Raw genomic sequence first — 226,177 nt, forward strand, 5'->3', positions numbered from 1 at the left:
GAAATACATGCTTAATTCTCTCCTTATTTGTAAGCACAAATAACTAACACTTGCTTTAGATAGATCTTGGACACAGGCTTCCCTTGCATATCGTGAGAATATTATTTCTTCTTCACCGATATTTTTGTTTAAATCATATAATTAGAAGAAGACAGATAAGCAGGACTCATATGTTATTCAATATTTGGAAAAAAATTAAACGAGATTAAAAAAAGCCTCAAACTGGGCTTTTAAAGTTTGGGTTATTGTTCCAACAGGAGAAAAATTACTGAGGGGTTGTCAGAGGTGTTTGAAAGTTTCCTGCTTGCTTTCTTTTCTAGCTTAGAGTTCTGAAAGTGAAGTAGTTGCTGACCTCTAATTGTGATATTAAAAAGTGAAAATGAGGATGTTCTGGTAGGAAAATGGAGCTGTGTATGTCACATCATTAATACTGGTGCACCCAGATAATTGAATTTCTGAACTCAGAGACCCAAAATTTAGAGGAAGGTTCATTATCTTCTAAAAAAAACCCAAACAAACCAGCCCAACATAAAAATTAAGGTAACAGAAAATATGGAATGGGGAAAGAGGAGCCAGTCATGAAATTTTCAGCAATTTAAAACAAAGAGAAAAACAAGAGTTTAATTTCACTGCTTCTCCGTGAAGTATATGCTATTACATTTTTTTTTAAAATGAAAGTTCAATTAACCGAGGAATCTCAAACTATTAATTCAGTTGTGCCCTCAGCAGTAACTGCAGCAGGCTGACTGCAGCCCCAGGGCCTCCATTACATGGCACACAGTGGGAGATGAGGAGGATATTACCAACAACAGGGTTACAACAGCCCCCTTCTCTGTGTACACATCTCCCTATCCACACCATCTATTAGCAGACCTCACATGAGACCTAGAGGCTAAACTGAAGCTCCTTGGGTGATTTCAGGGCTGTTTGCAAATAGCAAACAGAAGACAGCACACAAATGTAGTGTAGACCAGTTAAAGTAAAGCAAGGTGCCGAAAATATTTAGAGTGAAATTGCTGTGTGAGGTAGGGTAGAGATTTGGAGCATCTTGCAGGTCTGTAACAGTGGTGGCGGTCTTTGCTTAAGGAACTCAACTGCGAGGTACAGGAACAGTATGCCTGAAGAATGAAACAAAATGAAAAACATGAAACTCTTTCTTCAGTGAAAGTTCTTTCTCAGGGCTCATATCTGAGAATAGAGATGCTGGTGTTTCACTTTAATGGCCTCAGAGATCCAGTTTGGCAATAAAATAAATAAATAGGTAACATCCTCACGCAGCCTACCCACAGCCTGCAGAAGGTACCTGTGGAGGGGGGTGCTGCTGTAGCAGGTCCCAACGGTGCCGGGGTGGGGAGCGCTGCCCTGGGCAGGCTCCTTCCTCTGCCCCTGCCCTCATCTGCTGCAAAGTGTTTAAAGAAAACTCCCAAAAATTCTGCAATTCTGCTTTGAAGAGAGATTTTTCCACATCAAGTTCACATGGTGGAAGTTCATCTGGAACACTATATTTATTACCATGAAGCTTGTATTCCCAGTTATTTCACATGAGCAATGGTGGAAGTAATTTGAATGGTATCCAAGGAGACGACTTTACTGAACTAAACTAATCAATCTTATCTTATTGCTGTTTACAAGTGTTTTTAAATAGACAGTAACTGATCCCGTAGAGCCCATTATAGCTCCTCTGTATGGAACACTTTTAAAGGAAATGTAATATATTAATCAGAGCTGGTTTTGCTTCTTAAAATAATGTAGTTAAGCTTCTCCATTTCATTCATAACATAATATTTTCCGCTCTTGTTGTCAGTCTCTAGTTCACATTATACTCCCCCTGGAGTTTCCTCCAGTTTCAGTAACACTGATTTCACCCACATGTGCCTTCTATTTCTGGCGCATTATTCCAATTTTGCCACTAGGTGTCATCAAAACGCACACCAGCACCCAGCTCTCTGCTTACTGAAAGCTCTAGGAATTGTTGAGGTCAGAAAATTCTCATTAGCTGCCAGTAAGTTGACACATGAGGAAGAGGGACACAGTTCTGATTTCCCGGTGTCTTTCTCTGTTTAGCTAGACTTTTGCATTATAGCTACAAGATGGAAACAGCAGACTCCAAACATTTGCACTGCCAGTGGTTGATGTCAGCTTACCTTTGATTTCGCTGAGAGTTATTCCAAAGTCTGCCTGGATTTACAGTGCTCATCAGCACACCTGGAAAAACGTCCTTCTCCCTGAGGCAGGTCTTCCTGGCTTTTCAACAAGGCACTGGAGCTCCTGATTACACAACATCTACAAGATAAAAAAAAAAAAAGCATGAATTGAAGAAAGAGGCATTAGATAGGACATACTTATTTATTGTAAGGTCTTGGTTAAAAAACATTTTAAAAATCCCCCAAACCCCACAGCAGATTGTGAAGCAATTTCTTTTTCAAATCACACATTAACTTTTCATCTTTGTTCTCCATCTCTCCCTCCCCAAATGTCTACTTTTCCAACAAAAATGTCTAACACTGTTTCTACGGATCACATTCTAACTGCCCTTTTCTGTATGCTGTCACTTGTCCAGCTCACCATTTCTGAATTCATTTACTGCATAAGGGATTTCTTTTTTTTAAACCATCCGGACCAGAAGCTTGAATAAATCACAGACATTCACCAGGGCAGATAATCGGATCCCTGATACAAAAACATTATCTGCCAAATGCAGAAATAAACTTGTCCTGAATCTGCATAGGTGGCCAGGCACCAAAGGACTTGCTGTGTGCATGGGCGCAAAGTGAACCCAGCCACGGGTGTGCCAAAGTGGTGCAACCACTGGGCATGGGCCAAGCGGTGCCTGCGGGTCCCCGAGGGCTGCGGGGTGCTGGCAGTGTCCTGTGGGCAGGGGCTGCCCATGCTGCCGAGCTGCTTTCAGCTTGTCTGTCACCAGCCAGCTGATTCACAAGAGCCAAACGCAGGGAGAGATTCACCCCTTTGTTTTCTTAACATCATCTATTAGCAAATTATAGAGTAGGTTGCAGTAAAAAAGAACAGCGTCACCGAAACTTCTAGTACCCTTCAGAAAAATGAATAAATTACATATTTCCAAGTCTGTTATTTTGTTTCAGTTCACAGAAGCCAAAACATTTTCATTGATTTATCCTTCCTGCAAGGCCTAGTTTTTTGATTTTTCACCTTTTGAGGTGGTTTAGCTGGACTGGATGGTACTCAACACCTTTCAGCTCAGCTGCCTTCTGGCTGGGTCAGCACAGGATCCTGCATCCTTCCTGGATCCAAGGGAAACAACCCCGTGTCTTCGTTTGCAGTTATCCCTATGTGAGACAGATAGCAGAGCCTCCTACTTAAATTCTTTGGGGGTAGAAAGAAAACAGTAAATAGGATAAGGAGAATTGCAATCTAGAAACGCTCTACTTCTTTCTGCACCCATGATGCCCAAAATCGCTACAGGGGAGGGAAGCATGCAAGGGAGGAAGGGTCCTGGGTCAGTTTTGAGTATGTACAGAAGTCTGTGGAACTCTGGCCTATACTTTTGCCTTGTGTGACATGGCTACTTACATGAAACTTAGGGTTCACAGGATTCCACAAACTGAATTTACTGTTAAATATAACCCCTAGATTTCACACAGGATTGGTTGCTATTAATATCCAATCTATTTGACCTAGATTCAGTAGACTGCAAACTGCCACATTTAAATTTAATGTCTAAGGAAAAAATAATTAAATTGAAAAATCACTGGGCAATTTCATATTTGGTTCATTTAAGGTCAGATTGCTGCTGTCTCAGAGAACAGAAGTTATGCTAGTTTAAGTTTTCTTAATGGACCAAGTTCAGAAGTGATGTGAAATTACATGTAATTACATAGTGGCTAATGAGTCTAAATTGTCATATGACATACATATTGAGAGGTATGTACCATTTACATTCTCTTAGGCTCGCTTATTAGTTGGACCCAAGAAGACCAGAGGCAGGAATTGCCACTACGGGTTCTGGGGGGTTCAAAAGTTTGCAGCTGAAGAGGACAAGTACCTGTGTCCTTCCTGGACCAGCAAGCACTCAAGGCGAGGACTTGGCAGAGGGCTCATAGGTTGGTTCCCAAGGTCATTTCTGCTTCTGCACAGGAGATGCTGTGTTAGATGTCATCTGCTGTGGGTGACTGACCTTTGCGATCACTGTGGTACCATTTCAAACATTCTGGACCTTTCTAGTATGCTGGCTCTAGGGAAAAATCCTAGACCAGGGTGAAACTGATCATGTTCAGCTTGCTTCAAATTTTCATCCTCTTCAATCATCAATTCTAGAATTTATGTTTTTAATTTCTCTAGAAAATCTATAATAAGCCAGGTAGAGAGGTTCTTTGGCCTTACATCTAATTGGTTCTCCAGATGGGGGTGCTTTTGCCTTGCATTCATTTTTTCAAACTCAAAAATTTTATTCAGTTCTGAACATGTTCAGTGAAATTTCTTAGTATTATGAAGTACAGGGATTTTTCTAATTGCATCATGGTATATGCAGCTCCACTGTTTGGAGATCTTAGCTCGATGTAGTCTGGATCCAGATTAAGATTTATAAATCTAGATTTAAGGGTTTGTGTCTTTTGTTCTTGGGCTTCCCCCCCGCCCCTTTTTATTTCATGGGCTCTGACTGATTAAGTATAAAAGTATTTGCCTATAGAAAAAGGATCACTAGTATTTTTAATAAAGCATGATAAAAGTTGGTTAGTGTTAAGTTTTTTGATGTGTCTTTACAAGAAGTAGCATCTCATTGTATACTATATTTTTAAAACATCTTGTTAGGTGGGAAACAATTTTATTGACTTGCAACAGTAAACTCTGTAGTAATCTAATTACTTTAGGAAAGTACTTTGAAAAGTACTTTAGAAAAGTATCCTTTTCTTTTAATAATAGATTTCTGATTAATCTGTGTTTTTAAGGAAGCAATGTTGGTACAGCTTGCTCCCCTAATAAAATAATTCTTTGAAAGGGAAGCATATGCAAGATAATTTAAACAGGACCTTGGTCGACTGTTTTACAGACATGCAGAACTTCTGCAACTTAAAGCTATAGTTCTAAAGAGAAGAAAGGAAAACGAAAGCTATTATATTTGCAAGTTTAACTGCACTCATCTTAAAATAACAACAGCTAGCCTTAAGAAACTCTGTGTTACTTTCTTTACTCTGAGATGCAGTGTAAATCCAATATAATGTACTATTCATCCCTAGTGCCAACTCTACGGACAGCTAAGAGAGTTACACTTTTATTCCTAAAGTTTTGCATTTTGAGGTAGCATGAAGCATCCAAAAGAATCACAGATTATTAATCTTTATCTGCATATCGCGTCAGAGTTTCTAATACAAAGATCAATGTTTTTCCTCTCAGTGGGAATGCCTGTGGGAGGAGCACAGCTGGTGAGACAGCTGCAGTGGGGTTAACTTCATGGAGGTTCCTGCAAGGATTCTGCTCAACAGAGACTTACAGATTTCAGGGCTGCAGTTTGTTCTTGTTTCCTTCTTTCCTGGGTTAGTGAAGAAAAGGAAATTCCTTAGATGAAACTCCTTTGTGCAGAAGTTCTGAGACACTGTTGTCCTTTGTATTTTTCCTTCAACAGTAAGTCAAGCAAAGGAGGACAGAGGCCATGTCGTAACATGGAACTGACCTGTGTCCCTCAGAAGCTAGACTTCTTGTAACAGCCAAGGCTGTATCTCCAAGTGCACATATTGTGCAGATCAGTGAAAGTCTGGGAGAAATCTTTGAAAATACAATTAATTACAAATTCACGTTCTATGATAACTAATTAAGAAGCTTGAAGATTTCTTCTTAGTTGTATTATGAGAATATTAAAGATTATTTTCAATGCATTAAAAAAAAAGAGAAAAAAGGAAAACCAACAAGCATAATTAATGTGAAGTTCTCAGGTAGCAGTATTTTTTTTTAATCAACCTGAAAGCTTTTTAGCAGATGAAATTATTTATATTTTAAATCCACATTCCAGGTGTGACAAGCTCTATTGAACTTTCTCTGGGGTCTATTTTTGTCCTCCTGGTATGAAGAATCTGCAGGAACTTCAGAAATACTTGTCATTATCTCTCAATTTCTTTACAATGACTATAGAGATATTTCTTTGGAGGTACTTATTTCACCTCTGTACTTTCAATTGGTGCCAAGAGGAAATGCATTTCTGTTGGGGAGCAGTGGTGTTAATTTTAGGGCTTCTTTATCTTCTAAAGAGACCCTGGTCAGAGTCTGCTTATTCCAAGATTTAGCTCTGAGAATACTGAGTTCCAATGCAACAGACATGTTTCATTTGTTTACTTGTTTTAAGATCACTAGAAATAAGAAGATCCTTCCCAGAAAATAGGGAGTAAAGAAAAAATCCTGCCACTCATAGTATATGCAGATCAAATACCTTGCCTTCTTAACAGTACACAGAAAAAATAGAACTAGTCAGATTGGTCTACAGATGTGTCAGATACAAATAACTTTGAGAACTGGATTTTTCTCTGTGCAATACCTGCACATACTTCCTGGAGATCAGCTTATAAATGGCTCCAGGTTCTCCACCATGCCAAGGCAGCCCTGTCTGTGGGCTGGCTGCACAGCCACAAGCTGCAGGACAAGTGCCAGAGATCAGAGAAGCCAAGCGTTCAAGGTTTCTGAAAGTTGTGGCCAGGGCACTCCACCAGCTGAAGAAATGGTGTCACCCCTTCCTCTTTGCCATGGTAAGGCAAAGAAAAGGACTGGGGTGTGATTTCCATTTTGCTGTCTTAGCTCTCCTTTTTAATAACAGATAGTGGATGAGAAGCAAATTTCCCATCAGCACAGAGGCCTGGCAGCTTGTTTCCCAGACTGCTTTGATTCAGTCGTGGTAGAACTGCCCATGTTCTCCCCTTTTCAAAGGAGCACTAGCTGTTTTTAAGGTTCTGGTGTTTCTTTCTATCAGGAGACAGTATAAAAAAACCCTCCTTTTGTCTCAACTGCATCTGAAGGAGACAGTCACAGAATTGAAAATTTTCTTATTTTAAATGAAACTAGAAAGCAAGGGGGTGATCTGTTGAAATGCTTCATTGTGTGAACTATGTGTTGAAAGTATGCAGCCAAGCTTTGAGGAAAGGTGGGAACAGACATTGCTATCAGTCTTCCAAATACCAAGTGAAAAAAGTTTGAAGATTTTCATCTTCTCTATCTGTCATGATGAGAAGAGACAATTCCTTTGACAATGTGGTGAAATATATTTCTAAAATGAAAGAGAATGCCTGTAAATTTTTGATTCATATCTGAAAAGAAACCTCCTTTGCTATCTATAGTCCATTTCGATTGACCCTAGTCTCTGAAAACCTCTACATGTATTTTGGAAAAATCAGATACTTTAGGATGCATTGAAGCAGGAATAAATTTTCCACATGGGATGTTTTAAAGGATGTCTGGTCATGTCAATAATGTCTTGAGAGGATTGATGTTTGTAAAGCAGATATACTGTATTAAAATTCTGTATTGTAACCACTTCAGTGTTATTGCTCTTCGATAAACTGAAGAAAGAATGCGAACAGTTATCCCATTCAAACATCATCCTCAGTGCACTTGGTTTTTGTACTAGCAGTAGAAGATAACATCCAAACAGTGTCAGGCAATTTAAGTCTCATGAACAGGTTTCAAATCAGACTAAGAACATGAGGCAAAAAAGAAAAGGTATATCATACTTATATCCATACTAATAGGTTGAGAAGCCAATATTTTGTCAGTGATCTCAAGTTCTCTGTCTTTGCCTCTTGAGGAACAACATACAATATCATTTTGTGTTTCTTCCTTATGCCAAGGTCAAACAATGCCAATGAATCAGGATAAGAGAATTCCTTTCTCATGCCAAGAAGAAAATTTCTTTTGGTGCTAACCAACATTTTTACTGAAACATTGGAAATATCTGACAAGTTCTACCTTCATTATCAATGTTCTATGATATTACAGAAGTATGGAGTTGAACGTCTACTTTAGAGTAAACACAGGCAATGAGCATATGAATAGAAAGAAAAAACCATCACCATTCAAGTTTCTTCATTGCTTTCTATTACCTTTTTGGAACATTTGCCAACTCTGGAGGTGTTAACAATAAATGTGAATGTGTCTTGTGGAAAATGACTAGAACTTCTGAACTTATGGCACATAAGAGCTTTTTCAAGTCACAGAATCAAATTTGGCAGTTAAAATCGTAGCCATGCTGCAAACAGTGCTGTTTTGCAGGGGGGTGGACTGTATTCAGAACAGGAGTACCTCTCCATGTGATCTCATCAGGACACAAGAAAAAGCAAAAATGGAACCAGTGTATTTGCTCTTATACAAACCAAACTCCCAGTATTTCCTTTACCCTGTTTGGCAACAGGTAGGTTTGCACTGTCTGACTCTGAGAGCCTCAGAGCAGCTCTGGTGAAGTCAGGCAGCAAAGATCCATTTTTCATTTGGTCTTTGCAGAATATGTTAAAGAACATTTAAAATCTGAAATCCTGATTTGGCAAGTTGAACGTGAAAATTAGCTTTGAATAAAGCTACCACCTGCCTTCCTGAGGACATAATATATCCCGAAAAGGAAGTGTTTGCAGGCATCACTGACCCTCTAAGTCAGCCATCAGATCTGCCAGAAAATGTACTTAGCACAGTCAAGGCTGACAGAGTTTAGACAGATAAAATGAGAAGGGTCATGGTTATGTTGTTCCCTATTCTTAGGCATTCTTATGTGCTGAAATCTGACATTGCAAAATCTTCTGCCAGTTTTACTCTCCCTCCTGGTGTTGTGGTGGTGTTTCTTTTTTTTTTTCTTTTTTTTTTTTGCGGGGAGGGTCAGGTGGGAGGTGGGTTTTTGCTGCTATAAGTGAGCTGTAAGGAAGATATTGAAGGTGGACTGTTTAATGATCTGCTTTTAAGTTGAAGGGCCGAATGGAAAAATCTCACCATCACTTGCTGGAAAATGAAGACAGACTTCACTCAGGAGGTAAAGGAGAGAGCTGACATCTTGACAGGCTATGAAAACTGATACTTAAGAGGCTGATAGAAGGACAGAGAAACAAGTGGCATGTTTTGATGTGGTCAAGGAAGGAACTAGAAAGAGGGTTAAAGAGTCAGCTGATCTAAGCAGAAGGCAAGGCAGGATAATGCTGCAATAGGGTTAGATATGGAATAGTGGGAACTTGATTGGCAGAAATTGGTCCTTGAACAGTGGGAAAGACCTCCCTCTTACAGCTGTAGGTGAGGAAGTGTCTAAATGGAAAAGTAACTTGGGTGGATGGCTCTGGGGAGAAGGCTAGACCAAAAATGACTTATTTTTATGAGCAAGAGACCTGCTGAAGGGAAAACAGAATCCTGGAGAAACAACAGGGAAATTTCTCTTGCTGAACAAGAGCCATGTTTGGGTCTGGACCACAGGAGAGGGTGCTCATTGCCTGGAGTAACTTGAAAGCCATGGCTCAGATTTAGTGCTCTGACAGCACCAACTGGCTGCTGTGCATGTTGCACATTTAAATCTGCTAAAATTACATTGTATATCTAAAGTGCAAACCACAGTCTCTGAGAAAGAAGCCAGTGTGCCATGGCTGTTCCTAGCCTGGCAAAATAGCTCATAGCAGCTAACACCTCCTAACCAAGTTGTTTTCCAGCACCACTACAGTCAAATGCTTTCATGTGAGACTGATGTAAACATGCTGGTTCCTTTCCTCATGCAACCTGCTCTACGGGGCCAGATGTGGTCATCCTGGCATTGGTGCTGCCTGCATTTTGTGGTTGAGACTGGCTATGCCTGCTCCTCTCCTCAGCCCATCGGATGGGGAAGGCATTCTTTTCCTCCAGGGCACCTGAGGTCTTCTGTGCAAGAGGAAGATGTCTGCTGCTTCTAAATAGTTCCTGAGCTATCAAACCCACTGCAGATGCCTACACCTACCCATCTCATGTAAGGGGATTGACTTGATTCTGTCCCTTCACACAACAGATTAAAATGTTTTATGCTGATGGAATATGTTTTACTTTTTCTTCAGTTCCGCCTAAGTCCTTAATATCCTTTTCCCTTTACTTCTTGTGCAATTTAGACAAATAGTGGAGGTACTCAAACACTTTTTAGCACTCAGTGAAAAATTTTTTTGAAGGTATAAACTCCACTTTTTCATTTTGTTCCATTTTCATCTGGCCTGTGCAATAAAATCACAATGTTTTCCTTACCTTTATTTCAGGGGGGAGAAAGGAGCCATTTTGGTTTGTAAGTTTGTATAGATCTGAGTTTATTTCCAGGGAGAAAAAAATTCTGTAGTGGATTTATGTCTGACAGCACATTTTTGTTGTGTGGATTTTGCTGGCCAGTTCTCCAGACACAGAAATCTGTTTCCACCTTACCTAACCCTGCTTCTGAGGTACCAGGTGCCCTTTTTTCAGTCAGCATCTTATCTGCATAAACCAGTGGATGTTCATCTGATTGAGCCAGCAGTAACCTTATTGTCTGTTGCACAGAGTATTTTTTTTCCTATTATAATCCATCCTTTTGCTGCTACTTTACTATATTACCAACGTTACCCTTAAAAAGTTCATAATACTTTTCTAAAAAATATGGTCATTTTGCATTAATCTTTCCTTTTTAAGTCTGATAGGGTGCAGAATAAATAGGCTGTCTGGGGTTTGAACTGCATATTGCTCTGAAACATATGTACCCAGAGACAAATGCAGAACAGGTGTCAGTTGCGGTGCTTGATGCACTAATACAAGTTGCTTGGCTGTGAACGCAGGATATGAGCAAGATTGACTAGAAGTTTTTAGCGACTGAATTAGTTAAACAGTTTCAGATTATCTAAACAAATAACTTTGTGAAAAAGTATTTGTTCTAGCAAAACTCACCCAGACTTGAAATACATCACATTGCAATTACTGCGAAGTCCTTTTTTTGGCATGAAAAGTACAAATTCAGCCCCTCCAAAATCTAGTAACAATACTGAAGCACAAATAATTTTCCCTCCCTGCCACTGAAATCCTCTTACCTTTCCACATACATCCTCATTCTTCAGTCTGTTACAGGTAAGATTCTTGTCTTCATTTTTTTCAGGTTTTCATAGCAGGTACCCACTACGTTATGAATGATCAATCAGTATTTAGAGCTGTAAGGTTTCCTTCAGCTTCTAATTGCCCTGTAACACAATGATTACTTTCGATTTTTCAGCAGAAAACTTTTTTATCTTTTAGAACTATTGATTCATTTAAGATGGCAGGGTCTTCTGAAGGTCACCTACTCCAACCTCCTGCTCAAAACATGAAATCTGTGTAAGTCTGTTGATCCCCCTGGTCTGCACAGGCAGGTCTCTCATCACACAAAGCACCCAGGCTGCTCAGGCACCATTTTGCATTTGGAAAACCTCTGTTGGCCAATCCAAATGACCTACTTATTTCCATGTCCCCAGATACTCTTTCTTGCCATTTTAGAAGTCACTGGGGACCTCCCCCAGCTGCAGCCTTTCCAAGGCGACAGGCTCAGTTCAGCCTCCTCTGCTTCTGGTGCTTGGCAGGAGTTGGTTCTTGGCATTCAACATCTGGCACAGTCCTCTATCAATACAAATAACTATGAATAGGAAACTAAACCAAATAGAAGCATTTCTAAATCAATGTCACTTTAATCCAAAACCATCATAACATCTAGGAATTCTAGATACTCTAGATACTCTGGTATAGTTTTACTTGAAATACAGGTCATTAGAATAAATACTTGAGGATACTCAGAATGTCACCTGAAACAAGAATGTTAATAAAAATGGTTAAAAACTATTGAAGGTATAGTAAGAAAATTGTCATGACCACTGTGACCAGAAGGTGACAGCTGCGGAGATTTACTGTCCAACCAAGCATGAATAAATAGTACAGTATCTCACTTATTCAAGGTGACATGTTCAAAAGATATACAGCGAAGCTCACTGGGTTATTGCCAGATGCATAAAGATATTGAAATACGTCCTGCAGAGCTTAAAAAAATGTACCCTCTTTTCAGACAAATGTGACAAATTCTTTTGCAAGACTTCTCTGAGCATAAAATTTATAGTCTACGATCACAGAGTAAGGGAGTAAAATAAGAGACATAATTTTTAATGAAATAATATCTTTCTTACAGGAGACATTTATTAGATTATCAGTAGATGGACCCACTGTAACATTATCATGTGAGTTCAAGTGCTGATACGGACAGGGCAATGTGTGTGCTAGCTTCTATCTTCTTCCTTCTGCTATCTTACTAAAATCAGAGGGAAAGATTTTATTATTGTCTTGACTAGCAGAAATGAGAGGCACACATACGATTATCCTGCAGTGGTCTTAGAAGATCCTATTTCTATTATTATATTTCTTAAAAAACCATATCCACATAGACTACTGGACCACGTCATCTCTTTGATACCCTTTGTGGAAATCTCTTGCAGTACAGAGACCATGATCCAGCCAAATCCACCAGATGTGGATCCTTTTGTTTCTGCTACAGAAAGATGGCAGTGCCAGGTGACAGCCTCTGATCAACACAGTGCTCCTTTTGACTTCTCATACAAGAACAACTTCCAGCTCAGAGTGCAGCAAACAGACCTAAATAATAGACGTATGAGAGGACATGATCCTATTACTTTACCCGTATTACCGTAGTGACTTGCACATTCAACATATTTATTCAAAATGTTAACTGCCTTACAAATACTATATTTCAGTACTAGTTCTTTGTTATAGCCATGAATTTAATAGTCAGCTGTCTGTAAGGATATTACACCTCAGGAGAAAACATCCTAACATACCTAAAAAGCAGCTGATAGCCTCTGCGCAAGTATGATACAGATTTTTGCTCTCATGTAGAGCTCATTTCTAAAATATGAGATCCCAGTAGACATAATGAGAGGGTTTGCCATTTATCATGCAAGTATAATCTCAAATGCTCAGTCCTGTATGTTATGGACAAAATGTTGCTGGCAAGTGGAGTTGCAGTATACAAAATACAACTTAACACAGCAAAGAGTACAAAAGATGTTGAATATGAATCTGAACGAGTGTTCCTTGGCTTACAATCATAGTCTTTTAGCTCCATGTGTTTCACAGGTTAGCAGTTCCTCTTGTTGCTGAATGACACAACACATTCTTTGACTCTCAGTGACCTATATACTTCTCCAGTGTAAGATGTTCTTTGAAATACCCAGCTGTCCAACAAATCTACATACCCCTGGCTGGTCCCCTCCTTAATATAGGCTTTCTGTCTCTTATATGGGAACATTTTCAGTTGCAGAAACTCATAATTGCTTTAAATTTCTCATCACTAACAATAAGTTATTAAAAGCAGACAAAGTAGTGTTTTAATACACAGACAACTCTAGTTGTCTGAAGAACCAGTTAAAATCCACAGTTCTGTAAACCTGTCTCAAGTTGGACAGAAACAGGCTCCTCATGGAAGCGACTCCTCTGAAAGCAGCTGAGCAGTTAAACCTGACTCCCTATGAGCATGTTACAGACACAGATGCACATGGAACAGTGCCTACCTGTACCACCTCGTACTTCTCACAGTCCATAGGATTAATACAGCTGTACCTGCTTCCCCAGAGGATGCTAAAAGCCTGTACTCCCTTACCTTTCATAGGTGATTTTCCAGTGAATTATCCTCTCACAACACAGCTCACTGCTCCACTAAATAGAGGAAACCGAGTAGAATTATATTTGCAGAAAATGGTCTCCTATACATTGCAACTATGAGTTACATGTTAGTCTGTAAATTCTCTATTATAAAGTTCTTGAAATTTTTATTCTTCAGCCTTTGTGGATTCGTAATGGCCCTGTTGGCTTTGCATTAATGCTAACAGACTTACAGTTTTTTGCTTTTGTGCTCTGTACTTTTCACTTTGTATTAACAAAGAAAATATTTTTACAGAACAGATCAAGCTTTTCAGCAGGGAAAAAGATAGTTTCAAAGCTTCCCCAAACACCTGCCTTCAAAAGCCTGTACACCCAGGCCGGTTTTAAAGTTAATCCTTTATCTCCATCAGAGATGGCATAACCCTGTTGTAGCATTTTGGTGATGCAATAATAAAAACATAATCACCCACCTGGCTCTACTGCTTCTTCCTCTGAATCTCTGATGTAGTGCATGTTTACAGCCTTACTGCAAAAACACACCAGTAATGGCTGTAACAGGATGTAGCAAGGAAAAATGTTAAAATACAAGGGAAGTAAACACAGGTTCTGTAATTATACATCATTACAAGTCTGTTGCTTTGCTTGCTCCTGAAGACTCCTTTAGCAAAATTTGTTTGTTCTAGGCTTCTTTTTTCTGCACCAATTAATAAACACAAGAAGCACATATATTTTTTTCTTATTATTTTATTGAAAAGGTACATTTAAAAAAATACACAGACATTTGCTATTATGGATTGCAGATAAAGATGCTCTAAAAGTTAGTTCTATTTTTTTCCCTTTCTTCTGTTGTCCCCATTATCACATAATTACTTCAGTCTGAGTACTGTATATTGATATCACCTTTATAAAAGGGCTGGGGAGGTAAGAAGACAGGTGGAGCATTACTGCAATATATTTAGTAAACAGAGAATATGGTCATTTATAAATATTTTATATTCTGTACATTATTGCATTAGGGAGCCACAACGTTATGCAGCATCATTACAAAGGAAACTAGTTAGAAATGAAGAAAAAAGGATATTTACGTACAAATACATGGATCCATTGTCCTCTTGAACAATGCATGAGAGCTGTGGTAATGTGCAATTGAAAAGCTTTTTTTCTCTTTAAGCATTGTTTAGCAACACCAGTGAAGAAACAACAAAAATAAGTTAAATGAAAGTAGCAAACAAGTAGTAATCTTAACTATATGTTATATGGCTTTCTATTTTTAATTTCTCTAAATAAAGTGTGACACAAAAGAAATAATTAAAAGCTTCAGCACTGCATTGCTTTCAAACATTTGCACATAAACTAAAAATATTAAAATCAGACGTGATACATCTTTAGTACTACACAAAATACACCAGTACTGGGGCCTAGGACAGCACACAATCCCTGTCAACAAGAGCACACTGAAAAAAGAGAGGACACAATTCATTTTTGAGATGTTATCCATAATCAAACATTTGGTTCATCTACCTTTTTTCTCACACTAGATTATACTCCATTGGTTTCCAGAGAAGTATTTACATAAGCGTGAGTGAGGAAGACCCTAGTTTTCAAGTCTGTCAGGAAAATATTTTATGTTTCTTGATTCCAAGGTGCATCATACACATTGAAGAAAGAAAAAAAAATAATAGATGCATGAATATTTAATGGTATAAATTTTATGAGCAATTAAGTTTTTAATAAATCACTCTGCATTTGGATTAAAAAAGAAATACAGAGAGAGACTGAGAAAGAGAGCTGTCTAAACTCCAAAATGCAGTACCAACAATGATGAATTTTACGGCGTGGTTGGTTGAGGTGTCATGCTGGATGGCGTTTCAAAAGAGAAAGACATTTACAAATCTCAACCCCTTTCCTGCTTTTCTTTTGCTCTTTCTACTGGCCATAGTTATCTCTTTTTTACATCAATAAATTAGTATGGTGCAAAAAGTATGGAGGCGGGTGTTGCCCGGATGGGACCGTGGCCTGGCCTGAGGAGAGCTGGGGGGATGGCGGGCGCCTGGAACAGGGAGGCTGCAGGGCGGGGAGGCAGGGACAGGGCCGACGACACCGCTGCAGCTGCAGCCAGAGGAGATGAAAGGAAAGCAGGTGCCAGCGGCTTAATCATGTCCTTCTGGAATGCGAGTTTTGCCTGGAATAAAACACACAAAAAAGCAATGTAAATTTGGTTCTCCCCACGCCCACTTTTACTGAGGGAGAAAATGAACGCTGACAAAGGGCACACTGTGGTTTCGCACAGAAGCCTCACGTCAGCTGCTTAGAAATTTTACCACATTGTCTTCTTACTCCCAAGGCAATTAAAGCAACCAAATCCTATGTTTAAAAATACATAAATCTCTTGAGAGTACGTGCAGTCACGCTGACATTTAGAAGAAAGCATAACATGCAAGTGAACAATATTAAATTATGTAAATCATAACTCTGCAAAAATATTAATAAAACCCCATGTGATTAAGACTTCAATGTCAAAAGTCAAATTTTCCACTTGCAAAAATGAATTGAAGTAGAGTGGTCAAGATGGGAAACTAGTATTAGTCCAGTGAGTTTTTTCATCTGCCAATGCAGAGCGGCTCTTTTAAAAATATAAATATTTTTTAAGATCAATACCATAAAGAATTATTTCTGAAAGAATGGTTACTCAGTTTATGATCTACAATCGTTGCTGGTGGTTGTGGTGAAAAAGCTAACCAGAAATACGTACACTACAGTCTTATGGAAAATGGTTTGCACCACAATGAAACATTTGTGTGGGCAAAGATACATCCTTCTTTTATTAGTGGAGGTCTCTCCTTATGCAATAGATTATAAAATGATGTATTACATGAGTGAAGAAGAATAGTGTGTACAGAACCTATCAAATGGGGAGACTTAGAGAAAGTCTGCAGCATTTTAATTTGACTCTATACAATTACAACCACATATTAATATCTCAGCTTTTAAAGGCTTTTCACGTGCTTACTCTTGCATACACACATTTCCATCTCTCTCTTTCCAACCTCTAAATTGTTTTTGTGCCATAGGTGGCATGCACTTTTCCCTAATGAATAAAATACAGGCTGAGTCATGAGCAAATAAACATACAATCTGTGCTGTGCTAGAGTCAGGCTGAACTCAGGCTCAGCTGACTGGCAGAACCAGCTTGGGGAATTCCTGGAAATGTAAGTGGGTGTGAAAGGGGAACGTGTTGGGGCACTGAGGTGGGAGAGGTGTTTTGGGAGCCAGTGACAGACAGAGCCCAAGAACACAGGCAACCAATTCTCCTAAACACCTGGTAACTCTTTTGCATCAACGTAATACATCCACACAGCACTCTGTTTTTCTGTATGCAGAGAATGATCATCAGTATTTTTATATCATAACACCTTCCGTACTTTTCCCTGGCTGCATTTGTAATAACTGAGAGTTATCTCAGGTGCCCAGAAAGCCAGCGTATGTACATTGCAGCCTCCTGGGAAAAGTGCACCAGCCCAGCTGAGCCAATACCTTTCCACAGGGCACATGGCTCATTCGCCATTCCACTGATTATTCCCTTCTTCCTAGCAATAAATAACACTCACAGTGCTGTCTGCGTGCCTTTGACTGGGCAGACAGAATACAAAACTATCTTCGAATCTGATCCCCGTGCAGACCCAGCCTGGAGGAGAAGAAATGCTGTGGAAGCGTCAGGTCTGTCATGTTCCTGTCTCTGTGTGGTGGGAGTCCCCAGGGTCACAAATTCACATAGACAGTGATGAGAAATAAAAATACTTACTGCTAAAATACTTGGGCTGCGCTGCAATTTGTTGTAAGGACTATATTTAGGCTTCATAGGCTTTCCTGCAACTCTGTCCTTATGCCTTCGGCTGGAAATGTGCTGAAATAAATATCCTCACATTTAATTAGCTGTATACACGTTTCTCAGTTTTGAGTTTGAAATTGATTTATCAGCAGGATATGCCTAAGCCCCTGTTTGTAAGACAAAGTAGGTTCTTTAGACAGAACAAAATGAGTTTTGCTAAATTAAACATAACAATTTGGAGCACATCAAATAGAGAATCATAAACTAATCAAATACAGCGGGTTCTGCCATCCGAGACAGGCTTTACAAATTATTGATATTTTGGTTAGTATTTCCTTTTTCCACTTGAGGAGCTTTGAACCAGGCAGAGCTGTAATCACTAGGTCATAGGGATATTCAGAAGTAGGAGGTAAATTTCAGTCTTGCTGATACTGTTCAGTTGTATAAATAATTCAATATTAGCTGAAGGAAGAACGAGTACGCAGGCATATGTGTACACCATGCAATTCAATACTATCTTAGAGATAACTGAAATAACAGGGAATGGAAGGACACATCCACACAGCACCATCCTGTTAGAGATTCCCATCTGGGTATCAGAAACAACATATTTGTGTTGGCACAGCTCTGAACCCAGGGCTAATTGGCTTGGACAGAGCAGAGCTGCATGTTCATACAGCTACGCTGCTAATGATAACATTGTTCTACACAATTTGGACGTATCTACAGTATTATCCTCCTGCTGGTTGTCCTAAACCAACAAATTCAAGTCACATTCTCCTTCTCACATAGTATTAAAAACTATCCCATCAGATTGGAACAGCACCAAAAGAGGCATTCAAGGAACCTTAATCCAGAATTTCTTCCATTTGGAGGACCAGAGTTCAAATATCTCTCTTGAGCTATAGCAAAGTTCTAGACTAGATCTGCTATGTTATTCATTGATACTAACGCCTTGTCCCACTCTGCTTTATGCATCTCAAGTCCATTTTTTCCCAGATGAAACAATCAGGTGAGCTTGACCTATAGTGAACTATTTGGAAGTAGTTATGGGATGACAGAAAACAAATACTAAGTTCACTTTTTGCAAAAACATCTTTACACAGATCTGCATCACACCTACAATACTGCAATGCAACTAAAACCCACAAAAGGAACCCCAAATACATGTAAGCTACCTGTTTAAGTTGAATTTCTGAATTAACATGGACATCACAGATTTCACAATGAAATGTCTTGTTTTGCAGTCCTGAGCCTTTACTGCCGTTCTGCACCTTCAGCCGGGATCCAGGTCTAGGGTAGGACTTGATGGGACCAGCACCATTCCGAGCCTCGACCATGGTCTTGTGCTTGGAGCCTAATGGGCAAAAAGACACAGGTGAGTTAATGATCAGCAACATACAACTGTGTCTATCAGCCTTGGGACTTTTTGTAACACATTTATCTTCAAGACAGAATGGTTAAAGTTCACCACAGATCAGGATTAATAATGACTGGTTTTGGCCAGTGCAGTTCTCACTTCCTCGATGTAAAGGGGAGCTGGACATGGAAGAAGGGTTTGTACAAAAAGGGAACACTGGGCACTGGAACATTGCTTCTCTGTTTGGGACAAGTGTGTGGCTGTATGGCCAATGTGTTTGTTGTTTGTTCTTCTGCCAAAATCCATACAGCTGGTGAATCATGAGAAAGGACTTCAGCCAAGAGTGGGAGAGTAACCACAGCAATCACTCAAAACCTGTCTACGAACAGTAACACTTCAGTAAGTACCCTCTGATTTGGAAGAAATGGCTCCTTTGGCCATTTCAAGAATGGATTACAGCTGTAAAACCAGCTTCACTGGTTTGTTAACAAGCTTTACATCACCAGCCCATCACTGAACAGCAAGAGCACATTAGGGATTGCTACTTGTGGCCTTTTAAAGGAAGCATATCTAAGTCACAATAATCAAAAGATTCTGGGACATCTAGGACATCTAAGGAGACCACCTTAAAATTATCAAAAATGTCAAATAACAAAAATTACTATAAGTTGTACCAGCAAAAAACCAGACACCAGAAATGGTGAGATGGAATGTGAAAGAGAGAGTGAACTAACATTTTAGAAACCTTAGTGTTACAGAAACCACTATGATCATACTATGATTGTCACTATGGAGGTGTGACAGAACCAAGTAACATGAACTATAGGGATTTAGTCAACTAAAAGCTTACAGAGTACACGAAGGACAGTTCAAACAATGTAAAGCGAGCTTTAATAAAACAGCAAACATTACACATGAAATTGTCATTAGCAGAGATGTTCTTGTAAATTGCCATTGCAAGTTTTATCTAAAAGACTCTTCAGTGAAATGTGGTTACCACAGTGTCAGAAAAAACAGACTGTTACACTGAATTTTCGAAGTAATAATACACAACTGACTTGCACCATGTGCACACTTACCTGTATTGTGGGCTTCTAGCTGTGACAGGGAATTCACAGCCACTTTGCATAATGAACAGTAAAGCAGTTTTTTGGCTTTTTCCTCTTCTGACTCAGAAACTGTGTTTGGAGCTCCATTCGTGCTCTTGGAGGATGAGGCAGGTGTTACAGGTGCCACTGCTGCCACCCCAGGTTTGGGAAGAGAAAGACCTGCTTCTGTACTGGGCTGCTGACTTGCACTATTGGGTTTTGCTTTCCCTTTATCTTCTAAAAGAAGTAAAATACATATGTCATAATATGCTGCACACACACACAAAAAAAATCATACAGCAATAGTCCTGTGGTTTTAGTGAATCTAACACAACAGAGGCCTAATTAATCTCATTTTACATAGGACAGTAGCATCCTTGAAATCTTGTTAAAATCCTACTATGAAATGTGTGTAATTTGCCAAAAGGGGTGATGTTCCTGTTTTTACAGTTACCAGTGAATACCAATGACTTCAATAAATTCATGCCAGCTGTTGTTGCTGTCATGCTGAAGGTTTGGTCAGTTGAAAGGAGCCCAAGAAGTCCCAAGGCAGCCAGGATTAAGGACTGAAGAGCACTCAGAAACATGTAAAACTTTGCACTGGGGATTACAAAAATATTTCTGAAAAGCAATATATTTCCCTTTAGAATGGCTCAAAGTCACTGGGAGGATGCCCAAAGGCTCCGCCACCATCTTGACACTGATATGCCTCATTTGAGTTACAGAAGTTGATTATGGTACTGCACTACACACATGAACACAGCTGCTAATATTTTCCAAGAAAAATTCCCCATATATCCAGAGATCAGATGGCTCTGATGTGCACTCAGTGCATTCCTGTATCACTTCACAAGCATGACTCAATCATCTGTGCTCCTATGAGACATGCAGGCAGGTATTGCTTCATTTTACAGATGGTGATCGTGAAGCAAGAGATTAAATGTCCCAGCTGTGCCTAAAGCGGAACTTTGTGCCAGAGCCAATATTCAAATGCTCCTTGTCTACGTGTTGTCTACAAGAGCTCATTGCATTTTCACCTGTTCAGCTGCAGTCCTTGTGACCACAGGCTGTACCAGTTGCCAGCAATAAGACAAGCTCACCTTATAAAGAACACAGCATGGGAGGGGGACAGCACAGAGGTGCTGGAGTGGGAAACCTTGATCAAATGGACATAAAGAATGGTTGCAGAAGACTGTGACATGTTGTCACTGCAAACCACATGAATCAAATGTTGTCATCTAAGCAAGTACAGCACCTGCATACAGCAGCCTCTTAAAAACTACCTATATCCAAATTGAAACCTACGGCATAGTTTTAGTGTTGAACTGATTTGAAAAAATAGATTTTATTTTGAGCACTTGGTTATTTTTAAATATGAGCCCTTGTACTTTATGTTTACAGTTACCAGACTTTGTCTTAATATCACTCTGTGTATCAGACCAACACTGTGCTACCAAGAATTCTGAAAACAGGATTGTACCCCCTGCAACAAATACTTGAGAGTGCGTATGAACTACGAACAGGCATCTTGAAGCTAAAGCCCAGAGTTGTTGGCATATTTCCCAGAAGCACATTGCAGTACATCAATTTTAGATTCTAAAGACCAAGAGAAAGAAAATTCTAATAAAAGAATTATTATTTTTTAAAGTAGTAATAAAAATCCTTTAAAATTACACAATATGAACTGTATTAAACATTGAAAATGAACAAGTTCGAAGACTACTATTAGGACCAAATTAATGATAAAACCAGATTCTGAAGGTATTTTGATTGATAAAATATGACAAAAGAAAGTGATGTTAAATCATAGTTCATAGACTATTTTAATGTCACTATAGTAATAAGTCACATCTAAAAAAATCTACAACATATTATATGGCTTGTGAGTCTTCATAAAATAAACAGTTTTAACAAATAGCATTCGCTAACATTTTCAATTAAAGAGTTTTCAATATGGAAAATTCTCAGAGGTGTTAACATCTACAAAGGAAACACTCTGAATTGCTGCCATTTATGAATTCATATTACAAGAAAGCAGACTTGTTTTTCTTGTTCTATGCAATATTATGCCATTCTGCAAAAGGTATAACAACAGGATATATTTGAATCTGAGTGCAATAAAAGTAAGTTCCTCAGTATTTTGAGTTTCACACTTTAAAAGAATAATATGCCTGCAGAACTGCAAACTGTATGTTAATATGCAGAGACTACACTTCTAGTTTGGGGTTTTTTAATGCTGTTTCCCTTTTTTTTTTTTTTTTTCCTTTTAATGTAAGCATAAAGATTTCACGCTTTTGAAACACTTCCTGGAGATATAAATAATCTCCTCATGGGGCAGCAGGAACATAAGCAGATGTGCGCTGGGGGGGAACCCCTGCCCTGAGCAGCACAGACTCTGCTCACACTCCTGCCTCCAGCCCCCACCCTCACTGTTCAAATCCTCTGCAACAAATGGGAACAGATTCTTATTTCTTTGGTTTGCCATCAAATGTCTGCGAAGTGAGATCCATTTTACACAGGCCACCAATTACCATCACAGAGTGATGGTTTTCCATTGCTGAATTTAGCAGATGATTGAAAAATGACAGATTTCATTTCCCACTTCTCCTCACCTAGTCAGCCACTAGCTGATGTAGTATGTCAATTTTAAAATATTCCCTAGATTTACAGTGTTTTCACTATTCATAATACAAAGCAATTCCAGAGTACACCATGCGTAACAAGCTAACAAGAAAACTTCTAGAAAACTAGAGGGAAGTTACCAGCATCCAGCTGGGCTCGATTTTGCCAGTATCGCAGCTTTTGGAAAGAACCTCAGTTCACATAATAATTCCATCATTTGGAAAGCTTTCTGACACAAATAAGCTCTTCGTCCATGGGGATGTATAAGGAGATACATACGCCCCTCTATGAATTAATGTTTTCTTCCACCATCCTAAATGCTTAATGCAGAACATCTTCAAAGATCGTAATTGTAAGGTTATTATACAGTTCAACTCCCACAGAAAGTACATGGAGCTAAGTGTATATTTGTCACTGCAGTGGGGCCAGAATTGGGTTTTCCTGGCTTCTAAAATCAGAAAATTGCACTTCTCCAAATGGGCTTTTGATAACAGCTTATTGTTTTAAATCCACAGAATTCAAAACACCATTACTTACAGTTTTGTGTTTGAGACAGAAATGCCGAGTATTCAACTGTGCAAAGCACAGGAAATGAAAATTGCATGTATATACAAAGCTTGAAGATTACTCTTTCATTTGTACTTATAGCACAGATCTAACAAATAATATCTCCATGTAGAAATCAGAAATGTAACTGTTAATGCCTGCATGCATATACATACTTCCAAACTGTAATCACTATATAAAATACACATGGATGGTCAGATGCAGCTGTAGGATTATAGTCCTCTTGCTATTTCTGAAGGCAAGTATTATTGAGAACAGTCTTGAATTTGCTCTGATTTCTACCTGGGCCAAGCCCAGGGAGCCCAAGAGAGCTGAGCAGAGGCCAAACAAGTGCATGAGTGAGTCCCTGCTGCCCAGGACCAGGGACGCGCCAGCTCCTGCTGCAGAGCTCAGCAGAGCATGGCTGGAAGCAAGAGGTCACGGCGGCACCAACCTCTGCTCAGAAAACTGCAGCTGGGATTCAGCCTGAGTCAGGGTCAGGTTGAAATGCTCACATCGTAACTCACATGCATGAGGTTCATTCAAAATCTAACTCGTATTGTTGCACTTTGCCCTACTACGTTCTTTTTGCACATGGAAAGACTATATTTCATCTGTGCTAAATTCTTGTCTTTAAATTAAGTTTCTCTTTTCCTCAAGACTTCAGAGAAGTAAATCAATGGTTCATTTCAAGTTCTTACTGAAGCTTGAATTTATTTTGAAATAGAGCCTGAGGAAAAAAATAAAGCAAGCTAATTAAGTATTGCTTTGGGCTCAGTAATACCAATGCTCTTGTCGCCTACTTACATTGTTTCAACTTTGCTTTGAAGTTGTTTTCATATATTTCTGGTTGTTTGCCTTACGTTTGTGTCAGCACCATGTTAAAATTCAAGACTCATTTATCTAGTTAGTACTGGCTCATTTCAACTGTACGTACCAAAGTGAGGACATAGCGCAAGATGACACCTGACAGGTTCAAATGTAAGAGGTTCGAGCTGTCAATGCAGGAGCAGCTGAAGTGATTTACCAACCTTTGCAGGTCATGGGATTCTCCCTACAGTTGCTATAGGATAATTTATAGGACCAGCATGTTAATGCTGAAATCCTAGTCAAGCTCAGTGAATGGGACTTGCCCTATCTTAAAAAGGGGTAAAAATGTTACCATAAATCTTCTTCCCTCCAAGACTCAAACTGAATCTCTCTAGTTATTTTCTTTCCTGGTGAACAACTGAATGTGAATGATGTGTCCCAGTTCATAGTCCAGTCATCAACGCAGTCCATGCAGAAAGCAAAAAGCACATAGTTTTTTTATCCCCCTAACCATTCCATTAAGCAATTTGGTTTATAAGGTACCTTTATGAGAGTTCACTTGGTTTACTTTGTGATTTATGTGAAGTGTTTACAATTTTATAACATATATATATTTGTACATTGTAAATTTATATTTTAAAATTATCTCTTAGCATACTAAGACGTGCCTATAGGTGTTGCTTTCTGCAGCTAGGAAATATCTTTTCTTGGTTTGGGGTCAGAGTGGTGATTTCGGTGCATGTTAGACAGAAGTTCTAATTTGGACTTCATGATGAAAATAAACATGCTATTTTCAATAGAACAGTAACCTAACATTCAGATCCTGAGTTCAGAATTGAGATTATTAATAAAAATAAAACCAAGGACAATTCTAAAACTCATGTATAAATCTAGACATTAAAATGATAAAGTTTTTCTGTAATAATAATCCTCATTGCTACTTATATCCCACAACATACCTATCTGCACAGTTTTTATCATTGAAGATACACAAAACATAACTTTCCAATCAACTTCTGTTCTGTAACAGCTTGTTCAAATAGCAACTGAAATTAAAAGATTTTCCAAGGTAAAGATGATACATGTGATACAGTTGCAGGAGCCCTTTCTAACACACATTAAAAGCTTTTAGATACAGAGTTCTGCTATGACCCTAATAACCCTGACAAAACTGTCACAATCATTTTCTGCCCGTATGTAATAAATAAATAAATAAACCTGCTCTTATTGTGACAGGAACAGAAGAAATAATATTTTGAGTACTGATAATATCTATTTTGTGTGTGTGCATGTGATAAGAAGTATGGCTTCACACCTGCCTGCCTGCACAGACATTGCTGAGTGGCAACAGCTGCTCTAGACAACCCTACACCAAAGTTATTTTGAATTATTTGCTAATCTCGCAGCCTAGAAAGGGAAATTTGTTTATATAATTCACCCACCTGCTTGCACAACAGAACATATTGCCAGCTTAGAAAAAAAGCATAATCAGAAAACTGTTTTCAGCAGTCTAGATAATTATGGTTATCCTTCATACAGGTAAGAAAATAGCAAATACTTGTGCTCCTTTTCTTCTTGAAAAACCTGAAGAAAAAGACATGCAATTTCTAATGCAATTTCAAGCCTAAGCCAGCTACATTAGGTGAAACACAGCAACAAAATAATGTAAAGTATTAATATAACCGAATCACTGCATGTTTATCAACACTATGAAACCAATGAGCAGAAGTGATGCATGGTTAGGTGCAAATCCTTTGGCACAGTCTTGTTTACAGTGGTATATTACAATACCACATCACTGCTGAAAGAAGGACTTTTAAAAACATGGACAGCTTGGTACTCCTGAACACCTTCAATAATTTCTGACAATGCCACTCCACACAATAACTAAACCAAAAGTAACTTCTGAAAGGAAGGGTTAATGTTTTATTTATGGATTACTAGAAATGTGGTGCAAAGACTGTCCTATGGTATAGCTGTGAGTTCACAAAATTGTGTTACAAGGACCTGATATTAGTCTGAAGTGTTGATTTTTGAAAGTAATTGAGACTGAGGTAAAGCAAGCGTATCTCCCAAAACAGCAGATCTGTACTCAGTGAAACCCATTTTCAGGTTCTTCCTATAATTTCAGCAGCTCCAAATATGACTATGAATATTGGGCTGCATTAAACAACCTTTGAAGCATACAGTGATTACAGAATAGGAAGAAATCAATCAGGTTGTCAGACTATTGTACAAATGCTCTTTCCCTGATCAACTGTGTAGCAAAGGTAAAATCAGTTACAGCCATACACAGTCAAAAAAAATTTGCTGAAAAGCTTATCATTGTAGCTAAACTGCCATCAGTAAAGACAAAGTAAACCCCCTATTTATTGAAAAATAAAATTCTCAGTTAAAATTTGACATTTTAGATGCTTGGCACATCTGACATAAAACTAAGAAGTGACATGTATTTCTCACTACACTTTTTCTTCCTAGACTTCTTTATAAAATATGCCCATTGACAAAGTAAGTTAGTTGATATTACTGAAGTCTATCATTTGACCTTGCTCTTCTAAGCTTTCTGCAGACAGAACAATAAAGTGGCCCTCAGACCAAGTGACTTTCAGTTTAAGAGCAGAGATCACAGCTGTAAACAGACAGGTATGGAAACACAAAAGAGACAGAACAACCGATCACCAACACAGGCACTGGTGTGGCAGCCAAACTTCTCACAAGCCTTTTTCTGGTTTTCAGTCCATCAGAGAAAAAGAGAAATTTTCAGAGGTGAGGGTAACAGAAGTAAGTTTGGCAGCTGTTGGAAGGGAGCTCTTCACAAATGGGACCAGAAAAAGCCAGAATCTGGAAAGCCAGTATCGATGGCTGATGGGTAGTAGGTGCAAGTCAGCATCTTTTACGTTGCAAAAGACATATGGAGGTATGGAGAGCTTTGAAAGTGAAGGGCATGAAGAAACTGGAGAGAGAAAAATCAGTAGCTTTATCTGTACCACATAAAAATTGTTACAGAATTTAAAGCATTTAAAACAACAAAAAAAATCCCATAAGAGTACAGAGACCACAGTCAAAGAAGTTATAAGCCTGGCAAAAATAATTAAGGGAGATGTTAAGACCCATGACAAAATAAAATTAAGGTGGGGAAAACTTATTCAGCCACACTGTACTTGAAGGACTGCCTAAACGAACTCTGGGATCTACCCTGGGACACAGGTCTGAGGCAGGGAGAGAGGATCCACAAGTGATCATATTGGAAACAACAGTTGCTGTACATCGCTTTGCCCTGAAATAAGATATGAAGGGAGAATAGCATCAATGACTGCATTAAAAGAAGGATGAGAAAGGTCTCCACTATATTAGCAGAAAAATTACTGAATAGAAGGGCAGACAATAGCTCCAACAAGAAAAGCAAGTTTCAAACCATGTTCTTCACAGAAAGCCTTATCTTCTGCTGGCTGACACTGCTATAAAGGAATAAAGCATGCACTTGCATGATTAATTATCCTTTTTATGAAGAAAAAGATGAAGACTATGAGCAATATATGCCATAAAGGAAAAGGCAGGAAAGCAATTAAGTCACTAGTGGTCACAACCTTTATAGAATTTGTAAGCACTTTGTCCTGCATCTCAGCATCACTCAAAAAAAACCCCAACAAAGAGCATTAGATTATTTCCTGACATTTGTTAAGTCAGAGTTAGCTAAGTTTGATAAGGGATTTCAAAATCTGTTTTGTTTTATCTCCACATTTGCTGAATAATGAGACTCTAATGGCTGTCAGACAAAATACCTACTTTCTCACCAGTTGTGCAGTCTACTGAGAAATGAGGCTGAAAAACCCGTAGGGCTCTGTTCTAGAAAAATTCCACTGCAAACCTACATGCAAATCAGACAGCGCAGTGTATCTATTAACCCTTTGATTGCCTTAAGTTTTTTAAAAATGTTTTTCCTTTTACTTCAGTCCTATTTGAAAAATGGCTAGATTTTATATAATGAAAGCTGCTACATGAAATAAATCTATTTGATGTGTTCTAAAGAAAACCAATGTTGTTTCTATACAAAGATGAGAAACAAATGGAAGTTATAAATATAAAGGTTTTCATCTCAAACACAAATATGCACTGGAATAAGCTACAACATATTTTCTCAAGATACTGAAGCTACCTCAGGAAATGTCTGGCTGGCTCTGCAATACTGAGTGAACTTGGTAGCCAGACTCATTATTTGATTAACTGCATCACTACTTTCCAATGGGCTGAGCTGAAGCAGCTTTTTCATTCCAGAAGTATTGCCTGTTTGGCTATAGCACAACAGTGATCTTGATACTTAATATCTTAGATCTTTTATTTCTGATTTGGTATACCAAAGACACCAGTGAATTTTTTTACAAAGGAGCCTCTCATTTTTTTTTTTAGAGTACAAAAATACTTGGCAACTGATCAGATTAAAGATGTAATGTTACAAAGGTTTGGTTTGGAATTTTGGATGGGTTTAATTTTTATGAAAGCAGACTGATGAGAATTAAAAAAAATATGCAGAAGTACATACAGTTCTGCAGTTGTAAAATCTTGCCTTGTAAAATCTAGTTCTGTGCCCATTTGTACACCTTACGGAACCGAGAGCAATAGATGCTCCATGTTACTGGGGTGTCTGAGTTTATTCCACTATATCACCTATCATTTTTAGTCAATTTCTTGCATAGTTGGGGATTCCTGACAAATTGTTTTTGATTGGTTACCCGGTGTTTTAGATCTGTTTTACTGATCAAGAAGAAAAGAGGTGCAATCACTGCGTGGGGGCAGGGTAAGATATGCTGGTGGATACATAAAAAGCATATATCAAAGTAACTGCGCAAAAGTTGTTACATATTGAAAAAGGTCATTCATGTTTAAAAATATCTCACATTTAATATTTCAACACAATGCAATTTCTCTGTGCAAAAGCAAGAGGAACAAGAAGGGTTGATTCTGGACTGTTAGTCAAAACTCAGGAGTATCTGTACTATGTTTGGAGCAAACAAACTTCTAATATTCACTTGAAACAATGTGCTGTGTCTCCATTTCACCTGCTTGTCTTCAATTCTGTTTTTTTTACAGAATGTAGGTTATATAAGACATCTCTTTTCCTCATTTGAAGATAGATTAATACAATTTTTGCCTCTGTTAACAATTTTTAGACTGAACAGAGTGAACAGGTAACTGTGGTGAATGCAGTGCCCATCTACAAACACAAAAAGAAAGCAATTTCCTAGCGCACATTTCCAATATCTAATTTCTCAGTGACACATGATACCTTTATTATAGAAGGCTAGGAAAACTTTCACTAGGTGTTTGTCCATACAATGCAGCAAGATCAGCAGTGCCATGCTGCCAGCAGTTAAAAATAAGGGATATAACCAGGGGACACATAACAACACACAACTAGCAGGGATGGATGCTTTATGAGTATCCATAAAGTGAGATTATCCAACAGCTTAGTCTTCCTGGGTCCTCCTGCTGCATGTCTAGGCAAATCGACTTTAAATTTACCTTAACCTTTCATCTTTTCTGACCTATGCCAGTCCGTATTGGCTGGAAAGGAAAAATTTAAGAGTTGGAAAATTATAATACAGCTTGGGCAAACTTTGAAATAGAGTATAAATTCTGTTACTAAAAAATGTGACTTTTTTGGTTAAGCTTATCTTTTTCTGACACAGACATTATTAATTCTGCAAATATTTTATACTCCCATTGCAGACTCTAGCACATTTATTCTAGAGGTCCTGGAATGCAAACTTCCTTTAGTACTGCACTGTCTCTTTAACATTTCAACAATATAGGAATGCTTAGAAAAATAACATTCAAAGATTACAACAAACATACTGTATTCTGCCCAGATATCTTTCACTTTTGCTTAAAAATGTTTTGGTTCATCTCCTCAACTATAAAAATAACACTGCCTCTTCCGTCTATGAATCTGAAATATATTACTAGAAACACACATTTCAGTTGCTGTTTGTGAAAAAAAAATCTTAAAATTCTACCCACAGCTGCTAAAGTGCTTTAGAACTCAATACAAAATGTATGGGTTTCTAAATAAATGAATCAAGAAGAACTGACAATCTGCATGCCAGTACATTCTCATGGGCCTGTGTCTGAACTACTGACTCAGTACTTGCCCAGGCAGAACTGCCATTGAAGTCAACTGTGAAACACTCGTCTTCATTTCAGTTAAATGACATCTATAATTGTGCATTCTCACTGATTTCTGTGGCAGGTTTGCCTTAGGATTCTGTGTATTTAGTCATGCCCTCAAGATTTGACCAATAAATTACATTTCAAATATAACCTGTCTAACAGACACCAAAATATCTTCACTATCCTTGAAAGTAAGTAAGAAGGAAATAATATGTAACCTATTGTTTGTATGTATAGATTTTATAGGAAATGTAGCATATCTCTCACACCAAGTCAGTAACACGGCAGCTATAGAATAAGGGCAGAAGGATGATAAAGGAAGATTTTTCAAAAGATCTATGTAAATGTCTGATGTGCCAGCCATTAATATTTTTGCTTCTATTTTTGATTCAGGATGTCTGAACAATTCCATATTAAAATCAACTCATCAAATTCTTGGTCTCACAATTGCCTGCCAGCCCCTAGCAACATGCACTTTTCCTTCTGTTCTAAACACTGCTTGCATTTGTGTTACAAAAACGAAGATAAGTATGAGTAAAAATAACATTTACTATAAAAATCCCAAATCAAGCCACATTATTGATTGCATGAAAGTTGCTGCTGGATCAGCTTGTACTCTCAGAGGCCTTTTCTTTTACTTAAATAGTTGCTGAGACATGCAGAAAAAAAAGCCATCAGTTTTCCACATTTTTCCAGAAAAAAAAAAAATTTAAAATTAGAATATTTATCTCAGTGGCAAAACCAAAGCATCCTGAAGCAACAGCATTGTGCCTGACCCATTCTTTCACATTTGGAGACTAAATTGACTCAGAAGCTCAGAAAAAAAATGAGACTTTACAGACTGGACACAGACAAAACTCCATTCAACTACCAACTGCATGATTAATTGCCAGCATTCTGTTATTTATTCTCTGATTATGTGAGAAAACTACATGTCTGGCATCAAAAGAATGGCCTTACTTCTTTAGCAATATATGTATTTCTTTAATGAGATCTGTGTATTACATAAGATAAAGCTACTCCTCCCAGGCTTTTTAAAAAAACAAGAAAACCAGCTGTCTTTTTTGGGAGTTTTCCAGTCTTACAGATTTAAAGGGCTAATTTCAGTCCTACATAAATAAGGAGAACTTCCACTGATTTGAATTTCATAGTCATCTAAAACCAAACCTAGGGCTTGGATCACAAATTATTTTTTTCTGTCATTCATCATCAAAATAATAACCATCTGAAGGTGACAGAGGGGGATATTTTATTTCTCTCATTTTTACAAAATCTTATTACACAACATCACTTTTTAGGGTATTTCTGGATCACCTTTCTTCCTAACAGAAAATTGCAAAGCAGATGATTGACATTGGTATCTCAGTCTCAACCCTTTTTTGCGAGGTTTTTTTTTTTTGTCACATTTTCTCTCCTCCTCCATTTTCCTTACCTAAAGACTCAAGAACTCTTGTAATAGTTTGTTGTAAAAACAATGATGAGTAAAGAATGATGTGATACATAATAGTTCTGGAAATGCAGCCTCTCTAGTTATGTCTTCTAGGGAAATACACATACATATATTTGCTAGCAATTTTTACTTCATATTCATGTTATTATCATGAGATAATAAGATAAGGGTGGAAGAGGCTCTGAGCAAGCTCATCAAGTTGAAGATGTCCCTGCTCACTGCAGAGGGCTTAGACTAGATGACCTTTGAAGATCCATTCCAACCCAAACTATTCTATGATTTTGTGATCATTCCATTATCATCATCATCATCCTATGAAAAAAAAGCTTCAGACATTCAATATTCACATCATTAGCAGAACAAACAAGAAAAATAGATGCCAAATTTCTCAATACAAAAGGGTTGCTGAAAGATTCAATGTATATAAATAGATTCTTTAAATGACCACATAGATCTAGGTTAAAAAAAAACCCAGTAGCTGAGCGCATCTCTGGCACTGCTCCCACTGTCTGGCAACATTAGTAGAGTCAATCTTGCCTGGCCCAATGCCTCTCTTTAATGCTCCCCAAAGTAAGAAAAACTTTGAATAATTTTAAGGATGCTAATGAAAAAATATGCAATGAAATCCCAGTTTTTAGAATTGGAATAAGTAAAAGTAATAGTGGTACACAGCTTTAATGATACAGGACAGAGGAATGTTCAGGCACAGAGCAGAGCACCCCAAAAGAGTCTTATTTCATCTTAACAGTATATTTTTGCTGCAGAGCTTCTGCTTAAATCACTGCAGGAGAAAAAGCTCACCATTTCTTCAAAACAAAATCCTGCTTGCATGTGTTTCTGATTGATATAATAACTGGAGAAATAAAAGATTGACCTTTTTCAATTGAATAGAAATTGCAACAGCTCATCAATGTAATTGTGTCAGCCACAGAGCTTATTTTTCAGTTAATGACACCTATAAACAGTTTTCAGAAGAGGTGCAGGATTTAATACGTGCTAGTTAGCATTATTATAGACAGACTGAAGAAGCACGTGAAGACTTCCAGGAGCACCCAGGAGTTTATCAACATCAAAATGTGCAGAATAACAGCTCTTCCATTCAGGTTGTAAGACACACATGGAAAGATGAGGCTTGAATGCCTATTTTGGAAAGCCATGAACAGTAAGAGTGACAGGGAATAAAGTGTTTAAAGATCCAACCTATTATAATGATTTCCTGTTAGTAGACTTTGGTTTGCTAATTATTCTTTTGGCCAGCTTTCCATCCTAAGAGTGTAAACAGCAACTTCCTGAAACAGCTGCTGAAATAAACCACCAGAAAATGCCCAGAAGCTATTTATTACTAAATCCAATACAGGCGTTACATGTGCTACTGACAGTATATTTTACATATCAACACTGGTAATAAAATGTTCATGTAAGTACAGGCATGGTACTTGCAACAGTGTATCTGTGATGAATTCATGAGCATTTATTAATGCTCTTTTATATGCCAACCATAAAAGCACTGTGGTCAAGCAGCAAATTCTATAGTGTCTTTACTGCTGTTGTGGGGAAAGAGTTTCAACAGGCAGCAATATAGAGCAACCTTCAGATGGCTGTGAAACATGGAATGAAAAGAGAAAAAAACTTGCCAACCTCAGGGGGTTTAAAGAAAAAACACCCTTGAAATGACTCTCCTTGTCAGATGAATCTGATTGAATTTACTACTTAGTTGTCCATAAACTGATGCCTTTACCTAACAGAAATGTGTCTGTGCTTAGCAGGCACTATCTGAATACACATAAACACAGATGCACGATTATTTTATGGTGTATAACTTCAGCAGAATTCTCTATGTGAGCATATATGTGAAAACTGATGGGCCTCATCAGTAGCTTTAGATGGAGACTAGACATAATGACAAGCATCTTTGAGGGCATAAGGCAGAACCTCTAAATATGGCTCATTGCCATTGGGGGACAGTGAATCAAACACATTCTTGTCCTGTTCCTCTCCTACAGCTTCTATCTCTCCCTGCCCCGCCCTCAAAATTCGACTTTGTTACAACATATTTTAAGGTCTAGGTGATTTGGATACATTACAAATAATTAAAATATTAAAGAATAAATGCCCTAGAAACACCATAAACTTTGATGTTCTTATAATTGTAACTGTATGACAAAAAACCTAGAATTCCCCAGAACAGATATACCACAGTTCAGTTGTGGATGCAATGTGTCTTTCTCCTAGCTATATCTGAAGGATTATCTAAAAAGCTTTTATTGGAGCTATGTAAATGAGCCATTCCTTGAAAACAAGTGGTAAACAAGGTGATGAATGGAAATAAATGTTAAGGTGAAAAGGAATTTTGTTAAGAGAACTGGTATGATTTTTAGTATTACTCCAAGTACGGAGATGCATATGGAAAAGTTTAGAATTTAAGCACTGGCAAAAAGATTTCATAATGAGCAATGAAAGCAACGTGACTAAGGGAGTGTCCTGATGGCAGACTTGTGAAATGCGAACTGAGCCCTCCCTTGGGACATTACACCTCATTCGTACTTGATGAATAAACAGCACTGGTAATTGGGACACTGGAGAAATATGACCCATCATAATGTTCCTGAGTAAATGTGATTCAACGTGTTGCACTCTACTTTAGGAATAAAAGGAATAAGCAGTTTTGTTGTAAAAGCACCCACAGAAAGTCTTTAATGAACTAAAACCCACAAACAAGACCTCAACAACAAACAAGACCTTTTCTAAGTCTGATCCAGCTTGGAGTTGCCAGTCCTGTCTAATTGGCCAACTAATTACCATATATCTACATGAAATCAAGTGGCATTTATTAGGTTCATCAACATGTCTAGGCTGTTTTCAAAATGTGAGCTAGCCCATTCAGTGTCAGGCAGTGCACTCCTATCATGACAATGTTCCTCAGAACAACCTCCAGCTGGTTTTAGTTACATAGATGTAATGATTGGAACAACTCTTACAGGGCCCCGTTAGGATCGAGAAGCTGGCAAACAACTTTCCACTCGCATCCCTTTCCTGCCCTCCTTGCCATATACAGCAGATCACCACAGAACTGCTTATATGCTGGAATATCATCACCATGACCCTATGAACTCCTTGTTGACCTGCCCTGAGACACAATCACAGAACACAGCAGTAGTAAGAGGGGTCGGGACTTGAAGCAGGGTCTAGGATTTCGCCTAGTTAGATGTCTGACGTTGCCTATCCCTGTACCAGATGTACAAAAAGGAGTTTTCTTGGAGCATGCAAGGGGTTTATCTGTACCTACTATGTCCCAAGTAGCAGAGCCTTCTGATCTTATTTGAATGAGGACTGAACTTGAAATGCGCATACTTATAATTTCACAAACAGCTCTTACTGGCACAAGGGAAACACAGCATATACTGAATGGACAGGAAAACAAATTACCTTTATCATCTGAAACCTGTTTTTGACTCTATTGAGTAGTTTAAAACAGTTGCATTTACTTCCTGATTTTTGTATCAAAGTAAAATGCAAAGAAGGTGATATCACATCATGTCTGCTTCATTTTCAACTATTTATTTTAATTTGGAAGTACGACCAAAGAATTCCTCTTTGCTTGACAAGTAAACAGTGACATTTCAATCCAGTTATCATATGCATTCCTAAAGGACTCATCAGTGTAAGCATCTAGACTATGCTAACCTGGCATCACAGACATCATCTAATATTGCATTCTCAGAGCTATATTTAAAACACACTCTGAACATTCTAAACTGTGTTATGTACTGGTTGCTACCCCTGCCCTTTTCTAAAGAAATGCCATACATATATGTATACATCTGTGTGAACCCATCCTGAAAATCCTGGGCTTTCACTGGGAGGGAAGGGAATCCTTTCCTCACATGAATGTACAGCTCCCAGTGCTGTTAACACTGCTGTTCTGTAACCATGTCTCAAAGCAGCTACAAAAAAAAAAAAAAAAGCTTGCAGTGTCACAATAGTGCTTTTCGAGACAGGTTATGAAAAGGTCCCCTATGGACACCTCCAGACTGCAAATACCCAACAGGATGAGCAGACATGATCTTGTAAGACATCCAGGTACAACAACCTTGACAGGCCTCATCTGTGGCATTTTCAATATCCACTTACTAGAAGTTGCAGCCAACTCAGCATTATGGTACAAGGGCTTTACATGTTCGCTGATGATCAATGTACAAAAGTAATTTCTGGTTTGTAATATATTATTAAAGTCAGCAGGGAAGACCACTGTCTTACAACTTGGGCATTGCCATGCTCAAACCATGTTCCAGAGCCACCCATTTTCATTCAGCTCGGATCACTTTTGTCTGCAGGAAACTTCCCAAAAGAACTTAGAGATTAATTTAACTTTTGTAGCTCTACCAGGAGTCACAATTCTCAAGTTGAAAGGAACAGCTGTAGAGAGACCACTGTATCATAAATTTTGAAAAACAAGGACTGGATGAATTTGGGTTTTGCCTTTGGGAGATTCATCACACAAGCTAAGCTAACAGTGAAATAATTTTTCTGTTACTACTACAATAGTGACTTCTGACAAATAAGTGTTTTGGATCCCATGCTATGTCTGGCCCACAGAAGACATGGCTCTGTAACAAACTGAATGTGACATTGTAGTTCAATATATAGCAACTGTTGAGTCTGGAGAGCTCCAGATCATTCATCATTATCTCACTCAAAATGACAGCACATCCAAAAGGCTGCTAGTCGTGCCTGTTGTGTCCTTTTATCAGCAGACCTATACAAGGCAATAGTAAATTCAGTTCATTAGTTTACTGTAACATGCCATACCCATTCTGCTCTAACACCAGTGGAAGTACAGTGGATAACAATGGAACACAAGAAGTTAAAACTGTCATCTTTGTTTAGTTTCTCATTCTGCTCTTCCATACTCAAGGATGCCAGGAATGACTTACTTCTTGATGAACGCTTTTTGGAAACTTAGCAAACCTCCAAAGTACAAGGGTTAAACAATAGCTCCCAAAGCAGTGGAATCTAATCCTCTTCCTTGATTTCATTTAGCTCCTACCTTATGTTCTTCTCATGCTTTTTTTTTTGGACCTACACTACACATACACACTCTCAGATCCCCCATCCTGAAGGCAAACAATGCCTGGCCAGTGAGCAGGCCAAGCAAAACAGAGCTCACAGAGCAGCACCTGTCAAGGTGGACCATAAGTTAAGACTTCAACCCAGGTGCCAATTTCATCAAATGTATAGAAGCTTCATTAAAACATTTTCAACTCATAATTTTTTTTCACACTAGGCAATACAGCCAAAGTTGGGAAGATAGGGCCAGAGAATAACAAGATAAAGACAGGTGATGTGACCATCTCATTTCCTCAAGAAATCAGGATAAAATACATACAATGAACTGAAACTCTTAGTATTAGAAATCTTTTAAGGAAAACTAAAATATATCTTTTCAATTAAAATATGGTAATAAACAATTCTCCAGAGAAAGCTGTGTTAGAATATTCAGAAAAAATGGTATCAGTTAATTTCCTTCAAGGCAACACCCCTCACCTCCCCTGATTCCCAGAAAGAACATAGTGATTGCTTTAGCTGCAATAATCATTATGTTAAAGAGATAAACATATGTTAAAGAACAGATGAACAATAGTATCTGTAAGGGAAGTGTAGCTGAACAAATTATGGTTTGGTTTCAAGTCTAGAGCATGGTAAAAACTCCAATCTCCAAGCTGTTCCCCACCTCTGTGACTGGTATTCCCTGCATATACAGAGAATTTGCAGCTCTGGGTTCAGGTGTTTGTCCTCCCAAATATCCCACTCACAATCTCCTGTAGAGCACTAACAGGCTCTGAGGAGCCTCCTCTTCACGGAGAATCCCACTGTTCTCCTAAGAGGAAGAAAATGTTTAACTAAATTGCCACTGCGATTTATTTTTAATGTACAAATACTTGCAGTGGCATAATCCAACAGACACAGATGGTAATCTGTCTAATTTGCAGACTAATTAATAGCATATAACAACACACTGTCAAAACAGGGCAATATGAAAATATCAAGTGCAGGTTTCCCTTGTCATTGGTTTTATTATTTTACCAAAAACTACGTGTAGAATTATGAATGATTTTAGTTACATTGCACAGAGAAGAAAATTAAGTCAGGACAGATCTCATAGTCTGGCAAAGGAAATACAAGACAGATCCTGACTTATGGAAGAGATGACTGAATTTGTAAAAAAATGCTGAAACCTTTATTGTTTGGCCCTCAGCCTTTGGCACACATGGAGGCGGGCATTATACAACTATATTATCACAGAATGTATTCTTAACATGTTAAATCCTCTGAATTTTTAACTGATATCTTACTTAAACTGTTGTCTGAGTTCTTACAGTATATATACCTGGACCAGTAAGCTATTTTCACCAAAGTTATTTTTGATATTTCAGAAAGTAAAATATTAATCAAATATTTTTAATCTATTTCCATTCAATAGTCAGCATGTTATTTAGATCAATGAGAATTTGCTACTGTTTTGTAGTAACACGACTTGTTTACCTGAAGATGCAACTTGGGTTTGTGTTATCTCTCTCAAACCTAAAATTTGATTTGCTAGGTGAATCAACCCCAAATTTGGGATCCAATGTCATTAGTTAGAACCCAAAGACAGTTTTGGTGTTGCTGTGAAGAGAGTAGGATGACAAATAGCCACCAACATGGACTTTTTTTTCCTTTCTTTTTTTTTTGGCCACCTTATGACATACAAGTCAAGCTCAGCTCCAGTAAAGAGGATAACAAATGGCTACCAAGGAAGAAGCAAACTTATTAGAAACAGTCTATTAAACCAACAGTTGGGTAACCCACAGTAGATGTTTTCTCTTGGATAACAAGTACAGTATTTCAGACTGTCAGCGAGTTCAGGAAATTCTCTTGTTTCATTCAGTAACTCAACACTGACAGAGCAGAAGGAGACTCAAGCAACTCCACTGCAATTGGTGTTACTGACCTTCCTCAGATTACTAACATGGAAAAAAAAACCCCACAAAAGTTGTGATGAAGCATGAATGAGCTGAGGAAATCAGGAAATATCCACACCATGAGGCTTCTCTACATTTCTGTGGGTGTGTTTTCGTCTTTGAGCAAAATTAACTTATTCAGAAAGGAAACATTTCTCACACAGGCTTCTCGTGCTTTGGTTAAATACAGGCATTTCAGACTTGCCCCTCCACCCACATCCATCCATCATTATTGCTGTATGAACAACATCCATACTTTATAAGAGTAAATTTCACAAGTTCAAAAAAATAATAGCCTTTAGCATTCAGGAACACCAGATGTTTCACAGATTTGAAAAAGCACTTTGATAATATCAAAACCAATCAATTCTGTACAAGAAAGCACAGTACACAGTTTTGAAGACACAAGTCATGGATCAGTATCATGCAAACAGATTCTCTCATTACAAACAGTAAAAAGGAGAAAATAAAGAATGTATAGAACAAAAAGTTTTCATTGACCTGATTTGTCAGAGTTGTTGGCTGTGACGGGCATGGTGGAGCAGCTTGTGTTAGCCTTTGCGCTGTCCTTGGAAGAACCAACTTTGGGTTTGTTTTTCGTTGCCTCTAGTGCTTTGACCTTCTTGGCATGTTTACTTCCTTTGTAGTGGGCCTCAGCCTGGCTCTACAAAGGAGAACAAATCAGGCACACTTTTTTTCTGTACTTCTGTATAACACAATGGGTGACAAGGCAGAAAAGTGGCACTTTCAATAGTAGGCACCATATTATCCCACCTAGAAAATCTTAGTAGCTTTACAGCAAGATTTTTCTCAGATATAAGCTCTTATCTATTCAAACAACAGGATGTTAATGAATGGTATGTGTTTTCAGTAACTCAGAAAAAGAAGCTTTAGGATTACATAAAGCTCTGTCACTCCTAATGTAATTCTTTGCTTCCATGGTGCTTAAAGATTTAGAGCGCTATACAAATATAAACACATCCAATTGAGAAAGATGATACTCAGTTTACATGTACTATTCCCTAGTCTTTATTGCTTGTGGTTAGAAAGATGTACCATGCGGTAACATAATTAAATAATCCATTTTTCTTTCTGTTTGATCTAGTACAAAAATCCAAATATCTTCATTGTTACACTAACAGCAATTGAAACAGGCATTAATGATGATATGACTTCACTATTAGATGAAGTGAGAAGGGTTAAAATGAAGAAACACCATACCTATAAAGTTCAATTAACCCAAGTGAAACACAGAAAACTAAATACTTATCAGTCTTGATTGTTTTATATATGTATATATATTTTTTTTTTTCTAAAGTGCTTTATATGTATTCTTCTTGGACTGCCCAAACAGAACAGTAGAAATAGGTAATGAGTTGTAATGTTTGTTGCATCTTTGTCTTAAAACTATCTTCAGAAACTAGTTCAGCGTTTTTGAAGTAGCACAGTTAAAACTAGACACAGAAAGAAATGCCCATTTTTTCAGTAATTTTGAGTCCCCACTATTGTTCCTGATTCTACATAACCATCTGCCTTGACAAATCAGGCCACTTTGTTAGGTGCAGAACTAAGGAACTACATGCTTAATACAAACTCCAAAGCTTGGAAATCTCAGCTGATGAATTTGAATGTTTTCCTTGACTTCTTAATAAACTAATTTACCAAAAATGGATAAGGAACATAATTTTATACAAAACACAGTCTATTTCATAATGTTATACTATTTAGCTTTGCATTATTAGTGTTTCCAAACATAATTTTAAAAAATTATTTCAGACATACAACTAGGTGCCTCTATTGAAGGTTACATATTAACTAAAAAAGTTAATATTGTAGTTTATTTCAAAGTAAAACACTCAGAGAAAGCATGCTTCATGTAACCAGATGACCACACCTTGGCACCTGGCATATAAAAACATCAGTGCAAATAGACTTTCACTATGTCCATGCAAAACCACATTCTCTCTCTTGAGTTGATTAGGGTTATTTTATTTAGTTCACTCTGTTAAATGAAGCAAGACAGGAAATAAGTCACATGCTTTTTATAAAAAGCAGCTATAACATCTAAGATGTTTGGATTCTATAATAAGTGCTGCCATAACAAGAAATATCATTTTAAGATCAGCAGAAATAGGAATTACAATATAGCCAGCTTGGGGCAGCATGTAATAACAGTTTTATCATATGGTAGAGTGTAAGTGAAGAGTAGAAACAGCTGGACCAGAGAACAGACGGTGTGTTGGAGACCTCATAAAAATTGTATACACAGTTTAAACCGATGGAGAACTGCCGCTAAAATAGAGGAGTGAAGTTCGTATACACTGAAGCCTCTTAAGTGATTATATATCCTGTGAAACACATCACTTTCCACCTTGAAAGATCGGTATATATGACATGTTGTAGCTGCATCTTTTCTAGATTTCAGTAAGCAAGCATTCAGTAAGAAAGGTTGCTAGATAAGTTTTACTTTGAATTCCTTTGAAATTTAGATTTTTTTAAAAGAACACCATTATAAAAAGAGTAGTCTACTCATCAATGGCTATTAAACTATTTCTTGATTTTAAAACCTTTGAAATATTAACATGTATACAAACACAAATTAAGGATTATAAAGAAACAACTAGACAGCTATACCACTACTACTACGTGCACTACTTAAAGGGACACTTGTCAACTTCTGTGTTGGACCTCTTCAGTTCTGAATGCGGGCAGAGGCCACACACAGACCTGTTTGCACCCTGTTATGTCGATGGGCTTACGCAGGCACAGGAGCCTCACTCTGTCTCTCTCCACCCATGCTGGGTTTTGTCCATTTCTCTTAAGCTTTGCTGTTGCTACATGATGCACTAGAAGGAGTGTTTGCCATCAACAAAATTAAATAAACTATTCACATGTTACAGTGTACAAAAAGTTAAAAATTGAGGTGTATATATATACCCTTTCTCTTCCCATACTTTTAAGTAACAGCCAGTACAAGATTTTCTATTCAAGCATTTTCAAGTTGATTATGTCCCTTTAAATATTTAAACTCTATGCGCATATGTGTGCTGTTGATAGGATCATATGCTGCCTGAGGCCAAAGCTATAACATAAGAGACGTAAGTGCACTCAAGAGAAAGACTTAGTAGGTCAATTCCTTGATAATAAGCCTTTCTGCTGATATTTGCAATAGTAATGCCTGCAATATCAGTAACAACCTACTACAGTCTTTGATTCCTTTCATTCAATCCTCATATAGTGTACATGAGACCTGTTGAGAACAAACAAGCCCAGGTAGAATTAAAATTAAGATTTCCATAAACACAAGCAAAGTCTCACGGAAACGTGGTGAAATGACTCACTTTTAATTTAAGTTTTGTAATTATTATAATATTTTTATTATCAAATTCACAGTTGCACATTACAAGGCCAAAAGGTATTGCTATGGCCATAAGTAGGGCTTCTGAAAACACCAGCCTTTTCCACAACTGTTTGAACTAGTCCATATTCCTTTGGGGAAAAAACTTGGCCAGCCTTGATTTTAAAACAGCTGGGGATGAAAAAAATTACCTTTGGTAAATAGTTTCAGTGCTTCAGTTCATAAGTACATTTCCACTTGGTTCTAAAACAGACTGCAGTCTACTAGCTTGTTATATACATACTGTGACATTTTAAAACAGAATCCCCCTACTTATTAGAAAATATAGAAAGTCATAAAGTACTGGCCAGTATGATTTAATGAACAGGAAAAGCTTTAAGCTGCAATAAATGTGATATTATATGCCAGAATGCAAAAAATACCTTTGTACTGACAGGCCACACCAAAACAGACAACACAAAAGTGTTACTTTTTGATCAACAGGATACATATTTTAAGACAGAAAACATATGTCTAAATCTTTAGAAGATCATGGCTTAGCAAAAATCTGTATTTTGAATTTGGTTGCAAATAATTAAGAATGTAATTGACAGACAAATAAATATGCAATTTTCTCCCATCACTTTTCAAATTTCATACCTTAAGATGGTGGGAGGATGCTCATCTTCTCTTTAAGCAATCTAGATTTTTAGTTCCATTCACAGTCTTTAAGCAGTAATAAAAAAAAAAAACAACCCAATCCTTCTACACTATAAGAATTAATGCCTTGATTAAAAGAAAGGACAAGTTTTTCCTCTCTTAAAAATATATTTCACTAGACACAAATGATTCAAATGTTACATTTTATTTGAAATCTACAGTTAATTGCTACTTGTAACACCAAATTATAACGTTTGGAATCTAAGCAACAGGATGTTAAACTGTGAGACCACATACAATATGTTAGCCTTATATACTAGATTGCATCTACTAAAACATCAACAATGCAAATCTTCACCCTCTACATGTAAACACGCTTGCTAAAATAAATGAGTATAACATTAGCATATTACAGTGCTTAAAATAACCTCAGTAGCTTAACTTTGCATAAACTTAACTATGTGTATATGTAAGGATATCTATATATAGAAAGATATAGATAACCAGGAAACATACCGATTCATTGATAGGGGTATTACCTTTAAGGAAATCTTGAAATTCAGGTTAAGACTGCAGTATAAAAGATGACAGAAAATTTTCCCTGTCAGTAGCAATGACTGACAGTATATTTGAAATCAGCACTATTCATTTTGACAGCTCACAAGTGACTGAGTTTTACAATCTATTTGGTGTGTGAATGACTAATTAACTGAATTTATTACTACACAAAGAGACGAAATATGAACCTACCAGATCCCTTCAATGACAGCCTGATGCAAGATTTGACTAAGTCTAATGATTCAGTGTGTATGTGTGTAAGACCACGATTTTTTCCAGCCTTCTTGAGGATCAGCTGAAGTAGCCCTTAAGCTGAATGCTTAAATCTGCTACCACATTATCCATATTGTCTGAAATATATTTAGAGCAGCATGACATTAGGAACGAGAAATACAGGAATAAAGGAGGACTCTGAAGTGTCCCCGTGGCAAGTCCAGGTTCATGCCTTCAGCTCTGCAAGACCAGTGAGCACCACAGCTCAATGGAACTGAACATGGTGGATTATAGCTCCCACTTCTCCCTGTTGCTGCTGATTTTAAAGCAGGAATTGTAGCCTGGATCAAAAGCCTTCTCAACAGCAATTTTACCTCAAATGCTGTGCTCATTTGCTGTCAATGTAATGGTAAACTCCAATGAAAAACGTTTTGTTGAAAATACCACAAAAGCTTCTGCCAATAACAGTTCAACAACGTAGACAATTTACAACTGGAAGACTTAACAGATCCGTAATAATGCTGAAAACTTCTATTCTGCTCTGCAGTATCTACAAAGTCTTCTAGCATATGACAAAAAATTTTACATATTTTTAAGCTAAAAAAAAATTTAAAAAAATCTAACATGTCCTAAATACAGTCATAACATAGAGTGAAGAAAGACCATCTTTCAACACCTGTGTACCTGCCTACTTCTACACATCAAGCTGAAACCAGTTCCAGGGGGCCCATAATTAATACAGATTTTCCTTATTTTGATAATTAGTTCAGAATACTTACAACATCCTTATAATATTCAGGTCTTTATCCTGAATTATCAATAGCTTGAATTACCCACAGTCATTTTGAAATCTATAGAATTTGTCTGAAAGAAATAAATAAGGTCTAAGTAGTGCTGGAAGAGAAGTGATAGTATTCTTGTCAAAGGAAGGATCTAAACAAAGCCGTGACATCCAGAATTCCTGTTAATTACAGAATTCCATCATAGATACATATTCTCAAGTGAAAAACAAAATCATTGTTTTTGCAGGTAAAGCTCTTGGTGTGGAAGCGGCTAGGTTAAGCATAATTGCATTAGATTAGGCAATTAGGAGAAGTGGTTTAATGAAGTGTGAGCAGCATCCCTATGAGACCTCTCCTGACGTGGCTGCAATGGCAGCAGTCCTGTTAGAAAAGGCATCTACTGTGCAAGATTGGAGGAGTACAAAGGTATTGATATCCATAACATATGGTTATCTTAATTCACATCAGGTCCTAAACTATAAAGCTCCCTTTCTTAAAATAGTAAGAGGTATACCAAATGTTTGATCATATAAGTTACCTGCTAGAACCATATTGTAAGAACATGCACATTTATGTGAGGAGTATTTAAATTAAGAAGAATTTAGATTAGAATAATAACTTTAATAAAAATTACATTAAGCAATAAATTAGGAAGTGGTGTTGAAAAATTTAGTATTATCTCATTTAATATTAATAATAGATGTAACTGAAAAAGTCTGCAAAACTGAAGCATTCATACATCTGTTATACCAAAGCTATACATTATTTTTTTCAATTCTGTTCTCAATGGATTTCTAAAACCTAATTGCTCCAATTAGTAAGGTAGATTAGTGTTGAAAAGGACATAGTAAAATCCAAAAGCTGTAAAGATCAGCCATGCTATGAGTAGTAAACTCATATTTTAAATATCTAACCAAATTTAGTTAAAAGTTCTGTTAAATAGCTGTTATTTGAAGAGAATTTTCAGCATGTTATAACCCTGTACTCTATAATCATGCAGTATTTCTGTCATGCCGGAGCTAACAACTTCCATCATTTTGTCAGTTCTGTCTACAAAACAGAAAATTACCTTCATGAGTCCCTGAGATTTATGGTTTTAATTACCTCCTATCCGCTTCACTATCCTCCATATCCAAAGAATCGATATAAATAGTCTTATTTATAGGGAAAATGTAAAACATTTGACAAAAGACTGACAATTCTGTAGATTTTTATTAGATGCTATTGATTATTGCGTGTGGGTTTTTTTTGACAGCATGAGGGATCCATGCAAATCTGCAAAGTGAACATTAGGTAATACTTGCCTAAACTTCAAAAATTTGCCTTCTGGCTTTTTAGAAAGATGATCACTATCATCACATAATTTTTTTTAGCTATAAATGGACTTAACAATAAGATGACCTTCAGCATCTCTTAGTGCTCAACTGTTATGGCTGCTTTTTCTGATCTGCCTACAAGGTGTTTTTTCTTGATTTCCGAGTCTTTGCGAGTGACACCACAAAGCAGTACTGACTTCCAGTCATCACTCACAGAGCAAAACAACACAAATTTATTTCCTTCAAGTGACAACCTATTAACAAAATAGTGCCCACCAGGCTATATCACAGCCAAAGACAAAAAAGTGCAGACAGGGAGTAGATACTTCTTTTAGATGTGATTAAGAGATGACAAACTCTGTTTTCAAAACAACAACACAAACAAACAAATTAAAACCAAACGAAAAACCAAACACCAAAACAACAACAACAAAACCAAACAAACACTGCCAAACAACAGAACAAATAACAAAAACCCACGTAGGCTGCTGCCATAATGTATCAGTGACTCTGGACTACAGAGAGGTCTGGCTGCTGAGGAAAGGGACTGGATTAGCATTGACACTATTGTGTCCAAAAACTCTGTGAACTGTCAGTACAAATAAGGAGAGAGAAGAGCAGACAGAAGTTACTTGAACGTAAGGCGATGATCCATAGATATGGAGAAAAAAAGCAATTCTGGGGAAGCCAAATAGGTCTCCTTCCAACTGCAACTCACTTCTCTCTTACGGCTGCAAGCTACAGTATCAGACACCGTAACAGAGTATAATAGACATCTCAGGGACAGTCTGGCCAAAGCTCCACAGCTGCTGGAGGGACTTATTGCCTCACAGCAGCTGCAGGAGATGCTGCAGATTCATCTGGTGGGCAGAAGGAAGGAGAAAGAACGAGCCAAGACTAGGCAGAAAAGGAATCTATGTGGGATAAAAAACAAATGCTTTTTCTCTTGTTCTGTTGCTATCAGACCCTCTTACAGGTATCATAAAGATTCAGCAAGCTCAATCTGTTTTTTGTTTCTGCTAGAATGTCTGTAATATAAATAATATCAACAAGCGAGACCTACATAATTAATACGAAAACTTATTTAGCAACGCTTATCTATAGTCCGCATAGACATACCATGGGTTTGGAAGGAATCCCAGAATTCTTAAGAGGAAAAAAACCCTCAGCATGTCTTGCTTCCTCTTGGTGGAATACAGTTAAGTCCCTTGCCCGGGTGGCCTTTAAGCAGGCATAAAATCTGACTCACTATCACAATCTGTTCCATTAAGAGTATTCTTCTTCTTCTACTGTCTCATCTGCGGTGGTAGTAAAGATAACTAATATATTTCTCATTTTTTCTGAGCTAGATTAGGACACAAGATTGTAGCTTGAACTTCACCAACACACTTAGTCATTGCTGCACTGGAGCACATACTGTTTCATCATAATGTAGAAATTAAAAGATAAAATGGTGTTAATAGATATTTCAATGCAAAGATGGAAACAGCTGTGTTTATTTTAATATACTGGAGCAAATCCAACTGTAAATATTAAAGGATGGTTTTGCCTTTTATTCTTTTTTAAAACAATTTTTCAAAATAGTGTGTTCCTCTGCATACTAAAATAAAGTTTATACAGGCAGGAATAAGAATCTCATTGAATATTTTGACTAATCAGTTTCATCAGCTACCAATCTTCATGACGCTATCTTTCCTAAACTGAGATTTCCAACTTATTTCAACAGCAGTTGACTCCTGGTATCTACCATCCCTAAAAATCAGTTTAGGAAAAAGCCATTTTCTCTATTACCTCCTCACTTTTTTTGCCAGTTCACTTTCTTTGAGTTGTTGAGAGCTCTGCTAACTTTCAATTTTTCTGGTATCATAAACGTGAGGTCAAATAACTTTGCCCTTTTTGTTTTAATGCTTTTTGTCTTTACTAAATTCTGCTTTCCCTGCCCCCAATTTAAAAACAAAAAAAAAAAAAAAGGAAAAAGAAACTAGAAGGCAAACCTAATGAGTGGATCTGGTTCTAGAAACACGCATCCAATATAATTTAGGATGGCCCCAGGTGTCCTGCCTGACCTCCCACTGCAGGTCCTCTCTCAGGTCTACCAGCCTGGTGTAGATGTCTCAGATACTCAAACGAGAAGACACTGAGGCTTGGGCACACAATACCTCTCTAAGTACCAGGAAGGGCATTTTAACTAGATCCTGTGAAAAATGTTGTTGAAGCAACCTCACTTTTCACTGTTCTCAGGTCAACACTACTATTACAGATAAAATTTGCCTTCAAGGACATCATTGTTCAGGCTATTAGAACAACTTCAGTTTGGTGTTACTTCACAGAAGTGATATTTTATTCTTCTGCTTTTCAAGACTTCAGATCATCTCTTCTGTACTACAGTTTCTCCTGGAGTTGACAGAGCTTGGAATCGGTGCTCAAATTGTTTGTGCCAGAACTTGTTAGCAGAAACACACAACTTCCAAACTGACCAAACTGCAGCTAATGAATTCTAGAAAAGGACACGTAGAGTATGATGATGAATGTCTGAGAGTCAAAACCCATAATTTCTTTTTTGCTAGAGGATAAACAGATCGGGCTAAAACTGGACTGAATATAGAGTTTGTACAAAGATGTTTTCTTTATGCTGTACTTGGAAAAATTGGTTTAAAAGTACAGGAGAGTAGGAGATCCTGAAGAATTCAGTTAGGAAACACTGTTGAAAATATAACATGGTAAAAGAAAAATAGCATCATCCCAGCAAATTTATTTTTCAAAATACAGAAAGCATCACTTTAACATTAGATATGCTTACTCCCACACTGGAGACAACATATTTTAAAATTTCCTTCTATCCCTGGTATCAGACTTTCTCTTCCTGCAGAGAGATACAGATCCCTGTCTCTGAAGCTGCTGCCAGAACACTCTCACCAAAGCTAAACCTGCAGATGTAGTAGCAGAAGAAAACTGAAACCTTTGTCATTTACTGTATGAATTCAGTGTGTGGGTTGACAACTATAAATTCACTAGTCTGAATTCTTTTGGTCTATTGATCCATACCAGCAAGCGTCCACACGGGGAGGAAAAGACTGGAGGCAAGGCAACCAATTTTCTTTTTCTCACAGATGAATGTCAACTGGTCTGTATGTTACTTATGCAACAGGTAAAGCACTACTAGAAACAGGTCAGAATCTTCAAATGTCATGCAACTGAAATTCATTTAGGAGACCAAAAGTAAGAAAACTACTTAATAGCTTACTTCTGACATTTTTATTTCATTTGCTTGCATAATTGAAATCGAAGGAAGTTCAAAGAAGCAAAATGCCCATCAACAAGAAGGAGCATGCCAGCCTTATAAAGCTAGAACTGGAAGTGTGAATTGGGCGTACTAAAGACCTCATTCTGCAATGTGCTATGCTTAAGGTTTTAATGCAGATTATCACAGTTTGATGCCACCCAAAAGGCTCTCAAGACCTTCTTAGGTTGTTACATAGTGGAAAAGATTCACTGAAAGATTCAACAGTTATAAGGTTCACAAATATCTGACTCCCTTGTCCCCAGTCCGCAAACCAGGATGGATTATAACCACCATTCAATCCCTTAAGCATAATTCACATTATAAAGGGACCAAAAAGAAAAACACAAGCAAAGAATCCAGATTTTATTTGTTTGAAGGAGCTTTTAACAAGCTAAGAAAGTTTTACAAGAGTCTGCAGAGCTTAGTTGAAAGGCCATTAGCATTACCTCAGTGAAATTATAACAATGCAGACCGGGGGGAAGGGAGGGGGTGAGAATAATACCTGAATAAAATAAGATCTCACTCCCTCAGGGAAAAAAAAAAAAAAAAAAGAAGGCAACACACACTAAATAACTCCTAAGGTCAAAATATTGAACCTGAAGGAAAGATTTAAAATCTTATGTAAGCTTCCCAGGAGAAGTTGAATAATCTGATGAAAGGCTAGATAGCTTTTAAAACAGAAATGCTGTACTATGAAAACTTGTTCTCCAAATATTCCTATATGCTGTGGTTATAAAATTTTTGTGAAACTTAAATTTAATTATTTTTCTGGTGTTAATAACACTACTAGAATCTCAACACATTCTAAAATCAAATTTCCAGGTTGTTTGTGAATGTCCTAGTAAAGCAAACTGCTGTAGAAAGTAGGGAACTCCATCTTATCACTAACAGCAGCACAGTCCCAATACTTCATCCGTTCTTAAAACCACCCATTACAGAAGGATGATGACATTTTCTAGTAACTGGAACTGAGCACATCGATCACATTTAGAAAGAAAGGAGCATGACACTGTATGAATAGACCCGCCGCAGAAGAGGAACGAAGGCTATAATCTCTCATGCTTTTTTGATGCCACTATGGAAAGCAGAATCTGATATGCACTCTTTGTTCTACTTTGCAAGTGTAGACAGGAAAAATTGCTTGGTTGGCAGATGTACAAAATGATATAATATTTCAGCTTGTTTGTTTGTTTTGAGCTATCAAGTTGTGATTCATTCCGCGTGAATTGTTGTTTGTCCACCTGAATGTCAGTGCAGACAAAGTGAGTGACTCCATGGAGCTCAGGAACATTTTTAAAAACTTTATTGGTTCCTTGTTTTAATCAGTAAAAGTAGGTGTCTGAACTGAGTATCAGAGGAGAAAGATTTTTTTGACCTTAAATCTTAACCTTAAAGAGGAAAGACACGTGAACTATGTTTTAAATAATGACTTTTGAAATTGGTTAACTAAGTAGATATTGCCACTTCAAAGAAAGTTTAATTAGCTCGTCAAAAGAGGACAGATTTATAAATCAATTTGAAGGCAAGATAGCACTGCTTCAAAATCCTTACCAGCCTAGACAAGAAAGCCAAACTGCGGAAACCACTTCACAGGACACTTTTCAAAGTGGAATGTTAGGGGCAGAGAAAAATCAGAGTAATAGTTATGGTTGCTTTATAGCAAATCTCTATGAGTACCAAGTACACGAAGGCTTTGAGGATGTGCCTGCAAACTATTTCTTCGACTGAAATTATAACAGCAAAATATGTCATATAAACAAGTCACTTAAGGATTTGTTCTTATGCTTGATATCAACAAAAAACCAGACTTTTTAAAATTAGCTTACTGACATTAATAAGTTGTCTCTAAGAACAAATACATATTTTTAAAGTGTCAAATGTCATAATTTTCTTAGACATAGTTTTCTTGATTTTTTTTTTAATTTTCAAGGTACTCAGGAAAACATTAATTGAATATATATTTTAAACATATCAGTCAATGTACTCCTTTGTAATGCATTCTTTTGGAATTGTACCTCAGAACACAGTTTTCTTGAACTTTATTAACCTCAAAAAGACAACTAGACGTAAATGTTCATATTTAATAAAAATGAAAGTTACTGGAAGAGTGACTTTATTAAAAAATTGGAAGACAATATCAGCAAGCCTGTAGGAAAAACAGGAAAAAGATATTTCTTCTGAAACAGGAGTGGGTGTGACATGGAGAACTCACAGGGAAGCTCTTCTGCCTGCTTCCCCTCCTTTTAAAAACCAAACCAAACCAAACCAACAAAACCCAAATCAAACCAAAACAAACCCCCAAACACTTATTTTTGAAGTACGTCTTGAAGGTTACTGGCCTGTCAAATGGGCTGCCATCAGTGGATGTGGCACTGGATATTGTACCAGATCCATTCAAGAAAAATCAAACAGCAATGTACCTCTATGAACTTCCACCTCTGAGTGGACAAAGTATCAGCCCAGCAGGCTGAGCAGGAGGTAGGCAGAACTGGAATGATTTTTTGGGGAGAAAGAGGCTTAGATTAATTAAACCTAACGTGCCAATAAAAAAGAAAAACAAAAAAAGGAAATGAAAATAGCCAATACTCACATCAGAGTTAAAGCGAAGCTGGCAGACATTACAGGAAATGACTTGTTTCTTCTTTGGGGGAAGGGACACTCCAAATGTATGGTTTATGACTGCTTTTTGCACAGGATCCATCTGGAGAACAAACAATAATCAATTTACAACTTTTCAAGGCAATATACAGTACAGAATAAAAAAATAACACTTTCTGCTGGAAGCTTTTTCTTTTATGTTCTTTACTTTTTGAGATAAACAGGAGGAAATCAAATTTCAGCCCTCATAATAATTGAATTTAACACAGGTTAGGGAATTGGAAGCATCCCAGAACTCACGAAGAAAAGGCAGCTCCATTGTTGCTGCCATCCCCAGGCTACTACATCGTTTCGCCCACAACTCTGCGCATTGTCCATGCTGCAGGGCTCCACAATCACATCTGAATTACAAAGAGCCCCCCAAAAGCCTTCCCTGATCACCTGCTGACCCAACAGACACATTGCGAGAAATCATTTTTGTGCCCTAACAAATCACTGTCATTTATCTCTACTTGTTTTTCTGTTCAGTGATAGATATCAATATTAGCACTTAGTTGGAAAATATTCATTCCTGGAGATCTCTTTGTGAGAGGAGGTCCTTTGCAGGCTCCATTGGAAACATCACTTGCTGGGAAAAAAGGTCACAATCCCCAAACATTTCCATGCAAAAGTGATGAGTGACAAAGCCCATGGGAAACCTGAGGTTCAGAGGAACACACAGGGAGTGTTTGTACCAGGAAATGGTATGGAAGTTACCAGGCTTCAGAAAACACTGTGACACTGTGAAAAAATTGAGATAAGTGAAGCACTGAATATACTAATCCTAAATTTGACATTTTCCGGGACTAGCAATTGATTCCATCTTTGCTAAATACCAGGAGTCCTGTTGCTCACCAGTTTAGGATATCCTCAAGATCACAAAGAGCTCTGTTGTTAACACTGCAGGAACTGGGGAATGGCACAGGATGTTAAGGAAAGAGAGTTTATAAACGCTACTGCTTCAAGGCCTCAATTAAGCACAACATATAATTTTTTCTGATGTGGCATGGACACAGTTGAAAATTAATTTCTTGACTCAAAAAGATTCAATCATGTTTTTCTAATTCATATAAAACAGAATATCTGCTCTGATCTCACAGCTGACCCTGATCTGAGCAAAGGGTTGGACCAGCTGACCTCTGAGGTCCCTTTCAAACCACATTATCCTATGAGCATCTATGCACACGTGGTCCTCCATCCCTACTTAAGATGAGAAATGGATTCTGAAGAAGAGAGGTCAAAAGATGGCAGTCTACAAGAAAAGTGCTCATTTCCCAACCTTGTTTTTAAACTAGCACAAAAGAAAATAGTTAAATTTGTTACAAAATTATATTTTTCTGAAGCTTACTTTGCAGTCACAATTATTTTTTTTTCCTTTACAGTACTATTTGAAGAAACCAAACCTGGCTGTTTAATCTTGGATGGTACACATCACATATTTGATATTAAGCTGCCTTAGAAAAGGAGGAAAGAAAAGTTGGAGTGGCTGATTTGTTAAAGAATTCTATCAGTAAACCAGATGCTTCCAGACTTTCTGAACATGAAGATAAATACTGTAATTTTCCCTTAGTACACCTTTCAGCCTCTAGAGAAGCCTGTACTGATGAGTATTTTCTCCACATATATGCACATGCACAAATACACAAACTCAAAAAAACCATGTTGCATCATATCTGCCTAAGAAGACGTTGTCTGATAATCTATTAGCTAACATTAAACACTCAACTTTTTCTTGACTACGGTTACATAAGTTTCTTGCTACATTCCTTTTAAACCAAACGCAGAGTTTTGTAAATGTCATTGCTAAAAATTTTCTGGGGATAATATATTTTTAATCAACTTTTGCCATTAACTGCTGTATTTCATTGCCATAAGGGTGCCATATTAAGACACTTACGAAAGTAAAAAAACCTTGTCTAGAATTAACTGTTGAATTATTGAATAACACTACAGTGTTGTTACCGTGAATGTGATAAAGTCTAAAAGAACCTTAAAATAAATACCCTTATTTTCTGATGTCTAGAATCTGGCACCAGTCCAAAGATTAAAAACTTAAAATATAACAAAAATAAAATCTGTTTCTGACTTGTACCATTTATTGTATTACCCTGCATAATATATCACAATTATACATGCAGATTCAAAGTTTTCTGAACATCCATTTTATAATACAATATATATTAAAAGATTGCTGTATCATTAGGGAATAGTTGGGGTTTTTTTTAAGGACAGATACATTTTGCTTTTCAACGTAACTACTAATTGCTAGATCAGGTAATATAGAACAAAAGACTAATGATAAAAAGTACCTCAACCATTTGAAGTGTCTGAGATCGGTGAAAAGAAATAGCAAAAACACCCACTAGCGTCTGCAGTCCCGTTTAACAAAATAACTGCAAGAAGCAGCAGTGATCAATGACTCCTCTGTGCATTCCAGATAACAATCCACAGCGCTCACGTTAGGCAACGCAGTTCAAAACTGTGCAATGCGGGCTATGCACAAAGTCCCAGTTTCAAACAAATGTAGCAGCATGAGGACAAACTCTCACAAATAAAGGAGCTCATGCTGCCTCCAGAAGGTACCACTTGGGATCCCCAGGGGAACGGGTAATGATCCTTCCCATGCCGGAGTCCCGCATGTAGTCTGGTCATGATTAGAACTCAAGAAGTGCAACATTAATTATTAATAGCTTTTAAATATATCAGAAACTGGAGTGGATTACAGCATGCTGGAAAAATAAAATAGTATCTCTCTGTTAGAAGATTAATGCTACAGGGTAAACCGATCTCAGATCACCATACAGAATTATTCTCTTCAGTGTACAGAGGGAGCAAGTAAGAAAGAGGTAGAGAGTAATTCGTTGAGGCATATATTAGGAAATGATGCAGCACAATTTCCTCAGTGGGAACCAACAGTATTTAAAAAACAGTTCTATAAACCAACATAATAACAGAAGCTAACAGTTACCACAAATGCAAATAAAAATCTGTACTACAGTGTTTATGCTGCAGGAGGAACTAATAAAGCAATTCACATTGCTCTGGTAGCCATAACTAAGTTTAACAACTTTTTAGCCTTGTTCTCCTATTACAGTTGGTTTAATAAAGATTAAACTTAAAAAAGTATTTCCCACAAACTTGAAGATACTATCTTTTCGCAATGAATCTCCTTAAAACTACCCAAACTATCAAAGTGAGTAAGGATTAACAGAATCCAGACAGGCTTCAGCAGTAATCTACTACTACTTCTTCCATTTCTGTCTCTGCTGTCTCACAAGTTTAACTGTACATGAGTCACTTCACCTGAGTCTTACATTATTCATATGTAAAATTGCAACAAAAATACTTGCAATCTCACAAAAAGGCTGAAAGGTCTAAGTAACATGTTTACAACGCTTCAAAATCATCTGCTGGGAGTTGTTACATAACTGCTATTTATTATTAAGGCTGCTGTTATTCAGAACACTCTTCTGTGTTCAGCTAAACAAAAAAACACTACCCAAACCATCTTACCTCCAGATCTGGCAAAAAATAAAAACAGACTACAGTTTGAGACTCCCTGAAAAACAAACCAATAACACACTGGGAGAGCAAAGCTATTCTTGTTACACTACCTATTTCCATCTGACAGTAAAATAATGTGAATAGGCAAAATAATATGAAAATTGTCTTTCAGTGGAATCCTGACAAAAGATTCAAACCTAGGAGTCCAGAGTCAGAAAAGCAGTTTAGATAATATGTGAGGTAAACAAGACTATTGATTTTTGCTTTCATCTTTGAGATGATCCTTAGGTAGGACCCTTTTCTTCTAAAGGGTCTGCTCTAAGTTTTGCTGCCAGTTTTCTTGCTCCCAGCCTCCTGAACAACACCAACAGCACAAACCAGAATGGTGTGTCTTTAGGTACATTTGCATTTCCCCCTCAGTTCTGAACTGTGCAAAGAGAGGCTAGGACCAAATTCACATTCTTAATTCTATGAACAGGAGAGAATAAAGATATGGGAAGCCTGGTCTTCTGAAATGAATTAATATTACCTTTTGTTTACTGAAAAAAAATATCTAAATATAGGATAGATTATATGTGTATATATACACTTGAACATAAATTTATAAAATGGCTGAATATAAATGAGAAGCAAATCAGAACTGAGAATTGCGTAAGTATGCTAGCTGACAGCTGTCATCTTTTCTTCACAGTAAGAAAATAATAGACTTTCTTCATTTAAAAATCAATAATTATGTTTCTGGTTTGTTTTTTTGTTTTGGTTTGGTTTGGTTTGAATCAGTAGAACACAATACACTTTTGATTAAAAAGGGCTGTATTTAAATACGAATCTTTAAAGGAACATTCAACTTCTAATTAAACCTGTCCTGAAAATCAATGTAGAATCAAAGTCTGTTGTGTGTTGGGGTTTGTTTTATTTTATTTTCCTGTGCGTATGTTTGTGTTGTGTTTTTTGTTTTGTTTTTTTCCTTTAAATCTAAGTAAATTACACAAAGCAAGGTAGAAACCTGTCTCTTATAAAAAATACATGAGCAAGAAATGTGATCCTCTTTCCCTACTGTCAACTTCTGGGGGCATCTGAAGTTCGTGGTATCTCTGCCATGAAGCCAGACAGATTGAATACAGAGAAGACCAGTTCAAAAGGCGCATATCTGGAAATCACCCTTGCTTTGATAGTTGAAATGAACTGGTCAGTGCTTCAGACCTCTGTATCACTGGTTTTCAGGCATGTTGCAGACAGGTTTCACACTAAGATTTTTAAATTGCCATACCCTCCTCTTAAATTGTCATAAAATTTACAGTACCTGGATTAAAAGACCACTTGCTACATCCACATTCAAAAAGAAAGAATACAACAAGAACTAATACTTAGCTATATTCTCATAATTTGTTATTTAATAATTATTGCAGTAATTATTAGTTTCTTAGGGAAAAATGTGATGAAGGTCTAAGAGAAGGCAGGAAAGCCAGCCACGTACAACCAGGATGTTGCAAAAGCAGCCGCTTCATCAGACACATGGAGAATTTAGATTTCTCTAGAATTTTGCTTAAGACAAGACTTACAATTAGATACTACCAAAACCTTTATAAGCACAGTGATGCGACACATGTGCCCTGTGTCTTAAACTACAATTTTGCTTTGAGAGGACACCTTTTCCTCAGTCTATTTGCAAAGCATCCTTCAATGGTCTAATGCCTAAAATATTTACGGCTAACAACTCTCTCTTTTTAACCAGCCTCCTTGTGTCACGAACATATTAAAATTTGACATGAAAGAAATTCAATGAAGATAAAGGCATCTTAGCTTTTTCCTGTGCTGACCAGCAAAAGAAATAAATGCTGTTGAAGTGTCAGAGACACTAACTCCAAGCTTTCTTTAAAGGCAGAGATGAAACACATCTCTGCCAAGGAACAGATTTTCTGGAGGACTCAGCAAATGGTAGGATTTGTATGCAGAAACAGTATTTCTTTAGAGAATTAGGCTGATGACCTAATTACTTGTAGGCACAACAATGGAATTTAGGAACCATTTCTCAAAAACCACCCCATGGATGCTGAGTTCCTGTAAAATGGCAGTGAAAGGCTATTGGAGATGGTGATTACTGTTCTGTTTCTCAGCAGTGCTTGTCATCGCACTTTCTCCTTGGAGAAATGGTTTCCAATCTGGCTGCTGATCTGGGAACTGAGAGGAGGAAGCTTATCCATTCCAGTTAAAGAAAACTTTAAACAATAATTAAGGTTTGAAGAGATTCTTCCTTATATCCAGTCTGTATTATTTTACTTAAGATTTTTTTTCCGTGATAATAATATGTATTAAAGACTAGAAACAAGGCAGAAAAGTACTTATTTCAGCTCATCTATTTAACAAAGAGTTGCTCTTTGAAGAGATTCCTGACAGAAACTACAGAACCTGCATCTTTATGTTAAAATACCACAAACTGTAAAAGCTGTCAGAGACTGACTGACAACTCCCTGCTTTTGGCAGCATTTTTTTTTTCTATATCTAACTCTGTGTCTCTTACCAAGTGTTTGCTTCAAGCTCAATCTTTTTTGAAAGTTTCAGTTAAAATGGCTGAAGTATCTTGTGGGAAAAATATACCACCTTAAGTATTTTTCAGGGTCTCTCCAAAAGCTGCTACCACAGTTGAAAAAGGTTTCTGCTGGTTTGAATCAAAGCCATAGAAATAGCAGGAGGAATTCTTTGCTTGGTACACAAAGGAAAGGGACTACAGGTAACTGAAGAGTGGAAGACATTGAGGGCAGAGAGGCTCTGCAGGCAGGTACTGTGAGAGGAGAGAGTCAGAGAGAAAGCAAGGACCAGCCACAGAGCAGAGGGCTGTGCTGCCAGAATTTGGGCTTTATTATGTGGTTCCTGAACCTCTGCTTCGCTGACCCACAAATATCTGGGAAAACATCTATTATTCTCTTTTATTCCCTTTGTAAAAGGTAACAGGCTGATTCCTCATGTTGTAGTTCGGGTGATTCTGGCTATGACTTGGACAACATGAACTATTATACCCACAATAACTAAAATGAAATAGGAATGTTTTTAAGTGCTCAGCACAGGAATAGAAGGCACACCTGAGGTGCCTTTTGTGCCTGCATGACTATAAAAAAGGATATAAAATGTCTGTAAGGAAAAATCGTACCATCTCTTGATTACAAAACAAAACAAAACAAAAAAAAACAAACCAAAAACCAAACAAAATATCCAGCTACCCCACAAAACTCCTCTCCTTCTAAGTTGATTGCTTAAATTTCCTTTCTGTGCTGTTAGTTAACGAGTGTGAAGTACAGCGCTCACAAAACTTCACCTGCTCTCTGGAGCTCAGTGTTTCCGAGGGAGAGGAGCGGAGCAGGTCACTCCCCTCCCGCTCTTCATGAAAGTGAAACAGGGAAATCAGAGTCCATGAACAGACCATAAATAACGGGTTGGCAACAGCCAGTTGGCTGCATCTATAATTCGCTCCTCCTGTATATAATCCTGAGTCCCAGAGCATACTTTGGCACTGCAGCTGGGTGTTAAGTGGCTGAATCCAGACCCTGCTGAGGAACAGCGAGCTCCCGAGCCACCATGCCAGAGACAGAAGAGGCTCTTGGCACAGAGGGGTGAAGGAAGCCAGGGATGCCATTGCCCTGTGCGCCTGTCTGCAAACCTCTGCTTCTGCCTCAGCTGGTTACTGGGCCCTTCATATGAGAAGCAGATAGGTCACAAATAAACATGAGGGACATAATTGAAAATGCAGAAAAACAGCAATATAGCCCCTCCCAGAAGCTGTCGTTGGGTTAAGCCAAGGATACTTAGTCTAGGCAGGGCTAGTGCTGGAGAAGAGACAGAGATTTCTGACTAAGTTACTAGTCAGGTCCTCTTTCCCTTCCTGTAGCCCATTCCAGCTGGCTCACCTTCACTGGCAGATGTAAAATACTTCTGGTCCACTTCACAAGGAGACTGAGAGAACTCAAATATAAAGAATTGGCATAAACCTAGCTGAAGAGAAATAGACACTGAAGCAGTAACTAGTCCACATTAACCCATGTGTCCTATAAAATATGAAGGTTAGAAACCAATCATGGGCTAGTTAGATAGAAAATATTTCACTAACGTGAAAGCTGTAAGAGATGCCATAATCTTTGATTACCCATGAGACCATTACCAATTCAGAAGGAAGCATATGAATTGCTGATTATTTTCTGTGATGATAGAATCTGAGAAGTTGCTGATACTGCTTTTGTGCAGACTGACAGCTACCTGGCTGTACTACTGTGACTAAGTTTGAATTGTGTAGTGCTGCTCTCATTTCAGGACAAGGTAGAACACATTGGAGTTTTGAGACTCTTTTGAAGGAGAGTGTACATCCTTTGTAGGGAGTTGCAGACAGTGATCATTTGGTTTGCCTTGAAAGATAAACCCTGGCTTTAAGCCACTTTAGTGCATGCATCATGATAACCTTCCATAATGTGATCATAAAGTGTTGTTTCTTCATTCAGTCCACAAGATGAATGACATGAGAAAATGCATCAGGGAGGTGCAGAGAAACAATGGTACAGAAGGTGAAAGCCAGTGAGTGTAAAATTCAAGTTTACATTATATTAAACACACAATGGAGACCAAATTAAGATTACTGTGCCATCTTTGATTTACATTGATTTTATGCACTTGACTTTGAAGGCTTACAGGTCATTAAATGTGATCAATATGCAAGATGTTACATGTTAAGGAATCATTAAGTTCTTCTAGCATTCTAAAGAATGGTTCTACTTAAACAACACCTTTTTGTACAGCATCCATTCTAAATTGCAGTTACCAATTTGGGAAGTTCCTAAAATGCTATCTCTCATTCTGCTATAAACAAGAATATTTATGTAATACTAGCCGAGAATTTGATTCAAGCTATGTTCTTCAGACAAAAGGGTATGAGTAACTCAGCAAGAGCTTTTAGAACTTTATGCCAGGACAAACATGCTGTCACCTTTGGATCCACTGCTGCAACACTTCTGAGAGAGAGTTTGTCCTTCTGTGCAGTAACTTGGTTTCAGGCAGTGACAGTCTGATCATGCCTGTCTTGGTCTGACAAAGCTATTTGCTGTGAAAAGACCAGGAAAGAAGAGAGCACCTATTCCGCTACACCTCTTTGCTTAAAATCCTCATTCTGCACTTAGAAGATCCCTTTCTGGGTGATTTGGTGGGAAAAAAAAAAAAAGCAGCAGAAAGGGATCCCTTACTGAGGAATAAAGGCATGTATCCAAAGAGTTAGTGCAATCATTCCTCAGTTTTTCTGATATAATAAGCAAGTCCTAAGGAACAAGGGCAAATTTAATTGGGACATGAATTGATAAGTACTATACATGCATCCACAGCATTTTTAGAAGTATTAATGTTTTTAGAAGAAATAGAAGGGAGGCATTTTAAACTAAATCAAACAATTATGTCAGGAAAAGAAGATATATTTGGGGTAGGCATTTCTTTAAAAAAAAATCAGGGTCTGCTCAGTGCTTCATTTGAAAATACCTGTGTGGAAAGAAGCACGTGATCAGAATGCTTCCAAAAATGAAATGGGAACACTAATGCTTCATCTGGAGCATCACAGATGTTTTCAGAATTGAAAACTGTCAAAGAAAGGGCTTACCCCAGATTTTAAATATATTTCCATAAATAAGAGAAAGTCTTTTGGAAATGGTGTAGGAGGTGTTCCTTTAAACATGTTTATAGTTAAAATATTTTACCTTGTTTTTCCTGCCCTGATAGTTACTGTATCAAGCTCCTAAGCTTGACACTTCATAGTTGATAACTTCTATTATTTTCAGGCAACTGAAGTTAATTTAGAAACTACCTCCTGGCAAGGTTTAGAAAAATGTTTCTATATCTGACTGCCATTAAAAAGGAACAGGCGAATCAAAGACGTTTTCTCTTGAGACCACGCTTCTTTTTGCACCCTTCAGTGAACACATGCAAGCGAGAGCAGTGGCCCTGGCACATGCTGCAGGGTCCCCTCAGTGCTACTGAAGGCAAAGAGAGCAGGTGCTGCGCGCTGGAGGTTTCACTGCCTTGACAAGTCCTCTTGGGAGCAAAGTGCATAGAGTTCCTGATGGATCCGTAAGGCAAATGATAGGTTTTTTGGGGGAGAAGGGACAAAGAGCTCTTCTAATATTCTGTTCCTGCACTAGATGAAAAATTATGGCACTTTAGATGAGGGATACATTGTGGTTCAACTGGAATTAGCTTCTACTCACCCAAACTTTTCCTCTGGAAAAATGTTTTTTACAAACTTTAACATACTCCACCCATCACTTTACAGTGAAAAGGAAAAAAAAAAGGTCTTACATATGCAAAAACAAAAATCTGCATTTGCAAAGGTTTTGTTACTTTACAAAGAAACAAAGTGCATGACAGCTGGCGCTCACTTTGCCTGTCAGTAGATAACCATGAATGATTTAGTTTTTCAATGAACTTTAAAGTCCATTGTAAAAGACTGTTAGGGAAAATCAATACCTGCAAGATGAATGGCAAAGTATGTGAATTTGAAATACAGCAGTACTGAACCACCGCTCCTCAAATAAGAGCGTTTAAACATGTGGTGCCTGGGATGCATAGCAGCGTGATTTTATATCGTGGTCAAGAATTCCAAGGGAGGAAGTAGATATTGAACCAACAATATTTGCTGATTACCCCAGGCCTCTCTTTTTTTAACAAAATCCATAAAAGTATGGAGAGGAATGACAGGTGTGAAGGATAAACACTCCAGGAATTAGGCAAACGGAATGTAACCCAGATAAAAGTAAGCTAGTATAGACAGGCAAAACCAGTCTAAATATCCAAATTAATCTGTCTCTCACGGCTACTGCAACTCAGAAATTTAATAATACCACCAGTAAGCAAATAATGTTGGTTGACTCTACAACTACAGCATCCCTAAAGATAAAGTTCTTTGAGCCTTTATGTACAGTTCTGTGAAAAAGCTCACCTATAAAAACTGTGCACCTGGAAAGCAGACAAATCAATAACAAATAAAATACTTGAATGTATTAGAAAGATATGGAAAATTAATATGAAAATATGAGAATGACACACTGCTTTCTTAAAATTGCATTGAGTTTTTGTCCTGCACTTTAAACATACTTGGATTTTTCTTAAATTTTTCTCTTTGTATACATACACAGGTAAACAAGCCCCTAATCTATACACATGCACATTCCCATATCTGCCTCATAAATACACAATTGTCACATACATGTTTTGCAATCAATCAGTCAAATTTGCTACTGTGTATAATGTGCATTGGGCTGCTGTTGTTTGAAAGAAGTTGGCTGATACGCTACCTTATAACCACCCCCAGAACTGTGTGCTGTAGCACAAGTCCTGTCAGCAAGGTATTTGCAAGCCATGAAAAACAACAACAACACCCCAACAACAACAACCAAAAACAACCAAACAAAAAACCCCAAAAAACAAACCAACCAACCAACCAACCCAACCCATAAAAACAACCTCTTGCTATTTTAACTTCAGACATGAGGTGAGTTTGCAAAACTCACACTTGGCAGTGGTTCAGGTGATCACTGTATGTCAGTGGTGACACTGCTCCCCTTTCCATTTCCCTGAAATTATGGTGACAAGTGCGATGCTGCACAGTTCAGGCCACGGTCACGTATGAACAGATCGTACTCGTTGACTTGGCAGAAATAACCCAGGGCAGTTTCCTTTCTGTTGCTATTAACTTACTGTTTGCTGATTCGTTACATGCTAGATTACCTCCAAACATGGAAACCTCAGTGGCAACATGCAAAATATTGATTTTGGCGTACTCATTGCATTTAAGATAATAATTAATTAAACAAATGATAAAGTGTGATAACAAAAAAACATTTTGATAACAATCACAGACATTTTCTGAGACATTAAATAAGTGCGAATCACAGAAGAGAGTATTTTTGTTAATGCTGTTCTGATAAACATGGAGAACTACAGAAGCGTCAAGCATTATTATGGCAGTAATACTTTGTTGCAAAAACTCAGATGCATTGCCATAAGCTAAAAGTAGCAGGTTATCATTTTTCACATTGGCTAGCAGCACAACTTTAGACTTTTGTTATTATACAGAATTAATAAGATCCTGCAGTTATTTCACTGGTTGTGATAGATTCAGCTTGATCCAAGTCAAGATCTAGGCCTTACCTGTCATGCCTGTATATACAATAGCTTTTGCTTTTTCTTTTTTACAGCACATACCCAGGCAAATGCTCAAAATGACTCTATTGCTCATCAAATCTCTGTCACAGGGATTTTTCTCAGTGTGCAAATGCCATCCCAAGTTACCAAGTTAGAAAAGCATCAGCCCCATTCACAGTGAGGCGGCTGGGTACCACTCAGTCTTTTGGACAAGGGAACAGTAACCACCGCAGCACAGACAAAAAGGGTTTTCTATAATTGTGTCAGTGATGCACTGATTTAAGGTAGTTTCAATACTGGATATTAGAACCAGCTTGGAAAGCATACACTGAAACTAAATGTGGAAACACCTTTACTTACTGTGTTAAAATTTGGGAAGAATCCAACAGCAGAGCTGCTGTCCACAGGGAAGGACATAAAGGGTTTGATATCCAGGGAAGGCTGCATCATCAAGGTAGGTGTGCGCACAAGGGTAGGAAGTGCAGTAGTGCCTGCCAAGAGCAAACAAAACCAGGAATTCATAGTATTCTCCTTTCCACATCACACGCAGTATAGCTGACACAACTGCCAAGCGAAAAAATAATATAGGGAAGTAATGAAGTGGCTCTGTAGGAGTTAATAACATTAAAAGAAACATATTTCCACACACTATAGATGAGGCAGAGCACTTCCCTATGGCCATGGATACTCAGATGCTGAAGAGGAGACATATGGTTTATAAATCACACTGGCAGGTAGAATAAATCCTTTCTAAAGCTGAAAAATCCTTCTGTGCCAAAAAGGCCAGGATGGATGCCCATGAAAGTCAGATGCTTTTGCAATTCATGGTTGCCTATGAGATCAGGTAGGACAGACAATACATGTTTCCAAACAGTGAGCTGCACGTTTATTTTTTCCTATTCTGAAAGTAACTATCAGGTGCTGCACAAACACCTTTTCACCTACCATTTAAAAAAATACCTTCTGTTTAACAGTGCAAGGGAAATATTAGAAAACAACCATCAATTAAATAATAAGGTATCATGTAAACAAACACAACTTTTTACATGCAAGTCAAGCTAGCATTTTCTTAATTGGAGCCCAGATCTTCCTCTCCAAACAAGAGCTTTCCAGAAAACTACATGCTGAAATTCTTTCTATATACACTTGAGAATCATTCCCCAGAAAGACCTCAAAGGAATGGGAAGGCACATATGTCTCAATATTCATTTTTAACTAGCTATCTGCCCTATTCACACAACAGAGTGCCTAGGTGCACAGCTTCCAGCTATGCCCGTAGGAGTATTTTTTTCCTGAAATCATACAAAATAGATTTCAAATAACATTTCCCCTCACTGAAATAAAAAAATGCAATAACAACAACAAAAAAATCTCAGTTTCTCCTTCCTGGGCTGAATAAATAATTCAACACCGACTGCAGCAAGCACCGGAACACAAATGTCTCACACCTGTAAAGGAGCATGAGTCAGTCTCTGCCTCTCTCCCCTCTGCCAGAATTTCTCCGTAATTACCTCCTTCTCCCACTCACCAGAGGTCAGCACATCAGCTGGGGGCATAACAGTTCTCCTAGGAGTTTCTCTGGTCTCAAGCAGAGCTGACACAATAGCTAAGCTTTTTGTCATAGAAGAAGTCACCTGAGCTTTTTAAACTCAGTCAGGAAGGGGAAAGAGAAAAAAAAAAAAAAAAAAAAAGGGAGAAAAATAAACAAGCAATTTTCCCTCTCTTCTCCCATAAAATCAAATCATTTGCATCCACTTGCCAGATGTTGGGGAATCCATATGGGCTGCCAGAGTACCAGTCTTCCATTAAGGGATCTCCCTTTCTCCCTGTTAAAGATATGCAAAACTGAAGGCAGAGTTTCCTCCTTTTGATCTTTTCATCCTGACTCCATGCACACAATTTCAAACCCATTTTAAGGTTTCCAAGAGGAAAGCTGAGTTCAGAAGCCAGATGGGGCTGCATGGATTTTTTGGATGACCAAACACTTATAACCAGCCCTGAGCTCAAATTTTGTGATGCTGGAGAGACAGTCATTTGATGACAGCTGCAGCCCAGTAAACATGATATTCTGGTCCAGCAGATGAATAACAGGCTACAATCTATTCTCAGTTTCTTCTGTATGAAAAGTGTGCTAATTGCAGAAAGATGGGTCATTGACAACGATGGAGAGCAAACTGTTGAACACCATCCCAACTGAGCTGTACAACTTGAAAGAAAAAAATAGGTTCGAGACATTTTCCACAATATTTTCTCCCTTCTAGCCAATACTTTCATAAATGTAAGGTTTCTTTCTGCAACTCATTGACAGTTGTGCTTAATTAACTGTAAGTCAAAGCTTATTCAAGTGGAGTCGCTAAAGGCTAGCATGCCTATAGTTTCTTCTTCATATCCATAATGAAAAATATGCATCAATAGAAAAGCAGTGTGTCAGAGGATTTATCCAATGGAAATATCTTCAACTGCAAAAAATAATGATTATTTCTACTAGCTGGTTCCAAAACAGTAGGTTTACATAATTTGGATTTCAGAGTTGTATTCAAACAGCAGCTATGCTGTATTTAATTACCTAAAGCCCACAAAATGCCATCGTCAGTCTAACTTCTACAAGTTTCTCTTTGAAGTTAATAAGCAATTCAAGATCCACGAAGTTAAAAAAGACCTGTCCTTTCTTTACATATGCATACTTCAATGAAGCTATGGTTATATATTTTAACTACATTTTACAGAAAAATTGTATCATAGAGTTAAATTGTGACTGACAGAGTTAAAATCAGAGTTAAAGCCGGGTTTTTGATTCTGTCTTCACCCAAGGCATAGAAAACATCCGGCATAAAAGTTTTAAAATTAAAAAACAATTAGCATCCTCCTGCAAACAACGTAATATTCTTCATACTCCTTGGCTGAGTACAGAAAATTTCATGCAACAAAGACGTTTGAAGTCTGCCTGCAGTTTTGCAGTCTATGGTGTTTCTGATGCCAGAGTAATACATGACCAGTAGACTAGGATGCATTTGGAGTCCATACAGAACAGAAAACATACACACTTACCAGACTGATTAGTGGAGGCATTAATAATTAGAACTTAGTTCCCTTTTGTTTACCAGTTTACTACTTCAACTTATTGCCATTCAAATACCAGTGATACTGCCTGCTTGACTGATTTTTCAGACCCACCTTTGAAAGCCTCTGCAAGAATGATCAGATGAAGATGACCTAAACTATAGGTATAAGCATTCTGGGACAAAATAATGAAATCAAACAGAATAGGACACAGTTTTACACTGGCATTACTCCCAAAGGTTAAATAGATTCTCACTGTTCCATCAAACCTGTATGCAGACCTGAGCTAAGCAGGAGCACTGGCACAAGAAAGATGTAGCTGACAAGCTGCATTATCTTCAAAAATGTAACAGATGTTTACCATTTCACTAGCATTTTAATGATAAAGGCAACTTATGTCAAACACAGATTGTTTTAAACTACTTGTAATATTTAGCATAAATATAACTGATCTTCCTTGTAAATTCATTTGCTCATTTCAGCTTAGTAATTTTTAAACAGTATTTTACCTTTGTAACTTCAATTTTACTCCCATAGCATGGGAGCTGGAGATGCAAGCAGATGACAAACTTTGCCAAAAGGCACTGGTCCCTTTTTACCCCTATCTAAGAGGAGGAAAACAGGTTTCATCTGAGCAGATGATCCAAAATGTCTAATTTCATTAAGTTCTTCTTCACCCTAGACATATTTATCTGAAAAGAAGTCCCTGTGTAACAGGCACTTCTCTTTAGCCACATACATATGGCTTCATGCACACTGCAATGCAGTGGGAAACTGACGCTTTTGCAAAATTTATGAGATGTTGTTGTCTCTACCCAAATGTGATCTGTCTCTAACAAAAAAGGTATGTGATGAATAGATTAAGCAGTGAAAGTATATTTTGGGGAAGCAATTGGAATGTCTTGTATCAGTCACTCTCGTAGCAAGACGAGTCCCAAGAGCCACACAAAATGTGGACATGAGGAGTTTCTACCAACAACCCCCCACAACAACTTTACAGTTTCACAGAAAAACTGCAGAAGCCAAGACTGGCACGATCACAATTTTGGTAGAGGCAATCAGAGTTAACTTTGGCCGTGGTTAACAGTCACTGTTCATCTTTTTCAAGTAAGAGCAGTGTCGAGTTCAGTCAAATCTAAGCACACAATTTCTCCTTTTGTACCTCCTGAAAACTATTTGTGAAAGTATTACTTCAGTGATTTTCTCTGTAAGTGCTTTTCTTTATCACTAGCAGACACAAAAAAAGGTGTAAAGTCTGCACATTAATTTTAGTTTGGGTCAATATCAGACCATTACAAGAAAAAACAAAACAAAACTATTTTATCATAAAACTTACTTATCTAAAACATATTTTGTGAACAATTTCAGCATACTTAAGTAAATTATTTTCCAGACTTGAAAGCATGCTCTTCTGAAGTCTTCATTAAAGGCAACTACAGAGAAATCTAAAGCCATACTCAAGTTGCTCCTCTTTTTCCATTGCCTACAGACATTACTACAGTGTTCTAATCCTCTGTTCCAAGGAGAAGCCCAAACCAAGAACATGAGCACTGAAGTGCTATCAGGACTGAATAAAAGTACCCAGTTGACAAATTTCTGTGAACTGGACAATCTACATCCATCTCAGATTGCACATGGTTGCCTCTGACCTGTGGACAGTATCTGGGAATACTCCAAAGGAACATTTTTTGTGTTATTCACACCCACCACTACTTATGTGCATTACCCTGAGAGTTTTCAGTTTATGGACAGGCTATGCTGGTTTTTTCATCCCTGAATTGTCTGACCATCTTAAGCTATGAGGAAACTTTACTTTCTACACCAAGGTTGAGTAGCCTTATCTGGCCAGTGAACAATGTAACTGATGGGACGAGTCAGTTCTGGGCTTTCTCTTCCTTTGGGTTGGACTAGATGATCTCCAGAGGTCACTTACAACCCAAACCATTCTGCAGTTTGGTGCAGCATTTTTTTAAACACTCAAGGCAACAGTTTCCACTCAAGGGTGGATGACAAGTTGTCCCTTTTGATCCATGCCATGATGGCTGAATTAACTACAGACTGCAACCACCCTATCCACAGCCAGCCTGCCTTTAGACCTCACACCATCATCACCATTTACAGTGTTTTCCTTCAGAGCACCAGAAGACAGAAGCCCAGGCAGAAAATATTTGAAATGGCTCCCTGGAATGATTCTGAGATAATTCTGCATGTGTTCCCCTATGTGCTTTTTCTGGGACCCCATGGTTTCAGTACAATTCCTTAATTTGTCAGTGGAAGCTTTAAACATTGTCAGAAATATTTACTTCAGCATGTGGCTCAAAAAGCAGTTTCATAAACAGGTTAGAGCCAGAGGTAGTACATAGGCTTTCATATTGAACAAAAATCTCTTCAGCTCTTCTACTGCCTATGCCTTGCAAAAAACTAAAAAAAATAATCCAAAACCAAAAATCCCAGCACAATCTAAAAAACCCCAACTTGCACAAGGCTTTCTTACACTTGCTTATTTGCAGCTTTATGGGAAGACTGGCACAATGAAATGATGTTTATAAAAAAAACCCACCTAACTACAGAAATGCACACCATTAAAAAATTGCTCTCTTCCCTTATATCTGACGCCCCTATTGCATCATGCCTCGGATCTATATGCTTTTGCTACAATTGTTTTCCCCCCCCATAAATGACAGGTAAAAATCAATCACTTGCAAGTCACTACATTTTGTAGTTTAGGTATTTATATGACATTAGCCCTTGAAATCCTTCCAAATATTTGATATAAATATTAGCCTTTTTTCCTTCTCAGTATGACCAGTTTACAGGATTCAGAAATTTTATAATTTTGTTTGTTTAGTTACAGCTATAAATGAGTATTACAGAATGTAATGTGTTTTTGTTTATTGCTAAGATAAACTGCTAAAAACAAGTTAAGTGCAAGTAAAATAATTCTGAGTTTCTGAACAGCAGGTGTTGATATCAAAATGCATAAGGAAAAAGCTATTCTGGAAGTATTCCATCAATAACACTCATGGAGGTGAACCTTAAGACGGTCTCCCCACATAAATAAAAAGCAATATGAATAAATACAGCATTTTAGTAGATTTTTTTTTTTCATGATTCACTCAGCAGAATAAACATTCATTCCTTATAATATGGTATGATGATAAATGAGACTTACGATACCCGTAGGGATTGCAGTCTGTTAAAAGTAAAGTAGTCAAGGAGAGATAAGACCATTACTTCAACAGATTTTCCCAAACGGCAAATTAACACAATCCTAAGAGATAACTCCCTATCCAGGCAACTTATTTTTAAAAATAGCTTGAAGCAGAAGCCCAGCATATATGAGACACGGTACAGCCCCCAGCTGACAATAGGAAAAAATGTTAAGAACTTCTCTGCCCACAGGGCACCCTACAAATTAACTCACTAATGAATGAGGATGCAGTTCCTTTGGGAACTGATGTGATTACCATCAACTCATACACATCTTTTAAAACCTGCAGAGTGCACTGAATTCAGACCTCTTAAACATTATTCAGATATCAACATAGCAGTCAGACCTCCCATTGACTTATTAATAGATTTAAAATCACAAACCATACATTAACATCCAAGTTTGACAAATAAAAATGGGTAAACCCTCAAAAGCTGTGTTTTATTTTTCAGAAGCCACAAGGAAAGGCGGCAAGAACTGGTGTAGACATTATGGCTACTCAACAGCACTAAGGAAGAACCACTCTGTAAAACACAAGACAAGTGGTAAGAAAGCATTGGTCCAGGTCTAGCCTTCCATAGCAACATATGGATGCAAGACGAAATGCCAAGTATTTTGCACTCCATTCTGAGTTTACTTTTTCAGTAGATGCTCCAGCAAACCCACAGGCATTTGATGCAAATTCACTGCAACATAAAAATTACCTATACGCTGTACAGTTTAAGCTCTTTGTGCTCAAGAATGATTGATCTAAGAAACATGTCAGATTATAAAAATAATTATCTCCCTACAAATTAAAACACAATTTCCAGTATGCTTGAGCATGATGTTAGTATTTCCATTATTATCCATCTAGAAATAAATGTTCTATGAAGGTGTGCCAACAGAATTCTTTATTCTTCTTTTGTACAAAATCAAATACCATGAAATGAGTTATTCCTACATTTCAAATACATGTAGAATTCCACCAACTAGGTCAATACCAAAAATAAATTGAAATCTGGTTCTGCTGAAATGAATAGAAGCTTTGCCATATAATCATTCCAAAAAGTCAACCAACACTTAACTAACATTCATAATTATATATAGTTCATTTACAACCAGAAAAGAAGTACAGCTATATATTGCATCTATTTCACACAAGAATTCTAAAAATAAAAACATAAACCTACCAGCACTTACAAGTAAACAAACCTTAATTAGATCAGACCCTTTCACATTGAAGTATTAGAGGCTGACTTGGAATTACATTAAATTCCATTAATTGTTAATATTCCTCTGCCTAATTGTTTTCCATCTTCAGTGCCTTATGACTGAAAGATGTTAATTTCAAGAAATAAAAATTTAGACAATAGATCACAAATATTATGCATATACTTTATTTGAAGACGATCATGGAAAAGCTGATATTGAAAACCTCTATTAGAACGGTATTAATATTCAAAAGAACTGTGTCAATATTTCCTTAATCTCTACGTTTAGTACATCAAAATCATGGAGAACAAATAATTATATTTACCTAGTGGAGGAAGGGGACAGAAGAGGCATAAAAATAGGAAACTGGAATTCCAGTATTTTAGAGACAAGTACATCAAAACATGAATCAAGAAAAATCTCATTCTCCTTGCAGTTGTAGCGCAAGTCTAATAGTTTGCAATAACAACAGGAATCCCTGTAGGTTTTTGTACAGAAGATACCAGAACTGCCGGAGTGGGAAGAGAAGTCCAGTAATTAGAAGTGGAACGGATTATCTTGCATTTTCCTTAAATAACTGTGTTACAATTGCCTGATAACATTTGGAAAAGCCCTGTCCCTCCTTGCATTTGCAGAACCTGTGACTCATGATCCTGTCCCCTTCTTCCTTCAGCTGCCACTCTCATGTTCCTGTGGCTGAGAAGGGACCTGAACCATGTATGGCCCCTGTTTCACAGCAATTGTGTGACACTGTCCCACTGCATTTTTTGAAGTATTTATATTCCCAAGTCAAGCTAACTCCTAAAGTACTACACTAGTATTAAAGCCTGTTTGTCAGCACTGGCTCCTTTTCAAGTCTAAGCAATTGCATAAATTATGGAACAACCCTCACTATATTTAGAAGAAATGTGCTGGCTGAAGTACAACTGTAATTTGTCATTATCTATAGGTAGTATGGAAATATTTCTCCTTGGTTTCTCAAAAGAGCTAATTCTCTAGACTTCTAAATCAACCAAGACAATTTGTCTGACTGAAAAGCAGGCTGGCACATTATAACTTAACACCACTGATCTCGGTAACTTGGATTTTATTCTAACCAAACAGTGACAACTATTAATAAATGCAATGCTCCTGCCTGCATTAAAGCCAGTTGGAACTTTGCAGTCTGTCCTAGTTTCTTTTCCTCCAAATCTCCTGGTTTGCTCAAGCCTCTCCTTTCTGGTACCCACAGCCTGAGTGAGCAGCTCTGCCTCCTCCTCTGTTCTTATCTGCTTCTAGGGAAGGCTCCTTTGGAGTTGTTTTTGCTTTGAAGTTTCCCAAGTATGACAGAAAAAACAGCTGTGTATTTTTCAGCTCCCTATTCTCTTGCCATCTGGACTAATGGAGATCTTTTCAAAATCCTTAGGATCCTTTTTCTTGATATGTTCAAACCAGGAACCCCTTGTCTTTTCCACTCTCCCAAAACAAAGGCAGAGTGAGAGAGGGTATTTGTTCGCTTTTCTGCTGTCACCCTTAACTAAAACCAGTCTTGTTCAGAGCATGGTGCAACTTCCAGGTCAGTCCCCATTTTTTTCACTCACTGCATATTCTTAGGTGCTGTGCATCAAGCCTGCGAGTGTTCCAAGAAAAAGCACACAATCCCCTCTCCATTCAGCATTCTGATTAAACACAATGTTTTATTAGAAACTGAAGCTTCCCTTCTAAGGAACAGGAACAAAAAAAACCCCAATTTACATTACCTTAAAAATTTGATAATTTGGGGGATGTGACTTGATTGCAGTTAACTTTTTAGAGAATCTGTTATCACTTCATTTCTCACATAATGTGGTGTTTCTCAAAATCCAACCCTTATCCTGAATTCTGCCACCACATCATTGAGCTAACCACCACTAATCCTCAGTGAGCCTCAACACAGACATCCTTTCATGAGGTACTGAGTTCCTATCCACTAAAACCAAACAAGCTTAACAACAGGAACGCTGCTGGGTGACCATTTTGTTATTAGTCAGTCAAAACCATTATGCCTGAATTTTACATTTGGGGGGTTTATGTCTGCAGTTGGCTTCTTGCTCCTTATTCCACTTCAACAGTTCAACACACCAGCTCAGCAGTGCTGTGCACAAAGGTAATCGGGGTCTAGACCCATATGCATCCCCACGGGATATGTCTGTTCACTTAACCACATTAGACAATTTCCAAGTCTCTTAAAAGCCATCATAGCTCAGAGAATTTCATGCCTCATTTTCTTCTTCTACATAACACACAATCACCTCTAGAAAAGACAGTTACCTAAGTTGCTTCTTGTTTTCTGTTCATAAGCTCTATTGGTACTGCTCCCTAAATATCCTTCAGATAAAAGATTGCAACAACAGGTAATTTAGGTGTTTAAAGTGGTCTATTGAAACTATCTGCAATAGAAATCAGGATCCCTACTGAATGAAATCTGGTTTTCCTTCTAACTAAAAGTTTCAGTTTTTCAGAAATTTCAAAATAAGTTTGAACATCCAATCCACCCTCTTTCTATCCAAAGATCACAATTTCAATCACAATCTTCCCCTTAGTTGCTATCATTTCCATACTTAGGTACATGCTTTTAGAAGGACTACTATCTTTCTGTTTAGAAGTAATAAACAATGATACAGGGAAGAAAGGCAGATTATAAAACCTTCATAACATTATCAAGGAAGTGTACATTCCACACTGAATCTAACTGCTCTGCCATTGCACAGAGCAGGCAGCATACAAGCACCCATCCAAAAGAGGTCAAACATGTAAAGGCAGTGGGCAGGTTTATCACACATGCAGTTTAAGTTCAAGTGATATAATCATTTTTCTAAGACTGGTGTACTGAAGAAATTCCTAGATGTCTTAGAAGTAGCTTAAAGAAAAAAACAACTATTTCATAATTTCCTAGTTAATACTACAGAAGGGAAAATCTCCTTCTTCCCAAACTTCTCTAACTTCTTGGTGCTCTATTTGCTGCCCCTAACTAAAGCAATGAGAACATCTTCATGGGATTTCCTGGAGGATTTCAGCTTTCTCCTAATCAAGATGGCATCCTGCATATCCTTTTCAGAGCCCACACTCATACAAGCAAAGGAGAAGACAAAGCTCTGTTTCTGGAGCTTTACATGTTCCCAGTGCACCCTGTGATGCTGCACCTGGAAACACAAGAAGCACAGAGACCTCACCCTACTCCACAAAGCAGGAGCCTGACTCAGCCCTTCTCTCACCTAAAAATACAAATATAAGTACCTTAACCTGGCTGTGAAAAGAGCACAAGAGCTGCATTGCTGACCAAAGTTTTTTAGGTCATTTACAAATGGAAGACAGATACTACAAGTTTACCAGTGCCTTGCAATATTCAGAAGCTGTTGTGACCACACAACCATGAATCATTTCAGCAAAGCAAAAGCATAATAAAACAGAGATCATGTACTTCCATAAAGGCTTCCCACGATTAATCAGTGCCATGATGCTTACCTTGGTCCCTAAGGTTACAGTCTACCTCCTCTGCAGCATTTGACCATACATACAGCATAAGACTCAGAGATAAATAATAATTTCATTTCAACATGGTGCTTTTGTGATGTTAGGTGCTATGAGACAGTGGGCAAGCAGCAAGCCTGAACAAATCCAGGCTGTTGTAATTCTGTGCTCAGCTTTAATTACCCTTGAGGAGAGTGTTTGCAACTTGACTCCAGAGGGAGGGCAGCCTACTATTGACATCAGCAGATCAAATATAACCAGAAAGACTGATAAACTGTATTTTAGTGACATTTTCCCTGCTATTATTCTTAGAATTAAACTTAGAGAGGTTACTAGCTAGCTGCCTGCTAGAGAGCTGCATTTTAAATAACTTCTGGGGAAAAAAAAAAAAAAGAAAAATGGGGGAAAAAAATTGTGTCTGCTTGAATATTTTTAAAACTTTGTAAAAGGGAACCTTGGAGCACAGGGTTACAGACAGTGCAGCATCATGATATTCAGAAGATCAAAATCCACAAATTCTGGCTCTCCTGAATTGAGGTGCATTGCTTCACTTTATTCTTGAAGTCAGGACTGATGAATAATTAAGAACTTAACAATTTATAGAACTATAATACATGCTATGTAATCTCTCTTACAGAGGGAAGAATGAAGGCAACACATTTCAAATTAACAACTCTGTTAGCACAGATCAGCACAGTCATGAACATTAATTAAACACTAGTATCTGACTATAAACCTTATTCTGCTTCTGGGTGTCGCAGGGCACCAGCCCTGCCAGGGCTGTACCATCAAGACTTCTGATGCTGTTACATTTTCAAAGACTGCATGGCATGAACTTGGGCAACCCTACACTCAGTTACATTCAGAAAGAGAGACCAAAAAAAGAGCAATATATAACAGACTGTTTCTGTTAAATTTAATTGTAATTGAACCAAAGAGGAAAATTTGATAACAGAACATTAAAACTGGCTTTTAACAGGACTTCAGCTAGCATAAGCCTTTCAAATAAAGTCACCTCTAATTTCTCATCACAGTACTGAGATGGAGGAGGCTGAAAACGAAAACTTTTGTGAGCTCTGATGCTTCTCAATCTCATCCAGACTCACCTGAACTGCCCCTCATCTTTCTTGCAGTGTAGCAAACAAATTTCATGTCTGCCACACTATGTTTCAGGTTATATCTCTCAGGATGGTATCAGTCTTAGTTGATAACCTAGCAGTGTTAACTGGCATTGAGCTTGTGATATACAGCAACTCTTTCCTGCATTCACAGAGTAGTGATTCCTGCTTATGTGCTGCGTCAGTTATTACTCGGTTCCTGTTTTCCTTCGTATATTTTGTCATAATTAATTTGTCCCTTTTTTCAAAGGGAAGATAATCTATTAGTTCTCAAACTCGGTTTGTTCTTTTTTCTCTTTTAAAAATATTGTGACCCCCATCGGCTCTCTTCTAGTGCTCTGGGACTTCAACTTCTCTTCACAAGTGGCAACAGCCCTGATATTTTCATTCATGTAAGTATCCTTGTGTCACATTTGTCAGAACCAGCTTTTTAAAAATTTCAGTTCATTGAGACACATTAAACTGTTCTTACAGGTTTTTGTTATTTATATTGATAACTGTCAGGTTAACAAAATTGATCTTTCTAAAAAAAAAAAAAAATGAAAAAATGGCACCATGCAACCCAAACTTCTTGGCTTCCTCTGACAATCAAAGAATAACAATCCACCTTTTTTTTTGGTATTCTGTAAGTATTGTAAGTGCACGTACAGTAAGTTTTCTTCAAGTGTGATGCTTATTTCAACCTAATTTCTAAGTTTGTCCTATACATTTGCATTACTCTTTCTTCATCATCCTTAGTAATTTAGACTGCTTTTCATTTCCTACCTATAGTTCTCTTTTACTTGACTACATAAAGCTCTAGTAGTTTAGTCAAATTATCCTTGCCACACTTCCTGTCTTTCCTCTGCCATTGGAGAATTTACATTTGTGCCCTTAATAGAGTCTCTTTAAAAGAATTTCCAAACACTTACAGTACACTTGATAAAAGAAATATCCCGATATGTGTATCTTGAAGAAAAAAATCCAGTCAATCCTCTCTTCAAAATTACTTTCACTACTGCTCACTTGGTGTATTACATTGTTTCTATTGATAAGTAGATGTAGTAGCATTTTGCTGCATAACTTAAAAATCAGGTAAGACGACTGTTGTGTTATTATTTCCACAAAGAAACAACTCCCTCTCACTTCTAATAAATGTTGGGCTAGGTATAGATTATAGTTTGATAAATCAATCCATCAGGCAGCAGTGCAGACTTAAAGTCAGACTTAGGCAAAAACTACAGAAAATAAAAGTATCTGGGCAATCTGTCTGAAAAGCTTTTTTTAAAGATTACCTCGGTCATGCAGTGAGAAATATGGAAAAAGGTACAAATAGCAAAAACGTTTTATGTTTTTCCAAAGAATACTTGAGTTGGAAGAGCAAGGGATTGACCTGCCAGAATAGCAATTAAGGTGAAGGAAGAAAAAGCCCAGTTCCCTCTTCTGCATAAAACCATCATGCATGAAGCCTATTAACCTGGTCACAGCATGAGGGACAATGCTCAGAGTATCAGTGTATCCCTTAGATCAAGCAAGGACTTCTCAGTCCCTGTCTGATAATGCTTATTGTGTTGAGCAGCAGGTACCTTTTAACTTGAAAAGGATTTACGAATTGAAAAGAGACTGAGGCAAAGCAATATAAGAAGCAAGCTCTGGGAAGTCCAGAAAATACAAAAAGTTAAATATGGACCCCCTAGGTACAATACATGACAGACACAGAGGCAAGAGGAGGGACAGGGTATTTGAAAGACTTCTGAAGTAAAGAATTCTGAAAGGTTTGGAGAATACAGAGAGCTGGAATAAAAGGATATAACTGAGAAAAACAGGTCTGAACATCAGTGAAAGCTTCTTGACAGCAAGATTATTCTGAGTGATATTTAATGTTCATGGTGGCAGCCTTTTTGAGTTGAACTAGACTGTGGAAATAATCTCCCAGGAGAATGTGGGAATCTCAACCACACATGCATTTGTATCCAGACCAAATAAAACGGTGTTATATTTACAAGAGAAGCAATTCCACATTGTCAAGAAGAGCATTAGATGACCAGCAATGGGTACTATGATTGCAGTTGTGAAAGACAAATTGCAATAAGGTATTTATAGCCAGTGTCGGGCTTTCTTTTATGTAGTACAAACATGACCTTGCTTCATCAAGACGGTTATGTCTTTCATAAATAGTTTTATCACAAGTTTTGGTCAAGATCAATAAAACAAAATTTAACAGAAGCAAACAAAAGCACAAACATACACTACAAGCTAACATCAATGATGTCCCCACTGTGGTGTATTTTATTGTGTCTCTTCTACAGCACAAAAGTGGGTCCTTCCTGCACAAACCAGGCTGTCAAAGTCTCAACATCATAATGTGGAAATAAATCTCTCTATATTTCTTTGTATAGAGAACTAAAAATCTGTAGCTTAATAAGAAACAAGAGCACCTATTTCTGTTTGAAATTTGCATTTTAATTTTTCCTATGGTACTTGCTTTTTTTTTTTTTGCATTTGAAATGCAAATGCACTTGAACATTAACAGAATCAGTCTGATAGGAATTATGAACTTGTTAATGCAGAAAAGTAAAGCAGAAAAACTTCTCTTCTATCAAATCTGGTTGTTGACAATTGAACATTTTAGTAGTTCTCAATGCAGTACCAGCTGCACATTCTGGGAAAAGAAGATTGCTAAGATTCCCTCCCTGCAAATGGAATTTTCCACTTTTTCTAAATACTATTTTTGTCAGAGAAACTTGTACAGAGTTGTGCTACCACCGCACATGAAATGGAAAGTTCCATAGCTGTAATGAAACTGGGAACTTTTGTTCATGGATACCTTTATTTTCATATTAAGGACAAATGTGTCATAGTCAACAGCAGGGCTACTTATCTTTGCAGTAAACAAAAGTTTTACAATTTTATTCCTAAATACAAGTTGCATCTGATTTTAAATGTTAATTTTACATAATGCAAGGTCATGATAAAACACCCTGAGCACAGCTGCTAGTTGCCACATCCCTTACACCTACCATAACAACTTACTTGCATGCAAAGCACTGTGAGCTGAATCAGCGAAAAGCAGAGACAACTTTCATTTAGGGACATTAGGACCTGTGCAAGTTGCAACAAAGCAAGATATCAAATAATTTATGCTTCCTTTTGCTAGTGATGGCAACTTTCAACCATTATCACTAGGTACATCCAAGCATTTTGATTGAAAGCTGATCACTGAGTCATGGAAATTAATCAAGAAGCTTCTGACAAAACTCAAATGGCAGAAGTTTACAGAATGGGGAAAAAGGGACAAGCCACTTAGGAGGAATATAAGAATGTTAGAGTATGCAGGGATGTGGTGAGGAAGGCTAAGATCCACTTGGAATTAAATCTGGCAAGGGATGTCAGAGACAACAAGAAGGACTTCTTCAAGTACATGAGTAGAAAAAGGAAGGTTAGGGAAAATGTAAGCCCATTGCTGGATTATGTGGGTGCCCTAGTGACAGAAGATACAGAGAAGGCAGAGTCACTGAATGCCTTCTTTGCTTCTGTCTTTACTGCTAAGGCTGGCCCTCAGGAATCCCAGACCCTGGAGGTAAGAGTGGAAGCTCAGAGAAAGGAAGATTTTCCCTTGGTTGAGGAGGGTCGAGTAAGAGATCATTAGGCAAACTGGACACCCACAAATCCAAGAAGGGTGATCCAGGAAACTATACGCCAGTCAGCCTCACCTCCATCCCTGGGAAGGTGATGGAACTACTCACTGAATGCCATCTCTAAGCATGTGGAGAAGAGGATAGTTATCAGGAGTCAACATGGATTCACCAAGTGGAAATCATGCTTGACCAACCTGATAGCCTTCTATGACGGTATGACTAGCTGAGTAGATGAGGGAAGAGCAGTAGATGTTGTCTACCTTGACTTCAGCAAGGCTTTTGACACTGTCTCCCATAACATCCTCAGTTGGCAAGCTCAAGAAGTATGGGTTAGATGAATGGACAGTGACATAGATTGACAACTGGCTGGATGGCAGAGTTCAGAGGGTTGTGTTCAGCAGTGCAGAGTCTGGTTGGAGGAAAGGCTGAGAAAGCTGGCTATGTTCAGCCTGGAGAAGAGAAGGCTGAGAGGGGACCTTATTTATCCTTATAAATATCTTATGGGCAGGTGGTAAGAGGATGGGGCCAGACTCTTTTCAGTGATACCCAATGACAGGATGAGGGTCAACAGGCACAGACTGAAGCACAGGAGGTTCCATCAGAATATGAGGAGAAACTTCTTTACTTCAAGGGTGCCAGAGCACTGGAACAGGCTGCCCAGAGAGGCTGTGGAGTCTCCTTCTCTGGAGACATTCAAACCTGCCTGGATACATCCTTGTGCAGTCTACTATAGGTGAATCTGCTTTAGCAGGTGGGTTGAACTAGATGATCTCCAGAGGTCCCTTCCAACTCCAACTATTCTGTGAATCTATGAAAGTAAGGCTAGATAATATCAAGTCAAAGAGATGACTGCTACTGGCTCCATGGAATTTTGTGCATTTTCTGCACTCATATGTAGATTAAAAAAAAATAAATAATCAGATATTTGAAACAGATCTTAGTGAATTGCAAAGACATATTCACTATAAACTACAAAAATCCCTGACAGGTCTCACATTTGAATAAATGGTCTGCAAGTTTACATGACAGTCACAGAGTAAATAGCAAATAATGATAAGTGTCAAGATCTTGCTCATAGCCTGGAACTTTAATTATTTGAGAGAAAATTTAGAGGAAAATAATTAGATAGATTACAGTTGATAATTATGCAAAATAATTGCTGGAGTTACAAAAACTGCTTAGGCATTTCCAAATTCATGCTGCAACAGCAACTAGATGTTGAGAGATCTGTTCTGTCTACTACCAGTAAGAACAATGCAGGCCAATGGTTCATCTTTCCCTGAATGTCTGGAATTCCACTGCTGAAAGTTTTGCTTGCACTTGAAAAGTTAGTTACAAAGGGACAAATACATATTTGGCTTGCAAAAAAAAAAGAGTAATTGGCAATAAATTACAGCAAAAAATAATCATATACAACTTTCAGTTTTCAGTCATCTACCCAGCCAGTCTTAGATCTTTGTAAGTATCTTAGATCTAAATAAATATCTGGATGCTAGGATCTCCAGGAACAGGAGATACTAACAGCCCTGAAAATCTTGGTTTATGAGCATTGCACCCCCCAAAAAAAGAAGCAGGAAACATTTTTCCCCCTATGAGGCAAAGAAACAGTTGGATGTGTTTCATAGTGCAAAGAGGCTAAAATATTTGAATAAAACAAATTAAAGGAAATATACTAATGTTGTCTTCATTTAGGAGGGATAAAAACAGGTGTAACTTGAGTCATGAGTAACCAAGGACCATATGAGTATTTGTCCAGTTCTCTGAAGTCTAAAACAAACATCAGATGGTTTCTTGTGCTGTTGTCACTGAATGAAGCTATTCTGTTTGTCTGCATTAAAAGAGGGTTTGTGTGATGCTGTCAAGGCAGACTCTGAATAATAGCTGATTACAATCTCTATCCTCCATCTTCCTTAAAGAGGAAAAAAGCCTTCTTTAATAACAGACGGTTCAAACAATCAGGAACCCTGGATTCAAGAAATGAGGTGACACCTTTACAAAATACAGAGCACTAGAGTGGTACATTAACTGGAGAAAGTAGTGCTCAAATTCAGCTAATTTAAGACTCCAAGAGGTGTCTTGGTACATGCTGCATTGACAGCATACATACATACTAAGTGGCAGAATTCCTGCAGTACCTCCACCATCAAGATTCCGAAGAGATTTGTCAAATATTGGACACAAATTACTTAACGTAGTTTTATTTTCAGTAACTCATCTGTCATTACTTTTGTTTTAGAATAGATTTCCTAATTTATTATGTCTCAACTACCTAAAAAATACTTTAATTCCTATTCTCCCAGCTTTAATATCAAGCGTGGGTTTGGGGGGTTTTGTTTTGTTCTCATTTTTGATTTGTTCTCCTCTCATAGGTGGTTTCCAGCACTAGTCTCTGCAGTGTTCAGTTTGATTTTCTCAAGGGTTTTTCCTCATGAACAATTTTCAGTTTCACATGTCAGCAAAAAAATCCAAGCCCCTGGCACCACAGGTTTATGATCAAAAACTGATGATAATTTCTTCCAAATCCCTTTTATTTTATTTATTTGTAAGAAAAGCACTGCCTTTTATTTTTTAATATGCTTCCTTTTCCAGATCAACGGTGAAGCTAGATGAGAACTTAAACCTTTAATTTTTATCACCTTTGGGAACTGACTCCACTTTTCTCAAGTGGGTTTTGCTCTTTGTTCCATCAACAAACTGAGAAGAAAGCTTGAGCTCCTCTCTTGAGGTGTCATATATTGCATATACAAGGAGCTCTTTGCTTTTCATGCAACTCATTCCATCAGAGAAGGTAAACTACAGCTTCCTATTGAATTTTAAAACAGTACCTCATGTATAATTTATAAAAACTGCCAGTTGCATCAATCTTACTTTATTCTGGTATATTTTCTGCTTTAAAATGTCATGTGCAATACTTTAGCCATAGATGCAATATCTATTACTGGCTGTAAGTGACCCTGCACTGGCATCCATTTTGTTGCTATCAACAATCACTTGAGCATTACAGATTTTTTGGCTGACAACATCACCTACTGCTTTGTTGTTACGCTTAAAGTTGCCATGGAGACAAAAGAACAGCTGAATAGCAATTTTAATGCTTGAGAAATGCTTATTCTTTAGTAATAGGATGCTACTTGCCAGTATGGAGTCTCAGAGTTTAATGGAAGTTATTATAAATACTAACTTTGAATCAAAGCCTCTCTCAAAAAAATGACAAAAGGCAAATAAGAGACTTGTGTTTCTTCTTGCCCACCCTAGTTCTACTGGTAATGAACAGAGGCAGAGAAGACTACCTCCCTGCTGTGGAATAAGAGATCAGCATGGCAGATGTTGCTTCCAGCCCCATATCTTGAAGGATATAACAGTCACTGCACAAAGATGCTTACCTTATTTTCTCTCCAAGTACCTCTAGGCTGCAAATAACCTCAAAATGGGAAGGAATAAGGATGTTCCATGCTTCATCTTCCTCAGCAATTCAGGTAAAGTCTGCTCCATCCACAGAAACACAACACAAACTAAGAAAAAAAAAATAATCAAGGATGCTCTCCTTGAATTTCCTCCTCTAGCTGTACAGATCTGCTTTTTCTCAAGCACAACCCTTCCTACACAAAGTGTGTGTAGAAGTTCCGACTAACAGCTGAATCCCACCGCTCTCTGCTCATAATCCATTAACTCACATTACTGTACAGATTGCAACTGATGGGAATCGAGGACACTCAGTCCCAGGATACTTGATGCCTTTCAGATTCCAGTCCTACATGTTTAATTCCTTCCATCTCACCACAGCTCCTGCTTCTGAGTGGACAGAATGCACGGGACCAAAATGAGTATCACCTAAAGACTCTTCTACCTTAAATCCTGCTGTTGTTGAGTCACAGAATTTCTAAAGATCATTATAAACAGCAGATTATCCCTGGTTTGCTACAGTGGATCAGATACAAAGTGTAATAAAGCAGACCCTTGTCCCACAAAGCCAACCAGCAGGCAAAGCAAGCAGCTGTCAAGGACAGCTGAAGGAATATTTTCCTATATAAGAGCCTCCCCCTCCCCCTGCACTTGACACTGCTGCCCCTTCTCCCAACACCGCAGTGGCAGCAAGAACACAAAAACTATTCCTGGAGTTGCTACCTGATCCTTCACTAGCAGTAGGAGCAGCTTTAGCCCCTCAGTTTCCTGCCCCACCAGCAGACCCTGACTTGCCTGTTCCCGTCATGTGCAAGACAATACAGTCAGAAAGAAATATTCTATAGCAAGACAGCAAGTGGTAGGGGAATAATGCGTAAGAGGAGGAGGAAGACTGGGATAAAGATGAGTCCTTCTCCTCCTCACCAGACCTCCCTGCTGAAAGACTCCTGCATGACACTTCTCAGTCCCTGAATTGTCTCTGCCCTCCCTGCCTTTGCTCCCCACAGCCCTACTATTCCACGTGCAGCTTCTTTAACCTCTGCAGAAACCTCTTGCGAACACACAGCTTTCAACAATCCAGCCGCTGTGCCAAAATACATTTTGTTGACACTTCAGAAAGAGCACTTCACACTGAGGAATATGATCTTTTACTTGCGTTGGACAAAATCTGTTTTTGCTAAGAAGCCTTGAATTGACTTTGGAGCTCACAGAAGCAAAAATATTAAATGTTACTATAGGAAAGAACAGGCAGGCTGTAGCAGCAGAGGTCTGTTCCTTTCGCTTGAAAGTTTCTAGCTGAGTGAGAGCATTCTGTTGATAAGCTGAAATTAAACAGATTGATCCTCATTTCAGAAATTCTTTGATCTGTAGCAAAGGTGCTTAAAGTGGAAATAAAGTTCCAGAAGAACACTTTTTTTGTTCTTTTAAGCAAATACTTTTCTATTACTTGAGAGAGGACAGACAGTGACTAAATAAGTTTTATTACAGTTCCTTGATTTCAGCATCTCAGCACTCATGTGCAATCCTAAGGTCTAAGGGTCATGATGCAAATGATCACAACAACAAAGCGGAGAAGTGAAAACATAAGAGCAACTTCATCGAAAAGAGGGAAAGACAGTATTTTAAATAAGCTCCTTGCCCATTCTCAAAAGTTTCATTATTCCAACCTCAGTTTTGCCTCAGCAGGTCCTCCTCTAGACTTGTCCAAACATAGAGAGATGGTGCAGTTTAAGCAAGTCACCTGGGCAGATGCCCAGGAAGACAGGAATTTGTTCCAAAACTAGCAAGTGCTCTCCTCTTGTGACATCTTACTCAGAGGCATTAAGAGTTCAGACAGGGCTGCACGACAACAGTGTGCAGCCACTCCTTTGGGAGACTGGCCAGAGGAGGGACAAGACTTGAGCAGCACCCCACAAACACTGCAGCAGCTGCTGATTTCTGGCCAGTCTAAGCCAACACGCTGGTCTCTGGCTACGGACAGAAAAATGCAGTCTGGCACATCACTTCTGACACATTGCCAGGCCAAATTCCCCATCTCTCTAAAAGAAAGGGATGAAGGGAAAAGATCACTCTGCCAACAAAATGCTGACGTTTCAGATCCTTGCACACAGTCAAGCCTGAATGGAAAGGAAAGAAGTCCACACACCACGAAACTAGGTAAAACTCAAAGGGAAAAGGAAAACAGCTGAGTCGCAGCTTCCGATCAGTCCCACTGGCATTTCTATCAAATGTGTTTGGAATTGCTCCCGCTTTTGAAAAGAAAAATCCTCCCTGAAATGCAGTTTAAAGAAATGTGTGACAGGGCAGGAAATAAAAGGTTTCAATTTAAAAGGCTATATGTGGAGCTCATTTATATAAAGGGAGTATTTTTGGAAAAGATTGTTCAATGACAAAAAATTCCAGATGGAAATCAAAAAGAAATAAAGCAAGAAACTGATAACTTCAAGGTCAAGTTGTATTTGAACGTTAACTTATATTCAGAAATTATTAGGAATATGAAAGGGTGTACATTTAAAACTCAATAGCTATTCACACATATTCCTTGTGAGAGACATTGTGTTAGCATCTCTGTGAAGCCTAGTTTAATTAATTTAAAAACACCCGAGAAAAACACAGATATGTAACTTCCCTGGACAAAGTATAAGTCTGTCTTTCACATGACAAATACATTAAAAAAAAAAAAACAATGCCCTGAGATGATCATCAACAGTTGACTTGGAGTGGTGGAGGTTTGCCTAGGATTTCAGCTCCTATACTTCTATTTTAAGCATCTTAAATAAAGAAGGACAATATTTGTGGGGTGAAGAAGTATGGTACTCAGACTACCAAGTGCAAAGCAAGAAATGCATTTAAGACGAAGAGTAAACAGAAGTCAAACATACACGTTTTTAGAAGTGACCCAATTGAATTGTGAAAATGAAGAATGATGCAGCAACAGGCCAATACACCCCAGATCACCTAGCAACTTCTAGGAATAAACACGAAAGGAACAGACTTAATTGTTTTCTCACTATATTGGCTTAGTACTTCCTTGCTTCACCTTAACCAGTGAGATAAGAGATTTCTTGGTGTGAAGGCACAGATGTGGGAAGCCTTTCCCTGGAGAAGCTGGGCAGAGAAACCGCATTGCTGCTCAGAGCAAGGGGTTGCGGGCAGAACATGACCAAGCAGTTACAGCCACCATGCAACGTCTTTGCAACAGCTCGAATTAAGAAACTTTGCTGCCCTTTACTCCATCTTTCATCTTCCGTTTCTTGTGGCGTGAACAATTGTTCCAGATGCAACTTAATAGGTGTTTGTGTATTTTCTCAGAGGTCAGTATCAGGTACTTCATTATTTATGTTCCTGTTTTCTTAGGGAATTAATCCTTAGGGTATCAGAGTTTTGAAATTTTGATGAAAGGTCTTAAAATTCCCCCTGGATTTGTATTCATAATTGACAGCATTATATAATTTTCAAGTACTGAATGACTCACAGCTGGATATAAAATAGTAACACCATAGAAACTTTCTTATGCTTTTTAATATTTCTTACACTTTCCTTGCTCTAAGAGTCTAGGATTTCAATCCCTGATGTTTGGATTTGCAAAAAGCAATTCCTCTCTTTCAAGTAGAAGTCTTTTCTTTGTTTAATTTTAAAAAGCAAAGACAGTGCTGATATCCTCATTTTTGTTGGACTTGCATTACTACATCTCAAAGTATAATACTTCTCAAACAGCTGTAACAGAAGGATTTCCCAATCTTACAACTGGTCCTCCAACTATAAGCAAAATAAATCCCTAGGTTTACAGACTCAGCATGTTAAATGTATCTGGATGAATCCTTCCTTTTAGACCAAGTATTAGAAAATTTTATTGTTTTGTGGTTAGTTTTTCTGTAATTTGCTCACCCTCTCAGCTCACAAAAGCTGCTAATTTCTTTTAACTCAAAGAGTTACTCACATCCTGATAATGTATCTTCGAAACATTAAGACTATTTCTAGCTTCTTAAGTACCACCACAATATAGTAAGTCTTTACTTTTAATTGAATTGGATTCCTGAAGAGGAAGAAACAGGGTAATTTAGCTGTTTCTGTTTGCTTGTTTGTTTTAGTAGTATTAAGCTGTAATAGGATCCCATGCCCTTCATTCTCTGATACAAATAGTAAAATGACACTGTTCCTAATGTCCCAAGAGCAGACAACTAAAACAGTAAACTGACACCATTTACAGCTGCTAGAAGTAAGCATTTGGCTTGAAAACCTTTCATGTAACCTAACAAATGTTTCAAAGCACCACACATGTGCAGAGTGTGCCTCTAGAAGTAACTCCAAGATTACTGCACACAAAGGAGTAGAAAAAAACAAATGGCACTGAATGTCACCTTTATGAACACAGTGACCAGGACAGGCACCACAGAGTAACCTCACTGAAGGGAAAGTATTATTCAAAAGGTATCTGTGAGTTGACTAGATACAGACAATTTTGAAATAAATATTTTATTGAAGTTAAAGCCCTTAAATGCAACCACAGAAAGCCATTCCTACTGCTATTACTAGGGCCAAATTAAAAGGAAATTAGTATCTGTACCTCTCACTACAAATGTTTGAGGAATACATACTGTAAGCAAATAATGTGCCTTAGTTTGATATACTGGGACATAATTAGTAATGATGGGATGGAAGAAATTAATGGTCTGCTAAGGTTTAATACTGGAAAAACCAATATCCAAAACAACTTATCCAATAAAGTCAAAGGAGAAAGTCCCACGGGAAAGGTAGGAAAACCAAATATCCTAGGACTTCTAAAGAAAGATCAGAAAACAATGAAGTTAGTTGGTGCAGCCTATTTTAATGTGTTTCAATATCAGTTTTGCTTGTATTTCAGTTGTATTTTTAATATTAAAACTTATAAGTTGTATTTTAAATGTGATAATTATAATACTTTTAAAATTTAAAGAGCACAAAACCACAGAGTAATCATGTAGTCTCTAACATTGCTGATCTTAAAGCGTATCCTTTACTATTGAGTACGCTCAGTGAAAAGCTGATGGATTTTGTTCTATAGCTGTAGTTCTACCACACATCACTCCCCATGGATCCCTTTGCAGTCCAGATGCAGAACCAAAACAAAAATGCCCCATCTTCCAAGGTTTTACTTAACTTTCATTTGAACTGGACAAAGAGCAGATTTTGTGGATTGCTGAGCTTTCTTCTATTCTTACATATGCTCTTGTCCCCTAGATTAATTCCACTAGCCTCAGAGGATTCACATGGGTCAAAAACAAAGACTGAGCAAGCCAGCGACAAGACACTTTGACCTGAAGCTTAAGCCCCATAACAGATTGACCTGCAGTACATTAGGCAACTTATCAGTTGGCTGTGGAGATGTCAATAAGCCTTTTGTTTTAAAGCATGTCAGAAGTACAATATACTACTTTAGAGGTCAACTGCCCATTCCACTGCAGAGCGACAAAACTTCCAACAAAACCAAAATTACATGCTATAATAACAATTTAAGGATAAAAAACAACATTCACAGGGAATCTTGTAAAACCTGGTCACCCAGCTTTATAATTCAGCACATATCATAAACTATAAGAACACTGTGAAAGAGAGATGGACACCCTACTCCTTTACCTTTAAGTATTCTCTATCTTTTACTGGCTGAATAGCTACCCTTTCAGTGCCATTGAAATCACCTAAGCACATAAATTACTTTTGAATTAAAGCACAGGATTGAATCTATCCTTATTCCTCAGTCTTTTCAAAAGCGTTAGACATTTTGAATTACTCTTTTCCTGTCTATAGAGCCCTTAGTTTCCAATAGTTCTAAGGAAGTCTGTAGTAAAGTCTGTCTTCTCACTGTTATATTCCTACTCTGATCTTGACTATATCCTCTGTGTGGTGTTGCTTTTGTGTTTGGTTTTGTTTGCTTGTTTTTCAGAAACACTGCTGCTGCCATAATTCTCTATTACAATGCTTTCCCTACCTGTTCTGATGTCCCTTCTTCCCTTCAGTTTCAGACATCACATTAAAAATAAAAAATTGCAAATACCTCACTCATACAGTTTTCCTTCTCAGCCTCAGCCACTGACTCATATCCATAATCTGAAGTTTTAAAATGTACGTCTCTGAAATGGCCTCTTTTCCCAGGCACCTCTGTTTACCAAGAAGCACTTTAGCAAGTTAGCTGTAGTTTTGGATATTTGGGACTACTTGAGAGAAAATAGGCTTTTGGATTAAGCTAAATGCATATACAGTTGTAGAATGACAGGGGAACAGTTCAAAAAGAAATTTTCCTTCCTCCATTCCAAAAGCTCTATCTTTCTTCAGCTTCCCCATAAAATCTAGAAAGAACAATCTGATTCTGTAGTAATCAACTTCAGTTTCATACAAAGCACAGCATCAACATGGACACACATTTTCGTTACTGTCTAAATATCTGCTAAGAAGAGAGGAAAAAATACTTCAGAATATAATTTAGCTACCTACTGAAGTCTCCTTTTATTCTCGTACCACACAAGCACACCCATACAAATAGGATGCTAACTAAGAAATGAATACCAAATGGAACTCTGCATAGACATAAAGGTCTGAGTTGGCCATAGGGTGGGTTTTGAAAATAACGTATAAGTAGTATCTTGTAGATGGTGGAGAGATGCCTCATCACTTGTGCATAATTGCATTTATAACTGTTATATCAATCACAACCTCTTCAAATAAAGGTTTATCCAGGAACATTGGACATTGCTTTGGATCTATGCCCAAAGGGTATGTAAAAGTTCTTTGGGGAAGCATTGACCTTCGAAATGTGCAAGTCTGAGACACATTTCTCTTTGGTAATAACTGTTAATGAAATTGCCTAATAAAACACATTTCAATCATGAAGACTACAAAATTAAATTTGGTTTCATAGTATAAGCTGAACTTCACTGTTCGGCTTGTATTACTACCATAGGTAACAAATTTAGAATAACTAGGAGGTTTGCATGACACTTTTTATTGTAAGACCATGTTTTTCAGTAGCTTATAATACGTCAGTTTATTAGCTAGAGTTTTCCTTGCCTGGTTTAAGTTTTTATTATTGTCTCAAATTTCAAGTTATTTCCGAGAACAGCTATCACAAATGACTGGGGAGCATATATACTTGAACAAAGCAAAACTAGGAGACCTCACCCAATTAGGATTACCTGATGCTATCCATTGTAGAAGAATTCTTAAAATTTTCGTGGAACTTCTCATATTTCTGTGATCCCCTAAGCCTGTCCACCTTATCTATGATTTATTGATGTACCTTCTGAAGTATTAAAAATCACCAGTTCCTACCCTCACCTTTGCCCCAGAGAGGTTTCAACAACGCACCAAAAACTCTCACCAATCTGAGAAAGGACCATACTAATCGTAAAGCTCATTCCATACCTGCAATATTCACACAGTTGGAACCCCACAAGCACTGGAGCAGTGAAAAAGACCACCAGGGTAAGAAAGCAAAATGTCCACTCTAAAAACTGAAATTCAGGACAGTGTCTCAATACTCCAGCTACCTCCTCTCTTTCCAATGGACAGGTCTTCTCCAAGGATATGAGAAAAGGCAAGTCTTTCAACCATTCTTTGCAGGTAGCACATGTGATTAGTGACCATTCCTACCCACAGAACTTGGGGAACAACAATATTTTCTCAGAGTCCTTGCAAGAAAAATGTTGAAACAAGAGGAACCAAATCAGGTTTAGCTTCCTCTTACAAGTTCTTGAATTTAGCAACTTTTTGTTTGAATTGAGAACTGCCAACTTTAATTGTCAGATGATATTATTAGATCAGACAGTAACAAGAAATAATAAGTATACTGCCCCCTGTCCCTACTTGTTTGTATCTCATTGCACTGAGATCAGTTGTCGTCTTGCTTCCATTTGCCTATCTGCCCACAGTGAGGCAGAACTTCTCCCTAAAGACACACAAGACAAGCAGAAATAAACATCATAGAAAAAATTTACAGGAAGATGTAAGTAAATCATACATAAAGAAACTCTTTGTCTATGCCAAAGCAAGCTGTATCAGGATCAGATTTTTTCTTGATTAATCTTCTTCAGAATTTCATGAAAACACTAATGAAAGACCTGATCAAAATCACAGAAATTAAAGCAGGAGAAAACTGTTCCATAAATAACATATGTCTAAACAATCCCTTGTTTTAATTGCACAGCTCCGAATCTTGGCCAACAAGGTCCTGCAGAATTCAAGCCAAACCTGTCCCCAAGTGTACACACATAACTAAAAAGAAAGTTTTTGTTCAGATAGATCCTACCTTCTTTTACCAGTTAAACCAAGTTTTGTAGGAGAGAGTACTGCTTGTCTCTGTGTCCATTACTCTATTGATTGTTGTGTAAATATTAGGCTTCCTGCTTGTGGAGAAACTACTGCAAAGTTTCTTTCAGGTCTGTTTGCACATTTCAAACTTGTGCGTGGTTTAGAACAAGGAAGTTTATGTAATGTTCCCGAGAAAGTGCAGTACCTCATGGCTCATTTTAATTCAGGTATGAATACATGACACAGATGAATTCACAAAACACTCCTTTCATCTGAAATTTAAGTAGTAACCCTTTTTCCCCTGAAGGTTTAAGCAGCTTTAAGTGATGAAATGATTGTATTTTCCTGTTTATTTCAAGCAATACTGGATAGAAACATCTTAGGATGAAATTTTCTTGAATTTATTCAAATACACCATCAACTATAAGAATATTTAAATAAGTCATTCCAAAGGATCTCAGTGTTCTCTACAACTATATAATATGATGATTTTAAACTTTGCTTAAAGAATTTTAGTATTACAGCACATAAAAGCATCTTTTCCCCAACGGCCATATTTTCAAGTACTGAACAAACCCAAATATCTGTTTGTAAAAATCAAGAAATTTGTACATGCATCTGGGGTATTCACCTAAACATAAACCTATGATGCAAATTTTATCCGTGCACTGCCCATTACTGAAATTCTTGCTTACCTGTAAAGTTGGTTTCATCTTTCCTACAGATAAAGCTTTTAAAACTACCATTAGGAAATATCACTGGGAAAGTGGCAGTGAAGTACTTCTGGATTACCCTTCTTTATCCAGACAACTTCCATAAGTGCAAAGTCCTGTTCAAACGCCCCCTTTCCAGAACCCTCTCTGACTCCCATTGCTGCCTCTTGCCCCTACAACTCAGAGCCCTGTGTCTGCTTCCTCACAAGTAGGGTCTGTGGCGGTCACTGTCACCAGCAAGGGTCAGACATTCTTCCTCACCTGACAGCACCTGTATTGCCCAGCTCTAGTCAAAATTCATATCATTGTTGGTGCATAAGCTTCCAAGTTTTATTTGGTTTGCTCTCTTAACAGAGTATCTCAGCTCAACAGAGCTGCATGTTCTGCATAAAGTAGTTTTGAGGCGTTAAAACTGGGTTTTGTTGGTTGGTTGCATTTGCTTTGGGTGGTTTTTGTTGTTGTTGGGGTTGTGTGTGTGTGTGTGTATGGCTTTTTTTGGTTGGTTGGTTTGTTCTTTGGTTTTGTGTGTGTGGTGTTTTTTCTTTGGGGTTTCTTTGGTTCTTTTTTTTTTTTTTTTTGGTTTTGTTTTGTTGTGTTTTGGTGTTTTTTTTGGTTTTGTATTTGTTTTACACTTCCTGTACAGACAGAATTTTCTCTACAATTTTCATCACCTTGCAATTGTCCCCAGAGGATTGACACCAATTTTGGAACTCTCACTCAGCTTGCAAGCCATTTTGCCAGGACACTGTCAGCTTGGCCTTGCTATCTGCTGGCCAGGAGCAGCAGACAGACGATGCCTGGCCAGCACAGACTGCCCATCACCTCTGCCTTGTCCACCAGGAGTCAGGAGCAGCCCAAGATTTTTGGGTTGTCTGCACTGCTCAGTAGCTCAATGTGGACAATACACAGCAGCCTGGTCCGTTCTGTGGGCTGTCAGATAAGCCATGCTGGAAAGTCAAAGACAAATGTGAATCTAGACATTTTATCACTACCATGATAATAATATCCCAGAGAAATGATGACTAATGATGTTTAGTTAAACATGCTGAATGCAGCATGGAAGATGTGGACGGCTCCAGGTTCAGAGAGAATTAATACATTTCTAGATAGAGAATGCTGAAATCATGTAAGTGAGTAACAGGAACAACCAAATCTCAGACTTCTCTGTTATAAACTTCTACAACATTTGTAACACATCAAATTATCATGATGGTCTCTGAATATAAAAAATGACCCAGAGAAGCAAAGATCTAGAAAAATCAGAGCGCATTTCCCTATCACGAAGAATTCAGCAGCCAAGCTGTAAAACTATGATCATCAAACAAAATGTAGGCACAATGTTACAAACACATACATGGAGAGAAAGAGAACAAGGGATAAATGCTTATGAAATAGCTGTAATTGCAGACCTGAGGCACCTATAAATATGCAACCTAATTTGCTGAAATCCAAACAATTTAACCAGACTAAGCTAAACACTGCACCAATCCCAAATTCTGCCTAACAAAAACATCTCTTGAGAAAGAGAGAGATAAAAGAAGTAGTTTTAAAAGCAACAGCATCCCACAAAACTGAATTTGCCACAGCCCAAGGATGATCCTACTTACACAGAGCAGAAGGTGTTTTATAACATCCAATTCAACTCAATTCACATCAAATGAGCATTCTGTTAGGACTTATTTCAACATCTGAAAAAACTGTCAAGGACATTCCTCCAGACAAGGTTGCCTTGTATGAAAAAAAAAAAAAAAAAAAAAAAAAAAGCAAGCTTTCTACAAGCTAATTGAGCTAATTGTCCAACTATAGACAGGATAGAAGGAGAGCATTTATGTTTTTGACCCAATAAGGCATCCTAAGAGGAACTTTCTCAATGCATCATGCATATTTTCAACACTGCAGCCAAGCATTACAGTGTAATCTGCAACATATTAACACGTCATAAGTTCAATAGTTTGAAGTTTTACTTCAAAATACACATGAAGGCATTCCCTATTTCCAATGCTATTACTATTTATGATTACTATTACATAACATAATATCAGCCAACAGGATTTAGTGGCATAATTCTAGAAGGAAATTGAAGACATAAAATAATCAAGCATTAAATTTTTACAGTGAACCACTAGCATGCTCACAAAAAGAAACAAATTTATTTCAATATTTAAGAAATACATTGTACCAATGGGTTTACTAACAAGAATTTTCATTTATAGCCTTCCTTCAGAAAATGTCACGATTACCATCTGAACATGGAAAAAAAAAATATAAAGTTCAAATGCTGATTTTGGCATTTTTATTTCTTTGACGTAGTTTACCTAAAGATAAAAAGTAACTAAAAAAATAGATCACAGGCACCCACAGTGCTAATAGTTCCTAATTCAGAATGTGTACAGCTTTCACTAATGGATTGCTATTAAAATAAAACAGCAAAAATGCTGCATGTATTTCTCCTTCCATACAGCCAGAGCAAGCATACAGCGCTCTATTATGCAGCTAACTGAAAGACAGATTTCAACCTCCACATGGAATTACTTACCCAGAAGCATGTTTCTCATCTACAGTTAGCTCAGCAGAACAGAAAGTTCTGCACAATAGATCTAGCAAAGGGAACGTTCTCACAAGCTCCTTTTGACTTGATGCAAGCTCTGAGTAGGGTTTGAACTTGAGCTGCTGAGAAATACGCCTTGCCCCGTAAATCTGCTGGGACACTTCACTCTCATTGGTGAACGACACCTCTTCAGACTATGGAGAACTGGTGCAGATACAGGCAGTAGCTGGTGCCATCTTGATTTGAGGTAATAAAACCATTAAAAAAAAAAAAAGTTGTCACTTCGCTAAAGTATTAATATTTCTATTTTAATATATCTGTCCTGCAATTAGTTTTAAACTAGTTGCTTATCTTTGACCAAGGGAAAAACTCCCTACAGAACTACTGCATTAGAGTAATACAGTGTATCAAGGAAAATCTAAATGGTAGACTAAATTCAAGTTTTGCAAAGGCAAATCCCCTGTCTTTCCATAGTGCTTGATTACATCACAGCTGAATTTGCCTCCCCCGATACAAAACACTTCCCTTAAAGAAATACCAGCAGGGACCTGGTTTGGGATTTTTAAAATCTGGAATTGTTTAGCTTGAAAGTCACCTACAAGACTCATCTGGACATGAAATAAAAACATTTAGAATGCTGCTGTTACCGTGGCAAGTACTTACTGTCCACTAAAATCCACCACAGACTGCTTGTGCACACTTAAAATTAACCTCTGCTGTTAAAAAAAACCCATACCTATTCCTATCATAAAAGCAAAAGGCACATCGTCTGAAAGCTGGGAGTCAAATCACAACATTCTGATCAAAGAAGTGCCCATGCTCTGCATCCCCTCACTTTGGGATGTGCGGTGTCAGTACAGCACAATTAGGGTCTGCACAGAATTTCTGACTTGGCAAAAGAATTTTTCTAAGAGCATCCCAGGATAATTTATAGAAAAAAATCCAGGGGCACTAGGGACAGATTTTCATCTGATGCAATTTGCAGTTGCAGTAATGTCAGATAATTGCTCATGGAGACACTGAAGATTATGGAAGAAACCTTGTACACAGCTCTTCCACTTCAGTGCTTTGGCTTAAATATAAAGAGTAAGATTTACCTGTTTTATACAAAAAAGAAGTGATGGGAGGAGGGGTAAAGAGGACTTTGAAAAGCAAAGTTTGGAGTTTAGAACAAACTTGCACATATTTAGAAATACCAGGCATAATTTTTGTGAACAGATTAATTTTTGTACCCACTCCTTAATAAAACATACTGTTCCAGTGACGATATTCTTCTCTAGGGTGTGACTACCAGGTACTCCAAACAGCACATATGAAACTTTAGTTTAGTCTTATTTTATTCTACAACCTCCTGCTTCTCATTCTTTCTACTAAAAACGGGATTACTTCAATAATTACCTGCCAATATGACTTGGCAGCAATTACATGATTTTGTTAACATCCTGAAATATTTGGTATTCTTGCTAAAAGTCCCTTCCTTTTTTTTTTTTTCCCCCTTAAAAAACAAAACAAACAAACAAAACCACAAAAACAAAACAAAAACAAAAACAGAGAGGGGAGTGGGCATTGCTAGCAGTAAAAATCACAGCTAAACAGTGGAAAAAATGAATCAGCTTTGACATAGAAAAGCAAATAAAAATGAAACCTAATTAAAAATAAGCCACTCTGATTTTTAAGCAAATCTTGTGATCTTGGAAGATGTGACTCATTCTCCTTGTGCACTTGGGATTGGCAACACCAAGCCTCTATGAAACTTTATGTGAGTTTTATATGGACTCAGATGACTTAGCAAGATGACCAGTATTCCCAAGTAAATATTATGTTCTCTCATGCTGACAACACTACTACTTGTATTTTCTGTGAGGTCTGAAGGATTTTTGTTTTTAATTTCACTGTTAACTGCAGAAGTGTCTCACATGTTCCTTTAGCACGTAACATTAATATGTTTATGCATTAAAGCAAGACTAAATGGCAAGGATTCTTCGAACTGACAGGCATGCTTCTTCCACTCCCTCCACTTGTTAAATGACTGCGATGCGTCCTTTGATGTTTGCTAGTTCATTGCTAAAGCCATTACCACGCAGTAGCATGCTAATGTTTAACCATCGTCGTGGTTTAACCCGAGTTGGCAACACAACCACAATACGCACTTGCTCACTTCCTCCTCCCCACCCCACCCCAAAATCAGGAAGAGAATCAAAAGGGAAGGTTGAAACTTGGATTGAGATAAACACAGTTTAATAAAATAACAAAATAGTAATATACTACTACTAAATATCTATATAAAATAGAAGTGGCGTTTTGAGCATTTGCAATAGGTTACTTATATCTGGCTAACAAGTTTTAATAGCAAAAGTCACCTAGAATCCATCATCAACTAAACAAAACATGGCGTTTAGACTTCCACTCTGTCTTCCTTCTCTGTGCCCAGATTGCTTTGATACATGTAAGTCTCCCAAGTAGATTGCAGTTTAATGTGCTTATATTTTGGTTGATGTTCAGAAACTTGGGGAATTGTACTATCAGGATATGATTGAAGAAAAATGGACAGTGTATGTAGATGTGCTGCATTTTCAGCTTGAGCACAGGGCAAATCATTCTTCCAGAAGTTCACAATTTAGGACTTTGGACTTCCGTAGAGATTAGTGTCAAACAGCAATAATAGCATCCTGCTGTCAAACTCGTAAGAGGCTTCTCTGCACGGCCATACTTGGATCCTTTAGGTTTGGTCCTTTGCTTTTCATGCATGAACAACTCTACAGACATGCTATAGCTGTTCTCAAGGTTATATCTTCAGTGCACCATATACTGGTCACATACAGAAGTGGTGCAGAAGTTTTTCACAAAATGGCAGTCTAGGAAAAATGGGCTATAGCTACTACCTCTGGTAATAACATAAAAGTTAATAAAAAGACAAAAATTAGTAGCTAAGGTTTGACCTTATTAGTATTGTACTACTAATCATGATTCTTAATCCTCAGCTTTGTTTACCAAATATTTTCACATATGTATTTTGAGCAGAAGAATGTTAAGATCTCAGCTATAGTGAATATCATTAATATCTCAATGAAATTATAGTGATGAAACATATGTGGAATATCACACTAATGATCTACAAGTGTTTTCCAGAGACATTGACTTAAAACAACGACCAGTATGTGAAAGAAAGGATCTTTGTTCAATTAAAACCACAACTACCATACCTCTTGTAATAAAGGATTCGCACCAGTAATTCAAATTTTGCTAAGCACAGGGTCTGTCAAATCACCCATACTTTGCTTTTAAAATTCAAGGCAAGAATCAAAGGCAAGGTAACTTTGTCAGGAGAATACTGAAGCGTTGTCAAGCATGCTGGGGAATCTGCCAGCCACACTCAAGTGGTATTTTAATTTAACGCATTTAATACAAACTTTAAGAATCATCTCAGCTTGAAGGAGGAAAACAGAAGTCAGAAGCAAAGTCAAATAACTTGACCATAGTGTACAGACACACGGGTATAGGCAGAAGATGTTGTCAAGCACACATTCAGGGAGTAACAGTTAAATCCCTTTCTCACTAGATAAATTTATGGGACATGATGAACTCCCAAGGCTTCTCAGAAGTTTCTCAGAAGAGAAAAGTACTGAATTAGTGGAGTTCAGTTGTTCTCCTCCAAGTCTTCTTTCTACATGAGGTTAATTACAGTGAGTTGTGGTACATGCAGGCACAGATTGAAAGGAGGCAAGCAACTGTATTCTCCCAAACCGCAACCCCCATCAAGACATACGTATATCCAGTCACACATGAATTACAGCTCTTCCTGTACCACAGGGCACCAAGCCCTCACTAGAAGTTTTGCTCTAAGAAGATTTAGAAAAGCAACCATTCAATCTGCCCCAGTTTATGGATAAAACATAATTCTCACAGTAAACGTATACTTGAAATGCATATGAAAGAATTATTAAAAACCATCAGCTCATGCTGTGTGTCTTGTTACGTATGCTTACATGAAGTAAATTCTGCTTATTGCTACTTGTCTGTATATCTGCTTCACACAGATGCATCAAAATTACACACATATATTCACATGTGCCTATACATCCCATTAAACTTAGCACTCTGTACTCTGGTGCTGACTAAATGGAGTAATAAACCAGTATTCCCATTCCAGTTTATGGTTTTCAGGAAAAAAAATAAAATTATATCATTACATTCCAGATCCTTAGATCTTAAATTTGCCCTTTGGTATGACAGTATATCATGAGAGGTGACCTACAGTGCACCCCGGGAGATGACACTTTACTTTCAACAACTCCTCCTAGGACACGGGCAAGATGACAAATATATTCCCCAATATATTTCTCTTTTATGGGACACAGAACCCTTTCCATACTCAGCAATAAGGTGTCACGCTGTTTAAGATATGCACATCTATGATGGCAAGGGATGAGGTAGCCATAGGAACTTAGTGTCAACTTAATTCTCGCCTCGAAACAGGGAGGCTCATAGGCAAATTCTTAGATCTTTCTCCAGCCTGAAGGACTGCAATGAGTCCAACAGGTATTCAGCCCTCAAGGCCCCCAAAAATACTGATACTCCAGTTACAAATGCACAGTGAAAACTATTTTTGTTCAAGTCATTAATGACCATTTTCCCAACTCACTTGCTACTTTGATCCAAGAATTTGTCATTATAAGGTCTAGATGACAGGAAATGTTTTAGAAGCCATCCCACTAAGTAATTACTTCACTATGGTTGGAAAAAAAAGAGAACAAACTTATTTTCTGCTTTGGAATTTGTGTTCCAAATCACTGGAGAAGGGTATGTTTCCCATGCAGTACATCAAATTCCCTTAACCCTTCCTTTTTATCATGAGCACACAGATTCTGAAAGACTTATCACCTTCTAGTTCTCAAAATCTGTTTGCATCAGATTTCTGTATAACCTTTAAAAAAATGAGAATTGAAAAAATTGTATATTTGAAAACGGCAAAACTTTAACAGTCATATATGTACCTCTTTCCCAGATTTTGCTTCCAAAATTCAAATACATATAGATTCCTCACAATGTTAATGATAATGAGTTCCTAAATAATGTGAATAGGGAATCGCAGAGCTTAAGCAGCTGCAAGTTAGTCCAAAACAGGTGTCAAATGACATGAGGCTCCACAGTACTAAGAGCTCTACAGAGACAAGTTCAGAAAGAATTCCTGACCTAAGAGATTACAGTTCAAGTAAGCAATACCGAAAAAAGGTACATGACAAATACATCAAGTTTTATGTATAATGAATTAAAGCACCTGTGACTTTCCCTAAGTCAAAACCAAAGTATGCAATATGCCTTGCTTTATAATAGCAAATCTACTAAGCATGTTCTGACGATTTTCTTTAATTTAGACACCTCTACTGCAGCTGGAAAAGAGTGATCCCATCACAACAGATAAATCACAGTGACATTAGTCTTGAAATATAAATTTTTTTAGGAAGTGATGACACACCACTAAAAAGCAACCAAACAACACCAAAAACCACCCCAGAAAGGCTTAACAGTCCAATGCCATTTGCAAAGCACTTTGTCACTGAGGAAGAAGCAACAGTCATGCTCCAGAGATTCCCTAATTGTGGTGCAAGGAATTGCACAGTCAGGCTGGGGAAGCCTTTGTTCTTGAACAAAAGCATAAGCACCTTCAGGGAGAATGCAAAGGGGAAAAGGGAGCAGGGGACAGGGTTTTGGGGTGCTGAAATAACTTCCTACAGCTTGGACAGAGGGACTATGTTGTGGCATATGCTGATACAAGTAATAGCTATTGTCTGATTTCGAAGGAAAGTATTTGACTTCACTATCATGTATAACTTGCAAGAAACCCCATCTTGAAAGCCACCCCTTTCACACCAGAAATACGAAAAATGAGAGTAGGCCACAGTCACAGAAATATTAGATTAATGATAAGAAAATGTAAAAGACATTGCACTTAAATGAAAAAGTAAGTTTAAGACAGTCTTCTGAGTTATTTAGTTTAAAAATACATTCAAATCCTTCCAATGACTGTAAGAGGCTTAGAAAATTAAAATATTAAAAAAAAAGAAAAAAATAAATAAAACCATGCATACTGTTTGCCAGGACTAACACACCAAAAAGTTTGAACATAGGTAGGGTGTCTCAAGGCAACAGCACTAAGAGAATGAAGGCATAAGAAACAAACGATGTGTCCAGGTATATTATAATATGTGCTGACAGCTCAAACTGCACTAACTCCCTGTTTCATAAAAAATTTTCATTTGTCCTTTCCTCTCTTTCAGGAGCATTTCAAAATAGAGTTTTAAATTGGAAAAAGCAGCATAGCAAATACAGAAACCATTTGAGGAACTCATTTGTTTCATTTATATTTTTAAGGAGATAATGACACATCGATCAATTTAAAGGTCATATTTTTGGCAAGACAGGCCTTTTTTGTAAATAATACTCAGAGCTGATGACAGCATTGAGCCACTGACTTGTTCAAATTTGTGCTAGTCATTTCCCCAAATTACCTTTTGACATTTGAGTGCTGGGTCATGAAAAGAATAACATCCCAAGGTAAGAAGACACGGAAAAAGAAATGAAAACATGCCAAGAAACACTCTCCCTGACTCTTAGGCTTGCTCACTCACTAGGGGATCTTATTGGCAGACTTACCTGAGATATTAACATATATATCTTTCTGTTCAGATTTTAACTTGTTTTGGTTTTGTTGTTTGTTTTTGGTGGTTTTTTTGTTTGGTTGGTTGGTTGGTTTTGAGGAGGGGGGGTTGGTTTGTTTTGTCCCTTGAATGGACATCCTCATTTAATGGCAGGACACAATAGGAAGTTTCTGTAGGTGCAAACACTTCTGATAAAATGCAGAGCAGGAAGTCCAGTCCTAACACACGTGTTTCAACAGGACTCAAGTGTGACACAGTGCATATCTCTCAGCATTTGTGTTAATCAAGAGTTGTAAAACAGATGCTGAGAAAAGTCTCCTGCCTTCAGGGACTGAGTTGCTTAACCGGCACAATGTGAGAAACACAATTTCCACGCATGTTCTGTAAATGTGAAGTGAAATGTCTGTTCTTCTGTAGACTGTGTATTTGCTCCAGTCTTCTCCTACATAGTCCCTCCAGGTTGGAGAGGAATTGCATGTTCCCCAGGCTCCCTTGCCTTCAATCCTTCCTCCTGTTTGCCACTTTATCTCAGTTTTCCTTTTCTCAGTCTTTCCATCTCTCCGTTCTCTACCCAATTCACACTCTGCTGTGCATAACTATGATGATACTGGCCTCTCTTCCTGTGTTTTTCCCTTCTTGTACACCAAATCCTTTTGCTCTTTTTTGCTGCTTGAGTTAGCAGCTGTTTCTTTTCCTGGGTTTGCACAAAATCTCATTCTGTAGCCTCTGTTCCAGTATTTCTGTATTTCTGCAATCACAATGACATCCACTTCAGAGCCAGCTGGAAAGCAAGTACACTTTAGCACCAGCATAGCTTCATTGCAGATCATGGGAAGGGAGAAAGGTGTAAGGAATGGAGCCACCCAGCACACAAGAATCCATGTCAGGGTTATTCTGGACATGGAGGATGTGTGTGAGAAAATTACCAAAGGCCCTACACTGCCCAGGGGGGATTGTTTCTGGGGTCAGCCAGCTGAATTCCAGTGTAGTAGGACACAGTCTGTTATAGTAAATTCCCTCTGAAGCAGATGTATGTGTGTTACCCTCCAAAGAGACCAGTCTGTCAGAGCATGGTGACAAGTAGTAGCTCACTTTTCTTTCAGCCTTAGGTGAGAAAGCCAATTAAACTCCTTAACTGACAAAAGAAACAGAATTAATTTTTCTTGTCAGCCAGTCTTCTCTTTCTACAAAGTCATTGAATTGTGTGCATAGGCTTTGCAGAGATGGCACCTGCACAGACACATCAGAACTAGAAGCGGATTTACACCTGTTAAAATCCATCCCAAAAAGTTTGCAGGTTCACAGATGCACACAATTGCTTGATTGTTTGTGAGACTCCGTAAGTATTTATATCTACTATGAATACAAGCATATGCTCCCAAATCTGTGTATGAACAAGTGCAAGATATACAGAAGGTTGGCTGAAAATTTCCAGGCTTTGGATGAAAGAAGGAAAACAAACCTCCCCTCCCCAGCTCCCAGAGCAGTGCTGCAGCAGTGGCTTCACTGTCAAACCTCCACCTGTACTGTTTTGATGGAAAATTCCATCAGTTTTCTCTGCAGCTTCCAAAGTTAACATTTCTAAAAGCATCACAGGAAACATGTAGGGTATGTTGCTACAGCAGAAACATCATAGGGACATCTCAGAGCAATTACTTCATCTTGAGATATTATATCTGAACCACATTATATTCTAAAAGATCTCCTCATAAAAGGTTATTTGTAACGTATACATGACATCATGTCTTTCCAATCCAGATAAAACACTAATCTTGCAATTTTAACCTCCATACTTCTTATTTGATACCTTAGTTGCCTTTTAATACATGCATTTAGATATGTATTTCCTCCAGGGCATCTGAGACATACCAGTTTTATCCTTTTGGGACAATTTGCTCACATAGAACATCCTTTCTTTAACAGGGTGCTCAGTCAGATAATTCAAGTTCTCCAGAGAAATTTAAAGCACTGATGACATTAAAAGTAAGGCCATTCCAGACACTTGTTATGATTTTTTAAACAACCTAATTTACCTAATAATAGCTTGAAGTAATTTGGATTTGCTCAATCAGAATGACATGTATTTTCATCAATTTTCTTGAAACAAATTTGTATGATCTTCAACAGATTCATAGCACTGCAGTCTGCCACCTTTTTGGTGAAGTACCAACATACTGCAGTGCATGACGGATGCAGATTTATGGCCATAAGCACATAATTGAGTTTTTAATTGTCATAAGGAAAAAAAGATAAGCATCACAACATATTTTTTAATACAACAGACATGCATATGAAATTTCCAATAAAAACCTCATTCAAATTAGGTTATTTCAATAGCGTTATTATCTAAGTAAAAATATCAGAAGCGTAAAGCCATTTGACTAATCTCTTCCTAATCTGGTGATCATTCCTGAGGGCTATTTCACTATTATCTGCCACTCAACCCAGTTTCCAAAAGCACTAAGCCTCTCCAACTACACAGAAGCCAAATGAAACTGCCGATACTGTGTCCTTGGAAAACTGGGCCAGCTGTCTTCTGGAACATGTGATCCTTGAGCTTCACCTCAGTTTAAGCCTGAGGTATCCTTAATAGAAAACACAACTCAAGCTCTCTTTAAATGAATGGTACTGAACCACAACAATCGAAATTACACCTGCTTATACAGCACTAATTTAAGCTGCTATGATAGGCCTGTTTGCTGATAAAAATATGGGCAAGACCTACTAATGTGGATGATGCTCACATCTGTCCTACTTGCAGGGGATTCTACAAGACAGATTTTGTTGAGCAAGCCAGTTCACTAGGGAGGATGAACTGAAAACAGCTGAATGAGATGAACTCCACAGTACAGCCAGCACCTCCTTTAGCCACCGAGAATTTAAGATGCCTAACAGCACTTAAATACAACTTAAGTGAAATTGGAGACAATTTATGCTTTCCATTAAACATATAAAGGCTTTTTGGACTCTCTCCTTGAAAAAGTACTCTGGATAAATCAAACATATAGATGAAGTCCTGTCATCATATCTTTCCCAATGTACCAGGTTATTCCTAGGTCTGTCACTTTCCCTAGTTACGTCTGCTGACTTGGGCTCAGGAAGAAAGTGATGGAGGTCACTTAATATTTTCCAATTTAGTAAAATCATAATAGGTGGTTTTTTTAAGCTCAAAGTTTAGAGAGGCAAATTTTAACAGCCTTGAGCAGAGGACCACTTCTTGTAAATGAGTCAGTTTTTGAAGCCTATTCATTTTGACAGCTGTAAAACCGTACCAAAAACCTGGAAAAGATAACTTACCTCCTGATGGCTATCAATGTATTTTGAATAATAATAAGCTAATATCCTTGTCTCCTTTAGCAACAAACAAAAAATGAACTCATGAACTGCTCCAAAATTCCTCAGGCCAGCATCAAGCATTTGATAGGATCACAGTGGAGAAAAACCCTTTTACGCCCACTCCCCAGTCCCCCAAATGCAAATTGATTACTGCACCAAGATCAAGATGCTAGAAAAATGGGACTACAGGACCTGTTAAAAGCCCTGCCTGGCAGCAGATGGAGGCAGTACCTACCTACAAATCTAACAGGGTGACATTAAAGCCGTTCATTCACTTGTCTTTACATTTTTCTTCAAGTCAGGCCAGTGAGGAAGTTAAACATCCTTTAGTGTATGGATTTGTGATAGAAAAGTCACCTGCTTCTTGTTTGCCCAAACTTTCTGACTGGTGTAGCAACTACCTGTAACTCAGTCCTGCTATTCTGTGACCTGCACTATTTTACGACAACTCCAGGTCACTCCTTTGGTTGGTTTCTACTTAAAAAAAAAATAAAAAAAATTTAAAAAAATCACTCCTTAGAGGGAAACTTGAGAAAGAATAAAACTGGCTTTGGTTTCTTATTTTAAAACCTGGACTGCTAAAGAAAATCTAAACACCACACATACAGGCAAGTGAGTGTTTCATTTTGTATCTCAAATCATTAAAAACGTGTAACTGCTTTAGAAGTAAGTACGGTATCAAGATGTTTATATTCAAAGCAAAAAGAAATATATAAGAAATAACTCACGGAAAGAAAAAGACTGTGTAATTAACTCCTACAAGTCAGAAACTTTACATGCTTCACAATGAGTGGGAATAATGCAGAGAAATATTGGTCTTGTCCCAGAGCATATTTTCTCTTCAGTAAGTTAACCTGCACAGGGAAGCCATTCTCAAATACATCACAAGAAAGATGTGGGTACCTCCTGAACCTACAAAAAAGACTTTTACAGAAAATTTTTGTCATCTTTGAAAATAGATTGAACCTGCAGCCAAAAAATTGTCTCCCATCAGTGTAAATACATATGAAAGAATAGCAGCACCAGAACTGTGAAATATGAGTATTTCCATGTTAAGAAATCAGCAAAACAATAATTGGGTATTTTACTCTTGGACATCTCTGAATAGTCACACAAGCACTCTTCTGTGTACCTCTCCCTACAGTTCACATCCATTTGTATCAGTCAGTGTTGCTGCACCCTGACAAGAGAAAAAGTGACTAATGAGACAAGTGTTGCTTCTGTACCAGAGCCAAATACAGATCTAGATTGAAACTTGAGATGCAAAGAAGAGACAGAGTAGCTTTGTCTCAATCCTTCATATAACCTTTCATTTTCACAGGGAAAGGCTGACCAGGAACAGTTACATAACGACTAGCATTGAAATATATCTTCTTGCAACCTCACATCTATTTTTTGAGGAAAACTGATATCCTACTTTTCCTTTACAGAAAAACAGGCATCTTCTATCAATAAGAACCTACATATAAAGAATGGAATGAAACAGAAACCATGTCTGACATTATTGGCAGTCAATTCAAACACAGTGAGATGGCAGAACAGCGTAACAAGTGCAGGTCATTGCAACCACTTTTGAAATCTCAGCATGAAACAAAAACATGTCTAATCTTAATTCAGAGTAATCTGCAATCCTGGATCCACAGGGGCTTTATAAGCAGAGATTTGATGACTCGACTCAGCACTTCCCAGGTTGCACCTGGAGTGTTGTATACAGTTCTTGTCATCACAAATCAAGAAAGATGTGGACACACTGGAGAGGTCCAAAGAAAGGCCCTGAAGATTATTGAAGGGCTGGAGACCCTGCCCTATGAACTAAAACTGAAGCAGTTGGGTTTTTTCTACCCAGTATTTCAGTACTTAAAGGGCAATTACGAAGAGGATGAAAGCGCTCTCTCTAGAAGGAACCACATGGAGAAGACAAGAGGCAATAAGTACAAGTTACACAGGGAGAAGTTTCATCTTGATAAGAAGAAAAAGTGGGATTAGTCATTCACTGGAACAGTCTCCCCGAGGACATGGTAGAGTCCACATCACTGGAGTTTTTCAAGATGCAATTGGACAGGGTGCTAGATAATCTCACCTAGACTCCCCTTCCCAGGCAAGGTTGAACCAGATGGTCTTTCCGGGTATCTTCCAACCTGGGCTGTTCTCCAATACTGTGATTAACCAGTTTTGCAAGAGTATGTCATGATAAATATTGTAGGTGTACATATATATGCTGATGATACCAAAAGACTTAAAAAGAAAAAAAAAAAAAAAAATTGATGTAGTGAAAAAAGGTGCCACAAGAATGTTATATTAACTTAACACAATGCTACCAGAGGTTATCTCTTGTTACTCTTTCAAAACAGCCACTGAAACTCTGATGATCTCCATGATTCTGCTTGTACAGTGTTTCTTCCTTAAGCCAGTTCCAAGGCACAGTAACTACATATAGCACAGTTGATTAAAGATGAACAGTTTTATTTAGTAATAAACAGGAGAGGTAAACATACAATTCTAGAGCATAAAAATAACATCAAGAAATCTCATGAAATCTATGCTTATGAAATTAACCCACAAGGGAAAGTGGTCATCTATGTTGCTAACAGCCATCTGCCAAACTCCCTGTAGACTATGTGAAATGATGATTTCGTTCTTTGTACAGAACCCTTAGAGATGGAAAATTATTGCTCTTATGACATAAAACACAACAACTTAAAATACTGTGACTTAAGATTTTCAAGACATGAAAATTCCAGTTAAGAGCTTTTAAGACACTTTATAAAGACTCCTAGTGCTCCATGTATTCTCTGAAGCTCCAGTGTAAAAGTGACATAGGAAATCCATTTTTATATTTAAATTAAAAAATACTACACATAACATCAGAGTTTGGAAAGGTGAATATGGAAATGGCAATTTCATCTTTTCAGCTTCAGTTGCTGAAACTTGAGGGGAAACACAGACAAAAAAATGCTCCACTAGAGTTTGTCAGGTTTTATTATCTTTCTTATTATTATATTGACAAGAAAGTTCTTGTGGATTATAATGAGTTGTGATAGCACCTAACATTGCATGCTCTGTGCTCCTCTTCCTCAGAAAAGGCATTTTTTGTAGCTGATAAGAATAGCCAGTCAATACTGACCTGAAAATGGGCTTATTACTATTTTGCATAAGACTGGCATCTTATTATGAAATTTATTCATTAGTTTTACAAACAGAAAGGTCAAATCCTAAATCCTTTATGCATCTTGTACCTCTCATTTTTGTGTTGTCTATCCAGAGAAAATTAATTTTCCAGAATAATGCTATTATGAATCTTCAGTATAATACATTACTCTGCCACAAGTTCCTTCTTCTTTCTTACCTTACTCATGTGGACTTTATTATTGTAATATTAGCTACTGGTTTTAGTTAAATAATTTCCTCTGTTACATGTTAAGATACAGCAATATCATAACAAGTCAGACCATAATAAAATGGCAGCTGATTCTGTAAGACCTCTACAACACATTTTAATTCTTTCATATGCAGATGAGAGGCAGCACTAGTGGTTAAATTTTTTAAAAGGTATAAATACAGTTTTGCTAAATTATACTAGTCAGGAAATGAGGGAGTAGCCCATTAATGCAAGAATCTACATTAAAATCTAGACATAGCCCACTGCTCAGACATCTTCAAGAAATGAACCAACAGAGTGAGCTAAGATTCTTTCAAACATCTCAGCTACAACATGTAAGAGGTCAAGTGTTTACTTGTCAATATTGATAAAACAGAGCTTTAATACTGTTCATAATAGACAGAATTTTAATATAGAAGCCTCTATGTATTTTTATTGAGCTCACTTGAACTAAAACAAAAATAATTGTAAAAATGCAAGCTTTTTTTCCCCTTCATATCTTCTGTAAGTTTGTTGGGTTTTTTTTTCTAATTTTTTTTCCTTGCCTGTACAAAACAGTCAACATGCCTTTAAGCACGTGTAACCATCTTGCTGAAGAGGATACTCATGTAAGTTCCCAAGGGCAGACATATTTATATAATTTAAATCCATAACAAAGTACAATGCTCAATTTTTTAAAAATATTCCATATAATTAAATATTATTATGTAGTTTTTGGTTTTGTCTCAACTTTTTACTAAGAACAAAACACTTTGTGCTTTAACATTATTTCCCCTCATCTTGAGTGACTTTTCCACCAGGAAAGCCACGTAATTGCATTTGGTAATTACGGCTCTGGTCCTTTTTGTTGTCTACAAGTTTGGTAATCAGAGCTGCTTTTGTTCAGTAAAGTAGCTGCTGAATTAAAATCCTATTCATCTAACATCAATTTTTTTGAAGTGCTAAGGGTAAAATATTTAAGAAATTTTTCCCATAATAGCCACTGGCAAAAGTCTTAATTGTGTTGGAACTATGAGATCTAGTTTGTCTTATTTTTTCTTATCATGAATCTTCATTCTGAAACAGATAAGAGTTGTTTGGAAAATTGCAGTTATATTATCCCTTGGTGCCTCTTGGTCTTAAGCAGACTGTTCCAATAATTAACACGAGAGAGCAACATCTATAAAAGACCCAGTATCCAAGTTTTAACAACCACATTATGTATGAAGGTGAAGCTCATCATGCCACGTGGGAACTGGAAATTGGGATATTTCTTAACATTAGCTGCAAGAATTGCTGCACACTTGTTTTTACATTTGAATTTACTGAAGCTGTGACCATTTAAAAATCAATTAATGATCTGTCAGAAAAGATCATTCTCTCAGATGATTCTGAAGCCCTGCTTTCCCAAAAAGTAGAATGGCTTCCTTGCTACATAAATGTATCCACAGACATGCATAAACATATTCTGCCATAAAAGCCACACCATGAACGCCACAGTGAGAAACAGCCTGACTTCTAGATCAATAAGACCCCGTTTCTTTTTTCCCCTACTCCTCAAAATGCAGTGTCACCAAGAATTTATAGCAGGTAAGAACACCTATTGCTGTTCCAGATGACTTTGAGATCATTAGGAGAAATATATAATTTAACACAGATTAACTACATTTCAGTCTTCTATAGATTATATGAATGCAATGTTTTCATTGATTCTACAGCCAAGCAAATTAAAACACATATTAAAGATTTATAGAATGATAAAATCTTAAGTCTGTTTTTCAGCACTACATTATTTTCCTGTCTCCTTGACTGGAGATAAACAGGAGTATCCTGCAAACTCTTGGTCAAGTCTAGAAACCATTAACTCAAACTACAAGGTCATCAAGATAAGTATAAAATCAATAGGATTGTCCTTCTGGCCTCTTTTCAGATCTGGCTAATAAGTCTCTACAGCACATTCTTCTCCACACTGGTTCCTTTTTTTTCAAATATTTACCGTGGTTGCAATTTAACTTAGGGTTTGCTTTGAAAGGTGTCAGTGCTCTCGTTTTGAGTACGGCACCATTGCTTGCACCTGGTGGGACTGCATTGCTGTAAAGCCTTGCTCAGTGCACACAACATCCCAATCAAGCCTGAGTAATGCATGGCTTGCTGAAGAGAACATAAATATAATGCTCAAATAATGGAAGACAGCATCTGGATCATTAATGTAATGACCACCAGTATAAGCAAAAATGGAAGTCTACATTAGGTTTGATGTTCATTCATTAAACACAAGTGCAGAAATTGGACTTTCTCAAAATGCAGCCCACAATGATTTCTTCTGAACAGTCTGAAGGAGGGGCTGGACTCCAGACCCACCAAAGCTTGAGTGCATGAGCTGGTGGTGGGAGAGCTCTCAGCAGATGATGACGAGCATTAGAGTAGGTTATGCTTATGTGTTGAACTGTAACTTTTAAGGCCCTTTGCAAAACAGTCTCTCTACCTCCCTCACCAGTCTTTCCGCCAGTAATGTGAGCATCAACTCATTCATTTCTTACAAGCAGATCACTCCTTATGCCACCCCAACACCATATATTCTCTGTAATGGTCACACTGTTTGCCATCATAACCTTTTAATGCAGCATTATTTTAAAGAAACTGTTACTTCCTAGTAGCTAGGTAGATGGTTCATGAGGGGATTAATATTTAACATACTTGTACTGCCCAGTTTGTGAAAAAGCAACAGTGCTACATATCTAGGCTATATAAATATCAGGTATTTTCTACATAATCTTATTTATTTTGGCCTATAACTTCTATCTGTGATCCCACATGTCCTGAAAATCAGTACTGTCTTATGCCCTCTACCACTGAGGAGCCTACTGCAATGCACCCTGACAGCCAACATGCAAAAACAACACAACATTTTAACAGGATACTAAAGTTACTGCCATAAACATAAGATACCAAAAATAAGAATTTGGGGGAAAAATTAGAAAAATTTGTACATTTGATTGCATGTGGTAAACTCGAAGTTGTTTTCTTTACTTTGAGGATTCCTCCCATCCTGCAACAATGTAGCACCTGCTGAATTTATTGTCATTTACTTAAGTGCTTGTAAAATAATTCAGAAAATGTGCTACACGAAGGATACTAAAAATATTTGGAAATTCAAATGAAAACATAGCATAATGCATATGAATTAATTCACATTTTATTTGTATAGGAATGTATGTAACTTGATAAAAGCAAAATTTGAGTTTTATCCAGGAAGAAACTGATTTTCAACAGTAACAACTGCAAGGGGAACAATCTCCCCAAACACATTTGAACACCACTGAAATAGTATAGAAGTATAAAAATATTATGTTTTTAATTCAGTTATTTGTTTTGATTCAGAGAGATGTGCATGTATTACACATGCTGGCTGGGAAAAATGACAAAAATATTATTTCTGAAACTCTCAGAGTCTTTGAGTTATAAACATGGAAAATGAACGGAAATATCCTATTAATATTTGTACTTCAAACACAGATGATAATTGGGTAGGTAAGTACTGTACAGTACTTTTATCTCCCTCTTGGTTAATCTGGTTTAGCCTGTTGTAGATTTATTAGGAATAAGAGAAAGTAAGTTTCTAAATGCTATGTAATTCTAATCAGTCACATATTAAATGACTACATAAATCTTACAGAAGTAATGAGTTAAATTTTAGTACCATAATCACAAAGCCTGCAAATATCTGTCAACTAAATGGAACTTCCTAAAAACATGTGCACCTAGTATTGTAAGGATTCAATGCCTCATGAATATTCTGAGTTCAAAGGGAAGGAATAATAAATAAATAATAAATGTGAATGCTATTTATTGAGATAAGAGGATGGTTAGGAAATATTCTAGAAAGTGTGCAAATACAATCTCTCACACAGTATATAGATTTTGGTGTATCTTTGCATAAGTGCAATGCTGAAAGAGGGATGCAGCACTCACATCAGTTCACAGCAGACATTAACACTTGCTATTTCAACGTATAATGCAAACTTCAGCAGTGAAGTTCCATTCTTTCTTTTGAAATTATTCAATGCAATAAGATTGGATACAGCTAGGATAAATAAACCTTTAGGTTTTATAATCTAATTTCAAAACTTGTATGTAACTAAAGAAGAGAGAAAACATCGCCTGAATTCGAATAGTACTGCCAATACATTTAGAGACACAAATACAAGTCAAGGTTTATTAAGTATTAAAAATCCAAAGACTTCTATGCCACTGTAGAAATTCAATCTACTACTTTAGTCTTTATTTATTTAAGCAACTTTGGTAAATGAAAATAGAGAGAATATAGAAACACATTAGAAGTCATTCTCCATCAACTGTGTAGAGCTTAATTGTATCAATACCTCTTTCTATAGTTATTGATGGCAGCACATTTCAATCAAATCACATGTCAGAGCTTTACTTGAAAACACGTAAGTAGTTAATCAAAGCAATAAACACATCAAAACACAAATCAAGAGAATGAGCTGACTCATGTGGGTGCTACAACCTGAACAAAGTTACACCAACTCCAAGTTGTCTCCAGGTGTAACACATTGGACACACCAAATTTTCCATATCTTATTGATGATTTGCCAATAAAGGCTGGAGTGCGGCACTTCACTCACAGAACTTGCTTCAGTGTTTGACCTTGCTCTGATGTACAACCAGTGGTAGCTGATGCCACTGGTGAAGCTCCAGACTACAAGACATTGCATTGATTTTTCTGCCTCTGAGTCATTGAATGGAAACCCATGTTTAACCACAAACCTTCAAGACAGTTACTTACAAACTTAAAATTAAGCTCTCAAGTGCTCTATTGGATTGCAAACACAACACCTTGCCAGATTTAGTCCTTGCAGAAACCAAAATGTATGCCGCTTTGTTTAGCCATTAAGTTATTAAGCATATGGTGAATTATCATACAATTTTACCTTGCGTTTTCCAGCCTTGCTAACTTTAATATCCATATTGCTGATGTGAATCTTCAAAAAGTTTTCAGTGAATACTTTTTTTACCCCAACAGTAACTTGAAGTACAGTTTTTAGAAGAAAACCCAAATAAGTGCAACGCATGTTAACAGATGAACAGAGGCTTGTATTATTATGCAAGAAACACAGGGTTTTTAAAGCACAGATTGTAAGCCAACATGCCCTGTGGTATCACATTGATCTGATAAGAGTATCATGTTAACAGTTACTGTAGTCTATCACAAGTGAATACAGCCATTGACTCAAAAATCAGGACCTAATTAAATCATAACGTATAATTTCACATTATACAGGTTTCTGCCAATTTCATATTAATACAATAAGAAAGCTTAATGTTGTCCACATGAGTTTGAAGACAGTCCAATCTGGCTAAAAGCAGAAGTTTCAAGCTCTTCAACTCAATTCTTTGTACACTACCATCTTGAAGGAAGAAATCAGGAAGACATTTCTAGAGGGGAAACTTTCAAGACTCCTACTGAATAAATCAAGTGAACCCCAAAAACCTTTCCAGAGGGATGCTCAACAGAAAGCAGCTTGGCAACAGACAAATTTACAAATGTCTCAGAAATCTCAGAGACTGAAATGCAGAATTCTACATGTTGGACATGCATTTGTTACTCCACCTTAGCGAGACAGAATTTAGAAACTAATGAATTATGGCAGTTGGATAATCCAACCTTCATTCTTATGCAAAAGCTTAGTCATGCACAATACTTCTGTATGATAAACATAAAGTGATTCAGCTTGGGTTTCATGAAGTGGTAACTTGATTGCAGCTACACTGGAACATTTTATCACAGATCTAATTTTGCAAGTGGTAATTCTCCTTTGATCAGTTGCTAAGTTGAGAAGATAATTGAAGGACAGTGAATATCTGGAGGCAACTATACAGGATATGTACAAAATACAAACAAGCTATGTAAACAACAGCAGCTCATCTTTAATAAATGCAGAACAGCAGTACTCCCTATGAACAGACTAAGTACCAGCAATGCCACCACAGCACACTAATCATGTGCACACCCTTTAACAGCCATTAGTAGGCTTGGCTTAATGACACGCCAGAAAAAGCATTTGGGGAACAGACAGCAACACCTGCCATGGATGCAAATCAGCCTACCTAGTTTCTATTTTCAGCAATATGGTGCTCAATTGCTACATTTTAGGAAAGATAAAATAAAAGCCTTTATTTAACATACTAAACAAGGAAGGCAGTCACTGCTTTTACAAATGCAGCTAAGGACCATCTTAGGTCTTCAGAGGATAAAGGCACCACGAAAATGCTCAGCAATCCCCACTCCCTCAGCTGAAGCAATCTTTGTTCACAAGGAATACTATCTGGAAGGAGTTTTCCTAATGGCATATGTGAGTCTGAACCTCCTCCAAAATGCTGACAACCATAGTCAAATCATCATTCTCAACTGACAAAGTGACTTCAATGGTTGACAGAGGCCATAAACGTTACCAGAAAGATTTATTTTTTAGTAGTTTATGTTAATGTTACAGAAACTTTGCCATATATTTGAACAGTTGTAACTATAATAAGATGCTGCAGTATTTTATGAAAGACATCGAGGTATTGCAGATCTCTCAGTGACTTCAATCAGCATGTCTTCTCCTCTCTTGCTAGAGTCTGTAGTCCCAAATTACACATATTCCCAAGCACATTTCCTCTGCTTAGGTGTAACAGGGAATAAAATGAAATGAGAACCAAATAATTTATGCTCTCATTATGAATACGCAACTCTAAATGAATTGCAATTCCCTGAAATCATCTATCACTGCTTAGTATGGCACTTCTCCACCCACCTCAGTTTTGTACTCTGTAGCTATTGTAGGATCATAGAATCATATAGGTTGGAAAAGGTTTTTAAGATAATTGAATCTAACCGTTAACCTAACACTGCCAAGTCCACCATTAAACCATGTCCCTAAGCACCACATCTACACATCTTCAACCACTTCCCCGGGCACCCTGACAACCCTTTTGGTGAAGAAATTTTTCCTAATATCCAGTCTAAATCTCCCTGGTGCAACTTGAGGTCATTTTCTCTCATCCTATCGCTTGTTGCTTGGGAGAAGAGACCAACCCCCACCCTGCTACAACCTACTTTCAGGTGGTTTTAGAGAGTGATAAAATGTCCCCCCCTCAGCCTCCTTTCTTTGAGACGGGTGTACCTCACCTGTCACCATCAGGCCTAGTGTCATGTAAACTGACCCGTGATCAAAAAAATTCAAAATTCTGCTGGTCACACCAGGCTCGGAGCCACGTATTGAGCTGCTGGGTCTTCCTCTTTCTTCCCTCATTGTTCCCTGCAACTGGAGGGATAGAGGAGAACATTACTTGTGCTCTTGATCCCTTAACCAGTCATCCCAAGGCCCTGAAGTCTCTTGCGATTGACCTCAGACTTCGAGTTGCAACCTCATTGGAGCCTATCTGAAAAAATCAGTAACAGATAATAATCTGAGGGGCACACCAGGGTAGGAAGCTTTATCTTCACATCTTTAACCTGGGTCCCAGGGAGGCAACAGACTTCCCTAAGAAGCGGGTCCGGTCTCCACACTGGGCCTTCTGTTCCCTTGAGGAGAACAGAGTCTCCTAGGACAATAACCAATCTTTTTTTTTTTTTTATGGAAGCAGTTTTGATGCAGGGTTGATGCAGGTTGACTTAGCCTCAGCAATACCTCCAAGCTAGATGAATCTTTGTTTATTATTTTACATGTGCATATGCTACATACAAGCATATATAGCCCTATAAAAGATTATAAATTGAAATGGCTGATTTAACACGTTAGACAAAAGACTTAAACAAATCATTCTGAAAAATCAAATTATGCTTTGAACAATTATTTTAATAATAGATTAGGCAATTTCTTTTTCTTTGAAAACTCAGTTATGAAGAAATAGGTCCTGAATCAGTTCCACATGCCCATAAAACCGCATGCAGAACTTGATTTTTTTATTTTTCAGTTCTGTAACAGTGTACTGTGTTTATTTCAAATATCTCCATGGGATATGCTCTTGCACTCAGGTATTTCCTTGAATTAAGTTCACGTACTTTAAGTGTTTTCACTGTCAGACACTGCTTAGGACTTACTTTTGTTTTCTGCTCTTTTCATTATTGAAATGTTTAAAAGCATTTCAGAAGTTTCCTGTGATACAATCTTTACCACCTCCCATAAAAATAGCAGTTTTTCTTTATCCATGCCCTTTCTACATGACCTCAATCTCCTAACATTTGAAATAACTATTTTCTTCTTAGAACGGCTTAAATCTTATTTTCTTTTGGTGTATGAGATTTATTACTTGTGAAGTATTTTATTGCCTTATTTACTGGCGTCAGTGTCCCATTCTGGGAAAGCAGGCAGATCAGCTACAGGCACCCCTAAAGACAATGATGTTAATGACTCCAGCTGATGTTCCTGCTTTTCCAGCCAATGGAAATGTGAGCCCTGTTCCCGCAAGCAGCATGTTTCCTGAAGCACTGCCCCAGCTCGTTCCAAGTGCTCACTGCCTGGAGCCAAGCCAGACATATACCCAGGCCTGTTTCACAAAACTGTCAAATACTACACCCAGTAGCCTACCAAAGAAGACATTCGTATTTTCCATAAGCAGGACTACTCAACATAAAACCAGGTGAGTCATGAAAAAGAAAAAAATAAACCTAAAGCTTATCACAGTATCACAGTATGTTTGGGATTGGAAGGGACCTCAAAAGATCATCTAGTCCAATCCCCCTGCTGGAGCAGGAACGCCTAGGTGAGGTCGCACAGGAATGTGTCCAGGCGGGCTTTGAATGTCTCCAGGGAAGGAGACTCCACAACCTCCCTGGGCAGCCTGTTCCAGTGCTCTGTTACCCTCACTGAGAAGAAGTTCTTTCTCAAATTTAAGTGGAACCTCTTGTGTTCCAGCTTGATCCCATTGCCCCTTGTCCTATCATTGTTTGCCACTGAGAAGAGCCTGACTCCATCCTCGTGGCACTCACCCTTTATATATTTATAAACATTAATAAGGTCACCCCTCAGTCTCCTCTTCTCCAAACTAAAGAGCCCCAGCTCCCTCAGCCTTTCTTCATAAGGGGGATGCTCCACTCCCTTAATCATCTTTGTTGCCCTACGCTGGACCCTCTCCAGCAGTTCCCTGTCCTTCTTGAACTGAGGGGCCCAGAACTGGACACAATATCTCTCCAAGAAAGTGGCTTAAAACAAAGATAGTTCCATAATGGGAAGATAAAAATCAGAATCAGTATATTTCTGTCAAATCTTTCGTTTAAAGCTATTAATTCAGTGAGCCTTTCAACATACCTTGTCTTCATTCATATAGCACTGAAAAATGAATGCGCAATCTTCTGCTCACAAATTTGAAATGCGTAGAGCCAAGAAAATATACTTTTAAAAAAAAGTTTCAGAAACAGTTCAGTTGCACACATCAAAAAAACCTTAACAATGCTAAATATCCTTCTCCCAGCAATATGAAATTGGCCAATAAATTACCAAATAAACAACTGAAAAGAGAATTCATGTAACAAATACCTATGACTAAGAAATTCAATTTCCCCTTAAGCATGGAGAAATAGGTGCCAAACTTGAAGGAAAACATCCTGGCTACTAGCTCTTTCCAGTTACTGTGCCATCCGAGACGTACCACGTAGCCTATCAGCAATCATTCCAATTTCCTCGATAGTCTCTCGTACATACTTACATTCTATTTATCTATGATATAGGGACCAAATGTTTAACACCGTCCCAACATCTCCAGATCAAAAAATAGTTTAACAGCATTTGACAGATGAAAAGAGAGAACAGATCAGTGTACAAGGACACTGAGATATATATCAGTGATGTAGTGAGCAGCTTACAATTCCATGTGAAAAACCTTCAAATTTATGCAGTTACATATTTGTATTTCTATTGAAATATAACAGACAGTTAAGATTCAGAAAGCATCAAATTTGGACTCTGCATTTAACACTGTGGACCTGGAACTGGATTGCTGAAAATCTGGGCATGTACAACATACATCACAACTTGAGATGGGGAGTTAGGAGGTCTCTGACCTCTTCCTATCTCATTAGACTGCGTACTCATTTTCTGAGGGTGGTTCATTGACTCATTCTTCCTTTCCAAAAGCAAATGCCCTCATAGCTGAGTTTTACTTGCAAGGCACAGAAAGAAACAACCAGCAACTTGTATACGAAAAAACCAAAAATTTCGTATAGCTGTTTCATTAACATAACAGTTACATTGTGTTTAGTCCATTAAAAAAAAAAAAAAAATAGGCACACCTACCTAAGCCAAAGACTGTCCTACAGGAACACACAAATTGAATATGCAGCAAAACAGATTAATCTTCAGGATACCACTCTGCTTGTTCTTGTTCATACATTAGCTATTTTTCTACTATGATAAAAAGACATGTTGCCAAAACAAACATTCACTTTCATGAGAAACATCAAGAAAATCACTTGACTTTAGCAGAATGATTGTTTCTAGATCATTCTTTACTTCCAATTTGCTCTACTGTCTTCATGCATTATGTCTCAAAGCAGATTTTTCAATTTTGGGGGCAAGTCTTTCCCATAATTCTGTACAAGTCTAGCATAATAAACTGTGGATCTTAAGACATGCCTGCAATACAAATAATCATTTGGTTAATTACTATAACATAAAAGACAACAAGCTCCGCATAAAACATCTCTCATTGGTAAAGATGATCATGACTAGTCCTATGCCAAAAGAAGGCTGAATATTTGTTTTAAAACACCACCACCACAGTGTAATCTAAAATCTTGTTTAAAGTTCCCTTTTGGTACAAGGCTATATTGAACAATTACATGATTTTTTTTTGTCTTGAAATCAAGACATACAGTATCTACATATGTAAGACTCCCTTACGGGATATTTATTGGCAAGCACATATTTTCCATTATAATTCATTATATCTTTCTTTTTTTTTTTTTTCTAAAGGCATTTCATTAAGCCTCCATGCTCCACATCCTCTCCAGTTCTTATTACCATTTTCATACCCTATGGTGAGGCTGACAAGAAGCAGTGTAGATTTGACAACCAGAAGCGCAGGAATCTAGCAAGAAATTACTATGCAAATGTGTCTGGGAGAAGATAACATTAATAAAGATTTGCTGATGGGCCTTTTGCTCCAGTAGGTGGCACATTTACACTGAAAATTTAACAGTAGTTTCAGCCAAAGATCAGAAGCCTCCAATATGTGTGTGGCTGATGGATGACAAAAGAGGAAAAACACTTGTGTGTGTTGTCATTTTAGAGGAACCAAGCCAACCTCACTACCTTAGATGAAAATACTTTCCTTCCAACTTCTTACATTCTGTAAGTGGTTTATTTACCAGAAAAGAAATCTTTTTGCTCAACAGTTACAAGCAACTTCCAAAACTGTGGTTCAAAATACTGAGATACTCTCAGAGCTGAAACATGAAGCAGAATAGGCAACACAAGGTTTGTAATTAAAAAAAAAAAAAAAGCCTAAACAGTTATTTAAAGAAAACAAAAAAGAAACCCAAACCAAAACAAACAAACAAACCAACCCTGCAAAAAACAACCAAACAACAACGAGAAGCTTTGCATATGCTAGACTTAATTCTGCAGCTAAAAGAACATGTCATAGGAAAGTACATGTTTATTTCACTGTGGAGAAAAATCACTTATACACTGTGACACTAAAAGAAAAATAGAAGAGAAGGGGAGAAAAATACTACAGTGTGATTACATAAAATTTCAATTTAGACTACAAGAGTGTAAGATTATGTTTCAGGGGGAAAAAAAAAAAAAAAAAGTAATTGACCTGGGATAAGAACTTGTGTACGAGGAAGAAGGAGGAAGGTTTACACAGCCAGAAAAAAAGCAGGGGATTCAGGAATGACCAGCCTTCTCAGACATTCAGTGATGGGGAGAAGAGCAGAACTTTCCTGCTGTTTTAGTCTGAGTGTTTTCACTTGAGATACTGCTACAAAAAAACCTTCCTTTTTTTCAAACCATGCTGTGATTTTCAGTTCTTAAAATACGAAATTGAAACATATTTTTTAATTAATTCACAGACAGCACTCTTAAAATCCTGAATACAGGTACACATACAGATCAGGGCTCATCCTGATGCAGAAGTGATAAGAGCTTAGATAAAGGTCAAATTTGCAAGCAATATAGAAATTGCAGAAATAAACTCCAAGCAATACTCAAATTCATAGAGCTTTTTCACTCACACTTTTGTGGGAAAAATTTTGGTATCAGGAAAAAAAAAAAAGCCATATTCTGGCAGCACACTCTGTGGAGTCAGAAATCCTGAACACCAGCTTGCAAGGTACTAGAAAGATTAGTATTATGTATTACAGTCCCAGGCGTCAGAGCAAGCCTGTTAACAGCAACATCTTGTCAAGACTGTTTTGTGCAACTAAACTGTAAGCATTTTACCTTTAGTAAAACAGGAAGTAATTAGTCATCCAAATAAACTAGTCTACTCATGCTGTGCTTCCACTCCTACCACAAACCACAGAAAGAAGTCTTTGTAGATACATGGTTGTGGGTGCTGGGGACATGCTCCAAAGGAGTTAAGACATCACAAGGATAATAATCCAAATATAACACAGTATGATATTGGCTCTAAACAATCCCAATGAAGTGGGAAAAAGACAATGGCTAATAGGCACGCCTGGCAGGTACTGGTACTAGTGTACCAGAAAAGACAAAGATTCAACAAAATTATTTACACGGTTAGATTGCAGATATTCTTAGTTCCAAAACTTCAAGTAAAACTGTAAGAAAATACGTGTCAGGTAAAACATATATGCAGTATCTTTACAAGCCTGTTAGGAAATAACCAGATATTCTGTATTCTCTGTTTTCTGTGTTTGCACTGAAGGAATGCTTTAGATAAATAAAAGTCCTTGAAATTAGTACCAGGAAAATTAGGTGAAATGATAAGCACACAGCATATAATGGCAATCAGACTAAAACTATACAAACCCCACTCTAACATTGATGCTAAGCTTCATACATTAAACAACAACAACAAAAATCAGTAAAATAACTTTGGGTGACAAAGGTCACTGCACAACCTGATTGGTACCCAGAAGCGGGCACAGAGCCACTGCATAGGTGCCTTTCTGTATTTAACACACAGTTTTAGAAACAGAGGCCAACCTCTGCAGAGGAGAGTAACAAGCAGTGTACACCATAAGCAAGGGATTTGACCTGGTAAACTACTGTCCTTTCACAAGTGCTCACTGAGAAAAACATGATCCTGCCAGCTGAAAATTAACTGGAGGAAAGGAAAAGATGGCAAAAGTCCTGACAGATCTTGAGAAGTATTGGTATCATGCTCCTAATTTGATGCTAAGAAAGAGAGCCTTATGAACTCTGTTCTGGCTGAAAGGGTATTTGCTGCAGTCTTTAAAAACCAGGACCCAACAGTCCACTATTGTGGAGGCAAAGTTGTTCTGATTCATCGGAGAGTCACTGAGAGCACTGATGCAAATCACATTATCAAAAGAAAAAAGTGATACATACTCTTACATGATCTGTGTCACACACTTAATATAAACAGTGCTGGACTTTAAATCAAGCTTTCTTGCCTTTTTAAAATGAGAATGTATCTAATAATAGCAGGGAAGAAAAGGCACCTCCTGGCTCATAATTAGAAAATTCAAATGGGCAGTAAGATGCAGTTCTTAACTGCAGAGGTAAAGGGTTATTTAAATAATTCAACAGTGTAACAAGTAAATTCATCACATCCTGAAGTCCTTAAATTGAACTTGGATGCGTCTCTAAATAATGTGTTCTAGTTCAATTGCAGATTTATTGGACTTAACAGCAAGCACTGGCATGTTAGGGAAAGCAATTTCTTCTACTGAAGGAATTAATGCTTGAGATTATTTTCTCTGGTATTGTGCAGGAGATAAGGCTCGGTGATTCCTCGAGTCCTCAGAGCCTATGAGCCCCAGTGGATGCACTGATTGTGATTTTGTTTATATCAGAAGAGCCAGGCTAGACCATACCTGGCTTCCAGATTTGTTGACTTCCAAATTTCTTGGTAACAATTTCTCTTTGATTAGTGTAATAAGATTTTTCTCATTATTTTCAGTTAATTAGTAGATGTCCCTTCAGACTTCACTTTGGCAGCTGATCGCTCCACACTACAACAGTACGGTCATGTTCCACTAGTGTTCAGCAAAAAGATCAAAGGAAAAAAAAAAAAAGACCATTTCTAAAAGATTGTGGCTCCTCAAAGACTCGTCCACTGCTGGTCTGCGCTGTTACTGGTTGTTGCTCTAACAACTATGTAACACCTGAAACCCTGAGTTTGCAATACAATTCATACTGACCCTAGAACTCCATTAAAGGTAGGCAATAAACGTGTTCGTGGAATAGATGGCCTAGAAAATCATACGGTGAATAAAGGGATTTCAATTTCAGGACAGGCAGTGTATTTATAGTAGACCATCAGTTTCTTGTGGATATCACCATTCCACTACCTACTAAGAGCTGCTATTTTGACACATTATAGGATATATCATTTCTAGCTACATGTTTTTGACCACTCAAGACAGAATAAAAATTGTGCTTTTATCACCCACATTCCATGCATACTCCCTATCTTTCACATGGGCACCTTGTCCAGTCTTTCTAAGTTCCTAATGTTTTTCTAGCAGTATGCCCTTGCCACAGAGGGATCGCTGTTTGGAACAAACAAGGCACATCCTCTTCTGGCAGGGCTGGATCAGCTCCCTCTGTGCAATGCTGACAGTTCTGAGAATGATAACCCCTCGTACGAGGTGGATGAGAGCCCGAGCAGTGGCACAGCCTCCTAATCGGCAGCCAGCAGAAAGAACGCACTCTTGCTTTCCACTCTTTAGCTATTCAATTAATGCATGACAATTTCTGTGATTAGGATTCTTATCTTAGTTATTTAAAGCAGTTAAAGTAACTTTGATGCACTGCATCAACCTTGCAAAGGGAAGTCTTGAAGCAGCTAGGGTGGTGTGCTCACCCTCTATCAAAACTACCCCAGGTTTTCACAGGAGGAAAGATGTATGAAGTAGATCTACTTTATAGATAGCATTATTTGCCCAGTTCATCCACTGACTTAAAGTCTGGATAATCATAAGTATCTCTGAAGCAAAACTTCAAAAAGATCAAAAAAATAACTGCATTCAGTCTAAGACAGAAAGTGTGTGTCCATCATTCCATCACCTCCCAAGAACTGAAGCATAAAATAAGTACATTGTGATTGTAAACATGGTCTGTCTTTGCCAGGGTAGACATCCAGTGCAATAACATGCAACAGATGGGATTCATTATCCACTGAAACCTTCTCTTTCCTTCTGCAATTGCAGTCTTGACGTAAAATCCGATTGAAATCTATAACTTCAATTTCAAATAGGTCTTTAAATTTCAGTGATGCTTGGTATTCAATAAATTAACAGCCCTTCAAACACATTTCTCGTATAAAAAAAGACCACCACACAAAGAAGCCTACATCAACAATTAAAGACCTCTAAGATTCTCTTCAAAAGAGGCTTCCGTAAAGGTGATTGGAAGATTTACTTGAAACAATTATAATAAAAATTAAATAATCAGAGAAAAATATTATTTATCAAGCTATTTTTATTCTTCTGATTTGTTTTCTTTTGTTTAATAACATGCTTATTATGCATAAAATGGGCTTCTGATTATAAACAACAGTTTGGCATATTAAATTGTTTCTAAACAGCCAAAAAGGTAAAATACACCATATTTATTCAAATACTAGTGTCTTGATATAGAAATATAAAGCAACACAAAATGATTAAAAAATTAAAATATTTGTGTATTTCTTCAGAATTATTTTTTATGAACAGTGCATTTGCTCAAAACAAATTTTCTCCATAAGACTTCCACACCGCTGCACTCCTTGCATTGCCTCCACTTTCTGCAGGCAGGAAAATAAGGAAACTGATCAAACTAGCAGTCAGAAAGTGAAAAATTTAACAAAACAAAACAAAAAACAAAACCAAAAATCCAGTGTGCACCTCCTCAAGCAGTATTTCTTTCAGACTATCCCCAAAAACATCAGGTGTAACTTTTCATTTTGCTTAAATGTAAACACAAAGAATAACCAAAAAAACCCACAAAAAAACCCCACAAAACAAAACAAAAAAAAACAGACACCAAAACAAAACAAACGAAAAACCAAAACCCAACCAACCAAAACCTACTTAATAGAGGATGGATTTTTACTATTCAGAACCTTACTAGAGATGTATCAGGCTTCAATGGTAGTACTAACAAAGCTGGCCACAATACACTAATTGCAATTCCTAACAATAAACTTCAATTCTTTCCAGCTAGTCTGCTTTTTCTTGATGAAGTGATTTCTGTGACTCTTTATCCAGATGTGCCACTCTAAAGCCTAGAAATCTTCCTCACCTCTTTATTTTCCCCATGTTCCATTTAAGTGTGTTATGCTGATTTTAAAAAGCCTCAATTTCTGTTCACATTTAAATGCTCAGACCCAGAACTGTGTTTTCATTCTACCTATTATAAAACAGAACATTTCAGGATGTCATTGTGCAAACTCCCTAGGCTGAGCAAGAGGAGATTGCACATATGTGAAAAATACGTGAAAGTTTTGCATCCAGTTTAAGCAGGCAGACAGACAATTTTCAGAACTTACTTCAAGGATTTCTTCCCTCCCCTTCCTCTCTCTGCTCCCCCTACTATGAAGTATCCTAAAGAAAGAAAATGGAGGCGCCTAGATGGAAATCACAAGCTTCCAGGTGATATGTTTGGGCTCCTAATTTCATCATAACAAAATGCCTGCTGAGAGCAAAAGGGAAACCAGCACACTAGAGACCTGCTCTCTCTTGTCTCTTCTTCTAGCTCAGTAAAATTGTTACCCAAGCGAACGGCTAACAAAGCAAATAAAAATTAAACAACAACAACAACAAACAAAAAAACCCAAACAAACAAGAAAAAAAACCCCACCACAATAACCTCAGAAGCCCTCAGACCTGAAAACATCCTTTAATCATCTGAGCACAGGTGACTTGAACACAAATCTCATACACCATGCAGAGCAACCACATACACCAGTAAGTGGTATCATCAAACGCATCATACTACAAACTCTTATCCAGTCAATCTTTTGACACTTTCACAAGCTGCCTACCAGGAAAAGTTTTGCCCACTGAGCTTTCACAGTCATATTCTTTTCCTCAGGTAGCTCCTGTAACACACTAAATGAATCTGAAAATCTCAGTCCTTAAAGAAGCTGTATTTTCCTGTTCACAGAGTATTAAAGACTTCCTCATCTCCTCCTGAGATCTGTACTGCTCAATCACAGACAATAAACTTTTTCAGGGTAGGTCCTGGACCTATCCAAGGCTAAGGAATTTAGCCTTTCATCTGCTCTAACTGCTGGCATCAATACAAAAGCACTCTCCTTTCACCTGAACACATCAAAAACACCCTGGTTTCCTCACTTCAAAAAACAAAACAAAACAAAAAAAACCCAAACAAACAAAAAACCAACACCAAACACAACACCAAAACCAAAACACACCTCCTTACAGGAATAAAAAGTGTATGTGAAAGAGAAAGTTATTCAGTTCATTTTCCCTTCAAAGACGTATTATGAGCACTGCTTAGAATCCAGCACAACAGAAAGCGTATGAAAAAAACACACAATTTCTTGGCTGAACATTCTGGGCGAGACCTCCAGAACATCTCTGGCTCTTCTAGCCTATAGGCAGGGAAATCCATATACAAACTCCAGCTTCAGCAGTAAGGCTTCAACAGGGCTGTCACAGGGAACTACAGTTCTCAGTTTACTCAGCTCCTCTGGCAGGAATCACCAGTGACCTTCACTAAAAAAGGCAGATTCAAGATTTCCGCAAAAAGCTTGGCTAGACTTGGGTGCCAAAGTCAAGTGATCAACATGGAATTGCTCACAACCCCATGCCACTTCCCTACTCATTTTTTCCTTTTAGCTCACAGTATTCTCTTCTGTTTCAGAATCTCCTTGTAAGTAACCTTGCAGTTGTGAAGCTGCATGCTGAATGCTCTCAAACTGCAAGATCACCATACATTGACACTGATGTCTTCTAAAGGAGAAGAAATTAAAATTATCGTGCCATGTCATAATTGGCAATCTGACACAGAAATGGCTCCTGAAACAACAGAAGTCCCTACCAGGAGAGAAGCAGTTTTGTCCAGTGTTAGGGAACACACCAGAACTTGTTTTTGGCTTTCCCTACCAATGTGAAACAGCAGGAGGGGAAATGTGCAGCAATAAAGACACTTGGAAGAGGATGCAAGATCTTTGAAGCTGAAAGCACCTTACAAACAACATCATCTTGGAACAAAGAACAAGCCAGCTTGAAATGTGACAAAGTTGTATTCATAGCGACAAAAAGCAGGGATAAAAAGAATTCCCAAAACAATAAGAGGACAAGGAAAGGCATTTTAGCTCAAGCACTTAAAGAAATACAACAAGTTTTATATGCCATGGTATAGACATGTCACACATTGTTCTCCAAACGTTTGTAACGATATTTTCTGCCTGGTAGCCTTTAAACACATGCTGAAGATCAACAAGCAAATCTATTCAAAGGTCCTAAGATGACACTTTTTTTTTTTTTTAAGTAGTATAAAAAACAAGCTGCCAGTCTGCATCTATATCATGACTACAGGATGATCCAAACAACATGGCTTTGAGAAAGAAGCTTTGTTGAAGTCATACTCTGCTGCAACTTCTAAGCACCTTTGACAAAGAGCAGTAACCTCCACAGCTCCTACTTCTCTTCCTCCTCCGTAATGATGGAATAATAAAATATTGGTACAACAGCTTATTTCTTAACTAAATTTCTGGAAGCTGTGGCCTCCAGCTTCTTCTTTCCCAGGAAGGCATATCAGCAGCTGAGCAGGATCTCTCTTCAGCTCTTAGAAGAAACATTACCAGTTCTCGAGCCTACCACATGTTCCACAGAACATGCTGTGTCCAATTTTGCCCCTTGCAGACAGAACTGAGCAAAGACACAAAGACTGTATCATTCAAAAAAATGCTAATGGCAGTATCAAGTCAGAATTAGGGAGACTTACATAATAAGCAATTTAATTTAAAATTACCTAAGATACAAGAGAGGTTAACGTAAACTGGACAAAGTAACCCAGATAAAGCCTAACAGTGCACAACGGTAACCATCTTAACCTTTCACTAAGGCCAGCTGCTAGTGAGGGAACAGATAGCCATCTGGCAGAGCTAGAATGCCCTCTTCCAAGAATGAAACACAGGTTAAAAAGTTGGCTTATCAATGCATGAATTATATGTACTAAAGGAGGTATACAAAGGTATTTACTGACAAATTATTTTGACTCCTACAGATATCCAAAGAAAGGGCAAAGTTTGTAACTTATTGTAAAGTTGCTTTCTAAAAAGCATCTTCTCCTGAATGTTTAGGGTGCTTCATGTACGTTTTTCAGGTGTATTTTTCCTTGACCATTAAATAAGAATACAGAGCAAATAAGCATCAAGGAATAGTAAATTTCCATGTCATGAAAAAAAGCTTATCACAAAGTGATTATAAAACTCTGTATGAAGTGCAAGATGGTGACAATGAATATAATAATTTTATGTCATGAATGACAAATGCATGCTTACAAGTGTTATTTGAAGGCCTACAACAAAGCAACTCCAAAATGCTCTCAGAAATGGACATAGTTTAGGTCACTGGGGAGAATTTTCTTTTATTAGGGTCTTCCTAGATCCCCAACACAAACTGTATTTTTGTTGGGTTTTTGCGTGGGGGGGTGTCTGTTTTGGGTTTTCTTTGTTTGCTTTTTATCTCCAAAGAACACCTTAGCAGAAGCTATCAGCTTTGACAGAACACCAAAATTCTGGCACTGAACCATAAATTGACCATTACCATAAAAAGAACTGCTAAATGAGAAACCATGTGCTCAGTATAAAACTAATTTCATGCTTTCAGAAGCACACAGTGGCTTCTAGCAAGATAGTGGCCCTGGGACTCGCAAAGACAGATTGGCTAATACAAATAGCGTGTGCTCCTGATGCAGTCTGCTTAGCCAAGCTTTACATGTACTGGCAGTAAATGGAAATTCTCGAATCTTCTGTCAAACAAATACACACTTATCTATAACTTTAGAGCTGAAAGCTATAAAACAGCTGCCTCATAAATATATTTAGCAGGAAAATGCATGAGCTGCCCTAGTTCTCACAAAAAAAAAAACACCAAAACCACAACACAGCAGTTTCCACATAGTATGCAGAGACATTTCTCTAGCAAGCAAGAAAAACATTTTAATAAATATTTTTCAGGACCTTCTATTAAAAAAAATTACAATCAGCAATGCAAATATAATCATAGCAGGTCTCACCACAAACCAAGCATATTAGCAGAACAGCAATGCTTAATAAGTAACTCACTTGAACTATTTTTTGTGTTCTGCTATAGGTGAAATTGTCAATAAAAAAACTTTGTTTTTTTTTTTTAAAGCACATAGGTACAAAGTCTAGTTTACAATAATGCTTCTTCCAAGCTTAAAGATTTACTACTAGAACTTCACAGGCTACCTTTAGCACACTATCTGTTCCCTTAAATAAAACTTAGTGCACTAAATCTGAAATGTAACTGGTTAGGGAGAAGCGACAGTAATTTTATACCCTTCCCAAAGCAAGTTGTCAGTGCAAATGAATTACTGGAAGCTATCCTGGGCATGACAGGTCATAACTTTTAATATTAACAATGACAGACATATGCAAGATGTCAAATCCAGTATACAATTTATTTCATTCTTTACTTTTAGTTTATCTAGAGAACCTGACAGCGCTTGTGTTTTGCATATCATTATAACTACAATTTGAGATTTAACAAAGCAGAAAGCCCTGGTAAGAGGTGTTTAGTCACATTGCTAATTAGCTTCTTTCTATAACAGTAATACAGCATCACTGACATGTTCCAAAAACATTTAAAATGCATAGGAAGTCACCTACTGGAAAGATGCCCTCTGCAAACAGCAAGCAAGGAAAGGGAGCTTGCCACATATTTAGAGTTACTTTTAATACTGAAATAAGAAGAGAAGAAAAATATGCATTATATGCCTTGCCATTTTTCTTATCCTTTCCACTGGAATAACTAAAACACAAATGACATGCACACACAAATAATGCCAAACATGTAAGCATCCACTCTTAATATCATATCACAAAGCAATTCAGTGAAGTTTAATAATAAAAATCATGCTCACCTCTACTGGGAAATCCACTCCACATTATGGCAATACTATTTAAGCAGCTTAAACAGCAACCAAGTTACATAAACAAAACTTCCAGTGTGCGACCAATATGATCTACGGTGCTACAGAGCCTTGGCTCCAGCCCTGCTCATCTGTGTGACAGGGTTCTGTTACCCCCGTGCAGCCTCAACCCTTCCCAGATGCCGGCTTATTGCATCGCTCATTGAAAATCCTTCACACGCTGGCAACATTTTAGGGAAGGACAAGCACACTCTGAGTCACTTGTAAAGAAAGCAAAGCAATTTCAGTTCTGTATCTTCATGCGTACTGAAACACAGAGCACTGTCAAAGTAGAAGTCTGAGGTGAATTTATGCTGAGAAACAGGCAACCCAAGCCTTCATTATCAATGCATGGAATCAGCTACAGTGATCAAATTCAAACAAACCATTAAAAAAAAGGATATGATTATGAAAGGCTCTACAGATTCAGCTCCAAACCACACAGAACGAAGAATCATCTATCTAGACTCTGTAAACGTTAAAAATAGCTCTGTCTTTTCTACAATGAACATGAGACAGAGGAGAATCAGTAGACTGTATTCTGATTAGGTCCGTTACTGGAAAAAAATCCAGCAATGAAAATTAATGATTCTTTGCAGCTTTTCTAAATAAGATTAATTTACAATTATGCAAATGAACAAATAAGTACTTTTTAACCACATAACAGACAACCTCTACTATACATAAAAAACAGGGTATCTATTAAAGAGAAGCATAAATATTTGGGTGAAAAATTATAGAATTTTGACCCAGCAAAGATCTGTGCAGTCCAGCAGATTAAGTATTTGTACAAAATAAGAATCAACAACTAAAAACATGACATTACATGACCAAAACCTTCATCTTTCAAAAACCACAATAATTTTTAATTACTTACAAGGAAAAAATCTTGATAGCTTATTTAATTCATGTTCTTCCCACTCCTACACAGACTTCCCACTATGTCTTTTTTTCTTTTCAGGTACTTCATACGTTTTCTTTCCCAAAAAAGGTAAGAGGGCATGTGTCCCTGTGCATACTCACGCTCACAGAGGTATATAATATAGTAAGAATCAGATGTAACCACGGCTAGGTTAAGTTTGCAAAGAAATAGAAGGACACAGGAGTTTTTATTATAATACTTGTACAGTTATCCAAACATACTACTGTGTCATGAGACAGCTATGAAAGAAATTTGGGCAGAATTTGATCCCAGAAGAGGATACATAGTGTACAGAGTATTTGATTTACTTTTGAAAGATTAACATAATAAACAAACCTGACTTCATTATTTTTTTCAGTCATTTTAATACAGAAACCACTGCTGGAAATGTGCACTGAATAAAAATAACGACACTACATTTCATCTCAGCTTTCTACATCTGTAAACTGTGGATGACAGCCTTCAAAAAGACAGTGAAGAAATCCTTGCAGCAACATGATGGCAGGGGCTCTGCAGGCCATTGCCCAGGCTTTTTAAAGGACATGGGAAGTGCCCTCAACCTGAGCTGAAGTCAGGTCATCATCAATCCTGCAGCCATTATCATCTTGAAATCATGGCTGGTGAGCAGCTGTAATTTTGGTCCTAGACTCCAGAACATCTGATTCTCTGATGTCATAAATGCTGATTATTTACCACAGTGTAACTGCCCCTGAAGACAGCTTAAAATTCCAAGGGGGAATTCTACAAGGAATTTTGATACCAGCATATATTTATGCACACTAGTGGCAAGGAGTGCCAGTTGTAGTAGCCAATTTTATTTTGAAACACTTCCCCACTCCACCAAAAGCACCACCCCCCATAAGCTGCTTTTTTCTATACTAGCCACATGCTCCATTTGTTAAATTACAAATATTATTCATGTGCTCCCAGCCTCCAAGACAATGAAGTGGAAGCTACAGATGAATAACTGGTCTGGTAACCTTTACCAACTTCAAAAAGGGTTGAGTTTTCTTTGTTCTATTAGGCAATTTTTGAATGTTTTGTTCTAATGCAACTAGGCAATTACTTTAAAAACAATCAACCTCAATGAAATAATAATTTCTCACTTTTTTCTTCCGTACTACCAGTAAGTACATATATAATCTAATAATTATTTTTATGAATTTTACCAATACTTTCACAGTGCAATTTCTCAAACTCAGAACAAAGTATTAGACAGATTGTAGCTACTAGTAAACAAGAAAACATCTTCATTGTCACCTCTGTCACAGTATCACAGTATGTTTGGGATTGGAAGGGACCTCGAAAGATCATCTAGTCCAATCCCCCTGCTGGAGCAGGAACGCCTAGGTGAGGTCGCACAGGAATGTGTCCAGGCGGGCTTTGAATGTCTCCAGGGAAGGAGACTCCACAACCTCCCTGGGTAGCCTGTTCCAGTGTCTGTCACCCTCACTGAGAAGAAGTTCTTTCTCAAATTTAAGTGGAACCTCTTGTGTTCCAGCTTGATCCCATTGCCCCTTGTCCCTTGATATTAACTCTCATCATCAATATTTTGTGAGGAGTATGAAGCGCACCAAAACAATGTAATACCCTTAATTTCAGAGCAGCTAATCATGACTGCTGTGAAAGAAAAAGAGCAATCACTTGTCATAAATACATTTCATATTGTAAGAAAAATGTTGGCTTATGTAACATTACATATTTCTTAAGTTGTGGAAGATATTCAAGTGACGGGAAGAATGTGGAACCATCTACCAAATGCAATCTTGTTCAAAAGACCACTAAGTAAGAAAAGAAGTCAATGTACCCTGTAATGAGAAGTGAAATACTGACAGTTTCTCAACAGGTACCAATCTAAGTTGCATTACAGGAACATAATTATTTATTATTGTTTTTGTTGTTATTATATTGGAAAAGGGTAAAACTTTCGCTTTTTAGCAAAAGAGTCTGATCTTTTCCAACTAGAGAAGCAAATTATGATAGCAAACCAGGGAGCAACCTCCCCTTCACACAGGGGGCAAAGGGAGGGAGCCCAGAATCATCTTTGTGCCCCACAGCAGCAGCTTTTTTAAACTGCTTTCAAAAGGTTGGGCTGTAGGCAGCAGATGTGGAAGGCAGCACAAATGCTGACCTTCTACAAGTCTGCAGAACATTTTGGTGTAACAGAGGAAAGAGTAAGCACACGGTGCTTTCTATTGTCCTCCTTTTCTCTGTAGTCTTACACATCAATCCTATAGCTCTGCACCCATGCATTTAGGAGGACTAAGTTCACAAATGTTTTCAAGATATTCTTGGTTGCTGCTTAGCATTCCTCCAAGTACATGGTACAAGAATTCATAAAGATCTTCTCCCATAAAAGTCAGATTAGCCTTGTTCTTTTTTTTTTTTTTAAATGAAAAACAAACATTGATAAGGAATTTGAGGACTTGATCAAGAGGCTTAAAATTGCAGAAAAGAATTTTTGCGTACAAGTCGTCACAAAGCCGTCTTAGATGGCAATTAAACTACCTGTCTGAAAGATGGTCTTGGACCAGCTTAAGGATTCAAACCTACAGACAAAGACCTCCACCTGGGATCAGATTCTTCTGACAATTAAAAACCAAGGAAAAACTCCATAAAAATCCGAGTAATGCACTGCAGTTGCAAAGTCTTTCTCATATGCACCAGGCCAAAGGTGGGCATGTGGATTTAAGACTAGCTAGAAGATTTTCAGGATTATTTTTCAATGCCTACCAAGGGTCAGTTTTACTTTTGGAGAGAAAGGAAAAGTCAAATGCTTAGAAAATTAACTATTAATCTAAATTAGATGTTTAAGAAGGTCCTTTGAATTTGACATAACTGAAGACACTATTCACACTTCCTAACTCTAGACATTTATTTTGGCAAACTAATATAGTCCACTGATCCTTAGAAGGATATTTCTGAGCACTTTAATTGTAAGCCTCCCTGCCTCCATTAACTTGAAAGTCAGCCTAGACTAGAAAGAAGTCTAGACTTCCAACTTAATATGGCACTGCACACAGAGGCAAAGCAGTTCTAACCTCTATTGCCAAAAGTGAAGAATATCTGCCTTCTCCACAGCCCCTCTTGCTCTCCTCCCATGTCCAGGACTACTGTTTCACCTTCTCCCTTGCACTAGCATTACCAGGACCTTTTTGTGTCCTGATGTAAGTAATGAACACAACAGAGGTCTAGTCATTTAGGTATTTAGTTTGCTATTTTAACAAATCCCTGGTTGTCTTTGCTGCAAGCCAGATCACACAACTGTGTGTTGATAGACTTTCAGGAAATCATTATATGATTATTTCCTCAGTATCACAGGGGAACACATTAACTTGTAGGACTGTTCCCTACGAGGAGTCACAGCATAGGGCTTCACAGCATTTCCAAAACTGCTCTGCAAGGTCAGAGATTTTAAGATCAACAAGGGAGAGCTGCTACCAGAATACACTGCCAGAGGACTGACGTCCCAATCTCACTTCCAGCCAAACCTACAGAAAGATCTTCAAATGGGCATTGATGAGTGGCATCTGGACCCTAAGCCACATTTGCTGTTTAAAACAGCCTAGGACCCAGGAAAAAGTGATTCTGCTTTGTCTGCTTCCAGAATTTGGGCATTTTCTGAAACTACCCTACATAATTCCAGGGATCTGTAAAATCTGGACTTCAATAGGTATTTCTAGTACACTAACTCTTATAACTTCAGCAGCTGTTCACATGTTAGTATGGGACAAAGGAGAGAGAATCAGGAGATTCACCACAAGATACCACCCCAGGGAATGAAAATGTAAATCTGTGGAACAAAATCAGTGTCACCTCCAAATAAGAACTGGAAATATAACGAAGTCATCCACAAAACTAGCCACAGCATATATTAACAAAGAATTCGCTGTTATCCCTATAGATACCTTGCTTAATAAAACGGGCTCAAGAAAATGAGAGGCAGAGCAAGCCAGCAAACCCCACGGCCCGGGCTGCAGCACCATCTGGTGGCCGCTGGCGGTGCCGCAGGCAGCGACTGCTGCCCTCAAACCCTGCCCGCAGCTCCCGAACAAGTAACTCAGCAGCTGTTAGCTGATAGGGAGACAAGCAATACTAAATTAGCCAGCTTCGCATCATACTCCCAGAAATCGTTCCTCTTCCTTTGAAGGGTAGACCTCTCAGCCCTCGTTTCGGGGTGGCAGGTGGGATTTCAGGTACCCAAGAAGCTGTGACCTGACCTACGGCTATTGCTGCTGCTGGCTCCAGCAAGACAAGCTGTTGAAAAGCTTTTAACAGGCCCGCTCCAAAATACATTTCCCCAAGGGTGCAAGAAACTACCTTTTCTTTTCCTGCTTATAGGAAATAACTGAAGTAATTTTCAATTCATGCTTCAGAAGCAAATACACACGTCCTTATTTTCCTGAAACTTCATTCATTCCCTTCCGGCAGAAGCCTGGCTGTACATCAGATATACCAGGCACAACGGTAGGGATGGCCCTTGGGAATGATACCACTGACAAACTTCAGCCTGAGCTGCAGTAACATAGGATGGGTACAAATGGTAATGAACAATCCCTAACACAAGCAAGAGCAAGGGCTCTAACATTGTGTGCAATATAATTTTCCAGCAGAACACTGTTGTCTTCATGCCCATAATTTTTAAAACAAATCTAAAGAAAGTGAAAAGGTCAGTGAGTGGATCGAATCACCAAAGCCATCTAATTTTGTCAATTAATTTCTTGATTTGGTCAATGGAAAGAAAAGCTGTAAACTTTATTTTATATGCAATTTTGCTTGCTGTGAAGTAACTGAAATTGCAGGTACAGGTAAAACAACAAAACAGCTTTTATATTTCAGTAATCGGGTGGAGGAGGCAAAATAAGAGTAGGTTTTTAGAAAAATCTGTTGCTAAACACCTTTTGAAATTCTATGATAATCATACCCTTAATCTAAATATAAGGAAATAACTTTAAAGTTACCTCTAAAAAGAAATTTAGACTTAAAATATGTAAAACCCCCTCATCTATACATTGTAGAGCATTACTGCCAAGACCTGGAATTCCAGAGTTATCAAATCTTAGTAAACTTTTCAATAGTGGTAGGACAAGGACCATTACTTATTACTGAAAGTTACGAGCAACAAATTGAGGTTGTAGCTGTAAAACACAGTGGAAGTCAACAACTAAAAAGTTGCTTTATATCAGCCTGGGGTCACCTGTCACAGAGAGAACGATGAATGTGAAAATGTCTTGTGACTCCTTTGTGTTCATTCCCATTTGGAAGAAAGTCCACCAAGAGCCAAGGGGGCTGGAGGCAGCAGTGGTGCGCAGATCAGTTTTGTCACACAGGATCAAGACAGTTCTGGCAAGTCTGTAATCCTGGTTTCTGTACTGTCAATGAATATTTACAGACATGTATATTTTACAGTCACCTTGTTTTCCAACAGAAGTATGGTTAACGTCACATTCACAGAGGAAAACTCCAACCACAGATTAGCAGGAATCTTTGCAGAAAGCTTCCTGAGATGTGCTGAGCTGTGCACTACCTGGTTCATTAGAAGGGAATGTAGTTATAACAACGAAGTAGAAAGGGGATACTTGCTTCCTTCACATGTGGAATAAAGTCTGTTCCCTGGTGAGATGAGAGGAATATAATTGTTCTCTTACCATCTGCACGATGAATTCTGTTTACAAGGTTAGCTAAATAAATGGGAAAGGCGGACTCCCATTACAAGGGGTAATAACGCTCCAGAGGACATGGATCAAAACTGACCCTGGATAATGTCAATTTATAAGAATATTAATTTCTTATTTTTGGAAAGCGTACTTTGAGAATTACATTTCAGTAAGTCTTGTTCTCCTACTGGCTCTTAAGCAGTATATTAAATCGTCTATGCAATAATAATAATAAACTGCCTATGCAAGGCCTTTCTTTCCTTTAAATGCTATGAAACCAACATCCTTCAGCTATGAAAACAGAATGCCTATTTCAGCATGCACACGATAGACCAGCATAACTAGTAAATACCTAGGATACAGTCTAATACAGAGATCAGTGAAAAAAGGCAAAAAGAAATGTAAATTTTAACTCCTAAGCTACATAGTAACCCTACAGAAAGTGTTCCAGCAAATGTAAAATATCCTCAGCATCAGAGCATTCCTTGAGCAATGGTGCCAGAGCATCAGCTGTGATTCCCAGGAATGACTGCAAAGGCATCAGATACAGGAGTCCAGCTGACAAAAGCAACAGAAAACATACAGTGCAAACATTTCTAATGTTTTCTATCAGCATACAGAGGAATTTAGGTTAAATTTGAATGTCTCATAGATACTAATTTATTTTAATAATGCACACAATTAAGTAATTAAGGTGTTATTCAACAGGAATTTAACCTTTTGGACCACAGGCCATACCCAAGTGTTACCCTTACACTACCTGTTTCTAAATCAGACAATACCACAGACTTCAAGAAAACGCAAATTCAGTTGACAAGAATCAAAAGCAGAGAAAAAAGCTTAACAAACTTTAATGCACATTTGATTGTTTCTATACAAACAAAAGAACCCAAAGCAAATCCCCCCATGTGGCTAATAATAATAATTAAAAAAAAAACTATAATAAAATTAATAAAGCTTTTTTCATGAAGATTTGAGATGTTACTTCATCAATGCCAACTGTTAATAAGCAGTAACGTTTGCTTCTGTAGACAATAATGACTTAAACTTGCAGCACTTTATCTCAAAGCCAGAAAGAATGACTTGCTATACTTTCTTGAAATGTAAAGAGTAGGTTTTAAGATGTACTTTGGCCCTTTAAGATACTACAGAATGTCAAATGCCCCTGAGCTTTCTTTAACAAAATGAAATAGATTCTTCTTTTTCATTCAACTATCAGTAAGAAAAGCATCCTTAAAATGCTCTAACAAATTTTCTTCAGTGCTGTTGGAACATCACAGAAAAAGGGATCATCCTGCAGCACAATCTTTAAACTATGAACATCTAAGCAAGAGACTATGTGGCAAACCAGGACCCCTTAGAAAAGGAGAGTCATAACATCCTTACCTGTACAATTATACAAGATTGAATCATTTGTTCTGTGTGTTCACTTTCTTCTATGCATAGAGAAGGAAATACTATATGTTTCTCAGAATAGCTATGAACTAACATTGAAATTAAAAAATGGAACAAAAAAGCACATTATGTGCTTTGCACCTTTATATTATGCATGTTAAATGCATTTTGACCAAACATTTGGGAGCTTTGTTTTGCCCAGTCAGTAGAAAGTATTATTTCAAAGTACTTCTCACTTGAATGAGAGTAATTAAACCCAGACCACTGAAAGCAGAAACAATGAAAGGGTCAGACCTGTAAACTCCAACTCTCCTCCTCCATCTCCCACCACTACATTTCTTTTAAAAGCTTCTCGTGTACCCGCAGCATCCTTTCAGAAGTTTCTTTTGGGAATAAATGCAGATGACAAAATACATGACTATTTGAACCCACAACAGCTACTTTTAAATAGACCATATCTCAACTACACAAGGCCAAACACAGCCATGAATCATGCATTAAAACAATGTTGCCTTAATCCGAGTGGGCTTCACAAGAAGAGAATTACTCTAGTAATTCTGGACATGGCAAATATTATTAAAATATAAAGTAATACCAAGAGTTAAGTTTAAACTTTATGTTTGATGGGGAAGGTAGAGCTTAAAAGCTTCCTGAGATATGACCAAAGCCCGACATTTCATATGAGTCATGTACCTGTGCTGGTACTTGCAAACAAAGTGCCAGGAGCTGGACTTGTAGGGAGTTTTCCATTGTTTAGCTGCCTCACTCTTTTCAGGTGAGACTTCCCATTGTAATGAACTTGAGCTTGTGCTGCAGAGTTCAGCTGTATATTGCACACTTCGCAGAAGGAAAACAGTATCTTCCTTTTTTCTTTGCTTAATTGGTAGTCCTGTCTGTCATTCCTCAGTCCTTTTTCTTCAAAGCCTCGTAGAACAGCTGCTTGATTCATAATCCCATCTTCAAAGACGTGGTCAGGACTTAATGGATGCTTCATATCTACAAAGCAAACAGACAAAATTGTTACTAGAAGCCAACTAATCATAATCTTTTTTACTATATCAGCATTTTATTTTTTAAATTACATACAACGTGAACCAAAGACCAGTTCCAAGTTGCAGAGGCATTGCTTAATAGAGAAATACATTCATTTGTGACACACCACAGAGCTCAGACATAATAAGTTTGCAATACATCACAGTCTGCACGCAACAACAACTCACAACAACTCATTATTTTGTTCTGCAAGCTCTCTATTTTAAAGTAGGTTTATTATTGCATCTCTAGCAGAGGTTAAGACTACTTTCAAATATCTTTCCTCCCCCTCACTAAACACTTGTTCCCGAGCTTTTCACTTTCCAATGTCCATAGCAGGACCCACTGCCCCAAACACAACTATTTAACGCCAAGCAGAAGTTAGTCTTATGGGATTTACACAAATACACAGCAAATGACAGTCCCTGGACAACAGTCCAATAGCCTGAAATACGTACTTGTCTCTACAGAATAAAAACTTCATAATGATAAATGAACCAAGCTGCACAAAGAACTGTTTTATATACCAGGGGGGAGGGGTGTATTTTATTTAAGGTATGCTGCTAAACCAGTAGAGAAGGCGGCAGGGAGGGCTCTTTGTAAGAAGGAGAAGGGACCAGGATAAATCAAATAGAAAAAAAAAATGTTTTCTTGGCTAAACAACTTGCTGTTTACACTTTACTCCTTCCCACCACCATCCAAATATTCTGGATCAACCAAAGGTTGGCTCAGAGAGCTGTGCAGAAGAGCAGCTCTTTTGAGGTAACAGAGTACCCATAATTCAGCTCTCAGAAGCAAAGAGGCTTCAAATGCAAGGTCCTTTTTTCAGGCCAGATCTTTGTGGAAACCTACCACTCTGCCAGACAGGAGGACCAAGAGAGAACACTACTATGCACACAAAACACATGCAAATGCAGTTGGAACAATCCTCCCCAAAACAATGCAATGTTCACAAGAAATACTGAAATACTCCTCTCATTATCCAGACAAGTGTATTAACAGAAGAAAGTCTGTTTGGTTCTTTGGCACAGGTATGTAAATGGAAACAACTTCATAAATAGGTTATTTAAAGAGTCGTTTCTATGGTGGAATGGAGTATTTCACCACATTCCTGACTCTAGCCCATGCTTAAAATTTGTACACATTCCTCCTCAAGCATGATTCACCGATCAAGTATTCTAAATAAACAGAGTTCATAGTCATATATTTGTTTCCTATAACTGACAGCTCTGTCATCAAATAAACAAAAAAATATAACAATACATTCATTAAGATATACATCACATCAAATATTAAAACAAAAAATAATTATTAAAAAAAAAAGTTGGATCCAGATACCTAATTGCTTTTAAAAACAAAATACTAATGATCCTGAAAACCCAGGCTAGACACTGTCACACTAAATCATTTAAGTGTAAGTATCATATTTCAAGGCAAGCAACCAAGATCCTTGACTCAGCTGAGCTTAGATGGCATTTTCATCTGAAAATTTAATCTACTTAGAGCTTTGGTATTTGTTACTTTTCAATGTATTTTTAAACCATAAATAACTTTCCCTATTCACTTTGTTTTCTGTATATTTTTATTTCGACAGCACTGTTGTATTTTTTGTTCCCTGAAGTCAAAGGTTTTGAAACAAAAGTATTTTTATATTACATTGTTTTAGATGCTATAAACATGCAGACATAATTATTTAATAATAAAAGAGGTAACTGTTTAAAAATCCTGGCTTGTCAGAAATCTCATAAGTTTGGTTACAGAAAGCGAACAATAACTCAAAAGAGTATTCCGTAATTATTTCAATAACCTATTAATGTAAGATCTTCACGAAACTTGGTTTGGATAGAATGGAAAAGTGGCAGGTGAATATCTGCATCAGGAAGCTGTGCAGACCAGGAGTCAGACTGATGGAGCAGACAGCTGCTGCTGAGCACCTGTAACAGCACCAGAACCTTTCCAAGGGGGCTTATTTTGGAAAGCACCAGCCTGGTACTGCATTAGCCCATTATAACTGCAGCACAAGATACACACACTCCTGGACTGCATGTTTTGGTTTACTTTAACCCAAAGATACAAAACCTGTCAGGTGGTAAAGTCTGAGACTGCTGAAATATGAACCAGAGCAGGGTTAATGGGGAAAAAACAGAATACTTGCCTCACAAGTGCACTCCTGACATGACCAAAAATGTTTTCAATATGGACACACCCGGAAAGAACAACTGAGCATAGCAAGGATTCAGACACCACATCTACACCCTAAGGCAGCATCCCAGCTGCCAGTCTAGAAAGAAAATTAACCTTCAGACAAACAAAGAAACCACTGTCCAAATTTCACTTTTGTTTTTATAAACAGAAATAGTTTTAAACTCATCTTTACTACAAAGTACTGTCCTAGTTGCATTAACAGACAAATGAGTCCTTAAAGCAATCTCTTGCTACTAATTTAAGCACTAAGAACCAAAAGCTGAATTTTTTAAAAAACCCTGATTGCCTAAAGCTCTGCATCTAAATTAAAAGGTGACCTGATGATAAGCAGCACTGATCTCCCAACAACCGCTGGGAGTAGCAGATGCAAAGCACTTCTAAAAAATTACCTACATGGAGTATCTTTAACCTTGGCATTAGCAGCAGCACGCTCTGACCAGTCCGACCCTGGAGAGGACCTGAAACCAAACCACACCAACCCTCAGAAGTCTGCCTACTGCCATGCAGAAGTAGCAGCCCTCATCTTCCTGGGATTTCAGAGAACTGAACATTTGGTGTAATAAATTTTGACTCGAAATTAACTTGAATAACAGAAATTTATTCCCGATGGATTTTGACGGAATAAGCAAAGATAGCACTGGGCGGCTGGGGAGTCTCTCTGCTCCTCCGAGCGTGCGTGCGGGAAAAACTTCTTCCGAACTTTTTATAGGGCCGACAGTCCCGGGTTCGTTGCTCAGGGTGCCACATCAGTCGTTCTTTCTGCGACTGTGTCCTCTGTTGCCAGGCTGTTCTCACCTATCTTCTCCTCTGTTGCCAGGCTGTTCTCACCTACCCCTGCCCCCCCCCCCCCCACCCCCCACCTTTAGAGGATCGAACATTTAAGGCAATTGCATAACAAAGGGCAGGGGCTTCCCGTGTTGCACAATAATCCCTGAGCGTTTCCTTTTAAGAAGCTTTAATGAACAAACATCTCTCTTAGAATTGTTTATTACAATTTCCCCCCTTTTGTTTTTTTTACTTATTTTGTTCATTAAAGCGTTGTAATTCTTGACTACTTAATACAAATCCCTCAGTATCGTCTTGATTGGGTAACTGCTCATACTTTGCTTTAACTAATACGGTAACATCAACATAGTGTACCAGATTGGGATGCATTGACTCTGGCTCATTCCTCCTTGCTTTTTAGTTAGTGCCTGAGTGTGCCGCTTAACGTTGGGGTAGCTCAGTCAATATTTTGGCATAGTTCCACTCAGGCTCGTTTCCACCGTTTCTTATTCCTCTGCCTCGCCCGTCGACTCGGTTGCTTCGAGCCACGGGGTAAACCATCTTCTCAGCAGCAAGAATATTCTTCAGGAAACCCTGAATGCTTTTGCTCTCCATGCCTTTGTTTATACGCACAATGCAACCACTAATTGTTTCAGTGCACTATGCACCTAAAGCATATAACTAGGATAACAATTACAACTTATATTAATACATCTAACTCTATGATTTTTACAAATCGGATATTCATAAACAACTTTATCGTTTTTCTGTATTTGCACGATATGATTCGACAAGCCCAAGTCCATTTATTGTTTCCGTAGTTTAGCTTTCAGAGGCTCGTCTGTGAGCTCTGTAGTCCAGGTGTTAGTCTTGACTGGACCTTTAACTCGGCTGGTGTGTGTCCACCCCTTTTCGGCAGTTCGGATGGCTGTTTCTGTAGTGAGTAAAACAACATAAGGTCCCTCCCATCGAGGGGTTAATGATGTTTCTTTCCATGTTTTTATGAGTACCTTATCTCCAGGTTCTAGCGTATGTATTTTTATGTCCAGAGGTGGACGCTGTACCACCAACCCTTTTTCCCAAAGGTATTTCCTTCGCTTCAACAACTGCACTAAGTAATTTTTCATCTGAAAAATCACTCACTTTTGGGTGATCTTGTGGTGTTTCTAAATCGAATGGCATTCCATATAACATTTCAAAGGGTGATATTCCGAGGTCTGTTCTCGGCTGGGTCCTTATGTTTAACAGTGCTAGGGGCAAATATTTTACCCATGACATCTTAGTCTCTATCATTAATTTAGTAAGTTGCTTTTTTATTTCTCCATTCATTCGTTCGACCCTTCCCGAGCTTTGTGGATGCCATGGAGTATGATACTGCCAGTCAGTACCTAGTGCCTGAAAGATTTCTGTAATAATTCTTGATGTAAAATGTGGGCCCCGGTCGGAATCGATAGCTTCGGTTATTCCATATCGGGGAATTATTTCTTCTAACAATATTTTTGCTACCGTACGAGCAGTGGCCCTAGTTGTTGGAAATGCCTCCACAAAGTGCGTGAGATGGTCTACAAGCACCAATAAATAGCGGTATCGCCCGACCTTTGGTAACTCGGTAAAATCAATCTGTATTCTTGAGAATGGCTGGTATGTGAGTTCCCTTCCGCCGGGAACTCGTTTCCTTATTTGTTGTTTATTTACTTTCTGGCATGTAAGGCACCTTTCAACAGTACATTTTGCTATGTTATATGCTCCTATGCAAGTATATTTTGTGGCAAATTGATCTACTAATGCTTGCGTTCCCCAATGCGTAATATCATGTAACCTGTTCATTATACCGACCGCAGTTACTTTGGGAACTACTTCTCTCCCATCTTCTAATCTCCATTGTTCACCTTGCTGCTTTGCTCCTAGTTTGGTTAGCTTTTATTTTTCTACGCTACTAAAGACATATATATTTGAGCGTGGATGGCTAGGACACTGTCTATCTTTTAGCCCAAGACAAATACAGGGAATAGCGTCTATGTTAAACTCTTTCCAGCACTCATAGCAAGGGAAATCATTTTCCCTTTCTGTTCCTTGTCCGCAATTAGGGCAATTTTCTCTTAATTTCTTTGGATCTGGCAGCTCATAAGTCAATCCTTTAAGATTTAATAAGGCCACCCTTTTTGCTTCTTCGTCTGCAAGGTTATTTCCCCTAATAATGGGATTCAGGCCTTTCTGGTGTCCCTTTATATGAACCACTGCTATTGCTCTAGGTTTTCTTTTTTCTTGCAAGATTTGTGTGATCAATTCCTGATGTATTAAGTTTTTTCCTTGGGAATTTATCAACCCTTGTTCTTCCCAAATTTTACCAAATGTATGTACTACTCCAAATGCATACTTCGAATCCGTATATATAGTTCCACTACCCGTGCCGATCCATTGTAAGGCTCTTAAAACGGCATACAACTCACAGGCTTGTGCTGACCACCCAGGATTTAATGGCCCTGATTCTAAGACCTTATTAGTTCTTCCGTTTATTATCGCATATCCTGATTTACGTTTCCCTTCAATTACTCGAGAGGAGCCATCTACAAACGATTTTTCTCCTTCTGACAATTCCTCTTCTTCTAAGTCAGGTCTTAGTTTTGTTTGCTCTTCAATTGTTTGCAAACAATCGTGTTAATTGTTCGCTAAATTCCCCACATAAGAACTGTGCGGGGATTCTGCAAGGAAGTAATTTCTAGGGTTAATTTAGGAGATTCAATTAAAATACTTTCGTATTTTAACAACCTAGAATCTGTTATCCATTTATCAGATTTTTGTTGCAAAACCCCTCGTATATTATGTGGTGTCAAAACATGTAATTCTCCTCCAAATGTTATTTTCTGTGCTTCTTCTACTAGTAATGCAGCTGATACTATTGCTTGTAGGCATGTTGGCCAACCCCTGCTAACGGGGTCTAACAATCTAGATAAACAAGCTACTGGTTTTTTATGTCCAGCCCATTCTTGTGCCAAGACCCCGTATGCAGTCCCTGCATCTATATTAGTGAACAAATAAAATGGTTTCCGTATATCTGGCAAGCTCAACACAGGGGCACTTATCAGCTCTTTCTTTATGCAATCAAATTGTTCCTCATCTTGTTGCGTCCATTGTATCAGTTTTTCCTGTGTTAATTTTTCATACAAAAATTTTACCTTCTTTGTATAATTTTCAATCCATTGTCTACAGTATCCAGTTAGTCCTAATATTTGTCTTATCTGTCGTTTAGACTTTGGGGCTGGCAATGACAAGATCCCATTTACTCTTTCTGGGTCCAAATGTTTGGTCCCCCTGCTTAAATAGTGTCCTAGATATTTCACTTCTTGCTCAACAAACTGGAGTTTGGTCTTTGACACTTTGAGTCCCTGTAGACTAAGGAAATTTAATAATTTAATACTTTCTTGTCTAACCACTTCTTCATCTTGCCCTGCTAACAAGAGATCATCTACATATTGCACTAGTACCACTTCTGGACTGCGCTCATATTCCTGCAGAATTTGTTCTAAAGCTTGCCCGAACAAGTTAGGTGACTCCATAAACCCCTGGGGAAGCACAGTCCATCGCAATTGTTGTTTCTAAGCTTTAATGAACAAACATCTCTAACTCTTAGAATTGTTTATTACATTTGGTATGGCAAATCATCAGTGTTTGAAAAGCCTTGCCCAGGCCCTTCTAAATTGTTTAATAAGAAAATGTTGGTGGCAAATATCCACTGAGATTTTAAAGTGAGCTTGTCTCCCACACAGTAGTACATCTTTTACAATAACTGATCACTTTTTTGTAGGGTACGTATTTGTTCAAAAAACAAAATATTACATGAAAGATCCCATTTGTATTTAAAAGGTCGGTCTGTCTCCCTCCTTTCTTCTTTGCAGTTAGGGTTGGAAAAACACACCTTTAAAAATACAGTCTGAAATGCCCTGGATCTAGAATATACAGAACAATTCTGCATTGAGTCATTTTAAGAATCTCTCATGAATGCAGATATATTTTGTCAGAGGTAACCTTTCTTTGGAAGGCTGTATGAATGCTTTACACTTAGGAAAGAAACTTGTACATACACATTAAATTGTAATTAAAAAAAAAAAACACACAACAAACTTGAGCATTCCTCCCATTTGCTACATTTCCTAGTCACTCAAATTTATGCAAGCAAGCATCTGGCATGTGTCTCCTTCAAAAAAGAGCTTTTCATTGCAGACAGATTTTGAAGAATTCTGGATGCTACTTATTCTCACTCACCAGGAGTCAGATATAAAATGAGGCCATTTCATTCCTGAGGCTTACACATGGCACAATAACATCATGTAACAGAAGCAGCTACTTGAGACTACAGGCAGTGAATTGAGAATTAAGTTACATGACCATTATATTCCGCAAAAATCAAGCAAACCATTTAGAGTAACAGTGATATATGGGATGGTGAAGTATTTAGAAGTAGGTTTAAGACTAAAAACAAGATTACAAGTTCATTTAAAGGGAGAAAGGATGGAAATTATCATATGGGGAAAATACAATAGATCAATTTTGTGAGCTCCCACTTTTCTATAACCTGGATACAGCAGAGTGTAGGTCATGTCTCAGCAGTGGCTGATATATAACAATATCTACAAATTAAAGTGTCCCATACAAAAAGTACATGATTCTGTGAATCATACTGGAGTGACACACACATTACAAAGGTAGTGTGATATTACCGTAGCTGTATTTACTCAACTACAGAGAGGACTGGACTCAATGAAAAATTGAAAGGTGAGAATGTGAAAACAAGAAAAAGAAGCAGGAAACAAAGAAGAAATTCAATTATTTTGGAAACAGTCCAGCTGAAAGGATCCAGAAAAATCCAAGTCCATAGAGGGATTGTTTGCCCTATTCATCTTTCATAGGTACTTGAAAGTTTACTTCTTTCTCTGGCAAAAGTAAGTTCTGCCTCAAACCAGGTATACTCATTTTTACTGTGATCAAAATCATAAGAGGAAGCAATGCAAGTATTAGAGCTTTTCAAGTATTTGACATAAACTGTTACCAGACTATACATGTTGTCCTCTCCATCACATTTCTTCCCCAGTACACAGAACTGTGATCTATCCAAATAGATTCTGCAAGCAATACTGAAGCAAGAATAAATTAGTGATTTATGACACCACATTAAAATTCTTAGGTGTCATGAGATACCCTGTTAGGATTTCTGAAACCACATCTTCCCAGCCTCTTGCAGCTGCCAAAGAAATCTAAGCATGGACATCCTTTGTACTTGAAGCTCAAGGCAATTAGCCTTTCAATTTAGCTAATTTACTTTTAAACAGAGTTGTGCTTTCAGAGGAGCTACAAAGAAGTATTATATATAGTACACTGCTGTAGGTGAGAATGTGCAAATCTTTACTCAAAGGAAATAAGCTTTGGTTATCCTAATGAATTAGTGATGGTTACATGAAGCATTCTTCTCCGGAGTGCTGGTCTAAACTTTTGCAATGCCCATTCCTAATTAGTTGATACTTCAAAGAACCACTATGCTGGAAATGTAATTAGACTGCCGTTCCTCTGTGGATCTGTGCCAGGTAAGCAAAAGTGAAAACACATTTTGACAACTTACATATGGACAAAGAGAATTTTCTCATTTAGCCTTTGGAAACAGTCAAATGAATTACACCTAAGACAGAGGAACAAATACGAAAATTAACTGGCTTTCTATATTGTTTGATTTCCAAAAAAGGGTGGAGGAGCGGTGGGGAGGGGAAAAGAAAAAGGGAGAGACCCAAGACTGAGTGAGCCTTGTGTTGTACACCTCTTAATCACCTCTATGGGAAAACCTATCTATGCAGCTGGACCAGGGAACTCTACGTGCACACCCTATGAGCTGAGGTCTTGCACTGGAGCAAGTTCCCCATCTCTGCCATAAAACACACACATATACACCAAAAACCAAATAAACAAAGAAACCCACCAGAGCGTTACTTTAAAGAAACTCACTAGAGCTGGTTTTGAGAAGTCTTATGACCTTTCTTATATTTTTAGACAGTATTTCCCAAACATAGATAAACTATTGAGAGGCATATGGTTTGCACCATCTGGGCAACAAGTTCTATTGGGATACTGTGGTGAACAGCATATGCACAGTGCCTGGTACACAGTATCCGACAGTGTTAAAAAAAGCACTAGAGACTATTTTGAAGCCAACCTTGAAAAATCCCCCATATGTTTAAGGGACCAGTTTCCTTTCAGAAGATGTGTTCCTCTTTCTTTCAGTACAAATCAAAACAGAGAACTGCCATGTTCAATCTTCATCTTGTTCTGAAATTCCTCAAGGAGGCATCATACTCTGCAATGCTCCCACCTGTCAAACTATTTATTACCCATGCATACACGTGTGATCAAGTCTTCCTTATCTCTTTCATCTCTGCTCACAAAGCACATAAAATGTTTTAATTCAAAGTTACAGTAAAAACTGGATAGTTCAGAAAAGTGAATGCATTTTTATTCCTTGTGACAGATAAAGAATAATCAGTTAATCATGGCACACTGACCAAATCCGGTTAAGTAATTTTTTAGTCTGTGTTTCAATGCTGGTTTATCAATGCAAAGAGGAATAAGAAGTCAGCTTGCTATTTTTGTGCATGAAAAGTTTTGAATGGTGTAGTATGACAAATGGCTGACAGCCTCTTCACTAAGATGTTTTAGAATATTTAACATTTGAGCGAGATTCTCTTTAAACTACAAAAACAGATGGTTGTTTCACAACACAAACATTAGCTGTTCAGTACAAGGTAATTCAGAAAACTGAAAACATTCAAGTAGCTAGTATTTTGCTTTGTTCTACCAGCCTTGAAATTGTCCATGTTAGGGAAAGCTAAAATTAGACCAAATATACTAGAATGTAAGGTCACCTAAACTGGAGTAAATAAAATCACTCTTGGCTTAAATTATCACAGACTGCAGCTGCATGTACCCATGTTTGTCACTAGCTCTAATTGTAAGGTTCATTCTTTAGCCCCTGTACTTACAGATTTCTTGCATGCTTAACATTAACAAGAATAGATTTACACATCAACTTATTTGCCAAAGACATGTATCCTCACCTGACATAACATATCTGACTGCTGCCAAGAAAGTTAATCAAGTTTGGAGTCCAGACAGCTGTCTTGGATTATGCTTCAAGAGGAACAGGTAGTTTTCCAGCATTATCACAACACAATTTGGCTTGAGTAACCATTTGACAAGTTGGTGCCTTCCACTCAGGAATCTGTCATTAAGGCAGTACTTGTATTCAGGTAACTTGCGCTCCAAGTTTTCTTATCTAGTTGTAAAAGAACATCTAGATGCCCAAAGCATCCAGTGCATGGTTGTGTATGTCATCTTAGACTTCTGTTCTCCCCTACCACATGCATAAATCTATTGGAGAGAATAGACCTGCCAGGAAAATGGCAACTCGGCTCCCTTAGCCTCCTCCATCAACAGGTCTGTTGTATAAATCCATACAACATTCCTGATAACACACCAGGGCTGGCAATGTGGTTATCTGCAATGCATTCAGCCAAGTACCACGTAATCCAACCTTTTTGCTTTAGCATTCTCATAAAGAAAAAGAGTCCATGACATACCAAACATCACTGATAGTCAGCATCAGGTCATATTTACATCTTATTTCACCCAGAAATTTTAGCTTTCTAGCAAAGAACTAAATCCCAAATATTCTGGAATTCTAAAGCAACATCCAGGATGGAAGAAAAAAAAATACAGACAGACTTAAGTGACTTTTTTTTTTGGACAAAGCCAAGATTGAAATATCTCATGTACCAAAACACCAAACAGCCAGCCAAAAATAATAATAATAACTTTTAAAAAAGGTTGGATGCTTTCAAAAGGTTAAACATGAACAGTACAAGTAATTTTCATAGCAATTCTTCAAAAAGTAGGTCAAAATTTTTAAAACTTTTTTTTTCTCCAAGTAGAAATGAACAAAGTGAGCTTTCTTAAGTGTATTCCAAATTTTGCTGATTTTCACAATCTGTGTCCCTGAGACTAGGAAACTGTCTTATCAACTACTAATTTAATGAAATAAATTGAATGATATTGTCTCTAAGATAATTTTTAAAGACTATTTCCTAAATTTCTAGACTTCTACAAAGTTACTAGATTGAGGTCTTTACTTGTATCTTTCAAAAAATTTTATCAAGTATTCTTTTAAATCAGAGAACTCCTCTTGTGTTCCTCCATAGAGGATTACAACATCTACACTAACATAACACACTAATTAAATGCATCTCCACCAGATTTTACAACTCAGAAGAGCTGAAAATAAACTTATAGAAGGAAAATTATGTTGAGAATATAGTTTGCACCTGCCTTTAACAAAAAAAGGACCACAAAAAAATTGAGTTTTTTTAAAGAACAAATTATTTCTATGTTTTAGAATCATCTCTTAAAACAGAAGATAACTTAAGACTCACTGTAAAGCAAATGGATTGTAACTAATTGGAGAACTGGTACAAGATATAAAGTACTTCTAGGGAAGCATCCATTTTAATTATAAAAGAAAGTTTTAGGCATGAACTTGTGTGAATAAAGATCAAAACCCACTGACAAAATGGGAGATTCCCACAGGGTGTTTGTACCTGGCTGTTGCTTTATCTTGCGTGAGCATAATCACATTTTGAGTACATATAACCTTGGTCTCAGGAAGGAAAACTCTTTTCCTACCTTTCTTAAAAATGTCAAGAATTCACCTGAGCATAAAAAGAAGCCGCAAGGGAAAGCCAGGCAGAGCAGCCAGCCTTCTTGTTCATATAGCATAAGTCTCACAATGCCAGGCACTGAATGTAAGTTGTACTGGAAACTATTAATTTGGGATAAAACCTGGTAATGCTGCAAAAGAGCTCTTGGACACAAGAGCAAGAACTTTGAGGACTGTGTGAAAATAATAGTTGGGCAGGAATAAAGAACAAGCTACATTCAGAAATAGCTTGAGATGGAGATATGTCAGCTTGCTTGACAGCACTAAGAATTCTAAAAGAAAACCCTCCTTCAAAACTTCAAGTATGATCTGTGGTAGTGATCAACCCTAAAGTGCACCTAAAAAGATGGGCCCAGATTAGTCATCCCTCAGAGACTGTCAACATCCATGTAAAGAACTGATTCTCTTTTGGAACAGAACAAATATTGCAAGCAATGTTCCCATATAGGGCAAAGGTAAAGAAACATATGTTTTGTCTTAGTATCTACTTAAGATTTATTATCAAGTTATAAGAGAATTATCCAACGGGTAGTGACAGACCATAATAACAGGCAAATGGATCACCTAATTTGAAGTCACCTGCAGGAACCAACCAGGTTAAAACTGGCATTGCCTCGAATGTAATCATTCACTTCCCGTTTTCCTTGTTTAAAGCATATTTTGTGCTGACACTGAACTCCAAGAGACCTCTTAGGGAGTGGCCATATTTTCAACTCCACCAATTCCTCCTGCCCACCCGCAGAGTTACACAGACCTCAAACTCAGGCTGCCAGTCACCTCAGGCTTTAAGCAACCACTGCCTGCAAAATCCATTCTGAATACCTACCTTATAACACATTAAAATACACACTTCCATTCATCAAGAATGAGGCTGCCTTTCACTGGTTTTGCTGACATTTCACACCCTGATCCAGAAATATTAATAGCACATGCATGTACTTCCATGCTGCAGACAAGCCACCCTGCTCTCCCCTCAATTAAGAGCCTGTTAGGATGAGTGCATTTGCTCATACAAATTCGACAGACAAAACCTCTTCATTTTTTTTTTTTTGCATTACAGCCAGTGCAACCATACTATTCCATGAATTTAATTTGGGTTTGATAAACATTTGGACATACTTCTAATCTTTACATTTTAATTTTGAGCTGAAAGGTAGTACTTGAATTAAGAATTCATGTGAGGTTTTGTTTGGTTTTCTTCCCTTTTATTATTCATTTGTATAAAATCATATACTATTTGCAAATCATACTGAAGAAGCAAAAACACGTGAAGAGATTCAGACAGTATAATCACCCTACCCCAAAACCTTCATACCAAAGAACCATTGGCAATTCCAACAGCACTAAACTGCATAGACATTTTAAGCCCCACATTCTTGTAGATAATCTGCACCAAGTATCCTGAAGGTACTGAGAAAAAGAATAGTTAGGTCAGCTATTTGAATCACTAAAGTAGATGCCATTTTGTTAAATTGTTGCTTCATACACATTTCAGCAGATACACAGGACAGTTAAGTGAGAATAAAACATGTTTCAACACAAACCAAAACAGATGTCTTAACTGCCATATAAAGCAAATTGCATGATAGATGCACAGATTTCTTATTTTCAAAGACATTTATACTTGATACAACACAGCGGTTCCTATGGGAGCAGCTTTACTATCTAAAATATTCTATGTAAAGAACCTGTCACATGAATGACAGGAGACCCTTCCAACCAAAACTGGTCTAAATAGTATTTCTGAAAGCATATACGTCTGCAAGAGAGGCTTAGCACATAAAGCCAGGGGCAGGGAAGATGAGGGAAGTGGCCTGTGGGTATCTTCATGGTTGACACTTCTGTTTGTGCACCCCCCACCTGGGAGAAGGGAGAATGGGAGCAGACGAGGACCAAGAGACAGGAATTTCTACTGCACCTGCAACAAAACTATGGTGTCTCCTTTTGCAAGTAATTTTACACCTTGGTGTCTGAATCATCACCTCCCTTCACCCATCAACTTGGACTATGCTGGCAAAGCAACGGCATGTTTTATAGCACGCATTTGTGCTCATCATTAGTGTCAGGTATGATCTGATACGAGGCATCTAAACATCACCTCTGACTGTACCTAAGAAACAGCATTATTTGTATCACAAAAGCACCAATGAAGATTAAAGGTCTGCCAAAATAATTGCCATTCAAGTTCACCATCAAAATGAATGAACTACGGAAGAATCACATTACACCCACCCATATTAAAGAGATGGACCCAAGGCACACAATTCAGCTTTTGCTGATTACTGCATAAAGTGAGCTTCTCACAGTGTTGACTGCATACCAACTGCTGCACTAACAAGCGGTGTCTTCCTTCGGACATTTACAAACATCAGAATGCTTATTCATGACAGTCCCACATATCATCTGCCATCCCAGATGGTAACTGGTGGGATACTGATTTGTCCTAAGGCAATTACCACCCACCAAGATAGTGTATGCAGTGCTAAACAAAAAGCATGTGCCATCTGCTGTCAAGTTTATAAGACTTTTTGAGACCTACTACGTTAGTTTAAGTTTATTTTAGATCAGACACATCAGGAGGCTACAGTTCTCCAAATGCTCAACGAATAACGGGTAAGCTGCACTGTAACAGACATTCCGTAAATCAAGAACACGTTACCACGTGCTGCTGGTCCCACCTCTAAGACCCTGAGAGCAGCAAAGGATTCTCACTGTCATCAGGAGCAAAAGGTACAAACAGCCCACAGGCTCAGAGGGAACCACAGGGAACCTGAGACCAAGAAACAAGATGAAATTCTGCAGAACTTACAAATCTCTTTGAATTTCTTCTCTGAAGAAATTTTATTTCTTGTTGACGGGATATTTTTTTCTGCCTCCTTTCCTTGCATCTCTCTACTGCTGTAATTTTGACAGCTGTTCTCCATCTTATGATTTCTTGCCAAGCCCTAGCTCTTTTCCTACCTCTATATCTCCATAGATTCTTCCCATATTCCTGGTCATGTGCTGTCATGCTATATACACAGAGAAGAGAAAAGTCAATTAAAAAGCAGAACTAGTGTGACTTCTGTCTGCCTCACAAACCACGTGAACTTCCTCTTACTGACTTCATCTGTCACACATTTGTAGATGGTTAACAGAGAATACAGCAGTTTCCCCAGTCTGGGGTCATTAAGCACTCAAACTACATAAAAAAATTTCTACATATTCTTCTTAAATCTTCTAATTAAATATATTTTTGTACATTGATGAAGACCTAAAGCAAGCAGAGAAAAATCGAAAAACACATCCACTGAAGCATTTTTCCAAATGTTTCTAGATCACCAAATACATGAAGACGTTTCACTGAGGCAGGGAATTAACCCTTGCACAAGTGTAAAGGTTATAGCACTATCTGCACAGATTAAAAAAAAAAAAAAAGCATTGCTCAAACCTCACCCCTTAGGAAGTAGTATTTCAAAACACAGACAAATTGCCTTTAAATCACTAACATCAGAAAAATAGGACACAAGAGAGAGAAAGCATAAAGATCTGTACTGCATAGTAATGAGAAACAGGGGTTGTGAAGGTCTCTGCAGGGTCCCAACACGGTAAGAGCCCCTGGTGTCACAGCCCACACCAACACGGCTGTGTCGGCAGATCTTGCTGGCAGCCCAGCAGCGGATGCTGAAGGAAGACGCCTCCAGCCAGCACAACTGCATCACCTCCTCCAGCATTCACACCACGTGGGGCAGAGGCAGGGCACAAGAATAGAATACACCAAACAGGCACCTCCAAATGACAGCTTAGCTCTTGAAAAACAAAAAAGTAGAGGCCATCTAAATAAAGATGATCTGGAAAGTATATGCAAAGTGAAGTACATGCAAAAAGTACATGCAAAGAAAAGGGCTTGTCGTTCCTCTCCACCCACGCAAGCAACCAGAGGCAATGAGGGGCAGAAGGTAGAGTTTTTCCATGCTCCCCAACAAATTTCCCTACTCTCCTTTGAATGAGTGTTAGTAAAGCCATCAGTTGCTTTAAATCATCCCTGACTGCTGCTTCTACTGCAGAGACCACAAATACCAGAGTGTAGAGTCCTGCATCTGGGCAGGAACAATCCCAAGTTCCAGTATAGGTTGGGGCATGACCTATTAGAGAGCAGTGTAGGGGAAAGGGACCTGGGGGTCCTGGTGGACAACAGGATGACCATGAGCCAGCACTGTGCCCTTGTGTATTACAAGGTGGGTGGTCAGTAGATCGAGAGAGGTCCTCCTTCCCCTCTACTCCGCCCTGGTGAGACCCCATCTGGAATATTGTGTTCAGTTCTGGGCCCCTCAGTTCAAGAAGGACAGGGAACTGCTGGAGAGGGTCCAGCGTAGGGCAACAAAGATGATTAAGGGAGTGGAGCATCTCCCTTATGAAGAAAGGCTGAGGGAGCTGGGGCTCTTTAGTTTGGAGAAGAGGAGACTGAGGGGTGACCTTATTAATGTTTATAAATATATAAAGGGTGAGTGCCATGAGGATGGAGTCAGGCTCTTCTCAGTGGCAAACAATGATAGGACAAGGGGCAATGGGATCAAGCTGGAACACAAGAGGTTCCACTTAAATTTGAGAAAGAACTTCTTCTCAGTGAGGGTAACAGAGCACTGGAACAGGCTACCCAGGGAGGTTGTGGAGTCTCCTTCCCTGGAGACATTCAAAGCCCGCCTGGACACATTCCTGTGCGACCTCACCTAGGCGTTCCTGCTCCAGCAGGGGGATTGGACTAGATGATCTTTTGAGGTCCCTTCCAATCCCAAACATACTGTGATACTGTGATACTGTGATACCAGTCTATACATCCTGCTGCAGCTATCTGCAGGACACATGGTTTTATTGTGTCCATGTAATCATAGATGTAATTAAAGCTCAATACCCCAATAAAGTTATTTAATACAAAAAAGATTTGACAAATAAAATTACGCAAGTTACTGTTAGTCTTATGCTGTCATCCTGCACAGAATACAATTCCGGCATCTCCTTGGGGATATAAGCATTTTTTCCACGTTTCATTTTACAACTATGAATCTGAAGTCTTCACAGAAATTCATGCATACTGCTCCCATATAAAGTAAAAACATTACTTTTTGAAGGGATAAACTTCTGATGAAGGCAGTCACACTGAAAATTGGCCGTTAATCTCCTCTGAATAAATATAACCCCCAGAAAGATGGAAATGTGAGCAGAATATATATTTTTTTTGCACTTGAAAATGCTGAAGTGCACAAGAAGCTTTTACTTCAGCATTTACAGCTGAAATTATCCTTCAGAAGCCTATTTTACCCTCATGAGAGGGTCATTCACTTTTCAAAGCCTTTTGCAACTTAAAGATTGCAGTGAAGCTGACTTTTACATCTTATTTCAGTAGATCTCACTCTTTAGTCCAAGTTCTCGCATTCCTTGAAGACATTTGATATTTTTCTACCTTTATAAACATTTTATTAAAAAATATTCTTTTTGCAATGTCCTAGTTGATTTCATAATGCAAAACATCCTTGTGATAAACAATTCCTCTAATAGATTCCCCAATTAAAGGAGATCTCGCTCTCTCACACTAGCTTACGTAGTTGAGCTGTGCTCAAGTTATATTTTGCTGAAGAGCTGATAACAGAACACAATTTCTGCTAAAAGGCAGTTTTTAAACACACTTATTCCCTTAAAAGATCCAGTGGACTGAATATGCCTCCTGTGCTGACATAAGACACGACATTTTGAAACAAATATTTTTAAAGGTTCATTTGAGAAAAACTAATCTATGAATCTGATGTCTCTGTTGCTTATGACACTCCACTCATCAACTCAGGGCTGCTAGCTTTCAGAATTATATCTTGCAGTATTAGGTATTTTTCTTAAGCCTGGCTCATGCAGTCATAAAAATCCTTAGGAACTGTAGCTTTTTAAAAAGCTCTCTAATCCTTGCAGAGATGGCTGAAAATATGAACCCTAAAGGCTCAAAAACTAGAAAGGAATTAAAGAGAAACCAATTTCAATTTTCTTCTAGGACCTGACAGGGTTTCTGAACGTTCAGAGCTGACAATATTTCTGGCAGCAAGGCAGGAGCGCTGATGTTCTCTCAGCCAAGCCCTGTACTGCTGCTACGTTTTATCACTGTAAGAAACACAAGACTTAAAAAAAAAAAAAAAAAGAGACATTCACTTTTGGGACAAAGCTCTGACAATCAGACCTGTATTGGGCCATACAAGGTTTTCCAGGGTGATTCCCAGGCACTTGTTCTGAGCCAACATTGACTATTGGTTTAAAGTTTCTCTTTCCCTCGCGTGTGCAGTCCATAAATGCACTAGAAAGCACGTGTTTCCTCTTACACCATGTTCCCACAACCTCCCCCTTCCATTAGCCTTTATTTTCCAAGACTAAGGAAGTCTCTCCATTAAAAAAAAAAAAAAACAAACTCAAAACACAACAGGATCTCCTTTTCCCTGACCAGAACACTTCTCTGCACCCATCTCAGTCTGAACTCGACACAAGCAGGAATCAGACCAGTTCCCTGAACTCCAGATGCAGACTCATCAGTTTTGCAATTGCAATGTTAATGCTTCCTTATCCCTAAAAAGCAGGAAGGTTAGGGGTCACTATTTCATTTGACAGAGTACTTAGAAACAATGTTCAAAACAATTTTTTTCTTTGTTTAATCATGTTTCATCAGGTATAGCAATTAAATAACTGACAAGTACCAGTGAGAGTTCTCAGCTATTGCAATTCATTCAGCTTATGCTAAATGGACAACTCAGTCAGTAACCCAAGCTGTGAATTAAATGCCACTTCATTTTTTTTCAAATATTTGTCAGTCCTTCACTGGTTTAAGAACTTAATAAGAACTTAGTTTGTAGAATAAATTTCAAAATATATAGAGCTGCAAATTTTCCAATTAGATTTTTTACTTCCCCTTGGAAAATCTTGTTTTGTAACCACAGTTTTCTCCAGAAAAGAATCAAATTAGTCAAAATGTTATTTTCAGAAATTGCGTAGTCATTAAATAGCATCATGAGCATCAGCCAAACAATCTGAAAAATTGAAAACCTAAGAACTCTAAATTTGACAGAAGCAATTTTCAAAGGGTTTTTTGTTTGTGTTTAATATCTAAAGACATTTCCCCAAATGTAGAGCAGGGATCCAAACTGACATTGAGAAGCCAAGTGAGGTAGCAGCTTCTGTTTCCAAACACTTTCAACCAACGAGGTCTTCAATTCAGAGACCCTTTGTGAACTAGGCTGACACTGTGAAAGTCTCCTCAATCCTGTTCATGTTTTGAACTGGGGCATGGCTCAGGTGGCGGTTGTAGGTTGTCAACATATTTTTCAGTAAACGGCGCTGCATCCTAATCCCCACTCTCCCTCTTTGATGTATGAAATATCTCTTCTAAAAAACAAGCAATAAAAGCAAAACAAAACAAAAATAGGCACTAGGGAGGAAGAAGCATCTTAAGGGCTAAATCTATAACTCAGTGCAACTACAGGTTCTATATCAGAACTTTCAGCCACAGTATAACAACATCCTGGTATTGATCAACCTGGAGCTCTTGACCTCTACAGATATTCAAGATTCACATTGGATCGTGACATGCTCAGGCGAAAGTAATGGAACAGTCACCATTTTCATTTTATTGAGTTTCTTATTGCATACCAGCCTTACGTACCTCACACTGCAAAAATTCCCAAAGGTAACTGAAGCATACAGAGAAGGGGAGCAATCTCATGTCCAGCTTTGGGTATGCCAAGCTTCATAAACCCCAAAAATTCACACAGTTAATCACCTATGGATTAACCATATTCAAAATGTCAAAAGCTGTAATACACATTTAGTCTGCCAACACAAGGAGCAAAACTTAACAGGCTACTCTATCTCATCTCCTATCCTAACTTCGGGCAGACCAAAGTTCTTGCACAACTCCTTGAGCAAGCATAACATGTGACACCATTATGTACCATTGATACTGCTGGGCCAAGCATATATATGCACATATTTATATAAAACATATATGGGCACCACATCAGATTCTCTTCCTTTACCCTTTCCATGAAGCAGCAGTAAAACAGACATCCTGTTACCCAAATGCACAAGCCAGTACTCAAATAGTTTTAACTCTGAAGATAGCACCTGTAGTTACCATTTATTGGAAGTCTGTTTTATCCAGCTTCTCAGTGAGGAAATTCTTGTGTTTCAGTAGCTAAGCAGTATCTACTACATTTATAAGAAAACAAATTAAAATAAGAGACTTCACAGGCTCCAAAACCAAGTAGAGGTAGGTCATGAATTTTTTATCATGATTTTCTAAAGGCATTTCAGACTGCTGTAATGTAACTGCTTTCAATGTCCCCTTTCAACATGCACTGAACAATGTCCTCCCAGTTCTGCAAAGGTGTTCAATAACTTCTGTACCAGGTAAAGTTTCCCTAACTGCATTTTGAATTATACTGTATATCCAAAGGACAAGCCCCATATGTACTTACACTTGCAAAGCATTAGGTGTGTCTACATTAAAAGGACAAAACACAACTTTGGCACTAATTATTTCATTTTTGTTCTCAAAACAGTCCGTAGGTACAGCACACAGGCTGATTTAATGCCTGCTCCTGCCTGGAGGACATATCTTACCTAGATTATCTGAATAGATCCTGAATAACAATAGAGGAATGGTCTAATCATGCACATTTTTTAGATACAAAGACAGATAAGATAAAAACAGTATGGTTTTAAAGGACCTTAACTCTTTTTCCCCTGCTTGGACTGTAAACAATAATTTAAAACTGCTTCATCTGTTCTATTGTTGACCTTCCTAGACCAAATAGACAGATGGGCCATGGAATCACAAAGTTCAGTTACTTTTCTTTTGCAGTTATTTATCTGATTCCTTTAATGAACATGCATATTTCAGGGTAAGCATGAATTTTGGGGGGAAAATTAGGATAGAACCTGAAACATTGCAAAGTTCTTATTGCAACAACAACCAAAAAAAGTAGTATAGCCCCAACACCTAGGTCATTAATATATACAGCCTGCCTAAATTTTTCATTTCAGACCCTAAACAATCTTACATTGTACTCCTGAAACAGCTGCCAATTCTCACTCCCAGGATAGCATAGGGGCATTGTTATGCAATGCAATTCCTGTTTTTAAAATACACATAGACCCTGTGAAACAAAGCACAGTACACAAATTCATATAATTAATTATCAGGGATAAGCATTCACTTGCTATTCTTAGGCACTGACTTTAGTAAGTATTCTAGAAACAAGTTCATATGGAACACCAGTTATTCAGCTTGCCTTTTTATTTTTAATACTTAACTAGACTTCATGCTCTGTTGATAGAAGGAATGAACAAGGAAGAACACCAGCTGATTTTCCTAAACCAAATCAACAATTTATCCTAGCATACTGCGGAAGATCAAATAAAAACACTGCAATTCCTCCAATGTGCATAAAAATAATAGTGAACTCATTTACTGAAAGTAGAATAGAAATCTAATCAAAGAAAGTCGTATGGAATAGCTATATTCTATACAGAAATAATGACTTATATTTCAAATTAATTCTTGTGCAAGAGAAGTAGTTGAGAACAAATAAATCGGTGTCCTAAAAGTCTGGCAGAGAGTGAACTCATTTGGGAACTACAGCTGTTGCGCTTTAGAGATTTGGATTAAAATCCATCATTATCTTTCAGTTAATACTCTTTCATCGACCAATCAGCAGTCATATGGTGTTTACCAACCCTGGTCACTTAACCCACTTGAATGGCCTTTGTGCTATAATTTGTACTTCAATACAATCAGATTACTTCTAATCTAAATGATTTGTGTCCTTTATGGGACAGATAAACACTAATCCCAAGGTTCCTAAAACATAGCAAGCCTAAACAATGCCAGTACAGCATCCTCTGTTTGCTGTTTCAATAGAATATTTCATTCCAGTTAGGAAATATCTGATCCTACTGACCTTGCCTTTTAGATACTCATTCCAAATTTCTTATAAAGACAAAGAAGATTTATCAGCAAACACCATCACTCAGATATAGAAAATCAGCAGCAAATAAGCAATATACCAGTACTTAAATACTACTTTTTGATAAAATTATTTCCTAGGAAAAAATATTCTTTAAAAATTGATAAAGCAAGGAGGAACATTTTAAAACTTGTTCAGCAATGAGTTATGCATGGTAATGGCCCACGGTCCTCAGTTCTCCATTTAAAATGTCCAACTCTTCAGAATGGTTTTCCAAAGATTCAGCAGTTAAAGTGTCCTCAATCATTCCTGTTCTTCAGTTAATCTTGAGTGACACTTGGAAGAAATTCACTGCAGTGCAAGTCTAGCATCTAATTACATTTAACAGTAATACGCTTAGGCTCTGATCTCACAAATGTTTCTGCACAAGTGGATCAATGAGCATGCGACAATCTCCCTCTAAAAGACAGACCCACAGAGGCAAATATATTTACATGACTTGAGCCAGGTACAATGTATCCGCACCTCAAAAAATGCCAGAGTTGGGAACAAGAACAATTGAATAGTTCAGTAATCACCTCACAGTGACAGCAAGTATGCAAACACCTTTGTACATAAAGATATTACCAGTGTCACTCTATTATATTTGCATATTCAGCAACATAGATATTTCTTTCTGACCTAGAAAAATGTGTAACTAGATTTCTAACTCCCTACAAAACATATCAACTTGTAAAATATAACTGATCATATCCCAAATTAAGCCAGGATGAGCCTACTCAGAATTGGATAAAACATTCCCGAAGAAAAATTAAGATGGTGGATGATCTTAATACCATCTGTAGCTATTACTTTATGCAAATCTAAACATGTTTACTTACAATACCTCAGCACAGGTGCTTATATTTCATATTAACTAAAACTCTTTCCTAGTTGATGACCTAAACTAAAAAAAGAAAGTCCATTTTCTTATAGTACCCTCATTCACACAGAGAGCTGCTCTCAGTCAGTGACCTCAGCCAACCTTGCAGCGATGTGTGAGCTAACACACATGCAGAGAATCAGGAACCACTACAATGGCCAAAATTCTGTTTTACCGCTGAGATACAAGCCTGACACATAAACCTTTACTTTAAAGTGTCTTCATCCAGATCTGTGAGGAGTGAGGCAGATCATCTTATATAGCAGCACATAGGTCATGAAGGGGATTGCACGATGGAGTTTGCCATTCTGGCATCAAATATCCTCTGGATTATTCAGTAAATGGCATGTATACTCCTTACCCTACTCTGGAAATGGTTCTTTTGATGCCCCTTGTAATTTGAGCAAGATCCCTATTACATACTACAAAACAGCCTCTTTGGAAGGTCTAGCAGAAATTACAACTTATTTGAGATTTCCCAGAAGTTGCAACAATCTCAGGGGTGCTGGAAAAGCATCTAATATATAATCCACTTCTTGAATTACAAGCTAACACATCACCAAATATAGAGCTTAAGAGGACTGATCTACCTTTCCAAGAGCAGTAATCTTTGCTTTTCACTAATTTCTCTAGCTTTGTCACAACCTCAGACTGTTGAAGGTTGCATAGTTCCTTGAATACTGTATTTCTGTCATCTTAACTGCAATCACAAAGCACAAACCTCAAATGTAAAATGGCAAATCACAGTATCTCTCCTACTGACATCTAGAAGAATAACAAGATTCCAATGTCCAGAAGCAAAAGATACAAGAATGACCCGCACAGCCCACTTGCACAACTAGACCCACTGCCAGTACTTGGAGGACACTTGGAAGAGGGGAAGTGTTGTTATTTCTTTTTCCCCAATATCTAAAAATTGCTGGACCAACTGTCCCAAAGACTGCTGGTTCCAAAAGAGATTGTGAAGTCCATGAACACTGAACAAATATTTATGAATACAGAAAGTGATAAGATCAGAAATTTGAAGGAAGAACTTGTAAATGCTACAAATCCTTAAATATTCAATTAATGAATAAACACCTGACAATAGCAATATATTACCCTCTATGAACTCCAAAAATATATGCTAGAAATGGTATCTCCCATCATGGGAGTAAGTACCAGTCTTCACCTACAAACTCAGTAGTTCACATATGCAGTATCAGATAAACTGCAAAGGTACTGCTATTTGTCTTTAAAGAACTGTGTGGCAAGTCCAAACTTCAAAAGAAGGGGGGGGAAATAGTAAAAAGAAAAATTAAAAAAAAAAAAAGATTGGACCCACAGATCTGTCAGGACAGACAACAGCTCTCAGATATGAGCCAGCAAAGGCTCTAGCCATCATGACTCCATAGAGATAGGACTACAGACGAAATAAGGAAGGGACACTTCCTGGAATATGTAGGAAATGCCTATAAAACGCAACAGATTCAGATGTAAATATATGTGTGTGTCTCACACAGAAGCTAGAAACAGGTATACCTGTAATGTTAGTGCACTCTTGGCAGAAGGTGATAATTATTGATCTTAAACTATGCAGCTGTACAGCGAAATAAAAAGGACCTGTATTTCAGGTGGCTCCCCCACACTGATTACTGAAAGCAGCTGCTCTAAATAGAAACTATATTTCTGTAGATGAAAACAAATCTAAAGTCTGTTCAGTCCTGTGATACCCCTGATTTTTCCCCCTCCCCACTCCAGAAGACACACTTAGACCACTTAAACTATCAAGAATCCAGGATTAACTAATCTGAATTTACAGTATTGTAGTTAAGAATATCAGAACCACCACATCAAAGACATTGCAAAGCCAAATATTCTGAAACCAACAGGAACATAACTAGAGAAACTTCAGGTGTAAAAGTAACACAGCAAACAATTACCTCTTTCTTTAAAAAAGTTACTTAAGTAGTCAAAGTAGCCATTTGAAATAAACGCTCCCCCAAAACCCTTACCTAACAAAAAGTTAGCTTGCTAAGGGTTTTCATCTTGTTACTGGAATGAATTCATTCTGGCATACCATTTTTCTAGTATCAAGAAAAAGACAGAACTAGGTTCCAAATATGTGAAACAGCTGCATTAAACTAAGTTTGAGCAAGAAAGATTACATCTGCATTTCTATTCTTACCTGCTATTTTTATGCTTTATGGAAGAACCACATTCTGTCTTCTCTCCAATGAATTGTGTATGTGACAAGGAGGAAAACAACCATAAGTCACAGCAACATGAACTTTTATGTCCTTGTCATAATAAATGAGAAGATGCTTACGGCTGCTTTCTTCTTCTCCAGCACACCAGCCGCCTAGTTAGGGGAAACCATTAAACAACTAGAGGTATGAACCCATTCTAGCTTTCTACTCCATGAAGCCATACATCATTTTTACATCGGAATCATGTGGCTATAAATCATGCAAGACAGAATGAGAGCTAATTAAAGAGTCAGATAAGCATATAATTTTGTATTGTTGCATATCAGAAAGCTCTAAAATTTGCCATATTTTGTATAAAATATTGTCAAATATTAAAAGACATTTCAAGTAGATAGGTTATTTTCTTTTAAGAGGCAGGCATTGCATTCTGGGAGACACAGATATTTAATTTCCTAGTGTGGAAGCCCCATGAAACCCTGAGTCAGCCTTTTTTCTTATTATAATAATAGATTTAGCTCTACCTTGCACACGTGTTGCAGTGCAGTCTTGTACACAGTCTTTGAACTTGGTCATTATTTTTTTTTTTTTCAAATTAGAGCAAACTTCTATGTTTCTGAAGAGAGAAAAATCACAACCCAAGAAATCTTTACATGCACTAAGGCAAAGCATTAATCAAATGCACCTAAATCTAGCACTTCAGGCTATTCACAGGATTCCTTTGCCAATAAAGTATGGCTCACTTGAGAAAAAAACAATTCTTTACTGATACCAGATTTCTCAGTCAATGCTATTATCTGGTAGAATATTTTCTTTGAAGGGTCAGAGGTAAATCTGATGCAGACAAATTAACCGAAAAAAAAATATATATACCTATCTCACAACCCAAGAGAGTTTTTAAGTATGCATAATATTACTGTGACACCTAGAACATCTGTTAGTGGGTGAGAAACCCATTATGCCATGTAAAAATACAGCATGAGGATGAATCTCTAATTCCAAGAGCTTGTTCTCTAAAGGGTTTTTATAGAGATATGAAGATATGTTCTATTTTTATTCCTTCTTCAACTTCTTTTTAGTGACCTAATAGTTGTAGTGACTAAAGTAATTCATCAAATGCAAGAAAAATAATCTCAGAGTAATCATTAACTATATACATTTTAAAATATACATATTCATCAATCTTCATAATGTGTAACTGGTAAGGAATAGTCTAGTGCTTATATGGCATTCTTATGCTCCATTTTCAGAACTTTGGCTTTTCACCCAATATCTTAGAAAAAGGAAGAACAAATGTTTTCCCACTCTGAGTGTATAAACAGGTTTGGCAACTAAGCTTTAAAAATAAAAAGGATTCTTCTTTTATTCTACTGAAGGAAAAAAAAAAGTATGTGAAGTTTTTTAAAAATACTTTTTTTCTCATTTTTCTCAGGCTTGACTGACTGGAAAAAGGGCTCAAAAATTTTTTTATTAAAAATGTGGCTACATCCATCTGAAGATTCACATTTTGCTTCGGTATCCCAGGCCACTCTTGCAATTTGCAAAGTAGGCTGCAATCGGGAAAGGAGACATGGATCAGATACACAACTAAGTCAAAATACTAAGCTCACCAAACAAATGCAAGGGTCAAGAAATAAGAAAAGCCAAGAAATACAACTACTGAAGGAAAGACCAAAGACCAAGGCATTAAGCTGCCTGAGGGTGCAACAAGGAGGCAGGTGAGGAGGGTGGCCAGGAGCGGCAGGGCCAGGCAGGGCTGCCTGTCGTCAGCCCACCAAGCCACAGCTTGTACTCCTGACCTTCAAACCTGAAGGACCTCAAGCAATCTCGAGGAAGTTTTCAATCTTCACTCTGCCCTACTATCTCTAAGAAGCACTTGGCAGTAGTCTGATAACTGAATTAAGCTCTGCCTATGACTTTTTGTGGAAAAATATGAAATACAAATCTTAGTAACCAGTATTCTAGAGAGATTCTGACACTCCTTTAAGAAATGGGCATCAGTGTTTTTTTAAACTCAACAAGTCAGAAATGAAGGCTGGAATTATCCTTTTAAACAACATAAAATCCTTCCATGGCCCAACAACAGCTACTTCAACCTTAGAAGTAATTTTAAAATGTATCTGTTTTTTTGCAACAAGTCATTGACATTAAAGGAAATAGATGGTCATCATAAGATGGAAGAAGCAGCATGACAGTAGCAACTTACCAATAAATGACAGAAATGGGTTAAAAAATATATATGGTGAAAAATATGTAATCAGAAACATTCAAAACTTTGAACACAGTGTCACACAGAATGCGAACTCCATCTCTGTAAAAAACAAAAGCCACTCCATACAAAGCATGGTGTTAATATTACAAATACATTTCTAAGGTAGTGTTAGTATACAAAAGCAAATCTGCCAAGATCCCCACGTTCAGCATTAAACATGCTGTTGACTCCTAGCTCCTCATGGCAGTTCCCTTGGTTATCACAACCAGATGGTAAAATAACCCTCGGATCGGCTGCCTCCAGCACAGAGGGCAGGAAGCAGCCACAGTGCTGCATGGAGAGATTACGAACCCCTAACGTTCCTGTCAGCCACAGGCTCCTTGCAGCCCTTCAGCGTCATATCATCTGGGGTTTAACACCAGTATGTGGGTGGTGTGTTTTTTTTGTTTTGTTTTTTTTTTGCTTCCTAAACATTTGCCACATCAGATTAGTATAAATCTTTTCCTCTAAACAAGAAGGAAGTTCTACCGTTGCTTGAGATCTAGATGTCCACTTAAAAGATGGAGAAGAAAACCCAATCCTTTCTTGCAAAACTAGGATGCAGAAACTTGATCAATCTTCTAATTTACAGTTAAGCAAGCAAGGTGAAAAGCTTCTGAGAGCTACAGATAACACAGAAGAGAGGTCCATAAGGTTCCTTCAGGGGCAGAGGTTTCTTCCAGTTCTTTTAAACTGCAACAACAAATGGCCACCAAGTTATATGTAGAAATATTGGATAATGCAAATTCACTGAAAGAGTTAAAAACAAGCATTACAGCATTCCTGTTTTGTCTGCCTCTTGCTTTCTCCTCCCTATCCAAATTACATGATAAATTGTAATTACAAAGAGGACAATGGAGACTCATCAAATTCACAGAGTTAACATATGGCATTGCAACATAGTTGACAATATAATCAAATTATGAAGTTGATAATATAATCAAATTTTTATATTAGTTCTGTCAACATTTTTTGTTACTGACCATCAGTGCAACTTTCATTGATGCTTGCTGAAGTTTGTAAAGCTCTATTGTCTGGTTTCTTAAGCTGTTTTTGTCGCATTCTTGAGTTGGTAAGACTAACCCACATGCCAAGGAAAGACAGCAGAATTCAACTTGAAATGTATTCTCAAACCTGTTTGAAAGAGAAGGGAAAAGCTGGTGTAGGCAGCTCTTGTCTAGCCTTTCAGGAATATCGCTTGCCCCAGAGCATCTGTCACCTGCCTGCAATAGGAAGGGGTCTCCTGTACAGTGGAACTAGTCTTATTCGAAGCGTGATCAGTAAAGCTACAGCAGTCTCAGATACTAGTAAGAGAAGAGTGATTTCCATCTTCAAAATTTATTTTATAGATTTGCAAACAGCACATATTAATTTTGAGCAGTTTAATACTATATAGAATAAGGCAATAGCATCAAACACCCCTACCCATATGTTAGAATACTTCCTTTTTTCATATTACCTATGGGACTAGGAGTGTTGTAACTCCATTTTGGCTGCCCAAAACTGTCTATAATAAGGTTCTGCTGCTTCTAATGTCACCTGTATAAAAGAACATGCTGAAGTGCTCCAGACTGGGATCTGATGATACCTGAGCAAATACCAGTGAAACACAAACAAAGCACATCAAGCCTCTAATGCTGCTCCACGTAGTGGTATGAAATTCATTTCTTCAATCATTCTATAAGCCCCAGAAGGTAGACTCTAGATCTAAATATTTGAAAAGTGTTGATGAACAATTCAAGATTTACCATGATTCTTAAGGACAAAATTTAGGGATTGTGTAGTTTGCCTTTTTAAAAAAAAAAAAAAAAAAGGAAAAACAAAAGCTAACAGGCTCATTAAATTACAAGATCATGTTTTCTTCTTGTCACGGACTGAAGATGAATTGAGACAATCGACATAAGTCATAAGAACAGCTACCTCCTGAAAAAAAAACTACTTTGTTTGCTGTAAAAGTTGGAAGAAAAGCAGGAAACTGCAAGAGAAGATTCTCTCAAGGTTAAGGCATGTGGATGCTGCAGTGCAGAATCTGTCTGTAGCTTGAGCTCTACCATAGATCTGATTGCAATGCTAGGTGAGTTGCTTGGATCAGTCCTTCCACAATTGCTATTTGCAGATGCCTTTTCTGGGAGCCTAACTTGATAACTGTGAGCCCTAGTTTATAGAACTGCTGAATGCTCACACTGCTGTTCAAGGCAACAGCAGCTCTGCTGTGAACACACACTACATCATTCTGAGTGGTGACATACAAGTTCCCACAACTCTCAAACTGAGCATCTAACAAAGACCTGTCTCTATGCCAAAGCTCACCCACTATGTCAGGAGAAGGCCATTCATTTATATAATGGAAGTGTTGGAAAGATTTTTTTTTTTTTTTTTTTTCTCTTTTTCTGAAGCACAGAGCTACTACAGACTGAGCAGCAGTGAAAAGCTCACATTCTCAGAATAATGTTTGAGTAACAAACCACACACCAAGAGATCCAGGAAGAGCCGCTTGTTAGTAAGCAAGCATTACCTGCCGTGCACACAAAGCCTGGAGAGAGTCCCACAGGGGAAAAAAAAGAAAAAAAGACTCATGATTATACATGCCAACAGTCTTATTTAAGGTTGTATACACAACACTGTCTGGCACTTCCTAGTTTTCAAATAGCCAACTTTGCAAGTTTTAAGTTGTCTTAATGCTGTCTGATATCTATAATATGAGTATTCTTGTTTCTCTGATTATCAAGGGTCCAAGTTAAGCATCAAACATGGTATTGGCTATGCACAGGCCCCACAAAATACCAAACATGCAGCTTTCTGGCATAGGCTGCACCTGCATTGCAGATAACAGACTGCAGAAACGGACAAAGGCAGAATCTTTTTCCATAAAGCTTTGACGCTGACTTATAAGGGGTTTTCTTAACTAGTAACATGTATTAAATAATCTCATTTTAAAAGAAAGATGAAGTGCATCTTGGCCCTTACATGCACTTGTAATTCCAAGTCAAAGATTCACCATCCAATTATTAGCAGGTGGCCAAAGGAAGAAAGATTACGCAATTTTTTTTTTGTCATATGCAGTCATGCGAAGATAGAGACGAGGTACTCCTCTGCTAGCTTGTATTACCATTTCCATCATAAAATCCCATTAGGAGGTTCCTATACCTTCTTTGGAAGTCTTGCAGCACAGGGCACAGTAAGAACTTTAAGAGTGTTTACTTAATATCTTACCCAAACTCATCTTCTCTGGTATATGTCTTGATAATGAATCTCTCTGGTCAATTTTTTTCCTCCTAGCTTAGGAAAACAAGCTCATTTTTAAAGCTCAAAATTATGATAGCAACAAATAAACACTGTGAAGTGCAAACCAAGTTACATAAAGATCACATTATACGTTTTTTCCCTCTCCTCCCATTTTGAAGCATATTGTACTAATGCTGCCTGTCACATCACTAGTCCTTAAACTAATTAATCTTTGAAATTGTATCAAATTGTAATAGGACTAAGGAGACCTGATAGTCTACTGTATTTAAATAGGATGTACTGAGAAGTGTCAAATTAAAACTCAACAGCGTGAGCTGTTAAACAAAATCTCCTACCATATATTTAACTTTCTGGTACCTGCACAAGTATATACAGAGAGAACAATGTGATCTGAAGCCATAATCACCTATGCTATAAACTCATTAACTCTTACAAGTTTAGTAATGGTGAGCAATGTTAAAGATTCAGTAGATGACGTGCTCTGCTGGGAATCAGCACTACACCAGCCACTGTTAAGTAAATTGATTATAAACCACTCGGCATGAGAAGACACTGGTTGTAGAATGGTAGGATTTTGGCTGCCATGATGTACCAAAACCCTCACAAACCATTAAAATACCATGGCACATTAAAAAAAAAAGAAAAAAAAAAAAGGTATGTTTTAATGTCACAAAATAATTCAAGCTTCAGTTAATTTTACTTTGCTCCCCTGACCTTAACCCTGTCATTTCAGTCAGGTACAGAATTGTTCTTCAGTACCTGTAGCAAGCAGTTACATTCTCTTCCTTTATCCAGAAGACTTACCTTAGTCTTACAAGGATCACCGTCCCTGCCAGACCAATGCAAGTAATGGGGTGAACATAATCTTATTTTCACAGAGTGGACAAGCTTTGAACTTTGTGGTTTTGTTTGCAAGAGGTGACTTTGTGAGATGTCTCTCAGTATGATTCCATGTGCTGTAGGAGACAAGATTACACTACCTCATAGTCAGAATGAGTGACTTAGTTGCAGGTCTGACCAAGTCCTCTATACTTTCAGCACTGGCATATCTTCACCAAACAGTTTGCTCACAGAAAGCCAAGAGTTAATGAAACACTGTTCAGTAGATTCCATAATCACAGCATTTCACCAACACCACAACCCATCATCCCATTACATAGTAAAATCACTTGGAAAGGGTCTAAAAATTGTGAACCAACATGCATAATTATGCAGACCCTGCATTCTGCCACAGAAGAAACTGCACTTCACCTGTCTGTACGCTTAAACCTACTTATACGGTCTCTGTGTTCAGCACGCACTCACAACATTTTAAAACCTATGGAACACTTAGAAGGCTATGTAACTGAAAAGGATTTAGATATACAAGGCAAGGTGAAAAGGACTATAGGTGTCTAAAGCTTCAACTTGTATTCATGTTTAGCTAAACCCTCCTTAAATTGCTTATTGTAAACGTTTGACACCAAAAAAGTTGTTGTCAATAAACAAATTGTTACTGGATAATTTCACTGAGGAATTAAGTATTAGAAATGTTTTTATAACACCTTAACTTGCTCATATCCAAATAATCATCAATAATATAAACAGTACAGTTCTAATGTGCCTAGATGTGTATTAGCAACACCTGCCATTACAAGATCAGTCTGGCAGTTCAACAGCAGCAAATTGGTAAGGTACCAATATTGATAAGCAAAGGACTGGAACTGCACTGATACAGTTAGATTGGTTTACAAGGCTTCTATTTTTACAAGCCTTGGCAGCTCAGGTTCTCTAATGAATTTTTAACATGTCAGTTAATATGTTTATAGAAAGCAATGTCAGCTTTAGCGAATACATAAGAAAAATCACAGTTGCATGCCGATTGTACAACATAAGTGTTAAAATTCTGTGCTTTACATTTGAGAGATTCAAAAGAATTATTGCAGATGATCTGATGAGAACACTCATCTAGAAAGGAAACACAGTAAAATTGCAAAGTTAACGGGCATGATTCATCACTCTTGGAAATATTAGCTCAACTTTGTGAAATGTGATGTACGGCAGAGCATAAGAAAAAAAAAAAAAGCTTTCTTTTTGGCAAACAGAGTAAGACCCTGACTCCCCGTCATTAAAAGCCACATTATACCAAAACAAATTACTGAGTACTTTGTTATCTTTAGCAACATACTATTGACGCCATAAATTGAGCTATGTTTACTTAATAATGTACGCTTCCACTGAATGGAAATGTATTAGAATACAAGCTACTGTTTTGCAGCCCTTTCTCCAGCAACATAGAATGATGTCAAATGAATGCACTGTGCAGATCTGCTTTTTGTTGTAATTCCCCAGTTTGCTCTGTGCATTACATAAAATCAGAAAACAGATTAATTTTATGAAACACATTTTTAAAATCCATAGGACACAAATTTTCAAAGTGCTTTAGATGTTTTATTTTTTAAACATTGTAATTTGTTAAATAATAAAAACCATAAACTTCCTACAGTGAGATTATGCATGTTCTGTGAAGTTGCCATAGAAAGAGAAAATTTACCTTTGAAAAGAATCTGCACATTTTGCACTTGTGGGCAAAATAATAGAAAATAGCCCTTCTACCAGCATTTGAACTGCATCAGTTAGGCAAACAGATCATCTGGTAAAAATCTACTAACCTATACAGCTAGAGGGATATTACAGTCACACAGGAGAGTGAAGTTCCTGTAATTCCTTCAACTCTCTGCGCATTCATCACCTTGAGGATAAAAGATGCAAGCACATCTGTGGATTTGGGTAAATGCCCTTTTGTTAACTAGGATATTATGGTCTTTAACATCTGCCTCTACCTTTGCTGCATCAGACGTAACGTGATATCATATCCAAAAAAATATTCACATTTTTATCTCGGTGAGTGAGTGACATATTAAGTACCACAATTTTCTGAATGAAATGCAAAAATTAAAGGCCTAAAATACTTATCTGCTACAAGTTGACATTCAAGGAATTTCAATAGTTTTAAGGTATATAAAGAAGCGATAGATGAATTCCAGAAAGCACACTATTCAGACTGCAAAGTCATCTTTTCTTCCCATTAACTACAGATGACCTGAGCTTTGCAGCATATTTCAGTACACAAGAGAGAACTTTGCACTCCAGTTCCATACTCCGTCACATCCCAACACAGCCTGACAAATGTTTCAGGCTTTGAGACTATCACAGCTATTCATTTTAAAAATAACACTAAAGCCTCATTTTATAAGTTATCAAACTCTTAGAGCAAATATTCTCAAACCACAATCCCTTGTGATAACCCGAAGAGCAAAGATTGCAACACCGGTTAAGCATCTGTTATGTTTTATGCAGCAATCCTCATTGCTGTTTGAAATCCAAGGACTTGCAGAGCTAATTAACTAACAAGCCTACACTCCCCCAAAATATTACCTTCCACAGGACTTTTTCATGCTTCTATACCACCTTAGCCCTGAGGAACTGTACCCCAGTAGGAAGGCATCCTTTCAATTAAAACTCAGCTGAAGAAATCCAAAAGAAGAAAGAAGAGATGCAGGCAGCTGAGAACAGTTGTTTAAGAGAGACTGATGCTGGTGCAAGTACGTTTATGTCTGGTGCGAGTGTACGCAGAGAAGGGGAACACAGGGTGCTGGACAGATCCCACCACTGCCCACAGAGCCAAGTGGGCACCGGACTGAATATCAGAAAAAGAGTTTGTGGCCACGGAGGAACACCTTAGCAACCAAAACCAAGAAAAATCACATCCCTTGTCCCCCACTCTAAGCAGTCTACTGACCTGGTGAGTTGGAAGAAGCAGCAAGATTACTTATCCTGAAAAGGAGAAGCAGCATAACCCATTCAAACCTGTCTAGCGTCAGCTCTGGAATGTGCAAAGACACACCTTTTTCTCCTTTTCAGAACTGAAGTAACAGGGCAGGAGGTGTCTACATCCACTGGTGAGCACGATGCTGCCGTTCGAGATAGAAGCTGCAGAGCACATCCTCCCTGCATTCAACGGCCTGGTCATCTCACCAGTAACCTACCATTATCCCTCACTATGGACCTGCAGTAGCAATGATTCATCTACAGCTACTGCAATCACACAGGTGCATACTCATCAGCTTAAGGTTCTTACACTACTGTTTCATATCACATTTCATTCAGATAAGAAAACTTATAGGTTCTTGACTTGTTTTGCACCTTGTTTTTATGCTTTGTGGAAGACATCACTAAAGAGGCAGCAAGGAGGATGGGAAATAAAACTATCTTCTCCCTCCTCCAGTCATTAGCTGTATAAAATGTTCAAAGATTTATTTGAACTTTTGAGTACTCACAATGCCACACTTCTCTAACTTTTCCATTTACAGACTTCCGTTTGGGTTTAACAACAAAGACCTAATACCTAGAAGAATTAAAGCCCATGAAGAAAGTTCCCTAATTTGTTTAGGGGTCAAAAATCAACAGAAAACAAACATGACCGTTCACACTTGCATTAATATTCTGACAATTCCTCTCAGAAAAGGAGATTTCGTCCCTGTACTCGCAGAAAACACAACCTTACATCTACCTCTCACTTGCAAAGCGTCAACAGGACTTAAAGTTTAACATTCGAAGCTTGCCACCACCGTCCTCCGGCTCGCGAGGAAGAGGCTTGTGACGCCAAGCACCCAAACTTACCACGGATAATTAGCTCATCAAGGAGGACTCCTTATAGGTTAATTCCTCCTCCACTGAAGAAATTTACCTTTCCCGAAGTCGGTGTGATTTATAAAACGAGAAAGCCGACCTAGGCTCATGCCAGCATTTTTTAGAAGTCACTCCATATGCAAGGAAAACAGAGCTCCATCTAGCCGGGCATCCCAGGGAAAAAGCCCCGCACCTTTCCGAGGTAAGAAACATTGTTACGCAAACCTCATGCACTGCCGAAGCCCCTGACCTATTTAGAGACGCGCCTTATCTTTTCTGGAAACAAACATGCAGCTGCTAGAGACGCCGATCAACCCGTCCCGCCCGGGCAGGCGGAAACCTCGCGGAGCCCGCACCGCCACTACCTGCGGCTCCGCTCCCACCGCTCGCCCCGCTCCGCCACAGCCAAGTTTGCCCGGCGGCGTGGAGCGGGCGGGCTTGGCCGTGGGCTCCGGCTCCGCCCGCACCCCGCTGCCGTGCCGGGCATCCCCGGCGCGCAGAGTGCTCGCTCAACTCCTCCTCGCCCTCCGCCGCGCCGTGACATTGAGCAAGGTCCCCGTCGGCACCCACCGAGCCCCGAGGCAGCGCCCGCCCCTTACCTCGGCTGCCAGCGCTAGGGAAGGTGGGAGGCAGCGCGGCGCCGGCGCGGGGCACGGCAGTCCCGCTCTGGCCGGACCGATGCGAGCGCGTCCCAACTCCGCCGGACCCCGGCGGTCCACGGCTGCTGCCGTCCCGGCGCATGCGTCCGCCCGGCCCCGCGCCCCCCCCCGGCCCCGCTGCCGCCGCCCCGCCTCAGCGGGCGCAGGTGGGCGCGCTCGCGCGGCGGCCGGGGAGCCGTTGGCACCTGTGGGCGCGAGAAGCGCGGTCACCGCCGCCGCCCGCGGGTCCGGGAGCAGCGTCTGGGGGGCCGCGCTGAGGGATGAACCGCCCCCAGCTGTGAGCGCTGCCCCGGGAGCCGCTCAGCCCCAGGAGCCGCAACCGGCTGCTGCGGGAACTGGCCTCGTCCCGCCGAGCGGGTTTATAGTCCCTGGGCACACCCAGGGGTGGCCGGTGGAGGTTCCCTCGGCGTTTTCTGATTCTTCTGCCACAGCCTTGTCCCAGAAACGAGAGCTTTCGAAACCCTTTGTCTTTAAACAATCCGCTAGTGAGACTCCCAAAGCCTTGGCTTTGCCAGCCCACCTGTGAGCAGTGCAAAACAAGAAGCCTTACTAGTAAGTTATGTTTTGTAAACTCTACAAAACTGTATCGTAACTATAAATATTACACTAGCAAACATCAGTGTTTGTAATTGTACCTAATAGAAAAATAATATTATGACAGAAACGTTAAAATCAATCCAAACTTAAGTATAAAAATTGTTACATAGTATCAGCTTCAATAATTCAAATGTCCCTCCTGTAGAACATGATGCAAATGGGCAAAATTATGCAGTGATGCAGTACTTAATTTGTTGTTCTTTTGCAGAAAGAAAAACAAGAACATTTGACATTGGAAAAAGACCTTCTTGGTGTATTTTAATTTCAGCTTTTGGAGAAGAGCAGTGATATTTAATACCATGAAGAATTGCATCATACCTTGTTTACAGTTTTATGTTCAATAAGTTCTTTTATAATCCAATACAGGAAATTTTCAGAGTTTACATTAATCATCCCATGAAAACATTAATATAGCCTTTCTTCTGGTGTTTCACCTACCACAAACTTCTTGCTCTGAAGAAATCTCAACACTAAGTATTTTTGAAATATTTGCTGGTGTCTCCTGCAGAGAGAAAGAGAAACTGAAAACAGGACACATTTCTTTTTTTCCCAGAAATTCTGAGTCCATCTGGATCTGAAGTGGCAGAATAGATGACACAGTAGAAAGAATCTACTACTGAAACTGGGAATATTGGACCAAATGTAGAGGACTTGTGAGTGCACACAGTAACGCAGCTCAGAAAAACAAACAAAACACACACTGTGCTGGCAGGATTTGGGGTCAATCAGACACCAAATTGATTATCTTGAAAAGAAACATCCATGTATGACAGCTCATTAGCAGTATCAAACACTTCCATATTTTATTATCTTTTGTTTATCTTTTAGCCCTTTTGAAGACAGACTTTCTGTAATCTAGAACAACACACATTCAGAAATCTTGAAATATGTATCAGGACTGGAAAAAATGATCAGCAGCTTTCTCTTCATATCCAACTGTTAAGTCCTATTGTAAAGAACTAAGAATATTATGTTCATGCAATATTATTTTTCTATATAAGCAGCTGTTGTAGTTGCCATAGAGATGTTATTCAAGCTCAAATTGAAAGGTGGTCTACAATGACCATACACTATATTCACTGTTAAGCGAAAAATGTTTAAGAACCCCTGTGAATACTATAACAAATGCATTTCTATTCAGTAGGCTCAGGAATTACTTTTTTCTTTTTTCTTTAAATACAAAAAACTTTTCAGTGAATGCTAACCATCGACCTCCTATAGAGTGATGTAATGGTGGACAGATAATTGTATATGGTTTTGAACACTTTCTGTGAAAGTATATCTTGGATCTGTCTTTGAAAGAGCTGTTCTCATCAGAAACAGCAACATTTAATCCATAATCATAAACATATTTTATCAAGCCTTCTGCTGTGCAACCCACCATTCTTGACTACAGCTCCCTGTCAAATGCTGCACTCCAGAAGATGGGATAGGTGGGAAAGATGGAAAATGTTAAATGCCCTGTCATCTGTATTATCCAAGTGTCACCTTTCATCTCCGTCAAATGCAGAAAGCACACTAGAAGTTATGAAATTACAGAGTTGGTGTACAATTAGTATTTCTTAGGAGTTGAAGAATATCAAAGCAACTGTAATAGTGGTGTGAGCAACAGTAAGATCATTTAACTTCAGAGAGTTTATAAGGAGATAACTGGTCTGCAAACTCAGAGGAACCTCACAGAAAGGAGAGGCTGCCAGTTGCTGCTTTTTCACTGAAAAGCTGCATGAACCAACTTACAAAAACAGGTAGAGGTGGGATGGTATCCTGAGTAAAGTAAGTAATCTGTACAGTCAGAGGAAGACATGCTGAATGTGAATTAGAATTGCATTTCGTCATTTCCGTTTATTCAGAACTTTAAATTTGACTCTACTAAAATAAACTTAGATTTTTTTGTTGTTGTTTTGTTTTTTGTTTTTGTTTTGTTTTGTTTTTTAAACACTGTCATTGAGAACAGACGTGATGTGAGTTTGTCACTGAATGGAATAGATCCATGCAGAATGGTGTGTGCAAACAAACCTCTTCAGGATGCCCACAACCCAAAATCACTTAGAGAAATCCCAGAAGCTGGGAAGTATTTCCTCCCAAAGGGAAGGATAACATTAAAGCTAGGTGACATTTTGTATCAGATGAAGAGGAGAAGTCACCACTGGCAGGCTTCCAGCAACCCTCACAGACCCCATAAGAGGCGTAGTGCAAGAAATCTAAGTAACTTTTCCTCTTTCCTCCAGAAAACAAGGCAACTGCTGGGTTCTCCACACTGCACCACTTCATATATATGAAAGGCCTCCTACTGATTTTTAGGAAGTCTTTACTTGACTGTTGTACTTTTTATGAGAATTAAGGATCAACATTGTTTTATTATTGTCTATTTCAAAAATAAACTGCTTCTAAGCACCACAGGGCATTTGAGGTATGAATATTGGCTTTTTGTATGTTTGTGTGTGATCTAAAAACATGGCAAAACATTAGTTTAGATTACCACTTATTTCTATGAGCTTCAAAATTCATGTCTAATAGTAGAGTTTTAATAGAACACAGCTAAAAATCTAACCACTTTCATGCATGGAAAAAGTATGGTGAAGAATCTACCTCTGATGACTGAAGCATGGTCTTCCATGCCTGAATCCATATCCCTGTCCCAAATCAAACTGAGATTTTCCTGGTATTTTTCCTCAGGTTTTTTGTTTGTGGGTTTTTTTTTTTTAGACTTTTGAAACTTGATTTCCTTACTTAATTTAAAATTTACAGCTCTATGCATGTCTTAAGTTCCAGTTTCTCTAAGGGAATCTGACATTTTATAACCAGATACCTTATATGCCTATACATTTTCTAGCTGCCCTGTTACTGCCTCTGGGGAAACAATCCCAGATTTAGTAGATCTCCATCTGCCTCTCCTGTAAAAACAGACAAAGCAAATAGTTAGCCACCCTGCCACTTGCTAACCAATCTATCTTTATTTTTTCAGTAGAGCATGATTTATTTTGTTGTTCTAAGGCTGTATTACTTGAGATGCCTTTTGCAATTTGCTATTAACTCTTTACTGCTTTTTCTAATTTTTTTTTTTTTTTAATTCCTCCCCATGGATTTCCAATTACTTGGTGTTTTCAAGATGTGTTTAAGTGTCCCATTTGTCTTGTTAACTGCTTGAATCTACCCCTTTTTAAAACTTTTGTTTGCTAGCTGTAGATAGAATGCTCAGTATCTGATGAACTTAGCTTGGGGAGGGTGCCTGAAAACTACCTGCGTTATTCAAAATTATTTTATAAGTTGTTTATATGAATGTACTTTACTCTCTGAATTATCTACCAACCATTCAATCTTACATAACTATGCTATTTGTACTGTGTAACAAGTCAGTTAATTCCCATGACAGCATTTCTTTTTCCTGATTGCATGTTGAATAATATGTGGATTTAGATTGTGAGCTGTTTGGCACAAGGAACTCTCTTTATTATCTGTCTGCATCATGCTCAGAAATTCACATCTATAAGCTATGATTAGAGTTGTATGTGCACAATCAATATAAATAACAAATAAACAGAATAACCAGGTCGTTATAGGAATGCTTCTTCACAAATGGGTTTTCATTTATATACTCACAATTATTTTCAAAATGACTTGTGAGCAAAGATTTGTGGTTTATATCAAGTAAAAACAATAGGAAAAGTTTCTGATCAGCAATAAGCATTTTATTTTAATGAAATATTTGCATCTGTACTTCATTACCTTCCCAGCTACATTAAATGTTTTTCCCTTTTTGCAGGGTGTTCTTCCTTTGAGAAACTGAAGCAGAAAAAAGTGATCTAAAGAAAAACATATGACATCTTTCCAAGCACTTGAAAAGCAGCTAAACCCTTCCTTTCAGTCACAATCTGTTCTAAGAATGAGAGCTCACTGGAACATATTAAGACTATTCAATGTTATCCTGCCCCCTGAGAATATCAGCTTCACAGATAACATGGAGGTTTATTCCTCTCCATAAGTGATTTACTGTTAACGCTGGAAATGCAGCATTCATAATTTAGAGGATAAAAAACATGCCCACAACAGAAAGGGAAACTCTTCACAAGAGTTAGATTTTTTTTTTTTTAAATTCTAATTCAGCTCAAGGAATAAGATAATTCCTAGACAAGGAAGAACAACTGGATAAATAAAGTGCATTAGTAAGACAGGACTTAAGTTGAAAACTGGCAGAGGGAACATCTGAAAACCTCCTGGTAAAGTACCGAGGTAGGCTAGCCAGATGGCATGCTATTTGTTTTCACTACTTCATTAAACGTAGAAACAAACTGTTCTTCAGCTGTAAAACAAAACCAATTAGAATATTTCTTTCCCTCAGTGTTCCTAAACCAGAGTCCATTAAAAATCACCAGGGATTTCCAGATAAGAACTATACAGTTTCTATTCTAAAGTACAGGTGAAAGATCAGAGTCACCTCCTGAGTTCCCATCTGTTTTAAAAAATACTACTGCCTGCACAGCATAGGAGATGAGGAGCTGGCATAAGGAATTTGAGCTAATGCATTTGTTCTTTGATGTCACTCAGTCAAAAACAAGGATGATCTATCATGTATGTTATATATTGGAAAATTTTCTATTACAAAACTAGTGCAACAAACTAGGATTCTAACAAAATATGAATAAAAAAGATAATTCTTCAGCTGAGGGATGGCCTTTTCTCTGAGAGATCTGCCACTAAAAAGACAGACAAGAAGCCAAGCACAGGCAGCATAAATTTGCTACTTTTCCCGTAATGGAAAACTGTGAAATACAAAATGCAATGTAAATACCCATGGTTTAGATCACAGGGGAAACTAGTCATCTTATATCTTGGGCTGTGTATTGAAAAAGGTACCAAGGACACAAGCAACCTTTTATTCTTTACATGGCCCAAACTTACCTTGAAAGAGTTAGCGTGACGTAAAATGAGAAGGATGGTGGTGAAAGACTCTTTTCTTTACAATGGCCTCAGGACCTTCTCTGAACAATGAGAATAAAAGACAACATCATGAAAATGTACTGCAATCCTTGATTGCAAGCACTTGAATTAACACTATTCAGTATGAAATCTCAATGCAACACCCAGAATTATGAAATAAATAATATTCCTTCTAATTAATCCCCAGGGATAATTGTTCTAGTGACAAGAAGAACAGGATCTGGCTCTAACTGCAGCTCTGTCTGCATCTCAAACAAGACCACCAGTGCAAATTTGGCAACACAGGTGATATTACTTAACTACTTAACTGAACGGGCATAGCATGCCATAAAAATCAAGGTATGGGTGTGGACACATCTATTAGGGGTGCTTTATGGTGATATTGCAGCATATTCCAGTATAGGAAGGTTGTGCAAGTACATTACTATACCAGGATATAGGTATACACATCAGCTCTACTGATACAAGGATCCGCACTAGAAGTTTGTACTGGCATTACCTGCGGTATTGGACACTGTGTATCATACTATTATTTCTGAAAATTTGTAAGTGTTTGCTACTGGTTGGTTTTGGGTTTGGTTTTGTTTTGTTCTTCCCACCCTCTTCCCCCCAGCAAACAAACTGTATATCAAGACTTCTCTCTCATATGGAAACTTTTCCTTTTCTGTACTAAAACCTTTTTTATTATTTTTTTCTTGTCAAAAGATAACTGTTTCAGAAAAATAAAGGACAAAACCCAAACCTAACTTAAATAGTTACATCTGTACAAAAACTGAACAGATAACAGGTCTAAGAGTATTTAAAGGACAAGCTGCAGCTGTGCTTGTTTAATTCCAGCAGAAATGGGGAAATTGCATCAATAGGGTGGATATCTCTTAGACACACTGGATGAGTCATATGAATCCATCTACAGGGCACAATAATCGGACATCTGCAAGAGCATGCTTGTCCATGAGAACAGCACAGAAAGAGAAACTTCTGTGCTTAACCTGTAGGAGGGATGGATAGATTATGTGGACGTATTATTTTTAAAATACACAGGGATTTCATGCATAGTGCTGAAACTATATTAGACTATTGGTTTAAGAGTAATATGGTGATTAATGAATTTTAGTTGGCAGATAATATAGTAAAATACTTTAGGAAACTTGAGTTCCTAATTTTAAAGATTCATTTTAATACACAGCCTTATAATTGTATATTTTTAAAAACCCAACACAATGTGTAATTAAATAGCTGCTTATTAAACATACAACCCTCTAGACTTCCAAAATTATACCCCTACAATTACTGTATTTGTCACTAAGTCACATGAAAATTTTTAAATAATTAAACTTTCTTTAGATTGATTGTATGGATCTTATACACTAAAATTTTAGGAGGAGCTCATTTCTCATAGAATAGAAATTATACCAGCACTTCAATTCTACATCTGATTTTCTCAAGGTTTAAAACTCAGCTGAAAAAGTAGTTGCACAGAACATTTTCTTTCATTTGTTTACTCTTTCATTCTCTAGAAGAAAGACAGCAATAGATACAGTTTAATTATATACTAAACAGATCAAAAACTGCCTCTGTATGATTACACAGTTCCAAAAAAGAACAGTCACCAAAATAGCATCCACCAAACCAAATGACATCTGATGGAACCACAGAGAAGCAAATCAAAGCTCACTGGATTCAACGTTGTCAAAAGAAGAAGCTGAATGGGAAGCTCTCAGATCTCAGAAGTGAATTGCTTAGACCACAGTTAAAAAAAAAAAAGCCACACCTTGTCTTGTACTGTTGGATTTTTTGCCACACTGAGCTCCTCAGAAAGCAGTGATGTTGCTGGAGAGGAGGACAGGGGTCTCTGCGAAACCCACCCTGTCATGGCACCAGGTATGGGGCTGAGCTGCCCTTGTGGTCAGGGATGCCTGCAGGGCACATGGGCCTGGGGTGTTGATCTAGTGCCTGTGCCAGCCATGGTGCCTCCTCAGAAGTGGTAAAAAATACGATGTTTCTATTTCACAAAGCCTCTGTTGGCCGTAGAACAAATCTCTCTCCTAGGTGTTGTGAGTGCCAGCGACCAGCTGTAAGGAAATAGAACAGTGGTCCCAGGGACAACAATAAGGCACAGGGATCTCTGGGGGCTTTTCAAGGTTTTGCAGAATGTGCAGGGTACGGTAGCAGATTTACTGCCTGTGCTGAAAAGGGGAAACAAATTCTTCCTCCTGAGCAGCTAACATGTCCACCTGATGGAAGTTCCAAGGGGAATGCTAATAAGCATCCTGCTTTACACGTGGATAAGATAATGCTTCAGTGCACAGATACACACCTACGTACAAAACAACAAACACATTTTATATATTAGGGGGGTTTTATCAAAGTTGTTCCATCCTGTAAGTTTGCTGAGAAATGAATTGAATGAAGTTTGAATGACTTAATGTAAATGAGCTATTAACCTACAGGATATTTTACCAAATGTGCACTCTTTCCCTCTTCTCCCTCACTTCAGCATAAATGTGAAATGAGTGACTAGGCTGATCAGGACATCAGCAATTGTGGCTGCAGCAGTGTTAGCAGAAATGAAAAACAACTTTCTTTACATTAAACAATCCAGATATATTAAAACAGCATGATTTTTTTTTTTCCACATTTCCACAACGTTTGCAAATAAGAAAGAATCAAGTGAGACGCTGAGGTAGTCTTATTTTCTTATAATGAGAAATTTGTATTGGAAACAGCCAAAAAATGAATGAATTAATTCTGAGATCAGACTGAGAGGAAGACTAAGTGATGCTCTGCTCAGATCTACACCTACGCAAAGTCCGTATCTGTCACAATTCTTAGCTCATTAGGGACAACTCTTTATATTTCTTTTCCCAGTAGGGATAGGAAATCAGCTCATTTGAAAATGTGACAGTCTGGCAACTGCATGGCACAGACAGGCTGTTGTGTCTCAGCAAAGGAAACAATAAATGACACGACAGTCCCTACTGCCAGCCATCATCCCACCAAATTGTACAACCTTTATCCATTCCCTTTGGAGTTAAAGTCTTCCTGACAGCAAATGCAGCAGGGAGATGGACTCCCCCTCAGAGTCTACATTAGTCCTTTCTCCACAGTAGCATGATGAATACTAAATGGACAAGAAAAAAATAAAAGTATTTTCTGAAGCTGCAGCTTGGTCGCTGCCTGTCAGCAGCCCTTGTGCAGACTGGCAGAGTGACATCAGCCCTCTGGCCAAAGGTTGGAGTAAAACCTTATTCTCAGCATCAAAGCAAGTGGAGTTTCCATATGAACCTTGCACCAGGTGGTCCCTTCAGATTGAATCATATAGGTCTTTAACAAAAAAAAAAAAATCCCCCTCTCCTACAGAACTTTGCTATGACAAAGAAGATTTCAATAATTTTTCTCTGCTCTATCTACTTCTATGGGTAAAACTGGTGTCAACTAGGAGATCTTCTCTCTCCTCTTCAAATCAGGCTGTATTTTGGGGGGGGGTGGCGGATATCCCTCTCTCCTGGGATTATGCAACTGTGTTTCCTAGTTTCTACCCCAAATACATCAATCACACCTGAAAGTTAAGTATGCAGCATTCTGCTGTTTCATGTTGTAAACTACAACCCTGTTTAAGGCCAATCATTAAGATTAGGACCTAGAAATGATATAAAGCAAGATGAGATAACCCGCTTACAATTTACAGAGAAGAGAGTAAGTAATCTGCAGAACAGACTGGGAAGACACAGCCAGCGCTGGCTGTCCAGCTCTGAGCTTCTCCGGCATGGACTGTGTCCATGAAGAGCATCTGCGTAACCAAAATAGACCACGTTATATCAATGTTGTCTACAATAAGGGAGTTTATAGCCCGGGAGATTGTTTCCTTTTCCCATATCAGTCACCCAGGGGTTTCTACATGCTGTCCTCTGGGGCTGCATCAGGCAGGACCCAAGGAGGACCCAGTGCCAGAGACCAGTGCTGGGCTCCATCAGCTGGCTGTTTCGGGGACATTGCCCTCCCTCCCAGCAGTCTGCTGCCATCATCCTACCGGCCATTCAACTGGCTGTAGGGCCCAGTCAAGCACCTGGCAATAAAGGCAGAGAGCAATCCAGAGAGACATGGTGGTGCTGACCTTGACCTTGCCCTCAAGCCTTTTTGCACGTGACATTGTCCCTGTGCTCTGTGGCAGGCTGCTCCATCTCTGTGTGGGTAACACGTGGCCTGACAGTGGATTAGTAAATCCAGAGGGACTAATGCTGTGTTCACACTTCCTCCTGCTCTTGTCACCTGCTGTAGCAAGTCAGAGGCACAGCAGCTCTGTAATATCTACTTGTGATCGAACTAAGCAGTTCAAGGGATTAAGATGGTTTTCAATAAGTAAAATATTTTATTTTACTGCTTTTTTTTTTTGGTCCTTGGCATGAACTAAACCAAACTCCAGCTGTTCCTGATGTAGTTTCATATGAGCTGCCCAACCACCTGGAGCCACAACAAGAGAGATGGTTTTGCACACCTAGTCTCTTTATCTTATTCATTTAAATACCTTTCCCTTTAAATACCCTTTTAAAAGTTAAAAAGTCCTTGATTTATCCCCTTGGAAAGATTTTCATCTTTTCTTTAACCATTTAATCCTTTAATTCAAGTTGGCAGTTGTATAAATCATATCAAAGTTTTTTAGGGGAATTATTTACATAATTTTAAATTACATGGTAAATATTCAGTAAAAATTAAAAGTAACTCAAAGGTATTTAAAATTACAGGAAGATATCAGAGGGAACCTATCTGGAGTAATCTAATTCACCTGGACTTTCCAAAAGCCTTTAACAAGTCCTGCACAAGAAGCTCTTAAAGAAACCAACCAGTTGTGAGCTAGGAGATTAGGGATTTGAAACATGGTGCTAGAGTATGAAGCATACAAAGGCATGGTCAATATTCTGTATGGCAATAGTTTAACAGTGAAACTGTCCAAAATCTTGTTTTTACATTGTGTAATACTGCTAAGCTATCATTCAGCTTACTTGGAACAAAAGTGACAGGAACTAAAGAACTTGAATTAGTTGAAAGGACAACATAATGACAGCTGAAAGTCAGTCATTGTTGACAAGAACACGGTAATGGACTTTAGAGGAAATCTGTGAATTATTCATACAAGTTTGGCACACCAATTGTGGAAGAAAGACCAGAGCATCGCTGTGGACAGCTCAGTCTCCCTGATCAACATTCAATGGCTGTCAAAAAGCAAACATCCAGACTGCTCCAAAGCATAAGGAAAAGCAAAAAAAAAAAAAAAGATATGGAAAATCCAACGTCATTTTCAAAATTAGTGGTATGGTCCCATCAATCAGGATGCTGTGTTTGATGGCCCCAGAGTACAGCATAGAATCGGAGGAGAGAGTGAGAAAGAAGAGAGAATGAAAGTTATTTTCGGCTGTGAAGGCTTTCCTCCTGAAATGAAACTCTGGACAAGTGTTTACAGAAAAGATGAATAGAAAAACACTTAGGCCTGGACATTGCCAATAATGAATATTATATGGAAGAGAAAATGAGCACTTCTTACCCTACCTCGTAACAGGAGAGACATTCAATGAAAATCAAAACAACACATTTAAAACTGATTACAGCTTTCTTCTAATGTGGTAGATGATTCCATAATAATAGTCTGCAAGATTTGTGGCATCGTCTTCTGAAATACTGACTGATAAGGAATTAAATATTTCATATGCTATTCTAAACAATCAGGGAGAGCAGAAAGCTTATTAAGAAAATAAAAAGGGCCTTCTGCAGACATGAGGTTCCCCCTCCTCCCCCTTTAATTTATTTTTTTGTAAAAAAGAGATTATAATGGTCTTCACAGAGAGACTGGAGTTATTAGGAACAAGAAGGAAAATGGAGTTAGAGCCAATGCTAGGGTTAAAGTGTAGATTAAACCTGTCATTCAGAATAAGAATTTCACAGACTGATGACAACTGCCATGTGACTAACCTTGAAACTCACACTCCCTCGACTGGAGTATAATATATAGATCATTAAAAGCATTGGTCTGCACACTATATATATATATTTTTTTTTTTTTTCTATTAACTACAGTGGAACTGCAATTATGGAAAAAAACCTTCCTATAAATACTGTGAAACAAAGAAAGTTTTTGACTATATATGCATCCAAAATGAGGTGGACCTCGAGGCTTGGGTAGAAGCCCTGTGCACTAACCCAGTTGTTGCTGCTCACCACACTGCTCATCCCAGCCCCACAGATCACAGGTTGCGCTGCCCGCCTGCCCTGGGGCAGCGCCTGGGCCGGACACGCCTGCTCTTCTGCTTGAGCATCAGTCACTCCTGGAAAGGAAAATATAATTGCAGGCATATAAAACATCAGAATGTGACACCAAAGTATAACTAACAATGCCGGTATCAGTAATGCCACCTTTTGAAGTGCCTGTCATTAGGTACTATAAAAAAATACACATTGTTCCATTTTGGTGGCATTATATTACACCGTGTATCACCACAGAACCTCAATTAATGCACCATGTAAATTTTTTTTTTCCAGGCAGATTTCACAACATCAATATATTAATATTTCGTACTGTTCAACAGATGAAAAATAATGTTTGTGAGCTATTCAGAAAAAGTTCATTACACAGAGTATAAGCTGAAATTCATTCCAATTAACTATATTAATTCACACATACAACCCATCTTAGGCTCTTGTGTAAAAAGAGAATGAAAATTCAAGACAGTATGCAAGTGTGTGTTTATACATATTCAGAAAACTGAAATACACTTCTCCAAGATGTCTGCACCTCTGTAAACAAGAGAGCTAAAAATGAAATGGGAGGAAAGAATAACTTTGCAAAATGAAACAAACCAACCAACTCTGAGTGCACAGGGATGAATTTAGCTTGAGGTTCCACAAGGAGCACAGAGGCTGTGTTCTTCCCTGCCATGGACATCGAAAGGAAACTATCCTCACTGTTTCTCCTCGCAGCCATAATCACATAAATATACTTCGCAAGACTGGAGGAAATGACGGGCTGCGAAGCACTTGTGGATGGTATCTCAAAGAATTCCCATTTCAAACAGATAGAGTGATCAAAACAGGCTGATGCACCTTCTCTCTTCTTCAAATAGGTATAACAAGGGTTTTTTTTTTCTGTGCAGAGAAGAGAGGACAGGAAGGAACAGAGCTGCAAAGGGACTTTTTTCCCCTCCAAATGCCTTATTTTCAGTTTCTCATTTCAATCACTGATCAAGTAAGTCACTCGGCTTCAATTTTTTCTTACGCACTTTTGTGTTCCACCTCTGGTGACTCATAACAAAGTGTACAGCACAAGAAGGGGGCCCTGTGAATCTAATCAAAGGACGAGAGCCTGTGGACCAGTCATTCAACCTCAAAGCCTGAATAGAAGAAGCAGATTCATTAAAAGTGTGTGTCCCATTTCAGGTAGTCATCAACTTAAGTATTCCTTCCTCATGGGAAGCCACAAAGGCTATCTGCACCCCTACCATAATACAATCTAATATATCAACTTTTCAATTGGATCTTTCAACCCCCAAATTAACACAATGTTCTGTTCACTATAACCCCCATGGGATCAGCAACTTTAAAGGGAGAACACACATTTCAGTTAATTAATTAATGAGCAATATCAGTCAACAAGCTAAACTGAATTAGCATTGCACCTACACACCTGTGTCAGTGGACACAGCTGAGAACAGGTTTGACCTCACCTCCTTACCTGCCATGAGCACCCTGACAATGAAGACAATCTCTCTTGTTTCTTGGAGCCTTGCATCCTCCTCAACTCCCTTGCTCTTTCCTCCACCCTCTCAAGAAACATTGCAGATTATTTCCTCCCTCAGGAAAATTTTTGGTCCTCACTTTATCTTACAAAATAATGGAAAAAGAGAACATAAAATGTACGTAGGTTAAACAAAGTCAGAATCTGACAGTTTATTTTCTTAATGGACTTGTCTGTTTTGTGGGTTAGCAAACCGTTTTCCCAACAACACTAAGGTATTCATTTGCAATCTCCTCCACTCCCTTTTTTTAAGTTACAAGAAAATACTTGATGATAGTCTTAAGAAGTAGACAAGAAAAGAAAATCCTTGTCTCTAGTCTCAGCCAAATTATAGATTTGCTTGAGGAAAACATATGAAAAGCACAACATCTCTGAAGTGACCTCAAGTTCTTCCAGCGAATGAAGCAATGTTTTACTCATGCCACTTTTAACCTAGTAATACGTGCTTTCTGTAGAGTTTTAATTAAAATAGCCCTTTATTCTGCATTTGACTTTACCATTTCTTAAAAAAAAGTACTAATAAAAAAAAGCTTTTTTAAAAAATACTAACTTATCTAATTGAAAATAAATTGAAGGACAAGTTTCCCCGCTCTCTGAATGCTATCAGAGTAACTAAAGTCAATTCTGCTAACATAATAGACTCTGGCTTTTTCAGATTCTCCAAGAAAATTAGCCTTAGGCTTTCATCAACAGTGAAAGATAATTCAAAGTAGTTTAAGAATGGTGGATGAAGATGATCTAGTGTCTTCTTTTATATTCATAAAACTGCACAAATTTAATGATAGGGAGGCACTTACATTGCTACCAGAGCTTGAAGAGTCCACCCTGGCCCATGTAATTTTTGGTGACTGACATGCACTAAGTTATTTTAGAGTATACCCTACATTCAGAAGTTAAGAAGAGTTATGTTACTGCAGCCTTGAGTAAATTAAAGAACATCATACTCCTCCATTAAAATAGTATACCATCTAAATCTAATTAGTACCTCTAGCAATTTTCAAAATTGTATTTGATTTTCAGTATGTACTGGATCTGTTTATAAAATTCATTCAGCATGAACAACACAAACAGAAACACACTTGCCCATGCAGAAGTGAGATGAACTATCTACAATTTGAAGTCTGCAATCCTGCTTAAATAGCAACTAAAACGTCTTTAGAAATCATGATCCGTTAATGACAATTTAAAAATATTTTTAACTAAGAAAGTGAACAGTTTTGTCCAAAATGTACCTAACTGGTCTCATACTGGAGGGTCATATTTTGATGATTTATATAAAAAGATGGCCTAAATGGTAGTATTTTTTTTTTTCTTTTTCCCAAAAAACATTCTTCAGACTTGAGTGTATGAATAACCAAGCTTCACAGACCTTGCTCCAAATAAAGTTATGGTTACAGAACATAACTATGGTTCTTACAAATACCACAAACACTTCAGTCAAGATTTATTCCTATAGGGATGGTGAATTCACTGGGTGAGTCAGCAGCTCATCTCCACAACTCCTAAAGCCAACAGCATGAGGAAGTTCAGGAACTCATCCAGGGAGTCCTAGCAAATGGGAGGGATGCAGCCTCACTCTATCTGTGGACTTGGATACTACAACCACATTTGAAAGGTAAATTTTAAGCATACAAGATCAGAACAGATCATCACAGGCTCCTTCCCAGAAGTCTTTTGGGTTCACAGCAGCTCAGAGCAGCTGAGCTGAAGTCTCTCCAGCAGCTGTTCCCCCGGCAGGCACAGGCAATGAGCACTCACAGCCTCCCTCAGCAGCAGCTCACACCTGAAGAGTGACCAGCACCAGGGACTGGGAGCCAACCCCAGAAGCTCAGGACAGTTCTGTGTTCAAACACACCACAGAGATCAAGGCCTCAATGCCCAACACCGCATCGCTATGAACACCCACACTCATCACACGATTTTAAGTCCACTGGTGTAGGTTGCTCACGATAAGGCAGATAAACAGCACATTTATTTCCTCTGATATCACATTTTCATTCTTCTGAGTCAAAAGCAATTGTGATTGAAACTTGCAGTTCAGTAAGACCAAAACAGCTTAGTATTTAATCTGAGAGGCAGCCAAGGTCTTACCTCAATACAACCCAGAGGTACCTAGATCAGGTGACTTCTGACAGCAGAGGTCTATCAAAGTCATAATCAGACCCAACTGCAGAAAGCTAAGGCTGGGCTGTTTCAACCGTGCTTTTAACCAACAATGATTGAGCAAAAGAGAGAAGAATGTCATAGAACCTCCACTTCTTGAAGTCTTTCAGTCAAAACTGCTATTCAAAACACAACCTGGAGCTCCAGTTTTAATCACAGACAAGAGGTAGGATTTACTTCACTACCGTGCATACGATTAACTGTTACTGCTGAGGAGAGAAAGCCCGGGATCACTGTGGATCACTCAATTCTCCAGCAATTGAGAAGATGAACTGAAAACAAACCTACCCCCAAAACACATCGTTGTGCAACTCCTGCAATACACTCATTTTGAATACTACATACCATTTTGACTACTTTTCCCTTATAAAAATTTCAATAAAATAAATAAATAAACAAATCAGGGGCAGAAGGACTCATCAGGGCTACAGAACAGCCCCACACAAGGAGAGATAACAGGTGAATTTTAACTTCTGGGAAAGAAATGGCAAAGAATATACAGCTTTAGGTCTATAAAAATCACGCACAAGATGGCAAGCAGGAAACAACTACAAACCATTATCCAGAAAACACATCAGGAAGCGGAAAACAAAAGTGATCAGGCAGAACATATCTCTGGCCCAGCGGGTTCTCAGTCACCAGCCAGCTCAGAGCTGGAACACGCTCGGTGCTGCTGACCAGTGCCAGTACCGGCCCTGGGCTGGGGACACTTCCACTGTCACAGCACAACCGTCCTGCCTGCTCCCGTCCACACATCGGAGCTGCTGCCAACTGCTTTACTGCTCCAAGCGAACATTAACCTGCTCATAGGAGTAACAGTAAAAATAACAGCTATTTTTAATAGGTCATTCTACTAAATATCTATTAATATTTCTGGGAATTAAAAAAACCCACCACCACCAAGAGATTGCACATACAGCTAAGACCCCCAGCTCAAGTCCTAATCTCACCCTCCACCTTCTTTTGCCAAAGAGCACAATGTTTTTATCAGGTACTACGAAATAACAAAATTGCAGATGTGTAAGGTGGCTTTTCCTGATCAACATGTCTGAGATCAAATGCTTTATTTTTTAATAAATGTCTTATGTTTTCACATATATCATTTAAATGTATTTCCATTTACTAAATATGTCATTAACAAGCTTTTAAACTTGAAAAAATGTCTCTAAAGTTATGGGTTAATGAAATTTCTGCTATTAAGCCCCTAACATAGTAAGGGAAGTGTTAGTCTAGATAAATGAAGTTTGTACAATTAAACCATCATGAAGTACAGGTAATTTTCAAGAAAATTCATAGGGAGTTATCAAGGAAGCGTAACAATTATCAGCAGAATTCTTTTTAGAAAGCATTATTTCAGTTGAAGTTTTCCTGGAGTTAACACACACTGCCAAATGCACAAATAATTTTGAAAATGAGAAGTGCATTGGACAAAAAACCCCACCTACAGTTTAAGCAGCATACAGCTCTTGATGCCACTAAAACATTTTTAGCTGTGTGGTACAACAAGTAGAAACCTTGTTTTTAATCTGCAATATGAATTCACTTTCCATGCAAATGTTTCTGACCAAAATGTTTTATTACATGAAAGCTTGCAGAAATAAATTCTGTAAATACAGAAACTTTTTAAAAAATGTTACATTTTTCTTAGAAAAATGTTGTGACAAGATTTAGGGAAAACTTATCTATTTCCTTAGGAATTGTGGTATTTCCTGTTATAAACCAGCTCAAATACATTTTCTATGCCTTATACAAGATGAAACATGATTTACACATGAAATGTGTCAGTTCTTGTATGCCCAGCAATTGTGTTCATTTCATAACGATAAAAAATAAGTCTTATGGCATCAATCATCACGTAAATACAACCCTCACCTCTGTCTTTCCTACTGACCATGTCTACACTATGCTGAAGGGCTTTCAAAATTTTCTCTAGTTACTAATAAGATTTAGAGTCTTAACCAGATTATTTTGATTCATTACTCTTACAATGAATGTTGAGATAGTTGCTTCAAGTGACTCCAGGTAGAACAACTTACTTTATAAACTGCTGCAGCAACTGTTTTTTTTTTTTTTTTGTGGTAAAGTTGCTTCCAATAAACTTGAGCACTTGAAGCCATGTAGTTAAAATGTCTAAAAAGATTTGAAACACCTCGTATTTCAATTTCTTATTTTTTTATATATTGGGAAAGATACTCCTTAAACACACCTTTTGCAGGTATGGAGTTGAAACCTCTGATTCCAAAATAAAAAACATAGTTTAAAAAAACCCCACCACCCCCCACAAAAAGCCAACCCAACTTTTTTTCCCCTGTCTCCAAGATCACAAGTGTAACTAGCTCAGGATGTCACAATATTAAAAAACATTGTGAAAAGTAACAGAACAAGTTGACACAATTTCAAATGTGACATTTAAAGCTGCAATAGTGCTTTTCCAATTTTTAACTCTTGAAGAAACAAAATCAACTGAAGCATTTCCTGAAAATTTTGGTCAAACTTGCTTTCATGTTCGCCAAGTGGAAAGAATATACAGCTACAGAATGCCTGAAGCGCTCGTGCTGACGTTTGAACAATTTCTATAAAGCCTTCTCATGTAACATTCACATTGTAATCTGAAAATTTTGCAGTTATCACCCTAGCCTCAGTACTGGCTTTCAATTAACAAGCAAAGTTAGAAACCAATTGTTTTTAGACTATAAAGTTACAATTCCAAATACTCTAAGTGACAAGAACACCCATTTTGCTGAGATCTTAACAGTTTTATTCACAAAATAAACAGCTTTGTCTTTCCAAAGGAAGATTTTAACAGAAAAACACAATGCAATAGTTATAAAAAAAGAGGTACAGAAAATTTGAAAAAAGTCTGATAGAATTTACAAATGCAAACTATCACTTTGTACAAAATCATTTTTTTTTTTTTTAAAGAAAGTTCCATAATAGGTTTTAAAATACAGTTTTAACAGCTCAAAAATGCACATTTAGTTCAAACTCTTGTTAAGTATTATTTTCGTCTGTGTGGAGAATTCTCCTTTCGCCTGTCTTCATTCTTTCTGGATTCTCTGTACTGGTCAGAATAACGGTTGTGCTTCTCTCGGTGTTTCTCTGAACCATTTCTGTATCTGTCGCCTTGATCATCCTCTCTTGGACTTGAATTATTATGGATTCTATCTCTGGATTTTGATCTTTCTCTGGATTTTGATCTCTCTCTTTTTCTACTGCGATGTCCATTATCTTTGCTCCAGTGTCTGTAATTTTCATCATCAGACAGAGAAGCTCTCCGCTCTGCTTTCTTTGGTTTTGAATTACTGTGTTTGTTTTCTAGATCCTTACTTCTTTCGTGGTTCCTGTCCTTTCCACTATGGTAACTGTCTCTGCCATTGGACTCATCTCTGTGATGATATTTTGATACATCATCTCTCCTGCGTGATTCTCTCACATTTCGGTGATTTCTTTCTGATTTGCTCTCAGTATCACTTCTTTCCTCTTGCTGCCTCCTTCCCATTTTCTTTTCAAGCGATTTCCTTTTCCTTTCTTGTTTTTTCCTGGAAACTTTATCAGATTCTTTATTTTTCTTTTGCATTCTCTTTCTTTTGGCTTTAGGAACATCTGAAATTATAACAAATTATGGGAATAAGATTGCATTTTAATTTATTACACTTGACTTGCTAAACTACATAAGAAGTTCTAGAGACTTATTTTTTTGTCAGGAAACATTTGTGGGTTACGTATCTGGACAAATGTTTCAAGATAATGAGCTTTGATCTTGTTGCTTCCCCCCACCCCCAGTTGAGTGTCTCACGCAATGGTAGACATTGCACTCATTCTTTAAGTGTGCAGATACTGATTATTTTTAAATGGCTGTCTGTATTAAAGGCTTTTTGTTTTATATAAATTCTTCATAGAAGTGTAAACTATCAATTAATGCGATGACACTCAAAGCCGACTTTGGACAGTGAGATTGCAATGGAGAACAAAAATGCACATCCAAAGTATGAGCAGTTCATACTTCGTGCTCTCCAATTTTCTTCTAAGCTTCAGTATTTCTCAGTAACTCCACTGCCATTAACACATGAACCTCACGTTAACAAAAAGCAAGGTCACAACACATCATCCCCAAACCTTAACAGCATACTAATAAGAAATCAGGGAATAGCCTTCTGCATTTCATCCCATTTACAATGTAGCTCAATCCAAAACAAAACTTCTTCCTCAACTTACAAAAACACCCCAGCAAACCTGCACTTGAATGCAACATATCACTAAGTAGTTACATCACTGTCAAAATAGAGCAACTCACTAAATAGGAAGCTGACATGAGATCTGCAAACCTGTCAATCCAATAGTTTTTTGGTTATGTAAGAGACACTTTCATATTTGAAAAGATGTGAAATTCTATGTACTGACAAAACTCCAATGACCTTGCTTTTCCCCCACTCCCCTCCGTTAACTGCTGAAGAGGGAACAACTCCAACTTGTACAGGTGTGGCTGCCAGTCACAAGTATCCATCAGCAGGGCTGTCAGCCCTTAGCTCTGTGCAAGTGATGCCTGAATTCTGAGAGCCTCTACCCAGCATCCCCTTGTGGACCTGATACTACAAGAACAGGCATAGGCTGTAATATCATTACCTCACAAATTCTTTTAGAAAGATCACCTTTCTCAGACCATCCAGTCTCTCAAAATCATTTACATCTCCTATTACTTCCTGGAAAAGCTTATCAGTCAATGGAGATTAAAAACAGCAGATGGGAAAAAAATCTCCAACACTATCCTATGAGGAAACAGAGGCATGCCGAAACGGCTTGAGATAGTGGTACCGCAGCAACATTACAATGGCCCTCTGGCTCATTTTCAGGAAAAACAGTGATAGCTCTGTCAACAATTTAAGATTAAAACTAACTTCTGTATTTCTAAATATACTTCAGTGCTCTCCTCAGTGGAAGAGGACTTACTGTTCCTGTTTGCTCTTTATACAGGACCATTAGATTTCACTTGACAGTATTTATCTGTAACAGCCATTTAGAATAACCATTAAATTAACCTTCTTGTATGAACTATAGAATCATATCAGCTGTTTCTAATCACCTTTTGAAAATACCACAGCCATAAACAGATTGAATAGCACAACAAATATCTGAGTTGTAGAGCAGATGGCTAGTTTCATGTCTGAATTAAGGCTTCCTGGTATTCTGATTAAACAGGATGATGGATCAATTCAGATAGGTTTTAATACATTAACTTTCTTAAACAGTGTTTTCCCTATTATTTTACATCCATCAGAATGCAGAAAAAGACCCAAGAAAGTAAATACAAAGGAACAAGCTGCTTTGATAACAGACAAATTTTGTTCCCTGCTGGACCTGTTTTGGCCGGAATTACCTCTCCAGAGCGGTGCCAAGCTGAGCTGGCTGGTGAAGTTCCACACATTAACTGTCCGTAAGACAGTAATGTCTAATTTAGGTGTATGCTCAATTTCTAATCAGCAGGGTTTTTTTTATTTTCTCTTATACACTGCACTGTGAAACACTGTAGTACATTACTCCAAAAACTGCCTTCCAACTCTACCATTTTAAAAATTTAAAAAGATGTAAACACAGGAATACTTGCAATTATAACCAATAATGGACCTCAATCAAATTTACCAATAAATATAGTTCTCTCCAATTAATGTTCTAATCACTGTATTTAAGTACACGAGAACCCAATAAAGTGAAACCAGGCTGCAAAGATATCAAAATGAAAGTTTTAAATAATGTGTTCCCAAATGCAGAAAGGGCAAGTAGTAAAAGGGAAGGTCCTAAATTTACAAAAATAAAGTGTTTGTTTGAGAAGACTGCAGACTCAGTCAGTTTGTCACTAAAGACTTACCTCTGTGGTTCCTACCAAGCAGCTCAGCAAAGCTGCAGCTGTCGATGCAGGAGCCATCTGGCTCTTTGCTGAACCGACACCTTTTCTAACCCCGTTTAATTGTGTCCTCCTCTAGTGCTTTGTCGTCATTAATGCAATTAACGCGATGACACACAAAGCCGACTTTGGACAGCGAGATTGCAATGGAGAACAAAAATGCACGTCCAAAGCACGAGTTCATACTGCTTTTATTTTATTAACCAACATTTTTATTTCAAAGGTATGCAATAAATCAAATTAATTTTTAATCAGCAAGCTTCTGTACTGTAGGAAGTCATGCTGTGTTATCATCTGCTCATGTTATATACAGTGGGGCAGACTGTACACACTAACTCACACTAGCATGTACTTTATAGGTTAAGCAATGTTTATGACACTTCTTGTCAAATAGAAGGTTCTGCATCAGCAGGATAGTGTAAGATGCTAAACACTAATTATAATGCATAAAACTATGAAATACTAAGTTGTCAGCAAAAGCTAATTATTCCTTGGAGATTTTTCTACAGACAAGAACCTCAACTATAGCAACACACAAACTCTTCCTGAGGAAGAAAAATTAGAAACGGAGACTGAGAGATTAAAACTTAAACATGTTGCTAGAACTGAACAATGCAACTTCTGACCCATGAAGACACACATATTTACAGGGAAAGACTCAAGTAGTACCAAGCCAGGCTAAAAGAGTTGTAGAAATCAAACTTTACAGTTCTCTAGTAAACATCCCAGAGACAAGAATAGGGAATGACTCTAAACCCTCCATCCTCCACTAAGCTGAAGTAATGGTACTGTGCAACAGGTATCAACTGTGTAAAAAAAGTAATCTACAAAACAGTGTCCCTCAGATATTTAAGTCTCTAAAAATGGAACTCAGTTTTTCTAAATTCTAAAATAAATTTCCATGAGAAATATTTGATATTTTATAACTTGTAAGTTTAAAAAAAAATGACCAGTTTTTAAAGCAGAGGAATTAACACTGTCCATAGCTAGTTTTTCCTCAAAACAAGTTTATAGAGAAATAAATAGCTATTTATAGTTATATAATAGGTATAGAAGTAAATTACAAGAGAAGTAAATAGTTACAGCTAGTGTTTAAGTACCTGAGTCACTGCTGTTGTCACTGCTAGATGAGGAGTCACTGCTGCTGGATGAATCTGAGCTGCTGCTGCTGCTGCTTTCAGAATCCGAATCTGAGGAAGAGTCTGTTTCTGAAGACGATGAGGAATCTGATGACTCAACATCTTGTTTCTGTGTCATTATCATCTTTGGTGCATTTTTAAGATGCTCCCGCAATTCATCCCTAATCATCAAAGGAAAAAAAAGGTGTGTTATGGTTTTTCTGTTTGTTTGGTTTCGTTTTTTTTTGGTAGGGGCAAGGTGGGAGAGAAGGAAAGCAAATATCAAATCAGAAAACTGTTCCTCACGTTAGTCCTCCAAGGCCAATAGAAGTGAAGAAATTGATGGCGAAGCGGGTGTTTCTTGGGTTATCCCGAGGCAATAATCCCTCAAAGAATGGATGCAATGTTCTGATGAAAAGAAAAATCTAAATTAAACACCATGCCAACTTAGCACTATTTCTCATTGACACTAAAACTGAAAAAAAAACACAAACCACCTGTACGGATCCTCTAGGACAGCAAAAGTCTTCCCTTTATGCATTTTTCAATACTTCATGTTTTATACCTGTGATGTATCTGATCAAAATGCTATTTAAGAACTTGTTCTTTCATGAAAACCAACTTCACACAAAAAATAATTACATAATGTCAGATTATGACAGCAGAAAGCCTCAATTTATGAAGCCCTGAAGAGACTTGTGAAATTGCAGGAGCCTGTGATAGGAAAGAATAACATTTGTTGACCAAGAAGTTCTAAGCTCTAGGTACTCAGACTGAAATACCACCAAACAAGGCCCTAAAGTATAGTTTCAAGTTAAAGTTTACATGAGCTAAAGTATCTACTAAATTCTTCATCATACATCAAAGAAATCCCAACTTACAGGAAACACCTCAAGCAACTGAAAGGAACATTGTCAGAATGCTATGCATTAAATGACATACAGGCTTAAAAGAACGTGTATCTTATATTAAGGACAAGCAAATAATCCTAGGAAAGCTTATTAATAGTTTTGTGCTTTTTTCTAAGTTTTGTCAGAAAAAGAAGCCACCGTAACATTTATTACACAGCTAAACAGCTGACAGGAAATAAAAATAGACTTGTACTTGGAAAACTCTTATAAAAGCTGGACTATAATTGGGACAAAAAAATACATCTTGCAAATAGTCAGGCACATACTTGAACACAAATTCATGGTAACACACTCAGCTTAATGAGACTCTTTCCAATAACAAAATCTATACATGAACTTATTCTTGAGGTACTGCAGCTAGAGGACTGTTGTTGAATTTGAAAAGAGTTCTTATCTGCACTTCTTCAGATAAAGAATCTATTTAACTTCACAGTTTTGAAAATAAATTTTCAACTTACTCATCTTTTAATCTTGCATTTAGATTAGGAAGTCCCATATATTCACTGAGCTCTTGAAAGAATATTTTGACAAAAATTCTACTGGAGGATGTGGTAGTTTCTTCACTCAGTATTATACATTCAAGGACCTGAAAACATTTGGAAAAATATTTAGAAAAAGTTTTAAAATTTAAACATACATTATTTATCTTAAAAACTATAGTCCTCCTGAAATAAACAAAAAAACCCTTTTCTCCCTCCACAAGAACAAAAAACTGTGCAATTCCTAGTCAAGATTTTCCTCCTCAGAAATTCTTTTCTACCACCTAGGTTCAGTTTCTGATCATACTTATGCCAGTAATTCTTCAAGGATTTATTTTACCCAGGAAAGCTCCGTAAGAGAAAATCAGGTCTGTGAACTTCTGGCAAGTTAAAGATTTGGGACTTAAGTTCTAAAGAGATTTGAACTGACTTGTGTGTGCCTGAAGAATGACAATTAGACTAGACTGTGAAACAAGAATAAAACAGTGTGACAAGAGATATTACATTGATATTTACTTCTTTATTTTTAATGTTATACTATTTATCTCAGAATGCAATGTTGCTTTTATTTATTTGGAACTTAAATCACAAAATAGCAGCAATTACTAATCTTACAATATATATGAAATTCAAAGTTTTATGTAAAATAGAATTTTAAAAGGGTTTTTTAGGTTTGTTTTTAGAAACAGTTTTTCTATTTAGATCACTGATTAAAATGTCAAAATTATTTTTTTAAAAGTACATTTTAATTGACCAATTCCAGCTGAGTTCCATAAAATAACAGCTTAAATTAACTACTTATGAATAGGGAAGGGAGGATGATGATACATAGGGGCAGAATGAGGAGATGGAGGCGACACAGAATGGTTCAACAGTATCTGAGAAGATACTTAAAATAATCCAGTTTGCTATAAATACAAGTAGTTTCAAATTGCAGAACAAATACTAAACCTAATATATTATTTCTGAATACTGGAGATTAATTATTGAAATCTAGGACAATTTTTTACTTACGCTCCAGGGAATTGCATCGGTGTACAGTAGATGAGCAAACATCTTGGCAACATTTCTCAGTTTGTTCGTTTCCAAACGATGAATGGTATCATATTGTTCTTTGAAAATAGCTTCAAAGGATTCCATATATTCTTTTTTTAACATGCAGAAACGCTAAGACAACATTGCACAATTTAAATAACCAGATTAAACAATAGATTAAACATTCAAATAACCTACATGTAGGTGAGCTAATGGTGTAAATATTTACAGAAAGAATTTCCTTTTAAATAACCCTTGGAGAAGAAAATATCTTCAAATGGATACCTTTTATTGCTTTCAGCAGTTTGTCAGAACAAGAAACTCATCTGCATTGCAAAGCAGTAATTATCAATTTTGAACTACTGCAAATTATCTTGCAATTTCCCTAACTTTTGTACGTCCAATATTTCCACCTGATTTAACCCCAAATGTAACTTTTTTCATGACAACATTGAATTACTATTTAGAAAGGCAGCAGGGAACACAGCCAAGAGGGAACACATTCCAGGCATAAATATTCCAAAGCACATGGAAATTAATGTTTATATTCATCTGAATGTGTAGATTCATGTGGTTAGTACTTGGTAACTGACTGTCAGCAGAAGTATTTCCTCAAATACTGGATAAAAAAAACACAAATGGAAAAAAACACTCCCTTTCAGAATAAAGTGCTTCCTCGAGAAGACAAATATTTTATCTTAACTAGTCAGATCTGTCAATATCACACATACAAAAAATTTAACTAAGAAATAACTGCAACTGAAGTAGCAATTAGTTACACAAAACCAAAGAACTAGCTGTTTAGTGAAACACAAACAAAACCACCCACAACCCTGCAACAGTAAATGGTCACAGTCTTGTGCTCTAAATAAAAACTACTAATCAGCTTTGAACAAAGTGGTAAAAAGACAAGAGTCTCCAAAATCAACCTTCAGTACTGTAAAAGTGACATTTTCTGTTAACTCATAATACTTTTACCTCTTTTTAGTACCATTCCTTTGCCACTGATATATTGTTCTAACATAATGAGAAAAGAGGGAAGCAAAAAGCAACAATATAAAGAGAAAATGAGCGCTCTGATTCTACATTCACTACACTTGTTACAATCAAAATGTTAATTCAGTCCACTAATAGAACTAATCAACTAATATAACCAGTTTTAGAATGATAAAAACCTATTAGTTTTATTTATCCATTAAAACTTCAGTTTGGCACACAAAAAGAGTAAACCAATGAAGTTATCTACCATAAAGTGTAAATCTGAAAACAGAACTCACCCCTGCCAGCAATCCAAAGAATTTCTCATATGTTCTTTGCTGAGCACAGCAGTCAAGTATCATATTGCAGAGTTCTTTCTGGTTTAAGAAAAATAAATAAATAAATAAATTCTCTAGGTAAATTCACTGTAGCAGCAAACCACCACCATTACTAAATATCAAAATATCAAAGAAAACCTTACATGGACTCAAGCTTTGAAACAAGAACATTTACCTAAAACTTCATCGGTAACATCAGTAGTTTTCTAAGTTGCTCATGTTTTAGAAATTATCTGGGGCATGAATATGAACTTTTGCTATTCAAATTTCTTCTTCTGTCAAGAGCAGAGTGCGAGGTCAGTGAGCACACACCAGATTAAACACAAACTTATTTCTCTGACCTGCTATGTAAGCTATGGATTGTAATACAGCTATGAACTGGTTTAGGGCACATTTTGAAACATTTATTAAGACAAACAAGGAAAACATTGTTATATAAATGAAGAGCCATGAAATACATGGTACTTAAACAGGACTGCAGTTTTACCCTATTAACTTTTTAAAAATTATTATTTTCTCCTAAGACCAACTCCAATTTATGACATTCCCAAATCACTTTTAGGCTGTCAATCATGTATCTTTCACGATTAGTTTAAATTTCTCTTTAATAATAAAACTCTCATTAAAAGAGAGATAATTTCAAGCATTTCATTCTCTTTATATCTTATACCAGTTTACTGTAACATAAGATTTCATATTCTCTCCCACTTGTACCACTCTTCCAAGCATGTATTCAGAAAAGAAACATTTTGCCCATGACAAAAACTCAAAACAAATAAAAAGCCAAACACATTCAACAAGAAAAAAATATCCCCTCCAAATCACGAGGCAGTAACATATCAAAGTTACAGCTATGTTTAAGGGCTTTCCTTTCAACACTGTCACACTGCATTAGTGTGATGTATTAAAATGCATATTAACTTTTTATATTATCCTGTTCTACAGTAATGCTGCAGTTAATCAGTTTTTAAACAATAAAAAGGGTAAAGTATTGATGTGACTGCTAATATTGTCAGCAAGACCTGAAAAACAAATGACTTTTCTTTCCCATCTTAAATGCAATTACAACATTGGTATCCCCTGTGGCTTACAGTAATTAAATATTTTAACATTTTAATTAAATATTATCATGATTTCTAGGAGGCTATCTTGAATTACCACACAAATGAAAATGGATTTGCCCACAAAGACTTTCTTGCTAGACCAAAGTAACTCAAGGTTACGTTGAGAGTAACTGTTTACCAGATTAAAAATTAACAAACTTTAAAAGGATCTAATTATTTTTTCAGATGTGACAAGTTCACATAGCAATTCTAGCTTCATTTATAGTTTTAAAGGTTAGTCAACTCACTTCTGTACTCCCACTGGTAAAACTTCTGGTGATGTTTATGGCAGGAAAAGCCCATGTTTTTTAGTCCATCATTTACTTTAAATAATGCAATGAATTTGTTTCCCAGTTTAACAGGCAATGTATTACTGCATTGTTCAACAGTTCCCATATAGTGCTCAACAAGTGACTGTTCAGCTTAGTTAAGAACGTATGTGTAGCTATCCAATCATGAAGTGCTTCGAAAAATACCTGACATACCATACAGATGGTGAACGATCTTTTGAACGATCTTTAATCCATTATTGTATTATGGAAAAAAAATTGCACTTCCCAAAACTGCTAAGACAGAAAATAAAGACAAAGCTCCCTCTAAATATACTGCAGATCTTACAGCTCTCCCTAAACATTTCCTACTATCTTTTGTCCAAACACAACAATGGTTTAAATGGACCATGGCTCAACTTCACATGGCAAGTATCATCATATATTTAAAGATGCTAAAGGGTAAACCAGAAAAAGACAGGAAAAAACAAAAATCACACTAGCTTTACCATTTTGAAAAAAAACTGAGCACACACTGCCCACTCTGTGCTCTCTCAGCTTCACACAAAGGCTGTCTGCGTTCACTGCAGATAGAAGAGCTAAAGCAACTTTATCACTCCCTTCCAATCACAGGGTCCTTTTCACAGCTAGTAATTTTTTTTTTCCCCCCTCCATTCCTTCCTTTATTTTTTGCTATTTATTTTCTTTAAGACTTGCATTTAACTAGGAGCACAACTGAGGAGCTGCCTTCTGCTCTCCGTGGCTGGGAGCTCCTTACCACCCCACAGCTCTGGTCCCTCGATCGCACACATGGGCTGAAGCAACCATGAGACACCCCCACCCTGTAAGCTCATGTAGCTTCTTGAAATACGGAGCTGCCAACACAAGCACTTGGTTTCTACAATCATACAAGGATCTAAAGGAATTGATTTGCTGGAAGCAAACCTAGTAAAGGACACAGGTTGTTTTAAAATAATGTGAAAGTGGAATTGTGTGAAATTAGTCCTCCTTTTCTTTCAACTAAAAACCATCAGGAACTGAAATTAACTCCTCTAAGAACAGAGGCAAAAAAAACCCCAACCTGTTAAAGGAAAGCATAAAGTAAAAAGCCTATTCGACATTTTAGTTGGGCTTGTTTGTTTGCTTTCCTCATAGCTCAGAACAACCAGTAATACTCTACTCCTCTAACTACAGTTTTAATTTATTTAAATTTTCTCCTTTGGTAATGTATGGGATTAATGGAGCTTTAACACAGATAATAACAGTAGTTTATAACAGTACTTTTTGAAAAAGGGAAGTTGTGTGCACTGTCAAGACTGAACATATGCCCAAAGAAGCAGCTCGAACGCTTGTTCAGAACAGCTGCTCACAAACCTTTTCAACTTTTGATCTACAGGCTTCGGTTGGGTCTAAATAACACCAAGAAAAGCAAACCTCCTCCTATGAAGCTTATTGTGAGAAAAAATAATTTCAACTATTTGAATTTCTTTTTTTCCTTGAAAAAATAATCAGAAATCAACACATAAGAATTAAATCCTGAGCATCTGACATACTTAAATACTACCACCTAATGCAGAAAAGCAGAACTAAGATACCAAAGTGAGTCAAATCAACAAAAAAAGCAATAAGCCCCTTCGTTAAAGCTTAAGAATCCACATGGAAGAGTACAAGGGAACAAGAGAGTTCCAGAGTACAGGACATGCATGAAATTATCTTGATATTTGACTAACATGATTGACAGATCTGAACTAAAGGCAGAAAAGGGATGCCAGGTTAGCAAGAGTCCACTTGGAACCTGCTCCTCCAGTGGGGATGGATATCAGCACAAGAGAGAGCAAAGAAGTGAAGTTTACAAGGCTTTCATACCAGGGCAAGAATTCAGAAGAGAGACTGGAAAGAAAGGGGGCTAATATTATTAATAATAATAATAATAATACAGAAGTGGGAAGACACAGATACCATTTAATCTGCTGAAGTAGTAAGGAACAGAGTAACAGGAAAAACAAAATTAACTTTAGGCTTTTAGCAATAGATTTAAGGAAAATTCTCATAATAGAACAAGGACAAAGTTGTTTGTTTTTTTGTTGAGAAACAGTGGTAGAACAAGCAAGGCTCTACAAAACATCATGCACAGGGGATCCTGAAAATCTGTAATATGGAAGATACAGCATGAAAAAGGATTGGGAAGAAAGTTTGTGACAAAAACTTTGGAAATGCCTTCCCAACATTTATATTAAACAGGCAACGTACAACCACAGAGGAATAACACTTTTGCTTATTTAAGGTAACTATGACATGCCAAAATGGAAACAAAAGAAACCTGCAAGTTTACAAAAAAAAAAATGAAAATAGAGAAACAAGAAAGTACATTGCTTACATCTATCAAACATTAATAAAATACAGAAGGAAATAATACATTTTAGAAGATTTAATTTTTAATGACTGAAGAAGGGGTCTTTGATGAGAAGACAACATTGAACATGCTGGAGTCATCAAAAAACAGATTAAGAAGGGTGAGAAACTGATCAAGTGTAATCAGAACAGTTTAAGACAAAGTCCAGGTACAAGAAGCAGATATATGTCCAGAATCCTGGAGCAAAAATGAAGAAAAAGAGTCAAGGAAAACAAAGAAAAACTGGAAAGCTGGAAATAAATACTGGTTTGTGAACCTGGGAAAGAAAACAGTGGAAAGGTGTTTTCTAGAGAAAGAAAAATAGGACACTCTACTATGGAAACTTTTCACACAAAAAGTGGATGGTAACAAAAAACAAAGGATGAGGAGATGGAAATAAGTATTTTGTGGAAGGAATTTTTAGTCTCCAACTGTAGACTTTTAACTGCATGCAAACCCGATATGAAACAGAAGATGGATGATTCTGTCTAACAGCATCACTCACTCCTGAAAAAGCAGAGTTTCAGTTCAGTTCATGGCAAAATGGAAAATGTCTTCATCTCAAGTCAAAACACAACCATTTTAGGCTAGTATATAACAAAAAAAAGCCTGTTGACATTCCCCATAGTACCCAGTACTAAACTGCAATGCCAAAAAGCAGTATTATGTTGTTCTATTCCACAGATTATCCATTTGAACCTTAATCCTCTTTCTGCAAGTCAGAGCTGTGCGACAGATCCGTTTCTGGTATTAAGCACACAAACACTTGTGTTGCACAGCAGTTACCATGACGCAATAATCTGATCATTCAACCACTGATCAAAACTGCTAAATATATTCCTGAACTCAGCCCTCCTAAATCATGCCAAAAACCTCCATACATAAAGATTTCCAGAACAATTAACCTACCAGAAAGTCGTTAAGACTATGTTAATCTCAAAACTGTCATTCATGTCTGTCATTAGGTTCTGAATATTCTTATCAGACTTTGGATTATATTTTATGGACAAATCTCTACTCAAAACCTGTGGAAAATTGTCTTAATAACAGAAGAATGATGATTTTTTCAATGAAAGCCTTTTAGAGGGAAAATACAAAGTTACTGTAAAATTAGACTTAATTTGAACAAAAAATTTTGCAATAAGAATGTTAAGTTTCACCTGATTTTTAAGGAATAGAAACTGCATTAAACAATACTTCAGTCAAACACTAGTATCTGTTTCTTATGAAAACCTCCATTCACAGTATGATCTGGCACAGAGAATGAGCTCTTATCTACAGGGTCTTCACTGGAAGAAACAACCAACCATGATGTTGCTACCTCTCCTACACTCAATCTAAATTGCAATTTTCCTACAAGCATAACAAACTTTGAAGATTCTCCCAAGAGTTCAGCAAACATTTCAGGAATTTCTGAAGACTGGCTAAAACTTTATATATAATTTACATGCACTTTATGATTCAAAGACACATCATCCAGCAATAGAGGCTGCTGAAGCCTTCAGTAAAACAGACCCAAAGAAAGTGCTTAATGGCTAAAAACAACAACAAAAAAAGGTAATCGTTTGGTTTGATTTGATAATGATGACAGTGGAATTCAATTCACTAAAGGCTTCAATCAGAAGATATTAACTTGAAAGAATAAAAGATAATTTTCCTTGTTTAGAAACTGGCAGTTAATTCAAACAGAAATTTCCTGCTGAGTACGCTCAGTTTTTTATCCACTTACACAGATCTGAACCCCAAAATTCCTTGAATAATTTTGTTGTCTGTATCTGGTTGTTCGTTCTGCTCTCACACTGATCAGGAAACCCCCTTTTTTTCTTTTTGCCCCCATGAACACTCTTTAGGAGCTGTATGTCCATACAATGATCAAATAAAACCTCACATCTTTGATTAAGGTGGGGGGAAAAAGCAACTCTAATTATTAGGGGAAAAAAGAAATCAGCACAAAGATGATGCCTTATGCAATAAGATGATGCAGCTTTATAGCAGTTTGAAACCTTGAATTGTAGTAATTCCTACAAGGAGTACTGAATCATAGGCTGATGCTGATATATTTTTATCTGCTTAGATAGATATACACTTGCACACACACGCGAAGTGCCAAAAATAACACTTCTGCATCTCATTCACAGCAATTACAGCTGAATCATAACATCACCTCAGGTTCTTATTTTTTTTTTAATAGGGTGGTGTTGCTAACCAAAATAAATGATCTAAGCAACGCACACTCAAATATTCAAGTACATAAGTTCTTATTCATCTAAACGTAGTTTTCAAAAAATGCAATAAATTTCATTAAAACTGTGATGCTCAGTGAATTTTATACATTTTCCAAAGCATAAAGTGATAGGAAAGAATCTGTTGGAATGAGGTGTTAAGGGAACAAAATAATATTGTCTAGACTTGACTAGGCAGCTAGTGGGAGGTCGTATTTTGTCTCTTCCAATCATGTGTTCTCTAAAGAGATGTGAAAGTCAGTGGAAACATTTCAGATATTATAGTGCAGTTATAACAGTCACAAACCTACTGTACTCTAAACCAGTTAGCACTGTATTTAATTGATTCCCAACAGTATTCAATTTACCTGTAGTTTCCTAACTCTCAAAACTAGACCCAGGAGTTGCTCCAAGAGCTTTCCTACAAAATTAGGAGCAACAATTTTTGCTTTTGCAGTGCAACAGGAAAAAACCCACATTTGCACATTTTTTGTGTACAGTAACATATATGTTTATTTAATTTGTGGTTGATGGGGAAATATAAAGTTTCTCAAATCTGAGAGAAATTAAGGCCATCAATGGATTATGTAATATAAAAGGGTTCATATTCAGTAAATTAGTACCCCATAAAGTATATAAAAAGTAACACAAATCAATCTCTGTACCTCTGGTTATTTTTATTTGCAGGAAGCGATGGATTCATAAGAATTGTAATATTTGCTGCCAGGTTGTTTTCTTAAGTCAAATCCCAAAAATACCGAATCAAGTGGTGAAATAAGATCTAATTCTTTTATGCATCAAAGTTTTCGACTAAAAGAGGACTGCGAAAGCGACAAAATCACAAATTCTTTTAGCACTATGCTAAATTTCAAGGCCCACTGACAAAGTCTACAGGTGCCTGCAAATATGATCCTCAGCTCCGAGTTCTTTTGGAGACAACGCTCCAAGAGTGATTGTCACACTACAGCACTTGTGTCACAGGATAAACCCTTCAACAGTCCAACCAACAAACCTTTCCAAACTGGTTTTGAGCAAACAGTTGAACTGCCTGGCAGAAAGGAGCAATTGTATAAGACAAATGTCTTCGAAATATGTGTCAGCCTATTTGCTCTAAAGGTTATAAGACCATTTTGAGGAGTAACAGCTGTAAGGAATTACTCTCATTCATCTGCTTACTATACAAACTAGGTCCCAGGACAAAAGTGAGGATTCTAGACGCTAATGTAGCACTGTTTCTTCATAATGTTAATAACAAAAAAGAACAAAAAGTGAGGCTTACAGTCTGACTTTCAGGAAAGTCCATCTTTAGCAGTTTGTGAGCACATTCTTCAAAGTCTAAGCTGTAATAACAGAAAAAATACTTCTCATTATTTGTGCAATATACATTACACTAAAAATACTTCAGAACTATATTAACATTGATTGTTGGTACTCAAACTTAAGCTGTTTTGAAATAACCATTCAAAAAGGTATTTGTTGTTTCATTTCATTTTTCATAAATGTTTTGTATTTCATGAGTTTATATCTAAAAATTAATCTAAAGTCATTACATTTACAAGCAAGCTCAAAACAAGATGACTTGGATCATTATTATTATTATGTCATCTTAGAAAGCCTGGCAAAACACAAACATGAGCTCATTTTGCACATCCTGAAAAACACTGAAACACAAGCGCTGTACATAAGCTCCAAAAGCAGTATATCCCACCCTCTCCTCTTTGCACACCTGTCCTTGCATATTGGAAGCCTTTTGCTACCAGTAAGTGCCAGTATTAGTACCTACCCACCCAAATGAGGATCAACAAACTTGAGTACAGCAAGAAAGTATTGAAATGAGAAATACAAGAGCCCTTCATATATCTCAGTATGGTACTAATTCATATATCTAATGATCAATAGCATAACTACATTATCTGACTCTTCATGCAGGTTCAGACCTGCATAATATTGTGGCCATGCCTACTTTTAACTTTTCACCCAGCAACACAGGAGTTATACTGCCATGTTTTGATTATTTGTGCCACATACTGCAAGGGGATTTAACTATCAAGATACATAAGAGTACAGCACCCTTCAGGGTTGGTATCTGTCACTTATTTTCCACACAATGCAAATGGCAGCAGGTCTAAATAGTACCATGCTGCAGAACTCCTTACCCTCAGAAGTGGAGAAACTCTACAGCATCTCTACTTCAGGAGTGTCACACATTTTGAAATTTCATAAGATGCTGTATGATGTGAAGATCACTGATTTTTGTTCACTTAGAAAATTTTGATTACAGTAATTGTTATAGAAAAGCCCCAGTGCATTACTCAAACAGTTTGAAATAAACAGGATGTATCTTAGAATGAGAATTTGGGTACTTATGTGTTGCGACAGTCTGCTTTATACAACTAGGTCAGTCTCCATAAAGAACACTTCCATGCTGCCTTTTTTTTGTTTTATAAATTGCACACTAAAACAGAACTTAAAAAGAAAGAATCCCAGTTCACCCATTTCAAAAGAGCTACACTCATAGGTGTACAAATTATATTTACCTTGACTGAATGGCAAGATAAATTGTTCTACGGAAGGAGACCAAGTTAATTTCTGTTTTGTCATGAACAGTAACTTTCTGACCTGGGAAAGAGAAACAAGGTTTTGTAAAGAGCAAAACATTGAGGCACATATGCCTAAACACTCTTAGAACAGCTCCATTACTAAGTCTGTAGCACACTATATAGTACTTTTTCTAGAAATAGTTAGGACTGTTTAGCAGGTTTATGTATTTTTTTATTTTTACAGAGAAGGAAAAAAAAAAAAAAAAATCAGTATTTGGTTCATCTGTAACTAACATGTAAATATTTAAAGATAAAATTTCAAGAGGATAACTCTCCTTTTAAAAAAAAACATTCACACAACTAAGCCAGTGCAACCTCTCTGTTTAACATTTCTTGGCTACCTTATCAGCAAGGTTTTTTCTGCACAATTTAACTATACAATGCTTTATGAAGCCTCCTTGATATTACCAGGAAACTCTGTTTCTGTTATGTGTAGAATCTGCGTTACAGAATTCTGCAAAGATCTGCTTTGTCCTGGAGCAAGTGTAGAAAAATGTGTTCTGAACTGGGAACACTTTCATTCATAAGGTATTTGCTATTCTTTCTTTCTTTTAAATTTTGGTAATAGTATAAATGATAAAAAAGTTATGTGAACTCCCATTCTTTTCATCGGCCTGGAAGCTCTGCTGCTGTTCTGTAAAATATTCCAGCAAGCTAATGAGGAAATCCATTCCTGGTGTTCTACAAGAACTGGACTTGGCTGGCTTTTCAATTACTCACACAGTCTGCCCAGACATGTGAATTATGCTTATCCATTTTTTTTTTCCTAGGAAGCAAATACATTATTTGAAAACATGTAAACACTGACTGCTTCCACTAAAGATCAAAAGAAGGGACAGAACTGAACTAAGAAGTGAGACACAGAGGACGTAAATACAGCTGTAACAAACCCATTTTGATTTTGAAAGTGACTTAAAAATATGCTAGAGTACTAGAAAGTGTCCAGAAAGGTTGTCTTTGTGGGTTTGAACAATCAAGCAAAGCTGCTTTTTACCTCCTGGCTATGCTGAATGCTTCCTTTTAGACTTATTTTTATACTATTTGCTAGTAAATACTTAGATCTGAGAATAATTTCAAATTAAAACATCCCTTTACATTTGAACATTTTTAGTTTTACAAAATGTTTAAAAAGTTAAGCTCCTTTTTCATCTACAACCAATCACTAAGCTGCCAGTCATACACTTACCATCTTCATCCTCGTCTTCATCTTCATCATCTTCCTCACTACTTCCAGCCTCTTGATCTGCTTCAGATTCACTGTCACCTTCATCGAGAATTTCTGAAAAAGCGGTACCCCAGATTAAAGGAATATAGACCACAGCAGTTTCATTACAAAGAAAACCTGATCCATCACCAAAGAGTGAAAGGGTGTTTCAGGTGAAGAAATTGGCAGAGCCAAAAAACAATATGCCATAACTAAATGAAAATGTAACTTAAGAAACAATGCTGAAGGAAACAGCAGGAATACATTGGAAAGGTCTACGATGAACTGAAAGACAGTTATCTGGGACACAAATATTACCCGCTGTTAAATAATAAGGTTGTTAAAAATAGTGGGATAAGTATATGCCCTATAAATAAGTGTGTAAATACAAAAATATTACATATAAGACGTGTATACACATACTCCCTACCTTTCTTCAGCGTTTTGTATTTCTCTTCATTTTCCAAAAAGTTCGGATCCATCTTGAAAACATCTTTAGAATAAAAGAAAATCTTTATTTAATATATAAAATGAAGAAAATAAACACTTATTCTTAAATTCCTATTCACAAGGAATGCAGTCATAGAATTATCTTCTAACTTACTGAGAACATCCTCTGGGTTGTAGTCATCTTCTAATGGCAACATATGAGTAAACTGATCCTCCTCTTCCACTAGATCTAATCCTTCTGGAATGATTGGATGATCCTTGAAGCCATCCTTCCGTACAGCAAACATGACTTCTATCATATACTGAACACGCATATCAATTTTAGATTCATGCAGAATGTGTCGAAGACGGTCAAAGATTGCTTTGGAAAATGACAGAAATGTAAATATGAGAAGGATTTACTAATACAAACACCAAAAAGACAAGTGTTCTGGCTAATTACACTTACCATTAATACCTCTAGGAGAAACTTCTGTTAATTTGAGCCCGCTCTCTTTGATAAATCCAATTGCTACTTCAATACTATCATCAGTAGGCCTTTCAAGAAGCAAAGTGAGCATTTCCAAACATAAAACCTCATGAGCCTATGTAAAGAATATCAGTAAAGAATTCAAATGTACAGAGTTATACTACTACTACACAGATTTACTTGACTGAGAAATCCAGCCATTGAGGATGCCACAACACACTTGTTTAATCACACACACAAGGCAACAGTAGTGGGACAAAGTCAATTAAGAGGAAGTCAACATTTCAAATTCAATTTTACCACCTGTCTTTACACCAACTTTGTAGTGAATGCAACTATGCCATTGAAATGAACAAGCAAGCAATGAAAAATATTTGCCATTACAAAAAAAAAAAAAAAATAGAATGCATTTCCAAGAAGCAAATATTATAGAACAGCTTACAACAGTTACAGAAGCTAGTTGTAAGTGCACTGTGCCTATAATTAAATCAGGTGTTCCAGTTTCAGGCACACAATCAAATGGCACATCTCAGATTAGTTTCTTTTTTACCAAAATGCTGTATATCCCAAAGCACTCCTGAAATGCTGCTTCTTGCCATTATTCAAATAGGAGTATCCTGATTTCTAACACACAAAAAAGTGGCATAGAGCTGGATACAAATTTGATTTAGATACAACTGAATTTAGTTCTGTCTACTTAGACGTTTAAGTCAGATCACTGCATTGCAAGAAAACTCTCTTTAGGATACGTGGAACACTTGCTTTGCATCAAGATTTGGCTGAATACCAGCCCAAACATATTTACAATGTCCGGGGAAGCTCTGGAGCATGAGTGCAATGGTAAATGACAGTAACTGCACACGAAGTTACCAATGTCTTTTCTTAAAAAGGTCCTAACAACTTAAAGCAGGCATAAAAGGAAACCTGAACTCAGATTTTCAGTGACCTTTAGAACAGGGAGAGTGTCTTGTCACAAGCTACTACTGCCTTCAAACTAAAGAAATAGTCATATAGGGGCTGGATTGAGTAGAAACGAAAAAACATACCACATTCTGATTCATTAAATGGGCAACAAATTTTGACGATGTTAGACAGAGTTGCTGCAAAAGAAATAAAATAGGAAATTTTAACACATGGCATATGGAAGAAAAAAATTGTAACTCAGTCATGCTTACTATAGATTTGTGGATCTCACAACCAAATTATGTCACGTAATTAACTATTCTGGAATACTGACAGTGTACACAATTAGAATTGTACATTAAAAACCAAAAACAAACACACCAAAACAAAAAAAACCACAAAACCAAAACAAACACTAAACACTGCACCTCCCTGACGAAACCTAACACAATACTAACCCAGAACAGGCTGTCAAGCTTTCACAAAACTCTTATACTACTATACTTAATGTACTAACAATAGGTCCTAACCCACAGGTCTTGGCTCTGTTCCTTTGAAGTACATAATTTTAATAGACTTGATACAAAGTTAACACAGCAGAGTTGCAAGTTTCGGCATGTCACTTCTTCAGATTTACATACCTTATCATTTCTGCGATATCCTTTGCGAAAATTTAGTATCAACCTCTTGAGAATCAATTCACCAATATTTGGAAACTTTGAATTGATAATTGCCACAAGAGCTGCATAAACATGGGTAAAAATTGGAGAGGCACTCTGAGCTTGCAAAATGGATCTAGAGAGCAATCCCCTGTAAAAACACATAAGTTTAAGATTTTTCTGATAATAAAACATTTAATGTTTTTATTCAGTATGTATCACATGAAATAGTATTGTACAGCTGGAATATGAAGATACCAGATGGTAATTTTCAAACCATTGTTTATCATGCCACAAATGGAGTTTCGCAAAATGTGTTGCCCAAACATGTCTGTATTGAGAAATTCTTCAACTGATACCTTATCTTTCATTATTGTTCCTATTAGAACTACATTTGGAAATAAGCATGTAAAAAGTCTTCATCTTGTAGCCCTTTTCTCACCCCACTGCAGGCTCTTCTTAGCTTTGAAATTTGTCTGATTGTGCTTTTTCTTTTCCTCAGTTAAAAAACCAAAATACTGTTTGTGACAGAAAAAGTAATGTTTTCCAATGCATTTCTCTAATGAAATGACATATTTTCAGCATAGTAAGTATGTTTTGGAACCGAGAACCGATTATAAAAGACAACTACTTAGAGCCTAAACGAATGTAAACAAAGGGCTCAATAGTTCTTTTATTATACTAATAGGCTCTCTTACATTTATATCAAGACTAAAGTCTGAAAAGAATCTGAGACTTCCACCCCCCACTCAGTTTTGTCCTTTCTAACACTTTAGCATATAGAAATTGACTTCTGCTGTATTACTCCATCACAAATTCGGAGTGGGGGAAGCCCTCATCCTCAAAGTCCACACTGGTATCCGACTTTATCTTCCCTGTGGTCTATTGAAATATTTAAAAAAATACCCCACCATCTCCTAGATGGTACTAAATACAAACTGCATAAGGACCTTATTCCTACTTCATAGCTGACAAATGGAATAGAACTTATTTCATACTAGTACACAGAAACAGAGTATTTGATATTGAAACTATTAGTTACTTCTCACTGAAACTGTTCTGATTCAGATCCTATTTAACCCCAACTTAGAAAATTCAGAAGAGCACTTTACAGCTAGGTAAAATTTCATGTCATTACTTTTAGTGCAAATCTAGAACTCAGCTGTAAGAAGATAAATGGTCCCATTTTCCACCTGCGTTATTTTGAAATTTACAGGCCACACACAAAAACTTCCACAGACAAGTGTATTCTAAAAACATTCAATAAGCTCATTTTTAAACTAAAATATTACTGCTTCTATTAAAATTAAATTTCAGGGACATGAAATGCAGGCAAGTAAAAAAAAGTTCTAAAACAGGCTATTCAAGACTTCGTTATTAATTTTAACAGAAGTCACATTCAGGAACTACTTGTTCACTCTCTAGATTTTATTTAATTCTCTTCTGTTATTTTCACACTATCTTCCCATCAGGTATGATACATATGAAAGTTACACATTTCTTAGATATAACCTCCTCAAACAACAGTGATTCAGTTGTGACAGAAAAAGTGTTGCTATCTGTTTGAAAAGTAACAGAATTATCTCTGAATATTTTGTTCAGAGAGTTTTTTTGGTGGTCTGGCTTTGGCTATTTAAATGAAAGTCAACCTAAGAAACCCATACTTCTTTAGACTAGCATATTTAACACCTGTCAACATAAAAACTAAAGCAAGGAAAGTCATCACACAGTACTGGCGCAGTCACCATGACTTAGTATTGAGCTCAAATAGCATAATAATCTTTCTCTACATTACAACGATAAACAATCCAGTCAGATAATTGTAGTAAAACTTGATTTGCTAAACACTGGCTACAAATATTTTCTGTCCCACAGAAAAAAAATCCAAGAATACAAAAGTAAATAGACATGAGACACCTGTAAATTGCAAGTCATTCAAGTAAAATCCATCGGTAAAACCTTTAAGAAAAGACATACCATCTGTTGCACTCTTATTCCTCCAAGGACACAATTCCTTCCCCTACTGGTCCCTTCCCCAAGAAGGGGACTACTCTGAACAGGACAATCCAGCCCAAGGTTAATTTTCAAATCTGACTAGCATCCATACACTAGTCACTACACACACAGTGATGTACATGTGAACAGCATACATATCAGCAGAAAAGCAAGAGAATTGTTTTAAAATACTAAGCCTTACCTTCCCCGGACAATATTTTCCTGAAGGAGCTCATGAATTATATTTTCTATATTAGAAACGTTCACTTTATTGACAAGACCATTGATCGACTTCTTCAAGGCTTCCCAACTCATCCTCTGATATGCCAAGCTATTACAAAAGTACCACAAATTAACGCATTAATTTGAGGCAGCACTGAGTGAATTTTTTTATATATATACACACATACATATATATGAAAATGCGAACGTAAGTTGTAATCAGTAAAAATGGTAAGAAAATATTCACCATGTAAATATGAAGACTGGTTCCAAATTATACACTTAACTACTACAAAATCACTGAAGCAACATGATACACCAAACTGTAATTCTCTGCAGATATAGTACAACCCCATATGTTCAGCTTTCTAAGACATTCCAAAAAAATCTCTGGTTACATTCAGTATCCCACTTTTCCATTTACATTTTGCAGCAGAAGCATGTAGTCATAATCTGATTGTCTCAGCTTTCTTCTGATAAAAATATACCTTCAAAGGAATGATCACAGCACTCAAAAGGTACCCCTTTTTCACCAATATTCACTAAAACCCTTTACTGTTTGGTTTTTGAATAAAAATTCTAACATGTTACTTTCAACTCACCTATTTTTATCAGTGATTTGCTCTTGCATCATCCTGAGCTTGGCAGGTGGAATATATGCACCACCTGTGCGAGTAAGGATGGGATCCACTTCTTCTTTCTTCTTCTTTGAAGTAGCCTCATCATGAGCAAGTGAGCTCTGGGCTGTCGACCGCTCTGGGCTCCTACGATCAGGCGATGAGTATCTTCTCTGCTTCCTTCGATCAGATTCTCTCTCCTCTCTTCGATCGGATTCTCTGTCCTCCCATTTTTCATAGTGTCTCTCCCTTCCTCTTTCCATCCTTCTAAACAAAAAAAAAAAGAAAAACCAAAGTGTGAAAAGTTTTCACACTTTTTTTTTAAAATAAGTATTTTATTACAGATTAAGAAAGGGCTTGATACCTTCCTTCTGAAGTTCTGTCATCATAGTATTCCCTTCTTGAGTACTCCTGATCATATCTGCTGTCATCAGAGTGTCTTCGCTTTCTGGGAGATGGAGACCTGTCACGCTCTACATCCCTATTCACAACCCAAGACATGAAATTCTTAGTAAAAGGCTTAGAAAAGCAATGCTAGTAATATCTATTTGCAATACAATGTTACAATACATAACTGTTCCACTTCTGCAACCTGAGTTTCACTAAGCTCATCATTCAAATAGAAGATGCTCCTTTTATAATGAGGAAAATGAAAGCAGCATTGTGAAAGAAGCTCCTCCTAGAACTTAAAATTATACACTAACTGGTAATAATATAAAAAATTCAGCACTATGCATTCCGTGGAACATATGCATTCATTTGTTGCATCTACTTTTGCCTGTGTAACATGATACCGAACAGACACTATTAGAAAAAAAGGTAGTGTTTAGTTGTCCTGGTTTTGTTAAAAAACAAGTTTCTCTTTTAGCGAATTTTTGCCTGTCAGCTAAAGCCTTCATATTAGCTGCATTTTCCTGGAGAACCCGACACATGTTTTGGTTAAACCTAGCAATGGAATGCAAACTTATTGATAAGCACGGATGGACATCTCGCGAGAGGGGCAACGAGAAACTGGTGATCGAGAGACTGACCAACGGTGTATAACATTCCATTCACGTAAATACTTCATATAAAAGTGGGAGATCACGAGGATCTCGGCCCTTTTCCCCTTTGCCTTTTCCCTTTTTTCCTCATGGCTGACATTAGGAGAGGACCTTGCTGGTCGTCCCTGCGAACTGAGGCCTAGTGAGAGACTGAATCCAGCTCCGGTTGGCTACAGAGTCTAATCCAGGACTTTGGGTGCTGGCTCTGCAGTTGCTGAGACTTACAAGATTGGTTTTGTATATTTTGTATTATTTTCTCTATTCTTATTAGTAGCATTAGTAAAACATCTTTAACTTTTCCAACTCTCTTCTCTCTGTCCTTCTTTCCCTCCCGATCGCCTGTCCTGAGTGGGAAGGGGGGAGAGGGAGGGGCAAAAGGGGGAAGTGGGGGGGAGAGGAGGTTAACAATACATCTGCCAGGGTTTGATTGTCACCCCGCAATCCTAACCCTCGACATTAGTACAAGAGGTTTCATTCCAATTAAAATATTAAATTAAAAATAAACTGGTAGCAGTTCATCTCATGTCTCGGTAGACTGCACTTCTAATGATATTTCTCCACCTTCTACTGGTATCAATAATCTTGCCAATGTGGCACCACCAATACGTGAATCCAAGCAAAAAGCTGGCATGTAATTTCCATTTTCAAGTCCCATGACAATGTAACTGAATGCTAAGAGGTTTTTCAAGATTTAGTTTTAAATAACAAATCTATTTAATTATTGCTGCATTACCATGTGAGTATTTTATCAAACCTACACTTATTTTTCATTGTTTAGTTATGGTAGTATTTAAAAAGAAGCACAACCTGATTTTTTTTTTATTTTTTAAACTTCTCTAACTCACTATGTGAGGAATATATATAGAACTGTAGGGTATAAAAATCAATCATTCTACCTGTCCTCTGGAGACAAGCTTCTTTGGCGTGAACTGTAGTTCTCCTTCCTTTCATAACTGGAACCATGCTTTAAGAAAACAGAAAGAAAAAAAAATCAAGATCCAATATTATATATTAACTACTGGGAGCACACGCATCTTGAGATCAACGTATTCCGTATCTTTGGCTCCCTAATCCTTTACAAGTAGTAAGGGCCATGAAATAAAGATAATGGGAATCAGTTATGACATGGAGACCTGGCTCAAAACACAAGTACCTCAGCAGCTGGATTCCCTGCTACAGGATGCTGCAGATGCCAAATGCTTACATGGGTTCAAAAGACTGGGCAAACAGTGAAGAAAAATTCACATGGGTTACAAAATAACTTCTCCGGCTCAGGAAGCTGCAAATAAGTAGAGACTGGGTGAGTATGTGGGTCTGTACTTTTACTGCTGCCCTGTTCCTAAGCTTTTCAAGGCATCTGCTGTTGATTACTGCTGGAGACCAGAGTAGATGGACCTTCAGACTGGCTTTCCTGCTTCCTTCTTCCATACACCATTCTACACTTGGTTGCATCACATGCAATACCACTAACAGAATTCTGCCACTTCTTGTTTAAAGAGTGTCCTTCCTCTCTCCTAAAGATCCCCTTTATTGCATAATTTCTCCTTATCCTCCTCCTTTTTACTAACCATGATCTATTCTCATGAGTCATTCTTAGCTTCATACATCACAAACATCTAACTTATGCTGTTCTACTTGACAGATTATGGAAGTAAATTTAATCCATATTTTTTTTAAATGTAAGTTTGCAGGATTGTTTAAGTGATACACATTTAAATAATCCACAGAGAAGTCTGTGGGCTGAAACATGACATATAGAAGTTTGGAGTCATACACAAAAATCAGAACATGACAGCATCTACAACACACATTGAAAGATATTCACCTGATCAAGATGTTTCTAAACTACTTTGGCACAGGGAAGAAGCACCTTTTATGACCTCTACACTTTCATTATAAGGGTCATCTCTTCCATTAAATTATTATTTATGATTTTTCAGAACCACAATCTCCTGTTATCTGCCAGTGTTCAGCTGTGAAATAGGTAACACTTCACCTTGACACAGGAACTCAGTGTCAGGACTTACTTGCTTATGTACCTTGACTGAACTTCCTGTAAAAATACTCATCTCATTTTTTGAAGTGACATTCTATCCATTAACATGCTAGCACACTAGTTTTTGCTCCACCAAAGAATCAATTAAAGCCGTTGGTTAGAAGAATATAATGACACTGCCTTCAGAAGTGGACTCAAGCAGGTATATTCATTTATCTCCAAAAACTTTACTTAAAAAGTATCTTCACTAAATATAAGTGTGGTGTCTATAATGAGCTGTGCAACTAAAACCAACATAAACTGAGGCTTCCTAAAGAAACACTATCAACACAAAGATTATGAGCATCATCCTATCAATAGGCCAAGGAGGCTGACTTGTTATCACTGAAATTGGGGTATGTGTATATACATGTAAACATATATTTATCTTTGTGAGGCCACTATAACATATTCTAGGATAACACTTTCCCTAGGGTACGTTTCTAACACTGTGTTAAAATTATTCCCAGTATTGTCTTGCCTGAAACAATACAATGGTACAAAACAAATGCAGCATCATTTACTCGAAGTGTGTATCCCCACAAAAGTAACATCCATCTGACAATTCCAGAGTGATGTTATCTCTGATGACAAAGCTAATACAAGAAATTAACATATTTTCACCAAGGTTTTCTTCTACTGTCAATACTCATCTGTGGGACTATACCATACAGCAGATCACTGAAATCATTCAAGGTTAAAAGAAATCCTTAAGGTTTTTTTGTTTGTTTGTTTTCTTCACATACACACACAAAAATAAAATGCAAGATTGTATGCTAAGCTTCTAAGGAAGTGGTAATAAAAATCTTAGAAATAATCACAGAACAGTTACTATATTTAAATAATATTTAGCAGATGGGAAGAAGTCCATCTTCTTAGGATGAACCATTCTCATGAGTTCTAGATCATCTGCCTTTGCTCAAGCAGACTCAAAAGTGTCCACAGAAACTACCGTAACTACCAGATTGGGAAGATAGGAGAAGATACCAAACTATCCCTCAAGCATTCCTGTTAAAAAATACTTCAGTCTGAAAAGCTAGAACCCAAAAGAGTGAATAAGCCTATGCAGGGTCAAACTCTAGAAACATAAGCCAAGAAATACCCTGGACTGGAGAGTGTATCAGAAGAGTAGCACTCTGCTAACCTGTACCAAATTTAGGGTACGTCACAAAGGTGGCATTTCTAAACCATCGCTTTAGGAGAATAATTTTAAAGCAAGTCTTTTCTTCTTGCATTTGTGAAAATCACTCCTATCCATCCAGAAATGTACTTTTAAAAGGGACAGCTTTAACTTTCACAGCAACAAGTACAGTTACCACATTAACTGTTATTTCCTGTCTCTTTATCTTTTCACTTTAACATGATTGTTTATTCCTCAACCCCTATTTTCTCCATTCCTCCACTTGCTCGTGTTCTCCATTGAGCCATCATTCAGTCACTTTCCACCAACTACTTTATTATTATATGCCAATAATGTTCAAAGCTTCCATTGTTGGGACAACAAGCAGTAGAAAAAACAGCAATTGACTAACTATATCATAATATTTCTCCTGTAAACTGCTGCTGTCAATTATGGATAATGTTTGCTTTGCATTTAGAGTGTTTTGTTTAACATAACATCAAATACAAATGTAACATGGGAATAATCAAACCCTACAATTTTGATTTAAGAACACTTACATTCACTTGGGTCACCCTGCTCTTCATCTTGACTTCCTACTTTTTTACAGAGTTCTGAATGTGCGGCAATGAGACAATCCAAGATGGAGTTCAGTGTATGAAAAACATTTCACCTGTAACAAACAGAAGACAATCAAAAACCTTCTACTGCACACTGTGCAGGAACCTGCACTTTTAATATATTCCTTAGGCCCGCATAACTTCTGAAAACAAAAGCAGCCCCCGTCCCAACCCGACCCGGTCCGATCTCCTGAAGTTCCATAGCACCTGCGACAGGAGGTAAAGGCCGTAACACAGCGGCCAGGAACGCGCCAGCGCCGCGGCCACTCGGCACAGCCACCCACAGGCCGCGGCGGGGGATGTCGAAGCCCCGCTCACAGACCCAGCCCCAGGGCGCCCATCCCGGCCGGCCACCGAGCCACCCGCGGGGCTGCGTTACCGCCAGCCGCGGCCGAGCCGCGACCTGCGAGCGGAGGTCGTGACCAGCCAACCTGCGGCCAGATCCGGCCGGCAACGGCGCCCGGAGGCTGCCCCGACTCCCGTGGGCAGCCGGGCAGAGGCGAAGGGCACCCGCCGCAAGGCCCGAGGGAGGCAGGGAGGGAGGGAGGGAGGACCCACACCCACCGCAGCCACCAGGCCCTCACCTACCGGCCACCAGCAGCACCACTTCCGGCGGGACGCGGCGCACAATGAGCGCGCGAGGCTCAGGCCCCGCCCAGCGTGGGCGCTCGGCGCGCGCGCGTAGACGGCTGCAGGTCTGCGCGAGGGCAGAGCGAAGTTCCGGCCACCCGGGCCCCGCTGCACCATGGGAAGCGTAGTTTATGGCGGCCGCCCGCCCGGCGGCCATCTTGCGGGCCCGGGGGGTGCGGGGTCGCAGGGCTACGTTCCCTTTTAGTTTGCTCTGTAGAATAAGAATGTTTGTGGCTGTTGTTGCAGATGAAACACAAAGACACCAGCGGGAAAAAAGCCAATAGAGTAACTCCTGAGTAGATCTATATCGGGTGTATCATTTCTTTCAGCCTGTAGTCCTGTGGTGATTTCTGAGGTGATGCTGCCTCTGGAAAAACAGCCACATCGTTACCAAATGTACAAGGTTCCTGTCAGAAATATACATAATAACAAACAAGCACTCGATTCACTTCTCTGTCCGAAGTCTGGCAGCATGTGTGTGTAAAACACAGTGTATTTCCTGAGGGAATTAAGTGCACATGGCCCTTGGGTAACACCTGTAGCACACGCTTGTGTCAGTTACACATGATGGTCAAACATCACTTGAAATATACGCAGGACATATGTAACACATTATGCCACGGTGAGAGATGCAGTGCTCAGTAGATGGGCTTTTTTTGGCCTCTAAAAGTTTGATGTATTTGAGCACCACTGATTCACGCTACCAGAGAGCCTGCGGCTTATTATAGGCAGAAATTTGTTTGGATTGTGGAAAGTAATTAAATGCATAGGGAGAAAAAATTGTGAAAATGCTATGCAAGGTCTTAGAGTGCTCACAGTTCATTTTCAGCTCTTGTGAGATAATGAAAATACACTCTTAGAGGACAGAGCAGGTCTGGTCAGAAAGGGACTAATTCAGCCAAGAGTCAGGTGTTTTCTGCAGGGATGTGGGTGATGGAGCTGTGGGCAGCATGGTTTCTGCAGGGACATGGGTAACCAAGCCGTGGGCAGCATGGTTTCTGCAGGGACACGGGTAACCAAGCCGTGGGCAGCACCGCTGCCCACCCTCAGGCAGGTCCCTGTGCTGCCTGTGCAGTGGGACATGGGATTTGCTGACTGGAAGAAGGTGGCACCGAGGTGACAGCAATGCTGGAAAAACCGTGCTCACAATTTCCACTTTTGAACAGAAGAGAGAAACACATGAACAGCAAAATAATTCTGATGAGCTGTCATGTATGTTTGCCTTATGCTGACTCAGCCAAAAATACAGTGTTATCTGCTAATGCATTTCCTGCACCTCTCCCACAGCTGCAGTTTGCACAGCCATGATCTTCATAAACCAGTTCACAAGATTGTTCCTCCATGAGTGGCAGGTATTTCTCTGCAGCAAAGGACCCAGGTGTGAAAGCATGGCATTTTATGGGTCTCATTTCTGTTCCCCCTTCCCCTCCTGTGAGAACTGCATCCCTGATCATGCGCTCCAGTCATGGCAGTGGGAAAACCTCTCCACTTTCTTACAACTAGGTAACTGTCAAGAGGGGGTGACTGTGGTCCTCTAGCTCGCAAAACTCAGGTTTCAGTGTACCACAAAGCGTGGAAAAAACAGTGAAATCAAAATGGTGAACTAAAGAAAGCAAAATGAAGAATGTTTCATTGAAAAAAGCCCTAAACTTCAAAAGTTATGACACAAAGCTCTGTAAGAAAACTCATATAAAGTAGACATCCTATTCAGTGCTTGTTTCTGAGGAAAATCCCTTAAATACAGAGTTACTCGAAATCTTCTGTTGACTTATTCTGTGATATTGTTTAGGCTACAAACTTAAAACTGCACCCTTTTTTTTGAAAGCATAGTTCTCAGTAGCTTGCTACTTTCTAAAATTATTTACTGTCAGGAATCTCATAATTTTTTCTTGTTCTCAACAGCTCATGCTTACATGCAATTGCTGGAATAGGCACCATTTTTAAACTGACCTTTCAGGACACCAATTTGCTTTCTTTGTTATTCGGCAGTCTCATTCTTCTTTTAGAGCCTGATGTATACCTATGTGAGTCATTTGTCATTGTGGGAATGATACAAAGCTTCTGCTTTTAGAGGATTAAGATGTTGATTAAAAAAGGTAGTTACTGATATTTGTTACTCTTAATAACAAAACAACTTTAATTTGTACATGTTCTGAAAGATTTATCATTGCTTAAATACATATGTGTAGAGCACTAGATGAGAGTATTACAAATTCAGTGGTGCTTACATGTTTAACACTTCATATTTTATTCATTCTCTTCAATACAGAAATACAGTATTTATTTTGCGGGAATCCTCTTGGGACAAGGCTTTTTGTACTGAAATAAAATGTTTTTAAATCCCAGTGATGCAAACAACCTCCTCATTGCACTCTGTGGGTCGTTTTGCAAAATCAGGACCACAACTTTCTCTGTATCCCATTCTTGCTTGAGGTGCAGTGCAGGGGTTGGCAAATTTGCAGAGCTGGGACATAACAGCCGTGCTCCTATAAACAGCATGGGATTAGTAGGATGACGTTGACTGGGGCTTTATTGCTTAATTGCTTATGGAATTGGTTTTGTGTTTGACTTGCATATTTTGCAAGGGTAAAGGACAGGCTTAGTTACATAGCTTGCAAATGTTACCCTAATTATGCTTCACTCTAAATGGGAATTGATTCTACCAGCAGGTTCTGTCATGCAGCTGATTACCAGTGGCATTAGGACATTATATCACATAACCAGGTTTCCTGAAATACTATAATTTACAAGAACCATTCCTCCCCAGCATTTATACTCACATAGAGTATACATTAGTAAATATGAGTCTGGGATTATTTTGATTCAAATACAGGAAGGCATTTTAATCATGATAACTTTCATGTAGTCACATCATGTAGTTAAAATTCAGATCCAGCATTTCATTCTGCAAAAGTAAATGAATACCATTAAGAGTCCATTGTCATGGGTGCTTTCTGAAGAAATACTCATTTTCATGAACACATCTAGTTGTCCTCGTTGGCTTATAAAGTATCTAAAGGGTGGAATAGATGAAATACATCATCAATTGTTTTGACATGCTGTGAGGAAACCCCAATATTCATTTTGCTTCTGTTATCAACTGTTCTTATGTTATGTATTCCTCTGATATTTAATAATTGCACATTACTGGCCGTGGAATGGCATAACTTGTTTTTGCCTATACCATATAATTTCTCCTGAGTTTTTTTTCCAGTTTTGCTGATGATTTGCTGTGATATATTGGGCTAATTCCTAATCTTCCTTGCTAGCCAGAGAACCCATTTGCAGAACAATGCAGAAAACAGCTTCCTGGGTGTGTTGGGGGTTCTTAGATCTGGTTTATATTTCATAACAGTTTTTGTGGGCTGTGTTTTGTGGTGGTTTTGTTGTTGTTGTTGCTGTTGGTTTTTTGTGGATTAAACTGTATGAGTGCAATGAAATTAATATTTTAATGTAATTTTAAAAATATTTTTCTGGTTATGTAAATTTTTAAAACTATGAACTGAATTTAACAAAATTTTCTCAAGGTTGGAAAATTCTACAAGGTGGGTTTTTCTTTTCTTTCTTTGTCTAGGTTCTTAAATCAACTTATTTATTATTTACTTAACATTATATTACTTCTCTTTTGTCACATCGTGTAGCACTACTTTCATTGCAACAAGTATTACAGGCTTAAATCCTTTGTGCTCAACAAAAAAATCCCAACAGAGTGAGCAGGGGACATTTATCATTTGATAGACTAAGTCTGGTTAGTCTGTTGCAGCAGTTTAAGACTTGGCCACCAAGATTTAAACTGTCTGCCCTGCTCTTCTGTCCAGGACGATGATCCCGCAGAAGAGTGAGGGAAAGGGAGCATCAGCCCATGACTGTGATGATTGTTCATGCTACACAGCATTTTAACTCTAAACCAGTTTGGTTTAAACTAACATAAAAGTCTTTGCTCTCAAGCACTTGAAGTGTTGACAAAATCAGTACAAAACTCTTCTCAAACTTTTCCAAAGGCCAGTAGTGCTATTTTAAAATTGTGCATCACACCCAATATAAATCTTCTGCAATCCAAAGACAATAGCTGGTTTTACTTACAAAGTCATAAAAGTCAGCTTTCTCACTTTGCAATACTAAGAAGAATAATCAATAAAGCAAGTAATCCCTAATCAAATGAAACACAGGGATAGTATATGTTAAGTAATAATAATTGGGAAAAGTGTCTGAGGGTTTTTCTGCTTATAACTAAGTTTCAACTACAGAATTTGATTTCTTTGGCTTTCAAAATGACTTATACCTGTGGTGCTTACATAGGAGACTGAAACCAGCATCTATCTGGATGGTTATACAGACTCTGACAATATGAATTGTTAAATGCTTTCACTAGGTATTCTGTGAACCCACTGCAAATCCAACATCCCCTGCCCTCGAATGCTCTAGGGTTTCCTGTTCTACTGTGAAAGTAATCTTCTTCCTGACTCACACTGTGTAAACAGGTGTCATCAAATAAAGAGGCATATGGCATCAGTGTGGCAGCAGCATCTCACAAGAGGGAGTCCTGGGGCTGATGGCGCAGGTACTGTCACTTGGACTGTCCCTCCACATGCCCTGGGAGGCAGCAAACACGGAGCTGAGCATCCCCCGCAGAGGGAGCCTGGGGACAGGGATGGGAAATAAACTGTCTGCTTGGCAGTGCCTTCACCTGGAGACAACTGATTATCTCTGAGAAAGGAGTTTATGCTTTGAAAATACCTGAATAACACAGGGCAACATAAATTGCACTCAAGTTTCTCTGGTTATATGTGAGAAACAGAGCAGGTGCTGGGAAGGTGGGATTCATTAAAGAAGACAGGGAAAGGGCAGTTTAATGCTGAATAAAAGCAGCCAAGTGAGATTTTCCCATTCTCTTTTCCTAAGTTAATGCTTTTACTATTGGATTATGGAGTGAAGCTCCCTTCTGCTTATTTCTTCTTTCCTGTGCTCATCTTGCAAGTCCCATTTCTGTAGTCTGTCACCCTTACATTTTATTTCTCATCAGGGTGAACAGAAAATGCCTTCAGTTTTATAGATGGTCTAATTTTGTGTCTTGGTGATGTGCTTTAAGAGATGTACGTTTTAATTCTGCAAGGGTGAGAAGACATTCATGGCCAAAGCCTGCACTTCCCAAGTGAATGCTTTAAGCAGTAGACAGCAGTGCAGGTTGAATACCCCAGACCAGCCTTATGGAACCTACTGACCTCAAGATCACAAATGTACAGAGTCTGAAGTAGAGCCGTGACTCTGGTTTCTGACTTTTAGAGAGCAGGAGGAATTCAGGTGCATCCTCTTGCTTGGTGTGCCTTGAACAGCTTCTTGCTCAGCATGTGGGGTCTTCTTAACTACCTGAGAAGCACTTGCGTCCCCCTGGTTGTGGTGGACAAAGCATCTCACTGTGGCAACTCTAATCACCCTGCAGGAGTCATGCAGCTAGTCTGGGAGTAAGATATGGCTAGGATCTCTTATTTCTATCTCAGTCTGAAGTAAATTCTTGCAATTGGAATGGATCATGATTATGGAGTCTATAAACAAAACAAAACAAAACAAAACAAAACAAAACAAAACAAAACAAAACAAAACAAAACAAAACAAAACAAATCCCACCCCCAAAAAACAAACCCAAACACAACACCACCTAAAAAACCCAAACAAACAAACAAACAAACAAAGGCAAAACCCAACAACAACATACAAAAAAACAAACCAAAAAGCCCCCACAATCACACAAGAAACAAACAAGCCCAAAAAAAGAAATCCCCAAAGAAGTAGCTACTCAATTGTCAGTCCTACATGTAGGCACAAATAACACCAGTGACTGACCTCAGAGAGCTGTCCAAATGTGCAAAGAGCAGGTCCCAGGTAACAGCACCTTCCTCCAGTGGAACCAGTCAGAGCATGGCAGGACACTTCAGCCCTGAACTGAAACTTGAAACCCTGCCAGTGCCAGTAAAATGCATAAAAGCAAGAGGAACTCATCAACAGTATTGAACAAAGACATACTGGAAGAAACAGCATGAGACTGCTGTAACTAGAGCTCTTTGGAGATTACTTTCATGTGGGTTTATATGGATTTCTGAGTTATATCAGGGCATGTCTACTCCACAGTGCAAATGGAGCTAGGTTAACACTGAATGAGCTAGTTCTGGTACCAGAAACATATTGTACAGCCACACTAAATAGAAATCTGTGCTGTCTGATATGCCTTGTTTCATTAGGTAGAGCAGTGCTATGGATGGGCTAGCAGGATCACATAACTTCTGGTATTTGGATTAACTCTTGTCAAGTGGTTTTGTGTATATTTAGTACAGAAATAATCAACATAGAATGCTTGTCCTTTTTCTTAAAGTGAGCACAACGACAGATCAGACCTTAAAATATTATGACACCCAATTCATACAATGAAATCAACAAGAGAAGTTGTGCGTTCAGATAAGGTGAACTTAAAATATAAATTTCTACATACTGAAAATGCTAAAAGCAG

General features: G+C 37.8%; 2 protein-coding genes across 14 annotated transcripts; both read right to left on the reverse strand.

Moving 5' to 3' along the window:
* Positions 1 to 14,325: 14,325 nt before the first annotated feature.
* ZNF385B (zinc finger protein 385B) lies at positions 14,326 to 172,955 on the reverse strand. 11 transcript variants are annotated; one of them, XM_065841452.2, is made up of 9 exons: positions 172,824 to 172,955; positions 136,914 to 137,216; positions 63,290 to 63,420; positions 51,213 to 51,323; positions 38,975 to 39,137; positions 19,868 to 20,113; positions 18,607 to 18,785; positions 17,402 to 17,503; positions 14,326 to 15,781 (listed from the first exon to the last, which is right to left on the reverse strand). In XM_065841452.2, the coding sequence occupies exons 2-9, from the start codon at positions 137,212 to 137,214 to the stop codon at positions 15,563 to 15,565; spliced, it is 1,452 nt and encodes a 483-aa protein (XP_065697524.1). In that variant the 5' UTR covers positions 137,215 to 137,216; positions 172,824 to 172,955; the 3' UTR covers positions 14,326 to 15,562. The 11 variants fall into 11 exon arrangements, with proteins under 11 accessions (XP_065697524.1, XP_071667251.1, XP_071667252.1 ...); XM_071811150.1 differs by lacking the exons at positions 136,914 to 137,216; positions 172,824 to 172,955 and adding exons at positions 82,002 to 82,130; positions 82,293 to 82,589; XM_071811151.1 differs by lacking the exons at positions 136,914 to 137,216; positions 172,824 to 172,955 and adding exons at positions 82,002 to 82,130; positions 82,466 to 82,587.
* Positions 172,956 to 189,921: 16,966 nt separating this feature from the next.
* On the reverse strand, positions 189,922 to 219,716 carry CWC22 (CWC22 spliceosome associated protein homolog). 3 transcript variants are annotated; one of them, XM_065841291.2, is made up of 20 exons: positions 219,634 to 219,716; positions 218,986 to 219,098; positions 216,167 to 216,234; positions 214,592 to 214,708; positions 214,213 to 214,494; positions 213,591 to 213,719; positions 211,376 to 211,544; positions 210,878 to 210,931; positions 209,811 to 209,946; positions 209,517 to 209,723; positions 209,343 to 209,405; positions 208,895 to 208,987; positions 207,646 to 207,727; positions 206,388 to 206,448; positions 199,084 to 199,161; positions 197,786 to 197,938; positions 196,751 to 196,878; positions 195,688 to 195,789; positions 195,364 to 195,563; positions 189,922 to 191,967 (listed from the first exon to the last, which is right to left on the reverse strand). In XM_065841291.2, exons 2-20 carry the CDS (start codon positions 219,010 to 219,012, stop codon positions 191,363 to 191,365), a joined length of 2,754 nt encoding a protein of 917 aa, XP_065697363.1. In that variant the 5' UTR covers positions 219,013 to 219,098; positions 219,634 to 219,716; the 3' UTR covers positions 189,922 to 191,362. The 3 variants fall into 3 exon arrangements, with proteins under 3 accessions (XP_065697363.1, XP_065697364.1, XP_071667259.1); XM_065841292.2 differs by lacking the exon at positions 219,634 to 219,716 and adding an exon at positions 219,610 to 219,628; XM_071811158.1 differs by lacking the exon at positions 219,634 to 219,716 and adding an exon at positions 219,477 to 219,497.
* Between the last annotated feature and the right edge of the window lie 6,461 nt (positions 219,717 to 226,177).

This window comes from Patagioenas fasciata, chromosome 7 (genome assembly GCF_037038585.1).
Source record: "Patagioenas fasciata isolate bPatFas1 chromosome 7, bPatFas1.hap1, whole genome shotgun sequence".
In the NCBI taxonomy this organism is placed as follows: Eukaryota; Metazoa; Chordata; class Aves; order Columbiformes; family Columbidae; genus Patagioenas; species Patagioenas fasciata.

Bases quoted from the DNA above. Each gene is read 5' to 3' on its own strand.
- ZNF385B (XM_065841452.2), bottom strand. From the start codon at position 137,214: ATGAAGCATCCATTAAGTCCTGACCACGTCTTTGAAGATGGGATTATG. The intron at 63,421-136,913 runs GTACATGACTCA...TGCTCTTGGCAG, and splicing joins GTTTGCAAGTACCAGCACAG to GCACTACTGCACTTCCTACC. The intron at 18,786-19,867 runs GTAAGTGTGCAC...TTTGCCCATTAG, and splicing joins GCTAGAAGCCCACAATACAG to GCTCCAAGCACAAGACCATG.
- CWC22 (XM_065841291.2), bottom strand. From the start codon at position 219,012: ATGAAGAGCAGGGTGACCCAAGTGAAT. The intron at 211,545-213,590 runs GTAAGGCTTAGT...GTGTTTTTACAG, and splicing joins GAAAATATTGTCCGGGGAAG to GGGATTGCTCTCTAGATCCA. The intron at 209,406-209,516 runs GTAAGTTAGAAG...TTTATTCTAAAG, and splicing joins CAACCCAGAGGATGTTCTCA to ATGTTTTCAAGATGGATCCG.